This window comes from Mustela lutreola, chromosome 5 (assembly GCF_030435805.1).
Source record: "Mustela lutreola isolate mMusLut2 chromosome 5, mMusLut2.pri, whole genome shotgun sequence".
Classification (NCBI taxonomy): Eukaryota; Metazoa; Chordata; class Mammalia; order Carnivora; family Mustelidae; genus Mustela; species Mustela lutreola.
Window position 1 is genome coordinate 24,708,501 of NC_081294.1, and position 219,297 is coordinate 24,927,797.

General features: G+C 39.5%; 1 protein-coding gene across 3 annotated transcripts; it reads left to right on the top strand.

The window, feature by feature from the left end:
* The first annotated feature begins 46,776 nt into the window (after positions 1–46,776).
* CDH6 (cadherin 6) lies at positions 46,777–171,382 on the top strand. 3 transcript variants are annotated; one of them, XM_059173708.1, is made up of 12 exons: positions 46,777–46,998; positions 115,643–115,999; positions 139,780–140,074; positions 143,485–143,604; positions 145,607–145,774; positions 148,054–148,241; positions 150,126–150,379; positions 156,006–156,142; positions 158,674–158,795; positions 159,847–159,964; positions 160,090–160,341; positions 160,835–161,498. In XM_059173708.1, the coding sequence occupies exons 2-12, from the start codon at positions 115,772–115,774 to the stop codon at positions 160,840–160,842; spliced, it is 1,890 nt and encodes a 629-aa protein (XP_059029691.1). In that variant the 5' UTR covers positions 46,777–46,998; positions 115,643–115,771; the 3' UTR covers positions 160,843–161,498. The 3 variants fall into 3 exon arrangements, with proteins under 3 accessions (XP_059029691.1, XP_059029689.1, XP_059029690.1); XM_059173706.1 differs by lacking the exon at positions 160,835–161,498 and adding an exon at positions 165,326–171,382 and having other exon boundaries at positions 46,780–46,998; XM_059173707.1 differs by lacking the exons at positions 46,777–46,998; positions 115,643–115,999; positions 160,835–161,498 and adding exons at positions 135,799–135,819; positions 165,326–171,382.
* The last annotated feature ends 47,915 nt before the right edge of the window (positions 171,383–219,297 follow it).

Here is a 219,297-nt window from a genome sequence, read left to right on the forward strand (position 1 = left end):
AACCATGTGCTAGATGTATTACATAAATAATAAGCACAAGCTTGGATAACCCACTGTACTACAAATCTTTAAAGTAAAAGGTCATTGAAACTCTTAGTGTTTTAACAAGTTCATTAAAACCTTTCAGATACATTCAGTTAAAAAGATGATCAATGAAATTAGAAATTAGGGAATTATTTTAGAATATTTTCCAAATGCTGAAATTAAAGACATACACAATAAGCATGTATTCAATTTGATTCCTCCTACTGTTGACTATTCTGCAAATGATTTGTGCTGAGTGTCCCATAACTAGAATATATTGTTCATCATATATTTGTCAAGGTAAATGCTAGCTGCTGTAATAGACAAGTCTCAACTTCTCTGTGGCTTAACACAATAAAAGTTGACTTTTCAAAGGAGAATTAGGGAAGGTGTTCTTGGTTGGGCAGGCTTCCACTTGGCCACTCAGTGCCCATACTTTTTCCATCTTCCTTAGGACACTCCCCTTTTCTAGGTCCCAGGAGTTCTCTTCAGTCCGCTGATGGATCCTGAAAGAGACTATGACCACGACCCTCCTGTTTCTTAATCACATGAGTCTGGAAAGTCATTTCTCTTATACTTCACTCTTGAGAACTGGTCACATAGAACCACCTCCTCGGGCAAAGGAACTGGGAAACACAGCTGCATCATTCCACACTGGACAGGGTCCACAGACTGTTCAACTAGGTGTCTCTGTCTCGTGCATCATTTCCATTTCTTTTTAATGTTTTTTGCTTTTAAAGATCTTGACTTCAGAGGGAGTCAAATCATCATACACAATTCCATACACCATGAATGTTTTTTGTTACAGAACAGAAATATTTATGTCTCTTCCATAATACTGAAGTAGACTTCAGTTGCATCTAGATATTTATTTCAAATAGTGTTAATAATAAGATAATTTAAAATTGGTGCAAGAAAAGATTTCAACATACTAAAGAGTATTCATTCTTTACTCCCCTTGAAAATTTTAGGTTTATGATGAAACCTGCTTCCCTATTTTCTAAAACAAAAAGCATAAGAGTGAAAAGTACTACTGGAAGTCTTTGACCCATCAGGGCCTCAGCATCTTGTAGGCTGAGGTACAGCATGACAATGACCTTGTTTACTTATATTTTTTCAGATTTTAACCAAATTACTAACTAAGATTCAAACTGACATATCCAGGCTTCACTTTTCCAAACATCACCATTTGCTCTAAATACAACTGTAAGCAGTAGTGAAATCTAAATCTTAGCCTTTCTGTATACCTCAAACTAATACATGGTTATATATGAATTATATATCAATGAAACAGGAACAATTTTAAATAAATCTTACCTTTTTTCCCCACTGCTAGAGAAATGACTTATGAGTGAAGCAAAGTAAGGGGTTACACTCTGATTTCAAATAAATGGAACAATAAATATAAGATTTGTGTGAACTCTAAATATAAAAATTACCTTGACATAATCCCAAAGACATTTTAAGTAAAGAAAAAAAAAAAAAGGTCCCATTTAAGATGAGGCAAAGAACTTATAGAGGCAGAAGAGAAAGGGACTAACACACCTTTCGGCTCCAAAGAAATTATGCTGAACTTCAGCAAAGGGATCAGAATAGAAAAAATAATGCAAAAATACTGATGGCCAGGCTGCCATGATTAATAAAGAACGTTCTTACTCCTGAAGGCCAGGTAGTTGACACAGTAACTTTTTTAAAAGCATGGTAATGATGCAGTGAAGTAAGGGAATGTTTTTCATGAACACTTTGATGGACGGCTGCTGGATGACATCAGGTAAGGATTGAAGAGCGACTCAAGTACTGATGGAACAGACATCATAAAGTGAAAAGAATATGAGACTAAACATTTTTCATTCTTGCATCGAGGTTTCTCTGTATTTCAAAGGGAACTCAGATTTACCAGAAAACAGAGGTTAACCTGTTAATGCCTCTTTTGCATTGTCCTGAAATTATTTCAAGCCTTAATTCAAAAATCTGGAAAAAAAGAACTTTCTGTAGAATAATGAAATTCTTCCTCCTGCTCTGCTCCTTTCAGTGCAGACACCCCATACCTCCAGAGAGTCCCTACCTAGTACACAGCAAGCATTGAAATGGAACACTTTCAGGTTAGAAATTACATTTATCAGCTAGCAAGATAGTATTTCTTTAACAGCACCATTTGGCATGCATTTGTTTTTAATTTAGAATGAATTTAAATTAATTTTGTCTTAAAATTTTCATGCCACTTTCTGGGATGTTTGAAGCTACCCTGGAGGGCAATAAAACCAGAGCTGGGAATCACAGCTTCAGTCTTTAGAAAGAAAGAAGCAATTTCCATAATTCCAAAATCATTTTATTAGTGGGTATATATGGTCTGAATTTTCAAATCTAGGGAACTGACCATATGCTCCCTTCCCCTCTAGAAAAAAAAAAAAAAAAAAAACACCACCGCAAATTGCTACTATCCAACATGGAAAAGAACTGAAGGTATGTAATAACAAAGAATTATAAATTTAAATATAAGGGTACTTCATTATACATATTACTTAATATAAATGTATGGTCTATCTGTTAATTACAAAGCTTTCTTCCCCTCAGAGTTACAGAGTAATGTGTCCTATCTTTAGAGTTATTAATAGGTCAGCCAAAAGGAAATGACTGAGAAAGAAAAATGCATTACAAAATAGGCACTATGATCTACCGAAGAGTTCCTCCACAATATAGCAGCATTACCTGTGATTTTTATTTTGTGGATTGTTAATAGTACATCAGGTTCCAGTGGTGGTAATATTCACTGGGGACCAGATCCACTCCCTAGGTTCAAATTAACAGCACAGTCTTACAGATTTCTAGAGAAAGATGTATAACCCTGTCAAAAGCACAGCATACTGTTAAATCATGTGTTAAAATAAGACCTAGAAGTCACAGTAAAAAAAAAAAAAAAAAAAAATTTAACTGTAATTGTGGAATGGAAATATTATTTCTAAAAAAAATACATTGTTTTCCAAAACAAAATATGCTCTCCATTTAACATTTTTATATTAAGCTATTTTAAAAGCATTCTTGCATGGAATTCATAGAATTCAAAGCAACCTTCACACCTGATCTGAAAACTTACAACATCCTTGCAAGTTCAAGAAGGTAAAATTATATTCTTTTTGCTATTTTATAAAGAAAGAGGAAGTTAGCAGATAGATTATGTGGGTTATCCAAAGTCACAATGTAGAAAAGTGGCAGACCCAAGAATCAAACCTCTAACAACCGTTTTGTCATAGAAAGGGGCTGTCAAGTGTACATCGGGTCTGATGCACAGTTTCACCTTTCAACATGTCTAAAGCATGCTTGGCCCAGGCAAATAGAGCCCTAATTCATTCTTACATTTGCAAGGTAATAAGCCTAAAATGAATTAAAAGGCATATCATGCCATGGCCTTGGGAAAAAACATCCTTTCTCATTGCCATTACAGAGAGAGATGAAATCATATCAAAGTAAGCTAGACAGTTAAAAGGGAATAGGAAATAAAAAGGAAGTGGCCAAGCGGTGCTGGTGGCAGCTGTCTGAAAGGGAACATCAGCAGGATCAAATAACAGAACTTTCTTAGTTGATTCTTGAAAGCACAAACTGGAAAAAAAAAAAAAAAAGAATAGAAAGAAAGAAAAAGAGAGATATTTAAATTTAAAAAACCATACACACACCATTATGCAGAATCTAAATGCATATCCACACATACTCAGTTTAGTTTTAGAAGGTATAATGGAGAGCCTCTCACAGGCAGACCACATTAAGCACCAAAACTAAATGTCTTTGAAGTCAGTGTAGACAGTCACTTGCATGGCCTCACTGGAGATGAGCTGAGAATTCACATCTCTTCCTGCCTGGCATGGGACCTGAAATCTCCCCCAGGAAAGCCATTTCTGAGGATTCCCGGCTCAAATACAAATATGTGACAAGGGAGGGATAACTTTAATCTAGATTTACCCATTAATACAATAGTTTGATTCTGGGAAAGAAGCAGGGATTGTAAAAGCATGGCAGGGGAAAAGGAAAGAGGGGGTCCAAAGGAATTTACTGCACCTGGAAAGGGTAAGCGCTGCCACTGGGGGAGCTCAGCAAATCGCTCTATTTGCCCAAAAGCCTGGCAACAGATGAAGCCTGGAGAACAGTGCGGCCGGTAGCACAAAGACAAGTTCTAAAGATCTCCAAGGGCTCCAGTGCAGCACGTTAAGTAGTTGGTCTAACTGTATACAATTGGTTGCTTTTTTTTTTTTTTTTTTTTTTTTTTTTTTTTTTTTTTTTAGAGTTCCTCCTTCCCCTCCACCTACCTGACAGGACATTATTCAGGTAGGACCCCGCCTACCTTCCAGACTCTCTTTCTCTTCTGCACTAATCCCCCTTCCCTGTACACGTACACCCCACATTCCAGCCACACTCAATTTTATGAATTCACCATGTTTTCTTATCTCTGGAAATTCACCCACAGTTCCTTCTGCCTGGAATTCATGTGCAAAAAACCATGCATTTGGCAGCTTATACTGATTGTTCAAGACTCAAGACATTCCTCCTGGAAGCCATCGCCCAGGCTAGATCATGTGCTTCTTTTATACATTCCAAGCGCACCAGATACAGACGGGTCCCACTTAGAACTTCATCATCCAGAGAACTTCAGAAAATTGGACAAAAACAACTGCAGAGCAGTTACACTCTAATCACTGCACCAGTTGACTTATATAATTCAAAATACACAAAAGAACTAAAGAAGGTTTCTGATAAAAAGCAATGCACCATTCCATAATTCAGGAAAATCATAAAAGAGTTCGATCTTAAAAAAAAAAAAAAAAAGTCCAATCTTAAAAACAGCATCAAAATGCTTGCAAAGGACGTACAACAGAGACTCTGGAAGTGTTTAGTCTATTTCCAGAACTCAGGCTTAATCAGTTAAAATAATAAACAATGGGTAATGGTAAGGGGGTTTTTTAATCCTCTGTACGCTGGCCTTGGTGACAAGAGAAAGAAAAATACAATGTGTAGCTTAAAGTTAGGAAAATCATAAGGTTTTTCCACTCACTGTACAAAACTTTTCTTCCCTAGAAGAGCGTATTTAGCCCACTAGTTTCTCAAAATAGAAGGGAGGGGATTATTTTGACCTTTGAATTAAAAATATCAGCTTGAAGCTAGGGCTCTAACTTGAAAGTAAATAAACCAACAGAGACAAGAGCAGGTAACAGTTCACTTTGAAAATAATCAGCTGGAACAGCTGGACTATCAAAGTGATCCTTTCTTCAAGAACAAATAGAAAAAAATATAAAATATTATCAATTGTTTAATTAGGCTTTTGGTTTTCCAAACACTTATGCATGTTTTTTACTTTAATCTATTATGTTTCCACAATGGGAGCCTTTTTTCTCCTATACTTTGTAGCATATACTATGTACCTAGGAAGAGATAGTTAGAAATTAATAAGTAATGATAATACATTATAATGTATTCTTTATACATATACATTGTATATGTATAATATACTATATATGTATAATACATATATACATAAATGTATAAATGTATAAATTATGTTATACAGCATGATATAGAAAAGGAAAGTAGAGGTACAATGATCTTATTTCTGATTCTGAATTTGACCATGCAGAGCCATTTAATTTAACTAGAATTCTAGTTAGCCTGTTTAAGTTAGCACAGAACATTCTAGTTAGCATAGAATGAATAGATCATGACCCACAGCCAACCAGTGAAATAAAACTACCGTGGGAAGGCATAAGAATACTCATTACTGGGGACGACAATATTTGAAATACACATGTAAGATCCTTATGTCTACTACTGGGTCTATTTTTTTCAGTATCAATAGACTTTTCTACAAAATAAAATATTTCATTCCTCTTCACTGATTGTGAATGGGACTGCCAATATGTGTGAGAAGTAAAAACTTCTCGAAATTTTGTTATGAAGGCCACTGAGGAGAGTTAGCTATTGGATGACCTTCACCCACTGGAGACTCTGAATATCTCTGCTTTTCAAGTAGTTTTCTGTATCTACAGACACCATCCGAGTTGGAATTAATAGCCTGAACATAGGCATGATTTAATCAGAATGTCCTTGGTGCCTAGTCCAGCATTTCAATTTAAGAATTGAAATCCAGTTTCTGCATTTTAAAAATCAAATCCATTCTCCACGGAGAATTTTTACAAAACATCTTGGCACCTGCAATTGCTGAAAATAGATCCAGCCCTATTTAAGAGAAAGTAACAGCAAATCGGGGATTTGTGTGATGGCAGTAAAATGCAGTTAAGTGTGGTCGTGCCAGGTTTTAGTCTAGAGACAGGGGGTTTTTATAGCACATTATAAACTCCTGAAACGGGAGGTTATTAGAGGATCAGTTCCCTAACTGTGTGGTTCTAGCAGGCTCTGCTCTGTTGCACTCTTTATTCTCCTGCTGGGAGCTCTGTCTTCTGAGGTGCAGAGCACATCCATCAGCCTTTTTCAGCTGTTAAGGCACTTCATTTATTCCAGTGTTCCCTTCAACTTATTCCCTTGCCTCTGCCCCCATGGACCTGAGAGATCTACAGTTCTCTTTGGCCTCTTAACAGGCATAATGGATCACCAGCTGAACCATCATCACACAGCCCTTCTTGCTCGGAAATTATTTCTCTCTTGCTTCAAATGTTCTTTCCTTTCACTTGGCAAATCCCTTTGCTGCAGTTCTTTCTGTGTGTTGCCTATATGCAAAGAGATAAAACTTGGCCAAAAATGCTGACTTGACTCTCGAAGTTGTCTCTTGAGTATTGGTCCTTTGATCTTTTCCAACAGAAAACGTGAACGCACTTGCTCAAGAAAAGTAAGTGTTATTATCATCAGGTCTCTATTCTTTGGGACCCTCAAAGATTATTACTCAACTACTTGGAAAATTAGTTCTATTTGTTTCATTAGAGCCCTCTCATGTTGAAAGACCCTTTCCTAAATACAATATTCTGTTTTAGAAAAAAAAACTACTAAATTTCATGAACTAGACAAAATAAGAAGTAGCAAAATCCCCCGAAAGAAGCTATTTCAAATCCTTGAGATTATTAGTCATCTTGCTGTACCAATGTCCATGATCTGTCCCATACTAATTTCATTAATTAATGATGATGCTGTTGCTCTAATCCCTCCTGAAAGAACTATGTGCCAATGGAAACATCACTGGGCTGGGGGCCAGAAGACCTGAATTCCAGTCTCAGATCTGTGCTGATTAATTGACTGGCTGCATGTCACCCCTAAATTCTTGGGGCCTTGGCTTCCGCACCTGTACTAAGAACAGACTGGAAGAGATCACTGTGATCCATCCTAAGACTGGTACTCTAGGAAGAAATTTAACCTAGCTTCTTTTTTTAATTATCTGACTCTGTCCTTTATTTTCCTTATGGGCTCCATTTCTTGTTCTTCTCTATACATGGTCTTTCTTTCCCCCTTTATCTTTTTTCTTCCTTATAAGCCATTGTCTTCTCTCTATCCACAGCCCACCCACAGAAAAGCCCACTCCCTAGGAGTTAGGTTTCAGAACAGCCCTGAAAACAGAAGTCTCTTGTTCTCAGACTGGAGGCCCTCTTGGCTCCCTACAGGGCTGGTATCAAACTCAACCTTGCCCACAGAGTGGTCCTTTAGAATTGAGAAAGATCTTATGATAGAAGCAGGATTTAGATGCACGTTACACCCATCAGTTCTTTCCCTCCACATCATCCACATTGGAAATTAGCACAAATCACTGACTTCTCCATCTTTCTCTCCTCCTTGCCTCTTCTACTTTTTCTTTTTCTCAGTCTCTCTGTCACACACATACACATGCACGCAATTATGCTAGAAAAGTCATGTAAAATGAGAACATGGAAATTAGCCTTTATATGTTGCTTAATGATGGTACAGATCTTTTACCTCATTTTTTCAAAACAGAAATAGCTTTTTTGTTTGTTGTCATGCTTATCAATGTTTAATCATAAGAGAATTAGAAAACATCAAAATGGGTAAAGGAAAAGTAAACATTATTTCAGAGGCTGCTAGTGAGATAAAATCATTGTTTATAATTTAGAGCATAATCTTTCCAGTTATTTCTAAGTATAACGTTTTCTTACAAATATTACATATGCTATTCATAGTATTTTATATTCCATTTTTTCAGCTATAAATATATCATGGATCTCTTTCGATATACATAGATATGTGTCTTCTCATGACTAAATACTATTCCACTCTACAAATGTACATGAATTATTCAGCATCCTGAATTTATGAATAATTAATAGTTCTTTTCCTAATTTTTTCTATTAAAAATAATACTGTAATGTTCATCTCTATGTAATTTATGTGTCTCTTGAACTATTTTGAGATGAAAAATTCCTATAAGTGAAATTTTTGGAACAAAGTGTATTTGCATTTTAAAGAGTTTTGGTTTATAATATCAAATAATTCTGCAAAAAAAAAAAAAAAAAAAAAAAACCCTAATCCAATTTTGACCCCAGTAAGAAACAGTATAAAATAAAAATCATATACACACATACTCTTGCCTACCTTGGATAGAATTACTTGCTTTAATTTCTGCCAATTTTGTTGAAATATGAATTCAATTACTTTATAAATGAGATTAATATCCTTCAATATGTTAATTGGCCACTTCATGTCTTCTGTGAATTTTTCCCTATACGTACTAAGAATATTAGCTCTTTTATTTCATATATTTTGCAGCTGGATTTCTTTCCAGGAGGCAATGTATTATATTGTGATTGCTACAGAGAAATGTTTAGTTTTCACATAATCTAGCCTAGCAATAGTTTTCTCTGTCTTCTTCACCCTGGTGTCATACTTAAAAACACATTATACAGATCAAGATAGATAATTATTCACCTACATTTTCTTCTGTTCTTTTCCATCTTTCATATTAAAACATTTAATGTGGGGCACCTGAGTGGCTCAGTCATTTAAGTGTCTGCCTTCAGTTGGGATTGTGATCCGAGGGTCCCGGGATAGAGCCCTTCCTCAGGCTTCCTGCTCAGCAGGGAGTCTGCTTCCCCACCCCCCTTGGCTTGTGCATGTGCACGCTCTCTCTCTCTCTCTCACATAAATAAATAAAATACTTAAAAAAATAAAAATAACAAAAGAAAACACTTAGTGTCTTTGGAATTCAATTAGTGTAAGATGTAAATTTTTTTAAGATTTTATTTATTTATTTATTTGACAGAGAGAGATCACGAGTAGGCAGAGAGGCAGGCTGAGAGAGGAGGAAGCAGGCTCCCCTCCGAGCAGAGAGCCCGATGCTGGACTCGATCCCAGGACCCTGAGATCATGACCTGAGCCGAAGGCAGAGGCTTTAACCCACTGAGCCACCCAGGCGCCCCAAGATGTAAATTTTTTTAATCAAGTGGTAAGCAGGTTATCCCAACAAATTGGGAACATCTACCCTTCCCTCCACTGTATTAAATTCCATTTTTATCACACACTTCAGTATTATACTGATGTGGACCTATTTTTGGAACTTACAGTTTACTGTTAATCTGTCTATCTCTGTACCTATACCACACTATTCCTATTACTACAGCATTCTATTATATTTTAATACTGAGAAAACATATCTCCTCTCACTATTCCTTTCCCTTTTTTAATGTTTTTCTCATACATTTCTTCATCCAAGTTAACTTGAGAATCATTTGCACTTTCAAAAAAAATATCCAGTGATGTCTTAAAAAGAAAACGGATTCACTAAACTGGAAATCAGACTGAATTATCTGTAAGAGTTGAGAGAAATTTTGACATAGTAGAAAGAGCCAAAATCTGCTCCTAAGGTTTGACTCTCAACTCAAGCTATAAATTTGGCAAGTTTTTAGCCTCTCTGAACCTGATCTTCATCTGCAAAATGGAGTTAATAAAACCTACATGTAGTGACATCTGACACCCTCTCTGGACTCCCGTTACTGGACCCTCATTCCCAAGTTTAGAGAATTCTTTACCTGAAAATTCTTAATAAGAGGTACTGCCCTTCTATGGAATCTAATGCCACGTACTCCCTCTCCCACCTTCTTTTAAATCAAAGCTCAGTCGAGAGACCTAGAGTCTGCCAGTCTTAGGCACACACCCTAGTTTTAAATCAGCAGCTGGTGAAACAAGGAAAAGGGTCCATGAGGAAAAATCTTTGGCTGCGAAGGCAAAATTATCAGTTACTGGAGTAGCGGCAACCAGAGAGTGTCTGACGAAAATCCAGGGTAAGCAGCAGCGGTGCCCTCCCAGAACCTGGATTTCCAAGTGTCCCAGGGGTTACAGAAGACTCTCTAAATCCTTGCTGCTTTAAGCCAGCCAAAGTGGACTTCTGTTGTTTGCAACTAAAAACCATGTCCTGCACCACCCATGCTGGGCTGTTAGAGCAATGAACTGAGAGAGAGCGTGTCTCCTTAGCATCATCAGGACATTCCCTTTCTACCAACTACCCTCTACACCCTGATTGGTCCTCTCAAATCTTGACCCACAATGGACTGTGTCAGTGAGCTCTCTCTTCCTCCCACCTCTGATTGAGTTCAGCCAATAGAAAGCCCCAGCAGGAGAGGAAATGGAGGAGGGAGGGTTGGGGGAGAGCACTTATTCCTCCCGCTCTTTCTCTAAAGGCTTACTGTTCCGTATCCCTGTTGTGAGAATTCCTGACAGTCAGTCTTCCTCGGAGTTCCAACTGTCACTCGGGCCCGAGGGTCGTGAAGACATTCTAATTCTATACTCACCAGCCCCGAGGTAACTCACAAGCTCTTATGGTTCTTCTACACAAAACCTACACATTTTTTAATTGTCCTACTATTATATCCTTCCCAAATTTCCTATTTTTAACGTGTTTTCTGTTGTTTGGGCCCCAATATGCAAGCCGAAGCTCCCGGTACAGTGCTTGGCTTATAAGAGAACTCCAGAAATTTCCCATGAGTGAAGACATCAAATGTACCCTTTTTATTTTTTTTCTATTCTGTTAATGTGGTAATGCTGAGGAGGCCAGAATGAGATTAGCTAATTTTATGGACATCTGCAGCCCTTTGGTGTTTCCGAATAAAGATTAGTGGGGTCGTCTCCTTCCCAAGTGAAAACACAAAATCTAGAAGTATGCCCCTCAAACAGAAATTGACCTACTTCATCATTCTCAGTGGATGCCCATGCCAGAGTCTCTCAAATCTCTCAAACTTCTATCCGTGCTCATTCAGGCCCATCATAGGTGTCAGAATCTGCATACATACACACAAATGCCACATTACCTTCGCTCAGTGACACTCCTTTCCTCAAACGCAATGGTATCCTTCCTCCTGATCAAGAACCTCCCCAAGCCCATTCCACTCACTGGTGTCTGGTCTGGTTTTCAATGAATCGCAGAACTCTGTCAAACGGTGTGCAAATTTTTGCAGAATTCTGAAGCAACCAAAAACTTCCTTTCAACTGTTCTCTCCATAGCCATATAATATAAATGGCTACTTGACAGTCCAGTTTTTTATATCAATATATGGGCATGAAGTGCAATTAGCCATTGAAATAAAACTGGTAATGAATGCTGATTACTTCATTCTATGGGTTTGGGGGTAATGTATTCCAAGGATTTCCTTATTACTTGGAGAAATTGAGCGGTGGCTCTATGGTGATCTACAGAAATTTTGAAAAGTACTTAAAGCATCAGGCATTAGCTAGAGCTCTGTATAATTGGATCTGTTCTGCACCCCTCGCATTTAAGTTTTCTTGATGCAGAGCCCTGAATGCATAAAGAAAGGAGGATGTAGAGGCTTCAATCTGCTTTGCTGTCATTTGGATCTTTCGAGTTCTGAATTCTTTTGGCAGCTCTAATATAACAGAAGAGCTTCTCCTTCAGTGACTATAAAATCCCCATTTGGAATGTTTTTCTCACACATTTATGTGAATGTTGCCAATGGCTACTTTTCTTAAAATTAATTCTCACCCTCGATAATGATTTACATAAGTTTACTAAAATGCTGATAGTAAATACCAGAAACTATAAAATAGCTATCTTTGCCACAAGAAAAGTGCTTTCTCTATGTATTCAAATGCTAAAAAATCAAACACAAACAATTGCTCTAGAACCTAAAATATTGAAAAATGAAATTTTCAATTTGAAATATCATTCCTTATAATTAATTACACTCTGTACTACTATCATCAATAATTCAAAAGCAAAATGAAATCACTCTGTAAGGACAGAAAAATTCCTGACATAAAGAGGATGCTAGTTTGGGCATTAATCAGAGAAAACAGAAAACTTTTTTTTGTTTCCTGTCACCTGAACTAAAGCTAAATTCTGGTTTCAGCTCTGCCACTACTGACCTTTAAAAGTCACTTGACTTCTCTTGATCTCTGTCAGCTAGAAGGTAAATGAGCCCAATTATTTCAAGGAGCGCTCCCAGCACCATTTTTAAAAATAATTTCCCACAAATATCCAGTAAAGTTTATCAATGGGGAATTGAACTGGATCCAATCTAACCCCTCCCATTCTTTAACACTCAGATCTTTTTTAGAACCTACTTTTTTTTTTTTTTTTTAAAGATTTTATTTATTTGTCAGAGAGAGCGAGCGAGAGCAAGCACAGGTAGACAGAGTGGAAGGCAGAGTCAGACGGAGAAGCAGGCTCCCTGCGGAGCAAGGAGCCCGATGCGGGACTCGATCCCAGGACGCTGGGATCATGACCTGAGCCGAAGGCAGCTGCTCAACCAACTGAGCCACCCAGGTGTCCCGAACCTACTTTTTTTTATCTGAAAGTTTATTTCCATTCTTAAGATAATAATGGCAACACCCTTTAAGGTTGAAAGTCCTAGACAGAAATCAAAGTGGACATGAAATAATGCATGATCTGCCTTTGCACCCAAAGTATCTACTGTATCACAGGTAAGAAGACACTTCTTCATAGGTGATGTTTCGTCTCCAACAGGGATGACTTGGGAAAAAACATGTCTACATTTCCTTAAGCCTCATTCTAATCATAAGAGGTCAAACTCAGGGTCTTGCCAATTCTCTGGTGCTACAAAGTTCACGCAGATCCTCATAGAAGGCCTTAGGCAGGAGGCACAATGCCAGGACCCCCGCCTGAATCCCACCTCCCGTTATTGGACTCTGGAATGCCCCAGGCTGTGAATGAAAGACTGTGGAGAATGTAATGTGTGCCCCATCTGCAGCCCGGACACCAGCACAACTAGCCAGTTACTCAGGTCTTCGGGATCGCCAGACGCTGAAAAGCACGATGTGGAGCCATATTCTGTTCTATTCTAGTCCATTTATTTCTGATGAGCTCCGGAGCAAGTGGATTGAATACATGAAGGTCAGCCAGCACTGTGGCAGGTTGAGAGAGATGAGAGCATTGAACTTCCAGCTCTCAGCACTAGTTATTGGAAATAATAGAACCAGGGAAGATTGGTAACAGTTTGCAATGAGTGACCTGCTCTACAGACCAGCACATACATGTTTCCATTTCTTTCCTTTTCGACTCTAGCTATGGATAGAAGAATACCTTGAATGAATCTACCAATCCATTAATCTGCTTTTTTTAGAACCAAAACATGCTCAGGAAAAGGTTAATTTGCGTGCACATGCTCACGCTCTCTCTCCTTTCTCTCCCTGAAAACAGAAAACAGCACAGGCAGGAGCGGCAGCGGAAAGGCAAGGAAAATCTGCTCCAGAATAAATTGGCTGTGCTGAAACATTTGTAATTAAGCATGATAACCAATTACAGAAATACCTGGGGTAGTTCAGTGATTCGCTCTCCCACATCAGAGGTCTCCTAATCAATTTGAAATAACCAGACGCTGCTATACAAAATAAGCAAGATCACAGCGTTTGCTAATGAGTCTCAAAAATGGATTTCACTGCATGAAAATGTTCATTGTCAGGAGAAAGAGTGTTTTCAGAATCTTGCGGGTCATTTTCATTTGCATTTGATTGGAGAAAAGTCCTTTGTTCTTTTTTTCCCTTCTCACATCTTCTACAATACTACTTTTTTTTTTTTCTGGTGATATAGTATTTTTGTATCAGTGTGTTGTACCAAGCCCTAAAAACATACCAAAATAAATCCTTTTGTGCAGAAGTATATCCACTTAAATTACTACTAAATTTCACTGTGTTGGATGGATTTCCTTGAATTTGAATTTGCAGATGTGTGACAGAGAGAGAAACCGTTTGGCCAAAGTTGTGGTAGTGGACCTCTGAGAGCAACACGAAAGCCCTGCACCCCCACCCCAGCCCGGGGGTATCACATAGGAGAGCTCTTCGACAATTCTCACCTGCAGCCTCGGAGATCCCAACAAAAGTGGGCAAGCATTTCAAAGGCCACCAACTGAAAACATGGCTAGACCTTTAAACAGGTGTGAGAGCACATCACAAGCCTGACAGGTGTCTGTCTTTTCACAGGAAAGGAACATGGGGGAGAAGACACGTCTGCTTGAAGGAGGGGTTTTGATTTCTTACACTTTTGACGTCTTACAGGTAACATTACTGAAGACAACAGCAGCTTTGCACTGGTCATTACCAGATCACGGGTGACTCATCCATAAATCTCTTTAACAAGTCCAAGGCTTCGCTATTCGTTCCCAGGTTATATTACAGGAGTCGTGTCCCTCTTTGCTGTCCGAGCTCTCCGTGTACATTTGCAAAGTGTGCGTGCACGACTGAACGTGTTTCATCTCTTCACATCCCCCCGCAGGACCACATGAAGCAGAAGACATGTGCTCCACTGTGCACACAGTCCCTCTTACAATGCCCTTTTCCTGTCACTGCTCTTAAAAGGAAAAAAGAATGTCAGGCTAACAAATAAAAGTCCTACTCTGAGAGCTACATGGTTTGTACTAGATTATTCATCCAGTATTTTTTCTAAATTCTAGAACGTTTATCCAAAACTATTATCACAACTCTTGCTTATCTTTCCTAACTTGAGAAAGTAATCAAATTTTCCCAGGCTAGATAGAAAACTATCCTTCAGATCCATTAGTGAGAAAAATGATCTAATGTTATTCTTGGTAAATACTAGAGTCCCATGTCTTTCTAAACACTTTTTGCAAAATTCTTGAGTTCAATCCTTGAAATGGCTTTGTTTTTATTTTTGTCTTTTCTTCCATTGCTTTCCAAATAATTTCTCTTCTCTCTTAGTACCTGTATAACACACACACACACACACACACACACACACACACAGAGCAAAGGAACCTAACAGAATATTAACAATTAAATATTTAAAAATGTAGTTTGGCTGCCGTGTTATTTCTTCAGCTCCTTCTCATGTCTGCTTTTTTTTGCATTTTTCAAGTATCAGCTCCAATGTCTGTCTACTCCACAGAGACCTTGCCTGACCATCCTTGACAAAGCTAATCTCCCTTCACCCTGCCAGTGTCATTTCCATCACATGGATCTATTTTATTTTCTTAATCATACCTATCAGTATCTAAAATTATCCTATTTATTCACGTGCATTTAGACATCAACATATCTGTATATGTGTATACATATGAGTACTTATGTGTGTACATGTGTGTGTATATGTATGTCTGTGTCTGTGTGTATGTAGCATTTCTAGAAAGTAGTCTCCCAGTTTATTGTGAATTGTCCAGAGAAAGGAATTTCAAGGTTAGTCACTCTTTATGCCTTAGAACCAGCTGTCCCACACCAGAGTCCTGAAGCAGTGACAACCTGCCAACTTGCTGTGCTTTTGTTTTCTATCTTGGAGGCTTCCTCTCCTAAGGCCTGACACTCCTCCTTATAAACTCCTCTTTATAAATACATACGTATGTACATACATACATACTCCTCTTTATTTGCAGTTCCCATCTGGGATCTCCAAGTGTCCTGAGGACCTGACGCCGAGTACTGCTCCATTGCTGCTGAGGTCAGCTCTCTCCCTCCACTGCAATCTCTACGGACCCTTATTAGATGCCACAGGAAAAGCTTCAGCCCAATAAATCCCAGTCACTATGCCCTACCCCAACACTAGCTCATGTACCCTTTTTTTAAACAGCAGTTTCAGGTTTCTGGAAAGTAAAAAATGTTCCCATATACCAGCCCCCATCAACTTCATACACAGGTTCCCTATTATTAATATCGTGCATTAGTGTGGTACATTTGCTACAATCCATGAACCTACATTGACATGTCATTGTCACCTAAAGTCCACAGTTTACATTAGGGCTCACTCTTGGTGTTGTATATTCTGTGGGTTTTGACAAATATAATGACATGTATCCACTGTTATAATATCATGCAGAATAAGCAAAATGACAATATGCAGAAACCACTGTTCTGAAAGTTCCCTGTATCCCCACCTAATCATCTCTCTCCACCTCCCATTCAACCTCAGCCAACCACACTGATCTTTTTAGTGTCTCACGATTTTGTCTTTGCCAAAATGTGATATAAGTGGAATCATACAGTGAGTGGCCCTTTCAGACTGGTTTTTTTCACTTAGCAAAATGCATTTTAAGTTCTTCCATGTCTTTGCATGAACTAATTAACTCCTTTCTTTTTATTATTGAATGATAAATAAAAACTGACGTACCACAGTTTATTTATATATTCACCTTCAGGAGTACATCTTGGTTGCAACTGAGTTCTGACAATTTTGAATAGAGCCGCTATAAACATCTGAGTACATGTTTTTGTGTGGACATAAGCTTTCAACTCATGTGGGTAAATATCAAAGAACATGGTTGCGGAGCGGTATGATAAGAGTATATTTAGTTTTGCAAGAAACTGCCAGGCTGTCTTCCAAAGCGGTTATACCATTTTGCATTCCCACCAGAACTGAGTAGGAGTCCTTGTTGTTCTACATCCTTGCCAGCATTTGGTGTTGTCAGAGTTTTGGATTTTAGCCATCCTAATAAGTATGTAGTAGTATCTGTTGTTTTCATGCAGCCTTTTCCCATTAGATTTTTCCCTCTCTTGGAAAGAAATTGGACCACTTGATGTTTCCCTGGGCAATTTGTGATTTAATTAAAACCTGGCTACTCAAAAGTTTCTCCTGAGAGTTAGCCAAAGTTGTTTTCCCTGTAACTTCCAGATAGCTAATGCTAGTCAACTTCCACTGTTAAAAAAAAAAAAAAAAAAAAAAAAAAAAAAAAAAAAAAAACCAGCATATTTTCTATTAATATTCTTATATCATTAAAGAATATTCATTTCACAGCATAGATTTAAGACCCCCTGACATCCTCTACCTAGACTCCAATTTCCAATTTGTCTATATCTCTGTGAAAATGTGGAACCCAGAATTAATACACTTAAGACTTCAGAGGGGGTCTAACCAATGCTAACATGGCCACTTTCACCCCCTTCCTTCTATTCTCCAAATAAGTCTATGACTCCATTGGCCTGTGTGGCTGCTGTACCACTAATGGTCCTTTCTGAGAATCTTCCCCATATCTACATGCAGTGGCTCAGCAAGAAAAGTTTTTTTTTTTCTTTTAAGATAAGTTTTTACCTTTATCCCTATTAAATTTCATCCTGTTAAAAGAAGCTTGTCAAAATGTTTTCAGATTCTGATTCTGTCATCTAATATATTTGCTATCCATCTCAGCCTCGGGTCATTTGCAAATCTGATAAGCATACATTCTATGTATTCATACACATCATTGATACATGAATTTAACAAGATGTGGCTAAAAGCAGAGCTCAGCAGCCCAGTGTCAGAACCACCTTCAGGCTGACATCCCCCAGTTAATCAGCATCCATTGAGTAACTACACACTGTGCTGTGCCAGCCACTGCAAGGGATGCAAAGCAGCCCACTTTACCCCTTCTTTATGGGGATGTTGCCTAGGCTTGTGAGCAAAGATACAACAGAAGAAGCAGTTCTGAAAGACAAGGCTGACTGTGGAATCCAGTAAGAACTGAAGTAACAGAACAGGTAACTTAGAATACTATTAAAATATTACAAAATAAGAAAAGGAAAAGCCTGTAAGAAGAGAAATTCTTGTTCATGAATGAGATTATAAAATTCATCTTCATGTCCCTATTAAAATTAAGCAACCATACTAAGTTTTTAGACAAGATTAGAATTTTCTTCAATTCAACAAGCAAGGCACAATGTGTTTCCTCTCTAGAAGGTACAGGGCTAGGTAATGGGTAAACTGAGGTATAAGTAGAACTTTCTTCTTTCCCCCTCAAGTCACTGATAAGCCAGACACATACACAATCAACCATAACATGTGTGATATTTTATTCTAATTATGTACCAGTAGTCAGGGAACACTGCCCAGGAAAAAAAAAAAAAGACATCAATATTGTGTTGAATCAAACACTAGAAGGGTAACATTTTACTTAACGAAATTAAGATTTTCACAAGGTGGGATATCTTGATTGAGCACTATTCAAAAGATCTATAACATCTCTAGTGTTACCTCAAATTCCAGATAGTAAAAACCTCAAGCATACATGTTGATGAAGTTATTCCTTCATTACATGTGAGGATCTCTTGCCCCTTAAGTTGACCAATGCCTAAAAACTTTAGTTTCCCCATCAGAAGCAATTCTATGCTCACAACAAAATGAAACCGTGAATTACTAACATTCTTAGGAAGAATTAAATATGAAAATGATAAATGTCTGGCTAAAAATAGGAACCTAAATGGAAATGAATGAGGACTCCCTTTTCCTGTGTTTTGTGTCTTTCTTGGAATCGCCTCTTTTTAATGCCTCGCCCTAGGCTAATTTGTCTGGAGCAAAGTTCATTTAGGATGTGCACAGAAGAACAAAGGGTGCGATCACCAAGCAGGAAGCTTCTGAATACATTCTCTATGTCCATGAAGTCTAAAGGCTCTGGAATGTCTATCAAGGCAAGTTGTAACTTTCACTTCCTGGGGAGTGCATTCAGAAGAAATGAGAAGAAAAACAAGGGAAGGTGAGCCTTGTAGGCCAGCAGTAAAGCAGTCATTCAGACTTGAAAGCCAGCAAGTCAAGCATGCTTCTGAGTCATCAGGGACTCAGAGAAAAGCCTGTTACTACCCATGCCATTCACAGACCCTTCACTTACCTGCAGCAGCTTCTCTTCTCATGTTGCCTCTAAACTGCTCCAACTCTAAGTGCAGCAGCACATAAACCAGAGAACGAGAGTCCTTTCCCCACTGCTGCCCAAACTCAGCACGAGATGTCTGACCAAAACTTGAGGAAATCTAATTTTTTTAAGTGCTTGACTCTTTCTCCAGTGTCGTGATGAAAACTGGCATTTATCTCAGGCAGGCACAACGAAATGTAGTCTGACTCTTTTTACTTTAATGAACTAATTTGATAAGCATCATTAAGACAAAAAAATTAATATAATCCAATCAAATAATTCTATAGATAGCTATTAAACATCAAAACATTACTAAATAGTTTAATGCAATGGGAGAAAAAAAATACAAGAAACACACACTAATCTCCTAAACTTTTATTGACTTTTTCCTGAAGTGATACACAATTATAGAATTTTCAAAGAATTATGTAATATTTATCCCCAAACGTATTGTTTCCTCTACATATAATTAATCAATAATCATTTCCTTTTAATCAGATTCTGTGTATTTCACCAATTCACAGTAATTTGAATAATATTATCCTAGTCCATCTTTCACCATTGAGTCTAATTCAGAGCCATTTTATACATATATGTGTGAGTGTGTATTTTTTTTTCTTTTTTGAAGTAGGCTCCAAGCCCAGCATGGAGCCCAATGCAGGGCTTGAACTCATGACCGTGAGATCAAGACTGAACCAGCCAGACACCTTCTACAGTCCTGTGTAACCTCCTAAGCCTTATAAATACAAAGGTAAAGGTCAAAATTCCTTGCCTTAAAGACTTAACTATTTGTAGGAAAAACAGACATGTAGAGAGATAGTTAACTACCCAATATGACTTATGAAAAAATTCAAGTAATCCTGGAATAATACAAAACAAGGAATAGTTAAATGATGAGGACAAAGAGGTAGTGGGATTTATAAAGACCTAATTTTGAAAATTCAGAATCCTACCTTGACCAGTCCTGGGCATGCTGCATCACCTTTCCCCTGACAGTGACCCCTGGCCAACCTGGTTCACAATCTCTGGATGACAGCCCAACCAAAAGGGATACTAGGTGATTCAAACTTGATTCTGGTTCAGCTACCTTGATTCGTTTGTTAGAATGACCTAGTCTTAAGTCATAAAAATAACGACCACTATGGTCTAATGACCTTAGACCATTATGATAATGACCCTCATAAGGTCTCAGTGGGCTGAGGTTGGCACATTTGGGGGTCTCTATGAGTTTTATAATGGTGTTCTGTCCCCCTTGCATGTCATATTTCTAGAAGAAAGGTTTGAGAATAAGTAGGGAATGACCAAAAAAAGGTGAAGTTACTTAAAGAAGACAACAATTTTGTGACAGTGGAGAGGGAGAGAGCACACAACAACTCTGACACCTGGATAGGGAACATCTAGATCCTGGAAGGTTCAGAGGAAGGAGGAGCTTCACACAGGGAATCTTCCTTATGAAAGGGAAATGCAGTATAACTCTTCAAACTATTATAAGCACCTTAAACTGAGCTGACTGGCAACTAGATGACCCTGACTACAGTTTGCTCACCAGTCCCCTGATAAGTCCAAGAGAAACAGCACATTATGGCTTCAGCTCCTGAACTCCCCACACAAAATATCAACTAATATGTCTTGATGTTTTCACCTCCCACTTCCCAGTCTGTCATACCATATAGCAGAAAAATTGACCTGGTTAGTGGTGTAGACAAATAGAAAAGATTAAACTGACCATCGTCAGTTATTCCTTCTGAAATCAAGGTCTAGACTCAATCATTCAAACTAAACTGAGAACCCTAAGGCTTAGCAGCCAGCCCTGAGAGCATGTTGGTGGCACGTCACATCCTGGTCTCTGTAACTGATGTTAAGTCTCACTTGAGAGGGCACAACAGTAGAAATGGTACTTTCTTTACAAGGACACTACTTGTGCCCCCAGGAATATACTGCCTGTGGGGAGGTCAACTTCCTTACTTGTGGAGGTAAGAAAGTCATTTACTTACATCCATCCCTAAAATACTTGGACTTGCACCTTAGAAGTGAGTGTAAAAGACTGACAAATGTCAGGAAAATACCACCACTGGACTATGTAGCCAAAGATGACTGTGAAGACCTTACCAAAATAAGCAAGGTCTTGGTTACTCAAGGGAGCTTCCTGGAAGAACCAACTGATCATTTATGCACCCTATGGGCGGTTATCCCTACCATCGGAGCCCTCTAATTAGAAAACTTTGCACAAAATCTGTCCTTGACTTAAGTGACCAACGTCACCACCTCAACCCTGGATTGCATTTGGGTCAGCCTCAACGCACTGGCCAGAATCGTTACAAATGACAGACTTAGCCTAGACATTATCCTTGTGGGCCAAGGCAAGTCTACATTACCACTAATTCATCCTGCTGTATCTGGATTAATGCTTTGAGCTAAATGCAAAGTCCATATAAAGAGAAAGCCACCTGGCTTTCTAAGATAGACCTTGATGATTTATGGGTTGTGTTCACCCAGAGCAGTCTTACTTTTCTAAGTTGAAAGTTTCTATTTCAAACTCTAATTTTGCAGAGAATTTTCTAAAATTAATAGACCTTATTTGTTTGTTAGAGTAGTTTTTAGGTTTACAGAAAAAATGAACAGATGACTAGGAGTTCCAATATATCTACCTACCTCTCTGCCCACACACACATACACAGTTACCCTTATTATTAACATCTTGTATTAGTGTGGTACATTTGCTACAATCAATGAACCTACACAGACAAGTCATTATCACCAAAAGTCCACAGTTTACATTAGGGTTCACTCTTGGTGTTTTACATTCTATAGATTTTGTCAAATACATAATGTCAAGTATCCACCATTACAGTCTCATACAGAATAGTGTCACTGCCCTAAAAATCTCCTATGTTCCATCTATTAAAACCCTGCTTCTAACTCACACCCATCACTACCCTAGTCCCTGGAAATCACTGATCTTTTCCTGTCTCTATAGTTCAGCCTTTCTCAGAATGTCAAATATTTAGAATCATACAGTGTATAACCTTTTCAGACTGACTTCTTTCACTTAGCAACATGCATTTAAGTGTTCTCCATGTCTTTTCATAGCTTGATAACCCATTTCTTTTTATTACTAAATAATGTTTCATTGCATGGTTGTACACGTTGGTTTATCCATTCACCTCCTGAAGGATTATCTCCACTACTTTCAAGCTTTGGTCATTATGGATAAAATTGCACAAGAGAGATTTTTAAAAATCAATATCTCTTCCTTTCTAAGGATCCAACTTTCGAGAAAAGTCAACCTAATGGAAAGCCCTCTGGAGTTGTGCTTTTGCTCTGTTATTTTAAACCATGGCAAAGAAAAAATAGGAAATTTTAACAGTGACCTTACTTTCACAGAAGACAAAAATTTATCTTAACATTGGGGTGCCTGGGTGGCTCAGTTATTGGGCGTCTGCCTTCGGCTTGGGTCATGATCCCAGGATCCTGGGATTGAGCCCTGCATCAGGCTGCCTGTTGGCGGGAAGCCTACTTCTCCCTCTCCCACTCCCTCCATTTTTATTCCCTCTCTCACTCTCTCTCTCTCTGTCAAATAAATAAATAAATTCTTTAAAAATTTTTATTTTAATTTTGGACTGATACTGAGGAATTTGAGTGCCTTGAGCTCAACTATTTCTATTTGAATTTTATTAAATTTCCAAGCAATTCCTATTTCCTTTCTACTTAGGAAATTTATAATGATATCCCACAAACTGAAAAAAAAATCTGTCTCATATTCACACATGTTTACATGTCATATATACATCTGCAAAGAAGAAAGGTATTTTCCTGTAAGTCTGCTTCTTTATTCAAAAAAACTTAATAAAACATGCACTTGAATTCTCACATTCAAACTGCCACTTTTCTATAAATTAATTACATTAATGTCTTGGACTGGAATCCAACCTAACTTATTCTACATAATTATAATTTTATTTATAACCTATTAATGGCCTCAAGTCCTTGTTTGTTCAAGGAGGTTCAAGCTAAGGCCTCATTATCCATTATTGATAGCTGTCAATAAGATAACATTATTTTATCTTGTAAGTCTTGTATTGATTTTTTTAACCCAATGTCAGCTCCAATGAAAATACAAGCTCTAAATTAAGCTGACAGATCATTTCCTGCCCAATAAACATGCAAACCAGACAAGAGAAGCCTGATTCCTGAGCACGCACAGGAATGTGGATGATGTGTGCCCTTTCTCATCTAACTAAACCAGGTACACAACAGCTTCTTTGCTCACAGCTGTGTTACTCCTCTGAATACTTGAGTCAGTTAAGCTTGCTTAGTTCTGTGCAAACCCTAGTAAGCAGGCACAGAGCTGTCTCTTTGCATTAGTGGCTGTCACCCTCCATCCCTACATAATGAGTGATTTAGCATTACCTCCATTTGTCGCTAAGCTGTTATGCACATACATCCCTTTAGCTGGACCTAAATGTTTCCATAAATTTTATTATATTGTATTGCTTTTCACTTAAAATAATGTCTGCGGCATTTCATTACCGGACCACATATAAATTATTTTTATCTCAAGTTCATTCACTGGTATCACTTCAATGTTATTCTAACAATTTTGTGCCTTTTTCCCCCATTTCTGGATTTCTAGCCAAAAAAACTGTCCTACTTCCAAAGCTGACATCAAGGACCTTCCTGCCTAGAATCTGAATTACCACTACTAAATCTGATCCCCAGAGTGCTTTTAAAATGACTATTTTTTTACTCTCATGTATAAAATTTGTATACAAATATCCACTTAAGGGTGAATGTTTTCTGAAATTTGCCTTGGTTTACTTCATTTTTGTTAGCTTTCTAATGTCTGTTTTTGTCTTTTCTTCTTTCTTTAGAGGAAATATCAAGAATATTACTGATGTAAGAATCATTTTTCCTTGCAATTTCTCCTTGAGCAATAGGTGAGCTCTTTCAAGGCCTGTCCTGCACCAGATGGAACCCACTCTTCATTATTCTCTGCCCCTTTCAGGGGGTGGTAACAGATAGCAGAGAGGGTCCAGGTTAAATATTTTATTTTACTTTATGAAAGCCAAAAGAATTAAAATACTAAAGAATAAAGAATTAAAATACTAAAGAATCTTGAATAATAGATTGACAAGTCAAAAGCAGCATTTCAGGAAAATTGATCTCCATAATTTCTTCTCTCTAGGTTTTATTTCTAGCCTAGAATTGGGCAAATGTCATAATCACACCCCAACACTGATTGTTTCCATTAGGAGCTTACTTATTATTTTTCTATATAAGAACACTTCTTAGAAGAAAGGATAATAGGAAAGTTGGGATACAAATGGAAGAAAAGCTTGCATCCAATCTAGCAAAAAGTATCTCCTACATAGGGGACATCACTTTCACATTATAAATATAAATTAGAATAGTAATCTAAAAAAAATTTTCACTTAAATGTGAAAATACAAATGTCTATTTTTACGTGTGCTGCATAAAAGTAAAGAACAAACTTGTTCCAGAGCCAAGAGCTGAGAAATGTTATACAAAAGAAAAAGGAGTGTGAATGAGAAAGAAGTGACTTTAAAAACAATTTCAAACTTTAGAAACTAATTCCTTACTCTAAAACATAAGAAGACATATTTCCTTGCTGTGTTAGAAAAATAGGAGTAGGGAGAGAACAAGTTTTGCATTTTAGTCATTGAAATCTTTTACCATACTTCTTTGAGGGGGGCGCTGGTTCTCTTCTTGATTCAAAAGCCAATTTGGGTTGGGGTAAATTGGAAGGGGAGGTGAAGCATGAGAGACTGTGGACTCTGAAAAACAATCTGAGGGGTTTGAAGTGGCGGGGGGCTGGGAGGTTGGGGTACTAGGTGGTGGGTATTATAGAGGGCATGAATCACATGGAGCACTGGGTGTGGTGCAAAAATAATGATACTGTTATGCTGAAAATAAATGAAAAAAAAAGCCAATCTGACAACATGAACCACTAAAACTATTTACAGAAGAAAGTACAAAAAAAAAAAAAGAGAGAGAGAGACAGACAGACAGACAGAAAGAGAAATGATGCTCCCATTTTAAAAAATCTTCACAAGTTATTAAAACACTGAGCTAAACATCCAAACATTTTAAAAATATTTTTTTCCAATTGACAATCACTTCACAAAATTGGTACTTATTGACAGTGATTTTATGGTATTATATGTCACCACCAACAACAAAAAAGAAGCCAAAGGCAGACAACTCCTAAATTAAGCATCCATGACAGGAAGTCAAACCTTCTCCCCAGAGACACTTAACAGTCACGTTCCTTTTGTCTATATCCCAGTAAGGAGCTCCCCTCAAGGCCATGTTGGTGCTCTGTGCACTCACGACAGCCTTCTTGGCTATGTCTGAATTGCCTCTTTAAGGAGCAGGCGGATGACTGTTCTTGCTTTGGCCTTATTGGAGCAACAGGAGCATAGTATGCGTGCCATATGGCTAGGCAGACACAAACCTACCTCATGTCCGGACATCTACCCATGTCCCCCTCCTTTTAAAATTATTCAATATAATTTTTTTTTAATTTAAGGAAGTAAAATTCCCACCTTGGCTTCTTCAATCCCACTCACTCTTCCAACTGCTATGAAATTTTAGCTACTTTCAACAACTAGGGACACATACTTCTCAATATTTTCCTAAGATTATGTAGAAATACAAATACATACAGAGACACACACACAAGAACTGTCATACTGCATGTTTTTTTCAGTTGACGTTAAAGCACAAATATTTTTGTCATGGTAGCATGAAAAAAAAAGCAAGCACCTGTTACATGTGGTACAAATATTTTCACTCTATCCCATTCTTTTCAATGGTTACATAGAATCCATTGTAAATATATGACATAATCTATTTCACCCTTTTCTTATTAAATGGACATTTATGTTTGTGATGGGCACAAATATATGCTTTTGAACCCATAGCTATAGGTGAGATGCCACAGAATAGTATTTCTAGGTGAGGAAATGTGTATTTGAATTTTTAATAGCTATTACCAAACTAATCTCCAAAAGTTTAATAAATTCCCTGTAACACAATAACATAAGAAAAGGTCATTTTCATGCCACAGCATTACTTAGCATAGCGCAGCACAAATGTTTCAATTTTCCTTATTCTGTCCAAATCTAATAGCCAAAAAAGGGTATCCTGTTTTAATTTTCATTCCTTTAATTAGCACTTAAGTTGAATGACTTTTTATATGTTTATCAGTCCTTTTCCAGCTTTTCATCTCTGAATTGTCTGTTCATATTCTTAGTTCATTTTCTATTAAGAAGTTAATATTTCTCCCTCATTTACTGGGAGAACTCTACAATAAATATTAAGAATAGTTTTTACATACACCTGTTACATATGGCACAAATATTTTCGCATTACCTGTTTGTATTTTAACTTCAGGTTTGCTATCCCTTAAAGAAATGAGAATTTGAATGTACTCAAACCTGCCCATGGTGCTTTCTTTATGGGTTCTGGTTTCCAAATCTTACTTAAGAATACTACTCCAAACTTACATTTTCTTCGAATACTTTTATGATTTTTACATTTAGATTTCTGATCCATCTGTAGTTTGTCTTTTGTGTATAGCATGAGGAGGGAATCCAATTTTGTGTTTTGCTTTTGAATACTTAATTGTCCAAACATCTCATGGATTTGAAATACCATGCCTAACAAATACCGTGTTTCCATATGTAGGGATGTGTGTATGTGTCCATAGTCCCCCTGGATTCCACTGATCTGCTTGTCTATTTAACTTCCAGGCTTATATTATTTTACTGTGGTAACTCTTTTGTCTCTTTCAATATTACTGTGTGTACCTCATTATTATTAATTCTCTTGGAATTTTTCCCTATGGATTTTAATATCAACTTTTTGGATGCTGATTGAGATTGAATTATATTTTTAGATTCATTTAGTAAAGACTGACATCTTCACATTATTAATTCTTCCCATCCAGGGAAAATTCTTCTGGATTTCATTTTATGTAGAACAAAAATGTTAAAAAATACTCTAATGGGTCCTGAAGGACAAGCACTGATGAGAGTAAATTTTAAATCAACTCTCCAACACAGTAGGAGATAATTATGAAGAAACTATGAAGCTAATTCCATGACTCTTTCAAATCTGGACTTTGCTCTAAATGATCAGAAGCATCTGTCATTTTAGAGACTATTTTTCTTTTCTAACACGGCTTTTACTTTTGTCCCTCCACCGGGGTGAAGGTGTTGGACTAAATTTGGCATATATAAAGAGTCTGTCACAGAGATAATCAAGAGAACTGAAGACATGTCATTTACCACAGGCTCAGTTTAACTTAGGTTGCAGCGATGAATGGTGTCCTCCTCTCTGTCTAGCCGATGGGATGACCTGGTACAACGAGCGCAATAAATGAGAAATGAGCGATGGTGTGAAAAGACAGAGCATTTCGTCACCCTTCCTTATGACCTCTTTAACCCTGTTTCTGAAAGTATCAACCGGGGAGACAATTAGTACCGGCTACATTCTAGTCATGCGACATGGACAGCTATTCACTCGGAAAGAGACCGATCCGTTTCATTCAGGTCGCTGAACAATCCCTGGGTCATAAAGACTTTTAGTCACTGCCAAAGTGAACTACACCTGAACCACTGGACCCACTTGTGTGAGTCCATCGATCATCGCCAAGCCAACTGGTCACCCATACAGACACTACATTAAATGCAATATCCTCCAAGATGATTTATAAGTTCTCCTCTAAATGCAAGTCTATGTCTTAGATATGGAAAGAAATCGCACAGAACAGATATATAGATACTTTAATGTCTCCTGCCTTCTTATTCTAATCTCTCTTGCTGAATGAATCATTATTTATTGTACGCAAGTATAAAGCTCAAATCACAGATAATCCTTAACTTCTATCTGTCTCAGCTTCTCTCGGACCTAACATGCTTACTTCACAGAAATAAGGCATGGCAGGCGGGGGAAAGGATTCGGAGTTAAAAAGCCTACCGTGACTGTCTTACAGAAGACAGAGGGTTATAATAACCAAAAGGTCCAAGTTACAAAAGTTTTTATAACTGGCCTTTTTTCTCTTCTTCAGAGCTAGATAAAAGTTCAGTGAAGTGGTTAATTGTCCATCCAGAATGGACAGTAAAAAATGGTGGTGGTTATAAAATAACAGAAGCCCGAAGAGTCTCGACTCTGAGAAAGAGTCCGTATTTGGGACACTGGCTATACTTCTAAATAAGCTACGAGGTCTGAATAGGATAAATTTTCTGAACTGCTCCTGAGCAGTATCTACCAGCGCTTCGTCTTGCCAGGCACTGGGTTTTACTGCCAACCAATACAAATGAAGATAAACCAGTCCTCCAGGTGAAAGAAAAGAACAAAATCTTCTGGGTTTTGGTTTGTTTGCTTGTTGGTAGCCGGAATTAATCTGTAATAGTGAATGAAGAGCAAGTTTTGAAGTGGGAAGAAAATATTTATCATCTATCTTCATCGTCTCTTCTTCAGGTTAACTGTATTTTTAAAAACCTGAATTAATTTCATTTTTCAATGAAATTCAAAGATAGCGTAATGTTTAGTATGAGTTCTAAATGAAATCATTAGGGGTGCGTGGGTGGTGGCTCAGTGGGTTAAAGCCTCTGCCTTCAGCTCGGGTCAAGATCCCAGAGTCCTGGGATGGAGCCCCACATCAGGCTCTCTGCTCAGCAGGGAGCCTGCTTCCCCCGACCCCCCCGTCTCTCCCTGGCTCTCTGCCTGCTAGTGATCTCTCTCTCTGCCAAAATAAATAAATAAAATCTTTAAAAAAATTTTAAATGAAATCATTAAGTAGTGGTTTTCTGGTCTCCCTGGCAAATGCTGTACTAGAAAAGGCCAAAGCACCTGTGTATCAGTTGTCACAGTACCATCCAGAGCAGTCAAGCAGATGCACCAAAGAATCAAAATGGGTCGAGACCATGACAGGGAGGGGAGGTGGCCCTCAGCTTCCACCAGCCAGGACCACCTGGATGAAATTCAGTGTATAGAACCGAATGAGGACCAGGAATGGTTGGCATTTTTCTCCATTACGGTCATAGTCTTACAACAAATCACCCACTTAAAAACATAGAACCATGAGGGCGCCTGAGTGGCTCAGTTGGTTAAGCATCCAACTCTTGATTTTGGCTCAAGTCATGATCTCAGTGTCCTGAGATCGAGCGCTGTGCTGGGCTCCTCGCTCAGCACCAAGTCCGCTTAAGATTCTCTCCCTCTGCCTCTGCCCCCCCTCTGCCCCGTGCTCACACTCTCTCTTCCTCTCTCTATAAAAAAATAATGCGGAAATATTTTTATTAGTTCCTTAACTCATCTCAAAGGAGCCCTCTGAGGTTACTGATACAATGCAATTAATCTTCCAACAGAAAAAAAAAAAAAAATCTGCCAGTGATAAGAAAGCCCAAATGTGAGAAAGAATCATGAAAATCCAAACTCAGCCACGCTGTATTTTTATAAAATTAAGTTCAAAGAAATAACCAAAAGTTACTTTGTGCAGAAAGATTTTTAAAGACCATACAAATAAATGACACCCCGTATAAACCTGGGGTTTTCAAGGTTTTAAAATACTGCTCCATGCTGCTAGGAAAGGAGCAAGCAGGTTAACTGAAAGAAAGCTTTTGTGGTGTATCAGGAACACATTACATGGGGGTGGGTGAAAAATAGTCTTTAGTAAACATTGCTCAGTACCACAAGCAGCATCTACTGAAAAGAGCATAGGATTTATACTATAAATAAAATACAAAGCTTCAAATACAAAGCTATGAAAATAGGAAAATAATTTTACCTGCTTAATGGGAAGTCTATTCGGGACATTTATTGTTTTTACTCTTGCTCCACAGAATATATTACTCGAGTCCATGCTCCTGTTCCAATAGAGAGAGATGAGCCTCCTTCTTATGCTTTACATTTTTGTTTTCATCGTCCATAATGTAAGGATGAATGCATAAAATGGAAATGGACTTGACTATGTTACAGGATTGAGAAGGATAATTTGGAAATGCAGAACAAAAAGGTATTAACTGGTTGAATTAATGTTCATTGACCGCTTTCTATGCCCTACATACTACAGCAGGCACCAGACATAGATGATCTCAACTTTTTTTTAAAAAAAGACTTTAAAAATTACAACTAAATCAAGGGGATGAGAAAAGTCTTAAGCAAAGATTCCAGATATGAAAGTGGTATGTATAGGCAGGACAAATCACACATGTACTAGAAACAAGGTCTCTTTTTCCTGCAAGACTAAGCTATAGAGTGATTAGTTTATGCTTGTTGGTTTCCTACTGCCTTGCCAACAGATCCAAACGGCAGTGTTAGGTGTTGTGTTCCAACAAAGGTGAGTTAAGACAAGTAAGAAAGGAAGTGTTGCCCTGTCAGAACACATATGAAGAATGGACTGAGTGGTTTGGTTTGGTTTTGGTTTTATAAACTATAGTTTTATTTATCGGTGGGATCATACATTCTTTGACGGCAAGACCGTCAAAAGTCTTAAAAGTTCATCATCCCTGGCTCAGTCATACATACACCCAGTAAAGGCTAGTTTAGTGAGTATTGACATTAAAAATTCTAAAAGGGTATGGTATACCTGGATACCAGTACTCAAGATGTGTTAAAATTAAGATGATAATCAAATGGGATTTTTTTAGGCACCTCAGTTATAGGGAACGATTTATCCCTGACTGCAAAGAGGTAATAGACTCTTCCCAGTGCTAAACACCATCTTGAGGACAGAGTTATAAGAAAACAGGAAGAGATGAGGTACTTTCTGCTTTTCTAGCACTTAACATTAAAGTGAGATTATTGTTTAAGGACCAACTGGTACTCTCCAATGGACACCTAGCCCTTTGGTCATGATTGTCCCATTTTATGTGGTAATCATTCAGCACTTTTTTCTTCTTTGGCCCAGAAGGGAATTACAAGTTCAGGAAAGTTGGTTGAGAATGCCCACTGCCACTGAGAGATGCTGCTGGTGTTACATGGCTATATTGCTTCCAGTCCTGTTAGCGGAGTCCCTCCCATTCAGCCCTGTCGTTCACCCTATACACAGCTGCAGGGGAAGAGTAATGACAAAAACCAGCAGCCGGGGGTCTCTTTAGGGAGCTAACGTTTACTGACATTATGAGTGTCATCATGACCTGTGACTTTTCCAAGTTCTTTACATAGATTGATTCACACCATCTTTAAATCAACCCTATTAAATAGTATACCCCTCTCCAGTTTAAGATGGAACTAAAGCAGAGAGACACTAAGAAACTTGCTTAAAGTCACAGAGCTAATAGGGAAAGATGCTGGAATTTAGATTCAGGGTTCTATATTCTATTAGTCTTCAGATCATGGCCACATACCACTGCTGAATGAGGGCTCATGCTTACCTCTTGCTTACTGGAATATTCCAAGAACCCACAGCTCTCTTCATGCCTTCCTCCCAGGATTGGGGTCCTAAAAACAGCATTTCTTCATTACACTGTCTTAAGTTCTTCCTCCTCATTTCACCCCCCACTTCATGTGCTCTCCTCACACCTGCCATGCTTCCCTAGCTATTTGTACCACAGCCTGTGAAATCCTCCTGTTTGATCCTCAAGGTTTTCCTCAAGAATGCTTTCTTTTGGGGCACCTGGGTGGCTCAGTCAGTTCAGCGGTTGCCTTTGGCTCAGATCATGATCTCAGACTTCTGGGCTCAGGTCATGATCCCAGGGTTCTGGGATACAGCCAAGCATCAGGCTCCCTAATCAGCCAGGAGCCTGCTTCTCCCTCTCCCTCTGCAGCTCCCCATGATTGTGCTCTCTCTCTCTCTCTCTCTCTTTCTTCTCTCTCTGTCAAGTAAACAGATTTTTTTAAATTATTTAAGTGTTTTCTTTTTAAGATTTTAATTTATTTGAGAGAATGAGTAAGCGAGAAAGAGAGAGAGAATGCATGCACAAGCCCAAGGAGAGGCAGAGGGAGACGGAGAAGCAAACACTTTACCGAGCAGGGATCCAGATGTGGAGCTCAATCCCAGGACCCTGGGATCACAACCTGAGTAGAAGGCAGACATTTAACGGACTGAGCCACCCAGGTGCGCCAACAGTGTTGTCATGATAGGGACAAAAAAGTAAGCACAGAAAAGGAAGGCAATGAACAAACACCAAAAAGGCAAGATTTGGTCCAGTCAGGCAAGCATGATACTCAAATTTCTCAATGGCCTTCACCAAGGGTGAGGTATACAACCAGCATATCCCAAGAGCGAATGGTAAAAGAACACTAATGTTATAGAAGGGAGTGAAAATAAAATTAGCACACAGGGATTTTTAACACCAGAAACACCCTACAAGTCGTTCTGTGGCTGCTGAGAGACAGACCTGCATGTGCTGCCTGTTTGTAAGGATATCCCTGGTATAATGAATATTGTCCCCAAAAGTCACTTTGAAAAATTCTTAAACTGTTTTCCAGACCCATTCCTAAAGAATGTAAAAAATTTACCATCCACCACGGTTGGTGTTAATGACCAGCAAAGGATAATAAATTCTTTTTCTACTCATCTCCCCAGCGGGTCGGTGGGGGGGCGGGGGAGGGGGGGCTTCCGGGGCGGAGCCGGACTCAGGCAGAAGCCGCAGGCTGATGGTCTGGGAGTAGTAACATTCTTCTGGACGGATTCTGAGGACTTCATCTTTTCCCTCCCATCCCTTTTGGAATAAACTTGGAATATACTTTAGAAAAAACACAGAAGTACAGCACTGTTTATTTCTACATTTCTCACCTGAAATGTTCGTCTTTGCCTGGTTATTCTCAATTTCACAGTGAACATAGGTGGCTCCATAAAACATAAAGGCAGTAGGGGGAGCAGGCTGAAGGCTCTGTAGAGTTGGATGTCATTTCTTTACTAGGTAGGAAACTAGACTTACGACTGTCAGGTGCATTTTTATTTCGCTTGTAAGGAAGTAAGAGGTTGTGAGTAAGGTTATCTGTACATGATCAGTTCCAAAATAGGCTTCGTATTTTTCTCTTCTGTTTTGCTCAAAATTAAGTAGAGCAACCATGTCATTGTTTAACGTCCCATCCAGAACATTCTGACAGTAAAATAAGGGCCTATCAACAATCAAACCAGTAAAACAGGCATGTGCTGGAACTATCCAGGGCAAACTAGGATGGATGACACCCTAAGGCCAAGCAATCCTGCCACAAAATGTTTTTGCACTTGGAAGGGATGCGGCTAGTGGTGAGCACCAGTGCTCCCTCCAACCAGGGTGGGCCCGTTGGCCGGGAGTTTGCTTGATTTCCACACTTGCTACAGCTACAGCGCCTCCTTGCCCCCTTCCACAGCCTGCATCTCTTCCCCCTCCTTATCACTCACCAGAAGCACCGTGACTCCCAGAGGCAGACATGAGTCAGCACTGCATGTGTTTCTTATTTCCCCACCTAACTGAGGCAACACTGCCAGTCCTCCTTGAACTTTCCTTGCATATAACTAAGTGGCATTGAATTGCGAAGCTTATTTTTGCAGTTGTGGTTATCATTGACTCGGCAAGCCTGTCGCGTAGTCAAAAAGAGTGACCCAGGGACGTCTGAGTGGCTCAGTGGGTTAAAGCTTCCGCCTTCGGCTCAAGATCCCAGGGTCCTGGGATCGAGTCCCGCATTGGGCTCTCTGCTCACCAGGGAGCCTGCTTCCCTTCCTCTCTCTCTCTGCCTGCCTCTCTGCCTACTTGTGATCTCTGTCTGTCAAATAAATAAATAAAAATCTTTAAAAAAAAAAAAAAAAGATTTAAAAAAAGAGTGACCCAGTAATTCTCAGCTACAGGGAGCACCCGTGGATGGAGTCTCCGAGGCCTCAAGCCTAGATGTCTAACCCCCAGGAAGGTGAAAAGGAAGGTTGAGCAGCTGGGTTATAGAACTGAAAGAAGCCGAGTTTGCTTTCAAAGTGTTTTCCTCAGTACCCAAAACATGGAGATAGTTTTAGCTCAAGAAATGACTAGGTGCCCATCCTGCATAAAATTCTCACAGTATCTAGCTGCCAAAGTAATCTAATAAATGTAATTCCTATGGATTACCAGGATACAGTTATTTGACCTATAGGCATTTTAATTTAAATAAGGAGGTTACTGGAAATGAAAATGCCTTCAAGGCCCAAAGGAATGAATCACCAAGTGAATAATTTCAGGTATTTGACCCACACCGGTATTCCTTGAATCATTACTACCCAGGGAGGGATAGAGTATTTGATTTGATATGACCCAACTCAAATGCAAAGACACTTAATGAACTGCATCACTGGGAATCCACTATTCCACATAAATGAATTTTCCAAATTACTGAAGCACACCTATTCATATGCCGAATGTCATCATCGACTCATTCATCAGCTTCTAAAAGAAACCATTCCTGGCTTTCTAAGGGAAAGTGACTATAATTTAACTTTTCTTGAACTGCAGAACCACCTTCCTGAGGATATGTCATTGTATTTCTGCTGTAATACACCCTCAATGTCCGCTTCTTTGCCGTGCGGGTTATTATCTTTCCACTCAAGGTCAGCTGTCATTTCCACTGCCATTAAACTTCCATCTAACATCATGTCACCCTCTGTCCTTTTAATTTATTGCTGCAAAACTGCTAAGTGATCAAAAACTACATGTCGAGTATAATTAAGGATGGTTTGTTAAGAAACAACCACTTGGATACTGAGTAAGCCTTTACTTTTCTTGTTTCAGATTTGGAACAAATTACCAAGAGTTCAAAATAGACCTTCTAAGTGTAATCTGACTCTCATCCTTTACTACGTCTGCTTTCCAACTCTTCCCACAAAAAAAGAAAAAAAAAAAGATGTTATTTTCTTCTTCTTTTATTCATTAGCCATTTCCTATCTGTTTACCATTTTATGTCTCTCTTGTTAGACTACTAGATACCCACCCCCCCCCCAAAAAAACAGGGTTTTTTTCCCCTTCTTTTTTTACATCATGTTTTAAGAACAAGAATAAGAAAATCAAAAACTAAACAGGTAAGAAGCCATTTCCAAACACCTGGTGTATTCAGAAAAACCACACAATGAGTTGTGCCTGCCTATGCCGGGCTTCACAACTATTTGAGAGACGAGCCGGAAAGTGGTGCACACCACTGCCAAGTGTGTCTCATTTCACTCTTGTGCTCCAAATTTTAAAATTCTTGTGCTTGAGGCAAAGTCATGCTAAATTCCCCAATGTCCTAATATTAGGCATTCCTGAGTTACCTCTGTTTGTGAGTTATCCTGAAAATAGCTCTACAGAAGGTCCAGACCACTGATCAAAATAAGATCATGATTGGCACCCCATGGCTGAAACACACAGGTCACAGGACAGCCATTCCATCAACACGAATTTGACTGTACCATCATCTCTCCCAACACGTACAAACCAGAATGTCATCAGCAAAGCAGAGCAGAGCACAGAAGTAATTACCTGACTAATTCAAACAGAAATAAATTTCTTTTGTTTTGGCTACATTACTGGGGGAATCCACGCAGAAGTGTCTCTGCTACCTGGATTATCTAAGCAATTACCTCAAACCCAGACTTCATTCTGAATCCTGTCAAAGAATATCCACTCTTCAAATTTATAAACAATAGTATCTCTAAGCAAATTACAAAGGTAACATTTAAATCCAGCTGTCGATCCCTCCAAGGTAAAATTCACAGCATTTTATTCTACAGCTAGCTATGCACAAGAAGGAAATGGCTGAGAGAAATGCTAAAATCCCAAGCACAAATTTGCTATAGAATTAATATCACAATTTGTCACTGATAATGAAAGCATATAAAACAGGTTCTGACAGCATGTTATTTCTGTTGCAAATCATTCTTTATAAAATCCAAACGAGGTTTTCCTTTGCTACTGTGGAAATGATTTTTTTTTCTAAATGTACAAAGCAAAATAATATTAATATTGTGGTTAGTAGCCATCTGCTTCATGAGGATTCTGTACAATCATTAGTCTCAACTGATGGCACCGTGGCAAGCTGCCACATCCCACGAGGACAGCCTCTAAAACCCATCAGCATCTTCGCATCAGTCTCAACTCGGAGAGGGGGAACCACAAACCAGGAAATCTGTTCTATGGGAAGATCCAGACCACTATGCTCTCTTTTTAGATATTAAACCCCAAAATATTACCCCACCCGAGTATATATTCAGAGGCATGCAGCAGAAGGGCAATCGAATGGTGACCCAAGGCAGCAAGGAATAAACACGAGGCATCTGGGTCGAATGCCAGGTCCAGCAGTGCGACCAGCAACCTGTGTTCCACTCAACAACAGTGGTTTTCACTACAAAGTCAGAAAAGGATCAAGCTGTGAGGAGTTCAGCTTATCACAGAATCTCACTGAAGTCACTGTAACTTTTTAGTAAAACGCTGCAGAGGCAGCAACATGCAGAGGGATTCAAAGGAGGTGTGAACTAAGTCATATTTCTCACACGGTTTCGACCATAAAAACTTGCACCAGAAAAATCTGAATTTAAATGTGTCATCCGATAGGCTATGTACTTTCCTGCCATTTTTAATAGCCTGTTCTAATGATTTTCATTTAGAAATGCAAAAAGATGTTGTATTTTTAATGTCTAATCAATCTTCAAGAACTCTGTATGTTTGTAATCACGGGCCATATGAATGCTAGGGGAATAAGATATGTGCCCCAAAATGTCCTAGTAAGACACACTGTAACTACATTTCCCTGGTATCATAACCACATCATCATTTTCTTTTTGGGTAGCCAAGATTCTCCTAGCAGAGGGAGGAAGAGGTAGTAAGGAGTCAAACAGAACATCACAGTTAAATGTAGTCTTGCAATACTTATGCAGATAATTCAAGTTTCCCCAATCATTCTGCCGTATTTAGAATTTAATGGGAAAGTCCCAGGTGTAAAAGCTGGGAAATACAGGCAGTGGGGGTGGAGTCTGACTAAACATACCCATGAATCGAGTCACATTTCAAAAACCTCCAAGTTTTGGGGGGCACCTGGGTGGCTCAGCCCCTTAAGTGTCTGACTCAAGTCATGAACTCAGAGTCATGAGATCAAGCCCCGCAACAGGCATGGAGACTCCTTGAAATTCTCTCTCTCCCTCTCCCCCTGCCCATCACCCCTCTCTCAAAAAAAAAAAAAAAAAAAAAAAAAAAAACACTAAAAATTTTCAGTGCAGAATGTTGTTTCAAGTAAGTGTATAAATAAATGCACAAATAAAAATAAGCAACATTACTACAAAATTTAAGCTTACAATATAACTTGCATGCACTTACCCAAAACCCTCATGGACAAATTGCTACACAATCTTATCAGAACTCTCCCCACACCCCTGTCTTCCAGAGGCATCTCTAAGAGGCTGAGGGGAGTAAGGAAGGCAGGCTTTGCGCCCCCTTCCTTCCACTTTAAATAAGTATTGTATTTAAATGAATAAAAGGTGAAATGAACTTTTAGAAATAAAGGGCTGAGCTGTGGGGATCAGGCAGGCGACTGGGAGATTCTACCCACCTAGGACTGGGGGTGGTGGGAACATTAACAGACTAACTAGATATTATCACACCAATGCTCAGTGCTTACGTTCTCATGACCATGAGTCACTGCTCACAGCCCATCACTCCAGGGATGGGACAGCTCTCTCGGTCTTTTTCTGCATGAAAAAATGATCTCATTTTACAAAATAAATGGACAGAAACTTCATTCTGCTCTTCTATCGCATAGACTTCTTCACATTCACATAAAGCCACAGGCTTCCTGGCATACCAGTTGCAACTTGGGTCAAATTTATAGTTAAGAATAGACAGTGTCACCACTACCATTTCAAACAAAGATGATACTTTGAATCTCATTACGTATGTTAAGTTCAGGTCATACTTGAGATTTGGATTCAAATTCAACTGTTTAAAAAAAGAAACAAAACAACTGTTTGCTGGCTTATGTGACTCAGATAAGCTATGTAATCTCTCTGAGGTTTGTGTTCCTCATCTGTAAAACAGGATGAATACTGACCTTCGAAAATTATCCTAAGGAATCAAGGCAACTTAAAAAGTACTGGTATAATAGGCATCTGAGAAACGGGGTGATTATCAATGTTCAAAAATGGGAATTTCAAGCTTTCTGAAAATTTTAGGGTCTTGTCTTTAAGTTGGAGACAACCAGACTATAAGCATAAGCTTTTCAAAATCAAGAACTCAGAAAGTAGAAATTTCATTCCATTCCAGATTCTGATTCTAATAGTAGAAGATAAAATATTCGTGTTTCCAATGCATTCTGTTGAAGCCAAATTGTAGATTCTTGTTCAGGACTCTCAACCTTTCTGAGTTTGCCTGCTTTGCCTGAAAACACAAAGGCTAACAACATATGCACCCTCTACTAAAGAGGATAGTAGTAAACATGCAAAGTAGTAATTAGCACGAAGCATTTTATAATGAAGGAGGGACACTTTGCATAGGCTATTCCTGATGGGCAGTGATACAGTTGGTTGGTAAGAGCATGTACAGGACTGTAAGAGGACAGGCCAGCAGTGGAACAGGCATGGTAATGAAACCCCAAATCTCCATTTACTCATGGGCATGGTCAAGTCACTACCTGACAGAGTTGTTGAGAGAATCAAAAGAACATGAACAAAAGGGTTTTGTTATTATTGATATATAGTTGACATACAATGTTATCTTAGTTTCAGGTGTACAACATAGTGATTCGTCGATTCTCTACATTACTCAATGCACACCACAGTAAGTGTAGTCACCATCTGTCACCATACATCATAAAACATTATTGACTGTATCCCCTACACTGTACTTTTCACCTCTCTGACTTACTTATTTTATAAATGGAAGTCTGTGCGTCTTAACACTCTTCATCATGTCTCCCATCCCTCCAATTCACCTCCCCTCTGGCAACCACCAGTCTGTTCTCTGGATAGCCAAGATATGGAAGCAACCCATGTGTTCATCAATAGGTGAATGGATAAAGAAGATGCAGTATATATACAAGGAAATGTTAGCCATAAAAAAGAATGAAATCTTACCATTTGTGACAACATGGATGTATCTAGAGGGTATTATGCTAAGTGAAGTCAAGCAGAGAAAGATAAATATCATATGGTTTCGCTTATATGTGGAATCTAAAAAAACAAACAAATGAATAAAAGCTTTTAATACATTGCCTGACATGTTGTAAGTGTTTAATAAATTAGCTACTAAATTTCTTTTAATGATTATTATATACTATGGACCTCTTTCAGGTGTAAAACATTGAGCTTTCTCTCAACTCTGCAATTAGAAATTTATTATTTGTGTTGCTTTAGTTTCTGAAAATATCACTTACTATCAACCTTGATAACCACTAAAATTTCTCAAAATGTCCTTTAAATGTCTATATCTGCATTCCTAAAATATTGTGGCTTGTGATACTTTTCAAAAGGCTCAAATATTTAATATACTTAGTGAAATCTCCTACATGGTAATGTTTATGGAGACACATCACTACTCTTAAGACTTTACTGGTTACAGAAATTGTAATACAGTAGTTTCTCCCTTATCTGAGATTTTGCTTTCCATGGTTTCAGTTACCCACAGTCCAGAAGCAGAAGATCTTCCTTCTGACATATTTCAGTCAGCGGAGTCTAAAACTACATCACAGTGCCTACGTTCACCTCACCTCATCTTCTCACATAGGCATTCTATCATTTCATATCATCACAAGAGGAAGGATGGATACAGTACAGTAAGACATTTTGAGGAAATAGCACATAACTTTTATTATAGCATACTGTTACAATTGTTCTATTTTATTACTAGTTATTTTGAGTTATTATTATTATTACCTACTATTAGTTAAAATTCCCTTACTGTGCCTAATTTAAAAATTAAGCTTTATCATAAGTATTTATGTATAGAAAAAAACCTAATATATTTTGGGTTCAGTACTATCTATGGTTTTAGGCATCCACAGAGGATCTTGGAACATATCTCCCACAGTTGAGGGACTACTATAATAGCTTCTCATAAATTCTCAAATTTTACAAAGAAGAACTAGCTCATGACATAGTTTAATAACAATTAATAAAAGGCATTTTTTAAATATTCCATGTCTCACTAAAAAAATCAGTTTTCCCTATGGTTGCTCTGCAAGGCCATTATTTCAAATCAGTACAGGAAGTTTCAATAGAAAGATCTGTTCTTTGTCCCCCTAGTGGCCACAAGCAAAAGAGCAACATTTAAGAAAAGGCACAGAAACCACAGGAACAGAAAACTATTTCAACGTCTTCATTTTACAGATAAATAAACTAAGGCCAAGAGACAGGCTACATAATTTTTCAGTAAATCACCAGTATTTGAGAATATTTTTAAGATTTTTAATATTATGATATCTGAAAAGGTATCCTCAAAATGAACTTAACTGAGGTCCTTTAAAAATTCTCCTTATCAATTGACACTGGGCAGCTTTTTCTCCAGTTATGTTTTTCCTTGTAAGAGAGCTGATAAGTATAGCTTCCCAGGGGGCAATGAGAAGACCTCAGCTGTGACCAAGAATTCTGCCTGCATCCCTATGAAGAATTCCTTTTTGATAAATAAAGACTGACCTGAGGCACACAAAGAAAGCTCTTCTCAGAAAAAAAAAAACAGTAAGAGTCAACGCATTTTTACAGATGGCCAAGGGCCCACAATGAATACGAAACAGAGGTCAGGAAATAAGCTAAATACTGATTTTTCTGAACTTTAGGGTACTTCCAGATAGGAAGAGAGTAGAAGTAGTCATGGGTTGGATACGCACATGGCAAAGAATAAAACCAAACTGTCTTTGCTTCCTGTTGGCCCTAAGATTTAACAAAAGCACCTACGGTCTTGTTTGGACATAAATGCAGTAGAGAACTGAAACTATTATCCAGATATCTTCCAGCAAATAATAAAGAAGACACTAATGTACTCCAAAGCATGTTTATCTTAAAATAAAAAATTTTGGACTACAACAGTTTTGATTTGTACATCAGTGCATATAGATTACACAGTAAATTCTGTGGATCTGTTATGTCCCTATATAATGATTAAGAGTATAGGAATTCACTTGTTTGAATCTCAGCCTGATTCATAATAGTTATGTGACCTTGAACAAATTATTCTTCCTCTCATTGCCCAATTTTCTCATCTGAAAACAAGAACAGTAATAATACCTTGCATGCACACAGGCTGCCAGGTGGATTAAGTGAAATAATACATGTAAAGAACAAGTAAATGCCATCTCATCTACATGCAGCAAATGTTAATTACTGCTTTTATCAAAACATTATATCCCATTTTCTATAAAATAAGCCTGAAGAGAAAACAAGGAAAAACATTAAATGAAAGTATATTCATATTAGGAAATGGGAGGCATGGATGGTCCAGTCTTGGCCTTTGAAGAGATGTGTGACTTTGGACAAAGCATGTATCCTAGTGATCCTTGTGTTCTCTTCTACAAAAATAAGAGGGTTGGGTCAAAATCCAAGCAACTCTAGTTTACAAAGATGTAAAAGATCATTCAATCCCAAATTTGATGCTTGAGCTCATTTATAACAAGTGTTTGTCTAGTCTGTGATTGAAAGACTTCATCTCTATCCTGAAGCTGCCAGTACCTTTCATCTTCAACAGCACTAATAGTTTGAAAATTCTTCCAATGCTAAGCTGCAATCTACCATCTGACATGCAGATCTAAGATGCCAATGGTAGTAAGTTGCACCACTATTTTATGTGTCATTAAGAAAGAAAAGACACTGCCAATTATACCATGACATGGTACTTTCTTATCATATCAATTGTAAGAAGCATCATAATTTCGGAGATGTTAACATAGGAGAATATGGTTGTCTGATAATCAGTGAAATGCAGTATCTTCCAGTGGCTTCACCAGTTGATATTAACTGAAGCTTCCATCACAGCAAAAGCCAGTCTAATTTCCTTCCACAGCACAGCTCAAGTTCTTAAAGACTGCTCATGGCCTATTTGATCCTTCCCTTTTCCGGTCTTATTACCTTTAATTCATAAACATGGTCTTAAGTCTCTGTGCCATCTCCAGGTTCTGTCTACTAAATCCATTTTACTTTATCTGGATCTCTATCTATTTATACCTGTAGGTACCAAGAACTCTCTCAGGTACCAGGAGATAAAATGATGACCAAACAAACAAATGCTCTTTAATAAATCAATGACAGACAGTCTAGTGAATGAAAAGATTATATAAACAATGAAGTCTAGCTAGAGTACTACAAAGTACAAGGGAAACCCAAGAGAAGGGCAAAAAGAGAAAAAGGGTATCTAAGTGTGGTGCCTAAAGAAGGAAAGAAGGCTCTAGGTGAGGTCAGGTCTATTCTAAAAAGAACATTTATAAAATCATCTTCCTGTCTTTGTCCTTGTCTTCTTTTTGACAAAATTTGTAAAAATTTAATGCTTTTAAAAATCTATAAATTCCCAAAATACTTTTGAACATATGTTATTATATTGTTTTATATTATATATTATATATATTATATGTGTTATTATATTGTTTTCCTACTCTAGTCTGCCACTATTCCCATCAAGTGCTTCTATAATTGGGACAGGGATTAGCAAAAGAAAGACATTATTTTACCCTCCAGATCCAAGTATAGGATTTTCAATTATTCTGGTCTACACCAGTTATTTTACTGAGACTTACTCTCCTAATGGGTTGTTTCTTCAGAAAAAGGACATGTCCCTTCATTGACATAGTACAGTCTACCAAACTTGGATCGTACATAACTGATCAGGCAAATTTAGATTCTACCACAAACCCATGAATAAAATATAAAAAGAATTTGGCAAAAAAGTTGAAGTCCACTCTCCTGGCCTGAAATTCCCAGAGTACTAAAATGCCCTGGATAGACCAGTAAGACTGTATTGTCGTGCACTTACCGCATTTGGAAATCTCCTGGCTATTGTAATCTGCCTATAGTGATGAGTCAAATATAATGATCAAGAGGGAAATGTCTTAATGTATCCTGGGATCCAACCTATTTTAAATACAGTACTGGAAACTCTCCCAGGAGTAGAAAACCTGGATAAGCTCATGAAATTTGTGTGAATTTATCTTAGCTTGTATTGAGACGTTTATGGCTCTTACAAAAGGAGAATTCCATGGAGGCTTCCTGTCTCCTCGTTTCAGTTCAATAATACCAAGAGCTTATTAAACCTTTTTTCCCCTTAACCACTGCAAGGGGATGGGGTGAATGGGCATGAACATGTGCACATATACACGCATGGCAGAGTGGGGAAATAAGGCATTCATTCCTCAGTGAAATCTGTTCACTTGTGCACATTGTGATGTTAAGTAATAAGCACTATAACATGTGTACCTTTTCTGGTAGCAACGTCCTTAAGGTAAATTTTAGATGGAAGATTTGGATTGGCTGAAGCACATCCACTCATATCAAGGTTCTTAATTAGGCGCATGGTTTTAAAAGTGAACTTTTTCTTCTAATCAAGAATAATTGTTGATGATCATGAAAATGTTTTTACCAGATAATCACTGCATACAGATGTATATTATTGAAAAGAAAGTCAGAGAACTTGTAATTATTTATTTATATGCATCCCCATTATAAGGATAAGATGGCCTCTTAATCATCTGAAGAGAGATTTAGTGGAAGTTGAAAAATCCCTCATCAAAATTAATATCCCTAGTAATGGTCTATGAAGGAGGTTTTTTTTTTAATTGAAACTTTGCAAGCTGTAAAGGAGAGAAGTACAAGTAATTCTGACTGAAGCATATAAAATAATGAACTAACCTAAAAGCAGATGAGATATTCGGCTGTACCAAATTCCTAAACAAGAGACTAGGTGAAACGTGACACTTTTCAGGAGGTCTTGCAGGTCAGGAGTTAACACCCTCCCTGCTAGGGGACCCAGTGTGTAGATAACCCTGCTGCCTACCCCCTGCCCCAGCCCCTGCTGATGCATCTAGAATGTAGAAGCGATTGTAAAAATGGAAATGGAGCAAAAAGCGGGAGTCACTCCCTTCCCACCAGGTAAGCTCAGGAGCTGTCAGTGGTGCTGCTATGAAGGTCTGACTGGCAGAGGAAGGCTTGTGAAGGCAGAGAAAACCCAGGCAGAAGCACTGTGAGGGAAAAAGAGTAGCAGTATAGACAGAGCACTGGTAGCTCCCGGGTGTCTGTGTCTGGGCTTTTCCAAAGGCCCTGCAGAACGTCCACGCGTGTTTCATAAAAAGAGCCCATGTGATGATAGCAAAGACACCCTCCCCCACATTTGTCTAACTATCTCTAATTAGCTTCTGTGACTCACCACCATGCTTTGGTGTGCCAGAGAATGAACTGGAAACAGGACTTATGGGATACCAGCTAATCTTTTAACCTTAGGAACTCTCAGTTCTTTCATCGCTGAAATTGGGATAAAGTAATTATGCCTATTTACATCCATACCAATATTAGTAATTGAAAATTAATAATAATTATGGTAAATGTTACTAGAGATCCTCAACAATCACACAAAAACTTTTTTTACTATAAAAGTGACATCCTTGGGGCACCTGGGTGGCTCAGTGTGTTAAGCCTCTGCCTTTAGCTCAGGTCATGATCTCAAGGTCCTGGGATTAAGCCCTGCATTGGGCTCTCTGCCCAGTGGGGAGCCTGCTTCTTCCCCTCTCTCTGCCAACTTGTGATCTCTGTCTGTCCAATAAAGAAAGAAAAATCTTTAAAAAAAAAAAAAAAGTGACATCCCTTATGTGATTCAAAGCTGGGCTGTTCATAAGCTAATTAATTGTTTATCCATTCCTCATAAAATGTAGCTGTTTTAGCTACTTTTGATATGTGGCTTAATGGGATCTGAAGAGTAGTATATTTCAAACACTTAGAGATTACTTTTGTGAGATACTAACTTGTTCGGTGGGTAGAACATCAACTCCACTAGTATCCCACTTTATGATAAAGATCAGTTAATATGCACATCTTTCTAAAAGATACCCTTAAAATGTGACTTATTTTAATTGGTATACTTATAAGTGCATAATTTTAAAATTACATATAAATTATATGTAGTATGCATATTTTATATATATACATACACACCTGAACACAATTTTTCTAGGAGTATGTCTGCCTCTTCTGCTTACCAGTCTTATTGCCTTGGACACATTACTTAACCTATGCGATCTCTTCATCAATCTATTTCCTCTGTCCTGATGAGGAATAATCATATCACTTGTTGGAAGAAGAATTAAATAAAATAGTCTATGAAAGTACTTTGTAATTAGCAAAGGACTATACAAAAGAAAGCGCTGGTATTTCCAATTAATTGTATGAGAAATTCATAATCTGAGGAATGAACTATGAATCAGAAGCATATTTCTGCCTGCCTGTCCTTTCTCTGCAAGAGTTTAAATAGCTGCTCGAAGAAAAAATGTTCAGTCTTTCTTTGTAAATTGGTGGCAGTTCTTCATTAGGAGAAGATCTTTTCAAGAAAAAAATTCAGAGTCTTTCCATCTTCCATGTGTGGAACATCTGTGCTAAAACCATTCCGAGCACACTTCTTTGAAGCACAGACGGCCTAGAGGAACTACTCTGATTTTGGCTTTACTTAAATGCCTGAACTTCTATTAGTGAAAGAAAAGATTTTCCAGTAAGAGCTCAGTTGGGAAGGAGACCGGCCTCCAACCAGTTTAATCACTCAGAGGCCAAAGTGGCCCGGATTTTGTTTTGAGAGCACCAGGCAATGGAAATCTCATGAACTTGCAGCTTACACAAACAGCGGGTTTGGGATGCGACTGACCCTGGGTGCAATCACTGTGGTAATTAGATTTTATTTTCCTAATCCAGCAGCGCCTGGTTCCCTCATGTCTACCTCTTCCATGTAGAAAACCATTACTCTCACTTAATAATACTCTGGCACGCTTAAGAGTTTTACAGCTACTATCAGAAATTCCTTTTCTGTGACTGTAAATATAGCTATGCCCACTGCTCTGCGTGCCAAAGAGTTCAATGTGGAGGGTATCCTACTTGAGGAACTTTCCTGAAAGATCTCGAACCCTTGGGCAGACCTGGACTGTCATGACCCACCCCTCTTGCGCACGGCTTTTGTATCCTTGTATTAACTCATTTAAGAAAGATGGAATCAGCCGGAAGTCACGGGCAAGCCTGAGGGATGGGGTTTGGAGCGTTTCTGCCAGCCCCGGGGAAGCATGGCTTCGTGTTACCCCATCCCGGGGTTTACCCACTCGACAGAGTAACGGAGATCACAGAACTATGGAAAACCCTGCCTTCCTGGTAGGATGGAAGCAAAGACACGTCTGAATGTGGGTCTGCCCGCGCCTGGAGAACGCCTGTTTGTGTGGTGTAGAAAAGCCACCGGGACTGTCCTCTCCGGAGACGCGCTGGTTTTGTGTGCGTGTCCTGCGAGCTGCAGCACGGAGCTGGCCGGCTGCGAGCGCCACGAGGTCCTCGGTCCCTGGGAATTGTAATTGCTCGGCCTGGAGAAAAAAAGAGAGAGAGAGAGAGAGAGAGAGAGAAAGAAAGAAAGAGCATCCGACTGTTGGCGGATCATAGCACAAGGTGCATTTCGACAGTATAAAGGAGGAAACAGATGGAGTCACCCAAGTTCTGAGTCTGTTTTAACCCCCAAAAATAAGAAAGGAAGGGAAAGGAGAGCCTGGGGCTGAGGGAGTGTTACCGGGAGCGAATCGCTCCGGACTTCAAACACAGGGAGTCATTCTGTCAAGGGGAGGGGGCGGGCGGGGGCAGGCGCCGGGCCTCGCTAACAAAGTCCTCCTCTCTTTGCTCCCTCCCACTTCATTCACTTGCAAATCAGTGTGTGCCCACAAGAGCCAGCTCTCCCCAGCCCGTACCCTTCCCATCCCGAGAGCTGCAGTTCCAGCCGCGGCGGCGAGAACCGCGGAGCCCGCGACCGCGGAAGAAGCGGAGGCAGGAGCAGCCTGGGCGGGTCACAGGGTCTCCCCGGGCGCGGCAAGGAGAGCAGAGGTGGGTTCGGTCTCTGCTGGCGGCGGTGGTGGCGGTGCATGCCTTTTCTTTTTCTTTTTCGTTTCTTTCTTTTTCTTTTTCTTTTTTTTTTTTTTTTTTTTTTAATTCTGTAGCGTCGGTGGAAGCCAATCAGAGAGAGAGCCCTCTCCGCCCGGCGGGTGCCGCACGCCGGAGTTGGGAGGGATGCTCAGCCTGCGAGCCCGGGTCGGGGCAGGCGCGCGGGTCCGGCTGCGCGGGTCCGGCTGCGCGGGTGGCGCTGCTGCCGCTGCCCAGAACTGGCGCCGGCTCCCGGGGAGCCCGGGCGCTGCTCCGCCGCTTGCTGGTAAGACCCATCCGCCGCGGGGCTGGGTGGGAGCTTAAGTAACGGGCCGCCGGGAAGAACTCGCTGCCTTGCTCTCCGCCGGCGGAGGCTGCCAGGGGAGCTCCGGCATTTGCAAAGTTGGCTGGTCAGTTACCAAGGGCGCTGGTGCGTGCAGGACCCGCGGAGCCGTTTGGGGCTTGATTTATTTCCACCTGACCACATCACAAGGGTCTGTGCGGGGACTGATGTGGCTGAGTTACATTTCTTGCCTTTGGGGGTACAGCAGAAAATCAGGGAGCTTGAGAACTCCTGAATACTCCCAATAAGGAAAACTTAAGCTAAATACACGATTTGGCTCAGAGAAGGAGCCAAAGAAAACTGTTAGGTTGCACGTTCGGGGAAATGCCTGCCGGCTCGGGAAAGAAATGCTTGGGTTGCAAGCAAAGTCCAACACTGGACTCCGAAAATGGAGCATACTGTCCAGGGAAAAGTCATGTGGAAGACGCAGCTCGCCGGTGCTCTTCCACGGCTGGCCAGGCACACATCTGCCTCCCCGAGACTGGCTGGAGGGCAGACCAAGTGTGCCTGGTTGTAGGTGTCCGATGCAGGAAAAGTGGAGCCCCCCACTGCGTTCTTCCCAGAATTTACTAAGAGGGGACGCTGCCGTGCTGCGTACTGCAGCAGTTGCAGAGCTGGGAGTACTTCTCCTGTAGTTAGATATTCTTCTGGCAAGAGTTATCAGAGATCTCGAGATGGAGGATGCTGGAGAGGTCGGAATGGTGCTGAGAAGTGTTTTCACTGCTGCAATAAAATCCATATTTTATGGGGAGTTCTGTGCAGGTCGTTGTTGGTGCAAAGGGCTGTTCACCTGAGTTAACTACTGAGAAAATTCAAGTACCAAGAAGTTTAATAATCTGGAAAGCCACACATTTCTCTCTCTCTCTCTCTCTCTTTTTTTTTCTTCTTTTTGGTAAAGCCATCTTAATTATAATATTCACATTATAGAAGCCTGTCACCCCGTGTCTCCACCAGTCTTCACTTTCACTTACTAAAGCACATAATGTAGGAAAGATTTTTCCTTCAAGAATATCTCTGGAGTGCCTGGTGGGTACACCTATGGCTGCACACACAAAATATGCTTTCTAATCGTTTATTGTCCAGAGGGACAATAAAGTCTTCTCTGTGCCAGAAGAGGAACAGAGACATACCTAGAAAATGTACAACTCTTCTAAGAACGAATAACAAATATGCTTATACAAATGGTAGCCAAGGAGTGCTTATCTCCTTTCTTTCTTGCTGACACCTTTACCTGAAAAGGAAAACCTTTAGGATTCTACTTTAGGAGGAAAAAAAAAAAATTCTTCCAGTGTGGCTTGAGTGTCATCCTTTGTGTAATAGCACTTGCATGGCTCTGTGTTTGCTATTGTAGAGATCCGGAAAATAAGTTGTGTGAAGAAAGGGGATGTGATCAAGCAGATGTCTTCATTATGTCAAAAGGAAGAGGGCAAAGTTTATGCCAGAGGCCAGATTTTCAATGCAGAGCTCAGAAACTTAAAAGAAATCCAACAATTTACTGGAAAATACAATTGCACAGGATTGTATCTCACCTCCTTTTGTTCTTTGGTATGTTCTAATTAAAAAGGTACTAGGGGAAATAAAAGGCATATCTTTTTCTACCTATTTTGATGGCTCATGGCATACTTTGAAAGCAGGGGAAGTAACCAATTTCTTCAGAAAAACACGAGAGGCAGCAGCACATTTCTGAAGGAAAATGGCAACGGTTTAGTTCTACTGTACTTGTCTAAAATTATCTTTTACCGCCATTATAAGTGACAGACTGGATTCTCTATAGGGACTTTTAGTCCCTTTATTATCTGGCTTTTACACCAATTGATTGCAATTACATTTCTTAATGCTAACTTTGCAAAGATAATGTATAGGAACAAAATCATTTTCTACCAAGTTGCCTACTATCAGAAAACGTGCACCTTACCTCCTCCACCCACCACTTCCATCAGCTTTGCAAGTAAAAACTCACTTTAAGGCACTCTTGAATTTTTTTTTTTTTTTTTTTTTTTTTTTTTTTTTAGAAAAAAGTCTATCTCACAAAATACTGCTCTGAGAAACTTGAAACAGTAAAAATTTCTAAAAAAGCACAACTACAGTTCCAGGACATCAAAAGACACTTCCGTGTGGCAATGTATCAATGAGTTGGAACAAGTTCTGAATATCTAAAGCTAACCGAGTGAGAGTCCCGCATAGGGATGTTAAAAAGAAATAAAATGTGACAAATATTCTGAATAAAACCATGTCTCTTCCTAAGGACGTGAAACGTGTGGTCCCCCCTTCTGGCCCTTACTTGCTTTGCAGTCACTGAATGCCAACTTACTAAAGCTGCGTCCTTTGAACTACGGAAACTTTTTTTTAGTTGGAAGGGACCTCTAGTGGGTCACTCCATGCATTTCTCCCTGTCTTCAGTTGCATCATGGATGTTGTTAGCTAAGATAATACGTGGATAATAGCTTTTTCTTCATAGATGAGTTAAGGTCCTCCAAGTACCAGCTTGACATTTTCTGCCAGGTTAAAATCATTATTTTTGCTCCCATGTGTACAGTTCCTCTAATTTAAGGAACTCAGGAGTATTTGCAGTTTTCTCAGTATTTAGACTTTTGGTAACTTTTCTACAATTCCAAATGAAATCGTTAGCCAATTAATAAAGAATTCACCACCATCACCATAAGATTTTTCTTAGTTCTGACCTTGCCGAGACTATAGTTCCCTCTCTCAAATTTATCCAGTAATAAGAATGCCATTATAGTTATAACTCAAAAAGTTCCATGCAAAGAACCTCTCCGCACTAGAGAAATGCTGGGAAAAAAATATGTAATCATCCTTTCAGGGATCCATAAACATTCGCAAGCATATTGAACTAAAGCCTTCTAAATTGAAGGAAACCCCCCCCCCTTCAAATAAGCATATATTAAAAGTCCAAATGTTGTTTGGATGCCTGTGGCACCCTTATTCTATGAAGCGTTTTTATTTCTCTCTTTGATATATCCCAACAGATTTTAGGTAACCTACTCCTTAAAAAAAAAACTCTGCCTGGGACTTAAAGTAAGTTCTATAGGGGTGAATCAGCCTCTTCTGCTGACAGTCTGCAGGTTTCAACTTCCAATTTAAAAATCTGTTCTAAAGTTTGAAATGTGTTCCAAATGAGATAACATCCGGCAGAAGCCATTGCCTCGCGCTGCTTGCTTAGTCACGCCAGCCCATTCTTTGGGGTTGATCAGAATTAGGGTCTCGCTTATAAAAATAACGAACAGTGACTCAGTCTGAATTGCATTTTTTAATAGTGTTGCAGCCTAGCTAGTGTCTACTGAGCTCACCTTATTTGCTTCACAAAAAGGTGAAAATGTAGATAATCAAACCTTCTCTGGTATAAATTTTTTTCTGAATAATAATTCTAAATAGAAAGACTCAGGAACATCATGCTAATAGGGAAGCTGCTGAAAGAAAAAAAGTAAAACTTACTTTAAAACACACATGCACAGAGAGAGAGAGAGAGAGAACAGCACCCAGTTGTGACACAGTTCCAATAAAAGAGAAAAAATACAGAAATGTAGGGCTTGGGTTGCTTTTCTTCCTCTTCATTCCTTTATTTCTTTTTGTTCTCCAATGGGATTTTTATTTTACTTTGAAGATAGATGAGGTTGAGGCACTTTCCTGGATCTCAACAGTAATATTTTTATTTGAGCTTTCTTTTTATGAAGAGTTACTGGCCTACATTTTAAAAGTCCTATTCCTAAGGAATGTTCCCTTTTTCAAAGCAGTCATATGAGAAACTTCAGGTTCTCCCTAATAAACTGGAGAGCCAAGTGTATATGCTCTCCGTAACCCCATCACTCACCAAGTAGGAGGATAAGGGGAAACTTCATGCAAATAACCATTCAAAAAAGCTGGTGCACCTTCACTGCTACAAAAGTAAAAAGGCTTCAAGCTCTTTAAGCCAAAGTGGCTGGGTCAGAGAAACAGCCCGGATCTAGTTTTTCAAGACTGTATTATCCAGGAAATTTTTAACTCCTCCAACACAGAAAACCCACTGAAGAAAGAATGCTGTGAGCACAGGTGCCTACGTGTAAACTAGACGCACACACAGAGGGCGCTGTGTCCTCCACCCCCGATTCCATATTATTTTACCTTGTTTCATCCATTCGATATATTTATACTAACACTGTTGGGTGCTTATTTCCTCTATTAATCAGATCATCTTGCTGGGATTTATAAGAGGAAGAGTTTAATTGAGGCCAGAATGTTACTATTAAATTTGATGTGCAGTATAAGTGGGCAGCAAGTGTCCCAAGCTTCTCCTGCCATACTCAGAGCTGTCTTGGGAAGAGAGCGTCTTATGAAGATGGGCAGAATGAAGCTCGCCACCACTGGGTATGATCTGTCTTCATAGTTAATCCCTTGAAAGAACAGTGTGGTTTTTTCTTCCTATAATTTCCTAAATTGGCAGATCTTACCCAAAAGTTATTTAGGAGACCTAATAAGATAGGAATAGAAAACAGCAAGCAGAAAATAAATTGAAGAGGTGCACAAGTAAAATGAAAAGAGATGAGGAAGTAAATTTCTACATAAAAAGGAAACATAACAGAAAGAGAACCAAAATTGCTGATTTCGTACAGTGTGCATTTTTCACTACATAAATACTGCTACTATAAAATAGAACTTTATAAACACATCATTAACATGTTTAAAAACACCATACTTCTCTATCATGGAATGCAAATTTGAAAATTATCCTTGAAAAAAAAAAAATTACCACCTAGAGGAAATGATCCTGCATGAGTCATAAAATAACCAAAGTAGGTTTTTTTTAAAAAGTGATCTGTAGTCCAATGAAATCAAAGAAAGAGGTTTTCTTAGTGCTCTGAAGACTATTCACTCTTTTCCTTCTCTTTATTGTCCTACAAGCTAAGTAGATTTTATACTAACACTGTTGGGTGCTTATTTCCTCTATTAATCAAATGACCTGATTAAATAGATCACTGTATGATCCTCTGGCACCTGCAAACCAAAGTATATAATAGTGACACACACCAAATATAAGTTACCCATTTAGATTCTGTACATGATGGAAGACTAACTAGCAAGACAGTCCACCCCAGCCCAGACTGCGTGTTAAAAAGTATGTCATACACACACACACACACACACACACACACACGACACACACATATATGACAGCCAGGATAAAAAATTCTGATGGTTAGGTTCAAAATTTTTATACATTTGAAAAATAATGATAATTATACACTAAATGATAATAAATCTTTAATGAGCTTTTCTACATGCTACATGGTATTGTAAGCATTTTACATGTATTCTGTAAAACAATAATTATACACTAAGCCAAAAGGAAAATGCTACACCAATATCCTTTTTATTTAGCCCTTTTTTGGTTTAATTCTCCAGGGAATTCCTGCTTGAGCTAAGCACTTAATGAATGTGTTGTTTACCAACACCTGTGATATCTTAGAATTTAAAGTGTGACACTCCGAGAAAGACACTGCAGAAGAGGACATGGAGTGACTTGGTTATTTTGGCCAAGCCATACATATTTTAAGGCTGAGGAAAATCTAGGTTATTCATTTTTGAAAAACTACTTGCAAGCATGCCATTACAGTTTATAATTGTAGTAAAGAGTACTGTGTGAGCCCTTTGAGCATAATGGTACTTCTTATAAGAGAATAGGTGATTTTCCCTTGCCTGCAGAGGTAGCCTCATGTGCCAGGAGTATTTGAGGAAAGTAACTAAAAAATGACAACCATTCATTTCATTGACAGGGGCAGCCCACCTGCACAGTACCCTCTGACGATACGAGTCCTTTCTCAGTGCATTCGATACTCTCACTCTGTACACAGCATTTAGGACTGTGGGTAGAGTTGAGTAAGTTCATATTTCTTTCCCCTCCTTATCTGATGAGTAAAAATAATTATTTTCTTCTATTTATGACCACAGTTTTGTTATTTCATTACCATCACAGTTCAATATTTATTCTGAACGATTTCTTTGCCTAGTAAAATTTCACACCAAAAAAAAAGAAGGGACCCCTGGGGGGCACAGGTGGGAAGGCCCCCGGCTCTTGGTTTTGGCTCAGGTCGTGACCCCAGGGTTGTGAGATCAAGCCACCTCTCTCCAGGTCCATGCTCAGCATAGAGTCTGCTGGAGATTCTCTCTCCCTCTCCCTCTGCCCCTCCTGCTTGTGCTCTCTCCTGCCATCTCTCTCTCTAAAATAAATAAATAAATCTTAAAAAAAAAAAAAAAGTTGGAGACATCCTATTAACAATATAGTAGTAGTATATATGGTTGACATTGAGGAGTTATTCTCCATTCTTTCTATTGCCAAGACTCAGAAAGTCATGTAGTTAATCCAGCTTTCATGGACAGCATAATTACAAATAAAATAAGACGATGTGAGACATAGACACGAGCTTAGAAATGGCTTTACCCAACACCCGTCATTTACATTTGAGATACTTGATGACAGAGAGGTTACTGAGTTGTATCTCTCTCTTTTCTAACTTCTAGTTGCTGGGCAGTATTGCTTTTTATCATCTCCACTTAATTATGACATTAAAAATTAATATGGAACTTTAACTCTATAATATTATGATTTATAAGTATGCTGTGAAGGAGCTGACATAGGAAGTTTTGGAGAAAATAAGGATTTAGACTTCTTTAGAAATTTCATGTGTTCATACCATTTTGAAAAGCTCTTATTGTAAAGAAATATTAAAATTTTCCTTCAAAATTTTGACCACTATTTGGGGGCACATTATGAAACTTAGATTTTTATTTCAGCTTTAATGGCTTGACCATTATTTTGAGTGAGCTTTAACTAAGTCAGTGATTTTCCAGACTATCCAAAGTGTCAATCGGATAAGAAAAATTTTGTCAACCTATTGTGTTTTTTATAAATCTCAATTTATTTAAGTACCCAGTGACCCTCCCACTTATTTGGAGTTAAAATGTCAATTCTCATGAAAGCGTTTGGATAAATTATGTTGTGGCTTTTTTTCCCCCTTAGCCAAATTAAAATCTGGTGAGAGACCCAATGTCAACTCTACCCCCTTAAAAAAAAGAAAAAAAGAAACTGTTAATGTTCCATGAAATCCAAAAGTCTGAGGATCACTGGGTTAGATAATGAATAACATCATGTTGAAAAATGATTGACCTACTTCTCTTCCTCATTTGGGTGAATAAAAAGTAAAGGGGAATTATAATGATATTTAAAAGCCAAATAGACAGCCAAAAAGACAAACTAAATAAAAGTCATTCAATCAAAAGGTATCCTTGGATCCCTTAATTAAACCTTATAGAGATTAATACTAATGTTTGCAATACTAATACAGTCTTTGACTCTGTTAACAAGTCCTCCAAAACTGTGCTTTGCAGAGCTCATGGTCAGAATGTGTCATCAACAATGAATTTGCCTACTGGATTACATAGTGAATTATTCAGTGGAAAACAAAATGTTTTAAATTTATATCTAATATGATAACTTAAAACCTAGCCCAGTTTAACCATTCACATTATAAAAGAGGCATCTTTTTTCTCCATAAAAGTGAAGTTTACATTATTGTGGACAAACACAAATTTTCTAAGGTCCTACACTGTATTTTAAGGTTTTTTACTTCAAAAAGCAATTGGCTTCTAGCTTATAGTGTAGATTTCAGTCATGAAAATGAGCTTATCATATTTTTAGCTACAAAGCTTAAACCTCTTTTGCAGGATTAAAAAAAAGAGTTTCATTAATCTACTATCATCCATTTTATAAAATGTTTGAAACTGCTCAATTTCACATTCAACTAAAATATTCTAAGCTCTCCTTAGCAACAGGTTCTAATTTAACACAGATCTAAATGGTGTGGTCAAACTAAGTAATCACCAATGCAAAAATGATAAAATCCACCAAGACTGGAATATGAATGAAGTCGAACTACTGTATCTCCCAACAGTTATTCTCATATTAAACTACTTGTTTAAAAGTATCTAGTTGGGATTTTGTCCATTTTTTCATGAAGAATTAATTCTATGGGGCGCCTGGGTGGCTCAGTTGGTTAAGTGACTGCCTTCTGCTCAGGTCATGATCCTGGAGTCCTGGGATTGAGCCCTGCATCAGGCTTCTTGCTCAGTGGGGAGCCTGCTTCTCCCTCTGACCCTCCCCTCCCATGCTCTCTCTCTCTCACTCACTCACTCTCAAATAAATAAATGAAATCTTTTTAAAAAAGTAATTCTATGATGGAGGCCTTGTGATAAAGTTCAGTGCCACAGTTTCACTCTCTTTTGGGCTCATATCTGCCTTTTTATCAAAAAACCAACCAAACAAACAAACAAACAAACACTTGGGCAGCTCCTAATTAAGACAGCAGAATCAAGGGGTCAATTACTGATCAGTGTCAGCAAGAGGAGTTGATCCCCAGCCTCCAGATCCAGAAGGTACTAACTCTGCAGTAAGTTTTGCATTCAAAACTTACCTGCAGTATATTTACCTGCAGGTCAACTACCTCTGTAGTGTACAGGCATGCCAAATCCAGATTTCATATTTAAAAATTTTGTCTCATGATACCTGTTTTTCTTCCTCAAGTTTGCTTTTAATTCTCAGATGCCACATTCCAAAATATCTTTCCAAATATCACCATGGTGTGTTTTTCTTAAAAGCTCTCCCCACTGAATTTAAATGAGTGTGTACTTTGTGTTCTTAAAAAAGGGGGGGGGCATTAAATTAAAGAGATGACCACAGTAGAGGGAAGGACACCGCAAGATGTCTGGTGATCATGTGAATAACTGCTTTCCCTCCAAACAGAACACTAAATGGCACTGTTACTTTATTTAAGATATGAAGGTGAAAGCTACATAACAATAAAATGCTCTCAAGCTATGGAGTTTAATGTGATGTAATGAAAGATTTTTATAGAGTGGACAGAAAGGGGAGAAATCCTTGAAACCCTCTGCCTGATTAATTGGGCTCTGAAGAACAAGAAGTTTGCTTTGCACCCTGAATGTTCTGAACATCTATAGAGCATATGCTTGCTTCCCAATTTGTCACTAAATTAAAATGGATTTTTAAAAGGCTTATTTTTTTTTCTTTTTTTCTCTATATGACAATCTCTTCATCATGGCTGGTTAGAGAAACTAATCACAGAAAACAACAGTCAAACTTGCTGTGCTTTGTAATTGAGAAATACACACTAATATCCATAATGTTATTAAGAAAGACTTTAAAGGAAGGAATGAAATTCAGGCTGTCTATTAAACTCAACAATCCAGAGAAGCAGCCATGAGGCTCCAACTGCTCAAAAGATACTGTGCTTGTCAAATATTTTCCAATTTAACTTTTATCTGATTGACAAGTTCTCCTAAAAACAACGCCAAGACTTTTAGACAATTCCTTACTTGATTCCCCGCACAGCAAAAGCCCACCTGATCCACATATAAGATGCCTACAGAATAGATAAATCCAGGTTCAGGAGATAGGAGAGGTGGTTTTAAAATATCACTTCTCCATTCCCAGATCGCAGTTTTAAGATGAAAGCATCATTAGCCAATATAAGCACATAGGGAGTGTTCAATAAATGCTTCCTGGGCAGAATTCTCATACAAGGGGCCAGAGTCTCTTAAATAAATATTTTCCCAATTTATTTCCTTTCCAAGCTCATTCACAGCAGTGAAAAAATATAACTTTTCTATCCCACGCTAATCATTTTAATAATTCTGACCCCTATACAAGGAGCCAATTTCAACGGAAACCCTATCCACAGAGTCCCAAGAGCTAGAGGGACTAAGCATGTAAATAGAGCTGCCCAGCTTCAAAATCGGGCCACCAGACCTCTTCTTCCCTCAGGCCGACTTTTTATTAAACTCGCTATGAAACAGTGTTGCCTGGAGCCTGATTAACAATTTATGCCTTCCTAAGCAGATTAGCAAGAAGTCTGTCATTTTGATTTTTTAATTCTTAATTTCTGTTTGGAAACAGGAAGTTCCTCTGAGTTTATACTTTCAATATATTTTAAGAATTCAAGCATAAACTAAACATTGTTCTTCTGAGAGTTTCTTTTACAGTTTTAGCTTCCATGCATGTTACTATATGTTTTCTGTGATAAATAAAGCAATTGCTTTTTTGCTAAGTGAGTGACTTTTGTCACCTCTCATTCAAATAATCCTATATGTTCTTTTAAAATTATTGTGAAATAAGAAAACAAGAAAGATGACTGGGAAAACTGAGTAAGGTAACAATTAAAGCTAATACTTACAGAGGACTTACAATGTTCCAGATACAGTTCTAAGTGTCTTACAGGAATGATCTGATGTAAATTCTGTCAATCCTCCTGATTTTAAAGACCAGAAAACAGAGCGGTTAAGCAACTTGCCCAAGGTCACACAGCAAGTATAGTTGATCCTTGAATAACACAAAGGTTAGGGGCACCGTCCCCCGTAGAGCTGAAAATCTGTGTATAACTTTTGAGTCCCCAAAACTATACTACTAATAGCCTACCATTGACCTACTAATAACACAAAAAGTCGATTACTACATATATTGTATGTTATATGTATTATATACTGTATTCTTCCAATAAAGCTAGAGAAAAGAATATTAAGAAAATTATAAGGAAGAGAAAATACATTCACAGTGCTATACACTATTTATCAAAAAAAAAAAAAAAAAAATCCACAAATAAGTGGGCCCACACAGTTCAAACTCATGTTGTTCAATGTCAGCTGTACTTCTCAAGAGCTAAAGTTAAATCCAGTTTTGATGGCCAATCCTCTTAACTACCTTATTCTTGTACCTTTTATGCTTATTATGTACATATGTATATACATGTATGTTTACTCAAATAGATGAAGACAGATACAAATAGGTAGGTAGATAGATTCAGGTGTATGTATCTCAAATCCAAAAATAATGTCAAAAGTGTGGGGAAATACAAGGTAGACACTGTAATATGTAACCTGTCTCAGGATTCAGAAATATAACTAGAAAGAAAACAAGAAAACACATCTTTCCTTTTCACACCTCAGTGAATATATCAGTATATTTCCATAGCAATTAATAATCGATTAATGATAGCATAAAACAACAGATATCATCAGCCCCAAGAAAGCCTTCCAGTTTTAGGCCTGGCTCTTCACTTTAATTTGAGTCACTCTTACAATCACTTCATGCTGGTCCCAAAGGGAACACAGCAAGAGTATTTGAGAGGTTCAGATTCATCATTCATTAATTTATTCATTCTGTAATATTTACTGAAGGCCTCCTGTGTCCAATGCAGGAAGGAGAGACAGTGGATGACTATACAAACATACACTAGAAATTCAGGGGAAATAGATCCTTTTTTCGTACTCTATACCAGATAAATCCTATATGGACTAAAGTTACATCTTAGATGAATATAGAAATTGGCCTTTAAAGTTACATTATGATTTGTAGGGTCTCTATTCATTTTTTAGGTTTGTTTTTTGACCTTCCACCCCAGCTCAGAAACAACCACACATCCAAAACCACTCATACCAAAAGCTTACCAGAGTTTTATTCTTGATAGGATGCCTCAGACTATGTGCATGGTGTTTCTTCCACCAATCGCTACAATTTCACCAATGAGTTTGCTGTACAGCATAAAGCCTTACCTAATATATTGACCAGCAGAGATACATTCAGCAAGAAATCACTTTACCCAAGAAGACTAGCTGAAATTAAGGTTCAGGCGATAGAATGTCAATTCAACTCAATAAGCATTAATGAACACTTCTGCACAAGGCATTGTGTCAAGCGCCACGGGTAACACTATGCTTTGATGTCAGGTGGGTTCCAATATGTATTTAATATTAAATATGATGGTGCAAAACCGCCATCTCAGAAACTTACTTAATGAACAGATAGATGTTCTGTCAGGATTGAGCCTTTTATTCATAAAGCAGATTAAGATCTCCCTTTGCTAAGTGGTTGTACTGCTATCCAGCCGGTGTGCACGGCAACAGCTGTTCTGCCTGCCTACCCCCGGCCGCCCCACTCATTGTCACCTGGACAAATCTTACTGGCTCTTCAGGAAAGAGGGCAAGAGTCTATTTCTCCAAGAAGCTTTCTCTGACCTTCACTCACCTGTCCTGCTTTCAGCTCCGATTTCTCACAGCATGCTTCTGTAATAGCTCTTACTTAGCCTCAGTGCAGCTGTAAACACATCTTTCCAAAGATCTCTGTCTGGTTACCTAGGTCTCACCGATAAGCAACAGCTGTGAGCATCTGGAGAACGAGGCTTCTCAGTCTTGCTTTTACCACTAAGGCCTAGCACTCTTTTTGATGTATGGCAAGAACACATTATTCAAGACTACATTTATGTGTTTTTATATTATTCCTGTTGGGTGTTCGTTTTCTTATCATCAGATTTCCTTTGGACACGTTGTGGGAATACAATTAAGAATCAAGGAAGTCAGTGCCAGCCTTCCAGACTGTCCACACCAAAAGGGCACACCCAGTGGAAGGATGATATCCCTAGGACAACCTTGGTGACTTTGGCCAAATATCTGAAACAGCTACAGACCCTGTAACTGGTGGGTCTCCTAATACAACACTTAAGTTGTATTTTGTTTTGTTTTTTTTAATTTGGGATGTCTCCTTATCTAAGAGTTAACATTTGTTTGGTCACTCTGCACCAAGGCATAGAATTGTTTACAGTTTATATTTATGTGTTCCACTTTAAAATGTTGGCTGTATATTTTCTCTCTTTTGTGTAGGCTAGTCTGATAAACCTTGATTATCTTTGGGCGTATAATCCATTCATAGTAGTACATCAAACTCAATCTACAGAACAATCTGTGGAACATTTTTGTATACACATTTCGTGAGCAAAATAATTCTTCCTTTAAATTCTACCCTGGAAATATGTCTTGACGTTCTATAAGGAAGTTTAATACAAGATCCTACATACCTTGTTATAACCTTGAACATGGCTGTACAAAAGAGATTGAGTTAAATTCCACTGATTATGTAGTCCTGCTTCATTCCTTAAGTGGCAGTCAATGCATGGAAAGAATCTTCATGAATATTGCTTGGCAATGAAATATGCACTCAGCCCAGCTCCGAGCATGCCAAACGTTTTGTAAAGTTGTAAGATGAAGTGGGAGAAGTTTGGATAATGTTCTGTACACTTCCCCTCTTAGTGGGATATCCATCAGCCTTAAGTCAAAGGTGCATAGAGAATTTTAAATGTACTAGTCAATACAATAGTTTGTTTTATGTAAGTGGATTTTCTAGACTACAATAGGTATGGGGGTATATCCCATCCGATTTTTCTATTACATCTCACCACTATGGGACACTGTAACTTCTGAGGGAAAGGAGTAGAAACTGAGGGTTCAGAAAATTAGAACAGTGGCTCCCAAAATTCTTCTCTGCCTCTCAACCGTTCTCTTGATTAATACTTTCCACTCAGTAACATCACACATTAACACAAGTAATCGAAACTGCTTAGGGGTAGTCCTCTCCCACACTCACATCCCCAACTTGAGAATGGTTAAGTAGAGAATTAAAGGATTTTCAGGAGTGATTAAGCTAGTGGGGGTAAAGGAGAAGCCAATAAGTAAGCCTATTAACAGAGGAAAGGCGATCAGAAAAGCAAGATAGAGTAATTCATGTTCAGCATCCTAAATATCTGATTACTTCATACTCTTTCTCACTAAGTGTTTTCAGCCTGTGTTAGGATGCTTTGGGTTATCCCATTTCAAACTGCATTAAGAAATAAATACAATTATATTTTATTTGACAGACAGTCCATAGGAAAGCAGGCTCACACACATAAGCGGTATGATCAGAAACTCAGGATCTTTCTGTCTCTCCATGCCCCTACGTTGGGCATCAGAATCACTCAACCAGGGATTTCTCCCAGACTTTAACATGGTTACCAGTGACAAGTGGGGCCACATACTTCCTTATTCTTGGTAGTAGAAGACAGAAAACCTCTCTTACAATCAAGAATTAAGGGCAATGCCCTTCAGTCTGATAGTCTGATTAAGCCAGTTTAGGTCATGCAACCACTCTTAATACATTATTAATTGCTTGGAAATCCCATGTGCTAATGGGCTTTTTAGACCAAAGATCCATTCTTGGGATCAGCTTCCCTTGATTCAAGTACTGTATAAGAGAGGGCTTCAATGGGATTCAGTTTCATAAAGTACAGCTTTAGAGGTAATAAATAAGTCCAAAACCCACCTATTCCATCAAGTAAGGGTTACCTGCAAAATGGCAATTAGAGCAGTACTTAAGCCATCTGAATGACCTCTATTCCTATCTCGTTTTACTCTGCATGTGAAGCAGGTTTTGGTGTATTTGTTTTGGGAATAGACTGACTAGAAATTCATCACTGTCCAAAAAGAAAACATCTTTTTCATCTAGCCATTTGAAGCTTAACTACTGGGAAGAAAAATATAATTTCATTGTTTCCCATAGTCTCATTTAGGAAATAATCTTAAGAGAGTCAAAGGACACCATGCCATGTGAGCACTCTCCCTTGCTCTCAGGGGGCTTGGCTTGGACTTGAACTTGTCTAGCATGTTCTGAAGTGTTTTCTAAAGCAATATTTTTGCCTTTAGCACTGTCCTAACCACTGGAGCTTTAAGAAAACTTTAAAAAGTGTTGTTTAAAAATAGCATCACAAAACAATTTTCTTTTCTCTTTATAGCTAAAAATAACCTGAATCTTTCCTTAAGAACCTTTTTTTAAGGTTTTATTTGAAAGGCAAATAAGCTGAAATGCAGATGTTTATCTAAATCCAACTCAAAACAGTAAGAAATAATTATAAAACAAAATTAAAACCCAGCAGAGTTCTGCCCCTGTTGTCTGGGTAATTTTAGGCAAATAAGGTGTTGAGATTTTTTTTTTTTTTTTTTTTTTTTTTTTTTTACAAATGCATTAATGTGGATGTGATGTATGCCACAAAATAGGATGTTCCTAAAACATCCTGTAATAAAGTCTAAGGTCTAAAATGTTATACTTTTTCCCTAATCTTATTTGTATTCCCTTAGAGCTGACCTTGCCACAGTGTGAGTTCACCTAACTGCAAATGTTTAACTGTAACAAAGAAGCCTCACTCTCTCTTTTATTTTCTCCCCTAGCAATTGGGGGCAGAACTAAGGAACCAAGACCATAAAAGCTTTGTATTTAATTAGGAGATGAGTAATGCACAAATTTTTAAGGAAAGGGGGCATCTTTATCATCAAACTCCTACTTTTGCATGATAAATGGAGTCCCAGATTGACTGTGTTGGTATAAGGGGCAGATGGCTCTGTTGGACATTTCTCTTAGTGCAGTTTTCTCCAATAAAATGAGGATAACGGTAGTCTCAACTTCATAATGGTGTTGTGAGGAGTTACCAAGATAATGCTGAAAAGAACTTTAGCAGAGTGCCCAGCGTGTAGAAAGCACCCCGGCATATGTTAGGTGTTTCTGTTGCTGTTACAATTGCTGTTATCATTATTTCTTCCAAATTTTCAATCAAATGAAGTTTGGGGGTATTTTTAACATGCTGCAAGCTATTTTTTTTTTTTAATTTCACTGATTGGAATGAAGCACATTTTTTATGTCACAAATGTAATGTGCCACTGGGGGCAATATGCCCATAATTCTTCTCACTGAACCGTGTTTTGGCTGACACAGTGAATGTGCCAAATGTGGCTTAAATTCAGAATTTCCTCAGAGCCTCTTCAGCATTGTTCCCCAGAAAATCTGCAACCTGAGCTGGGCTCCTCATTTGGGCTTGCAAAGGTGTGAACTAACTGCGGCCAAAATGAAGTAAAAAATGATAGATGCGAATTGTCTGCAACACTTTGTTGGTCCTGGCCAGTGGGTAATCCTCTAACCTAGTTGCCAGCCTGCCCCTGTCCACGTGGGACTGACTGGAGCAAAGCAAGGGCGCACGCATGAATGCACGGACGCCGGCTTGTGCACGTGCACGCACGCGCGCATATGCACGTACACGCACGCGCGCGCACGCACAAACGCACGCACAGCTCCCCCACTGAAACCACCACAAACACCATGGTGATAAGGAGCTTCCCGTTCCAGACGGCGGCCTAAGTGGGTCCTAAACTCGCCTCCTCCCACAAACACAGCCAATGTACCGCTGCATGTGGCGCAGCTTCCTCAGAAAGACACCTTACACACCGGCCGAGTGACCCGACCAGTCGGTGCCGGCCACGCGGCAGCCGGCAGGGCGGCCCGGCCACACTGTTCCCCAAGCCCCATCCCCGGCGCAGCCAACAGGGCAGTCGGGACGGAACTCAAAATCAGGAGCCTCCGTGGGTCACCTCAGCTCTTAAACCCTGCACCTGAGAGACGAGCCACCAGCCCCCCATCCTTTAGCTTGGACGACAGCGGGGTTCACGACCCCAGATGGCCGAGGCTGAAGATGCGAGAAAGCGCCCCTCGGAAAGACTCACCAGCCGCAGGGCCAGACGGGAAGCAGCCGATGCAGAGGCGCCGGGTCAGCGGCGGAAGGGACCGGCTCCTCAGCTTGTCCTGGACCTGCACCTGGAGTGAGCTGCGCACTCAGCTTGTCCTGGAGGGGCAGGCATCTGCTCAGACGGACCCGGGGGTCTCTCGGAGTCCTCCACAGGCGGTGACTGGTGGGCGCCGACTCGAAGCCCCCTCCACTGCCTCGCCCGTGGGCGCCATCTTCACGCCCTCCTCCTGCCCCGCTCCTGGGCTCCCAGGGCTCCCGGAAGGGAGCTTTTACACACCCCTGGTGCCCTGGTGTTGGTGGCTGCCACCCTTGATTGCCTGGCCCTGATGGCCCCGCGGGCTTGAGTTCCTGGGACATTCCCCCACCACCACCACCACCGCTCATGAGAGAGAGAGTTCTTGGCGAGCCGCCACCCCACGGCGCTGCATAGATCTCTACGTGGAGCACACGTCCGGGCTTGCGGTGAAAAAGGCCTGTGTGCGTGGCCCGGAGCTTCGGCCCGAGGCAGGTGGCGGCGGCAGGCTAAGGTTTGGCACAGAGCTGGGGCCCTAGGACCTGCTCTCGGGGACCCTAGGCAGGCCCCGCCGTCTTCGCGCTGCTGACTGCCCTGCTTGGGCGCGCTGCTGGCCCCAGCAGAGCTTTAAGCTCATCGGGAGCCCGCGTTTTTGCACCTGGGCCTCATGCCTGGCGGGACTGAGGCCTGCGGCCCCTTAGGACCGTATATATTTGCAAGAGCGTTTTTCACAGAAAGTTACTTTTGGGTGTATAAATATAATGATGTAAGTACAAAAATTTGCAAAGTTGAATTGTGTCATGATAAAGTTAAATTTGCTCAGAACAAAAGTATTAGGCTTACAGAAAAAATATTAATTTCAAATTTTAATTCATATCCATAATTTTTGCAAGGCATATGTGATCAATATAAGATGTTCCAGCATAGAAAACTACATTACATTAAAATATGTGGGGGAAGTTGAATGGAAATGAATTCAAGAAGAATGGTATTAAAATTTTATTAAAATGATCTTATTCACGTATTTTTTAATGAGACATTGAGGCTATTGAATCGCTACTGTATTAAGATTCTACTGGAATCTTTTTTAAGCAATTTGATCGTTTGTTTTAATGGTAAAATTTACAATTGGCCAGAAATTGCATTATTTTTAACAACTTAGAGTGCAGCATTTTAGCTGTTAATGGAAGAAATACATAAATTTTTCAGTATTATTTTCATTCACATGCAAACAAAGTCTCAGGTACCCTGTGGTAGACCACGGAAGACTAATGTGTACATACTCCACCACCCATGGTAGCAGCGTAGCTGACATGCTTTTACTCTGAGGCTCTGGTTCATCCCTAAATTCATCAGTTGGGACACCTCAGTAGCCGATATTAGAATTCCCAGAAATATAGTCCAGGTAACTCTGCATCAAGCCCAGGCCAGTTCCTTTGCAGTCATTTCCCTAACATGAGTGCGGAAAATAGGAGACCCACAGGTCTCTCCTGGCATATTTCTAGTTGTAAATCTCCTGAAAATATATCACTCAAAAATAAGAATAGATACACAGAGAGCTAGATGAGTCTAATTCTCTATTTCTCTAACTCTGTAATGTAAGGTTTTAGTAAGAGTACACTCGATTTACATGACTAAACACAATACTTAAAATTCTAGTTTTCAACTTGTGAATTCAAATTTAAGAGATTTTACATTTTTTTCCCTAAAACTGAGTGGCTCCATGTAGCATATTCACACTTGGGGGACTGCAGCAGATAGCACTCAAGTACCATTTCACATCTCCTCAGCCTCATCTGTCTCTCACTCAGCCGCTGCCATGACGACCAGTTCTTCACAGGTTCCGAATCCACTTCCTGCAGTTGCAACCCGGTGGTGCTTTGTGCCCGTCCCTTGCCTGCACACCATGCCTTCCACGCTAGGGCTTCTCTGTTGATGGCACAGAGTGAGCAACCTCAGGAACCTGTTTCATGCTAAAACCATACATAATCTGGAAGTGTTGGCAACGTGTCCCATGAGGTGAAACTTTAACACGAGGGGGTGGGAGTCTATGGGTAAGTGTTCTGCCTTTCTTTCCCAGGAGAGATGGTCCAGAGATGCATTTCATAGGGCTTCTAGGATGATCTCATGAAGTGGTAGCCAACTTGATAATACTTTCTTGTACTGGTTCTCCTTTCTTACTTTTCTGCCTCAAAATTCTCTCTAGGAAAACACTCCCCAATAAGGTATTTGCATATGAAAAATAAATGAGGGAGATAAGTTACAATTCTAAAAATCAGTGCTACCCGTTGGTCAGAGCTATTTCTCTAGCCCAGGTATGTGCTCCAGAGCAACTCCCTTTGCTAGTCTTCTGATACTCATTCACTCATTCGTGTACTCATTCTTATTTTCAGCAAGTACTGATTGCTTGCTTACTATATGCTAATTGCAGCAGATACAAGGATGAACATAATTCCTGTTTCCTTCGCTGAGAACTTTGTCACAAAAAGGACTGATAGGGTGCACTTTGAACGCATCTTCCTGAACTCTAAAAACAGATGCCAGCTACTTCACTGGCTGGACAACGGATGGTGGGAAAGGTCATTAGAATGCAAACAGTGAAAGCACAGAACGAAGGTTGCAACATACCATTGGAAAATCTCCCAAGCAGCATATGTCACAGACACTCAGAGGTGGGACAGATACAATGAATGAAAGAGAACAATTTGAGACCACATCTCAGGGCCACACAGAAGGGAATAGCTATTGGCGTCCCTGTTCTGTGTGGAGCTTAAGCAGTAAACAGAGGTGCTGCTTAGCTCTTAGCTCTTGGATGAAGGGCCCCAGAGAGTGGGTGGTGGTTTGGGGGGTAAAGGGAAAACAGCAGGCTGTGAAGAGAAACCCAGCCAGCACAGTAAGCTGCTGCTTCCACAGGCTGATGCTGCATGTGATTGTATGCCTTTTTAACAGCCTCTAAAAGTCTCTTTTTAAAGCCTTTTCGGAAGCAGTTTCCTCTTTTCCTGTTGTACTATCAGTTGGCAGATGCCTCTGGGAAAGGGGGATCTGCTTTCCAAAAGGCTCTTAAAGAATGTTGGTTAAAAATTACTTTTAAAGCTATCTGCTGGAGAGCACCTTGCCCTCTTCCTCTTGCCTGCCCCAGTACCTTTCATTTTCCCCAGCCTTCGCTGATGTGCCTGTCACTCCGTCCGAAACCTCCCTCGTTCTCCGACACTTGTGCTGACATAACATCCCACCCTGGCCGGCAACTGCCAGCTCTCATTGGAAAGTGATTGCTAAACGTTTCTGGGTTCTGGAACAGCACAAGGGGGGAGGGCCCATCTTTAATGGACCATGGCTTACCAGAGGGTGTGTTGAGAACCAGAAAGGTGCACAGAAGGCATCTGTGCCTTAAAAAAATAATAAAATAAATAACAGACAGGAGGCATGTAAAAAACCATATGCACTGGGACACTGGACGATGTTGATGATTTGAGAAAGAGGTCATGGGGGCCTGTCAAACAACTAAACCATTCTGTTTTCAACATTTTTCAGGATTAAATTCTGCAGGCCATTTTCATACATCCTAAGGGGAACAAAATATCATCCATATATTTTTAAAAGGCATTAATTAAGTTTAGCTCTGACACCCAAGAGTAATGGTCCCTGACCTGAGCCCTGACCTCCAACTAGGATTTCAGATGAGACTAATGGTTGTGGCACAATCAGATCTGTGTCACGTATCAAATATAGGTCAAAGGAGGAATGCTCCCTGCAGAAAACAAAAATAACCTTTCTAAGACACCATTTCATATTAGCATAGGCCCATATGCTCAGGATCAGAAAGAAACTGTGTTGTATCTGAAAGAAATCACGGTGGAAGAAAATCAAATTTGAAGCTAAAGCGTCTGGCAATGGAACTGCATTTCTGTAAGCCTTTATTTACTGACTGCAGATAAATCTTGACCTGAAATTAATGAAAAATGTGAGCGTGGCCTAGGAAAGTTTTGGGAACTCTATGAACTACCAACGTTAGAGGATTTTGTACTATGACTTTCCTCTCACTAGTTTCAGAATGTCTAGCTTCACAAAGTTTGAAATTTGGGAGCACTCGGGCAGTCGGTTAAGAGTCTGACGCCTAATCTCAACTCAGGTCACGATCTCAGGGTTGTGAGTTTGTGCCCTGTACTGGGCTCCAAACTGGGCATGGAGCCTACTTTAAAAAAATTAAAAGTTTGAAATTTTAATGTAAAAAGCATTATAATTCATATTAACTCATTCATGAAATCTAATAGAAATGAATCAAGTCACACATATGTATTATTAGATTTAATTGTTTTTAATCTAGTTGCTACAATTGAAATTATAGTCCCACTACTGAAGTGATATCTTACCCAGTTTGGGATTAATCGGCAAAAAGGAGAGCTGTAAACTCCTTTCTACGACAGTTCTCTCAGAATTCTCTTTTTGAATGATGTCTATCATTAACTTTAATATATTTAATATATTTTAACTGTAATATATAATTACAAGAAAAGTTCTTCAGGAAGCACAAATCAACTACTTAGTAATGCATTCTTTATATAATACTTTGCTTTTTTAATACAAATACTTAATGGCTTTTTTTAAGATTTATTTATTTGAGAGAGAGAATGAGACGGGGAGAGAGAGAGTTGGGGGAGGGGTACAGGGAGAGAGAATCTTAAGCAGACTCTGTGCAGAGCACGGAGCCCAACTCAGGGCTCAATCTCGTGACCCTAAGACAACCTGGGCCAAAACCAAAAGTCAGATGTTTAACCGATTGTGCCACCCAGGTGCCCCTTTAAATAAAATATCACAGAGAATTAGATACTACAGTTACTGGATTATAATAAACTGCTGTGGATGTGAATGTTATTCAGCCCATGCTTCAATATACTTCCTACACTGGAGTCTGGAAGTAATGTAAAACATTTTCTGTTAGTAAAAACTTGCTTTTAAGAAGGTTGTGAAAGGGATAGGGAAACCATCAATATTTAGGTAATAGAAAATGTAAAACCAAATAGCTTGGGGCCAATTCAGTTCTACCATGTAAAATAATGCTGATTGGAGCAAATCAATGCTTTGAAGACTTAGTCTAATATAATATAACTCTAATAAAGTTAGGTAAATTGAGAATTCCGTGTATGGTGTGTAAAGACATGTTACTCGTTCCAAAACAGAGATTTTAATGTTTCATGTCAAAACTGAAGAGCATGGCCATATATAAGCAGATACAGGGTGGTGACCAAGTCAGAATCTTACCCAGATTCTCACCAGCCATGTGACCTTGACTAAATCAATCAAGATCATTTTCTGTCTATATCCTTTTTATATTATTGTCAGGATTAAATGATCTGTATTATAAAGCCATCACGCAATTCTTGGCCCACAATCACTTTTATTATTATTGAACGTTATTCTATGTGAGTAAAATTTATGATTTCTGAATCCTCCAAGTCACACACACACACACACACACACACACACACACACACACAGAAATAAACCAGTCAGCTCCCTTCATACAATCAGACCTGGGTGATCCAGTTTAATAGCAGAGGAAGAAACTCCACATGAGAAGCAGGAGACAGATGACCTAAAACCTGTTTTTCCCAACAATGACTATACTATAAAACACAGTTACTGTTGTAAAAGAGGAGGTAGCCTTTTGCTTTTTCAAAATCTCCACCTTCCTACACCAGAGGTGTAGGAATTCTACATGGTTGGAAATTCTACGAGATAGTCTACTGTTTTATTTAAATCACTTATTTATGCAAACATTCAGTACAATTTTAGAACTTAAAATATATCATCTGACTTTTTTTTTAAACTTAAGTTTTTTAAAAAATAAATGAGGCAGTTTCTGGGCTTAAGACAGTTTCTAATGCTTTATTTTGTTGATTCTGTTACACAAACATTACAGTAAATCTCTTGAGGAAAAAAATATGTTGTTGCTCTAATACAGGGTTTGTAATCTGTAGCTTGGTTCGAACCCAGCCACTGCCAGTTTGTGTATGGCCTGCAAGCTAAGAATGTTTTTCACACTTTTGAATGGTTGAAAAAAAAATCTATGGAATAGTATTTCATGACAAATAAGATTCAAATTTCAGTGCCCATAAGTAAACTTTTATTGGAACAATTCATTTGTGTATTATCTGTGGCTGCTTTCACTCTACAATAGCAGAGACCATGTATGGCCAACAAGGCCTAAAATCTTTACTGTCTGGCCCTTTAGAGGAAAAAGTCTGCCAATTCCTACCCTACTATAGCAAGCCCGGCTTAAAAAAAGAAAAAGAAAAAAAAAGTTGCTCAAGCATCATCCAACTTAGGAACAGGTTTTATTATTTTTTCAAGATGTTTTTACTTGACAGAGAGAGTGCATGAACAAGAGGTAAGGGTAAAGGGGCGGGAGAAGCAGACTCTCCATCTAGTAAAGAGCCCATGCAAGGTTCCATCCCATGACACTGAGACCTTGACCAGAGCTGAAACCAAGAATCTGACACTCAACCAACTGAGCCACCCAGGCGCCTCAGGAACAGGTTTTAGACCATAAATTCATTTGAAAGTCAGTTGTCCATGACAATTAAATAATAAATGGCAATTGGATTCCTGGGCTAGCCCACAAATGCTAATTAACTTGAAATTTATTTTAACTTTATTTAAGATCTTGAGTTATTAAGTTTGGAAATAGGTGGCCGTAAGTTGCAGAGAAGAGGAGGGATCTTTTCCTGATAGAAGGGCTATTGCTCGACACATGTAGCTCTTCTCACTGGGTGCTCTGACACTCTTTAAGCAGAGAGACCTGATACATATTTTTATATTCCTCACAGTATTTAGCCAAGAACATTTATAAGTGCATACTATATACTTGTTAAATGAGATGAGATCCATTAATTCTGTTAATACATATGATATAGTCAATATGACCTCAATTTTCCCAAAGAGTCTCCTCTTTGTCTTTTATTATTATAAGGCACAATTTTCATAAATTCGGACTTTTTTTGAAAGCATGGTCATTTAACTTTAGAGCAACTTTTCAATGTTTTTTATTTCAAAACACAGTAAGAAATACATTTTATATCTCAACCTAATGCACATATTCATATACATAACTTAAAGAAAACTTTCTGCATGCAAAGTTGTCTGTTATAATCTACTCCATTTAATTATTTTTAAATTCTCATCAGACTTACTATATTGGTTTCATGACTAACTAGTGGGTCAGAATCCACAGTTTGAAAAGCTGACTCTACAGTATTTCAAAATAAATAGCTGAGAACTCACAAGTGAATGAATCAGTTCTTTCAGGACTGTTAATTGAGCACCATAATAAGTGCCTGGCCCAGACACATGCCAGACCTTGTTATGATCCACAAGACCTCCTTCCTTACCTCAAAGGGCTGAATGTTTGGTTAGGAAAGTAACCAGTAAAGAGTAAATGATTGGGAGGTTAAACACTGCTCAGCTCAACCAGGATATATCCAGATTATAGCATCAGGTTCCCAACATTGAAAGAAATCCAACTCCAAGGCCCAGCTTTGCTTCTATTTCACTAATATTTTAATTAACTGGATTTAGTACATGGCTTCCTGTTCTGCTATTTAGATAGATCTAATCACTCCCCCAAAATTTAAACCAGCTTTGAGAGCAGAAAAAACTTTAAGATATACTTATTTTAAATATAGACATAATTTGAGTATAAGTATAGATGATACTGGAATAGGCATTTGGAAGTTTGTTTGCATCAGTGGAAAAGGCATTTGTTTTTCCCATCATCATTGAAGTCTTTTGAGTTCATTTTTATAGCCAAATTGTGAAAAATAATAATATTATTATAATACATTTGAAATTGCAGAGCATTTGTAATTGTGGAAATACTAACTTGAAATATACCTGCAATATCTTTTTGTAACCGTTACTATTTTAAGTTTAATTATAATATATTATCCAGTGACGCAATTAGACGTTTTATAAGCAGAAAAATTCACACACACACACACACAACTACACAATACCCAATTGTTGCATTTGAAACTCTAGCTGAAAGAAAACTATACCTGAAAGAGGTTTATCTCACATGTCTTAAAGATTTATAGTTAATTAAAGAAGAACACGGGTAGGTAATTCCAAATGCACTGCAGCTTCGTCCATTTAACAAAGAACCTATTTTACTGATAAAAATTGTAGATATGAGAAAACAGCGCTTTTTTGTTCTGTTTTGAAGACATTACACCCCCCTCCCATTTATCTGACAGAAAATTCCTAAATAGGTGCTTCCCCCTGTTACCCATCTTACTCAGGTCCTAACCCCACATCCGTCTGTCAGAACCCAGTCCTATCTGCTTCCCAGATGGCCCCAAATCCTTCTCCTTTTCCTCTCTCTCCACTACCAGAACCCAAATCCAAACCACCCTTTCCTCTTGCCCAAACTACCACAGAAACCACCAGACTTGTCCCCCTGATTTCTCTCTCCTGCTTCTGTGAAATCAGGCTCTCCACACAGAAAGAGTCATCTATAAAATTTAAATCAGAACATGTTAAACATGCTGCTTCAAAAGCTCCGGCGGTTCCCACTGTATTCACCGGCTCTTGTTTTCTACCACCCGTTTCCTTATACGTTGCATTTCAGTCACATTTAACTTCTTCTTTCCCAAACGCGATGGTTAATTTTATGCAGCAACTTGGCTGAGCCACAGTGCCCAGATAGCTGGCCAAATATTACTCTGGATGTTCTGTGAAAGTGATTTCCAGATGAGATTATCTTTTAAGTTGGTGGACTTTGAGTAAAGCGGATAATCTTCCACCAGGCGGGTAGGCCTCGTCCAATCAGTTGAAGGCCTTAAGAGGACAAAAACTAACACACACCTGCTCCCAGCCAAAGGTAACCTGGAAGCAGAAGGCTTTTAGACAAGCATGGCAGCTCTTCCCTGAGTCTCCGGTCTGCCAGCCTACCCCATCAGATTTTGGATTCACTGGGTTGCCACAATTGCATGAACCAATTCCTTAAAATAAATCTAGAGATGATGATGACAGATCGATAGACGGATAAACAGATCCCCTGCTGGCTCTTTTCTGCTGGAGATCCCTGACTAATACAACAAACACCAAGCCTTTTCTCACTAGAATACCTTCAACACCTATAATAACTAAACTAAATAATAATACAATAACTATAGTATTATAATATTATATAATTACATAAATAATATATAATATATAATATAATATAATATATAATAATATTATAATAATATAATAATAACTAAAAGAACACCTTTTCTCACTAGAACACCTTTGCCCTTACGGCTCTCTGTCTCTGGAACTCCTTCCACAGGCTCAACACAAAACTACCTCCTTCCTATCATTCAAGTCTCAGCTTGAAGTAGCTCTCGGAGATACTCCATTGTATCACCTCATTTCATTTCCCTTATGGTACTCAGCCCGAAATGATCCATGCTCATTTGTTTGATTGTTCATCGTCTATTTCCCACTGACTGAGTCTAAATTCCGTCAAGGAAAATACCTATTATATCTTGTTCCCTGTTGGGTCCCTGGTACCTAGAACAATGCCCGGGACATAGGAAGCATGCGGTATTTATTGAGTAAATGTGGGAGCAAATTAATAAAGAAAGCATTTGTGTTAAAGATCAAATTGCTTTCTTAGCACTGTTTATCAGGCATCAGGTTCTGTTTAGCCTAGGAGGTCATTCTGCATCTAGAGTCCGTATAATGAGATAGAAAGCTAGTTAAATATCTCGTGAAAAAGTTGTAGGTCCTCTGTTAATTTCCACACATGACTGGAGTACTTTAGTCTCAAATGGGAAAACTCAAACATATGCCAAAATTGTCCTCAATCTATCTTTCTTTTTTGGCATAGTTTAGTCTAATAAATCTGATTAAATCAAGGCAATAACATTATTCTTCCTTTGTAAACTTCCACAACTAAAAGCAGTTCTTTATATTTCCTATGGCAAATCATCCCTATTGGAGAACACCAAAGAGTCTTATCAGCGTGTGGACCTAGTACCAAAGGGTGAAGCTACTAACTAGTTTCTTTTTTTTCTTTTTTGAATTAATGCGATAATATTTCCTATATTGCCAAAATGAAAGAAAATAACTGATTTTTTTTTTAACGTGAGAACTCGGGAAGCTGGACCAACTCCAGCAGATATGCTAAATCATTTTACAAGTGTTTAGAGTATTTTTACTTTATAAATATGTTCCACCACACTTCTTGGATCTTGCATCTTATAGAGTTAATGTGGTTGACTAATGTGGGGGTGGCCAAATTTTCTAATCATTCATTTATTCGTTCGTCTTTTCATTCATTTCATCCTAAAGCACTGCTAAGTACCAGGTACGGAGCTAGGGGATAAGTACACCTTGGTGAATAAAATAGATGTAGTCCCCAACCTTGAGAAACTTACACGGTGATAGAGAAAAGAAGAAAATATAAATGTATAAATAATTCAATAAATGGACATGTTATTTAAGAACTATAATATGTGCTATGAAGGAGACAGATTAGAGTAGAAAGAGAAAAACTGGGGGAACACACATGACAGGAAAGTCATGAAAATCTTTGAAAGTCTCTTTGATATTTTATTCCCCAACATGGAGAATGAAGAGAAGGAAGCCAAGAGAAAACAGGGTGGCAGATGGAGATGGAGAGAGGGTACCAGGAAGAGGGAGCAGTGTGGGTAAGGACTAAGGGGAGGAACATGTTTGATCCAGTTTAAGAACCAAAGAAATCTTTTTCCATGGGACGTCATCCTTAAAATCTTCAAGATCTTTTTTCCTTTAGTGTTCAGCTAAGATCTTTGCCTATCTTACCCTACCCTGGACACCAGGTGTGTGCAGGGGAGGGTTGGTGTGGGGGACACTGAAATGAAAACCATTATGTTTGTCATGCAAATTGAGTCTCTTCAACAAAATTCGATTTACTAGATATCTTGGTTGTTCATTCCGCAAGCACAGCCCAGCTTGCGCTTTGACGAAGCCCTTTGTCTATGGCAACAATTCAGTTTGTCCCCAGCCACTGTTCACTCAGGAGTCAGACCTTCGAGCTCACTGCCAGAACCCACTAGAAAGTAAACACTTCCAACTGGATGGGTCGAATCAATCGTTCTCTTCCTTACATACCAATAGTGTTGATTGTGGAAGCCAAAGACAGAAACCTATTATTGGTCTTACACTCAGCCCACTTACATTTCAGATTGTCTGAAATCAACATTAATTCTATTCTGAAAGAATTAATGTATCACATCTCCCAGTTGTGGAATCTTAGAATTCAGTGAGAACAGCCCTCCAGATTTTTAGAAAGTTCATTTCACTGATGAATACTTTACCTTTTTTAATATATTTATATTGACCTTTATTAAACATTTTATTCAACACACTTGAGAGATGGCTGTCATCAAACAATGATGACTTGTGAAAGAAACGGGAAGAAAACAGAAGACCCAATATAGTGTAGTAACAACTTGATGATGATGTGCCAACTTGCACTCAATTTCTTTGATTCCTCATTTGTTCATCTGTAAAATAGAATAACTGCCATATCTCTTTTGAAAAGTATGAGTTAGTATTCAGACATGTTAATCAACATGAATGTTGTTTGAGGTGTTTGGAGGGAGGGTTGTTAAGAAGAGCAGAATCATGTAGTAGGAAAAGCCTGGGTTGTAGAGGATTATACAGTAAACAGTTAAACCCCCAACTTGGCCAACACTACTTGGAGTCTTTGAGACAAATGGCCTCTCAAGTTCTTTAAACTTTTTTTTTTCTTTTCCGTGTATAAAAATATGGACCAAAACTGCTTTGTTTGTTGTATGGATTACATGAAAAACCTTATGTAAGACCATCAGGGATGCTTGTTCTCAACAAGTAAGCTCTCAGTATACTTACTTGGTCTTTCTTTTACCTATGAACATTTTCAATTAAACTATGAAATACCTTTCTCGTGTTTTTAGGAATAAGAAAAACTTTCCAAACCAAATTTTCTATAAAACTCCTTACAAGAGGGGTGCCTGGGTGGCTCAGTGGGTTAAGCCTCTGCCTTCAGCTCGGGTCATGATCTCAGGGTCCTGGGATTGAGCCTTGCATTGGGCTCTCTGCTCAGCAGGGAGCCTACTTCCCCTCTCTGCCTACTTGTGATCTCTCTCTCTCTGTCAAATAAATAGATAAAAATCTTCAAAAAAAAAAAAAAAAAAAAACCTCCTTACAAGAGAAATAAATCTTAAAATGACCAATATAACTTTTTTTAATCCACTTTTTTTAATCCAGCAGAAATATCCACTGCTTTTAGGGTTGTTTTAATATTTGAAATACATAGCTTCTGATATGTGATACACAATGACCAAACTCTGATGTCATGTGAACATTCTTAAAAACCAATTTTCCTTACTCTGAGAATGTAATCCCACCATCTTGTAAAAGTGATTGATACAGATATAAAAGTTAGTCCTGCTCATAAATCAGACAGAGCAAATTAGATGTAAGTACGTTAAGTCCCTTATTTTTCTATTTGTCATACACATCAAACTTCATGCATTTTTATTTTGCCTGGGATAATATCACAGAAAGTTTTTTAATTAAAAAAAATTTCCGAAAGAGTACATTAGGTTGTGCTTAACATAAAAGTGTTTTCTTCTGATGCAGACGTCAATACAGTAAGAATCACCTCCTAGGTGCCAAGTTCAATGCTAAGACTTCACTACACTTTATCCTTTTTAGTATCACTAGATATTAGATTAGTATCACTTAATCCTCTCAATATTCGTAAGGTATAAATATATTAATATTTAGGTTCATTGTACAGATGAGGAAATTGAGATGCAAAGAAGTTAAGAAACTTACTTAAGGTGGAACAATTAGTTAATGATGGTATTATAACTTAAATCAAAATCTACTTAATTCCACAGAACCTTCAATCATTAATTGCACAAGGCAAAAATAAAATTAAGCCAATTTAATATAAATTGACATCATCTTCTGTGTTCAGTGTTTTGTGCATTATCCTGATTAATACTACCATCATTACATATTTGAGAGACTATGTTGTCTTGCAACGTGCTTATTTTTTCTTGAGAGAGAGAGAGAGCAACCAGGGGGAGGGGCAGAAAATCCCAAGCAGGCTCCATGACCTGCACAGAGCCTGAGGCGGGGCTCGAACCCACAACCCTGAGATGGTGGCCTGAGCTGAAATCAAGAGTCAGACGCTTAACTGACTAAGCCACCCAGGCTCCCTACAAAGTCCTTATTTTTTTGAGACAAAATCCTTTGTCCTGCAACACCTCCTACTCTCTCTCTCTCACACACACACACACACACACAGCTTTCATTTTACTAGTCTCTTTACTCCTTCAGTCTACACAGTGCCTTTCAGTACCTAAGAAAAAACATCCCCCATTTTATTTTCCAGTTGATTTTGCTGCAAGCTCATTGATACCATCTTTATCTTTTGAGTCGTGAAGATTTGTTTAGAAGCCCTTTTGAAAGTGAACCAGATTTTAAGGACGTAGTTTCATAGTAGGGGATAAAAGTTGCTCTTAAGTCTTCTGTGACGTATTTCCATCTCTCTTTCTTTAACTGCTTTGCTCACATTGCTCTTAGTATTTATTTCTCCTTGAAGAATCTGTTGTCACAAAAATTAATTACTTTGCTGCTAATAAAATTAGGATTTCAGAAAAACGGAAGCTTTGTAACATTATCCCTCCTTCTGGGAAACATACTTGTGCTCTCTAATGTAGAGCTTAGGAGTTTTATAAATCCAGTACTTTGTTTAAATAGTTTAATGAGATTCTTATTTTATTCTTTTTTGTAATTATTTGTAGAATGTACAGCTCTCGGTGATTTAATTCTTAAAAAACTAATTAGTGTGCTATAGAATGATTTGTCTTTTGTTAATTTCCATTAACATTACATTTTGGTTTTGGTGGTGTATGTTGCATTGGGTTCCCTGTGGGTATCACTGGATGAAATGCATATTTAACTGTGTCCATCCAATATAATGATTAGTAATGAATGAATGAGTCAAAAGGAAAAAGGGTAGATACTTTGATGGTTATTTCATTTAGGAGACTAACATCTGAAATCCCATAAAGGAGTTAAAAATGTATTTGGTGGAATAATTCTTTTTTAAAGCAACATATAGTCTATTGTTGAGAAATACTTACAATGCAGGGTGGAGAGGGTTCTACCTACTAATGTAATGGCGGTGCCCACAATGGTGAAGGATACTAATGAAAGAACACAGGCCAACACTTACTAATCGCTTCTGAGGGCCGGACAGCACCACATTATCTCATTTAATCCTCACCATGACCTGTTAGGCATGGCCGATCATTGTTTTCATTTCACAAATGAGAGAACTTCTACTTTGAGAGGCTCAGGAAATTCTCTGAAGTCATGCAGATAGCAAGAGGCAGAGTGAAAGTTTCCAGAGACAAACTTAACCAATTTCACTAGTATTTTCAGTCTCTATGCATATAAAAAGTAATCTCATGATATTTATATTTCAGTGTAGTTCTCTGTATTGTTTCGCTCATAATTTTAAGGCAGTGGTTCTGGGGGGGGGAGGGGAAGGAGGGGATGGATTTTGCCCTCCAGGGAACGTTTGGCAATATTTGGAGGCATGTGGGCTGCAACACCTGGGAGGTACCTCTGGACCTAGCGAGGAGAAGCCAGGGATGCTGTTCAAACATCCTGCCTTTCCTGGGAACATCCCTCACAACAAAGAACTGTCTGCCCCAGAAGTCAGGGGTGCTAAGGTTGTGAAACCCTGTTTTAAGGAACTTCCCAGGGAAAGGTTTTCTGGTAATCATGTCTTTATATGGCTTGATTTCTGTCCTAACTGCTCTGTCTGAATGCAACAATGACTCTGGATCTTGTATTTATAGGAGAGACTGATAACACAAACGTAGAATGCTCACATCACCCCTTACAGTCATGGAGCGTTGAAGTAATGTATCCTTTGGGCTCAATGACAGTGTTCTTGCTATAGGCACACATGAGAGCCCATTTCAGAAATATACTGTCCCAACTGTGTTAGGTATTCAGACGCTCATGACTATAATACAGGGTAGGTATGATTTCCTCCATATTGTGAAGGAACCTGTACAGAGGTTAAGTAACTTTCCTACCATTGCATAGCTCGTAAGTAGATGGACCAGGATTCACATCTCAGAGACTGACTCTGTTCCCTATACATACCCTGATATATTAGCAAGAGAAATGCCAAGCTCTGAGTTCTGTCCTAATCCTTTACCATACTAAGGTGGGGTTTTTCCTCAGATAAAGTCTAACACTTTTCAGCTTAGAGATATTTGAGTAGCCCACTGGATACAAGAGTTTGAGAAGAAATATTCTCATTTCAAAAAAAAAAAAAAAAAAAACCCACTCTACTAGCTTCAAAAACAGAATCTAAAAATAGAGGATTTATTTAGAATGGAGTATGAGTGACCATCTCTTCTAATCAGATGCTTCCCTTCCCGGAAAAAGAAACCAAGGCAACAAAGAGGTTGTGCGACTTGATTGTGCTCACACAGCAAGTTAGGGGAAGCCTGTGACCAGAGCCCGGTTCACCTACTTCTAGTTCCTTTTTGCTTTTTCCTGCAGTACGCCCACCTCCTTGACCTGCTTCCCCCTGCAGCCAGGCTGATGGTAGGAAAGCTGTTAGTCCTCCTCTTGAACTGGTGAAATGCTTTTTTCAGACTAGGGACACAAACTCATTATCTTCATTATTTTCATAAATTGTTTAGGACCGCAAATATGTTGTGGAAAATTAGTCCTTTGAAGAAGAAAGACGAGAACGGTAAAATCCCACAGTCCTTATTATTATGCAGTCAAGTCACTCCGTAAAACTAATTAAGGATTTTGCAGTGTTTTATGCTCCTCAGAATCAAATGTGAAGAAATATGATCTCATGACTTTCATAAGAAAATGGTGAGTCTGTTCAAACTACATAACCTCAAAGCCTGAGAAGTCCTCCTGCCTGGAAATGGCGCCCCTTCTCCCCACAGAGCAGGTGACCTGCAGACACATTTCCCTTAAAGCAGGACTCCCCAGACCTCAGAGTTCACAATCTCTCTATGCAGGTGGTGTGCTAACTCAGAAGAGTGGTGGTTTCTTCTAGCCCTTTCCGTCCTCAGCCCCTTTCTTGAACTACACTGAGACAAGGAAGGAGAACTATGAAGGGGGCCCCCACCATCCATCAAACCACATTTCCCAAACCTCCCTCATGGTCTACATCACTCCATGCTGACTGTGGAAGATTATCTATTGGGGTTTGGGAAGAAGATAGTTGAACTTCTGTATAAATTGTTTTTGTCACATATACTTTCAACTTACATTTTTTTGTTGGCTCAATACCATATACTGTATGTTAGTACAGAAGTACATAGAGTGTGTGTGTGTGTGTGTGTGTGTGTGTGTGTGTTTGGAGGTTATATGCTTTACAATTTTTGGAAGCTGCTGTTCTATATGTTGTAGAACTCTTTCCCAGGGTTCTAGAATGTAGACCTCCTCTCTCCCTGGGCAGAACATGAGAAGCCACCACCTCTGGTCCTTCACCTTCTGCTAAATGTCAAAGGCCAAGGCTTCCTCCAGAATTTACTTCTCTGTGGCCTCCAACCCCAACTTTATGTTTCTAAAGAAGCAAGTATAGAGTCCATTCCAGCCACCAGATGTGGTTGAACTTCTCAGACACTCCCTGCCTATCAACTGCCCTGCCTCCATGGTCCATCCACCTCCTGAGTTAAGGGACTCAAGCTGAGCCACCCTCCATCTGGATAAACAAAGCTCGAGAGCCCCAGAAAAGATAAGAAGCCTGGATTAGTTGCCTGTTGCTGCTAATTATTATCACAACTCAGTGGCTTAAAACAATACAAGGTTATTCTATTACAGTTTCACAGGTCAGAAGTTTCACTGGACTGAAATCATGTCAATAAGGCTGGGTTTCTTTTGGAGACTCTAGGAGAGGATTCGTTTCCTTGCCTCTTCCAGCTTCTAGACCTACAATCCTTGTCTTATGGCCCCTTCCTCCACCTTGAAAGCCTTGAGTGTAACACCCTTAAAACTCTTTCTCTCTGACTTTTGTCTCCCTGCCCTATCTCCTCTGCCTGATTGCTTCTGTCTTAATAAGGACCCTTGTGATTACATTGGACCCACCCAGATATAATCTCCCAATCCCAGGATCCTTAACTCAATCATATCTGCAAAGTCTCTTTGCCATGTAAGTAACATATTCACAGGTGCTCAGGACTGGAAAGTGAAATCTTTGGGGGCCATTACTCTGCCAACACAGAAACTCTCTCTGCCAGGACTCCTATGTTAAATCAGCTGAAGAAGGAAGCCGCATTCACCTCGATTCCAAACTGGGAGGAATGGAAAAAAAGTATAATCCCAGAGTTAGAGACACCTAGATTCCCATCCTAGTTTCGCCAATAACAAAGCTGCATGATCTTTGGCATGTTAATTCATCTCCTTCTAATTGCTTCTTTGCCTGTTCTCTGGAGAAAATTGTACCTCAAATAGGGCATAAAAATGCAAAAGTATCTAGTGACAGACCTTTAGTGGGTGTTTAGTTAAGGTTAATTTACCCATTCTGGTGCTACAGCGCCAATCTCAGGTAATACTAACTAGCAATTGTATGGTATTTCCAAATCATCCACCTTGACCTACACAACAACCCATGAGCTCTACCCCACCCCCAGAACTGGAATCTAAGGAAGGTTCAGGGACTTACTCACTGAAAAAGGAAAAAGTGGCAAAGCAGGGACTGCAAACCAACCATGTGTTTTTCTCCTCTATATAGGAGACCTCTACTTCTGGTCACCATACTGGTTAGAAATCAGCTATTTGGCCAAAATAGATTGGTGTATAGGAAGTGAGGCATATTGCCCACTATCTTGATGAAGTTTGTGGAAAAGCAAAACAGATGAGAAACTGTAGGCTCAGGAAAATATTTTCTCTCTGGAGCTGTTAGGCATTTGTAACAAGTTGTTAAGGCAGCTTGGCTCTTAACGCGTGTGTGGCTGGTGCCAGTTTGGAAGCTTTTATAGGTCTCTAGTTCCCCTGATATTATTGGCTAAACCAATAAGTGTGGTTAATTTTTGATGTAAAAAGAATCATAACTCTGAAAATACTTGTGAGAATTAAAGAAACTCCAGAGTTTCTCCTAGGAGTTTCTTAGTGAAAGAATTAACTATGAGAAAGAAACTTAATTGCCTCCCATCTTAGTAACTGAATAATTATTTCCCAGGACTTAATGTTACAGAAAATAAAGAGAAGTTTTTATTTGCTTTTGTTGTTTTTGTTCCCACTTGGGATTATTAAGGTACAATGTAACTACGGCCTGATGCTTTTTGCCCTTGGTGATGTAGGAAGCTTTGCTCTCCATTCTCCTAACTGGTGATTAACAGGCCCTTGACTTGGATCCTGGTATGACAATTAGGATTGAGTGGTGTCATCTGTTTCGTAATTAAATTCTATCTTCCATATCCTTTGAACACTGTGTCGGAGTTTAATTGACTGCTGCTATCTCTGTGGCCATTGTGGCTTGTCTCCACAACAAAGTCATGATAACAATGTTCCCACTTGGTGCAGAATACCCCAGTTGAAAAGAATTTGCTTTCTCTGTCACGCAGAAAGCGTTGAAGTCCCAATTTAGAAGCAGTTGTTAAGATGCCCGGGGCCTCTGTATTCCTCCAAGTCCTCACTCAAGCTAACGCGTAGAGTGTACATTGCAAAATAAAAGAACTTCGACATACATAGGGAAAAAGTCCTGTCTGACCACTTGATAACTTCTCCAAGAAGACTTAGAGATTGCGCTGAGGGATGACAGATGTTGTGTAAACAGACTGGACATAGGCTTCTCCGTGTAGCCATCACAGAGAAAATTTCCAAAAAACCTGGCTCATTTCCACTCACTTGCCAGAGAAACATTCTCTGTGAGTACGTATTAAACTCCTTACGTTCAACACCGTTAAAATACACTTCCAATTTATTTTTTAAGAAAGGCTCCAGAAGCGTTAGGCTTCCTCAACAGGCATGTTGTCTTGTGTCAAGTAGGCAATACAAGGTGGTTAAGCCCATTAGGTAATACACTTTTGGAATCAAGAAGAGAAACATATAGGCAAAGCAAAAAGAAATAAATGCTCCATAAGAAAGGGAAATTATTATTTTTTTTAAAAAGATTTTAAAAACCATCTGCAGGATAATCCTGATTCTGTTCCCAAGTAGCACAACAAATCCATTTGGTTTAGTCAAAATCAAGGATATTTGAGATGCATACAAAAGTAGCTTAACAATATAGTTAGCATACCATTCAGGTAAAAATGTTAGATGTTAATTAATAAAGAAACAACCGAAGGAGATTCCAGGAACTGTGAATGAAAAGATTGATGTGAATCTTTGTAAAAAATGCTTAAAACCACCTTGAGACAAACAAACCTCAAAATTTAAGATTTAAGCATATAGAGAATATGCTAGAAGCATGATATGCTCTTTATAATTTACTTCTAATCACATGATTATATTTTAATTATAGTTTTCATTTGTTGAAAGTATATTCTAATGAATACTTTCCTTTTCTTCTGGGTAAGTCTCTATTGCCTTATTTTCATCTTTAGATGACTCAGCCTAAAGTGATTTAAGGGCCAAATGTTCAAAAAATTTTAATAGTTTATTATGATGCAATGGAAATTAAAATGCATTCATAAAATTGATATTTTTAAGTAAATCACTGTGTATCTGTACAGTGGTTTAGAAATAAGGAGAGAGAGAGAGTAGCCTGGAGCCTTCCAGACTTTGTTTTCATTGGGTTTTGGGAATTTTTTTTTTCCAATATCCTCAATAGCTGGCTCTTCCTTTGGGCCAGAATTCCCATGAATCATATTTAAAGCCATCCCCAGTTCATTTTGAATATTGCATGTGTGCTTCCTTTGTAGCTGAACTACATAAAAAGACAAAGGGGCATTATCATGTCTAGTTTTAGAACTCTGCCCTTAAAGGAAAGCTATTCATGCAGGCAGGAGTTGTAGTAAGCCTGCCATAATTATATATTTTCTTAAATCGCTGTGATTTGTTTCTCTTGTTCTACAGGAATTCTCTTGCATCTTCCCATTTTTGACCTCTATGTCAAATGACTTTTTTCACACTTCACAACTTAGACATTACCATTTAGCTTCTACGTCTGGTCTCCCACTACTTTGTTTCCAACTCTTTAATTAGAAATGGTTAATTTGACTTCGTGTCTTAAGGCAAGGAGAAAATGAGTCTTAAACAGTATTAAGCTCCCATAAATATTTCACTTTATGCTAATTCCTGTGCTTCCAGCTGAGTTGTTTGAAGTTCTCAAAAAAAGTGTTTCTGTTCCCCTCAATTAAATACATAACTGGAAAACAGTAAAATAATTATCGGTTTTATTACCTGGCACTTTTTCCTCCCCCAGACTTTAACTCTGGACTAGAAATTATTCCTTCCACCATGAATGTAACCCAAGCCCAGAGTCCTGGGCACCAGGTCCCAGGGCTGAAGAAACTCAGACGGGGGCTTCGGAGAGATCTTGGAGCTCCCTCAAGTGGACACATGTTTAATGCGCCCTTATCCTCTAGGAAACTTTTTTGGCTGCACCTTCTATCCAGGACAGAGACTTTTGACAGCCCCAGTTTAGAAGCAGAAGAGGTTTCCTCTTTCAGCTTGAACTATTCCAAAAATAACTGAAACGTTGAACTAGTTTGCCAACTATATGGACATGAGAGGCCAATGAAGAAATGTCAAGTCAAACTTTTTGACTGTTGATTTTGCCTACGGGAGCGTAAACTAGAATTAGTAATTACAATATATTCTACTCATTTGCATAAAATATCAGCTGTAGAGGAAATTATCTAAGTAACAATTCTACAGATAGCTCTTACGCCGTGTAGCCTCTTGTGCTGGGCACTGTTCTAAGAGCTTTACACGTATTCGCTCGTTTCATTCTCACAGCATCCTGCTGAAGTAGGTACTTAAGTAATCTTCACAGTACGGATGTGGAAACAGAGGCACCCAGAGGCTAAATAACCTTTCAAAGGACACAGAACTCTCTTTCAAAGAGCCAGAACACAGAAGAGAGAGGACGCAAACCCAGGCAATCCGAAGTCCACTAGGCCATACTCTTACCCTGAAACCAAGATATGAATATACACATATGTGTACATGCATACATAGCTCTGTTTATATACATACACACGCACACATACACATGCTGCACACACATAGAGATACATATACACATACAGACAGACTGTATATTTTAAGGAGTAAAATTTGTACCAAAAAAGTAATCTTTAGAAGTATAAAAGCTAAGAGAAGAGGAGAAACGTGTTGTAAAATTATCAGACTTGGCTTACCTTCTTTCCTTGTTACTCGCTGTTACTCATTACAGTTTCTGGTCACCTCACCGTCTGGTGGCCTTGCTTTATTAAGATGTTGGAAGTTTGCTTCCTCTTCTGGCCATGGTACTTGTTGCTTTCTCTACAAGAAATTTCCACCAGTTTTTCCCGTGAGTGGTTCATCATGATTCCCATTTCTTCACAAATCTGAAGGAGTCACCCCTCAGCGTCTGTAACTCAGTATCCCTTTGTCCTGTCCATTTTGTCTTTATGGGTCTTATCCATGATCCTAAATGTATTACTTACCTACCCATCCACTTGTTCATAGTCTGTCTCTTCCCCCAGAAAGTAAACCCCACCAAGGCAAGACTTGGTATCTAGGGCAGATTATAGGAACTCAAAAATAATTCTCAACAAATGACTGGATTATTAAATTTTCAAGTCTAATGACTTTTAAGTAAGTGTAAAATTATGGTGATAGTCAATATCTCAAATTTGTTTCGTAATGCTCTTCTTTTTAGTGTGTTCTTAAATATTTGACAGAATACTGCATTTTACAGTCTAGAAATATACAAACTTCCAACTTAACAGTAATTTTATTTAAGAGTATATTTTTATTCTTTAATATGTTACCTTGTCTGATGATGTAACAAAAATTTATGACACGTTAAGTTCCTAAATACACAAAGATTATACTAAAATAATACCAGAAAAGGAAATACGTGTATTTGTATGTATCTATACATTGGGATAAAATTCAAGGGCTATGTCTGTATTTTTTAATGGATTGTGTAATGACTTCAGAGTCTTATCACATATATTGAATGTATATATATGTGTCTGCTAATTAAGTCATATCTTTAAAACTTAGAAAATTTTTATAGGTTTAGAATGGGAAAGTATCTATTGACAGAGTCCTGGCACCAAATAATTTTGGTGATTGGAGAACTAAGATGCTCTCTTCCTAATGTTCCCATTTGGAATCTTACCTGAAAAGAAAGGGAAAGTGGATGGGGAATCACATTGTAATCCAGCACTGCGTTCCCTCTCTCCTGGGGGATCTCACTGTAAATCACTGAACACTGGCATTCCTTAGTTTCTACTTCTTTGCTTCACTTCTCTGTGACAACCCTCCCCCAACACCACCCATGTATTTAGTCAGAGTTTATAAATATAAACACGTCCTCTTTTCTAGGCTACAGGCCATCTTTCTTAGGCCTCCAATGTTATAATGATGATTAACCTACATTTTATACACACACACACACACACACACTCATACAAAATCTGTAATGCATACGTATATACATACACATACATAATGCATATAGAAACACACACATTTATAGACTTGAATATACACACATACATTCTCTTTATGTATAACTGCATATATAGTGAAAGTTATATATACTCTATAGTTTTTAAGTTACATGATAATTATATTCTGGCTCTATTGGAAAGTTAGAAAAATTCCACGTTTTCAGCCCCTACATTGTATCAGAGACAACGACAACAAAAGAATAATTTTGTGATTTCTGTTGCTTCTCTGCCCATATATTTATAAGGAAATATTGTCCTATGATTTCATTTCAGAGTCGACAGTTTTATTGCTATCTGCCATCATGGTACGCTTAGAGTTTTCCTATATTTGATTTCTACTATTCTCCCTTCTTCTTCTGTCTCTGGTTTGCCGTAATGACAGTGAGAACTAACTACTCATCCAATTTCTCTGCAAGCAGCTACTAGACTGAGTGGAGGAAAATAACACATTTTATGCATGACTGATTGCATAAACCCTTCATTTGGAGAAACAAGCCTCAAATGAGTAATTTATTTATAGAAATGAAAACCAAATAAATAATTTCTTGTTTTCAAGGAACAAATGAAAGACAATCTCATATCCAAACACATTTTTCTTTTTTTAAATCCAAAATGAAAGGCCAAGAAGATGCTGTAACACATGCAAGAAGTTATACTTTACTAAGATTCTAAAAAATTAAGAAAATTACATGTTAAATTTATTATAAACACCTGTTTTACAGTTTTCATATTCCTTTGATAAGAAGGGATCCGTGGACATTTTGGGACACTAGTCTGCCTTATTAGTATTAATTTATGCCTACTGTTTGTACTAACAGGATTGATATTTGCAGTTTTATTTGCTTCTAATTATTAAGAATTCTTTTTTTTTTTTTTTTTTGCCATCCGTGTTTTGAACAACAGAAAACATTTGCCAGGTTTTTGCATAAGAAGCATGTGTCTAAAAATACGTAACAATTTATTATGAAGTATAAATTCTATTAATGGCTTAAGTATAAATAGCAAGTTTATATTTTGGAAAATGATTTTTCTTTTCCTATATTCAATTGGCTAAATGTAAGTAATTTCTTTAATCGCGGGAAAATTAATGGGAAAATTTGAGACACCGCTAAATAATGATCGTGCTCACACCAATTATCCTCACTGTACTTTATAGTTTACTAATAACCACCTCAATCAAGGTGTCTTTCACTGAAACAAATCACTCAACTTTATTTCAGTTATAGTTTGTAATGACCCATTGAAGGATAATATACTCCCGTAATTAGGAAGCGATGTGAACACAGTGTGAATGAGGCTGATGTGAAGCAGGGGGGAACGAGGAGTTTCTGTCTGATCTACTTAGTATTCAGGGGCACACAACGTTTTCCAGGCTCAGCCATGTGCTGAACTCATTGCCACAAGCTCTGTCTGACGGCAAACACCACTAGACCCCCTCCCAAATTCTTGGGCCAGCCTTGCTGCTTTCAATCTGCTGGGACACCTTGTGGATAAAGAGGAAGGCTCTGCTTGGAAGGCATCCCCTCCCCCACCTTATCTCCTAGTGTCATTTTGTCCTCTATCTACACTTGAATGTGCTGGCAATAAACCTGTTTTGATAAGCAGAATTTGCAAATCTGGCCTCTTGGGCTGAGATTTCACATCAATATTTGTGGCCAACATCTGAATGGAGAAGAGGGTCCCAAGTGCACGGTCCTCTCCCCTAACTGTCTTTCATCATAGTTAGTACCTTATTCAATGTGATTCCAGATGCCTGGGGAGGACTGTGGAATCATGCTGATAAGATGATAAAGAGCAAAATTTACCTCATTTTTTGAAGGAAATCCACTTAGATTTGTATGTTTAAGAACACACTGCCGTTTAGCCATCTTGTATTCTTAAACATGCAGAAAAATAGCTGTTTGGCAAGGTAGCATGTTTAAGAATAAATGAACCCAGTTTGTTTATTTAAATCTTGTCTTGTTCCAGAGAGGATTTAAGGCAGCTGAACAAGGTGGGTAAGCATATCGAATAACGTTTAATAAATAGTTAGGAACCAGAAAGACGGTGGATAGGAATGAATCAGGCACAGGGCTTCGGGTCTGTTACCACAAGGCAAAAAGGACCCTTCAGGGTCCCAATTCCCAACAAGGTTAAATGACCTGAGCAAATCTGTGCCCCAAAAAGGATGATGTCAGTAGATGGTGAGAGCCCCATGATTTCTCACACTCGATCATCCCCTCAGAATATATGGCAGAAACCTTGGATCATGCTCTCCACTCAGTATTCATTTATTGTCCCAAGAGATCATATGTCACACTGTTCCCCTCAGGGCCAAGAGCAGGCTGGAGGTAGACAGGTTCCAGTCTCTTTCTTACATACGGGTGTTTATTTCTTCCAAATAGTAATACATTGAACCTCTTTTTATATTTAATCTCCAACCCTGAACTCAGCATTTTTGATAAGTTGGCCCCTGGTCAACCTTACCCATATAATTAAAAATTGACTTTTCATTCCCGAGACAGAGGTAAAAGAATGGATTCGACCATTTTTTCCCAATATTTCTTTGCATGTGAAATATGTTCCATACCTGCAATTCTTCTCCTCCACAAAGTGTTCTTCCTCTCACATTTTCTCTTCTGCAAAAGAGGCAACAAAGTTAAATGGGCCCTTAAGTCACAAGACACCAAAAGCCATTGCTGACCCTCAGATTGCTCACTGTGCAAACAAGCAGCTTGTGTGACTTCTGGGAAACCCCCAGCGTCTTAGTTTCCTCAGTGGTCTGGGGAGATAAGAACGTCTGCCCCACAGGACTGTTGCAAGAGCTAAAATTTCCAAAGATTTTTCAACCCCCTCTCACAATGCCTGGTACAGAGAAGATGCTCAACAGGGGCTAATTCTTGGGGTATCTGGGTGGCTCAGTCGTAAAGCGTCTGCCTTCTGCTCAGGTCATGATCCCAGGGTCCTGGGATCCAGCCTGCTTCTCCCTCTCCCACTCCCCCTGCTTCTGTTCCCTCTCTCATTCTCTCTCTCTCTCTGTGTCAAATAAATAAATAAAAATCTTAAAAAAAAAAAAAAAAAGGTGCTAATTCTCTCCTTTTCTCTAGGCTCTTCCCCTCCCTGAAAACTTGAAGGAGGAGAGAAAGATTTACTCTGAACTTAAGGCCACCTAAATCTTTATTCAAATATCCCTCTGTTTGATTTTTTTTAAATAAGTAACACATTGATTTTTTTAATAGAGGCTTCATTACATAGGCATAATTGATTAAGTCACTGGCCATTGGAGATTTTTTTAATTATCTTAAACTTTAAATCTGAAGATCTTTCAGCCTGGAATATAACCACCATGTCATGGTAGCTCGCCTTAAGGTAGTCAAGCTCTGTTGCACATTTTAAGAATTAAAAAAAAAAAAAAGATCAAGAGGGAAAATTTTTGGGGCCCCAAGTGGCTCCACCAGTTGGTTTGTGTCTGACTCTTGGCTTCAGCTCAGGTCATGATCTCAGGGCCCTGGGTTGGAGCCCCCTGTCATGCTCAGCAGGGAATCTGCTTGTGGATTCCCCCTCTCCTGCCTCTGCCCCTCCCCCTGTTGGTGCACACTTTCTCTTTCAAATAAATAAATCTTTTTAAAAAGGGGGAAATTATCTGGCTACCATAGGACACTGTGCTTTCAGGCTGAGAACTGAAATGAATTCATTGCAAAGTACATTTTAAAGAAAGGCCACACACACTTGGTTGTGATGAGCACTGGGTCTTGTACGTAAGTGATGCATCACTAAATTCTACTCCTGAAACCAATATTACACTGTGTTGACTAACTGGACTTTAATAAAAACTTGAAAGAAAGAAACAGAGAGAAAGAGAAAGCAAGAAAGAGAGAGAGAGAGAGAGAGAGAGAGAGAGAGAGAAAGAAAGGCCATCTAGAGGAGTGGCTTTCACTCCCCCTCCCTCCCCAACCCTCCCACCCCAAAGCGGCTCTACTTACATCCAACCTCAGAGCAAACTCCCATGTCCTTTCGAAAGTGGAAAGAAGTCTTTCTAAATTCTGCCTCTATTTCTCTTTTGTTCTTATAGCTGCATATCCGAACAATTACTGTAATTGTTTATTGGCAAGAACTAAGAAGGAACTGAAAGAATTACATGGGTCTTAAAGAGAATGAAAACAGTGACTTTTGAAGTAAAGATGAAGTTTACCATCTCCTTATATTTCTCTCTCAGCTGAACAGAACTGACTCCAGCATTAATAATTGAAACAAACAAAAAAGATTTCTTGTTTTATTCATTTATTTATTACTATCCTAATACTTTCATCGCTTATATGTAACATTTTCGTTGCGTTAAAAGTAAAATAAACTATAGGACTGAGCTGGGAAACTAACCAGTCTTTCATAATGCTGTTTCAATGTTTAAAGAAATCCTTCTAATTGAGAGAAGAATGACATAAAAATTTGAAACAGAGCCTACTTAAAAGTTTGGAGCTACTTATATTGAGTCATGTTTCTATGGGGATAAAGCAGAATTCATTGTTGGTATCTAAAGCATCTTTCCCTTTGTTAGCATGATAGAATCCCTTAGAACAGTGCTGTCCAGTAGAAATATAATAAGAGCCACATGTGCAATTTTACATTTCCTAATAGCCATATTTTAAAAAATAAAAGGAAACAAGATTAATTTTAATAATATATTTTATTTCATTGGATTCCTTATTTAACCCAAAGTATTATCATTTCAACATGAAATCAATAGTTTAAAAAAAATTACTTGTGATGTATTTTACTCTTTTTTTTTTTTTTTTTTTATCCAAGTCTTCAAAATCTGGTATGTATTTTATCCACATCTCAGTTCAGACTAGGGACATCTCAAGTGCTCAGTGGACACATGTAACTGTGGCTACTGCATGGGACAGCACAGCTCTAGAAATGTTTGCCTCTTCTCTGTGCTATGAATATATGTTTTTCCCTAATTTTGGTCTTAATTGCATTGTATATTTTCAAAAGTTAAAAGTTTGTCAGAATCTTGAGTCATCATTTATTTCTCTGTCTACATTTGGGGGGGGGGGGGAATTGACACACTGCAGGAGCCAAACGCACAAGCACACTTTTGACTGATGGTTAGAAGGGCCATCCTGGTTCCATCCTTTATAAAATAAGGGGGTATGGTATTTCCAGCTAGGTCGTCTATTTCAACATACCATGGATGTGTGGTTCTAGAAATCATAACTGTTCCTCTGCAGGTCATCCCAATGACAGACATATATTGAAATCTGATAAATGTAGAAATCTGGGGAAAAGATAGTTATCAGAATCATAGAATCTTATAGCTTGAAAGATTCCCTAGAGGATATCCTTTCCAGCCCTCATATTTTATAGTTGAAGAAACTGAGGCCTAGAAAAGTAAAGAAACATGCCAACGGCCACAGGACTTATGAGAAACACAGAAGAAATAGACACTAGATTTCCTGGCTCCGAGTTTAGAGTTACTTTATTTTTTCAATAATGAGAACTGATTCAGTGATTGCTCCCATACTTAGGTGATTACCAAAGCTGTATTTCTCACCCCCATACTGTTTTGGAAGAGGTCTGTTTCTCCATTTACACTCAAAATTTTTAAATAAAATTTAGCTCCTCAGAAACATTGATATAAAGCTGTGAAATGATATAAAAGATCACCCCCTGAGGTCGAAGAAAACAAATGTTGATAAATGAATGGTTAATAAACCCAACTTTAAAAGCAAGGTGAGGGGCACCTGGGTGGTGCACTCGGTTAAGTGTCCGACTCCTGGTTGCAACTGAGGTCATGATCTCCGGGTCTTGAGATCGAGTCCCGTGTTGGACTGACCCTGTGCTCAATACAGAGTCTGCTAGAGACTCTCCCTCCCTCTGCCCCTCTCCTCCTCTCTCTCTTTCTCTCAAATAAATAAATAAATCTTTAAAAAAACTCAAACCTAAAAATAATAAAATAAAAATTAGGTGAATTTAGGATCTGCTCTGATTATAACAAAATGCGTGACTTGCAGGTGCTGTTTCTCTTATCCACATGGACAGTTTAAAGATGGTGCATGTGATGAAAAGTGAAAAATCTGACAAGGCAAATGCATACTAGTCATTTTAAAACTCACTTACACAAAAGATATATATGGATAGAGTCACAGAGGAATCCATAGCTCTTTGGCGTTGGGATGAAACACGCATTCCTGTTTCACTGGAAATTCACTTTATCAAGGGACGGACTGCCCTCTCTCTAGTACAGGGAAAAAAAGGCACATGATTTTAACACAGACAATTCTTCAAACGGTCTTTTAGATAAATGAATAGAATTTCACTGTCTTTCTCTTTTTATTCACATCAATTCGTTACTTGCGAATTTTTCTGCAAAGGGGGAAATGAATTGGAGCAGCAGGTCTCAAAGTATGGGCTGATGAACACTCAGCCCTCTGGGGTGAAACAGAGGCCCGCGGATGTAGCCGTCTGTGAAATGGCGCTCTTGGGATCTCTGTCCCATGCTCTACGACACAGTCTAGCTTCATCAAGGCTAAGAGAAGTTCTGTGGTTAAAAAGCAAGAAAAAAACTCATCCCCTTTGTTTTAATCCAGATTTACCCAAGTGACTTGATGAGAATTTTTTTCCTCTGTAGCATCTACAAATTATAGATCCCATGGAACTGCATTTTCATGGAACACACTTCTAGGAAATGCCAGCTTTGTGTATTTTTTTTCTTCAATCTGGGGGAAAAGGGACAAGCAAACACAGCGTGCCAGACCAGAAACATTAGTTCATGGAGGGCGGTGAGGGAATATTTTCACCAACATCAGCGCCTGAGGCATCTTGACCTTCACTTAGAGACAAAGTGTGGTTGGACACAGCCAGATCACTCAGGGCATTCTGAGAGCAGAAAATATGATGCTGAGTAAATGACACCTTCACCTTATATCCCATGAAACTCCATCAAGAATTCTGCCCTCCCTCTTTCCCTTATGAAAACCTCAATCTTCTCAGCCCCACTGCCAAGAAAAAAGCACAGCAATTTTTGTTTACTAATATGAGCTAGTTTCTCCCACAATTAGAAAGCATAACGCTACTGGGTATTATATGCAACTAAAGAATCATTGAACACTATATCAAAAACTAATGATGTACTGGATGTTGGCTAACTGAACATAATAAAATAAAATAAAATAAAAATTTAAGAAAGAAAGCATAATGCGAGGTAGGATTTGTTCTGATTATTCTCCATGCTCGTCTGGCAACGCAGTGAAAAGTAAGAGTGTGTGAGTATAGTGTCACTCTAACTTGTGTTTAATAGAGTTGAACAGTATGAAATGGCTTTCTTTTTCTTCAATTGCTACATTCTTTCATGCTCTCTTGAGTATATCTTCCTCACTCTATTTATCCTGGGTGACTTCTGTAACTTCCCGGTTGCCTTGTTATCTTGTAGTCAAGGCTAGTCCTGTTCAATAAGTTCCAATGTCATGGGACGCCTGGGTGGCTCAGTCTGGTTGGGCCACTGCCTTCAGCTCAGGTCATGGTCCCAGGGTCCTGGGATCGAGTCCCACATGGGGCTCCTTGCTCACTACTTCTCCATCTGCCTGCTCTGCCTGCCACTCCCCCTGCTTGTGATCTATCTCTCTCTCTCTGACAAATAAATAAATAAAATCTTTTAAAAAAAGAAGAAGAAGAAGAAGAAGAAGAATTTCCAATGTCAGATCTGACAAACTCTCTTACTCCTTTGGCCTCGATCAGGCTGCAGTGCCAGGAACATGGGTCGGACCCAAATTATCTCCCTCCATTCCCACCAGTCTTCTGGTTCTCAACCTTCATCGCCAAGTGCAGAGAAGAGAGAGATCAACAAAGCATGGGTCTCTTGTCTTACTGGCCATGGTGTCTTTGACTATCAACACTGTCTGTGGGGCAGACATTCAGATAAAGCTCTCCCATGAGACCCAATGGTGGGAGTGTTCCAGGCATCCAACAAGGGTCCCCCAATTGCTGTTTCCTAGGGTAAGAGATCTACTCCAGCTCAACCTCTTCCAACCTTTGTGTTTAGATCTTCTTGTGGTCTCTTGCTGTTTGGATGCCATCATCCAGAAAGCATTCCTCTTGGATAGAACACAGGCATAAAAGCCTATGGTCAGGCTTTCTTCTAAAGTGTGCCATTAACTCATAGGATAATTGTGCTTTTAAGGGGTTTGTAATTACTGGGGGTAATGCCAGTTGTTGTAAGAGATAAATCTGAAATCTTCAGTGGTTTAACCCAGAAGACATTTACACCTTTTTAAAATAAAGCCCATAGAGAATGTACTTGGATTGATGATGATGTCTTCTGACATCCTGGCTCCTTTTGTCTTACAGCTCTGCCCTCCTCTGCAGCCCTGGAATTCTCAGCACTAACATTTCCTCACAATCCACTGAAAGATCCCAATCACATGCTCACCTCTAGCTGTAAGGCAGGCTGGACACAGTAATCTAGCCACGTGCCCCGGAGGAAAAAGGAATGCTTTGGTGATGCCACAGTCTCTGCTATAGGCTTGTTTTCCTCTTCTTTTACCACTTTCCATTTAAAAGAATCCCTGGGATCCTCTTAGCCTTTCATATAGACCACCAACCTCTTTCCCCCTAGAAATCAGACAGCATCCCACCACACAGGCACATCTTTTTTCCTGTTGGCCCAGTGGCATGTGGAGACCAAAAACCACATAGCAGTCTCAACATTCAATTAAATCGACCTACTTTATGTCCCTGATTGGAGGCATTATTTTTTCATTCTGAGATCTTTGAATGAGCAAAGCTCAAATCTGTGAGACTGGGAAACAAGATATTTGTAAGTGAGATTTAGACGTAATAATGAGAGCTGCCATTCTATTCCAGGAGTTCTTTTTATGGAGAAACCACCACATGTTTTTCACTAGATCAGAGCATCCTGCAGGACAGGAACCCAATCTCACAATGATGTCTCCCATTGTGTTATGGATCCGTTGCAACTATAACAAGGTTGTCAGTTGGCTGATCCACCCTTCTAGAAGGCCAGCTGCTTCAGGAGAATGAGGTAGATGGTAACATCAGAGAATCCCATGGGCATTCACCCAGTAGTTTGCTTTTTTTTTTTTTTTTTTTCTTTCCTGTAAAAAGGGAAGTTTCTTATTCAGAGCAATCCTGGGTGGCTTACTATGATGGCAGCAAATCTGGCGGTGTAAGTCCATGGATGGTCGTAGTGGCAGGGTCATGGTGTGCAGGGAAAGCAAAGCTATACCCAGGATAAATGTCTATTCCAGGAGGGAAGAGATTGGATAGAACTGAACTGCAACCAAGTTGCTTCCTGGTCCTTCTTACAGAATAGGAAAAATTTTTTTGGATTTTGTTGACAATATATACCATATTTTGACATTATGCTCTAATCCATTCTCTGCTGAAGCTGTAAAGCTTTGGAGAAGTCCCAGGCAAGTAAATCTCTTTACTCTTTTTTTTCTTTTAAGATTTTATTCATTTATTTGACAGAGAGAGAGAGAGATCACAAGCAGGCATAGAGGCAGGCAGAGAAAGGGGAGTGGGGAGCAGGCTCCCTGCCAAGCAGAGAGCCCGATGGGGGGCTCAATCCCAGGACGATGAGATCATGACCTGAACTGAAGGCAGAGGCTTAATCCGTTGGATTAAGGCTTAATACCGTTGGAAAAGATAAACTCAAGAACTGAATCTGTACATTAGCTCGCTGATTCCTGAGATGGAAGCACTGTAATGGGAGGAGTCAAGTGGAAGTGGAAGTCAATGGAAACCCCTCTCTCTAACAAAGTAAACCAAAAGAAATACCATACCAGTGGATTTTCAGAGATAGGCAACCATCAAAAGTGTGAAGAATTTGGGATCTCTCTTTGTACAAAGTAACTCTAGTAAATGGCTATAAGACTCTTGGGGAAGGCTTGGATCTACAGAAAGTCTGATCTCAAAGATTTCAAATCTCTTCTTATCTATAGTTACTAGGTCTAGGAATTGTCTCAAGTCTTAGAATTCTGTTAGTGGCTTGTCCTCTGTATGGGATGACTCTCTTACCAAATCTACGGGGTTTTTCAGCTCTACAGATCAAGGAAGAATTAGTAAACTATCTATTTCAGGCCTGAGATCTCCGTGATCCATTAGCCACCCCCAAAGCTTTCTGCAGGTCACCTGTCTTTGATCACCACTCTGGCCGAGGTGTCTATTAGATGTCATGCCCACCTTGTCTCTTGAAGTCATATATTACATATTGCCTCCACCATCCTGGCAGCATATAATCACTGTGGCAACTAGGAAGTCCATTTCTTTCTTTTTAAGATTTTATTTATTGATTTGACAGAGAGAGAGATCACAAGTAGGCAGAGAGGCAGGCAGAGAGTGGGGGGAAGCAGGCTCCCCACCAAGCAGAGAGCCTGATGCGGGGCTCAATCCCAGGACCCTGGAATCATGGCCCGAGCTGAAGGCAGATGCTTAACCCACTGAGCCACCTAGGTCTCCAAGAAGTCCATTTCAAGAGTAGCATCACCATAGTCATCACCAGCCTACAGAGAACAACTCCTTGGCATTTAGCGAGAATGCTGGTATATTTTCTGAATATATCAAGGAAAGGAATATTCTCTGGGACACCTAAAAGGTGGCTGGGAAGCTGTCTAGTTAAGGTAGATGAATAGTAACAAAATATAAATCCACTTTGACTTCCTATCTCCCTAAATCCTTCTACTGTGTTATACCAATGCCTCTCTGGCTTCTCAACTTCCTTCAACTGGGAACACTGCAGCTAGTTTTGAGTCCGAACCAAGAATATTGGGTAAGTGCACCCAGACCCAGTCTACACTTGTGTCCCTCCTTACCTGCTTGCTGTAACACCCTCAGGACCCATTCAAGCACATATTCCTTAAAAGCGTGCAGTTCTTTTCTGTGAGAGACTTCTTCTGTTGAACCTGATTTTGTAATTGGCCCCATGGAGGCCACTGAGGTCCAGCACTGGACACAGGCCTAGAGGCAATGATGCTTGGTAAGGTGGGGACCCGGGAGAATTGTCATCCCTTGCAGGGCAACTACCCCAACTTGGGGTCACTAGGCTGTCTTCAAGCAAGACTGTTTCAGTTTCAACAGAACGAGGAAACGCTGCTTTTTCCAGCCAGGGAGACACAGGGAGCAACCGAGGTTTGGGGATATTTAGGTCATCTGAATCTTCAGTGTCTCTGAAGATTTTAGCGAAAAATAGCTCTTTCAGTTTCTTTGTAGCCCCCTCCTCCTGAGGATTCAGACCTGAGTCCCTAAGGGGACAAATCCAAACGGCAGCATCATGCCGTGCTCAGAATTGTCCTTCTCATGTGATGGCTGAGACTTCATTACAGGTTCAAGCTTGTCTGCTTGACGCTTCCCTCCCTGAAGACAATTTCTCTCCTGGGAGGCATCATGGTGTCTCATGCCCGCAGACTCCGGGCAGGCTGACCCCAAGAGTCTGCCAGGCACATCTAGACCAGTCGAAATCCCAGAGGTAACCACAGCTCATGCTCAAACCTGGACCTCTGCTACAAAACTTTAAAACAAACTCAGTATCTTATCCACTCGCTGGTCAACATAATCCAATCAAAGGCATCTCGTGAAAATGTGCAAAAGAAATGTTTGCTCCAGACTGCATTTACAGGGTTGGCACCAAGCCTATAAGTACCACTTTTAAAGGAGAAGTTCATGACGTGAATTTGATACAGTTTTAAAGTTCATTTCATTTTATGACAGTTTCAGACTGATTTTGTGCAGACTTGTTTTTATGGTCAAATCAAACTCTAAGTGCTAGATTACCTGCCAGAGAAGATAAACGTGTTGCAGTGACTTAATTTTGATGACATATTTATATATTTTTAAATTTTAGTTATCATGGAGAGTTTGCTTATTTTTCCTAACTGAATTAAGCCAGATTTGTGTCTAGTAAGAAAGAAGACCTTTCCTAACCCAGTTGAAACTCAGTTACCAAGAAACACGGGCAACAAGGATGTGGGTTCAACTCCCATCAAGCGCTGAACACATAAATGGCTCAAAGCCCCCCCCCCACCCCCGTGGAAAAGATAAAAGGGATCAGAGTGAGGATTTGGAGAGATTACCTACCGGCAGGCTCTGCTGTTGCCAAGTCCCCACCCACTTTTGTAAGAGAGGCTGCCACCGTCCAATCCTAAACCAATCAGGAGAGACTTGAGTATTCAAAGAGACAACCACCGAACCACCCTGATTGTTGTGAGAGGACCCCTGTAGCCGCTAGACCCAAGGGGAGTTCGTTCCAAACTCCCTGGAGGAGAGAAAGCAGGCCATCAACGGAGGTCTGAGACAGGGGCTGCCTCATTCTTTAGGCGACAGAGCTGGGGCATTCCAAGGGCTTTGTCAGGATATGGATGTGAGTGCTTCCTGGGGATACACGTGGGCCAAAGGGGAAAGAACTGGTGGGTTGGAGGTGGTGGGGAGGGGGGGGAAGTGTCACTGGGCTTCATACAATAGAGCTGCCCGGAGGAGCAAGGTGACCTCAGCAGGAAGAGTGTAAAAGTGTTCAGAGGCTGTGCATGGTCATCTTAGTCCATCCTGAATAGACTATACATGCCTGTAGCAAGGGGACTATAGAAAAGGGGCCAGAAGTAAGGGAGCTCAGAGGAGCCCATCAAGGTTCCCGAAGAGAGGAAAGTTCATTTCAATCATATACCTCTGCTACCCAGAAACATCAGTTTGAACAATCTGACAGGCCCAGAAAGCATCGAGTACTGTTTATTCATTAGCTTAACCTTCCTCCCTACTAACAACTTCAGCATTGACAGGCGGCGGGCCCTGAAGCTAATGAATTAGGTGCTCAGGGCTGGGAGGCTGGGAGCAGAAGGGCCATGTCCCTTCACTTCCAGCAGGAAACAAGCCCGAGCTGAGAAGGGAAGATTTATACAAAGACAAGTTTGGTTTGATCATCACATGCATAGGACAGTCTCATCACTGAATTGAGTCCATCTATGAAGTAAGAAAGGCCAAATACGTCACGGGTCCCCAGAACAAGTCAGTATCACTTTCACTTCACAAAATGTAAACAAACAGCAGGAGTTAAGCTCAGCCCTCACGGAGGTTACCCATATTCTTCCTCTCTTTCCCCATCTCTCTCTTTTTCCCTCTATCTACCTTATGGGCCTTTATCCAGAATGAAATGTTAACATGTACCATCGTTATCTCTATAATTCTTCAACCTGTGTGGCCCAGAGCACAGGGTTAAAAAGGTTGATGGTGAACAGAGGACACTTTTGGGTTTTATTTTTACGTTGGATAATTGTTGAGAACATCAAGGTACATGTACCCCTTCAAATCCATATTCTTGTATCCTTTGGGTAAATACCCAGTAGTGCAATTGCTGGATGCAAGTCAAGTTCTATTTTTAACATTTTGAGGAACCCCCATACTGTCTTGCCCCACTACTGTCTTGCCCCAGTAGTGCAAGAGCGTTCCCCTTTTTCCAAACCCTCACCAGTACCTATTGTTTGCTGTGTTGTTGGTATTAGCCAATCTGACAGGTATGAGGTGACATCTCATTGAAGTTTTGATTTGCATTTCCCTGATGATGAGTGATGTGGAGCATCTTTCCATGTATGTGTTGACCACCTGTATGTCGTCTTTGGAGAAATGTCCATTCATGTCTTCTGCCCATTTTTTAACTGGATTATTAGTTTTTGGGGTGTTCAGTTTTATAAATTCTTTACATATCTTGGATATTAACCCTTTATCAGATATGTCATTTGCAAGTATCTTCTCCCATTCCATAGGTTGCTTTTTAGTTTTGTTGACAACAGGCAGTTTATGGAAAGAGCCCAAATGTCCATCAGCTGATGAATGGATAAAAAATGTGGCATCCATATATAATGGAATATAACTCAGCCATAAAAAAGGAATGAAATCTTGCCATTTGCAATGACATGGATGGAGCTAAAGACTCTTATGCCAAGCGAAATCAGCCAGTCAGAGAAAGACAAATGCCATATGATTTCATTCACACGTGGAATTCAAGAAACAAAACTGGGGCAGGGGGGAAGAAACAGAGAGACAAACCAGGAAACTGACTCCTAACTAAAGATACCAAATCGAGGGGTACCAGAGGGGAAATGGGCGGGGTGATAGGTTAAATGAGTGATGGATATTAAGGAGGGCCCTGGTTGTGATGAGCACTGGGTATTGTATGGAAGGGATGAATCACTCAATTCTACACCTGAAACTAATTTTACATTATATGTTAACTAACTGGAATTTAAATAAAAACTTGAAAAAGAAAAAAAAAAATCTGGATAACCGTTTAACCTGTCAGGGCGACAGAAGGTTGAGAACTACACAATGATTTTATTATTTATATCATGGAATTATTGACTTAGTTATGAAACAATAATTTATTATCATCTTGGAATTTTTTTTTAACTTATGAGAAAAGTTATTTAGCCTCAGGGAAGACCCGGTTGTCTACCCAGCCACCCAAAGCATGTTTTTATCTTCCTTCCCACTTAATCTGCAAAATTACCCACAAGACTCTTGGGATGAAATTCAGCATATGCCATAATTTCTACAGCAACCCTCCTGACTCTAAGACTATCTTAATGTTTTCTTAAAGGACATCAAAATAGGGATGGGTAAGGACCAACACAGATTGGCATATGTTTTGCCATTAAATATCTTTGACTTCTTCTTTTTCACTAAGGAATGAAATGTTGTTCCCTCCATTCCCTTCCCCCACCCCCCACTGCACCGTGTTTCTCAGCCAAATCAACCAAATTTTTAAATTAAAATGGCAAGGAGATACCTTAAGAGAGAACCTTCCCTGCCTATATTTCACTTTAGAATGAGATAGTGTGGTCGGAGAGAGGGAGCTCTGCCTACCATCAGTACAAGGGCACTAGGGAGCAGAGTTTGTGGATGTCCAAGTTGTCTGGTTTCTGTCCTGTGTGCCCCAGGCCAGCCATTCCCATGCCCCACCAGGTCCCGGAGGTCGGGCAAAGCCATCATGTGAAGATAACAATGTGAGAGTCAGGTTTATGAGATTTGAGGGGCAAAAATGATTTTGGTAATAAAACACTTTAGATCTATTATTCAGCAGAATGCAAAATGTGCTTAGATATTTAAAATCAAACTGAAGACCTGAATACATTTCACACATTGGGTCCTACCAGCATCCCTCTGAGGGATCTTGATGCAGTACCTTTCTGCAGAAAGGTTCGAGGGGCAAGTTGCTCCCATAGCTGAAAGGTTATGATGCAACCGAAAAACATCTCCAAAGCTATCAGTCCCTTAGACCTTCACCAAACTATAACCTCATAACAGCTACCATGCATCCACTCCCTCCAAACACCCAGTCACTTCGTCCCACATCAGTACCCTAGGGCCTGAACATGATCATCCTCAGTTTGAAGGTGAAAAGTCTAAAACTTTAAAAGGGAAAGTAAGGTCCAACGTCATATGAGTTAAAAAAAAAAAAAAAGTTCACCCTATACCTGGCTGATTGCAAAGCCCATTCTCTTAGTTGGAATGCTCTGGATGCTTCTCTCTGGTGGCATATTGATTTGCTGTTCCCACACCAACTGGAGAGGACCGCCTCAGATGGCCAGGGATGCTGTGGCAGGTGGCTTGGTGTCTCACAGGGCAATTGCAGTAACAGTCTTTCATCAAACACATAAAGTGCCAAAGTCATTTCTCTTTAGTTATAAGCAGTGGGAAATGTGCGTGCAGACAGCAATCTGTTGAGCTACGAAAAGTAGCGGTTCATTCTATTTTTTAGAAAGTTTTCACAAAAACAAATACTCTTCAGTTGGTGGGAGCATTTCAAGACATGAAAAATTTCCAAGCGCTTGCTTATGGAATTTATGACCTAAACTTCATGATGTCTCCTATCTTGTTCTTAGAGGAGTTTTTCAAATTTATAGAGTGTGGCTTACTCTAATTGTATTAGAAAAATCAAAGCTCCTCTAAAACTGACCTGCAGTCAAACAGACACAAGCAGGGAAGCCAACTACAACCAGAGAAAGAGTCGTGAGAGATCATTTATTTTGCTAAAATCTTATTTTAGAGATTTTTCCATATGGTTCGATGTTGCTGAGTTCTTTTAAAAACTAAAAGGCTGTCTTACATAAACAAAGGTGCCTAGCCAACATAAGGAAATTGTTTTAAAGGCTTGAATTAAATATGTATGCTATATATTTCTTCTTTTAAGCAATTACACTCTTCACTCTGGCCTGGGAGGCTTTCTTCTTAATGATATTAAAACGAGGAAAAAGATTCATTGGCATGAATATGATATTTAACTGTTCAAATTAAAAGCAGACCTCAAAGCAGTCTTTCAAAGCAAGTATTTGAAATAATTTTTCTGTGAACTAAGCTGGTAATGACTTGGGGGTGGGGGGAACCACTTCTCTGTCCTTTTTCCACTCCTATCCAACTACTCTGGGCCAAGGTATTCCCTGCTAATCATACATATTTTATTTTCATCCAACTTACCAGGCACCTTAATTTAAAAAAGAATCCGATAGTAAAGTACTTACTCAACACGATGAAAGTTCCCTTGCTTGTGCAATTTCTACTTCATGACAGCCTTCAATTTATACAGTTCTTTTCATCTCCTTACTTTGAGGACTTGTTTTAGACTATAATTATTCTTGAGACTCCAGGTTAACACAACCATTAAATCTTGGATGGGGGATGATAAATTGGAGGCTAACAAGTTGTACTGATCTTTTTCTGAGACTTCTTCTTGTTTGAACTCAACCACCATAAAGCAACACGAAGAAACATCTACATTCTGGAAAGCAACACACACACACACACACACACTCACACACATATAATCATACTGCCCCCCCCCAAGTGTAGATATTATAAAAGATTGTGGATTTTCTCTTGAAAATAATTAATTTCTACTGGCTCTTGGCAGGTGATTTTGGGGAAAATTTCTAAATAAGACAAATTGCACATTTGGTGGCTTTAGCCATTATGAAAAGATCTTCATCTTCCCCTCCAATCCCCCAAGGGGAAACCACTGACTTGGTGTTCCTTTAAAATAAAGATAACATGGGAGGCCAAGGGCTTTTCTTTTCTATAAATAAAAATCCTTCAATAAGATTATTTTCATCTTCATTTTCAAAAATGACACTTCAGAACTTTATCAAAACTTCCAGAGCAAGCAAAATAGAGATTGTACCCAATTCCCTCTTTTCCCATAGAGCTGAAGCTGCATTTTTATAGATATTTCAGTCCATATCCATCAGAAATTCTGGAACAAAAATCCCGTATTGGGGACCTTTAATGCGGTTCCTTTGCATCTTAATTAATGATTGCCCATGACCTTGTGCACCAAATATTGCACTTCTGGCATTATTTGTAGTTGGCTGAGATTCAATTAATTGAAATTTTTTGCTGTTGCTAAAGAAAATGTGAAACAGAGTATTTATAACCATGGATACCTGATTTTTATTTATAGTCATCTGAAATAACTTACACATCCATGACACAGCTGCAACATCTTCTAAGGTTGGGGTATCCTAAGCACTTGACTCTCAAAGATGCCTTTAAAGTGTTGAAATATATATTTATATATATTATGTGCATATTTTTTTTCTTCCTAAGGAAAAAAAAATGCCCATTTTACAAAAAATTTCTAGCGTGTTTTGGGGAAAAAAAAAAATTAGTCACCTTAACATCCATTCGTCAGTTGCTAATCAAATAATTCCTAATCCTTCAAATGGAACTATAGCTGAGTTTGACAGTAGTTTATAGGACTAAATTATATTTTGGCTTCGTTTTAATATCCAGGGAAACTCATTTCATAATTGGTAGGTGTGCAAACATGCTGGCACTTCACGTTCTTATTTTATTAGGAAGAAATTCATTAGAAAATTCTATTTCCCCTGCCAGCTGAGATTGCAGAGCAAGTTGGTCATAGGCTTAAGTATCTACCATGCTTTTCTCTAGACATAAAGTTTTCTTTAAAGTGAAAATGATATATAGAAGAAAAAAAGGTTTTTTTGTTTTGCTCTTTATGTAGGCTGCCTTTTATGATCTTTTGACTTCATGCTTTTTACTGACATTAAATGGCCCAAAGACTGTAGATGATGATACGTGCTATTCTTACACTCCCTAAGGTCAGCTCTCTGTAAGCAATGAAGGACCTTACAAAAGGGATACTAGCTCATAATCAATGCTTGTTTACATGGCAACATGGTCAGTGTTTTACATACTGTCTCATATTTAATTTAATTTTTATAACAAACCCGTCGAGGCTTATTAATTCGACTGTCTTGATGGGCCTGAAACTTCAAGTGAGAGACCCAGGGGAGACCTGGTCCTCAGTAACTGTCATCTCCTACACCAGGATAGGTAGTGGCTTCTTACAGGACTAGAGGAATCTGGTGATCAGTTTCAGCAATATGAGAGTAAATGATAATAGTGTGGATTATGCTATTTAAGAGAAAAACTTCCCTAGTTATGGTAGTGATCATTAATGGGATATGTGCATTTTCTTTCTCCAAAAGATTACAAAGTTATTTTGGGTACCTCTCCTTCTGATTTTTCATAAAGCTACTGGGATAGGGCATATCCCAGGAAGACTGATTTCATTTTGTTTTTCTAGCAGATTATCAAATGCTTTCCAATATCAATTTTTATGAACACAAGCAGTCATGGTTTACATTATTAGACAGGAAAAATTGGGATTCTAAAAAAAATAAAGTCAAAAAGTTGGTGGTATATTAAAATTGGAACTAAAAACGCAGTATCATGAAATTTTGTCTTTGTCTACACATTATGCTTTTTCTATTAAAAAGTATTTTTCTGTAGCTTCAAACAATGAAAAGGCCATATTAGTACCATCTGAACATTCTGATCATCTACCACAAAATAAATAAACAGTTGCACGAAATTGAAAAGTGCTTAATTTGATGATTGCAGAACATCAAGTAACAATGCACAATTATTTTGAACAACAACTTCCAGTGGGAATTAGCTTTCCACTGGCCTTCATTGTGTGCCGGTGCCCCATTGTTTATAATTACACATGCACACTGTAACAGCACAGTCGTTAAATTAGAAATTGAACTTCTTTGACAACTGCAGTAAAACTTGACAAAAGATGAATGTGATTTTTTTTCTGTTGTTTCCCTTCTTCTTTCACTTATTTAAACATGTATTAATTAACTTGTTCTGGCAAGTATTTAGTAAACATTGAACAAGGGCATTTCTTTAGTGGTATAATTAAAATTCCCTTTTAAAATGTTTTGCATGATATTTTATGCGCAATTTGACTCAAGTAAACAGAGGTTCTAATTAAAGTTTTCAAATGAAGGCAATCAAAATTGATAAAACATCTAGCAACCCATTCAAGCACATTGTCTTCCTGTCTGTGCAAGTTTAAGTTGATGGTCAGTTAAAATTAGCCTGGATTAGTTAAGATGCCACTACCTGCACAGACCTCCTTCGACTTCAGTCAGTCTCAGGGAATAAATCTTTAAACATTGCAGTGCCCCTTTAAGTTGTTATACAGTATTTATTCAATTAAATGTCTTCTAAGTTATTACACCAGGATATTATGAGAAGCATCTAATTTAAGTTATGAATCCTCTGCAAATAAAGTGTTACATAAAACACATTGAAGGAATGAAGCTATCCAAACATCAAGTCAGGGTTCGATTATTTTCTCCCATTATAACTTGATGTAAAGGGTTACACCTCTGTAAACAGTGCTACTCTTTGGGGTGAGAATAGCATGTTGTTTTCAGTGCTAACAGGCAAATGTCCAAAGCACATAAAAACATATAGATCATTAGCCCTTTTTGCTTACTCACGCACTCTCTTTCTCTCTTTCCTGCTCTCCCTTCGCTACCGTGTGTGTGTGTGTGTGTGTGTGTGTCTGTGTGTGTCTGTGTGTGTGTGTGTCTGTGTGTCTATGTATGTGTATCTGTAGTGGGAAAGGTAAAGGGAGATGGAGAAAGAATTCATTTTGCCTGGAATGCACTGATTGACCTGAAGTGAAAGATATTTTAAGGGAAGCTTCAAACTCCCCACCCATAAATTATTCATACATTTTCCTTTTAGTGATGCTGTAAACAACTCCAAAAAGCAAAGCTATAAATATAAGAATTGTTGGTAATTAATAAGTGACTTACTGCCTCTGAAGATCACGGATGTCTCTAATGATCTTTTTTAATTAGCAAGGATTAAAACAGATTCCTTGGGATCATTTCTTCAGACCTCTGGTTCTGTACCTCAGCTGAACGGAGGTGGGAGCAGACAGTCATCCCCTCTGACTCTGCACCTTAGAACTGAGCCACTCTGTTCTTCTATTTAAAAAAAAAAAAAAAAAAAAGAATAGAAATTTTAAAAAGCAAAATAAAATGTAACCCTGACTCCAGGGGACCTCTGACTAATGCGGGGATTTACTTAGCAAGTCTGTGGGGCTCTCCCACTAAGCTACCTTTCCAATCTGCCTTTTATATATTATTATAGTCAAAAATGGGATAGTTGAGACTTCATGTAATACTGCTTTGTTTTATTTCTTCATTTCTGGGGAACGTGAAAGAGAAACCAGGTGTTATTTACTGTTGCCTCCATTGAAACCCCGAAATTCACTATTCCCCATTTGAAGATGAGGAAATTGAAGCACATCTTGTCAAGTCACTTGTCGATCCCCCAAGACCAACAAGTACTGACGCTGGGCTCCAAACCGGTGAACGGGCTGGAGTGTGCACCTGCAGCCCCGATGCCGGCCTGGCCCCGGCACTGGCACACTGGCCCCAGTTAGGTACACACGAGCTCAGAGAGACGGAGAAGCTTGCCAGAGATAAAATGGGAAGAGAAATACAATGGGACCCCAAACCCAGCCCCCATAACAACGTTTCACAGTCACAGTGCTCAGATTTATTCTACAAACCTGTGCTTTCTCAAACACTCAGGAGAATATGGACCTTTTCTTCCTGATGCTGGGTCAGCATTAGGAATATTCGCTGCTGGATTCGCCACAACGTAATACCCTCAAGGGCTGCAGAGAATCCCTTTGTTCGTCCAGACAGTCTTCCTGTCATTAATTCAGGCACCTAGTCATTCTTACGCTCAGTCGCCTTGCACTCCCTGTGCGTGTGCTTCCGCCACACATGCTTGTCTGCGGTCCCTGTGCGCCACCACTGCTCTGGGCACAGGAACACAGAGCCTCCCTCTCCCCCAGGCCGGTCCCTGACTCCATCCTCTCCGTCTTCAGCTCCTCTGCTGGCTGTCGGTAGCCACCCTCTCTGCCCCTTTCCGCCGCCCCCTCCTGCTAACACGGGTACCCCAGCCTCCAGCACTCCTCACACTATCCCTTTAATTTGCTGGGGATTTAGAAACCTGGTGATAAATTAGTTCAACTTTTGTCTGAAATGAGAGTAAATAAAACCTAGATGCTATATCTACGAGCAAAATACAAATGTGATAGTGAAGGTTATAGCTAAGAAGTTGCCGTTAGATTAGCGGGGCTCAGTCCAGCTTTGGCCAGCCACTGGCTGGGCACCCTCGGGCACAGGACCCAGGCCCTCTACACCTGCGTTGCTCATCTCTAAGGCAGCGGATAAGGACGACAGTCTCCGTCTCGGAGGACTGTAGTTTAAGACTTCCAAGTTGGTAGAGCACAGAGCTAACTTTTGTTTGCTGTTCTTACTTAGCTCATCCACTCTGTCACAACTATTTTTACCTCTAGAAACCTGTGTTGCTCTTTCAATTTTAGGGAAGTCGCCAAGACTCCATTCTAAGGTCACAACTGTATTGAGCACTGATCAGTGCTGAGACTCCTCAGGGTAGGGTCAGAGCAAGGACTGCGGAATCTGTACCGAGGCTATGATCTGCTTTTATTACACACTCGGGGTGTGACCTGGAAGGAGTTTCTCCACCTCTCCGAGCTTCGAGCTTCGGTTTCTCCTCTGCTGAAATGATGAGATTAGCCACCTCGCAGAATGGGCATGAGAATTAGATGACAACATGTTTGTGGTGTCCTTAGTCCAGTGCTCGCCCATAGTAAGGTCAGGGATGGAACACGGCAAATTCACGAGTGTTATTATTTATGAGTTAGACTTCATGTCATCAACAAAAAAATTTAGACATTATAGCAGGAAAAATAAATGCACCTCCACTCCTCATAACATTTTGCACCAGTATGAGCCTTTAAAAATCATCTGCGATCTACCAAGTTTCACAGTGGTTTATTGATAAACCCAACCACGTGACTCCTTTTACAATTTAATAAATTTAAAACTGTTTTGAACTCCTCACATGCACTAAGGAACCCTTGGCTCCTGCCGGCCTATAGTTCTAGCCGATACTTTCGGGCTACCCTTTCACTGAGCTATTGGAAGAACAGCAAACTCACTGAAACAGCTCACACTGACGGGCAAGCGGGTTTTGACATCTTTCCTTCTTACTGAAGCTTCATTTCCTAAATGGCTATGCATCCCAAAGAATTAATGGAGCAGCCAAAGAGCCAGCCTAATTTACAAGAGGGTGTAATATGAAACCAAGTCTTTCATACATTCCTGCAACGTATAGACATATAGTTTGCTACAGAAACTGTTTAAAATTCATGCTATGAATATCTAATTAAAGGTGTAAAGTGCATTCTCTTCTCCTTCATTTCCCTGAGTAAATCTTTTCGGGAAAGACGGCATCCCCAAGCCCAGACACCCTCAGGAGCCAGGCAATATGCCTAAAGGAGTGAAGCAAGCAATTGAATGGCTTCTCTAAGGACTGGTGGGGAAGAGCCTACAGTGCTCTGGGAGGAGCTCCCTCCACTCCAGAAATTTAAAGAAAAAGTCACCAGAACATCTGATGTTTCAAGTTAGTCCAGAAATGAGTAAGCCCAGATTTTTAAAGAAGGGCGGCTGGTTTCAGTTTAATTGTAAAAGGCAAGACAAGAAATGCATAAGATGCAAACTCTGCCCTAGGATGCCCAATGTGTGTCCTCTACTAAGACTCCTTTTTTTTTTTTTTTAAACAGTGTAGGTCATTGTGGCCTTCTTAATATATCTTAATATTAAGACCTCACATGAATTCATTCATCTTATGCTCACAGCTGTCCTATGGAATAGGTACCGTTAATATAATATCGTTCCATTTTATAGACAAACAAATTGAGACACGCACTGATCCTCAGCCAGTACTGAGTAGGGTTGAACTTCTAATCCAGATGCATGGTGCACCATACTCTGATGCTTTCTTACACGATAAAACAGCTTGGATGTTTTTCCCCACATGGAAAAATGACCTTTGTCTTTATCCTCTGATTCAAGTTTCATTAAAAAAAATTTTTTTTGTTCCAAATGGGTATTTCAAGTCAACAAATATTCCTTGAGCCTCAACTACACATAAAATACCGTTTTATGTGCTGTAACACATTTGACTTTATCTTCATTAATGCAATGTGGGGAATATGATTTTAGAACGAGGGTAATACTGTTAAAATAGCTTCATCTGGAAACACATCAGTTTGCAAACAGATTGGCATATTATCCACAAATATAAACATTTACAAAAAAAAAATCAGGCATCATTTGATAGCTGTTGCCATAATGATTCATTGGCACAAGAGAAATGCTACGTGATGAGAGATGCCAAAGCTGTTTGACACATTTCAATGGAGTTCATTACACACACGAAACAGAACCAATTTTACTCAACAGTGACTTTGACATTTACAGAAAAATGAAATGGAAGTTTAGAAATGAAGACTTCATGTGAAATCTCTACCAAAAATTGTAAATTGGTTCTGTCCTTATGCCACCATTTCCAGAAGATCAGCCACATTCTATGGACTTTTTATTCATAGCAAGTGGCAACTTATTCAAAATAAAGTTTCTTGGGACATCGGATAATTGATCTTGAACAAACTTAATTGGTTGTAAAACTCTTCTCTCGGAATAAAGAACATCTATATTTTTAAATATTTACTTGTAGAAAAGCATGTGTACCTTTGGCTTCACTCTGTTTAGTTCATCCTGACTTCACAGTTCTGCTTCCTGAATTTGTTAGGTTTTAGTGGAGTAAATACCAACTTCATCAACATCACACCCAAAGACTATGGAACTAGAGCAATTTCAGGCTTAGAGTTGGAATACAATAGAGTTGAGAGAAATGTTAAATAGTTGTAAATAATAACCAGTTGTTTTCTACTCCATTAATGATATCATGTGAGAAAATGTATCAAAACTTAACAAGGGATTTATAACACATATTCTAAAGCATTGCTATTGGGGTATGCCAATGGGTTAGGATGACTTATGTGTAGATGGTATTTTCAGAAATGTTTTTTGTGAGCAACATTGGGCAAAATACCTTGCTGCTGCATTTATATGCAACACCATTTATTTGAGAAAACAATTTCCTACCAGATTTTAAAACCTTCTCTTACTATGATAAATGGTTAAAGTATATTAATAATGTTGCTTTATTGAATGCTTACTGTGCTTTGAATGCCCAAGTTAAGGCTCTGCATACCGAAAAACGAATGCACTTGGTTTAATTTGTAAGCCTAGATGGCATTATAGTATCATTGCTCTGATTAGAATTAATCAAGAATACCAGAACAAATGTATGCTAAGTCTGAATTCTAAAACTTTAAAGTCATTATATTGCTTTTAAGTCTGCCTAATATTTACTTATTTGTTTGCCTGTAAATAGTATAATAAAATCAGTATCTCAAAACCAGATAACACAGTTGAGTCATTCAGACTGTTATCAAACATAAGTCACTAGAGAAGCAATTCAATCAATAGAGAATTTTCCTAATTAGCATATTAATTATTTGCAAATAAAAGGTGATTCCAAAGTACTCCAGGGAACTCGAAGACATTGTAGTTTGTTTTCTCATTCTGTATATCCCTAAGAAAGATTTTTACACTGTTAATTTCCAGTAATCTAAAGGATAAGGTTTTGCTAATCAAAGGAAAACTTTAGCCCAGCTCCTGCATTCTTACATATTCTAAACTGGTAGATCATGAATTAGTGAGGCCTAGGTTCCTCCTAAATATGCATTAAATAAAAGCTGGACTTGACTATGTACTCTTGTGAAGATGAAGTACATATGCTTATTGGCTGCCAGGGAAATAAAGTTGCAAAGTATGCAATTATCAACGCTATATGGGTCTTGCCCCACTATCCATAAACATCTTAATTACCTTCTACACATCACTAAAAAGGGGCTTCTGTAAAGATTCAAACTATTTTTCTAGACCAGCAACTTTTGCATATCAAATTTCAGAGCATACAAATGATTGCCTCTAAGAAACAGAAATTCCCTCCAAAAAGCTAGATGCCCGGAAAAAAAAAAAAAAAAAGTAGAGACATGATCTATTAAGTAATCTTTTAAGTCCGTTGCTAAACTGTTATTAGGCTGCAATTAGGCAGCTCAAGGTTGATGTTTACAGTTTTTGACATTTCTAACTGATTTGCTCTTAGTGCCATGAGGAGGTAGGGGTGAAAGTTACTGTATCTACTTTGTTTAGCCTTCTTCCTCTCCTACTCTCTAATTTTCTGATTCTTTCCTGATTGACTATCATTGAATACCTGCTGTTTTAAAATTCAGTATCTATGCATGCCTACTTCCTTGTCCTTCTGGTGTACTTTTTGACATCTACGAAAAGAGCCAGCATAGCTGATTACTACTTGCCATGTGGTTCCCCTATATTTTGATTGCTCACAAGTCAGCAGCTTTCCCATATTGGTCAAAGTGGTGCTACAATGGGCCCTTGCCCTCCTTGGCCTGTGGATCCTATTTTTTTATATCTAAGGTTATGCTCAGAATATTTTTTTTCATTGCATATTTTTTTCGTTGCATATTGTTTAGGTTAAGTAAAATCTAAAATACATGTACATCACTCATTTAAACTTCAAATACTTCCCCTATATAAGAAGATAATCATAGCATGTTAATAAAGACATGTTTGTCCAATGCATTTTTATAAGGTCAAAATTGCTACTGTAAAGCTAGTTCTGATTTTTTTTTTCACACGAATAAAGTAAAGATAATTTTTAAAACCTTAACCTAACAAAAGGGAAAGGGAGAAAAACAGATTCTATGAATGAGTCCATCCTCCTGTTGAAGTTTCCTTTTCGCTCACATTCTTCATGCCATCCGTGGGCATAAAGTTCCCACCTTCCCTGTTTTTACACTATTACTGTGAAATCCTGAATTGAAGTCTACACAGAGGAAAACGATTAGCAAACGGCATAATGCTTACTTTTAAAGTGCTTCTATTTTTTAATTTTAAGAAAATTTGACTCGCTCAGAAATGCTTCTAGGAAAATAAAGTATTCAAGCATAAGAGGGACAACTATGCTATCTTTTGCAGACTTTTGCGGGATGCTGTAGGTGGATTCTCCATATGCACTACGTCGTAAGAACAGTAACAGCAGTAGTAACAACAGTTATAAAAATAATGGCAGCTGATACTTATTAATACCTGTCTAAGGGGCCGGCGCTATTATAAGTGCTTTGCACATGATGGCTTAATCCTTACAGCACCCTATGAGGTAGTTACTGTCATGATCCCCATTTACAGAAAAAGAAATTAAGGCCGGGTGAGACCGAGCATTTTCCCAAATTCAAAGCAACTAACGGACAGAGCCTGGATTTAAACGCAGCCAGTCTGGCTCCAGCATTGATATAACCTTCACCACTACGCTGTCCTGCCCATTCCAAAGTCTTAAATGAGAACTGCTAAGTTATAGATTCAACAGTTTAGAGTTCGTCAGAGTTTTTAAACTTGAATTTCACAGAGAAGTCTTTCCCTTTCGAAAGCTAACACTAAATATGAGTGGATCATAGTAATTTTAGTAATTTCGCATATTGAGTTTTTAACAAGGACACACCCTGCCAAGTTGATACAAAACGAGCTGGGTTATAGCAAATCTAGATGTTCTAGCATACTCGGAAACACTGCTTAAATTAGCATCCCTTTAGAAGCTCATTACCAACTAAGCAAAAAAAAAAAAAAAAAAAAAAAAAAGAAAGAAAGAAAGAAAAGAAATCTTGACATTTTGGTATCTGTGATATTAAAAAGAACTAATATTTAATATTCAAGTGGCAACAGCTTGTAGAGTTTCCACACAACGCCCACAGGGATCGATTTTTCTTTAAAATGGCCTTTAGGAGTCTGCCTTTTACACAGCTGACACCTCCATTCTCTGAATCCTCTTTCCTGCCAGCACCATGGGGCACACACTGAGGGTAGCAGCAGACATGTAATTCTTCACGGCAGGACTTGTCTGTGCAAATAATGGAGAATATGAGAAATTAGGAAAAATGTAATTTCCACTGAATCAACCTCGGTGTAATCTCTGCTACTAAAAATGAATAGATGTCTTTAGAGGGCTTTTCTCCATATGCTCCCTCAATCCCCTTAATATACCATCCACGAGAAAAGAGGACTTGTCATGGCCTAATTGATCATCAGTGATTCCACACCTGTACCAAGGCCACCTAATGACAAGTTACGGTTGCCTGGAGTTTTGCCAGCATGACTAATTGTCACAGTACTAATTTACTCACCTGTGGAATTTTCAACTTCCCCATCCTGCTGTCAAGAAGATGCATAGTAATAGAATAAAGGTTTAAAAATGCTGAACACTATGAAACATTTCACTGATAGTCCAGTAGAAAGCTTTCATGAAAAAAAAAAAAGAAAAAAAAAAGAAAGAAACTTTCATGAAACCTTGTGTTTGGTGGCTATGATTACTCATTGCTGGGATTAAAAAAATAAAAATTCTGGTCATATATACATTTACCTGGTAGAATAATAGGAGACAAGTGAACACATTATTCTGACATAGAGGAAAAAAAAAAAAGGATCAGATTACCTAAAACATGTTTCTTTTGTCTACATTTACTTAGCAAACATACTAAAGTTAATTACTATTATGTTCTACATTACAAAGCACTTCATTATTTAAGGAAAAATTTTTTTCCATACCGAATCATACAAAGAAGAAGTAATTTGTTGGATTTTTTTCAAGAAATGTGGGAAAGTCTAGGATGGAGATATAGGTATGTGTTACCCTAATTATATGAAATAGTAAACCACATGGTAACGTCTTTGTTAGACAATCTGGCCCAAGGATTTTTTTTTTAATGTGAGGTTAGGTTCTTGAAAATTAATATTTGTCCTGGAAAATTAGTACACACAAGTATAGTAGTTGACGTTTCTGGAGATCCTGTAGTCAACTGCATTTACTGTGATACTGAGATGTATTTGATGCACTTGTGAAAATCACACAGAAATTGTATGACCAATTTTTATATGTATACTTGCCTGCTTATGATACAAGTAAAGTTTAGAGATGAAAGCCCAGGATTTCCTAAAGAAATTTAAATAAAATTGCTCATTTCATTCCTGTCTTCTGTTATATATAAAGTCTGTAGGTTGCTCATTCCCCCATCCTATAGTGTTATTAGGTCAGATGACAGGGGGAAAAAGCTTCCGGGGTCAAGTTTGAGAAACTCTGTATTAAATGTAGGCTTGCATCACTGTTACAAAATCTCACTTCAGAAACTTCAGTATGCTAGCATGCATTGGGAAGAGAAACAACGTGGGGTTTTTTTCCAACGGAACTTGACCCAGACCTGTCTCCCCCAACACATCTGTGAAGCCAAGAGTCTGAACGGACTCTGCCTTGAGGGGCTGACGCATCACAGGTACTCAGTACCTTCTAGCGAAACTTCAACATTACCCACTTTCAATCGAACTGAAAGTGTGCGTGATATTCTTTGCCTCCGACTTGTTCATGAGGATAAATATGCAAATGGAATCCGAAACACAGACTCGTTTCTTCTAACCAGATCTCAGCCCACCTACTTGAGAGGAAAAAAGAGTAGTGAAATAATCCACTCTGGCATGTTGACCTACAGCAACGCAATGACTTAAAATAGGATTTTTAAGTGATAGAAAAGGAGAAGGGAAACAGCAGCTTCCGACTCGGCACATGCCTTCCACTTAGCGTGTCTGAAAGAACATTTTCCTCATTTCACAATTGATAGCCAACTTATTTTTGTTGTTTTGCGATTCAAATTTCTGTCCTTTTTTTCCAGAGCTTATTTGCTCTGACGCTGAATTTTAAGCATCTCTAAAAATGTTTGAAATGTTATTATTCTTTCCAGATACCTTCTGAGAGCCAAGCGAAGCACATTAAGGAAGAAAGGAAGAATGATGCTGGAAACAGTGCCCTGAGCAAAGCCACTTCACGGAGCAGGGTACCCACCACCCAGAGACCGGACTGAGTCATCAGAATGAGAACTTACCGGTACTTCTTGCTACTCTTTTGGGTTGGTCAGCCCTACCCAACTTTCTCAAGCCCGTTATCTAAGAGGACTAGTGGTTTCCCGGCAAAGAAAAGGGCCCTGGAGCTCTCTGGAAACAGCAAAAATGAGCTGAACCGTTCGAAAAGGAGTTGGATGTGGAATCAGTTCTTTCTCCTGGAGGAATATACGGGATCCGATTATCAGTACGTGGGCAAGGTAGGATTCCACTGGGCACTTTGACGTTCTGGTTTTAAAGCCTGAAGAAATTACTTCTAATAAATAGGGAGGATGTGAACTATTCCCCAGTACAGTAAGAATTGTTGCTTCTCTGGTAAGACTTTTTTTTTTTTTTTTTCCACTTGAGTAGTTTCGGGAGGAAGACTGTAGCAAGAAGTTGAGAAATGTTAGCAATGTAACAAAGAAAGAAATGCTTCCGTTGAGAAAGAAACGCCCACAACCATCCACATAGGATTATCATAAATCCTTTAATTTTTACTTTAGCTTGAAAAATGTGGTCTGGCTATTCTATCAAGTAGGATGTATTAAAAATAGGAATAGAGCGATTAAGCTGTAAGGGAAGGAAGGTTCCTTTTTTCTCGTTCTGAAAGCAAATATTTTGAGCGTCAGTCCTTTGGCCAGGTTCAAATTAACTACTTCTTAACACGGCTCCCTGACCGTGCCATCCTTTCCGTGACCAAATGGAGTCCTTTGTCCTCAAAAGCCACCACCTGCCTCCGATTTGGTTGCTGTACTATTGCTGCTGCTGTGGGGTTTGTCTCGTCTCAAATAAATGAGCAAGAGCCAGGCATTCAAAAGCTTGTGATTTAATTGCAGTAAGGTTCACAAGAGAGAAAAATGGCTATGGAGGGGTGCTATTTCCAAATATCATCTGACCATTTTATTGACTCTAGAAAGTAGAATGAGGAGGCATCACTTGTGATAGCCCTCAGAGATTACTGGAGCCGAGTCAGGGAAATAGCTCGGTTCTACTGTCTTCATGCGTTTCTCGGAAATTTTATCATCAGTTACGTTCTTGCTGCAGACGATATGCATACTGCAACGATGGGGAAAAAAATAGAGACACGGAGTTGTACTTTGTAGGTTCTGTGTTTCAAAATATAGTATTGGTAAGAAGAGTAATTGTCACATACCCTTCATACAGAGAATGAACATAATGGAAATGATAAGATGTCTTTGTTTATGATTACAGCTATGATTTTGAAATGGCTACATCAGGTAGCATGAATTTTGCAGATTCCAAGGGCTGCATGTTCACATTTCAATCTGTTACCAAATATCCCTAAATAAGAAGGTGTGAATATTCTCTTTAAGTATTAACCACTCCAAATGAAGGAAAACCATCCATAGCTTGGGCTGAGGTAACCAGGCATTGTTCCAATGAATGAATTATTAATGTGGAATAAAGTAGGAGAGGAAGTATTCAGTGAAGGGGTGAACATCAACACTGATCCCCAAGGGGTTAGCCTTGTATTTGATGTGAAATCCACACGCTGTGTGAAGGCTGAAGAAAGATAGTCCCCTTCTTTATACTTTACCCCATTTCCTTGTGAAATCTGACAGGCAGGAACTATATTCATAGAGTAATGGTTGTAAATAATGATAATCATCTTACAATCTTTAAAACACTTTCTACAATGCGAATAACACTATTGTCATAGAAGATTAAATTGTTTTAAATGCTTTGTCTAAATAATTGAGCCCCCTGCCTTTTTTTTTTTTTTCTTTCTGCTTTTTCTTCTAAAGTTGTGATGTCAGTTGTTATCAAAACTACTTGAGTTCTTAAAGAAAGGCTAGGATATTTCAGGATACTAGAAGCGGAAATAGATAAAACTGCACCAAAATCAGTTTTACCATGATGATTATGAGAGGTAATATTGCCACGAGGAAAAGTTTCTCGAGCTGTGGACTCAAGCAGATAGATCTGACGCCCCATCGATGCCCTGCCATTCGTGTGGCCCAGGGCAGGTTGTTAACCTGCCCAGGCTTTTGTTTCTTCATCTAGAAAATGCAGGCAGCAGTGCCAACCTCATGGAGTGGCAACCTCATTAAAGTGAGACAAGAACTAGGAACTGGCACACAGTAGGTGCATAAAGATGCTCTTTATATGGGTGAGAATACCCATTGGTTACGCTCTTAATAATAATCTATCTGTAATGCACTGAAGCAGAGTACTGATTTCTGTATCATTGCAGAAGTAAAAGGAGGAAATTACGGGATCTCTCAGTGGGTGAAAAAGTAGAGGATGGTGGCAAAACTCCCTTCCCAATCAGAGCTTCCATGCAACCAGGTGGAGGTAGATATTTTATTGGCAGCTAGCTGTATTTCCCTACCTCACCCCCACCTTCTTGAAAGGGTGACACATAAAGGAGTATCTGTTGGAAAAAAATAAATAAGGCAAGGGCAATCATTGAAGTAGTCATGGTCCCCGCATGGCTATGACAGATGTGTAAAGAGGTGTTTTTGCTCTGTTAATAATAGGGCATGTCCCCAAATCTATCTTTGGCGTTATGTTTTATCAACATGAGAAAGGATTTGAGTGTAATGTGTTTTTAGCACAATTAAAAATAGACCCAAAAAAGTTTGAGTAAAAAAAAAAAAAAAAAAGTTTGTTGTTCATGTGGCAACAAGTTGGTCCACTTTTAAAAAGCTCTGAAACAAAACAGACACCTGATGCCGGGAAGTGGATTCACAAGGTTAAGAAATTTTTGGAACAGGACGAGAAAAAACAAGATTAGACTGCAGCAGAGGTTCCAAAACATTCTTGGTTCACAGAGCCCTTCTTATCTCAAGAATTGTTTTCACAGTGCGCTTAGGACGCAAGAAATAGATCCAAACACCTTAATAGGTATTTATATTCTAAAAAATAAGTAGCTCTTTGAAAAAAAAGAATACACAGCAATTAATAGAAAAAATAACCCCAGTTCCTTACTTACAGAATGTGGGCATCTGCTGGGCACTGTACAACTTCTAAGATTGGACACTGCCCCTCGTTTCCTTTCCATATTGATTTTGCACTCACTTAACACAAATACTATGCGGAACCTAGCTTTACAGACATATGACATCATCGAAAGGAGTGTAGCACCACCTACTGTTGAAACTGTGAACTACCCTGAACTAGTAATTCACAAGGAGTCTGACAGAGCCCAAGTGTTTCTGCATTTCCCTTGAAATTTTAAAAATGCTTCCTGGTACCAGGGTGGGCTCCCCAGGATGCCTCGGTCTGCCCTCTGGAAAGCCCTGGACTGTAGCTGTGTGGGCACTTAAAGGTGTACAAAGACCAAAAGAACTTTAAAACAAGCGATTAGCCTAATTAAATAACAATTACTTTGAGTCTGTCCTTGGGGCCTGAAAGGAAAAAGATTGATCTGTACTTGGAAGGGACAGAAGCTTTAACAGAAGAAAAGTCATGCCTCTGAGCAAGTAGCGCTTAAAGTGGAAGAAAGAAGTTTTTACACGATAAGTATCTGTTTCTATTTTATTTGTGTTCACTGGTTTCCATGATCTGTGGGAAGTCTCTAGGGTTGACCGTGATGAAGGTGGAGTGAGGAAAATGTGAGAATGGGTGGGAGAAAAGGGCTGTCAGGTGTCAAAGTAGAAAAGAGGGAGGGTTACAGCGCAACCGAGGAGCAGAAGACACACCACTGAGGCTAGGCTAACAATAAAGGGAAGAGACAAGATAACGCTTAAAACATGGAACACAAGCCAAGGCGACAAGACATCCCTCCTCTAGCCTTCTGAATGCTCTCCAGCATTTCACTGTGTCCTGCGGCCCCGTAAGATAAACGCAGAAACGTGAACTCAGCGGGGCAGAGGCCGGAAGGATACACTTCCTGTGAGTAAGAGTGGGGAAGGCCGATTCTACTGAAATATTGACAACCCAGATTCTGATTTATGAGAAAAGTCTCAGCACCTCTACTCACCTAAAAATGGTGGTGGTGGGTCTGGGTAACAGGGAAGGAAAGAGTTGTCCTGTACTCGGTAAGAGCTTGTGGGCTTAAGAAACAGACCCACATACAGATGGTGGTTTTTCTAAAATGCCGGACCATCTGGGGCAACTTTTAGCTGATTTAGCATAGGCAGCACCTGTGCCACCAGAGCGCTTCTTGGAAATGCAGAATCTTGGGCCCTCCCTGAGATCTATGGAATCGTACTCTGCATTTCAATGAGAGCCCCCAGTGAATTGTATGCATATTAACGTCTGAAGAGTAGAAGCTTTTAAAAATATCTTGGCCCTGGTCTCACCTTCCCAGAGATTCTGTCTCACTTGGTTTTTGATTATTGATGATTCTAATATGCGCTGGCATTTGAGAATCACGGCCTTGGCAGCGTACAACTGGCAGTGATTAGAACAAATCGTGGCATGTTCAGTGATGAAATGGGCATCCAGGAAGTACTGCTGGACACAGAAAGGAGAGGGGCCAGCTGGGCTTGGGGCTGAGCAGAGCTTCCCCCAGGAGGTGATAATGTTGGAAGCACTCTTAAAGGAGCAGCAGGTGTGAGCGCACACCGCAGAGGGAGAATTAGCAGGACTTCCCAATTTATTAGATGCAGAGAAGTTCGAAGAGTCGGGGATTTCAAGATTGGACAGTTAGGAGAGTGGAAGTGTCGCTATTCCTGGCACAGGAAATGTAAAGATACATGTGTTCTTGTCAAGGGGGGGATGGGAAGAGTATTTGATATTACACGAAATCCACCCCGGTTATCTTTGGTTTCTGTAAACTTAATAGGAAAGTAAGGAGGAAGCATCATCATCTCACATTTGCAGAAAACCCTTGCCAGCTTTGCATAATGTAGCAATTCCTTGATGGTGATTCATATATAATCTAAGATTAAGTTCAATAAGAAAAGAAGAACACAGGTAGACGGAGATTAGATTTTGATGACGGGCACTCATTAACACAAAGATGAATATATTTAAAACCGCAGAACTTTTTGCACAGTTTCAGGCAAAAGGTTTGCACATGATCATACAACAGCCCATAGCAACGTTGATTTCCCTTGTCTCCTGCATTTTATCCTTTACAATGCTCTCCTTCCTATGCTCTCCTTCTACACAATGGATACAGAAGACAAATCTCCATTAGAAGCCTTTGAGGTACTTCTATTTTTAGTAGCATACCAGGAGATCTGTTTTTAGGAACGTGACAAACTGTCTATTTTCATAGATATTTTCTGATGTTACCTTTTTGGAAGTTGATGAGGATTTTCTCTTGTGGAATTTTCCCAAAAAACAGATACGCTGTGCTTTTTTAAACATCATGAAAACGGGGGTTCTATTTGAGGCTCTATCGCACAGGTCTTCCTAACACGCCTTCCTCTTGAGTCTTTAAAATTAATGTCTACCCAATTCAACAAAGCCACTTATCTCAGGATAATCAGCCGGTAATGTTTTAACGGCCCATGAAAATGAAAGTTGTCAGGCACACACACCTTTAAAATTAGGAATGAACAATTATTTGTTCCTATAATCACATGATCTGAATTGGGTACACATGAAGCAATATTATATTCACTCTGGAAGACCATTTAAAAGATGCTATTATTAAAATATTGCTTTCTTGTATTCCAATTTTTTTTTCTGAAAAGAGCGTAAGTTTAAGAGTAGAAACCTCACTGTGCTAATTTGAAGGGGGATTCAGAGAGTCATTTAATCACTGTCACTTCAAACAGCAGCAGCAGATTAAAACATCAATATCGTCACAGCCAGCATGTCCTGAGCCCTACTCCGCTCAGTGCTTCAGGTATCTTTATCTCATTGGGTCCTCACAGCAACACTAATGCTGAGGTAAGATTTATAGCCCCGTTTTACAGATGAGTAAACCAAGGCTCAGAGCACTCAAATATTTCCTCCTAAGCGCTCAGCCTACTAGACTTTGCACTCAGCTTCTGTCTCACCTTGTAACTGCTCTGTTATATTCCTTCCCCGGGATCTCCACTCCTTCACAGAGCCATTGCAAGGCACAGATTAAAAAAACATTTCCAGAACATGCTTTGGCATTCAGAGATAGCATGTGGCTCAAAGCCACAAATACCTGCTGGGAACCTGCTGTGTAAAACCCAAGGGGAGATAGAAAAAAAAAAAAATTAAGACTAGTATTAAAGAGCTACCCAAATATGTTTGCATTACCACTATGAACATTCCTTTTACTTTTTCTGGAATACATCAGTGATATTCAAAATAGTTACATGTGCGCATTTTAAAATTAGATATGCAATTAGCAGTCTTTTTGGTCATCATGATGAAAATGTGTCTTTGCTTTTTATTTCCCTTGATAACCTCTAAACTTCTATTCTGGTTCAATGCCCTGCAATAATCTTTTCTCCCTGAGTCAGGACAAGCGCCTTGGGCACATCTTTCTTCTTCATCATTTAAATTTAATGCTCAGTCATTTAACATTTTTATATTTCAATTGGTTAGTATATTTAAGAGACCATGCACTGGCTGGTTGAATGTACCTTAAAAAAAAAAAAAGTTTTAAAAAGTAACTTCCTGACTGCCAATATTGGCAGTAATCCTCATTATGTTTCCACTGCCGCCAACTGATTTCCCTTTCTTAATGGCAAAGGCTCCAGTTTGCTATTTGATGCTAAGAAGATGTCCCGTGTGACAGCAATTCCCTCAGTCTTCAACGTTCCCTCTCTGCACAGTTGCTCATGTGGAGAGCAGAACCGTTAGAAGGTCTGACCTTGGTCATAAACCCAAAGGCAACGGTTGGATTGCCCGGTCACAAAAGCAGAGTAAAATTTAGAAAGGCAAAGAAAAAGAAGGTCCCAATCCCAAATCCTCCAACTTCCATGTCATTATGTCTGTGGAATCCTATATCCTCCTGCTTGTAATGCAATTTGTGGAACAAAATGGAGGGATCAAGGTGAATAAAAGAGAGTTAAGGATTCAGATCCTTTTTGTTCACACTGATCTATATTACCTTCATGCTCCACAAACCGAACAGTTCTAGAGGTTGTTGGAAAGTTATAGACACTCTGCATGTTCATTATAAAAATCCCCGCCCATCTCTACTACAGACATTGCTAAGTATTTATTTACTGATTACCTTAACTTGTTTGTACTATTATTAAACAATACAGATGCTTGGTTTGCACCAGAATGTTTTCGGTTTTTGTCGTATTATGGGTCCACCATAGGAGATGGCAATATAAATACGCAAAATGCCAACATTCCAATGAACATTTCTTTTCATATCAAAATCTTTAATTATCATCATCCTTAATTAATCGAATAATCCTTAATTATCAAATAAACTTTATTCCAAAAATCAGATAAATATCCCTGACTTATTGGTAATCAACAGTCAAAAGATACATAAACCACTGATTTTTTTTAATCTCCAATGATTTGAGTGACAGTAATTTAAATATGAGAAGCCAAGAATATATTGTCACCAGAATTATAAGTTTAAACTTAAGAAGGCCTTATCTCTCCCATCAAAATGAAAGGATGTCTTCCTTATGCTCTACCCTCTTTTATCAAAAATAAACAAGATTTTTTGATAGGAGTTTTCCCTTTGATAACCTTCATCAAATCTGACATTATGTTTAGATGTTAATGTGTCACCGGAATCGAAAGAAGGCATCTTCTGTTGTGTAGATGTGGGCTGCTGGTAGCAAATTCCATCTTCCTATAAGCTTTTATGTTGTCAATTATTACAATGACCATGTAATAGAATCCTCATGAGCATGCTAAATATATCGGTATTCTTTGCAAACCTATCTTTCCATCTGGAATTAGAGAAGAGATTGAAAGAAAATACAGAACTCCCCTAAGACAAAGAGATTTTTTTCTTATTGCTCTTTTGATAAATAAGTAGAAGGGATAGATATTCTCAAAGGTCAAGGTGAGGAATCAAATTTGAAATTACGTGACCTGGAATAGAGAAAAGCAGCATGCCACAATATTTCTCCAGGAAAATAGTTACGGTTTCTTCCAGTTTTCCATTCACGGAGAATACATACACACACACACAAGAAAAGAGAGGCATCTTAAAAGATTAAAATGTATAGATGTGTGAACTATATGAATAAATATTTGAGGTGAATTGGTATGTTTCAGAAGACCCGAAGGCAGTAATGGGGCATAACAAAAAGCTTGAAATATCAGTGTGAATGTGGGATTTAATGGTGACTAGAGGACACTGAGATTGGAGTTAAGAAGGCAGTTGAAGACGTTATCTCAGCTAAGACATTTTTGAATAGATCTGAAGAGAAAATGCTTTTCATTCATTCGACAATTATGCACTGGAGAGTGTTAAGTTAATAGCCGAGGAGGCTGCGTGTGTCTGCGCCCCAGCTGCACTGTGACCACCTGCGTAATACTGGGCAAGTTATTTAACCTCCCTGCACCCCATTTCTTCTGCTGCTACATGAGGGAGTAAGAAAGTTACTGAGGTGAGGATTTAATAAATTAATACACAAAAAGAGCTGAGAACAGGGTCTGGCATATCATACTCACAAAGGGAAGCCCGTCTAAGAAGGGAAGGCCCCCTGTAATCAGGTGTGCCCTCAAAGAACGGGAACAGCGAAGGGAAGGAAGAACCAAAGGTGCCCTGGGGATTGTTCCCCTAATGTTCAGACTCCTTCCGTGAAATCAAGTATGATGGGCCAGAAGATGGGGCCAAGCAGCTAAGGCAGCTGCAGATGTGACTCATAACGGCAATTCAGAGAACTACGCATATATAAAAATATGGTCTTCCTTATTATCCCAACCAAACTAAAAATAAAATGTGCACTACTCTTCACGCTGTTTGATGACCCTGGTAAATTTTGTAGATCCTTCTATTAAGGCTATTTATTATCTCATTTTAAAACATCATCACCTGGGGCGCCTGGGTGGCTCAGTGGGTTAAAGCCTCTGCCTTTAGCTCAGGTCATGATCTCAGGGTCCTGGGATCGAGCCCCACATCGGGCTCTCTGCTAAGCGGGGAGCCTGCTTCCCTTCCTCTCTCTCTGCCTGCCTCTCTGCCTACTTGTGATCTCTGTCTGTCAAATAAATAAATAAAATCTTAAAAAAAAAAAAAGTCATCACTTTACACCACAATTTGGAATTAATATTATTTAAATGGCTATGAAATGTTAAGGGTCTAATTAGGTCTCATCATTTTTCTCAATATAAACTTGAATGCATCCAACAATGCAAAAAATTACTATTGCACTTAGGGTATACTCATGTTTTAAGTTGGAGTAATCATAATTAAGTTGTTAGGTTGGAATTAATATCATAATCTCCTTATATTATTGAACCAAAGTTTTGCTGAGGGAAAAATCGTTCCTGACTTAATTTCTTACCCTGAATGCTTCACCTTTTTAAGAGTGAAATAATTAATTCTTTGTTTAAAGTTCAACTTTGACCTTTCATATTGAACAGTGTTTTATATTGGGTCCCAGGGCTCCTTTTTCAATTAGTACTTTAGATATTGAATTTGAATCTTTTCACATACTCATATCTTTGTAAACTCTGCAAGACCCTAGAGTACATGTTTTATTCATCTATGTATCCTTAAAAGTGCTTGGCACAGATATGCACCTTGGAAACAGCCAAATATTACTTGAATTAAGCTGCAATGACTAAAGAGATAAAAACCTGCCATGTAGTCTAGAAGTGTTTCGCAGTTTATTGGTGCGCATAGTTTGATATGGATATCGCTGATAGTGCTTTGTGTCATTGGGTTGACAAGTGAACATCTAAAGTCTTTAAAGTTCAAGGATATATTAGGTAGTAAACATATAAACCAAATTTATTATGTCTTTCCATGGAAGCTACCTCTGGAAATTTCACATCAAGATGACACAAGTATTTTATGGTACAATAGGAAAAAGCTCGAGCTACCTTAGTGCAAACCAGAGAAACTGAAGACAATACAGTTGTATGTGCATAAATAAGAAAGATAAAAAGAAAACATACAGGAAATAATATCATATTGTAAAAGTTCATTCTTTTAAGACTTTTACAAATGAAAACCAGACAACATTTAGGGTGTCAGTTTAAGGAAGTTTGAAGCAAAATGGGGGAAAGTAAGAGCTGGCCAATAGAAAGCACATTTTTCTTAAAATTCCTAGGAAGTTACATTGTGTAGACAATTCGAGTGTGTGGTAAAAAAGAAAGCATTTAAGACCTGAAAATGTTGATTGCCATGATTCACACACACACAAAAATCAACTATGGAGAAAAATGTGATGATACAGGGAGAGAAAAAATCTATATAATGACTAATTCTTTTCTTTATCAACTATATAGTCTCCCAATCAACATATTTTGAGTTCAGGGGAAAATAATCATTTCTGGAAAATAATCTCATCTTAACTCTTTCTATCATTTATATACAAGTACAATTCAGAAGAGAACCTGGGAAGAGAAGATGCCAAAAAATTCTGCTTTAATGTACAGTTAAGCAAAATTTTAGCATGCTTTATTGTTTTCTTTCCACGAATTGTAAAGCATAAGACTCTGGCCCATTTCCTTACTTAATCTACAGTCTAGAGCTTCTTCTCCTGCCCTCCTCCACCCCCAGTAAGGGTAACTACCCCCTGGAAAGCAAACTTCCCTTTTAGAAATCAAGCAAGGCAGAATGGACTATAAAAAATTACCTTCTTATTCTATTGTAGCTGTTTTCACCCACTTTTATTGAGAAATAATTGACATATATCACTATGTAAGTTTAAGGTGTAAAGTATGATGGTCTAATTTACATATATTGTAAATTATTATTGCTACATTTGGTTCGGCTAGCATCTACCTTCTCATACAGATATAATAAAAAGGAAGAAAAAAATTCTCTGTAATGAGATAATTTATATCTTTTTTAACATTTTATTTTAAGATTTTATTTACTTATTTGTCAGTGTGAGAGGGAGAGAGCAAGGCAAGGGGAACAGCACGCAATGGGAGAAGCAGACTCCCTGCTGAGCAAGGAGCCCGATGCGGGGCTCCATCTCAGGACCCTGAGATCACGACCTGAGCAGAAGGCAGATGCTGAGCCGACTGAGCCACCTAGGCACCTCAAGACAATTTATATCTTGAGTATTCTATCCATCTTCCCAACTACGGTTATTATGTAAAAAGAATAAAAAGGGAGGAGCTATTTACCTTGTGCAAAAGCTCTGATCTTGGTGATCACAGACTCACCTGCCTCTTAAAGGAAAATGCTTTTAAAACACAATCAAGAAAATTAAGTGACTTGGTCAAACTCGAATGGCAGTATTTTAGTCCATTTTCTCTCCCTTTCGACAGTCTAGATATCAACTTACTAGAGTTTTAGAATGATAGTGCCACAGTTGGAACTTTACTACAATGGCAAACCATCAGGTAATTTCTAAGGAAAGGGAGGGGAGGGTGCAGGATGGGGAGAGACAGAATAGAAAATACAACACAAAAGAAATTACTCCCTGGCAAGCAAAGGTACTCCGGAAAATTTGTAATGAGATAAAGAGCAATGGTAATGTTTTCTTACACTTTTACCAGGTGCTACGATTTATGAAGCGCTCTTGCAAAAAAGTGTTCCTTGGATGACCACACAAGTCCTCCATTTGAGCAGGACTAAATCCTTTCGGGTGTGAGAAAACATTCCCAGAGGGGTTAAGAGACCACTGTCACCACGTGCAAGTGCCAAAGCTGGGGCCAAAGTCCAGCTTTTTTGATATATCTGAGTCTAATACTCTTGCCTTACACTACATTATTAAGATATTAGAGTAGCAGAAAGTATTTTAGACATGGTGCGCAAATGAAACCATAGCATAAAGGCTTAGGAGTCAGAGCCCTAGAAGAGTCCTCCAATTCATGCACTAACTTACTGTGAGAACATTTTCCCCAGCCTGGCCATTCAGATCATTCACATTTCTTTTCATTGAGGTTGTTTCATTGGTCGCTTAAAGGAAGGGAGGATGGGGGAGGGGAAGAAAAGAAAAAGAAAAGGGAACTGTTCAAATCCTAAACTTACAAACTGGTTCCCAAGCGAAAAAACTAGTAAGTGAATGAGCTCATAATATTCTCTCCCAGGATCAGTTGTCAGAACTTAAGAGTAGGCTGCAGAATTCCCTTTGGTCATCATTTATTGAATACATATAGGATGCTCGAGATTTAAGAATTTGAACAAGAAACAGTCCCTCTCTCAAGGAAACTACTTGTTTTATAAAAATATAACTTTAACTTTTTAGATCTTAAGAGTCAATATAAGAATATTATAGCCAATATATTTCTTACATCTTTTTTTTTTAATAATTCATTTATTTATTTGACAGACAGATCACAAGTAGGCAGAAAGGCAGGCAGAGAGACAGCAGGAAGCAGGCTCCCCGCTGAGCAGAGAGCCCAATACGGGGCTTGATCCCAGGACGCTAGGACCATGACCTGAGCTGAAGGCAGGGGCTTAGCCCACTGAGCCACCCAGGCACCCCTATGTCTTACTTCTGAAGAAAAATCCATTTTGGGAAAAGTCCATTAGCTAGTGAGAATTTTTTTTTTTTTAAATTTCTGCCATTTCAGTCATCCTGTCTCAAAGGTCTGCATTCATCTGTTGATATTTCCTTCCAAAGTGTATGTGTCAGAGTGAGAGGGAAATAAGAGAGGGGGGCACAGGGAGCATGTGTGTAGGTATGTATGGGTATGTGTCCTTAGATTTGGCAATTACTAAAGAGATCACACCATAAGGCAAAAAGGTAAGATTGTTACCGGTGAGTTACGGCGCCTTACTAAATCAACTTTTGACTGGGTATCTGGCTCTCAGCTTGATTTACCACTGGCTTTTTGAAAATGAAAACGTTAGACTAAGCAGGAGCTGAGACTAATGTCGTAGTCTGCCAAAGACCTTGGACTTCCAGAGTCAAGCTAAAGGCAGTAAACAATGCCTTTTTGGGGAAATAACTTCATGCAGTGAATAAACCAAAAGGCAGTTGTTTAATTGATAAATCCCAAATGAATAATAACATCTATTACAGTTTGTATCATTTGTGCCAATAGAATTTACAAATATCTTAGCCTGGGGTCTGATATAATAAATACAACGAATCCAGAAACGTTTGTAATCGTTGTGGGGAGTGCTGTTTGGCTGTATGCTCTGGTATGAATTAGCATAGACACTGGAGCTCAGCAGATCTTGGTATCCTTCCTGGTCATGCCCTAAACTTTGGGTAAGGTACCTAATCTCCCCGACCTCAGTTTCTCTGGAAAAAACAAACAAAAAAACTGGAGAAAATAAAGGTTAGCTCCTGGAGTCACGAGAATTAACTGACGTAACATACAACACTCTCTTGCGGTACATGACACACAGTAAGTGCTGGTCAAAGGTGTGTTCTACACCCTTTCCTGGGATTCTTGAGGGGCCACATTCAATTTGGGTCTACCTTGAATTCCGAAGATAAAGAACTACCCTGCCTTGTTTTCTACAGTTGCTGAAACAAATCACCACACACTTAGTGGCTTAAAACAGTACAAACTTAGTATCTGACAATTCTGGAGGTCAGAAGTCTGAAATGGGTTCTACTGGGCTAAAATCAAGGTGTCTACAAGATGTCCTTCTGGAGGCTATAGGAAAGAATCCGTTTCCTTGACTTTTGGGGCTTCTAGAGGTTGCCTGTATTCCTTGGTTCAGAGTCTTCTTCTCCTTCTTCAAAGTCAGCAACCCATTTTTTTCAAACCTCTGTCTCTCTGTCTCTCTGTCTCTCTGTCTCTCTCTCACACACACTGACCTCTATGCATCATCCCATCTCCATCTGACTCCCACTCTCCCCTTTCCCTTATAAGGACCCTGGTGATTACATTAGGCTCCCCTGGGTAACCTAGAGTCATCTCCCTATCTAAAAACCTTTATCTTCATCACATCTGTAAAATCCTTTTGCCAGGAAATGTAACTTCCTCACTAGTTCCAGAAATTAGGACGTAGACATCTTTGGGAGAGCTATTATTCTTCCTACCACAACTATTATAGCACAGAAGTTTTGTTCATTTTATAGTTACTCTGGTACTTCTGACATTAAATTCAAGGTATTGAGTGTAAAAGATAAATGTCAAGGGAATTAATAAATTTCTCCTGAGTTTAGATTTAAAATTCTTTTGCTTTTAGCACTTTGTCAGAAGTTCTCCTCCACATAACACAAGGTCTGTTTCAATGGTTATTAAATCTAACAAAAGATAAAAGACTGAATTGAGTGGGGTTATGTGGAATCTCTGCAAATGCAGAATCTGTATGGTATTATTTGAATGTATTTTAAAAGTTACAAGGTACACAAATGAGAAAAAAATGGAAGCGTAGAAAGATGATGGACTACAGATGGATAGATAGATAGACAAACAGACAGAATTCAATCAGTGGTTCTCAATAGAGGCATTTAGTCCCCCAGTGGACATATGACAACATCTGAAGACACTCTTTGGTTGTCATAACTTGAAAAGTCCTGTAGGTATCTAGTGGGTAGGGGCCAGAAATGCTGCTAAACATTCTATAATGCATAAGATAGGTCCCACTATAAAGAGTTACTCAGCCCAAAATGTTAGTAGTGCAGAGGTTGAAAATCCTGAATTAGATAGATCTTTGTAATTCAGCACTTGAAATATTGTTGGAGGGGGTGCCCGGGTGGCTCAGTCGGTTAAGCATCCTAACTGTTGATTTCGGCTCAGGGTCGTCAGATCAAGCCCTGACTCGGGCTCCACACTCAATGGGGAGCCTGCTTCTTTCGCTCTGTTCCTCTCTCTCTGCCCCTCCCCTCTCTAAAATAAGTTGATTAACTAATTAATTAAAATATGGTTTGGTACAGAGTAATCCTTAAATGGATGTTCATAGGCCTGAATGTAAACACTCAGAGATAATATTCATGTTATGGTTAACAGAATACTGACTCAAATGCTGCTCTTGCTGGTGGTATAATGCTAAGAAATTAGTTAACTCGTAGCTTGCCTCAGTTTCCTCATCTTTTAAGAGGAAATATGAAGAGTTTCATGATAAGTAACAATTTATTTGATCTATGTAATGAGGTCAGCACATTTCCTGTTCCACAGAATAAGCTTAATAGATGTCTCCCATTATTTTTTTTCCCAAATCCCAGTCAGACCAGTTGCCAAATTGATGAATCCTATAGGAGAATGCTTTAAAGATAAAGTATTTTCACTGTTATAGAAATCAACCAAATTATTTATACTGAATAGGACAATATAATTTTTCAGGTCATCATGGAAGGCAACATAGTATACTTGAAAAAGAATGTGGGATATGGAGGCAGCTTGATCCTAAGTTTTGTTAGAGGAAAAGAGATTTTCTAGATTCTTTTCGAGCCCATTTAATGTATTAAGAGATAGTCTACCCAACTAGAACAAAACTCACAAATTCCATTTATATATATAGTCACCAAAAATTATCGGTGCCAGGCTCCAGGCTGCGGGTCATGTTTCCACTCCCATCATCTAACTGACTTTATAGTAGGAATTGGCTCTTCCTCCCACTGAAATCTGTTTGGTGGGGAATTCCTAAAACCAAGGGAGGATTTCACAGTCCCAGCCATTAAACACAGAAACAGACAGTCCTGTGTGTGTCTGAAGTCCTTTCTACGACCTTGAGATTACATATCTGAAAGCCCTGGGGGAAGAGTGGCAAGTTTGTGGGTTAAAGGTGAAAGTAGACTGGTTTTTGTCCATTTCCTTTTGAGGCAACCATGTGGTGAAGGGGCAGCCCCGTTTTGCTCCCAGGAGACCACCCAGGCTTCTCCACGGCAAGAAAGGGGTAGATGATGCCATAGATGGTACCTATCAAAGACAAAGCTGCCCTGTAGCCAGGCCCACAGGAGCCAAGAGCAATGGAAGTCAGAGGCTGATGTCCCGGGGGTTTCTGATGACAATGAGGCAGGCAGGATGGAGATACGCAGCTTTGATCTTGGGGAACAGAGATCATGTTTCCACCTGCCAAAAAGCACAGATGCCACTGAGGAAAGTAGCGGATGACAGATCTTGTCTAGAAACCAGTGGGCTAGAGGGCAAGACAAGGACTGCCCTTAATTCCAAAGCCCCCAAATTTCCCTCTAACTCAGGCCATGTGAGTCTCTTCTCTTTATATACCCAGATGGTATGTTGGACTGGGTCAGGGGCAAAAGGAGAAAGCGGAAGCCAGAAAGACTGAGATTTATCTAAATGAGTTATCTAAAGAGACTCTGTTATTGAATCAGGTAGACGTTATTGGATTGCATTAAATTATTGACTCGATGTGCAACCTAATATTGAGTTCCTAATACTCAATGGGATTAGAGCTTAAGGGATAAACTATAAAAAAAAAAATAAGGAAGTTGCATCTTCCCTTGCACATCTGAGTGCAGTGTGCGCAAATACGTGGCCAGCAACTCAAGGGAAGGCGTGTTTCTATTTTAGCTGACTTTATTGCTTTTATTACCCCAGGCACATTCTCAAAGCCTCCTCTGATTTTCTCCCACACTGAGTCTGGAAACCATGCTACGTGCTCATGCTGGATGCTCAGTCATTTTTCTCCCATCAGTAATGTTACCCTCTCCAAGAAGTCTTCATAAACCCTCAAAGGGCTGATATATTCTCTGACTCTCCCTTTGTGCAATTTACAAGTGGTTTCTATGCCATTCTCTGGCTCTTTACTTACCTTATTATTCCTAATACTTAATAAGAGTACTCAAGTGTCTAATTTCTGCTTTTATTCTGAGTCAGTTCTTCCAAGCCTAAACTTCAAGTTTGCAGAAGGCAAGTGTAGTGTTTTTTTAATTCACTGTCTCATGCAGCTGTCCAGGCCCATACATGTTTTTCAATGGTCTTGGTTCATAAAGTTAAATTAGTTTTATTATGGAACAATGTTTCTGTGAAATGGAGTATTTTCCATTCATCATCTATTAGTTTTGGCAACAGAAGGATATTTGAAATATAGCTCAATATATCTTGAAGCTTCTTCACCATTAACAGGTGACTTCTGTCGAAGACTCAGTGGACATACAATGGTTAATGTATTTGCTGGATTTCTAATTTGTCTATTCTCTTCAATAAACTAAATAAAGCTGGCTTTATTATTGTATTAGTATTTTTATTGCTTATTAAAGAAGTGTTTTTAGATCTGAGGCAATAACTTGGATTCCTCCCTCAGACTGCTCAGATTAAATCATGTGCCTAATGTTTGGTTGTGACTGCCAAGTGATCTGGAACCTTCAGGAATGTAGAATCTTGGTACATAGAGTTATACTAAAATCAAGTGAGACAGGAGATGGAGGACACTAAGATTTATTGATTGCTTTCTATGTGTCAAAAACCCTCACTGATTATTGATTATTTTGTCCAATTTTATCTTTATAACACTCATTCATTCATTCTTTAAAACCATTCATTATTGAGGACCTATAATGGGCCAGTATGTCAGGTGCTGAGAATACAGAAATGAACCAGACAGTTTGGGTACTTTCCTTCATGAAACTTCCAATGAAGCTATTTGCTGAGTGAAACATGGAAATAAGCCATCAAAGAGATAGACTCCACCAATGGCTAAGTGGGGAATAAATCAAGAATGTATAGCAAAGGAATCTAACTTAGACTAATAGCTTACTTAGGGAAGGCTTTCCTGAGGAAATAGAGAGTATGCAGATCTGATATATGAGTGGGATCACCCGGGTGAAAGTTGTTCAGAAGGACTTTATGCCAAGGGGACCATATGCAGAGGGTGAGATATGAAAGAGACTAATGCATCCTTTAGAAACTATAGTAAGCAGAGTATGCTGAAATAAGGACTATCAGGGAGAGAGTGGAGGCTGAGGAGGCTAGCAAGGGGGCAGAGACCACGGTGGACTTTGGAGGTCATGTTAAGGAGTGAAGATGAGCACTTTTATCCTGAGAGTAAAGAGAAAACCCTGCAGGATTTAATTAGAAGAGAAATGGCATCCTCAGCGGTGGTATTATTACTGTTTAAGTCGGGCTAGTTACAACAAGGAAAATAGGCTGAGAGGAAGCAAGACAGGGTGTGTTTTAGGAGAGCCTCATTGCAACAGACCAGGGAGAAATGGCAGGGACTTGGACTGGGGTGGTGGAAAGGAAAACAAGTAGGTGAGTCAAGATAGATGTAAGAGGTAGAACTGACAGGAGGTTGGTGTCTTAATGAAGTGGATGATGGAGGCAGAGGGGAGGATCTAGGATGACTCTGGTGGCCTTCACAGAGACGGGACATACAGAGGAGGAGCAGGTTTGGAGAGAAGGTGATGAAGTCAATTTAGAAGTCTGAGTGTAAGCTGTCCAAGAGACTCTCCTGGAAATCAAATGCATCTTTGACTCTGGATCTTGAGAAAATGGTCTTCCCTGGGGTCATCTATAGATTTGAGCATCCAGGGCACAGAGATAATATTCAAACACAGGAAAATAGAGAGATGATCTCATCAGGGGAGAACATGAGAAATGAGGAAAGACAAGGACCTAAGACATTGGCCTAACGGTGACCAACTTTTAAGGGACAAGTAGAGGAGAAATAACTGGCAAAGTCGATTATTCTGAGTTCTACCTTAGAGATGACAGAATGAAACTAAGCTAATTAATTTAGCTAATTAGCAGGAAAGTCAGAATTCAGACCCAAATCTTTCCACCTTCTGAATACTTCATGTTTATGATGTGAGGATGATTCATTGAAGCATTTCTCTGAGTTAGGCCTCCGGTGAGGCATTTTACATTCATTATTTTATTAATTTTCAGAGCGATGTCCTCATAAACTCAGTATGGTTGTTATTCCTATCATAGAGATAAGAAAACTGAGAACACGGAGAAATTAACTAAGGTCCCCAAAGTTACACAGCTGGTAGCTAGCAAGCATTTCCATCCATCTCTCTCTCTCTCTCTTTTAAGATCTTATGTTTTTTAAGTGATCTCTACTCCCAACATGGGACTCAAACTTACAACTCTGAGATCGAGAGTCTCGTGCTCTACCAACTGAGCCAGGTACCCCATGCCCATTTCTTTCTCTTACCCTAGTCCGTGTTCTTAACTATTGTGATTGTACTAGTTAAGGCAGCGGTTCTCACACTTGAACACTCATCAGAATTACCTAGAAGACTTCTTAAAACGCAGATTCCTGGGGGCTCCTGGTTGGCTCAGTCAGTTAAGTGCCTGCCCTTGGCTCAGGTCATGATCCCAGGTCCTGGGATTGAGCCCTACATCCAGCTCCCTGCTCAGCGGGGAGTCTGCTTCTCCCTCTCCCTCTGCTGCTCTTCCTGCTCATTCTCTCTCTATCTCAAACAAATAAATAATATGTTAAAACAAGCAAACAAACCCAAATATTGGGATTGCTGGAAGGTCCCCCCCCTTGAGGTTCTTATTATGAAGGTGGGAAGGGCCTGAGAATTTGCCCCATTTCTAACTAGTTCCAGCAACCTGCCCCAGTAATGTGCTGCCACCGGCGTTTTCACTTGCGAAGCAATCATCAGACATTAAGTTAGTTAACGTATACTAGATCATTAGCATTCAAATACTGCATATTAAAATATACAACATAAAATTTTATTGAAAGATACTTTTATTTACCTGGCCCTGTAATCTCAAAACAGAATCTACTTTTAATTCCTGCCCTGTACTCCAAGCAAGGTTGAGGGTCTTCCTTGTACAAACTCTACCCAACAAGCTCTTCACAATCTTCACAATATTACGTATCATGCATTGTAGATATAGATCTAGATAGATAGATAGATAGATCTCTTTCAGTGAAGCCTCAGTTTGTCCTAACTTGATTATAGACTTATTTTCTTAATTTAAAATAATGTTCAATCTAGTTAACAAAATTGTGTTCTCTCTCTCTCTGCTGTCACTCCAGTTTCTCCAGTTCAGTCCCTTTTCAGACACCTTTTCACTACTGCTCTTGGGCTGCCGTATGATGTGTCTGACTGTCATCCTTTACCTTTCACAAATGGCCACATAGCCTCGGCACTACGCTCTATAAGCATATTCGCCATAATCTAATTTTTTTTTTTTTTTACCTCAGCAAAAAAATCCCATAAACCTTTTGGGCCATGGTGGGTCGTCCCCCAGGTGTGTCATGGAGGTAAGCTTTGGTTTAGACTCTGTTTTCTGTCTCAGGGATGCATATGCTAAGAAGACTCAGTTTGATCACTGACTCAGCGACTCAGTGACACACGGGTAATGGGAGGCATAGGGCGGCATCAGCTTGTAAAAATCAGCACGGTTAGTGTTATACCTTTGAAGTGGAGTCCAAATCCAGTTGAGAGCTGGGACAAAAAGGCGGTAAAAACAGCCTGGCACTGCTCTGGCGTGACCCTCCGCAGGGCTGTGTCTGCAACCCCAAGTCCCCGTATTTATTTGTCAATGTGTTGCACTTGGAAATAACAATAAATCAACAGAAAAGCAAGCAAAGACCACCAGCTCCTTCTGGAACACTACAGGTACAGTAGTAAAAAGTCCTGCCAGCCCCGGATGAGATGTGACTTTCTGAGGAAAGTGGATAATTTTTACTTGATGGTGAATCGTTAAAAGTGAGCCAGATGATTAAACTTAATGGAACAGCCACATTAAACTGAAATTAGTAAAAACATGCCTCGGGCAGCCTGCAACCTTTTATTTGTTGTTGTTTAACTTCTGCCTTTTACAGTGGTCATGATGAATGAGATCACAAAGGAAAAAATCCAATTAAAATCTAAGTGCTCAATAAACCCCTAATGTCTGGTTGCCACCGCCACTTTCTCTAGCACTCATGTCTTCTGTTTCCTCTTCTCCCCAAGAAGACAGAAAAGAAGTGGCCCCAGGGGAGTTCAGCAGAAGGAGAAAGAACACACAAAGGCTTCTGGAGGCTTCTGCTCTCCGCACTCTCTCAGACGCAGGCATTGCACTTCGAGGGGGATGAGGTTAAATTGTTTTATTATCAGACAACGCCTGGGTAAAGAGATGCATTTTCCCACTAGGTTTCAAATACTGATAAATCAGAATGGGGATCTGGAGAGCACTCCTGTTCATACTCTTAGTTGGTGTCTCCACTGCCCTTTCATACCATCTCGGGTGTGTGTTCTATAAGTCATCGGAATGGTGTCTCCTGACATCTAAAAATAAGTTTCTGATTACTTTTACCTGAATAAATCTTGTGGCCAGATGTGGTATTCACCTACTAAGTGGGCAACAATTACATACTGAGAGTGATGAGAGACCCAGCCGAGGGAAGTCTACAATCTAGCGGGAGGCAGAAGACTATTCATCACGTGGAAAGACAGCACTTGCCACCCAGGAGAAGAATACTAGCTTTTGATGACAGATTTTGCCTTAGAGATACCATGTGTTTGTAAAATTGGGTTTTCAAAGTCCTTACAACAAAGTTCTCAAAGTCAAAATAAGAATCAGAACACACTTATTATGAATGGGGAGATAACAGGAATCGTATCTTAAAATGTGCTTTTACTGCATGTTTACATAGGAGTTAATATTGTACATGGTCTCTAATTAGATCTTCCTGATAGCCTTGTCCTGTGCTTCTATTATCCTCATTTTATTGATAAGGATCTTGGCTCAGGGAGGCTAATTGGCTCTGCTATGATCTGACACGTGTGAGGGAGACCGAATGAACACAGCCCCTATTTGGGACTCTGGTGCTGTGCCCCCCACCCTCTGCCAGGTTTGCTAACCATGGTTGCCCGGAAGCCAGATCCAATGGGCAGTGATGTTGGTTTCATTACTCATGAGTTAATGAAATCGCTTTTTAAGAGCTCTCTTCAGTCATTAGAATTTGACAATGGAGAGTTAAACTTTCCCCAGTGGCTCTTTCTGTGTAATCACGGTTTCAACATTTCCTTAGCATATCACATTACACAAATCATGGAGTCCTCTTTTGTTTTACATTTCTTAACTGCGTTCGTCTCACTTCTAAGCAATTCCCTCCCTGTTCCCATTTATCTTCCATTATTTCTGCCAAATTGCTTTCAAGGCTACTAATTGTACGAATAATATTCTCTTCCTCAAACTCTGCTTTTAACTAGCATTAGCTGTGTGGCGTTGGATACCGTTTCCCGATCTCTAAAAACAGGGAGGTTGCACTGAAGAATCTATAAGGCCTTTTCTTGTGCTCAAGTTCTAAGCTTCTGACTGTCACACAAGGTGTACGGTTTTTGAAAACAGTACATAAACTGGAGTCTTGACTCAGTGATGATGGATTCAGTTAGCTCATCGTCCCCAAAGTGTGTTTCTTGAAAAACTGTCCTCGGGAATTCCCACATCCAGAAGGATTCTTCACACAAGAATGTTCAGGGAAGTTAGATTAAATAAAATCAAGTAGTTTTGAACTGTAGGCATTCACAGCCTTTAATATGTTAATGTACACTGGGTGACACCCCCAGAAAAAGACAGAAGATGAAGTATTTCCAAAACTGATGGGAGCACAGAACCCCTCTTCCTTAGCACTTTATAAAAATAAAATTCATGAGAGACACTTTCAGAAAGGCTGGATTCGCTTATTTTCAAAGTCCTTCTTTGGCTTGAGAGTCTATTTTCAAATGTGCTTGAAGAGGCTACTTCACGCATTTCATGTAGTGTTAATCACTGGGACACCAAGTTGGCTTAGCCATTGCTAGCTACTACTGCCATTCTTGTTGTAATGTGGCCCATATTCTGTCTAGACAGAGATGAAAGAAGGTTTAAGGACTAGCTAACTTCCCAATAAACTATCTCCTCTCTGTGTAGCTGATGCTTATAATTAGGATTTTAAAATCGTTCTCTTCCATTTTCACTTCTGCAAATTTGTGGATAGGGTTCACTTATCTGAAGACCTAAGATAATTCCTAAGAAAATTCCTTCTAAACTTTTTCTGAGATGGGACAAAGGGAACCAAGGACACTGCAGGAACTCAGTGCTCTAGAAACCATCTCTGAGAGAGGCAACCTGGGCACTTCATCAAAGTTAGAGTCATTATCTTCGTTTCAATGGTATATTAACATTTCCTTAATTCCACCTTTAACCCAGATGCATTTCACTGACAGTTTTACCAGAGCCTCTGCTTGATGATCGTCAGGGAACACACTGCCTCATAATGGAGACCATTCCACCTCAGTCTGGCTCCAGTTTTTAGAAGATCGTCAACTATATTCAATGAAATTCTGAGTAGTAAATATTCTTGTTCTCAGTGACCTTGTAAATTGCCTAGCCAAGGGATTTTTTTCAAGGCACTCTTCCTAACAATACAATATATCTCAAATGCTTTGAGTTGAATTTCATAAGTAATTAAATAAATATTATATCTTCACAGAAAAGTGATTATAAACGCCATCACATAAGACTCAAGGAGGGACGCCTGAGTGGTTCAGTCATTAAGCATCTGCCTTTGGCTCAGGTCATGATCCCAGGGACCTGGGATTGAGCCCCACATTGGGCTCTCTGCTCAGTGGGCAGCCTGTTTCTCCCTCTCCCACTCCCCCTGCGTGTGCTCTCTCTCTAGCTGTGTCTTTTTCTGTCAAATAAACAAATAAAATCTTTAAAAAAAAAAAAAAGATTCAAGAAGACTGGGTGGTTCCCTAAATTTACCAAGATAGGAACATACAGAGGTAGAATGTACTCAGGTCTCTGTTTCAATAACCAAACCCCTTTTCTCAATAGCATACCACTTCTCTTGTATGTCCAGACACATGAAAGAGAGGAGGAGAGTGGATTTGTAAAATCTGAATGCTGCCAGGAAAATAGTGAAACTATTCCAGCCAACTTAATGTGTCCTTGGGCATCTTGCTATTACTCTGGCTTTTAGAATTCCCTTTTCTAAAACAAGGATTACAAATTTTCTATAAGATCTGTCCCAGTTTTGGAAATTCCCGTGATTGGAAGGAAACATTCATTAATGAATGGCATTACTATTGAGAATTTAATTGAGAAAAACAAAACAAAACAAAACCCAAACCCGCATCCCTCAGAAAGGATTGAATGAAAGTTGACGTAGCGAGCAAGCATCATAATGATAAACAGTTTAGAATCACATGCTTGACTTTTACTTTCTTTAATTTTTTTTTTTCTACACTAGTTACATTCAGACCAGGATAGAGGAGATGGATCACTTAAATATATCCTTTCAGGAGATGGAGCAGGAGATCTCTTCATTATCAATGAAAACACAGGGGATATACAGGCCACCAAGAGGCTGGACAGGGAAGAAAAACCTGTTTACATCCTTCGAGCTCAAGCTATAAACAGAAGGACAGGGAGGCCAGTGGAGCCTGAATCCGAATTCATCATCAAGATCCATGACATCAACGACAATGAACCAATATTTACCAAGGATGTTTACACGGCCACTGTTCCCGAAATGTCTGATGTTGGTGAGTGAGATCCGATTTCAACCATACAATGTTTCTCCTCTAGTACATCAACTGAGTAAAGGATCCTAAGAGTGAAATTTACTAAGTTGAGTGAATTTAGATGCTAAATTCTTAAGCTATCCTATTTCAAAAATTTCCTTCATGACCTTTTTCTAAGTGCACCTGCATTTCCTAATATTACTCTAGCCCCATTTTATCATTATCTTTAAGAAAACAGTATTTCCTATAATGATGAAGGGATGAAAAATGGCAGGCAAGAACAGGAGGAAGAAAGAGACATCACCTCAACCACTTCCTGCCCTGGCTGAGAGAAGCAGCCCTCTCCACCTCTCTTAGCATATATTGGTACTGGGCCTGAAGTGAGGATCTTCCCATTGTAAAACAAAAGCCTGAATTTACATCCAGACTGAAGAGTAATGACATTTGCTTTAATTAACTATGTATTTGGGAAAGAGACCCAAAGAAAATTAAAAAAAAAAAAAAATCTTTAAAACAATGTGCAGATGATGATGTCTAGGGGTTATATCTTTTACTAAGTGATGGAAATTAATGTCATTATTCATGACATTAATATGATGAATTAATATTTTGTGCACAATTCTACTAGAAATTTTAAAGTTAACAAGTATGGCTTTAATTTGCTTAAATTGGGAGAAGGTTAACAGAATTTAAATTTTAAAAGGTCATACTGACATCACACTTAGCTACATTAAAATACTTCATGGGATCCAGTGACAACTTTTAAGCTACTTGTGTAAAGGGTTATTTTTATTTTTATTCAGTGTCAACTTCAGAAGGGCTAAATTACATAATAATAACTTTTCTATAATCCTGTGAGTCAGATATCAGAAACGTTTTAGGTCACAGTTCCAAGACTTGGAAAAACCTAATCCATGGAAATGATTGTAAACCCTCTAAATCTTTCTCATCAAGAAGTCGCTCATCTCATTACTTAAAGCCACTCAGTTTTGTTAGAAAAACCACAAACCATCAGCAAAGCAAGAGAGAGGGATTAGAATTTTAAAAGGAAGATTTGTTAGGAAAAAAATTTCTTTCTTCCACATACTAAAAGGCAGGAAGAATTAATGAAGCACCTCTCACACAGTTGCACCAGCCAGGAAAACAGTTTCCAGAAAACAAAACTTGACATGCAAGGTGTCACTGCACAACTATAGGAGGTGCTATTCACTTTCAAAGCCATGATAGAATTAATATGTATTACAAATATTTGGGGATAGCTAGAAGTAACAGGTCTTGAAGAAGGGAAGACTTTCTCATTTGTACACAGGCACAGTTATGTTCATATTAACCATTATCATGAATCAACACATCATTGTGATGATATAAAAAGGTATCTTGAGGTGCCTGGGTGGCTCAGAGGGTTAAGCCTCTGCCTTTGGCTCAGGTCATGATCTCAGAGTCCTAGGATCAAGCCTCGCATCGGGCTCTCTGCTCGGCAAGGGGTCTGCTTCCCCCTCCCTTTCTGCCTGCCTCTCTGCCTACTTGTGATCTCTCTCTCTCTCTCTCTCTCTGTCAAATAAATAAATAAAATTTTTTTAAGGCATCTTAAAGAAATTACATCATGATTGTGGGACAGCAGGATGGTATAAATGGGCTTTGGTGTCAAGCAGACCTAAGTTTGAAAAGCTACTAATAAGCAGGAACTTAATGTCTGATCCTTTGGTTGCATATCTACAAAAATAATAAAAGTCAAGTCCTAAGGATTATCATGTGGATGAAATGATAAAAAAAAGTGCAGAGCCCCTGGTATAATATCTGGCAATAAACAGGTTCTCAAAACATCCAGATAATCATATTCTAAACACATTTGAATTTTTGATGTCAAATAAGAATGTGGGTGTTTGTTGACTTTTACTATTAGCTCTTGCTCTAAAATCATATAATGTTCTCATTCTCCCCACCTTCCTTCCCACGTTATAAGGATGGGCGCTCTGTCTCATTAACATGCTACATCCAGGGCATCCGACCCTAACACAGTCCAATATATTCATTCAACAAACGGGATTGGTTAGATATTACAAAAGCAATGGAAAGCTTCTAATACTCCCTGCATTTAACTTCCCTGTCCTTTCCATGGGCTGACGTGCTCTAACAGTATGCTTACGTTTTATCTGATATGAATTTCAAAAGTCACCCATGAGATGATCTTCATCAGAAGGCCTTTCCCTTTTTGGAAGTCACAGATCCCTTTGAGAATCAGATAAAAATCTATGGATCATCAATGAAATAGACATGTAATCATACACATAAAAATCTGTGTGGAATTTCATGTGGGTTAGGAATATTTTGAAGGTTATTAGGTGACTGTGGTCCTTAAAACAAGAATGCTGATCTAAAATATCATAGCCTTCTTTGTGCATTTAATTACAATCCTTTTTTTTTTTTTAAATATAGGTTCCAGTTGTGAATGCTCTGGGGTTTTAATTAGAGAATCCAACCCTACCTCTTTAAAGGTTCAAGGTCTTTCAGCTTCTTGAATTATCAGATAGTTTTATAATTTAGGGTGCTTTAATTTGTAATTAACAGAAAACCCAACTCAAACTAGTTTAAACAGATAAGCAGTTTAAGTCATACTTAAGTCAACAGTAAAGTAGGCTGGGGTGCCTGGGTGGCTCAGTGGGTTAAGCCTCTGCCTTCAGCTCAGGTCATGATCCCAGGGTCCTGGGATTGAGCCCCACATCGGGCTCTCTGCTCAGCAGGGAACCTGCTTCTCTCTCTGTGCCTCTCTGTGCCTGCCTCTCTGCCTACTTGTGATCTCTGTCTGTCAAATAAATAAATAAAAATCTTAAAAAAAAAAAAAAGTAGGCTTTTGGACGTGGTTTGATTTGGGTTCAATTATTTCTCTGAAATTTTCTGTCCTGTTCAGCTTTGTCCTCAGGCTGACATCTCTGAGGTCACAAAATAGCTGCTGCATTGACAGGCACATTTCAATCCAGGAGAAAGAGCACCCATGGCACAGAATTCACAAGAATTCACAGAATTCACAAAATCACAAGAGGCTTCCTGATTGGAGAACTCCGAAACTAATCCCTATGGAAAAAGTAATGCAAGATGCTGACTGACTTAGGTCTGGATAACTTCCGAAGATGACCCTACCAAGAATCTAATCTCGTCCTTTGGAGATTGATTGGAATTGGTTCCACCCAAGGTCATGACCATCCCCCTGCTTCCCTCTAACCTAACCCTTACAACATTCAGAAATGTTGATCATCACACTCCTTCAGAGTGAGAAATCCAAGACTATTTAACCTAGCACTGTCCTGAAGTTCTCCATTCTTTGCCAGGATAGTTTTGGACAAAAGTAAGATCATGCTTTCTCTTTCTATGTGTGGATCAAGGATCCACATGGACCCTTAATTTATTTTCAATTCATGTTTCTGTCGTTACAGGCACATTTGTTGTCCAAGTCACTGCAACTGATGCTGATGATCCAACTTATGGGAACAGTGCTAAAGTGGTATATAGTATCCTACAGGGGCAGCCCTATTTTTCAGTTGAATCAGAAACAGGTTAGAATTCCTTTTTGATCTTCTTTTTAAATCTGTAATTTTAACTGACATGTTCAGCTGAGCTGGCATATTTTTTAATAAAAACAATCAGTGTCATTGAATTTTCTTAGATTCACCTGCCAAATACCAGCAATATACTTGTAAACACGATATCCACATCATTTCAATCAAGAAATCTGACAATGGATGTTTCATCTATTATGTTTATAATATGGTAGATTCAGAAAAACTTCTACAATGTTATTTTTTTTCTTCCAGTTTGGGGAGAAGTTAAAGACCAATCCCTTCTGATAGCCATTGGGGCTATTTATAAAAATTCCAATTCTTTTTCTAGTTATTTGGTATCTCCTTCTCTTGCTCTGAAACTAGTTGTAGCCAGGAGATTTGTTCAGGCCAATAAATGTGGCAGTGATGCTAGTCACTTCCAAGCAGAACTTTTAGATCTGGTGCACAATCTACATTCCTATCCTCCTGCCACAGAGATCACAGATGGAAACCATTGTTGACACTGGTCTCCAGCCTGGATGTCTGTTATCCTCAGCAGAACTTCTTGCTGGCCTACTCAGAGAATGAACAAAACATTAACGTTAGCATGTCAAGCCAGTAAGGTTTTGCATTGTTTGCTATAACATTGTCTAGTGTATCCTAAATGATACCATCCTAATAAAGTGGATTCCTTAATGGAATCCTTTTTTTAACATCTCATTTTTCTGCATTTTCTCCAAGAGTAGCATATTATCTTATGATGAATTGTTTCTTAGGAAATACTGCCTGTGCTGTACAGTAAATTCTACACATATTTTTGCTATCATACTAGGAGTTGAGTTCCTTTCACACATTTTTCAAACATTCATTATTGTTAGCAGAAAACAAAACATTTCTAGATTACTACATCCAGTTAGAAATCAATGTGTTAAGAGGTGTGATGAACTTGGAAAGAATCCCGAGGAGAAAGAAAACATTGAGTTGAAAAACAATAAGGATGAAAAATTAGAAATATCCAACATAAAGGACAAAAGGCTAAGCATATCTCCTGTATGTAAATGGAGGAGTACTGTGATTGGAGAACAGGTTGCAGCTGCACTTCCACGGAAGCCAGGACTATAGGAATAAAACTGACCCGTTGTCTGAGGTATTGGTGTTAAAAATTAAAAAAAAAAAAAAAGATATTTTCAGCTTCATTAGTTGTTAAGCACTGGAATGTGCTACCAGAGAAGGTTATAAAGCCTTTAAAGCCTTCAAAGCCTTTAAAGCCTATAAAGATTTTTGAAAGAATGTTGTTAATTTAAGCATAAAGCCTACATAGAGATTAGGCAAACTTTTAGTTCTTTCAACTACTTATTTTATAACTACTTGACAATAGAGATAAATGTGACCTAACATGAGAATGTTGGTTTCTGCTGGGACCAGTTGAACTCATGCTCACATCAGCTTTAGGAAAACTTCTATTCTCTAGGATCATACGGGTGGTAATTACGGGAGAACTGATGCTGTGTTTTCTTAAGACCATAGTTTCGTGGTTTAGAAAATCCTCCGAATGTTCATTATGGTAGGTATATTTGATGAGCCATTAGCTGATGCAGTAAAGTGAAACTCAAGAGTCCGTTCAAGGAAATGGCTTAACAATTTCCTCATAGTACACTTACATGTCTTTTATCAAGCAGCTTAGTAGGAAGCACTGTAACACATGCCAAGTTACATTTTGCTGTGTTATCTTATACCACATGATATTTATACCGCCTACAATCTCTGCTACTGCAGAACTGACTTGTACTTACTCACCACGTGTGATAGGTGTTTGGTTTTTTTAAATGGATCTGTCTCCCTTATGTGGTTGTAATTGCCTTCAGCGTAAGGGCTATCTACGATCATCTTTATGTCACCCATGGCATCTATATAGTGTATTATATATTGTAGATAACTATGCATGTTTGTATAAGTAAGTGACTTGATAAAGTATTTTTAATACATCCCTTTCCACTTCTGAATTTCACACCCATAGGTATCATCAAGACAGCTTTACTCAACATGGATCGAGAAAACAGGGAGCAGTACCAAGTGGTGATTCAAGCCAAGGATATGGGTGGCCAGATGGGGGGATTATCTGGGACCACCACAGTGAACATCACGCTGACTGACGTCAACGACAATCCTCCCCGGTTTCCCCAGAGTAGGAACATTTCATTGAAGGAATTTCTTCAGTGTACTTTTTGTAAAACTCTAACTTTAAGAATGATATTTATTTCCATTATTATTAATTATCAATATTAGTGATCTCAGGAAGAACCATACATTTATTAGCTAAGCAATTTCTGATATGGTTATTGGTTGGAAAGCTAATCTCATTGTTATAGTTTTCCTTATTAAAATCCTGCCACAAACATAAATTTATTTGTGCAGAACATATGTACATAAGCATGCTTCTATTTGTTTAAAAAAATTGACTTTATGTTTTGTGAATTTAATCAGTCATATAATCTCTTTTAAATCCTCACAAAGCTTTGTAAGGGGAGGATTTATCATTTTACTGTTTCTAAAAATACAACTGGGGAAATAACTATGTACTTAATCCTTTTGTAATCATAAATAGTTTTCTATATTATGGTTAATTGAGATACAAAAAGTCATCTCTAAAGTCATTAACTCTCGTGGCTAGATCAGAAAAAAAAAAAAAAAGAAAGAAAAGCAACATTCTTAAATGCCCACTTTATATCAGGCAGTACCCTAGAGCCCTTCATATAAAACACCTCAGTGGGTACTGGCTTTAATATAATTTTTCTTCCAGGAACAAAATTCATTTCTTTACACGATCTAAGTAAACTACTTGAATCCTGTCTTCCTGAGAAAATAGGTGCCCACCATTAAAAAGAAAGCCCACTAACCCAATCATGGCATTTCTTTAAAGTTGGTCAGCTAATAGGGGCTTCTTTTATAATGGAGATACACATGGGTCAACAGGAAATCGTTACATTTTCTTTAGTTTTTTCAAGTATTCAATCAAAACAGAGTATCAAACAAATCTCTGATTTAATGGGTAGAAGAAAGGTTTTATGGACCCTAAAATTTTCCCTCACAGAGGCCTGACATGACAAGATCAGAATCAGCAGTACTTTGCCCAAAAACCTCCTTTTCAATAAAGGAATGCCCCGGGGAAGGAAAACAAAAGGAGCACCTGGAATGCCACTGGGACCTTACCTCACTTTGCTCTCTCCTTGGCTAGCCTGTGATCATTATTGCATAATGTACCAAAGCTCAGGAGGGGAGAGTAACTCTAGAGGAAAACGTTGGCTTGTGTTATCATTTTGCCAAGGATGAGCCCAACACTTACTGAATGGATGAATATTATTATTATTGCCTGACTCAATTCTAGTGATGTCATAGTCTATGTCCTCTCCAAAATAATTTGCACGGATGGTTGGCAAAATGTAACGGGTGAGAGTAAAATAAGTTTTGTGCCTTTTTTTTTTTTTTTTTTTGACCCTAAGTACATGCTGCTCTGGCAGATCTAAACTGAAATTCACATGCAGTCCCCCTAAACCCCCTAAACTAATTTTGCAACATGAGGACATAAGGAAAGTGTACATCTATGAAATACAGGTTTTAAAGATTTTATTTATTAATTTGACAGATAGAGATCACAAATAGGCAGAGAGGCAGGCAGAGGGAGAAGCAGGCTCCCTGCAGGGAGCCCAATGTGGGGCTCAATCCCAGGACTCTGGGATCATGACCTGAGCCAAAGGCAGAGGCTTTAACCCACTGAGTCACCCAGGCGCCCCTGAAATACAGGTTTTAAATCAGCAATACAGACAGAAGAATGGGGGAAACCTAGGCATAGAATGCCTAGGAATTTAAAAGAAAGGAGTAGTCACAGAAACAGTTAAGAGCTTTCTCTCTCAATGTGTCTGTGTGTTAGGGATCTAACTGCAGCCAGACCAGCTCCCTGTGTGAGTGACAGAGTGTCTGCTTGGATACATCCTCCAGATCGCTGTCATTTGTTTCCACCTCCAGTTGTTATTAGCAGTGACACAAAGAACCCTTTTAAGAACTACCCCATAATTAGCTTAAAGTCACAGGTCAGGTTAAATTCTTTCCCATTCTTTCTGCTAAGATTAGTTAACGGGGGCTTCGAAACCTTGTACAGCAGCCCCCCCCCCCCACCAAGCCTCTTAGTCTTCCTTGCCATCACACCCATGAACCTGGAGTGCCATTTACAGGACAAGAAAAGTGTTCTTCATTTGCAAAGAGACAGGTCATGACAGAAGAAATATTCTTAACAATCATGAAAGTAAGGATGTAAGGATAGAGCTCCATTAATTATCGCAAGGAAAGTACAGATCCGCCTGCATCCGTAGTAATGTCTGAAAGAACTGTTAGAAAATGGGTTTTGTGTTTATTATGATAGAGTATCCTTCATCTGTGCTTGACTTATATCTGTCTGGTGATTAATAGGTACATACCAGTTTAAAACCCCTGAATCTTCTCCACCGGGTACACCAATTGGCAGGATCAAAGCCAGCGACGCTGACATGGGAGAAAATGCTGAAATTGAGTACAGCATTACAGAGGGAGAGGGGCTGGACATGTTTGATGTCGTCACTGACCAGGAAACCCAGGAAGGGGTTATTACTGTCAAAAAGGTAATGCCGTTTGTTAACTACAATGCAAATGAGACATTCATTTTTCTCCAGCCCCTGAGTAACTGGGGTAATCACATCTTACCTGAATGTTCCTCTAGATTCTTATTTTACTAATTATTTTTTTTTAAAACACCATGTCTAATGGTTGGCTTTTAGAATTCCCCGATAATCTGAAGCATTCATTAATCTCATACTTTTAATTAATTTTTATTAAGAACCTAATAAGTAAATAAATGACACAAATAAATAATACACATTAAAGTACATAAAATAAATACTGTCCATGAATAATAAACAAACAGTACCGGACACTGTTCTAGATGCAGGAGGTGCAATGGTACATTCAACAGAATGGTCTCTGCTTTCGCAGAACGGCCAATCGAAGGCAGAAAAGAGACAAGGAAGCAAATAAACAAACAAACACGTGTATAGATATAAATTCTGATCATGCTTTGAAGGAAGAGAGTAACACAAGCAGTGGTAAAGATGGCCTGAATCAGAGAGAGGATATAAAAAGACCACAAAAATAAATTAACACAAATTTCCTATGAGCTCTAGCTACTTTTTGGAACATGATAAAAAGTTTTTTATACTTCTGAATTCCAATTTTTGTCCTATGTACTCACTCACTATTTATCCCCCCCCCCCCACAATATTGTCTCGCTCCACAGAGCAGTACACACAAGTGTGGAAAAATTTAAAACCAATAAACCATGTGCCAAAGCTAAAAATACATTAATTTTGGTTCCTTTTTTTAATGATGGCACTACCCTCATGGATGATGTAATATTTTCTCTCTCCTTTAGCACACTGTTATATTCACTGGTGAAGATAAGCATAGGTGTATATAAATAACGAGAAAATTCTTTCCTCTTAAGCTTTGGATTACATGTCTTAATACCTGAAAACACAATAAAACATGTTTAAGCGACACTCAGACCAATGTTTTATACTGTAATATAATTAGGAAGCCCATTAGTGTGCATTAACCTTTTTAATTTTCTTAGTGCCTTATCAGATTCAAACTGAAATTTTGCCTAGCCGACTAAATCACATTCACTAATGTCTTGATTAATTGTGTTTCTAGTGAGCCTTGTCATATCATCATCTAAAACTAAAAGTCAGCAATAAGCATTTGGGTTCACTTTGTCTCCAGAAGTAGAGATACTTTTCCTAAAGACCTCTGACAGCAATGATCATTACTTTCGTTCGCAAGTAATTAGCCCAATGCCCTTATCAGGATATCACTTGGAATATTTTATCAACTCATGCAATGCAAAAAAAAAAAAAATTAAATCTATTTTATCTGAATGAGGTAAAGGGTGTCATGATGTAAACATGTGGTTCTCAATTCTGGCTGCACATCAGCCTCACTGCAGGCGGTATTTCAAAGTACAGATTCCCGCCCCCACCACAGATATTTTGGTTTCATGGTCCAGGGTGGGGATCCAGATACTGGAAAATTTTAAAACACTCAGTAAGTCTTCAAGTACAGCCAGATGTGACGATATCTGAAACAGAAAAATCTACCACGTATTTGCCAACTTGCCCCTGACATGGGTCCCTCTAGTCAAATACAAGAATTTTGTTTTTTTAAAGGAGGTCTTACAAGACTCCTGCTTCCAGGTTCCCTTCCCGTCCATTATAACTTGCCCCCATGCACCCACTTGCAAGGCCACAGCGGGCATGGTTTCAGCCCACGCTCTTCATCAGGAGGGCTTGGTATCTGAACTCCCGTGCCTTTGTCCAATTTCACACTGCATGGTGATGTCCCTAAGCAACGTGGTCATATTTGTTCACCCAAGATTTGCACAAAAAATGGCTCATGTCTTTCTGTGTGTCTTGGTTGCTTCCAATATGTCTCCTCCCCCTACCCTCCCCAAGCTCTTGGACTTTGAAAAGAAGAAAGTGTACACCCTCAAGGTGGAAGCCTCCAATCCTCACGTGGAACCCCGCTTTCTCTACCTGGGCCCGTTCAAAGATGCAGCTACTGTCAGAATTATGGTGGAAGATGTGGATGAGCCCCCGGTCTTCAGCAAACTGGCCTACATCCTGCAGATAAGAGAAGATGCTCAGATAAACACGACAATAGGCTCAGTCACAGCCCAAGATCCAGATGCTGCCAGGAATCCAGTCAAGTAAGCATTCTCCTGCGACCCATCTCTTTCAGAAGCTTTAGTCGAATGCTATGCAAGTATCACCTGAAAGTTAGAAAATTAATCCTTTTTTTCAATGAGACACTTGTGTCTTCCTGAAAAACAACTCTAAACAGCATCTTTACTCTCCTTGCTCAGAATAAACATTATTTTAGCAGCAGTATAAATTTAAAAAACACAAAATTTGGGGGGGGGGGGGTTCCAAAATGATCTATAGGAGTTGACTACTTAACATGGAAATGGTACAAGGAAATACAACAGAATGGCCTGGAATTTTTCTTTAAGGCCTTAGATTTGTCAAAGGGTAGCAGGGAGAGAGTTCTGTGACTTTTAATAAATAAGACACCAGGATGAGTCTGTTTCTCAAGCATACAAGGACCTATCATGTAACACTTAGAGGTAGAATTATGCTCCATTTGGATGCATAATTTTTTCTTTTTCAGACGTGGATAAAAATAGGAACCATTTCATGATATATGTGTGCGAAATCTGGGGAAATTAATAGAGCTGAATCCTAATTTATACTGTGTAAGCAAGTTCTATTTTCTCTATATATTCCTTATACCTTAGCTGTAAATCCTGCTGCAAGAAAGCCTCATTGCTCTTTGAAATCCAGATGCTTTCATATTCTAGAATTTTATCAGGAGAGCAATGGAGTCAACAACTTCCAGCTTTGAGTCAATAGCTTAGTTGGCCAGATGAGAAAACTGCTAAATCAGAATATCATTCTAACAATTATCCCCTGAAAAAAAAAAAAAGAAAGAAAGAAAGAAAGAAAAGAAAAAGAAAAAAGTAAGCAAACTGACAAGTTAGAGAAACTTTTGCTAGTGAACCCACAGATAAATTCTGATCAGGACGCCTGCCATATGCCAGGTATGTTCTAGGCTTTAGAGATACAACAGAAAACACTATCAAGTCCTGATCTCATCAAGCTTACATTCTAATTGGGACAGACAGAAATAGGCAAACAACAAATATGCAGTATATCAGGTAAAATACACTGTAAGCAGTAAGATAAAATGGAAATAGAGGGTTTATATAGTGTGGTCAGACTTGCCCTTGGTAGGAAATCATTTGAGTAGAGATTTGATTGAAATGAAGGGATGAACCATGATGTTATGTGGTAGAAGAACATTCCGGGAAGGGGGAAAAATGAGGGTAAGGTCTAATACCAGAGCTTACTTGGCATGAAGAAGGAGTAGCAAGGAGGCTTAGGAGCTAGTAGAGAGCAATGTGGGGAGTGGTTTGTAAGGCAGGAGGCAACAAGGAGATACGGTAAATGGAGAGTGTGGGAGGTCCTACAGGGCTGTTTGTAGGCCTTGGTAAAGACTGGATTCTATTCTGATTGAGGGGGAAGCCACTGCAGAGCTTTGAATAGGAGTATGTCCTAATCTGAAACTACTTATTAAAAGGATCACAATGGCTGCCCCATGAAGAGTATTATTGGAGTTGAAAGAGTTTGAGTTTTTAAGGCAATCATTTTCTAACTTTTCAGCTATGAGCTCTTGGTTCAAATGAAACCTGATGCAAGTCCCACATCTAAAACACAAACATGCCTGGCTTACTCTCAGGGAATAGTTTTAAATCATTGGGAAAATAGACTGCTGTTTTATCATTCTACTGGAATACCTGTAGACTACTTGAACTGGACTATGGTCAGCCCAAAGTAGCCACATGTAAGCTCCCTGGATCAAGTGTTCTTCCACATACATTTAATAGTATTAATAAGGAAAATTAATGACAGTCTATGCTTGTACAATAAATAATCTTAAGTATTTTCACAATGATTCTCTCAGTTGGAGTTTGTCCTAAGTGTGTAAGGGAAAAATCTTAGCAAGTCAATGTCAGGACCAATTTAACTGTGTAATGCTGGAAGTTTATATAAATATGAGCTTTGTTACCAATTTGATCAACCAACATGTTTTTAATTGATAATGTGTCCTGGGAATTTAGGTTGTGTTTTTATGTCTATTTTATTTTATTTTTTGTTTATTTTATTTTTTATAATGAATACCATTTAACCCACTGCACTATTTTATGTTTTATTAAAGGAAGTAGTTAACTTGTCAGACTGGGTTGGCTCTCAGCCAGTTTTGAAGTTTCTTATGCCAGCCTTTCCTTGGTACATATAGATTTCAAATACAGAAATAGATTTAAGATTAAAAATATAAATACAGAATATAAATATATTCTGTATATATTCTATATATTCTGTATATATTCTATATATAGAATATGTATGTATTCTATATATTCTGTATATTCTATATAAATACAGAAAAAGATTTAAGATTAAAAATATAAATAAGAGGGTGCCTGGGTGGCTCAGTTGGCTAAGCAACTGCCTTCGGCTCAGGTCATGATCCTGGAGTCCTGAGATCCTGTCCCACGTCAGGGTCCCTGCTCAGCGGGGAGTTTGCTTCTCCCTCTGACCCTCCCCCTTCTCATGCTCTCTCCCTCTCTCTCTCATTCACTCTCTCTCATTCTCTCAAATAAATAAGTCAAATCTTTTAAAAATATATAAATAAGGGGATGGGCTCAATGGGTTAAGGCCTCTGCCTCCAGCTCGAGGCATGATCTCAGGGTCCTGGGATAGAGCCCCCGTGTTGGGCTCTCTGCTCGGCAGGAAGCCTGCTTCCTCTTCCTCTCTACCTGTCTCTCTTCTACTTGTGATCTCTCTCTGTCAAATAAACAAATAAAATCTTAAAATATATATATATATATATAAATCAAATAAAAATATAAAAATATAAATAAGATATATTGATATATAAGTGTATATTCCAGGGAGTACTTTTATAGGACAAAAGTGATTCTCATATTGGGAAAGTATATCCTCACATAGTTTTTGGTTATCCAAGATGTAAATACTGAACAACTAGGCATTAGACAATATATTAGGTACATAATTAATACTAGAGAATTCTCCCCCAAACACTGATTTATTGTTATGCAGATACAAGTCTTTAATTAAATTATTTAATTTCATAAAATAATTTTCTTTTAGTAACTTTATCACAGATGCCCTTTGACTTCCATGGAAGAGTCTTATAAAATGTCACTCTGAATAGATATTATGAAAAATTTACATCCAAATATACTTCCTTTCCTGACCCACAAATCTCCCTGACTTGAGAAGATACATTAGAAGACAAATTATTGAATCACAGAATATAATAAATTTCTGGGATGGGGGGAAGAGCTACCTGCAAAATAATCTGCTATAATCATGTTAAGATTGATTACTTTGTTCCTTATCTGTTAAGACTACAGTTAATGTGACTGGGCAGTAAATATAGCAGATGTGAACTGAAATTACTTTGGAAAGAAAAACAACAAATAGACAAGGCTTCATGTGCAAACTATCTTTCCTAAACAACATAGATATTTGAAATTTCCTATTAATTTTTAAATCTCCCAATTAAGGTAAAAACTCTACAATTTGGGTTTTTCCCAAGTAGTTTCTCTCTAAAACCAAAAGCCACCTTCAACTAAAAATTCCTCACCCCATATTCTTTATTTAAAGGCTTGATGGGAAATATGATTATTTGTAAAACTTAAAACTATAGCAGGAAGAAAACAGACAAAGAACAAGAAAAGATTACTGCTGTCTAAATTGTAACAGCTTCCAAAGGCAATAAGCAGCATATCTTAAACTTGACATTTTTCATGAGGGAAAAAAATATTTGTAGGTAATCGTTAAATTTCTTACAAAGTCTATGAATATTGAGATTTCCTTTTTGGGTAATTAGTTATCTGCTGTAAATATTTATCATTCTCAAATTAAAAATGAAGGCAGGTGATCACGTTCAATGCTGTTGCCTAAATTCTTAATAAACATTGATCCATGAAATAAATGGCAAAAATACTAGCTGTTTTATCTGTAGGAGATGAACCCTTAATAATAAAATATTAGGTTTATATAAACTAAAATTAAAATTCTAACCTGACTTGAGATATAGATATTGGTTTTGAGCTTCTTAATTCTCTTCAGGTTTAGACTACAATGATCAAATATCTATTTTACTTAGACCCTTGATAGATGACAAAAATATGTTTTAGTAAAATAAAATACATATTATAATTCACTAGTTATATTTTAAAGCAAAATAATCAATTGAAATAGAATCTTGAACATGGTACACTATTACAAGCTAATAACAAGAACTTATTTTTCTTAGAGTATTCATAATAAGTCTTCATGTGTATGACTAGTTGGTCATTTACTTCATTGTATTTCTACTGAGCCAACATTCTAAAATATACCATCATGACGTAAATTTTGAGACTCTAGCTGAAATGGGCAATTTTTCCTCCTCATGACCTTAACATATCAACTGTCTCCAGAATTTTCTCTTTAATGTCCCCTACATAAAACAGAGTCCACACATACTTACCCCATATATAGCTATTCCAAAAACTAGTAATAAATTGATAAAGATAATATTTCTCAAAATCTACCAGTCATCCTTCAATTTCAGTGTTAAAACAGAGTTAAAACTCAAGTGTTAAAACAAAGGATTTCTTAGAAATCCTTAGAAATCCTTTGATTTCTAAGATACCTCTTGGTTGTCCTTGAATTCTCTGTACTCCTTGAATAGTTCCCTAGCTCCTACTCTGCTCTGGGCAGCGTGGGTCTCCATTTTCTCCATTTAAGTGATTCTGTCTTTAATATTTTTCTTCCTTCACTGGACCTTCTCTTCCTAGACAAGCAAACCAGAAATCTAAGTTGTCAATCCAGATCTTTCCCTTCCCAGAATTTCCTTAAGCATCTCAGCGTCAATATTTCAAAATGGGAATTGGGATCTTCCCCAAATCCTGTTCTTTTCTTCTGTCAGTTTGTGACCGCACCAGCCAACCATTCTCCTTAATTCAATCAGTGATTTAGATCAGAACATTTCCCTGCTTAAAATCCGCAGGTAGATTCACACAGCTCTTAGAACAAATCCCATCTCCTTGCCATGGCCAGCCCATCCTTCTACAGTCCAGACTCTGAATCTCTCCCCAACCTCATTTTCTGTCTCCCTTTACCCACCCCACAAACTGCAGCCACACTAGCCAATTTCTGCTTCGTTCTACATAAAGATTTGTAAAATGAAGTGGATAACAGCAAACTAGACAATCATCCTATTCCCAAACATGACCGCCTGTGTACCCATTAAAGCTTTAAGGTTCTAAAAATGTGAGTTAAAATGTAACAATTACTATACAAACTTGATACAAATTACATGTGAAAGAAACTTTACCGGTAATTCTCAAACTCATGCAACTTGTCTAATGGCTTACCATTAGGACCTCAATTGCAAAGGATTAATTTCCCAGAATATTTTGCTTAATATTAAGTTATAGATATGCAAATATGTGCTACAAGTAGATAAATTCATGTAACAGACATTCTAGGAATAGTTTTAGGATGTGAGAATAACAAATACAAAGAAAACCTTTCTTGCATTGTACGGGGACAGGGGGTAGCTACACTTGTGGTAAGCAAAGCATACACGTAGACTTGTCAAATCATTATGCTGGACACTGAAACTAAGGTTACTGGGTGTCAACTATATTTCACTTTAAAAAGAAAATCATTCTAAATTCTACTCTGCATTTTTAGGTATTCCGTTGATCGACACACAGATATGGACAGAATATTCAACATTGATTCTGGAAATGGTTCAATTTTTACATCGAAACTTCTTGACCGAGAAACGCTGCTGTGGCACAATATCACAGTGATAGCAACAGAGATCAGTAAGTCAAACTTCACACCGCAGCTGTCCCCAATTGATGGAGTGAGTGTCCCAGCAAGGGCTGGTGAAGCAAGGCTGAAATTCATCACCATGTACTGATATCCTACTCGATACATATTGAGGGAAAGAGCCCTGTAATGGTTTGCAGTAATGCTTCTTCTAGGCAGGTGTTAATTCATTCACAAATGCAGGGGCACCTGCAGATGAGCCGTAGTTCAGAAACAATAAAATGAGAATGCATCTCTCAAGTGAGGTTGAATTGGTACATATTGGATTTGATTCCAAAAAGCTTTATCAATCAGAACATTACAGAAGCAGCTGAAAAACACATGGGCTCATGGTTGGAATTGGGAGTGGAGGGGAAGGAAATCAAGTATATTAAAAAATGTAGGCATTACTTAGAAATCTTTCAGATATCTATCCTCCAGCTTTCTAAATAATTTCTATTTCAAAATCATTATAGGAGTAAGAGATATAAATTTTAGCTTTTCCACTGTACACCAAAGTGAACAATCCAAACCATCAAGTAATCAATAAAATGTTTAGAGCGGCTTTTTATGGAAGTCCCCATGAAATTGAAGGCAAAGAAAAACAGTGCCAAATGAATGCTTCAAATAAAATGATTATACACAGTAAAAATTGTGTACTATAAACACAATGTGTAGTACATGAAAGAAAAAGTATTTTTAAAATAACACTTAAATGTTTAAAAATAGGCTTCCAAATTATAGCTCATTTTTTAGTTTTTGTTTTTGACTTTAAAAGTTCAAATATTTTTAGCTCAGTTGGGTATCTAGTGTGAAATATTCCATATCTAATGGTGTATTACAGCAGTATTCTTTGTCAACCTAACTCATGAGATATGAAATGGCTGAAGAATATTGAGTAGAATATTTAATAACTAATCTGGGCAAAATGAAGCATTGCTTTGCGATAGCGTTGAGAACTCCTAATTACAAATTTGTTAGGTAGGAATTTGCTCTCCAGAATTTATGTGGAGGGACTAATGCAGATACCGACGACAGAGCATACTTACAGCTTTAAAATTACAAAATTATTTTTCACACCGAAAAGGACCATTTTTTAAAGCCTCATGAAATTGTATGTTTTACTGAAGTAGTTATTTCATGTGTATTTTAAGCTTTGTGCCTAAAATTTTTTTTTTAAGATTTAATGTTTCTGTGATATTTTTGAAAGTATTAGTGATAAAGACCTTTTAAAACTTCATCTTCGGCAGCTCCAACTTTGGAAAAATAATGGGAGCGACATTTTAGATGCAAAGGAGCTTAAGAATCTTATTGTCTAAATTTCTTAACTGTCTTTGATGCAACAGAAGCCCAGAGCTTACATAAAAACAGCCCACTCCCCTCCCAGGCCCTTGGCACTTGCTGTTCCCTTTATTTGGAGAGCCGGAAATACTCACATGGCTTAATTCTTCTCTTTATTCATGTCCCTGTCCAAATGGCATCTCATCAGATGAGACCGAGGGGTCATCCCACTCAAAGTAGCACCTCCACGTCTCCCCCATCCCCTCCCCTGTTCAATTTTCTCCTTAGCACTCACCATCTGAGGCACTAATTATGTGTTTACAGTTTATCCGCCCCCATTAGAATAAAGCTCCAGGATGCAGGCTCTTTGTGATGCCCCCATGTGTCCCAGCACCCCAAAGAGTGGCTGGCACATATTAGAAATGAGATGCTCACTAAATGCTTAAGACATGAACAAACAGATTTATATAAGCGCAGTGAATGAGGAGCGCTGAGCTCAGAGATTCCAACGCCTGATTCTTGGACCAGGAATCCATCTTCCACACTACCCCAAATACTCATTCACCTCCAGTCCTCCCTCCAGCATTGACACTGCCCTCTCGTTATCCAGGATGAACAGCCTGGGCTTTGGAGTCAAATAGACCCAAGTTGAAGTCTAGGCTCTACTTCTTACTTACCACCTCTGTGAAGATGGACAAATTACCTAACCTATCCGTGCCTCGGTTTCCTCATCTCTATAGTAAGGGGCGACAACTGTATTTACCTCAGAAGTTTGTAAGGATTAAATAAGATAATAAGGCAAAGTGCTGAGCACTACATCCAGCTTGTACTCAGCACGAGAACTAAAGAACTAAGACCAAAATAACCATGGGTGGCCTTCATTCCACCCCCACCGAGCCCCACACTTTGTTTTGTACAAATTTTCCCCATCTCCCTGCTTCTTTGGCTTCTCATAAAATCTGCCTCTACCCTGCCCTTCCTGGATAGCTTTTCTTTATTTTGTGTGACCCTGGGGTTTGCTATCCAGTTGTACTCTAACCATACAAGTAGCTTTTTCTTGTAGGTATGTCTAGCAGGTGTATTCAACTCCACAACTACCCATCTCGTTCTTTTTGGTGACTAAGTTGGCTCATGATGCCCTGTGGTACTCAGAGCAGCCTTGGGCAATCTGTGTATGAATGAGAAAGGAGTGAGTGACCGTTGTCTAAAGGGGACTGGCGATCAATACACAAATGCCTCTTTCTTTCTTTTTGGCATGTTGCAGATAACCCAAAGCAAAGCAGCCGAGTCCCTCTATATATCAAAGTTCTAGATGTCAATGACAATGCCCCAGAATTTGCTGAATTCTATGAAACCTTTGTCTGCGAAAAAGCAAAAGCAGATCAGGTGAGTTTCATTAAAAAAGCAAATTAATTCAGTCGGATTAATTTAGATCTTCTAATACACAGAGCTGAGGGCCAGTTTTGAATTATCTATGAAGTAAACACTAACAAAATTAATACTATAAATAAGAAGCAGAATGAATGTTTAACTTGCGTAAGAGAACAAACAGTTTTTAAGAACTGGAAGTTCATCACTCTCAGACACTGATGCTGATTCAAATCAGTCTTAAATTTTCATTAAAATAGATCAGTCACAGCTTCATTGGAAAAATCTTAATTGGTGAGCATACATTTAATTACCATATATACTGGAGAGCAATAAGCAGAACACACTTTACAATTGTCTTTAACTCATAGTTTCACTAATTTATATTGCCCATCTCTACAAGTAATCCAAATTCGTGAATGTTTTTCTGTTTTACATATTTGTCTCCACCTGAGATAGGTCTTTTCTGCCACTGATATAAAAATTATGTTACAGTTTGTCAAAATAGAAGTGCACTGTTAAAATTCATGTTAAAGCAGGAAGCTGATGGTGTTTTTTGCACAAACTTTCTTTTTAGCTCTTAGGCAAGTCGATGGCCTATGTTTATAATCACAATTGCATTTCTGAACAGGCTCTGTCCAAAGAGGGCCTGAATTTTTTCTTAGTTGAAATGTTGTCATAGAGATTTGTGGTCTTTTATAGCTTTGTATCACTCTAGGGCAGCGATTCGCAACCCTCATGATTTTGCCCCCAGGGAACAGGTGGCACTGTTTGGGGACATTTTTGATTGTCAACAAGAGTAGAGTGCTACTGGTATGTAGTGGGAGGAGGCCAGGCTTGCTGAGAAATATCCTATAGTGCCAGGACAGCCCCACAACAAAGTGGTTTTCCTGCCTCTATTTCCAACCCATCAGTTCCTTGCATAAAGGGGATTCATTGTAAACTTTCTAGAGGCTATTGTTTTTAAATTCAAATTAGAAATCACACAGTCAAGCAATTTACTGCAGAATTGTAAGAAACACTTTTGAGTTAGCTGAACTTCAAAGCAGCTTTATGGTTTTGATTTTAGTTGATTCAGACTCTACGAGCTATTGACAAAGATGACCCTTACAGCGGGCACCAATTCTCGTTCTCTCTGGCCCCTGAAGCAGCCAGTGGCTCAAATTTTACCATTCAAGACAACAAAGGTAAACGCACCCAGGTTATCTTCTCTGTATGTTGGTATCTTTCTCTCTGTCTATCAGCATCACAATTGTTCCAGTCCACGATGTGGCAGGCCCAGGACATTCACCGCTTTGCTTTCCTATCGCAGATAACACAGCAGGAATCTTAACTCGGAAGAATGGCTATAACAGACACGAGATGAGCACCTATCTCCTGCCAGTGGTGATTTCGGACAACGACTACCCGGTCCAAAGCAGCACCGGGACCGTGACTGTCCGGGTCTGTGCATGTGACCACCACGGGAACATGCAGTCCTGCCACGCGGAGGCCCTTGTGCACCCCACGGGCCTGAGCACGGGGGCCCTGATCGCCATCCTTCTGTGCATCGTGACCCTACTAGGTAAACTGCTTCTCCCTGCATCCTATGTCCCCATGCTGAGGGGCCCACACTGTTACTGTGACACCCTAGACTTATCCGCCTCCCCCAGTAAGGCATATAGCCTGATCTAGGTGAGTAGAGTTATATGCTGAGAATCTGCGTTGTTCAACCATGAACAAGTTTTTGCTTGAAAGTAGCTCTGGAGAGTGAACAGATGTGAAACTTGCCGATGTCCTCACCTACCCAGGGAACACCACCCCATATTCACCTACCCAGGAATCTATCTATCTATCAGACAGGGAATGAACCCCAGGGGACTAGAGGGCACCCTCAATGTGCCCCTTTCATTTCATTTGTTGTTTCCTGTTTAACCTGGCAAGCATTGTTAAATTTTAAAGAGAGAAAGTCATCCAGCATGGGGAGTGTGCTGATGACCCTCACTATGAAGGTAAAGTTCAAAGATCGATGGGGAAAGTGGAAAGAGAAATGTGATGACTTTTTCTCTCCCATACAGGGAAATAAAAAGCGATTAAATTTTCTTCCACCCAGCTAACTTGCTTTGGTCTACCCATTCGAATCACTACCTTCTTAGCCTGTTCCCCAACTGCCACATACACAATGTCTATTATTTCTCAGACTCGTAATAATAAACAACTTCTGTGACTGAGGAAATAAATCTGGGACCCAAAAGAAATGAATGCAATCAAGGTGAAAATCAAGATCCAGCAATGATTCAAATGAAATTTTTATCCTCGACCCATGAATTAAGCACACCGGTTGAGCTCAAAAATGCTCCACAGACCGCTGAGGGTTGTGAACTAAGAAAGCAAATGTTAGTTCATTTAGTCCTTCCAAATATCAAAGTAAGCTTTTGCTACACAAGTGGAAGAAAGGTAAGAAGTTAAACGTCAACCTAGCTTGCACAGGCGGGACAACTCTTTTTTAAAAAGACAATATAGCATTGAGAAGAATAAAGAGTAAAAGACCGACATTTTTCCGGGAGGAGAATGCCTAGGGATCCCTGCTTAAGAGCTGCACATTCCACATCAATTTTGCTAATTATAACGGAAGTCTTGAAAACTTAACTACAGAACCGTGATTCTCTTTGTCAACGAAGATTTGGGGAAAGTATTTTAAGATATGAGGATAAATAAAAGCTGACAGTATGCAAAGACAAATCAGTGTTTCTAATGGTGTGAGTCTGTAAAAATTGTTTTGGAAGAGAAGGATATGAATATTCTTTTTGATTTTGGGGGGGAGGTTGCTTTTAGAAGGGCTGAATTGGCAGGGCTGTAGTCAGGGAGAATTCCATGGACTCTTCTGTGGTCCCTAGAAGGAGAACTGACTCTCACTTCAAACAGGTGATTCTTCCTCTCCTTCATCATCTACCCATGTTCTCTCTCCCGCCCCCCACCCCACCGGCTTTTCTCCTCCTCACCAACCCCCTTTTTCCTTTCTTCATCACTTCCTTCCTCCAGTAAATTCACTGTTTCCTCATTACTCCTCACTTGTGTCTGTGCTCCCTACATCTGGTCTAGTCTCTTTGGAATTCCGTACCTAATGAAAAAAGGAACTCAATGGGAATGACCCTCTACTAGGCTAACACCAGTGTGGGCTACACACTGGCCAAGATGCTTCACAACTGTTCTCCTTTAACCCTCAGAACTACCCGGTATGTATTTATCTGCATCCCAAATAAGAAAACCAAGGCTCTAAGAAGTGCAGCCTGTAGCCACATTACACAGCTAATAGGTGGTAGAACAGAGTTGCAGATTCGGGTCTTCTCCCCCTGAGCCCTGGTGCTTCCACACCGCAGTCTGCTCTCTTTCTGAGCTCAGAGAAGGCAGGGCAAGGTCCAGGCTGAAAGACAGCCCGAGCTGGAAATGAGAAGTCAAAGAAGGTGGAGGCAAACAGATTTCGTAAGAGACGAAAAAGCCACACCAACGTAGGAGAAAATCTGCCATCAATAAAGTGGATCCTGTGGCATCTCTTGTTTCATTTACAAAAATAAAACCACAGTTGAAAACAACTATGACATCTCGTGTCTCCATGGTGCTTTAAAGTCTACAGAACTCACACATTGACGAACTCATTCCTGATGACAACACTGGGCACTGTATTATTGCCTCTCTTTCACAGAAAGAAACAGACTTCAAAGGGTCAAATCCTTTAAGCAAGCCTAGGCAGGCTGATTTCAAATGCTTTGCTACCTTCTAGCTTTATGATGGGATTTGAGCACAAACTGGTCCAAGTATTGCCCCCACCCCCCAAATCTCACTGCTGTCCTCTGGCCTCAGGGGGTAGAGAAAAGGGAAGAGGTCAGTTACTAGATAGAAAGCTATTACTCTCTCAGAATGTATGGTTTTTGTTCCACGTGCTTAGAACTCACATCTTTAGTTGATAAAAGTTAGCTGTAAGAAAGATCTACCTTCTAGAATTTCTGTTCAGCTGTCCATTGGGCCAAAAGAAAAGATACAGGCCGTTGTAGCTATAGGAGAAATAAGGCAGTGAATAAATGCCTTTAAATTACCCAGGGTGCCCTCTCTTCTAGGTACTGCACTTTCGAGTGTGCAAAGGACCAAAACAAAAAAATACAGATCACTTAAACTGGGGCGGAATTAGGTAGTGATAAACGCCTGCTATCTTGCCTTAAATGGTGGCAGACCGTTGTACATAAGGGTTGAATGCTTTGGGAGACATTTGTCTTGATTCTATTCGCTATCCCCAGAGGCCATCCTTAGTTACAAGCCTCTGTTTTGCAAATCCTTGTCATTGGTCACACTGGAATCCCGCACAAAGGGTAGATGATGAGCATCCCTCTGCCCAGAGCCCTGCAATTTTTCATCCACATGCACCTCAGGGTAAAGTCAGGTCATACAGAAGCCTCCAGGCCCCACATAACAAGGCCTTTCCCTACTCCCTTCCTGTCAGGGTGGGGGTTGGGTGGCTCCCTCAAGTCCAGCTGTAGGGTCTCCTGGCTGTTTGTCAAACAGTCCAAGCACCCTACCATCCCAGCACCCTTCTTCTAGCTCTGTCCTCTTCACCCGACAGCTCCTTGGATAACTCCCCACCCCTTTGCTGCAATGGCACTTCCTCAATGAGGCAATCTCCTAAAAAGCATATGCAGCCTCTCCTGCGCACGCGCAAGTGCCCTTCACCCTCCTCCTCTGCTCTGTTTTGGTTTACACTGTTTATATCACCTTCTAATAATTTCTAATAATTGGGTCTCCATCCACCACCGCCACCACCACTCCTGCCCACGTCCTGATGAATGTTTTCTACTGAGAGTGCCTGGACCGGTACCTGGCACAGAGTAGGCACTACACATTTAGTGAATGAATAAATATAGAAACGTGCTGAATGGCCGGGACAAATGAGGCATGAGGATGCTCTTTGGCAGCAAGAGAGGATGTGTACGATTATACAACCACACACTTGAAATGGCCTTCCAAAGTAGCCTATAATCCAAATGTGCTTGGCTATTAAAAGTGTTTGCTTTTTAGATTGACCCGGATTTGAGTTGTTTGTATAGTGTAACATCTCTAAATCTCAATTTCCTCTATGAAAAATGGTTACTATATCATATAATACATATATATATTATAAAATGATGGTACCTACATTGTAAAGCTGCCGTGATACTTAAATGAGATTCAGTATATAAAGCATTTAGCACAGTGCTTGGCATATAGAACTCTCTTGATAGATAACCAATTATTATTAATACTATTACACCCGAAATAAATAGATAACCTATTATTATCAATACTATTAACATCCAAAATTATAAAATAAGATATCTGGGTATGCATATATCCCTCATTATATAGGTAGATATACTTAGATACCCAAAGTTATTATTCTGTAATTCTTACTACAATATTTCAATTTTTTATGGCTCCTAAAATCTGGACCACATTATGGATGAGAAAATACACACACATTACTAGTACTTCCTATAGTAAACACCCCTAGACAAACCCAGTTTAACAGCGCATTTTCTGCTCCGGATGGCGGTTTCTTCTCTAAGCTGTCTCTGTGTTTTTATTTTCCCACGCGTGTGTCCATTCATAGATATGTCTCTCTACGGGTAGCCAGCTGTGTTCGACCCAGCCAGCTGTGAAGAAACATCAGGAGCTATTTAAACACAAGTCTTCCTTTGCCTCTCATTTGAGTTAGGAGGAAAAATCCAAAGAATGAACATTCCAGGCAACAAACTTACGAACTATGAACCTTTGAAAGATTTTTTTTTCAAGTTCCCTCTTAAATGTGTTTATTTTGTTTAGCTCAAACAGAAATAAGCTGGTGCGTGTCTTATAACCTAACCCCTCTCAAAGGAGCTGAAGTCCAGAATGGTTTCGTGAATTGTATCTGGGTCTCTCCAGGTATTATCTGTAATCCTACTCCTTCTATGTAGAAAGGTATGCAGACATTCACATCTCTGCTTTGGGTTTTAAACTAATTTTACACTTCTCTCAGGGAAAAAAAGAAGAAGAAGAAGAAGAAGAAGAAGAAGGCATAGTGCAAAAGTTATTTTAGCTGCGGAGTTATGCAAAGCTTCAACACATCCCGAAGGTGCCAGCCTTGTGCTTATAAGCAGTTTCAGAGCATTTTAGGTGTTCAGCATAATTTGCACTCTGATTGCCACACTCTCGCTGTTTGAGCTTTTTTATATTATTTTTTTATTTTTTCCTTACCTTGAAAACTAGCTTGCCATTTCAAAGCAAAAGGGAACTACTGGCAAAATATGAAGGTGTTTTATCCTCTACTTAAATCGTAACTCTCTTTCAAATATTTACTCCGTTTGGGGAGTAAATATTGGGGCGGGGGGGAGGTTTGGTTTGATCATGCGTGGAGGCCAGCCCAGCCTCAAAGCAATAAAAGTGGAGTCTGCAGTTTCCGAGAAGTTTTCAAACTTCACGTTGGAGCACAGTGCTTCTTGCTGACATTAATTGGGCGGCGAATTAACTTTCCCTTCCCGGTTCTGCTTTGTTTCTGCTTCCAGTGACAGTGGTGCTGTTTGCAGCTTTGAGGCGGCAGCGGAAGAAAGAACCTTTGATCATATCCAAAGAGGACATCAGAGACAACATTGTCAGTTACAACGACGAGGGCGGCGGAGAGGAGGACACCCAGGCCTTTGATATCGGCACCCTGCGGAACCCCGAAGCCATAGAGGACAGCAAATTACGCAGGGACATCGTGCCCGAGGCCCTTTTTGTACCCCGACGGACTCCAGCAGCTCGCGACAACACCGACGTCCGGGATTTCATTAACCAAAGGTTGAAGGAGAATGACACGGACCCCACCGCGCCGCCCTACGACTCCTTGGCCACCTACGCCTACGAGGGCACCGGCTCGGTGGCCGATTCGCTGAGCTCGCTGGAGTCGGTGACCACGGACGGAGACCAAGACTACGACTACCTTAGCGACTGGGGGCCCCGGTTCAAAAAGCTCGCGGACATGTACGGAGGCGTGGACAGTGACAAAGACTCCTAACGCGTTGCCTTTTTCATTTTCCAGTACGACACCGAAACCCGGTGCGGTGGCTCTTTCTTTCTGCTGTACCCGCCGCTCCGGGAAGGGTTCTCTGTTCTACCCGTTCCAGACGCCGATGGCTGCAGTCCGCGTGGATCCAACGTTAGAGACTTTTTTCTAGTACACTTTTATGAGCTTCCAAGAGGCAAATGTTTATTTTTTAGCGCATCCAGTTAACCCCGTCAGTCCGCCCCACGGGCCCGGTGCTGGAGGAGAGCGCCGGGAGCGGAGTTGTCCCCTCGCTCTCTTAGGGCAAGTCGGGAACCTGCTCAGCTTCCCCGCCATTGACTCAGGTCAGCTGGCTGCTCTGGCTGTGCATTTCACAAGTTAATGGGATGACGGACTGTGCTTTAATGATTTTTAAAAAAAAAAAAAAATACAGTTTTAGTAGGAGAAAGGAGGGAGGCACCACTGTGAGGTTGGTCCTGGTGTATCAGCTCCCGAGGAGATAATGAACTATCTATATGGGTGTGTCGCGAAGAATTCAAAATGGTATTTGCCCGTCCGCTTCGTTCTTTAAGAACTTTATCTGGCACCGATAACGATTCAAAACATCAAATCCACCAATGTTTTAAGATTCGTGTTCCTCTTTTGGACTAGAAGCAAATTAAATGGTAACGTTCAAAAACAACAAACAAACAAAATGTAGTAATACCTCATTCCTTGCCACTAACTCATAATCTATTATATATTAAACCTGCAAAAGTTTGCCCTTGTGCCATATAAAGAGAAAGGGAAAGTAGCTAATGATGTTAACAAAGGAAATACTTAACATATTTTAAAGTTCGGGCCATCAAAAGTACCACAGATCACTTAAAATTATTTCAACCATCGGTAGGCTAATTACAAATAAGTCTAACTGTTTAAAATTCTTGAAGGAACTTTTCTGAGACAAATTTTAACTCCTTGTCTGTAGTTGTTGTCAGTATTATTCTAATATACTTGAAAGTAGCAGCGTGAAGTACAATAATTCATATTCTTCAGATACTTCGTACACAATTAAGTTGCATTAGTAAACATAGATTAAATAAAACTCAAACCCCGCCCTCAGAGTTTAATGGGGAAATGAGAGCCAGCTACACTTGAACTTGAAACCCTGTCCTTCACATCTGGAAACATCTATATATTTATATGACATGATAGATATAGACATATTGTTGAGGTCATAGTAAAAAACTACATAGTACATGTTTGGAAGATGCTTCCAAAGGGAAAATTTTGATTCCCTTCAATAAGAGTGTTTAAGATTGTATTAAAATGATAGTTGACTTTCAAGAGCATTAATATTTTTTCATTGTTTTTAACTTTGTTGCTATGGCAACCATGCCATCCTTGTCTTTGAACTAATGATAAAGTAATGGTCTCAAACTACAACAGAAAAGTAATGTACAATCCATCCAATCTATTATTTCTCTAATTATGCAATTAGCATCATAGTTATTATCCAGAGGACCCAACTGAACTGAACTAATCCTTTTGGCAGGTTCAAATCATTTATTTCATATGGCAGTTCTAATGATTTGTATCATTAGAATCTTACATTGTGCAGTCATCAGAAATTTCCAAAGTACTGTAATGAAAACATCGTTGTTTTGAAAACTTAAAAAAAAAAAAGCAAACCCAGGCTCTGTGTGTGTATATATATACATATATATATAAATATATATTATGTACTTAAGAATATGCTGACTTCAAGTATTAGTCTTAGGGATTTATTTTCAATTAATGTTAATTTTCTACAGATAATGTTATTTCTATTTGGGGATACTGTCGTATCAGTACATACTTTCTATTTGGAAACATACAGTTAAGTTTTAAATAGGTGTTATTAACCCAGGAATTAAAGACGGCACCTTTAAAATAAGAGAAATGTAGTCTTTGGGTTACCCAATTAGAGTGAAAAAGTTTTATATCCATATTCTACCTTGTGTTTCCTGAATGGTTTCCTATTTTGTAATGGGCTTCCCTGTGTACTAACAAGTATTTCATGTTTTCAGGGTTTTCTTTTGTTAGTTCTTCACACACACACACACACACACACACACACAAATGCAAACAAAATTCTACAGGAGGGTTTCACTATAATGAATATCATAGTCACAGTTAAATGTTGAAAAAAGATAGCTTAGTAAAGTTAATTGGTAAGAACTAGTTATTTATAGCAATAGAACACCACCTTAATCACATGACTTACTGTAAAATTAAAGAGCTCTCTGTCCTTATGTTTCATGTCATGTAATAAATTGTATCAAGAAAGATAGTCCTATAAAAAGAAAGATATCATCAGAAGTCTTCCTTTTGAACTTTTGGGTTAATTGGAATGTCTGAGGGTTGACACTAGCAACTTTTAATGTTTAAGGGTAAGGTTTTTCTCTCCTCGTAAGTGAAAGTAAGTAGTTCTGTAGAGGAATATTTGAGATATAATTGGCAGGGTATATTGTCCCACCTCAAAGATGGTACAGTGAGCCGAGAACAAGTTAATATTACTAAATATTGAAATAACTGCTTAATCTCTTACCACAAAACCTGATGATGAATTGAATTCCTAAGAAATTGGATACTTTAAGACTAGAGCTGAATATTTAGTACTAGGGTCCTGTAAGTATTTTACTACAATTAATTTACTACCATTAATACTCTCTGATGTCATGGAAATAACAAGAGCCGTATTTCCATAATGCCATGTGGTCTCACTTCCTTCCCACCAAGATATGGCATCAAGGACCCTAGCCAACATGAATGATTACTGGGGAAAAAATTTAAGTTTTCGGCTCAGTTTTCACAAAGTCTCTGTCCTGAGATTAGATGTTAATGGCGAGAAGGATGGAAGGAAAATGGGAAGAGGTAAAATTTAATATTTGGCTTCGTCACTGTGAAACTAAAACTCCTTAATTATAAGCAGATCACTTTTGTGGGTTGCTTCAAGGACTCTGAGGCGCTTCTGAAAGTTTTCTCCCCTCCTTTCAAAGGGGAGAGTTTCTTCAAGCCACTAAGTTGTTCCCTAAAATAAGATGGGATTTTTCAAATGTTAAAACTATCGTATATAAGTTTACAATCCTTTCACTTCCTAGCTACTTTCTGCTGAAAGGCTTAATTTTTGTTTGTCTCCAAATAAAAAATGAAATCAAATGGGAGAAAAGAAAATATGGTTCCATGGAACCATAAGGCAGGGCCTACTCTGGGCACAACAGAGAAATGTTTTTTTTATTTTTTACAGAGTTTTCTTAGCTTTACAGTTTAGTTGCATAAAGGGAGTTTCAGATACAAATGGACTCCTTTTTCAAATGAAACAAAACCTGGCAATTCAATTTTAACTCATTAAAAAAAAAAATTTCTGGCTTAGTTGTTCATTTTGAACTCCAAAAACAATTGTACAAAACTCTCTTAAAAGTTGAATCTCTATCTTAGAAACATCTGAATCTTACAAATCCAAATTAACTTTAGAAAGTTTCCATTACTTTCATTTCTAAGTACATGAATATTAGATGTCCTGATTTGCTGAGCAATACTTCCTATCAAATGCTTTGCCTTCAAATGGGTATTTGTTTCATCAGAGATAATAATGTATAACTATGTATGTACAAACTAGAATTAAGAATTCCTCAATTCTACATACTTGAGGACCATAAAATTATGCAGCTGAGGGGAAGAACAAAGTTGATTCTTGGGCCCAAACTAAGTATTTAAATCAGGCACACCTAAATTCATTTTCCCCAGGAACCAAACTACCAAATCAATTCTCTTACCCTAGCCACTACTTTTAAAGCAATATAATTACTTTGGAAGAACGCTCTAGAAAGTCATGACCACACCCCTGCCCCTGCCACTATTTTGAAAGGTGTCCTCTAAAATGGATCATTTTAGTGTCATTTTATTTTTTATGATTTCACCTACATGAAATCTATTTTGAACTGTGCCAGGGGATTAAACAGCCAAGCATTTACATGTAACACTAAAACCCAGCCCCCTCAATTACAAGAGTGGAAAGATTAAGATTTAGTGTATGGATCTTCAAAAAGATGAACTATTTCCCAAGATCTGACAAGTAGCTTTCTTTTCCAGAGAATACAGAATTACAGTATGGTCTCCTTAAAAGTTCAGTGACTATTACGCTTGCAGCATTTTTAATCTCCCTTTGGCATCTATGGAATAGTTTTCTAAAGGGGAAGTTCTCAACCAAAAAAACATCAGACCCTGACGCTATTTAGTGTGCAGAGGAATACCCTCTTAGAAAGGAAATACATTGACTCACACACTTGTTAAAAGTTAATAAAGAGATAGCTCATTTTTAAAGCTAGAAGTTTATGGTCTCTGCATCGTCAATTTAATTTAAGCATTGCTGAGACAATCTTTAATCTACTCCCCATTTTGTAATACCTTATTTATGATGCATTTTCATTTTTTAATTTGGGGGGAACGTAAGCCCGACAAAGCCAGCAGATGAAAGTGCCAAAAGGAGGTCAAATGGAAACAAAGCCTATTACCCACTGTATTTCAGACAGGACTGAGGCACTTAGCCTGAGAGCCACTGGGTTATTAGATTAATTTCAAAAGAGCTTTTACAAGTTGCTTAATTCCATTTTTTTTTTTTAAACCCATGGACCACAAACTCAAATTTCTCTTCAAATGGGGTTAATTTGACAAATGAGGCATGGACCCAGCGTTGTGGAAAAAGCATTCCACTATAATGAGATCCTGGTTTTTCTTGCGAGACTCTGTTATTTATGTAAATATGTCTAGAGGCACCTTCTATAAGCTTTTAGTTTTCTATGATCTATTAGTTTAGCGTTTATTAAGGAATCAAATGTATAGAACTGCTAAGGCGTTCAGGGAGAATGCTGTGTAGCAAACCAACCGATCTGCTCCGAAGAAATGGAGGAACGCTTCAAAATCACCGTATTGTTTTGTTTGTGATTCTTTTCATGGCTTTGAAAGTAAACTGCGTTAAGAATAGGCCTTATAATAAATGCTACGTGCGTCTTCAGCAGTATCACGCTAAGGCAATTTGGCATTCTCCTACTGTGATTTGTGATTTTAAACCCAGAAAATAAAAGCTTTTTGGTATTGATCGTTTTTAATTAAAAATACCCGCAAGTATAAATTGAAGCTGATGCCACCCTGGGAGATTTCTGGCTGTAACGCTCAGTCACAGGGTTTTTCTCACTCTCGCCCGTATCTCTGGCGATGAGAACACCTGATAGAAACAACCACTGCTCAGCTCTCATCAACATTTCTAGTCGGGGAGATTTTCGTAACTTCACAGTTCACATGAGAAAGTTTCCTGTATTCGAAGGAGAGGTAAGACAATTACCTTACAGCTCAGTGTGGCCGGGCCCTTTGTGCTAGTCCAATGGCAAAGACGTGCTCCTTGAAATGGCTTCTTTTCTTTTCCTTTGTTTTCTTAGACGTATACATTTGAAAAGAATGCAATTTAAAAAGTGATTTCTCACAAAGAGTAAATATGCCTTTTGCAAATCAATTTTTGTAACAAGTTATTTATATGATATTACTTAATAAACTGTTTTTTCTAACTCGTTTTTTTTTCAATTCTCTCGAACTATTATTTTTAATAAGAGATTTCAAAAAAAAAGTACATGCTGATACACACTTTATCTTTCCAAATCTGCTGTCTGAACCTCTCAAATAGCTAACTAAAGCCAACTTGTTAGACAATAATTAGCTTGTAAACAATAGTTTCTCCCAGCCAGCAGTATACATCATTGGTGCTGCCCTGCAGACTTCTTACTGCTGGGGCATCAAGAATTTTACTGTTATTTATGGAATTGCTGTATTAAGAAGAAAGCTGTTTTTCCTCATGGTAATTGCTTTAGATAAAAAAAGACAGCTCTATATTTTTGCCCATCCCAAATCTCCATCCTTTATTTCACTCCCATAGAAAAAAATGTCTGTGGATTTCTGATTTAAAAAAGAAAAAGAAAAAGCAAGAGCCAGACCAGAGGGAAATAAGGAGACAGTCCTTCCAGCATCCTGATACTATGAGTAAATAAAATGTTTTTAGCATATTCAGAGCTATAATATTTCATATGCTTGTTCTCTTTGAAGCTGCCTCCTATTTCTACAGAGACTGTTTCATAATTTTTTAACCGAGAGAATTCATAGCTTTGCAAAGAAGATTTTCATTTATTCACTCATTTGTTCAGCAGTGGGCAAATCAATGCGTGCCATGAAATATTCGACAGTAAGCCAAATAGATATATTTTCCCTTCTCTCCAGAAGCTCATGGTCCAGGAGGAAGGGCTGCCATAAATTCCTAGCTGTAGTGTCCCCCAGAAGGTGGCGGCGGGGAGATGCCACCAGAAAGATAGAGATGCCGGAGTTCATAGGAAGGAGAAACTGTTTTTGCCAGGTGGAGGAGGATGTGGGAGGTGTAGGAATTTGTAAGTCTGAGATAAAGAGAGATAAGAAATCAAAAAGAGGGTTGCCTGGGTGGCTCAGTTGGTTAAGCAGCTGCCTTCGGCTCAGGTCATGATCCCAGCGTCCTGGGATCGAGTCCCACATCGGGCTCCTTGCTCGGCGGGGATCCTGCTTCTCCCTCTGCCTCTGCCTGCCATTCTGTCTGCCTGTGCTTGCTCTCTCTCTGACAAATAAATAAAATCTTAAAAAAAAAAAAAAAAGAAAAAAGAAATCAAAAAGAATAGCAGGAGAAAGAAAGAAGCGAGAGGGATGTTTAAGCAATGCCCCTCACCTCAACAGAGGTTCCCAAAAGAGGACTACACTTGGAAAAGTCACACGTATCGGAAGACAGAGGGTCGCTAATACCACAGCAGCCAATTTGCGTTGTTTTTTTTGTGGGGTTTAAAGTTAACTTGGTGGGAACCAGAAACCCATGGGAAGGAAAGATGGTATTGAAATACGTGTTTTTTGAAAGATCTATCCATCGCACAGTAGTATGCATGGTGTGCTAGAGCTAAACCCCTCTCCTGTGCCCCCAGCTCTTCATGACCCCAAGGCAAGCAGAGTTATGCGGATCTAGGACACTTCCCTGACCTAATGGAAGCATAGGCAGGAAGGGCAATGTGCTGTCTCAAAGACCCAGTTCAGGAAGCAGGTTCCTGCATATGTTTAAATAGGCTAAGACATTTCCCATCACCAAAACACACTACTTCCTATAGCAGTTATTAGTAGTAGGTAATAGGGTAATTCACTCTAGCTGCTGAAACATACAAAACCCAAAATCTCCATGAAATTTGTCTCACTCTTACGGAGCTCAGGGTGGTCATGAGCTTTTCTCCTTGTACCTATGCCATTTGGAGAACACTGCCTCCAAGGTTTAACGTGGCAAGGGAGGAGAGTTTGCTGGGTGATCATACAAGATGTTTCTAACAGGGCAGGGCCTACTCATGGCTTATATCACTTCTACTCACATCTCATTGGACAGAACTTGGTCACATGGCCCCACACTAACTGGACAGAGGCTGGGAAAAGAAGCCAGACAAACACATGTGTATTTGGTGATACACTCTGGTGAGTATCACTTACATGGAAGACATACATCATACATATTTGTCCCTTGTAGGTTCAGTCTCTGTCAATCTTGCAGTATTATTCTCAAATCCTGCCAGTTTCGGTCATCATTATAAGCCATATCTTATGATAATCATGAGGTTGTTATCAAAAGAGCAAGTAGGAAATCATCCACAAATTCAACCTTCAACTGGAAAACAAAGCGATTTGTCTACCATCCTCGCTCTCAATGCCCATGGCAGATATTCCTAATCAACTGACTCACAGATCTCCCAGATATAGCCTTAGAACCCGTAATAGGAATGCCCCACCGGCCATCAACAATAGAATAATATTGATCCATTAGCTCTCCTAAACCTAAGAGATTAAGTTCTCCGGTGAAAGACTAGTTTTCTTTCATTCTAGGTTTTGTTGACTACCCACCACTGACGTTTGGGAAGAACACTCCAATCCTGAGGTTGTCAAAAATTGGGAATAATTAAGGAAGCTGAAAGGCTCAGCCTGCCATTATAATTAGTCCAATCTTTAATTCATAAATCTGAACCAACAAGCATGTGTCTCTTTGTTTGAACAGTTCAGATATGAATTTCAGCTTGGAAGAATCATCTCCCTTCAGTGATACTCTGGAACTTCTGCATTCATTCTGCAAAAATCATTTGCAAACCTATGATGGGCCAGGCACAAATCAAGGTGATAGGGATACAGGGGTAAAAAGGCAGTTATCCTCGCTGCTTGGTACATACACGTCTCTCAAGGACTGCCTCGATTTAATCTCCCATTATTAATCTTAGTTTGCCTGACTAAACATTTTGTACTGAATGACGCCCTGATTCTTTTGATCACTTTCCTAGGTCTCATATTCCTGAATTCAATATTTTTCTAAATATGCTATGAATAGATATGGCTCTTTAAAAGAAGTAGATTGTCTTCTACTTCTGTCTATAATATACTTATTCCTTTTTTTAAATGTCTCTCTTGACATATTAGATCATCTTTATTGCTTCCTGAGCCATTTGGTCTCAAAAACTAAACTTTTAATGGCAAATATATCTTGTTTGCACATTGGTAAGAAAATGTCTCCTTATAGTCAGGAAAGGATAGGTTTTATTAAAGCTTTTAACTTTGCTTAGCTGCCTGATAATAATACTTTACTGTTATATAGCGCTTCAGAAATAACTGTTATATATATGACTTAATATATCTCTCACAAAATCCTGGCACAATAGTCTGTATCTTTCCCATTACACAAACAAAGTGGGGTCATCTGTCCTGAGGTCCCATCACAGGAATTAGAATTCAAATCACTTTTTCAACCCGGGCGCTGCAAGCCTGCCACTGAACCCTACATTTTCCTCTTTGTATACATAGTCCAATCCATCCGTTTGAGAGAAATATTTATTGGGAGGAAAAAGGAATCTTTTTTCCTTTACACAAATTCAGATGAGGTTCGATTCTGGTGATGGCTGTAGCCTCAAAGCCCTTCCTATCTATAAGATCAATCCAAATGCTCTATGAAGAATAAAAAAAGCCTAAAAAACAAAAACTGTGCCTATTGACCCCAAAATATCCAACTGATTTCCAGTGTAAAATTAGAAGTGTTCCCAAAGAAAAGTATTCCCAAGAAATGGAAAATTCCACTCAAGATAGCAAGAGCTATAGTTCTTTGTGATAATAATCTTGACAATATGGTATTTTGGACATCAAATTGTAGTAAGCTCTCCATAGGGGAGCAGTGCCCTGTGACAGGACAGGGAGAAGGCCAGGAATGAGGACTTCCTGTTGCTCCTTAAGCAATTCAGATTCCATAACTGAAGCAGGAGCTGAGGAGGAAGGAGGGGGCCTTGCTCTGCCCGCAAGTACCCATTAAATCCTGGCACCCTCCCCAGTAACATGGTGTCTTCTGTGATGCCATCTTGGGAGATAATCCAACTGCCCAGAGGTGGTGTCTGTGTGGCACTACAAATCTTTGCTTGTAGGCTACAAGTAATGTATGTCTCATATTCTTCTATAATTGAGCTATTTTCTGTTTTGAACCTTGATTCCTGTGAGCAACAAAAAGTCAACTTATAGTCATTTGGGTTTTTTTTGGTTTTGTTGTTGTTGTTGTTGTTGTTTTTCCCACAAGCCCTTCTTATGTGATGGCTAATTCTAAGAGGCTGAGGCACATAAAGGGTTGGGGTAACAGGAAGAGGAGGTAGTCAGAGCTTAAGCCAACCTGCTCAGGGAGCTGGGAAGAGTGGATGGAACCCAGAAAAAACAAACAAACAAACAAACAAACAAGGGAATTGTCTTAGCCTTCCCCATTGGTCATCCCACCTATCACAAAATGGAGAGGCTGAAGTTTATTGATCAGAAATATTTCTTTGTTATTGTCATTATTTCTCATTCTCAGAAGGTCAGGATAAAAAGCTTAAGAAAGACACCTGATTCTCTCCTGACTTATGGCTGCAGCAGAAATTCAGAAAGAGCTGAAAGTTACCTCAGAATGTCATTATTTTAAATTTAATGTGAATTTATAATACTGTTTTCTTTTGCTTTACTGTCTCAAGCATTACAAAAAGTATTCATTGATAGTATTAAAATATATTAAAAAATATATTAAGACTGAGGCAGTCTTCAGTGATTTCTCAACATCTGCGTGATGAGAACTTTCCTACCTACTTTATACACAAAATGTTTTTTCTTTATCATAAATCAAGAAGATCATGACAAAGTGTTTTTTGATTTGTGAACACATTTACATGAAAAATCTCACAAAGTTACAAAAATTAAGCCACCATTGAATATATATTTAACAAATACTTTATGTTGGAAACAATAAACATGTTAAATCCAGACTGTTTGGTTCCCTTTTGATCCAAAGAAATATATCTACCTTAAAAGAATTTGACGAAATGACACCAAGATTCAAATGATAACTCTCAGGTGAGAAAGGCTGAGAGGCTGATCGATTCCGGTATTAAGACTTGAGCTGGGCCTCCATCAGAGCACTGGTAACTACACCAAGGTCACCGGGCTGCTTCTCTAAAATGCAAATTCCCCATCCCAGTCCAGAAACAGTGAGGGCTATTGTAGGTACTCCACTGGCCTCAGACCATTCCAGACTTTGGAAGCTCCATCTTCATTATATAAAACATTAAAATGAACCCACACTTTATGGGGTAAAATGAATCTAGTTGTAGTTTACAAAGTATTACTATATACACCATTAGACTTTGATTGAGTGTTTTTGTTTTGTTTTGTTTTGTAATTTTCCTTTGGTATTTTGAAGTCTCCCTTTTTACAATTTCTGCTTTGGGGGCTATAGCTCATCTGAGAGCAAATAGGTACTGTGTGTATTGTGCCTAATGTGTTCAAAGATACCCTAAAATGAAGATGGGACTTGGGAATCTGCATTTACAGCAAGTTCCCAGCAATTTTTACACACCCTGGAATTCGAGACAAACAAACGTGAAGCCACAGAAGTAACAAAAGCAAATATAGGCTTGAGGAACTGGAGGTCAATCAGTTTGACTAGCATAGAAGGTTCTGGAAGGGATGAGGAGAGACGGAAGTTCTAATATTCTTGCACATGCCTTCCAATTTTCCTTTACGTACTGGAGGCAAAGCATATACTTGTCTAACAAATGATAAAGGGATTAACACAGGTGCCCTCCCTAGAAAAGTCTGCAAGTTTCCAGTTAAAATACCAGAAGTAGTTCATACACATCTATTTAAAACCTCAGGTGAAGCTCTCCACTCCCCCATCTTTTTTTCCAGAACTTTTCTGGCTACTTTCCCTGCATGTGTCAGTCAATAAGTAAATAACTGAGATCCCTCCAGAGTTGATTCACCAGTCTTCCCAACCATTTGCTTCTATTTCTCTCTTCTTAAAGTCAGCTGTTATTCTATGAGCCTCCGCTGGGGAGTGCCTCCTCTCTCAGGGCCCAATCAGAGCTCCACTTCAATTAGCTTAATTGGAAGAAGACACAACCAAATTTCCAATTAAAGTTCTAAAGGAGCTATTAGAAGAGCTATTTTTGTCTTTTCAGAGCAAGCTCTCCTAATAGTCATTTTTTAAAAGGTAAAAAATCCTTAAAGGAGAAAAGGTGAGCATAATCAGATCAATTACCACTGCTAATCATTCCTGGAAGTAGAGTTGGGTCTTTTCACCTAGGTAATTTGGAAGTAAGCCACCTGGTCATTCTTTTATTAATTTTAATTATTATTAAATTAATACATGTATGTTGCCTAAAATGCCAAAGAGTTTTAGATAGCTTATAGCAAAAATTTACCACTCAATCCTATTACCTGGAGGTAATCTGCTTCAACTTTCCCAGATAGTTCTAGTATTTACTCCCTTATTTCTAAATACTGCTCACATTAGACTGAATCATAAGAAATGGTCGCTTTTGTGGGTATAAAGTGGCTGGTAACAACCTCAGGTGGCTCAAACTCATGCTACTGTTTCTTTACTGTTTACAGTCTTGAATGTTGTCTACTGATTTCCTGCTATGGAGAATAAAAATTTAGATTTACTACAACACCCTCAATGTGTAAATGTGCACACATTCACACACATATGTTCACTTCTCCCCCATCCTTCCAGTATAGCTATAGTACAATTAGCAATTAAGAGGGAGACAAACCATACGAGACTCTTAATCTCACAAGACCAACTAAGGCTTGCCCACGTGGGGTGGGGAAGGTAGGGAGAGGGTGGTTGGGTTACAGACATTGAGCAAGGTATGTGCTATGGTGAGTGCTGTTAAGTGTGTAAACCTGGCGATTCACAGACCTGTACCCCTGGGGCTAATAACACATTACATGTTTATAAAAAATTAAATATTTTTTAAAAAGGAGTTTATGTTTACCCTACATAAACATTGCTCACAATTGAGTCTATCCTGTACTATGACTTAACTTTTTCCTGAAATTCACAATTGTCTCTTTTTTTTAAACTTGCTTAGTGTTCTGTCATAACTCAGTCACAAACTTCCCGACAGGATTTGAAAATTCCTCTCAACCATGTAAGGTATTCTCCAGTAGTTTTCTGTCGCTTGCAATAGCAGTCCAGAAACTCTCCATCTCTCTGGTATCATGAATAATTTCTCAAAACATTTTCTTCTGCTTTCTGCTGCTTACCTCTTTCTACTCAATTTCATTTCAATGTTTGCTTTGGTCTTTTTTGTCTACATTAAAAATCTTCCTCAATTGTCCAGTGATTGTTAGCTGTCTGCTCATACTTAAGAGCGAGGTCCTGAAAAACTAATCAGAAGCTCTGGACATCGGGTGGTGAGTCTCACCATAGGGTCATTGAAGGACACTGATGGTTTCACCGGAGCACCCAGACGTCAGCATTCACGAACTCTTGTCATGGATCACTTTCCACTGAGAGCACACTCAATCTCCTCCCTGGGGGTCCAATCCTGGCTGCCAATATTCAGAGAGCTTTACATGGGAAGGAACTGGGAGGATCCCAATGTTAATAATCTAGATTTGCACTTGATCTATCTTGAGGGATGCTCTTCCCCCAGCTTTCAACCGCACCTGCTGTTCCTGAGTTGCAGAGTCTCTTTGATTCACTTTTTTCTAGAGAGTGAATCTTCTTTCTTCTGGGATGGGGAAACAACAGTGAAGAAAAGTCACCTGGATTTGCAGAGTAGGAAGAGGATCTGGGGTCCACCTGCTCCTGATCCAGATGTACAATCAGTCTGTTTTCAGCTGCGCCCCCGCACCCTGGCACTCAGAGGTCCCTGGCACCTCTAATTCCTGACCTTCCCTAAGGGCATTATGAAACTGCTTGCTTCTTATTGGATTCCCACCGGTGCTAGAAATTAGGCTTCCGTTTCTCTATTTGGCCGGGTAAGTTGCCACCCATTTATCTTCCTTTCATCTTTTTAAAGTCTTTTTTTTAATGTGTTTTTCCTATATTCATTCAATCAGTGAATATGAATAAATATTTATTGTGATAAATATTTGGGACTACAACTCTGAACATGAACAATTTGGGGCTTATAGTATAGCAGAAAAGGGATAAATAACCAGTTGTAATAAAATGCCGATAAAAGTATGGGGAGTATGGATACTCTAAACCATGGCTTCTGAAAGGAATAATGATGATGCTAAACAAGGAAAAAAAGTCAGTTATGAGACACAGAACAACCGCATGAAATGGACAGTCCATAAGAGGACTCAAAATGGACAGAGGCCATGGTACCTTCAGATAACTTCAAACATTTGGCATGATTGGAGCACAGTTCGTGCGAGAAGCCCACTGAGACAGGAAAGGCAAGGAGAGTGGAGGTCAGGTCATAAAGAGCAGAAAAAGACATTGTAAAGAGTTTGGACCTTATTCTCTAATGGAAGCCATGATAAGACTTAGAAAAGGGAAGAATAAGCTTTTCTTTCAAAAGCTACCTCTACCTCGAGGGTGGAGAAAGCCTTGAAAGGCAGATGGAACTACAAACAAGCAGACGCAATAGAAGGCTAGTGTGGTCCTTCAGACAGGAGGTGACAACAGCTGGTAATAGTGGGGTAATAGTGACTTTATGTTTACCTCCATGGACTCTGAGAGATTTAGAATGGTTTTGCTGCCTGACCGGATTGTGGGCCATCCCCACGTTTTGGACAGAGCGCGTATGTGGCTTGTGATACCATCAGAGACAAGGTCCCATAAAAGGAAAGGATTTGAAGGAAGACAATCTGTTCAATGTAAGCATGCTAAGTTTAAGGTATCCATGTGACATTCAGGAGAAGTCAAGCAGCAGTTGAATATATAGATTTGAAGTTTAAGAAAAGCAATTTGGGATACAGATGTCGCTTTGAGAGCCAGCTGTATACAGGTAGTAATTTCAAGGTAGAAATGGATGAGATTGTGCAGAGGAAGTACTGCAGACTGTGAAGGGAAGACAGACAAGACAAAAACCTATTAGAACACCAGCAATTAAGGATAAACAAAAACAAAAGAACCTGCTTATGTAGGCTGAGAAATATTTTCTCAAGAAGTAGGAGGGAATCAGGGGAGTCAGTGTTTCCAATTTAGGGAAGGGGTTATAATAACGATAGGTCAACAGCGTAAACTGTTACCCAGGGGTTAACTCAATAAGAACTAACAAGTGTCCAATGGATATAGAGAAAAAGAGGGAGTAACTGACCTTGGATACAGCAGTTACAGTGGAGATGGGACATTAGCCAGGTTGTTGGATAAGGATGTGAAGTCCTGAATTTCACCAACTCACTCCAGAAATTAAAAAGTAGTGAGAGAGTATGATGGCGAGGATGTGAGGTACCCCATAATATGGGGTACCCCATCTGTCTGGGGTACAGATTTGGGGTCAGGAGCTCCTAGAGATTCTTCAGAGAATAGGGGAAAGAGAGGACTAAAAAGAGAAAGCTTTCCAGGTAGCATTAAGGTCCAAGTTGTTCAAGACCATGAATTTGTAGTTGCTCTAGTCTCTAGCCTAATGTGATTAAAATTTGAACCATCTCCTCTTTTCCAAAATCCTAGTAGATGTAATGTGATATAAAGCCATTCACCTTTCCATCAAACTTGTAAGCTACCTAGAAAATTTAGGGAAATAGTAATACTGTATTTTATAGAACAATTCAGTGACATAATCAACAGTGTTAAAATTTCAGTCTCTTGACAATCTACTTCACAGTTTGGAAGATCATGGTTTTTTTAGAGAAAAGACCTTTAAATGATTCTCTGAAACAGCCTATTTGATTACTCTTTCTCCCTCAGTTTCAAAGGCTATTCATTAGGTCCTTAGAGAATGAGCAGCTTCCTAGAAACGGCAAAATCCCCCCTTCTTAATTTGGGATCCCAATGTCGCCCCACACTGATAGCTTTTGTTTTAAATCTATATGATTATCTCAGAAAATAGATGACCTCTATAATCAAATCAGGCTTATCTCATTTCACTTGGAAATTTTTTAAAGCATTGGTGCACAGATTATCTATCCTCAATCAAATTTAGTTTATGTCTACTTCCATCATAAAAGAGTCTTTTTAAGATTCTCCTTTGTTATTAGTGAGTAATAGATAACGTATCTTTTGGGGAGACAAGGTTATTAAAGGTATGCCTGGTCATGTTATTGTGGTACATAAAGAATAATTTTCAACACCATTTACAATACATAATCAGTCCTCTTTATTTCTGCCTCATTGGTAAAGCCCTCTAGGAAATGATACGCATGGCCAATACGATATGTTATATGTCTTTGTTGCCCATCAATGTATCTGCCATGTTATATATACAGTAAGCTGCCAATGAATATTAATATTTGAATGAGTGAATTTTTATATCTTTGAAGAAGAGTTATTCTTTAATATCTATTCTTCAGGAATATCAAGCTGTGTCTAAAAGTAATCAGGTATGACAACTGTAATATTTTCCTAAGCTTTTGTACCTTAAATTCTACACGCTTTCATATTCACTTTCAGATAGCGAGTGCATAAAGCATCTTTTTCATGTTTGCAATGATCCCACATAGTCAAGATTCTCAGTGTTGGGCTATCACACACATTGACTTTGAAATCCCTGGGTACAATGTTGGATGGTGACTCAGGAAAAGGCATTAGATTTTTAAAAATGTTGAATATTGCAACTGGTCTTCTTAATAAAGAGAAAAGAGGTTGAATACCTGGGGGACAAGTGTTATACGTACATTGAAAGGCAACACTCATCTCTTCTGAATACATGATAATGGAGAGAAAAATGGTGCTGAATATACAGAATGTTCAGGATATTAGTGTGGACCATGGAAAAATGCTGCATAATCAATGCTGATGGGGAGAAAAAGTCTCATCTAGCAGCTTTGAAAATACCTTTTTGAAATTTCAAAAATTGGTTATTATTTTTAAAGATTTGGGATGAATATTGCTTCTGAATTTGAGGCCCTTTGTGAAAAGGAAACATTGCTGTCTGAATTTTACTACTTACATCTATTGGCCTATTGTTGGGAGAGCAGTGACAAGGAGAAACAATTGAGGCACAACGCCAGAAAAGTCAGGTCAGGAAAATAATATGTTTTAAATCCCTGGTATAGATAAAAATAATGGTTTTCCAAAGGAGCGTTAATGAAATGGGTAACTTTTTACATGCAAAAAGTATTTTGTTCTAAGTTTACTCTCAACAACCCAAACACCCAAGACATTTAATGTGGGTTTTGCTTTCAGCAAACTCTTGTACTAACTTCTCTTTGTTTCTGCATCCCTTTATTCCATTGTTTCTAAAAGCATTCGTCATGCACCTGCTCCATGCAAAGTTTTTTAGAAAGCCATGTCAGAAATACAAAGAGAGTAGGATTCTTGTTTATCCTGAAAGAGTTGTTAAATATTTTCATGCTGGGAATGGCTCAGCATTGTTCATTAAAAATGGTTGTATGCACTCTCACCAGTTAGAAGAAAAAATTACTTGATACCTTTAGCTATTTTGTCTATAATGGATGCTTTTCTAACTGGTCTGTTAGGTGGCTTGAGTTAATAAACTCCCAAGGACAAATTAATGGGGCTACCTTTTTATTTGTAGAATTGGATACATTGAATCATGCTTCCAAGTATTTCAAAGTCTTTTACTTTGCATTATTTTGCTTAGAGTGAAGAAACAAAAAAGGTTGACAAAAAGCATTTTTCCCAACTGTAGTAAAATTTTTAAGAGACTAATAATCCAAAGCACTAGTGTCCCCCCTTTATCATTTGAATTACTAATTTCTTTCATAGAATTAAAGGAAAAATTATGACAGAAAATACATATTTAAGCATTTCTCATTGGTATAAAATAGCATTTGATGTAACTAAATATCATTTGGGAATACAATAATTTTATATGTATTTTTTATTGCTAACTTTTTCTGTATTTTCTATGGAATAAAGCTTTGTATTTTTTTTTTATAATTTTCAAATTTGGAAGGAAAACAGTACACCTTAAATGGGTTAATAGAGCAGTGATTTTTTTAAATAACTTTCGTAGTGTTCATTTGATTAAACAAAATTATGTTACCAACAAATCTGCATCAAATATTTTTCTCAAGTATCAAAATAACTTGTAATTAAGGAGCATACTTAATTATCAGAGTTCATCTTCTTTGAGAATGCATATTATATCTGTAAAACCAGGCATGATAATAAATCATATGATCAAAAATACATGATATAAAACCCTGCATTTTTAAAATTGGTTTGACATTTTTTGAATTGTCTTTTGTGAATTAGATACTAGAAATAGAAAAAAAAAATGAATGACTTGGGATGCCTGGGTGGCTCAGTTGGTTGGACGACTGCCTTCGGCTCAGGTCATGATCCCAGAGTCCCGGGATCGAGTCCCGCATCGGGCTCCCGGCTCCATGGGGAGTCTGCTTCTTCCTCTGACCTTCTCCTTGCTCATGCTCTCTCTCCCTGTCTCTCTCTCAAATAAATAAATAAAATCTTAAAAAAAAAAAAAAAGAATGACTTTAAAATGCTAATAAATTGGCTCGGTAAACAAACAGGCTAACCAAAGACAATAGAACAGTGTTCTTATAGACACCTGTTGAGACGTATGCCCAGCCTTGGTGGGCTGGGGCCTGGCAATCCACCCCAGCATGACTGGGGTCTCCTAGTCATTGATGTTTAGACATTTGCTTTTTGGTAGCTCCCACTCTTTTCTGTTACTTACAGAGTTACTTATAGAGTGAGGAAAGTGAAAGGGTTACTTTTGTTTCTGTTAACCAAACAAAAGGTTACTAAGAAAACTGATAAAAGTGGTGGTTTGGAGCGGAAACAGTAGGCAATGGCCACGAGACTGAGCACTGTGCTCAAACACCAATATACTGACAGCAGAGGGAAGTCCATCCGGTCTTCGCACCTGCAACACGGCTGAAGAGTAGAAACTGGCTAGGGCAGATCATGCCCACAGCACCACAGGTGGAACAAAGACCCTAAGCTACCAATTACCAAAGCAATGACAGCTCCACAAGGGGGCCTGCCTACTCCTCAGTGTTCCCTCAGCATGAAGGAAACCAGCCAAGACCTTCACATCACAGCCCTTTTCATTCTGTACTTCAGCCTCTTCCACAGGTGTAAGGCTGCTCCTTCAGGCTCAAGAACCAGCCTCAAGTAAAAATGCAAGGGATGCCGGCAGCAGCTGACCATCCTGTCTTAGGCTTATATGTCTTAAGCACCCTGTACCCTGCTCCATGATGCTTGCAAGGACGTTCTTCAAGAGAAGATGACTCGTATTGTCTACCACAGCAGGCCATGCTTTGCTGGGCTTGAGTTAGCATTCCTCTCCGTGCCCACACGACCCACACGAACCCTTTCAAGGCCATTTCAGCAGTACCTAATAGACCAGAATCCCATCTCTTTGTGTTAACCTTTCACAACTCTTTCTAGACTCAAACCAACATTATGCAAAAAGCCTTGTTCTTCCGTATCGTTAGACGTTAATCAGGTAAATAAATCCTGTAAATCCCAATGTCTCGACAAACTCAAATTTCTGTGAGAAGGGGTGGAGGAGTGACTAGACCATCTTTCCCGACACCACTGTGTTGCCTACACAGATTTCTCCATCTCGGCTCCAAAGCTGGTCATCCCCTAAGACGACAACAGAGATCGAGTTATACTCTCGGACCAGGACCAGACCCTGCACCAACATCTGCGTGACCGTGGTCTGAATCCAGGGTCTGTCTGTCTGTTCTGAAAGTGGCTGTCAGAATCTGTGAGTGAGGAAGGGAAGAAAGCCCCTGTGAAGTCATCCAACTATCTAATGAAGAAGTCTCTGAGAAAGAAGTGTCCATATCTAACTCATAAAACACTTTCTGGAAGGGATGATGTTCAAATTGAGTTTTAAGGATGAATAGCAATTTTCCAGAAGAATTGGCAGTAGTCTTCCGAGCATGGAATGGTGCAAAAATATGCTTCACTGTAGCAAAGGCGCGTAATTTAGTCTGACTACAGCCAATGATAAGTGTGGGAGAAATTCAAGCTGGCAGTAGTATGCCAAGGAGTTTGAATTTTCATCTGGAAGCGGTAAGAGGTCCTTAAAGGAGTTGAAGTAGAAAAGTTGTGTAGTCAAATTAGGCATTCAGAAACCTCAAAACAAGAGGGCAGAGAATTGAGTATAGCCCTGAGTTAGGAGGTTACTATTCTAATTTAATCAAGAAGCAATGAAGGCTAAAAGAATAGATCATAAAGGTTCTCACTACAAGAAAAAAAGAAGTGTAACTATGTGTGCGGAGGGATGTTAATCAGACTTATCGTGGTGCTCGTTTCCCAGTATACATAAACACCAAATCACTATGGTCCACGTCTGAAACTAATATAACATGTCAATTATATCTCAATTAAAAAATAAAAAAGTAATAAAGTTTTCTAAATTAGACCATTCAGTGAGAATGAAAATTAGAGGAAATATTTTGGATGTCCACGTGACAGAACCTGTTGCCTAAGAATGAGGAACAGGAAGTAGTGGGGGCTGGGACGACTACCAGCTTTTTCTGGTCTCATGACCATGAGGACAATGGCCAGGCAGGGAGGAAAAGACTTCTATCTTGCTTCAGTCACTTTTTGCAAAAGCATCACAGTATTCCTTTAACTCTTCCCATCTAGAATTTATCATCATATTTTTCTCTGAAAAATATTAAGCTAGTGAATCATGTTTATGTATTAGTTTTCCATTGTTGGGTTAAAAATTATTACAGGCTTGGTGACTTGAAACACCCACTCATTAGCTCAGAGTTTTGTAAGGTCAGAAGTCTGGCATAGTGAGGGGACCTGGGTGGCTCAGTTGTTAGGTGTCTACCTTTGGCTCACGTCAGGATACTCGGATCCTGGGATCGACAGCTGTCATTGGGCTCCCTGCTCACAGGGAGTCTGCTTCTCCTTCTCCCTCTGCCCTTCCCCCAGCTCGTGCTCTCTCTCTCTTTCCCACTCTCTCAAATAAATAAATAAATACACACACACACATATACACACATATATACATATATGTACATATATACATACATATATATACATACACATACATAAAGAGGTCTGGCATGGCATCTAGGTTCTCAGCTCAGGCTGGGCCCTTATATGGAAGCTCCAGGAAAAATGTGCTTCCAAGTTCATTCAGGTTACTGGCAGAATCCCGTTCCTGTCTGGGGACTTGACATTTATTTTTATTTTCCTCAACTGATGTTGATCGTCTGGTGGGAGCCGACTCCAGGCACACTGCAGAAATGCAGCAGAATATAGGCGTTAAAAGTACAGGCTTTATAACTGATGCGTAAAATTGAGATACTGAAAGTACCTTCAGAAGGTTACTGAGGATTACCTGAGTTGGTATATGAAAACCATTTAAAGAAGTGCCTAGCGCGTAGTAAGCACTCAATAAACACTGGCCATTGTTACTGTTGATATTGTTATTGTAGTATTATTCCCATTATGTGCCTCCAGGATGATTCCTGCTCAGTCAATGGATTTTTTTTTTCCTTTTCTGCCAATTCCATTTGGTGTGCAGTGCCTTGGTGTGGGATGTGGAAGAACTGATGGCTTCCAGGAAGGGATAACTGGTGAACACTTTCAAGCTATGACACCTGCTGTCGGAACGCTCCACAGACTGCGTAGACTGTCAAGTGTGCATTCGCTTTTGGCATCCTCCTGGAATTGGGGCCAAATGGCCCTATATTTAGAAGCAATTCTTCATACTTTGGGTTTTATCTGTCTCCTGGTTTCATTAAAGTCGGACTCTTTTGTTAGAATTTGTGTTGCTTTCTGTTGATACTAGAGAGTGGAGCTTAATACAATTATCTTTATGCTGCCATCTCCAAGCAGCCCTTAATATTTTTAAATCCAGGAGTATTTTTAAATAAGTGAGAGAATGGTACGCCCCTCTCTTTCTCCACTGAAGCTTAAATATGAAGACATTATAAGAAGGATTTAAGAGTTAATGCAGTGTTCATAAAAGGACAGTTTAAAACCTGAAAATCAGTTCCTAGAGGAGATTATTAAATCTTATTCCAATTTTGTACTCGTGACTAAATGTTTTTTTATTTAGAAAATGGTTTTGCATTAGAAACGGAAATGTATTTATAATATAAAATCTCGGCAAATACATCTCATGTTATTTAAAACTTCTGTGAAATTTCAACTGACTATAAATAGATATATTTTTTATATTTCTATATAAGTAGCTATGTATGTGTCTTTGTGTGTGTGTGTGTGTGTGTGTATGCACATGTATATGTATATGTGAATGCATGAATGTGGATATTCAAGAGATAGATTCCAAATTATATTAATCTAGTTTCAATCCATTTTGCCCAGCACAGAGATTAAATTTTATGGATTTTATTTTCCTTTGGGGTATGTCTCCTACTCATTATGTTAAGGGAAATAAAGTAATTAAGACAGTTAATAGTTATTTGTTATTTTCATGATGATGATGATGATGATCTCAAATTTATAGTGTGTTAGGCACTACATTTGTAAATTCTTTTCTTTTCTTTTCTAACAACCATGTGAGGAAGGAGCAGTTGTTATGCCTACCTACAGATATAGAAACTGAGTCTTAAGGGGTGAAGTTGTGTGCCCAGGATCATCCAACCAGCAAGTAACAGATTTCCCAAGCCGCACCGGCTCAAAATCCATGCTCCTAAATAAAAATGTGCTAACCTACTTCCCCCCTTTCTCCAGTACTGTCTGCTTACTAATATGAACACCACAATACTCATTTTATGAGGGGAAAAAAGTAAATTTCCAATTTAGTAATTTGCTCAAGGTCCTCCAATTCAAAAGGGAGAGAGAAAAAAAATGATCTTTTCATGACAGTCCTTAAAAATTAGAAAATTGAGACTAAATGTCCCAGAATTCAAAGCAAGTGAGAAACTACTAATCAATATTTTTAAATTCATGTATAATTTTTTATTTTTATTCTTTTTAAATATTTATTTATTTATTAGAGAGAGAGTGAGTGGGTATGTGTGTGTGTGCTCTAGCAGGGAGAGGGGCAGAGGGAGGACTCCCAACAGGGCAGGGAGCCTGATGTGGGTCTCAATCCTATGACCCTGAGGTCAAGACCTGAGCCAAAGGCAGACACTTAACCAACTGAGCCACCCAGGCACCCCAAATTCATGTACAATTTTTTAGAGCTATTTTTGCTGTACTAAGGCAGTGGAGGAGGAAAAAACACCCTCCAAGAATGTTCTTTTCCATTGCTGACCAAATCTTCCAGAGCATGAATGCGTCTCCAAAACAAATGACCACTTGGCTATTAAATGTAGGAAGAAAGAAATTGCTCTGAACAATGGTGCGTATAAACTGAATTTTTGAGGTATAAAAAATATGATTCTCCTTGAAGGTGATTTTTTAAAAATTCAGGTTGCTGAAGTCAAAAGAGACAAATATAGCTCTTTGCCTCTATATGCCGAGGTTAATCATAAAATGCATCTTTGTTTTAAAATCCCATGAATGTCAGAATAGGAAACCATGCAGTGTCAGTTCATAAATGGACCATTCTGTTTGAAACTCTGACAAATGATGCCCTGGCTTTGCTTCTCTTTGCTGAGAAGGGAAGTAGTGGCCTTCTGGGGCAGCTTCTTAAAGATATTTCTATGAGATTTATGTGGCACAAAGCGCTCTCAAAGACAAATCAATATATCCAAGTTGAGCATTCTAATATAATCACACTGATCAAAAAAAGTGCTTCCTCACCACAGATCTGTCATTTCTTCCTTTCATTGTGTGAAGATGCCTAAAGGTTTTATGTCCCTGAAACAAAGCTCTGAATGACCATCTTCAGTCACTTAGGATATTAACAGAATTCCATAAAATCAGCCATCACTCTAGATGCGTAATTTCCCTTGGGAAAACCATTCAAGCTCAAACTTGGTGAGAGAAATATCAAAGAACAAAACTAATGGAGAAACACAGTCTTGGATTACCACCTTATAATTACTTGTGAACCCAAATACGCTCACAATGTTGACCTTGGGTATATTGGCAAATTGTAAATTCCAGAGGGTTATACGAACAATGATCTCATTGCTCCACACTATTTCTGAGGGAAGACTTATAGATGCCTTGATTATTAGGGTGTCAGGTTCTTACCAGGTCTTGTCTTCAACCAATTGAGGGTGACATACACCCTAGCAACCCTCCCCCTACTGGGAACCTTTGAGCATCACAGCCTTTGAGCATCATAGCCCTGTTTTTTTCTTTAATGAAACTAAATAGTGCCCTGACTAAAATTTTCTTAGTTCTTGGCACTGAAATAAATGGAGTGATGGGGGAAAAAAAGAATCTGTCTTAAAATTGTGTATGAGACTGTATTTAAGAAAGCAGACAGGATAGGGGAAGTTGATAGAGCTTTAGAGGGTCAATAAATACCATTCTCTCTCTGTTTCGGGCTGAATTGTGAACCACCCCCCACCACCATGCCCAAAATTCATATGTTGAAGCCCTAACCCCCAGTACCTCAGTATGTGACTTTGTTTGGAGGTAGAGCCTTTACAAGGGGTCTTTAAGTTAAAATTAATTCATTAGAGTGAGACCTAATCCAATGTGGCTGTTTTCTTATAAGAAGAGGAAATTTGGACAGAGCAACCACAGAGGGAACACCACATGAAGAAAGAGAGAAGATAGCCATCTACAAGCTAAGGAGAAAGGCCTCAACCAGCCAACAACTTGATCTTGAACTTCCAGCCTCCAGAAATGTGAGAAAGTAAATTTCTGTTGTTGAAGCCACATAGTGTGTGATACTTTGTTAGAATAGCCCTAGCAAGCTAGGACATTCTCCCCCAGAGCTCTGAACCAACTGATAAACAAGAGACAGGAAACAGAGATGGCATCAAAGCTATATTCCTGAGAAAACTGATTGAAGAATGTGGCTTTGGATCAGTAGTCAAGAGACCCTGCACTGAAACCCAAGCAGCAGGTCTTGCTTGCAAACTTATCAGATGGAGGAGCTGAGGAAGCGGTGCCTGGAGGGGCAGACAGGTCTGAAAGAAAGAGGACACAGATCCGGTTAGGAAGAAGGAAGATGCCTTGTGAAGGAGTAAGGGGTTGGAGAGAGGTTGGGAGGGTTCCTTTTTCCTCTGGGTGGGACAGTGTAACTCCCTCCTCTCTGTGGAAGTGTGAGAAGTGAAAAATAAGTGTCTCCATACTCCCACTTCAAGCTGATCTCAAGCTTTATTTCATCTGTACCTCAAAAAGAAGCGAAGTCATCTCTGGTCATCTTCATTTGGAAATACCATATGCAACTAAAAGGCCACACAACAAAATCTCTCTTTGCCCCTCTTTGGTATGCTCATCTTCCTATAGTTTTCTTGGGAATGACATCATTGTTCAACCATGGGCCCAAGGCAGTCACCTGGGGTTATCCCATGGTCTCTTTCTGTTTACCTGTAGTCTTGTGCATTCCTCTTCTTAAACACCTCTTGAATCTGTTGTCCCTGCTCTGACCTCATGGTCAATGCTTTGGTACATCTCCTCATCACCTTCCCTCTGAATTCCAGCCTAGTCACATATATATATATATGTAAATTTTTAAAAATATTTATGTATTTATTAGAAAGAGAGTGTGTGTGTGCATGAGTGGGGGGAAGAGCAGAGAGAAAGGTGGAGAAAGAGAAAGGCAGACTCCCTGCTGAGCACGGAGTCCAAAGCAGGACTCAATCTCACCACCTTAAGATCATGACCTGAGCCAAAATCAGGAGTCAGATGCTTAACCTCCTGAGCCACCTGTATGACCCCCCAGTCCAGTCTCCTCAACTGGCCACTCTACCATGTGCCATTCTCCTACATTGTCACCAGAGTGAACCTTCTAAAACTTCCATCTCACCACAACAGGTCATAAATTCAAATCTTTCAAGCTCCTTGTGCAGTCACTAGGAAATCTGCCTGATCTGGCTTCCTCTACATCTCTGTCAAGCCAGAGCCAGGGGCGGTCAGAATGCAGAGCCCATCGTGAATCGGGGAGGCCTTGTCAATGAAGAAAGGGAAGACAGGTTCCGCACATGGTCACAATTGAGTCCCATTGTCAGTGAGACCAAAGCCCCAGGCCTGCCTCTACCCCTCTCTCTCATTCCTCCCAGGGGAAGAGGAAGGACCTATTTGAATAAAAGAAATGGGCCAGTAAGTCTTTCTCTTCTCTCTGGGGCCTGAGGTAATTCTTCATTCAGACGCTCCATCCCTGCAGGAGAAAATGGGCACCCCAAGCACTGACAAGAAATCAGTCAGTTGTTTGAATTCTAGGAAAGTCCATTTGACCCTCCCACTGAGCCCCACTGTCCTGTAGTTTTCTCAGCACTGGAGATAAAATTTGGTCTCCATGTACTGAATCTAGACTCGCAAATCTGAACCTGCTTGGGGAAAATATGGATGTCATTCTAACCCGCTCAAACCCCAACACTTCTGAAGACGGGAAATTCTGCCCTGGGTTATGGCTCTGTGATGTTAAGTGCTAATGAACTGACTCAGTAAAAAAAAGGTCAAAGTTAACTACTTTTGCTCAAAAAAGAGGTGAATTGTAGCAGCAAGGCCCTTTGCTTTTCAAGCAGTTAAGGATCTGCTGGCACAGGGGCTTGTGGCTCCCTCCTTGGTTGTTACTCAGCAAAACACCTCATGGTTCTGCGTTCTCCATTTTCATGAACGATACCACCGTCTTGCTAACCCTGGTGACATCAGAGCTCTGGGTCACTACTAGTTCTCCTCCTTTAGCCTTTTGCAACGAATTTATTAGCAAGTCATGAAGATCGCACCATCTTAAGCCTCTCATGCCCACCATGTCTTCCCACTCCCTAGCTGCCATCCTACTTCATTACTGTCCTCAGAATACTACAAGAGCCTCCTGACTGCTCGCCACGAATTGTGTCTCTCTCTGCTGCAATTCGTCCAATTCACTCCTGGCAGATTAATATTTCCAGCAGGCATATTTGGTTCTATCTTTCCCATATTTAAAACCTGTCAATGGCTCCCCTTTGGTTTCTAAATTAAATATGACTTCTCCTGCTGGAATTCAAGGGAAGTCCTACACAACAAGGCTCCGGCTTCCCTTTTCAGCTGTCTTCCCATGTTTTGTATTGTAGTCATGCTGCATTAATTAGTGTCACCATAACACAACTCTACAGTGTTCTGCCTCCTTCCTTTTGCTGCTGTGTTCCTACTTCAAAGGATGCCTTTTTTCCCCCCTCTCTAAGATGGACCTTTAAGGACAAGTAGGAATCAATAAGCAAACCACAACTATTTAATGAAACTTTTTCTTATCTCCCCAGCCCTGACAAAAGATTGAGCATTTCTCTTTTTGATACATAGCATCACAGCACTTTGTGCTTACCTAACTGCATCTTGTTTACTCTACCCTGTAAACATACAGTGATTTACCTCTTCCCTCCAACAGCACCCACATTCTTCCTTGGACGATTGCTCCTGTCCTATTCTCAGCCATGTGACTTGGGTAGAAGTTACTCCTCATTTGTTGTCAAGGCAGAACATAGATAGAACATAGATGATCCACTAGTCCCCCCCACCCCCGCCTCCCCAACCCCAAGTCTTGATATTTTGTTTAGAAAAGAAGATATGATCTAGTTAAGGGCCATGAGGCAGAAGATCTATTTGCTGGGGCTTTGAGAACAGAAGTCTCCCTTATCTTCTAAAGGAACTCCAAGAAGACACATTCTCTCTTTCTCAGATGGTGTGCTGAGGGTGTGAGATCTAGAATTGTAGAAGTCATTTTGCTAAAATGAGGGGAGCCAGCCTGAAGATAAATCTGGCACAAAGAGGAGGGACAACTAAAAGAATCATGAGGAAAATGTGATATTTTGAAACTCTGGGAAGACAGTACTTGGAGCCAGGCCTAATTTTATACTTTTCAGTTAAGTCAATAAATTTCTAAATTTGTTTAAGCCTATATGAGTTTGGTTTTCTGACTCCAGCAATAAATTTTTCTCCCTCATCCTAGACATATGGTATCTTCTCCTTGGGCCAGGTTTGAAGTTGCGCTAGTGGATCTCAGAGTACCTCACATAGTAGCTTTTTAACAGACATCTTTTAATGAGATCGATTTGTGCAGTGGGAAAAAAATGTTCCCATGGATTTCTGGAGACGGAAATTTGAAAGAGAACATAGCACAAGTATCCACTAAAGGTTTGCTGAACTAAATTAGATACGCTGATACTTCACAAGCCCATGTTGTATCAGGCCCAGGAAGAGCTATAGAGAATAGCTTTCAAAACCATTTTTAAAATTCCTGGTTGTTTAGGAAGTAATCAGCAGACTCCTTTTGTTCAACAGAGATTTTTACAGTGGAAGATAATCCTCAGACCTAGTGTACAACAGTAACCAATTCGTAAAATCTGACTACCAATAGCTGGAAGTTTGTACCTTTCACCAAAGTCTCCCTATTTTCCCCACCCTCTAGGCCCTGGCAACCATTTTTCTACTCTCTTTTTCTGAGTTTGAGTTGGGTTTTTTGGTGTTTGCTATTATTATTATTATTATTATTATATATATAAAGTGATACCATGCAGTATTTGTCTTTCTCTGGCTTATTTCACTCAGTGCAAGGCCCTCAAGTTCCATGTTATTGCAAAGGTCAGAATTGCCTTCTTTCTCCTGGCTGAATAATATCCCGTTGTCTAGAAAGAGCACATCTTCTCCATCCATTCACCCACTGACAGAGGAATCTAAAATGGAACAGCAGTACTATGATCCTGCTGGAGGCTCTAGGGGAGATTCTATTCCCCTGCTTTTCCTAACCTCTAGAGGCCACTGGTCTGCACCTTCTCTGGTGGTTCCTTCCTTCCATCTGACCTCTGCTTCCATCCTCACACTTCTTCCTCTTACCCTCCCGTGTCCCTCCTATAGGGACCCTCATGACCACACCCGACCCCCCAGATAATCCAGAATAATCCCCCCATTTCAAGATCCATAATGTCATCACATCTCTTGCCTTGTAAGGTATTATACCCACAGATTTGGGGGAGTAGGATTTAAATGTCTTTGGGGGGGCGTCCATTTATACTGCCCACCACACTCTTTTTTTCAGCATAACGACTTTGTATCCCAAAATATACTAAATAAATAAGCCGTAAGAATTGATATTTTGAAATGACACTTTTAGGCAAAGACATGTTCACTAATTTACTTAGGCCAATAGCTTCTGGTTAGAGAATATGATCTGGAACAAATATGAATTGCACACACATTTGGGTGCTCTGCTTTGTGTGCCTGCACAGAGCAAGAAAAATGAAAAGGTGGCATCTGCTGATCTTTACTCTTCCATACTTCCACATCTTTCAGAGTGCTCTCATATTTAGCCTTTATTTCTCTCTAAAGATATTCGTCTGTGCCTAAATTAATTTTTAAATGTAGTGTGAGATCCAGGTAACCATGAGATCTAAAATGGTTAAAAAATTGGTGAAGAAAATAGTGTGGGAAGAAAAAGGGCAATAAACCTCCATTACATTACCTTTTGCGTGTAAATGCCCATGTATTTTATAATGGTTGTGCACTAACTACTGAATCTTACTGTCGTTATCCCACTGACACATTTCTCTCTCTGATGAAATCGTTTGAGAACCTCGGGTGAGGGACGGAATTCATTACAACTAATGGAAATAAGGTTCGTACGGCAGGTTTTCACGTAATGGCAGGGGTTTCAGGAAAGAATCCGAACCGAGAGAAGAGGGTTAGGGGTATTTGCGCTTCGTAGTCTAGGCAGCCCATTCAGGTGGTTCACCGAGAACAAAAGAACCATCTTGCTCAGAAAGGAGCTCTGACGCCTCCACTGAACTAGACAGCTGCTGGCGGTTTTTAAATGACAGGTTTTCCAACTCCTACCCATCAAGACTTCAAAAATCCTAGGGTTGAATTTCAACCAAAGCACCCTGTTGTAGGTATAAAATATGTGTATGGAGCTTGATTTTGATTAAATCTTTCTGTATTGTCAGCTGTGAATAAGCCCTCTCCTAGGTGGTCAAATGAATGGGCCAGAAAGCAAAGGCCAGTTTCCAGGTATTGCATTCTGGAGAAAGCAATCTACCCCAGTGCTTCCAGGATGCTGTTATTGGGAAAGCAAAATTGCACTGTTAGAGGTCAGGAGTTCCCATTCACCTCTCTGTAGCCACATGAATAGAATTTTTCTTTGGTGGGACCATAATACAGTTGTGAACAGCATGATTATACCCTTGGTGTCACGAGTTGAAATCAATTTTAAAAAACAAATCTTGGCTCATTCTCTGATTTTCAAGAGTTTCTGAAAATACTTTCAGGAAATTTGTCAGGCTGAAAATTTTAATTAGTCCCACTAATTGTTACCAGCCATGAATCAATTTGAACTGATTTGGGATCCAAACATATATAACCCTTACTTGTCTCTTCAGACCCCACAAGAATGAACTTGGTAGCCTGCTGAAGACGCTACTTCGCACGTACTGCCTGAAGAAGCAATTAGCAGACACCATCCACATCACTAATTCACCTGTCTCAGAATGTTTCTCTAGTTTTATGGCTCCCTCAGCCCAAAAACAATAATGAAGACTACTCACCATAGTTATTGGTACAAAAGTCACCCAAACTGGGCGAAAAAAAAAAAAAAAAAGAGTGGTTTTGATGTGATTGTACAGGGGTCATGCACTTAACAATACAAGGAATTGCTGGTCTGTTTCCTAGACCCCATGAAGACTCATCCTTTGTTCCAGGGACTCCATATTTCAGCTTGGGTCAAATGACCACTGATTTCAGTGCTGACCCCATAGCCCCTGTCCGTCAGCCCCTCTGTCTGTGTGGGGCCATGGAGGAAGGAGGGAGATCAGAGAATGTCACAGACTTACTTCTGAGGCCTCTAATTGGCCTCCCAGGACCCGATCTGAAGGCCAAGTGAAAAAAAAATGATTAGTGGGCTAGAGTACAAGCTAAACCCAGTATGAGTGTGTGTGTGTGGGGGGGGGGGAATGCGTGTGCACATGCGTGTATTTATGCCTTAAAAACCGCTCCTACTACATTTCACATAAGACCATTCAAATTCCACATTCATTACCTTAGATCTCCAACTGCTAAAACACAACCTTTGATACAATCTCTCTCACAGTAACTGTTTTGAAGTCTCCCTAACTAAGCATCACATAGATTTGTTTTTTCTCTCTCTGTTTTGACCCCATTTCCTCGTGGCCTGGTAGTTCCTAGATTTACCCGCAGACTCTAGGAATTCTTACAGGACTCTGCAAAACCATTTTCTAGTGTATGATAGTCCATATACTTAGAAAAACGTATGGGTACTTTTAGCTTTATTCTTTCTTTATTTTTTTATTTGAGTAGAGTTGACACAACAATGCTGCATTAGTTTCAGGTGGGTAGCATCGTGATTCAACTTTTCTGTACATTATGATAAGCTCACCCTAAGTATAGCTACCATCAGTCATCACACAACACTATTATAATACCAATTGACTTATATTCCCTATGCTGCTTTTATCTTCTGTATATCTATTCGATTACCAAATAGTAGTACAGCATATAGCAGAAACACACACAGGTTCATGATGATTTTTTATCTAGCTTAATTTATATCAAAGTAACATGAATATGCTGTAGGAATAAAAATGAAATACTAAAGCACAATTAATGATGAAAAGAAAGTCTCCTGCCTACCCCCAGTCCCTTTCCCAGAAAACAACCTCCAAATTGATTCTTTTTTTTTTATTCTTATACTTGTTACCTTCAAAATACTAAACAACACAAATAGGAGATTTCTGAATGTATCAAATTTATACGTAGCCTATTGTCTTCCAGAAATGAAAGATGAGGATTTCATTAACTTCTACAACTGTTCTCTTTTCTCTCCCACCTCTTCCTCCTTACAGTATTTTATGTATAATTTTTATTTATTGTCATGTTTATTTTAACTACTTTAAACAATACACTTATGCCTCAGTTTCTCATGTAGCAATTCCAATTTTCTCAAGCCACGTTCTTGGGCATAAAAAGGATGAACGTCATTCTATAACTAAAAGACCCCATTGTACCCGCTGGCAGAAACCTTCATCGTTACCAATTCCAAGCACACTTCATCATTTTATATGCAAACTCTTATGCTGTCCGATCTCATCGCTCCTTTCCCACCCTTCATGGGAACACAGGTTGTTTCTGAGGTATTTATGTGATGCCAGAGCATAGGTAGGTAGGCTTTCACCTACGGTTGACCTCTGTCCTCCTTGGCATCTCCTGTTCTTTGGTCATCAGCATCTCTTTGGAATCCACGGAGCACATCCAGGCACCAGCCTGATCCCTGATTACTAGTTTACATGGATTGTACATCTGTGTTCTGATAAGGGATCCCTTTAGATCCACTAGTCATCCTAATCCTTTTCAGACCCTCTTTCGGGCCATGAGCAATTTTCTGACTCTATGACGTACGAGGACAGAGCAAACTCAGCAAGGCTGTCTAGCGCTCTGCCCTGGCCTGCCGCCTGCAATTCCCATTGTACAGTGAAGTCATCTTTCCATTAGGCGGTGAGAGGACTTCTGTGAGGTTTGCTGTTTGGCTTGCTGCCTTCCAGGATTTGAATGGAGAAATGCTTTGCTCCTTTTTACTCTTACATTTTCAAGTCCACCCTCTCCTGCCCCAGGACTAGGATGAAGAGTGCTGGGCAGAGCACAAGTGACTTCCTGAATATTTGCTTTCCTCCTAACTCCCTAAACCTCTAGCCTTCTCCCTCACATCAGGCACACCTTCCTTTATGTCCTGATTTCTTCAAAGATTTCTTTTTTGGGCTACTTAAAATCCATCTTCTGGAATTTAATGATGTATTCTTCTCAAGAAACCTGGCTCTTACAAATTTGAAAATCTTTGGGTTTCAAGAACATGAATTTCAAAAGCATACTTAAAAATCTCAAAAGCTAAGACCTTGATTGATGCATGTGGCTATGTCAGCCTTTGGGTAATAAGCCCAGAATGACTCAGCCAAATATACTATAGGGAAAAGATCCTCAGATTTAAAAAAAAAAAAAAAAAGGTGAGGGTAGATGGAATTACCAAATAGTATCATGGACCAGGCTCCAGACAGAAGTCAGTATCGCAATTCCACTGTATACAAGGTAACGCTATTAGCATCCCTCGCCCTCATACCACCCTTTCTCCTTCACTTGACCTTCTCTTATGTTATTAATCGGTTGTTGTTCAGTTTCAAATGACAGAATGAATTACCTGACTTCCAATGCCTCAAATATCTGATTTATAAATCACTCAATTATCAATAAGTCCACAGAAGACAAGCCAGAACTGATCAGAGTAGTAATGAGATCATAGAAAATCCAGACTCTTTTTTCCCATCATGCCATTCTAAGCACATTGGCTTGCTGTCCCACGGCTGCAGCAAGATTGCAGAGCCAGGAATCACATTTGGGATCCAGGCAGGAGGAAGTGGAAAAGAGAAGGAAGGGCTGGGACCATCTGTATCTGCTTCCTTTACCAACAAAGCAAATACTTCCCTAGAACAGTCCCCTCCATAAACTTCTGTTTATGTCTTACTGATCAGCTCTGTGTCACGTGGCTACGCCTACTTGTGTGGATGATTGGGTATGTACATTTACAACCTCTATCTAAAGTCTATAAAGTGGAGGAGGTTGGAAATAGATGTTGAGTAATCCAATTTACAGTGTCTGCCAAAGTCCTCCCTTTGGCTCGTCAATATCCACATATACTAGAAGAACACACTCATCCCTTCGCACACACAGGGAGACACACACACACAGTCTCATTCAGATGCTGCACCAACCTTAAAGTTCTCAGTCCCTAAGTGATTATCATCTACCAGGTGGTATAGATGGTTCTCCTTGGGGTGAAACAGTCTATGCTAAAAAACAATACATCTGATATACAATGGAGGAGAAGAAACAGAATAACTGAAAAACAAAAACAAAACCAGCAAATCAAAAAATAAGACAACATAGGACGAACACCACCCAACTGGAAAACGGCAGAATGGGAGGTATGCAGAGGTCACTGTTTTGCTGTGTATATCAAATCCCACCATAGCAAAGTTGATCTTTGGCTCTGGTTCCTGTATACAACTCTGATGGTCCTTCTCCTACCCCTGGTTCTGCTCTCTAGGAAACTCATTGTTGGCCATTGTCTTTCATGGCCTACTTGAGACTCATTCCTCTAGAATGATAAAGGACTTTGCAGTCCACTTCCTGTTGGTACAAAATCAAAGGTATGGGAATTACTGTCAGGTAGTGGTTCTCAAATAGAGTGGCTTTGCCCCCCAGAGGACCTTTGGCAATATTTGGTTGTTGCAACAGGGTAGAGGTACAACTAGAATCTAGTAGGTAGAGGCCAGGGATGCTGCTAAATATTCCACAATGTACAGGACAACCCTCCACGGCAAAGAATTGTCCAAACTGTCAACAATATCAAGGTTGGGAGACCCTGGTCTAGGCTATTCACAATAGTCTCCTTCCCATTTCTAGGGATTTAATAGGAATAGGTGTGAGAGCCAACTCATGAAATCCAATGTGATCCAAGCATAAAATCTCCTTCAACATTTATGCAAAAGGTACTATCACTAATAATAAGCATCAGATGGTAAAAAAAAAAAAAATTAAAAGCAATTTTATTCATGTAATACCTTCTGTCAGCCATAATCATGAGGAAAGAGATCACTAACATGCGAAGGAGAATGGAGTAGAAAGATGAAAATCCCAAGTCTTGATGATATTGTGGAGGTACTCCATTTAAGAATACTCCCATCTCCAGATTTTCCTTTATATGAGAAAATAAACTTCTTCCCTGCTCAAGTCCACTTTACTTGGGTTTTCTATTACTCACAGTTGAATACATCCTAGCTGACACAGGTTACTAGGTCTTTCTTTTCCATGAGACTGGTTTTTGTCCAGGACTAATGATTCATCCTATTTTGTCCTATGATAATGCAAATTCATCTTTGAGAGCAGAAATCTTCTGTTGTATAAGTAGACCTATATCCTCAAAGGCCCTCTCCTTTTCTAAGAGAATTCTGATTGGGAAGTCTGTTCACTTGGATGAAGTTTGTCAGCTGCCTTTTTTGCTTTACAATGAGTGAAAGTTAGCCTCTGTCAGGCTGCAGGTCAGTAAGGGGTTGAATGAAGAGGGCTCTACTCTAGACACTAACACAGCTGGGACCTTGACTTCCTCTCACAATTTATATTTGTTTTAGAAAACAACCCTTTGTTTTTTCTGGTTGGTTGGTGGCTGATGAACTAGATGGTTGGTAAGTTGGCTGGTTGATTGGTTGGTTGGTTGGTTGCTTTGGCTTACAGGCAAGTCCTAGCCGACATACAGAACTGTGGGATCTACCTGTCCAGTTGCTCCATAATATTATGTTTGAGTAGTGGCCTTTACTCCTGTTTTAACCTACAATTGGATGCAGAACATGGAGTCTCTTCAAGGTTCTTGGTTCCCACTTGTACCACTATTTTCCATAGCATGTTCTTGGCTTTCTTCTGTCCACATAGTTCTATTCTCTATCTCCTAGAAATTCATGAACTTTCTTAACCATTGGTGACCCATCTCTCTTTCTCCTTATCCTGGTCTTCTCACTATGGGTTAACTACTTCTATCTTTTTTTCCCCAATGGTATTTGGGAAATGTCAAAGGGCAAATATGTGTTCAATCTTGCATCTTCAAACTAAAGCACATATGTTACAGAGTATATCCTATAACACTCAGCATATCACATCAAACTGAGAATGGGGTCAAAGTCAACTCTGAGATTGGGATTTAATTTATCAAAACTCCAAAAGGTTTTAATATATTGTTTTTCTTTTTCTTTTTCTTTTTCTTTTTCTGGACTGGGGGAAACTAATAGCCTCTGTCTTCATATCATGGCTAAGGGCAGGATTCAGAAAAATTTTTACCCCTAAAACTTGTATGAACTCAACAAAGAGAACACTGACTATGTACAATGATGACCATGATCTTTCTAATTTGTCTCAAGTAGATAGCCTATCCATCATAGTATTTTATTAGTTTTTAATCCAGCTACATAGCTTGCTGCCCGCCAGTAAAAATAATACATGAATCTGCAGAGGAGGAACAAAGTTGAAGTTGTCTACGAAGCTTATAAATCCAACCCTTGTCATTGGAATAGAGTTTGACAAATGGGTCTCATGGAAATTCTCTTTCATTAGCAATGTTACTACAGCAACATGAACATTAAGCCTGATTTTAGGAGAAACTAATCTCTAAATTTGAATTCCCATGAGACTCAGGTGTATAGAGATGTAAGAGATTTTCTGAATAATTATTTTTAAGTTTCTGGGACTGTAATCTATGAGTTATTCCAGCTTCAGAAGTCCATTTCACAAATTAAACTTGGAAGGAATCTAAGCATTGGACCCTGACCGTGGAGCACAGAGGTCAGAGAATGCCACAGACCACATGGCAGCTCTATAGGACACGTCAGCAGGAAGCAAAGGACAGTGTCCGGAATTGTAGGTGGATCATTTTACCTCCTGCTCTTATGAAACACCTCCCAACAACATAAGATGTAGAAGGCCCAGCTGGCAGCCTGCCTCGTCCCTTATACTGAACAGTGAGCCACAGATGATTCCTTCTACCCTAGAGGGTCAGGTCCCTTGAAGTGGCAGCAGCAGACAGCAGACAAATATAACACCTCTGCCTTCAACCACACTATTCCTCAAGTCTCTGAGCTGAGTGGCTAGCTTTCCCTCCAGAAATCTAGCACTTCCGGGGCACCTGGCTGGTGCAGTGGGTTAAGCGACTGACTCTTGATTTCAGCTCGTGTGGTGACCTCAGGGTCATGAGGCCGAGCCCCACACAGGGCTCCACACTCAGCCCCAGAGTCTGCTTAAGATTCTCTCTCCCTCTTTCTCTGCCCCTCCTGCTCTTGCTCTCTCTCTCTCTCTCTCAAATAAATAAATAAATCTTCAAACAAACAAACAAGAAATCTACCATTTCTGGTGACTTCGATGTTCTACAACCTGCATGAAACATGCCCAAAAGGTAAACCATTTCATGTTCACTTTCTCTCTTCTATCAACACCCACGTGTATCCATAAGTAGAGTTTTAACAAAGCTCCTGTGAGAACAGTGTAGATGCAAAACTAAGTAAAGATTTTTTTTTTAATCAGTCCTTTGAAATGTCTCCAGTGTGGACATATTTTAAAGCTCTCCAGGTGAGAGAACAACTACTTATTTGCAGGGTTGTGCTGGGCACTTATTCCCTCTAGGAATGTGCCGGCACCTATTTATCTCATTACTCCTTAATGGATAATAAGACATATCTAAAAGAGAAAAGACCACATGAGAGGAAATTCTGCACGGGACTGTGTCACAAAGCAACCTAGGCGGAAAATAACAGACTATTACTGAAATGCTAAACTGGAAAATAAGTACCTGAACACCACATTTGCAACGTACATAGATAGAGAACAAACCCTGACTCTTTAAGCTCTCATCAATCTAAAAAGAACACCGAAAATATCCAAAACAAAGCTGGAGACCCATTAGCATTTTAAAGTGTTAGCTTTCAGTTAGTTGAAGTATTTTCCAGTCAGGCTTAGATTTCTTGTTTTTTGTTTTTGTTTTTGTTGCTGGTTTTTTTTGGGGGGGGGGGGGTTGGTTTTGGGATTTTTTTTTTTTTTTTTTTTTGCAGATTCTCATTGTAAGGCAGTTTTCACAGCAACCGACAATTTTTCTTAAAGTGTGTGAGCACACGTGCACGTGTGTGTATGTGTGTGTGTGTGTGTGTGTGTGTCAGTGCGCGAGCCTTGCAAAGTGAAGAGCTTGTTGTAGTTCATGGCCCTGCTTACACATGATCAGGACGGCAAGAGAACATTCCTGGAAGGTCTCTGCTAACTACTGCCTTTTCACACTCATGATTCAAACTGTTCAGTCAGCTAAAATGGATAACAAGTGACCTGGTGCAAATTACAGGAATTTGCAGGACAAGCTCCAGAAAGCACTCGGCCAAATGCCTGTGCAGTTCTATCAGACAACCCACAAATTCTTCTGGGAATGTTCCAGAGGCCACTTTGACAATGAGCATTTCTGATTCAGGGCACCTTTAAGCCCATCTTGAAGTGAACGTGGAGCATTAGTTGAGAAGTGAGTCACTTCCAGGGCTGAAGAGTGGCTGTGTTTTTAATTTATCTATTGAACTTCAGTCATGATGAGTAATAATCCTATAAAAAAAATATCAGTTCTTCACAGGAATGTCAATACCTAAAGCCGGGTGAGTGGTTTGTGGACTTCCTCGGAGGACTCAGACACACCAGATTTTAAATGCCAGACGAAAAATACCTGTAAACATTTTACAGTCGTGATAATACAAGAGAACAGTGAGATTTTGTACCTGTTTTTTCTGTTTGTTGGTTTCATTTTCTCTGGTAAGCACACTAAAATACAACTCATAAATATGTTCTTGATTTATAAGAGTCAAAGAGAGTGGAGTGTTCCTTGATTGCCTTTCTTCTCCCATAATTGACTTTCTGCTCATGGTGATGCTCACAGGAAGGGGCGGGAGGGATTTGAAGTCCTCTGAACACTTAACTATGTCCGATTGGATGTCCAGGGTTTCCCATAATTCATCTCATTTAACTCATAAGCTACCGTATGAGATATCTGCCATTATTACTTCAATTTTACAGACGACAGAGAAGCCATTTAGCTTTCCAAGGTCACAACATTAGTAAGTTTTATATATTCTGTCTGACTTCAAAGACAATGCTCCTCCCTTGACCTTATTTTTTTGAACCAACTCAAAGTATTAACTAAAAATGGTGAAATGGTGATTTTTCTTCTTGACCTTCCTTAAAGATAAGACCAACATTGGTTGTACTCTTATAGATGACATTATATTACATTAAGTTGTGAAAAAAAATCAAAAGAAACGCATTGTCTCCTTTTGTTTTTTTTTGTTTTTGTTTTTTGTAAGTACAGTTTGCTTCTTTGTTTTATAGATTGAATTCAAGATTAATTCTCAGTCTACTACCAAGATAACCTGAAGTAATTTACCAGCTGGAGCATAATGTAAAATAGGACATTTGTTACAGAAATAGAATGGAGTTGATCCGAAGGAACTAATCCATTCATTCAGTAATTCACCAAAAACACTATCAAGCACTTACTAGGACTAAGATTAAGCCATTATTACATTTAATTATTGAGTAATGCTCTAGCAATAAGAGGAAAGGGGAAATATGTTACAGTACAAAGTTTGCATTTCCTGAACAGCTAAAACTATAAATTACACACTAGAAATAAAATATTTCCAGAACAAAAATCATGTAACAAATATCTACTCAGTGGAGAAAATTAAAATCACCCATCTTGCAAAAAACAAGACATGTTGTTCAAATGGACAACCCTGAATCAATCTTCCACACACGTCTGCTTTATAGAAATTAAAGTCTTGGTCATCAAACAGTGTGGGTAAATAACTGGTACCAAGAAGTATTTCTGAACTGTCAGACAATAGTATAAGTTTCTAGTGCCAACATGACATGGGGAAAAATATCTTCACCCTAGAAAATATATTTTTCAAAAGTGAATTCAATGGAAGATGACACCAATCTATTCTTTAATGCTACTATAAGCATTCAAAAACAAGTAGGCAGTAGTAGGTCTAAAATATTTAATATAAAATAGATTAATTTATTAGGTATTGATTATTTAGTTTTTGTTTTGTGGGGTTCGAGTGACAACTTCTTAGGAAGAAGAAGGAGAAAAAAATGCCTCAGACACACGCAAGCAGCGCCATTCGTTTCTTTGTGATAGACCCTGATTCTTCCAGCAACCTTCCTGACTCCACCCACTTCTTTCTGACTTGGAGTTGAGAAGGAATTGAATGTAGTGAATAGTTCTTCACAAAAGTACAGGGAGATACCAAACACAGAGGTAGTATAGTGCTATCATGAGCTATTTCGTGATTCTTTTCTTCTTAAAATAGGGCTATCTTTCTTGGCCCTCTCCCAACTTGATATTCCAGTAGCATGTGGCATTTCTGACAACCCCACTATTTTTTAGAGCCCGTGTTCACTGCCTTTAGGATACAAGAGCTTTAGTGATTATCTCCTTCCCTTTGGGACCACTCCTTCTCACTCTTACCCTGGCTTCTCTCAACCATGTATGAGGACTGTTAAGGCTCAGTATCTCCATCTAAAACAAAAACATGTAACCCTCTGCTCTGCTCAATCTATACTCTTCTTAAGGGAACCTCATTCATTTCTCTTGTTCCCAATGTCACCTCTATTTCATGGAGTTGCAGCTGAGACTGTGCCATCTGAGCTGAGGTATTTGCTCAGGAGATGTTTAATGGGCTCTCACCAGCATCTCAAATACAACGTGATAGAAACAACACATTTTCTTGCACTGTTGCCTCACGTGTACATCATGCATCAGGCAATGGTACCCCCACTCTTCTAGTATGCAGAAAACCACTTGCATATATGATTAGCTTTACCTTAACATTTTCTAAAAAGGAAATGTTTTAAGCCTATTTTGGTATACACCTCTTTAGGACTCCAGCAGAGGTTGTGTGCCCTTGTGGTCGTCTTGAGAATGAACCTCTCAGATCTCCAACTGCAGAAGTGCCATTGACTAACCAGCCCAGCTTCTGGACTTGGAAACAGAGCTGCCGCATTTGTGCCCCAGCCATGCTTCTGACAGGCTGTTCCCAGAAAATCACTCAACACAGCAGGAATACGAAGGTATGGCATTTCTGGGAGAGAGGGACTCCTTAGACCAGTTATTTGGCTGGAGGATTTGCCCATGGCTTTGCCAAACCTTCTTTAGGTGGCATAGCATTCTGAAAAGCTTCCAGCAGTGCTTCCTTCCTTCTTTCCTTCTCTGAGGGCTCTCCCAGCCCCTGCCAGTTCCCTTCCCATTTCTCCCACAGGCATTTCTCATATGAACACTCTTAAATGTTTAATAGCAGGTGGCCGCCCACTTGTTGAGGAATGTGGGCTAAAGAGAATCCTTTCCTCAGCCAAATTCACTTTCACATTCTCACAAAATTTGACACACAGTTTTTGAGGTTCATGCCTCCCCTGAGGTCATCATGGGAATTGTAGGAGCCCTTTGGCCACCATTTAAAACTCTGCCCTGAAAACTGCCTTTTTTTTTTTTTCTACTCCCACCACTTTCCCTTTATATCTGCAGTTCCGGCTTCTCTTCATCTTTCAGCTAATACATAACACAGTCTTATAATGTATATTTTTCCTTCCAAATGTCCTTTTCAAATTCATTATTCATAGTCCTTTAACTTTTTTTCTGAAAGAAGTACGATCTAGTTGCATTACTTGCCTGTTCACAAATCAGCATTACAGGATAGCCCATTGGTCAAGGTCATCACTGTTTCACCTAGCCTTTCTCCTCTCCATACTCACCCCCCATCTTCAGGCACAAGGGGTTTTTGTCATCTCTTAGGTTGCTCCCATATCTTAAAATGGCCTTTCTCCTAGTCCTACTAGTTAAAGTTATCCTTTGTCTTTAAGGCCCAGTTTGGAAGCCACTTCCTCCCGAACTCTACTTTCTACCTTTATCTCAGTGCTCATCATAAACGGTTTTGTGAGGATCTGCTTTCCCTTCTATATCATAGATTCTACAGATACTGTTTATTAATGCTTCCTCCCCCCAACAGAACCATGCCTCTCTGGTAGCAAGAGCTCAGCAAGTATTCATCAACCTGAGCCACACCTGAGCCAACTGGAATAAACTCATTCCTCATCAAACTGTCACTTAACACCCTTCATAATCATGCTGCACATTGCACTTACTCCACCCATAGCAAGGTTATCCTCAAGAAACCTCACACAAAGATGTTTTTGTGCCAGCAAATTGACCACCATCCAGTGTGTGACAGCCTCAGACACCAAAAGCAGATCCTTTCCATTAGCCAAACTCAGGAGTATAATGCAGGCAACCAGGATGCCAGTTTATTATTTTACAGTAGGAAATTCTTGGGATAGAGACTAAAATATTTAAGACATCTATGATCAGTCATTGTCTCTCTGCAGACAAATCTAAAAGGAATGCCAAGTTATAATAAAAAAAATGCTTGGTGAGTATAAAAAGAGAAGAAAAAAGTGAGGAAGTATCAGATTAATCAAATATTTGATAAGATCATTCAATCATGGGGCACCTGGGTGGCTCAGTGGGTTAAAGCCTCTGCCTTCAGCTCAGGTCATGATCCCAGGGCCCTGGGATCGAACCCCACATCGGGCTCTCTGCTCAGCAGGGATCCTGCTCCCCCCACCCCGCCTGCCTCTCTGCCTACTTGTGATCTTTGTCTGTCAAATAAATAAATAAAATCTTAAAAAAATCATTCAATCACTTATTTGTTCTTCTGAGTAGCTTATCATGTCTTCTGAAGCTGACATCTGCTCATATGATGCTCTTACCAAGAACACCAGAAGACTAGAAATCATTTGGATAGAACTCCCCTCCTCTTGACAGGCTTTGATGGAGATGACCAATTTTCATTTATTTCTTTTAGAACACCCATTCATCCTGAATACACTTATTGGTCACTTTACCCCATGCTGCTAGATTTTCATTTAACCCTCCATTGAGTGAATATGACAGACCATCAGCCAAATTGTAAACTCTCTGAAAACAAGGATTTTGCCTTATAGAGTAACAGTTCAGATAGCTGTTCTGCACCTACAGAGAGATGGGAGAGGACGAGTGCCCACATAAGACTGCAGCCCCACCGGGCCAGCCAGAATTTACAGAGCCCACCAAAGCAGCTCTTCTTCTCTGGAAGGAGAGTTCTTCAAAAGGCAGTTTTTTCTTTTTGCTCTTGTCTTTACCCAGTAGTCCTTCCCTGGGACTCTCTGCCATGTACGATATTGCAACATCTAGAAGACTCTTCCTGGCTGAGTATCCCACCCCCAGCCCTGATATTCATTCCAGTCACTATAGGTTTTTCTGCCATCGTCCAGGATTAAACACTGCTGGACCCATTCCTTGCCCTCTGTCTTCCACCTCTGCCTTACCTCCATTCTTTAGTCTTTTGCTCCCTTGGTAGTCTCTATGGTCCTTCCCAATCATCTGCCTCCTGTGCCTTAACCCCAAGCTCCTCATCCTCTACCCCATCTGTGCCTCTACCCAAAATGAACTCCGTGCTCTTGCTGAATGTGCTACCGTTAGAATGCCTACCCCCAGTCTCCTTCCCCAACTCCACCTGAAGGGGGAATCACCACTGGAGGCCCCAGAAACAGTGATAATTGCCCTTTCCAAATAGTAGGAGGTTACTTGGTCATCTGATCAGGACCAGTGTCCAGCTCCATTCCCTTGCAGGACATGCATTTGTGGGAAGACTTTGGAGCTCTGCCCTCCATGTAATCAGCACCTTGGCCAGCAACAAAGGAGTCATTGGCTAACATGACCATGTGGATTTCCAAGGCTAATGACATGGGGTTCGGACCAGAGATGACCAAATCATGAGGTGTGAGTTCCAGGATGTGAACAGAGTCATGGCAAACCACCAGGTGTTCCCCAGGAACAGTTGTTCTGTCATGCAGTGCAAGGAGAGGCCCTAAGCAGCCCTGATTCTCACATGTCCATCCACTGGTAGGAGCTGAAGAATGTATACTAGTTCTGAAAGGCCCACTGAAAGGCCCAGCTGCCTCCTGGTTCTGTTGACTCTAGTAGCAGCATTCAAGATAATGGATAAGGAAAGGCAGATGAACTCAAAGAACATGGAGGCAGAAGGAAAAGTGGACGCTGTCTAGGCCCTACCATGGAGGAAGAGAAACAAAGTAGGAGGTTGTTCACTTCAGCCCTACTTAAGAAACACACTCAGTCAAGCCTACTCTCCTAATGGCTCTAATCTGAGAATCCAGGTATGGCTGAATCAATAGGAAGAAATCAACAGGAAATGGTCCTTATTTCTCATGCCCTAAGGTCAGTCTCTCTAAACATCACTGTTGTGCTTCTTGGCCTTTTTCTCAGGGAAACTGAGACAGAGAGGATGAGTTTGTTTTTTTTTTTTAAGATTTTATTTATTTATTTGACGGGGGGGGGGGTAATAGCAAGAGAGGGAATACAAGCAGGGGGAGTGGGAGAGGGAGAGGCAGGCTTCCCGCTGAGCAGAGAGCCCGATGCAGGGCTTGATCTCAGAACCCTGGGATCATAACCTGAGCTGAAGGCAGATGCATAACAACTGAGCCACCCAGGTGCCCCAAGGATGAGATTTCTGAGAAACAGCAGAAAGAAACAATGCCTTTTGAGGAGTTCTCTGCCCACAGAAGAAGAGCTGCTTTGAGAGACTCTATAAATTCCTGCTGGCCAGGTGGGGACTTATCCTCTGCCTCTCCAAAGCCTGTCTCCTACTTCAGAATTCAGATCAAATTCCAGTTTGATCCAGAAACACAGTTTCTCCGTGTTGCCCCCTCCAGTCACTCCATCTCATTGGCGAACTCTGAGAAACAGCAGAAACTCTGAGAGGGACCTGACACACACTAACCGCGAACTTCAGATTCAGGGAAATTGGCAAACGATGTGGTTGCCAGTGATGCCCCTCAGGTAAGACACAGATATTCTCAACCACACCTCTGCCAATAGGATTTATCATTTTAAGATGGTCTATTTCTTAATTAAAAAAAAAAATAAGGTAGCTAAAACTTGTCTGGAGTCATACAGCTAATAAGAGGCAAAGCCAGAACTTGAAATTGTTTTGTCAGACATATAACCACTATACAGCATTATCTCCACAAAGGTCCAAGTTTTTTTTATTATTATTTTAATGAAAACCTTTCAGAAATGGAGCATACATTTCCACAGATTAAAAAAGTGAGGGAAACGAAACATGGCCCTTCACTTGTACTCCTTAGTCACTGAACAAAAACAGTGGCTATCATGGCGTATTCACATTGGCCTTTGTCAATGGGTGAACATGAAGCGGAGGAAGAGGAACGTTGGTCGGCCTGCACTGCTCTCTTTACACTGACTTCTTCCCCCCCAAGTGTTCACAACCACATATATTTGGATTTTCATATTTATACAACTGGTTTCCACCCAGCACATCCTCAGCATAGCCTATACCACCCCAAGGAGTTCCATAGTGCTGCTGGCTTCATGCCCATATTTCATTGTGCAGGCCCCTCTTCCTACAAATACATCTTCCCAAGAGTGGCGTTGTGTCCTGAGCTTCCTGGTTTGTGGCCTGACAGTTCTTTCTTGACAGAAAGCCTAACGGCCAATGATCTCTTCTACGTAATATGTGCTAACCACGTTGAGCTTCTGTGACCCAGATTTTGTGAGAAGCCTGATGTTTGCTTTCTGTAACGTTCTACAGAAAGCAGCTGCTATTAAATCAATGCTTTTTTGTTTTTTGTTTTTTTCATTATTCTCTTACTGTTTGGTCTTTAGTGCAAACTTGCTTTCCTTCACAGGGTAAAATTTGCTTCATGATAAAATATTTTATTTTGAGCTTACAAATATATTTTATGGTCAATTTTAACATTTATTATTTTATGCCCTGGAAAATAGCATTTTGGCCAGATCTTGATTCAGGATTGTTATCATGAATACACAATATTTTATTCTTATATAAAATATGGTTCCATGTCTAGATTGGTTTTTTTATTGTTATTACTCTGAACTTCACATTTCACTGGCTCTGACCACATCTCTAGCTATTACTGAGACATTTGCTTTCTCTTCCCGTCTTAGTACACTGCTTTTCATCTGAAGAGCAGGATAAGCCAGCCTCGTGTGTTTGTTAAGAAGCCCTCATCCAGAAGATCCAATAAATCTGAGAGAAGGACTAAGGAAGTAAATACGTGGTTTCATTTGGGGCAGAGATTCTGAAGTGAGGCTTTTTAATACACACTTCTGAGTCAGACCTGTGTCCTGAAGTTGATATTTTGAAGTGGAAGATGTGAGGCAGATAAGTAGGATATTACATTCCTTTGGTAACCCCACAGCATCCCAAAGGATGAAGACAACATTTGTTTATTGACAACAGACCGAACTTCCTGAAGGCCGTCCTCTACCGGAGGCTGTTCCTTGATAAGCTCTCCCTTCTAGGGTCTGAAAATTTTCTAGTCTGAAAAGACTCTCTCATTTCTAGTAATGCTGGTAGTATCTTTGCTGGGCAAGAATGTGGGAACAAAAAGGACAGAAACATAATATGTAACTATTACAACCAGAGCTCTGTGAGCAGAGAGCTTATTGATGTACTTGGAAAGCCTATACATGCAGACTTACTACGTGTTATTCCAATTCATTTGGGTAATGTTGGGCCCAGGAAATGTTCCCTCACATTTTTTTTTTTTGTCTTGGTCACCCTTTATCTTTCTTCACGGGTCCTGTCCAAGAATGCTTGTCATGCAATGTAGAGCCAAAGGCTTCATTTAGGGCAAACAATGCTCCGAAATATGGCAACTCCCGCTCTAAAATACCACAACCAAAGTTGAATAACCCTCACCGCTGAGGATTTATGGCCAAAATTCTTCCAAATTACACTTGATTACAAACAAACCCTTCTGATTCAGAGGGCCTCTAGTTAATTAATTATAGGGCCCAACGAAAATCATTTTTGGCAGATGTTGTCCAAAATGTAATTGGTTCATATTCAATTATCTCATAAATCAGGTACATTTATTTAGAAGCTAAAATGAGTACATCTTTCAATTAATGCATCCTGGCAGTCTCACCAGAACACTGCTTTGATCAAAACTGTGTTTATCTGTGGACACATTATGCGGGTTTTATGTGGTCATTGAGGGGAACTAGTAACAACTGCTCTAACAGTTTACAGGCCCAAAGCTTCTTTGCGTGTTCTATAGTGTAAAATTTTCAGGACTTAATTAATCATTTTCTTCAAGTACCAGAGAAGCCCCAGAACTAGTTCCTAGAGCTTCACTAGTTTCCTGCATTTGGCCTCTGTGCAGTGGTCCAATGGCTACCGATTCAATTAGACAGCATATTTTGCCTACTTGCATTTCATAAATTAGTGTAAAATTGCCATCTGTTTATTTTTCATTTCCAAAGAACATACTTCCATCCTCAATCACCATACTGTCTCTCTTTAAAAGACAGTTTCCAAAAACACAACACCAAACTGTCAACTGTCCAGTTCTAATCAAAACTTCAGGTTTAGAAAAGCAATGTCCATGGATAGTCATTTAGAATATATGACCCAACGGCACATAAAGTCTACCCTTGATCAAACTTGACAGCAGAAGGCAGAGAACAGAATCAAGTGATCCTGGCTTCTGCAGGAGTGTTTTCCCAACTGTAGGTGCCAAACCCTTGGCTTTGATCAAGAGACCGTAGAGGGGAAGGCTTACAAGACCAGACGCCACACTTACTGTAGGAATATTGCTTGAAGACAGAGCACTCTCAGTCACTCAGTGCCCCTTTTATGAACCTACCACGAAACACATTTTGGAATCCATACTAACGTAATCTATGGCCACCCGAAGAGATATAAACCTTGTTAAAATCACGGGTGCCGCGGACTCTGGGCTACAATAATAGGTAGGTTCCTCCAGTCCAGATATCAATACGATGGTGCCTGGAGGAGCTTCTTAACTCAGGACTTTATGGATCTATTAAAAAGACCAGTGGGAACTATATACTTTATACTATATAGTAAACTTGAACTTCACTTATTTACAATGACTGGGAATTCTGGACAACAGAGTTGGTGGTATCAGTTACCAGACCTTAATAAAAGGCTCGGCTGCTTGGGACTTTGAGAATCACTTTGTTTTCCTCCTCCTCTTGCCTTGTTCCCATTCTGCTGACGAATGTGCTCTACATGATTCTTACCTCACTCGGGGCTGAGCTGAAATTCTCTTCCTTTTTTCTGTGCACTTTCTTGTGACATTCTGTGCTGTTGCTCATGTTTATGTCGCACGAGCCTTCAGCACTTGCTGGCTGAAGAGGGCACCTCTTCAAGTGTCCTTTGCCAAGTCCATTTATGAGCCCGAGAGCAAACTGCCTCTTTCTTTCCTCGGCGTCTCCACTCCACACCCCCCACGAAGGCTGGTTCTGCTGGCCCAGCACTGACACAATGAGGAGGTTTACTTTTGCATATATTGCCTCGCAAAAGTAATTTTCTGAGTCGCACATTGAGCAGAAACCTGGGGCACCAAGACAGACTCCAGCTAACTCCCTAGGAAACAATGTCCTTGGCTGCTACAACATAGGAGGGATCCTGCCAAACAACTTTACTTCTAGTATAGAGGAAGGAACAAGGCTTTTGGTGCCTTTGAACTTGAATTTGAATCCTTACCTTGCCTTTTACTAGCTGTGTGATATCAGGCAAGCTAGCTAACCTCTCTTAAGCCTTGGTCTGTTCATTTATAAATAGTGCTTACCTTGACAGGGTTGCAGTAAAGGTTGCAAACTATAGCTTCTCTTGAAGAAGGGAGGAGGTAGGGGAGAAGAAAGGGGGAGGAGAGCACAGGGCACGGAACAGTTGTATTTTTTCGCTAAGAATGAAAAACCACATCTGCCTCTTTTCCCTTTGACTCTCAGAAAACTTAAGAGATAAATTGGATATTCAGTTTGAAGAGCAGATAAAAATCTTCTGACCTACAATTCTGAATGTTTATTTCTCCTGGATCTTTTGTTCCTTCCTTTACCTATTCCTGAGTCCTTATTTTTAAGTCGTGTTTATGGTTCATTATTTTGTGAGGATTCTTTTTATTGATGTGGGCTTTGAGCTTTGCTTGAGGTTTGCAGAAGATCTCAAATCCTTTATGGAATGAGATGTGAGATATATATATATATATATATATGTATATATATATATATCCCAATACATCACTGTGTTGTGAGATCCTGTTATGAACATTTTTGTGGAACTATAGAATAATATATAAAGCAATCTCACACCTTGTCGCACCCAATCATCCTAATGACCTTGTAAAAATAGACATTAGTAACTCATTTCCAAGACAGGGCAACCTGTGCTATATGAGTGGCTCTCCTCGGATTCCTTATCCTCTGGCAAGAGGATAAGAATTTGACATGCAAACCAAGTCTTTGAGATCTCAGTCCAGTGTTTCATCCTTCTGCCTCTGAGCTGCCTCTCCAGAGTATTAGTCATTTCAGGTTTGCTGGTGGGCCTCAATAAAAACACGTTTAACTGTGCACCTGCTATGTGCCAGGCATTTCATACGTAGTGTCTCAAATAGTGCTCCCCACAAGCCATTGTTAATAGGGTAATTAATACTCCCTTATAAACTATGAACAACACAAAGGCAAGCTCCCCAAGGTCAAGGCCAGCAAGAGGAAGACTTGCGATTTGAACCCAGGCTAGTGCAACTCAGGAGCTTTCACTCTTACCCACTACCCTCCACATGCATCAGAACTGTCACCGAGTGACACTTCCTCAGGGCAATGTTCAAAGTACTCTGGACTTGTGTGATGTCACCATGTGGCTGTGGTAGAAAGCAGACAGCAGCAGCAGGCTGCCCCTGCCTCCTTGACCTCTCCCCAGAAGGGAGCCGGCTGTAAGTGGGCAGCTGGACAGCCTACATCACTAACCTGCTGCCGCTCATTAAAGTCTCGGGCTCTGTGATCTCATTCGGTTCTGAGAGAAAGGGTCATGATCACCACCTTTGTGTCCCCCAATTCATGCTTTCCTTTAGGGTCAACCTGTGCCCTGTGATTTTCTTACCATTCTCTCTGCTGCCTGCTTTAAGACCAACACATATGGTAATAACAAAACACATGTTCTAGGGGCCAGCCCTTAGAAGCATCCTGGGACTGTTTTTTGGAAGTATAATTATTACCTTGAAGCCTGTTCTTTTTATCTTTGGAATTTATTCAGCTTTACAGCCTCTTGCCTTAAGGTATGCTTTCAGGTTACAATAAACAAGGTTAAATATTTCTGGAAATATTCAAAGAGGGAGTGCTTTTTCCATCTTAATATATGCTTTTAAGGTTAGTAGGGTTATTTTATTTTCTCTCCTGCTTGTTGCTCCTCTCAGCTGAAGCTCCAAGCTTGTCTTTGTTGTGCTGTCCCCTGCTCCTAGCAACACAGGAGGTCTGATCTCCGCCCTCCACTGGATCCCTGATCTTAGGCAGCTCCACAACTTCTTGAAAACTTGATTTTGCTTACCTTCTTTTCAATCATAAAATGAGGATAATAACCATCCTTTCCACCCTTTGGTTTATTAAAATCTGATGAGATTTTGTAAGTTAAAGCGCTTGGAAAACCATGTGTTATTGCCATCAAAATCGCCACCATGTCCAGCATCACGCCTGATGTAGAACATATGCTTAAGAGCTACGCCAGAAGTCATTATAAAGGCATTTGGGGCTGTGGCAGTTATCTGGAAGGACACTAGGAAATTCTTCGACACTATCCCTTTGCTTACCTCTCACGAATCACAGACGCCGATTTTGGAACTGAGGTTCTGATGACCAGCATTTTAACCCAGATCATCACAAACAAGTCTGTAGGGATGCAACAGGGTGTATGTGTGCAGCTTCCTTTTTTAGTGACATTTTTCATTCTTCTCAAAACAGGGGTCAGTGAACTATACAGTCAGTGGGCCAAATCCACCCCACCTCCCAAGATTTTACAATTTTAAACAGTTGGGGGAAAAACAAATCAAAAGAATAACATTTGTGCCACGTGAAAATTATATGGAATTCAAAGTTCAGTGTCCATAGTTTTTCATTTGACATAAAAGTATTTTGTGAAAATTTATTTTTTCTTATTCTAGAAGTGCCTACGTCATTTTCTTGATTCTTGCCTGTTGATGTGCAAAGCCTAAAATTGGTACTATTGGGCCCTTTACGCAGACGGTTTGCTGACTGCTATCTTAAAGCACTCATTCTGCTCTGGAGCCCAAGGGACTCAAATGTCCTGCTCAACTTGAACTCTGCCATGCCACCCGGAGACTTCATTTGTACTGAGACTCTGCAGGAGAGATGTTCTGTATACAGAGAAGACTAAGGTTTGGGAGTTGAGAGATCCGATGGGACCATTTAGGACTAAATCAGGATAGGAATGCCCCCCCCCCCAATTTAAAAAAAAAAAAAAAAAAAAAAAGAGATGTGACAGAGAGGAGAAGTGAGAAGAGAAAAGCTAGCAGTGGAAGAACCCAGTTCATCGGTCCCTTTGGAGATGTGACCCGGATGCAAGGAGGTGGTGTGCGGGGTTTCACAGCCTTGCTTGAGCAGTCTGGGCACCAGACCCAACGCCATTCACTCGATTGCTCTCGTCCATTACTGAGCAATGGGTGTAAAAGGAGCACCATGCCCCATGCAGGCAGACAGGAGGGAGTCTGCAATGCAGACCACACAGCACTTGGCACCCCCTCAAGCTCCACTGGAGTTTTCTCCTGCACCGCCCTCACCCCTCCCTGCCCCTGCTCTGCTCAGCGGCTCATCTTCCCTCTCCCGGCAGGCTGCTCCCAGACTGAGAACCGCGGGTCCCCTCAGCCTCGCCTTCCTTCCAGGCCTTTGGTTCCTCCCAACTCCTGAGCGATTCAGCTCTGTCCAGACCATCTCGCATCCCAGCACTCACACTCTGACTCTTCCTTGAGGTCTGCCAGCAAGTGCCCTCCTGGGGGGCGGCGGTGCAGAAGGAGGGGATGAGGGCAGTGATGGGCTCTCCTGGCCCATGGAACACTGGGGGCCGCGGCAGTGCCCTGAGCATCCCCACCCGCAGTCTGGAAGTATGGGCAGGTACTTCTGTCTCAGTAGGGATTTCGCACACAGGGGTAGACAGACGTGGCTGAGGAAAAGTGGGGCCAGACCCACGCCAGACAGGAGAGATCAAACCAAGAGGCATAATCTTCCTGGCACCTGCCAAGACCCAGGGCACAGAGCTGAGTTCGGCAAAACTGAAAAGGTGCCCCAGGAGTGACCCCCACTGAGCCAGGTCGGACAAGGAACAGACTCGCTGTGGTTCTGGGGGATGCTCACCCCGAGGCCATCCAGTCGTTATCAGAGCTTTACCTCGCCCACAGTCTCCATTTGCCAGGCACAGTGCGCAACGCCGCAACGCCACTGAGGTACTGAACACAGCTCTGCAAAGGCCGATGGGCCCAGGAGACCTGCAGGGGAGGGTGCACACAGGTCACCCAAGCTCCGGCAGCCACGGACCAGCACAAACGCCCCGAACAGCCCTTTGATTAGGGAGGAACGAACTCCTGGGGGGGACCCGTGAGGGCCACTGAGCCACCTGTGGAACCAAGGACAGAATGTCACCGAAGACTTTCCGACAAGTGCGCTTTCCTGGGAATAGGCTATTGTAAGAAAATGAAAGCTTATTTTGCCACCAACTCCTTTAAGCAGAAATGAAGCCTTAGCGAGTAAAATAACCCTGATTAGCACAGCACTGTGGAGAAGCCTCGAGGGTCTGATTTCATGGCCCCTCCGGACTTTCTCTTCAGGCAGTTAAGCGTTCACAGGAAAAATCCCTTCTCTTTATGAGGCTTCTTTAGCCGCATCACTTTGAGAAACAATTTTTAAAAGACGAAACACAATAACCCCCCCCCCATGCTTGCACTGCTCTTATCTGTGATGCCTCTTGCAAATTCCAGCTAATCTTTAATATGCTTAATTTCTCCCCACCCCCAAACCTCAACCATTAAATTAAAATAATAATAATAATAATAATAAAGACGGGGGGGGGGGGCGGAAACAGAAGTCCCTTGTGTTACTCAGCAAGAGTGTGTGATTTGTAAGATTCTAAAAAATCCTTCCAGCCCTGCTTATTTTGACAAAACTACTTAACACTTCAAGCAATGAACTACAGGGCATAAAAGTATAATCTGCAGAGAAAACCTTAATCCTCTACAGTAACCTATTTGAATCTCCTCAAACACATTTCGGTGTGTAGGCCTGGAGAATTAAGTCAATTGTTTGATCTGAGAAGAAAGGCAATTAGGGCTCTTTCTTGATCTTTCTGGTTGAATTCTAATCAGGGGCAGCCACTGTTCTCAACAGCTCCATTTGAGACCCCTATTATTATAATAATAGAGGTGAGCATTAGCACTGCTACAGTTAAGGGTCTTGCTGCATTTTCATTATGAGTTGTTTTATCTGGGAGTTTTCTATTGTGATGTGCTAATATTCAGCATACAAATGATTAGCTAGCTGTGTTTTTTGTTTTTCGGATTTCATTCAAAGCCTCTTCCTTAACCGAATAGTTCAGTCGGAACGAGGGCAAACTTGGAGAAGCAGCTGTCTGGGTGACGGGACAGCTGTGTTCAGTCCCCGCTGGGTTACTGGCAGAGATCGGACGGGGGCTCTGCAAAGGGATGTCTGTGGGGCCTCTGTCGGCGGAAGATGGAGACGCAGAATCTAGTTGGGGTGGTCTTGAGGGGAAAATGGGGCTTCTGCCCCCATTTGCTTACAACAGCTCCCCAATTCCCAAAAAGGAGCTGCAACCTAGTTGGAGGCACGGGCCGGAGCGGTTTACTTAGCGCAATTACATGAAATTGGGTAGGGTCATTAGTCCGTAGCAAGGGAGATTGGAGAGGGAGTTCCTGCCGGAGATTACAAGGTCAGGTGACTACAGCCTGCCCCAAGCCACCCCTTTGGTGACGTCACCAACAACACGGCTCCCCTCGGGCTTCCGTGGCTGCGGCTCATCACCTAGAATAAAACTCCTGGAGCTATTATTTTGTCTTGTTCACGTATATGAGCTTCTGCCTAGGAGAGGAGGGAAAGCAGCAGCTCCAGGAAGACAAGAGGGAACAAGTTAGCTTCTTTCCCTGCTTCCTGCAGGGTCCCCCTGTGCTTGTGCCGTCCTGTTCTAGCCTCCGGCTCCTGACCAAGTCCAGGAGGTCCAGAGAGGGTGCAGATGCCGTGTCCAATGTGTCGTTTTCTCTGCCTTGGCCTCAGAGTTCCTGTAAGATGGTGCTTGGAGCAAGCCAGAGTTTTGCTTTAGGCTAGCTGAGGCTTGAGGGAGAATGGCAAGGAGGAGTCTGGTGATTTTTATTGCATTGATGGTGACAGAGAGCCCATGGTTCAAAGGTGACTAGCGACAGTCCCGCCAGCCAGGAGCTGGTGCTCTAGCAGGGCAAGA

Coding starts and splice junctions, on each gene's coding strand:
- CDH6 (XM_059173706.1), top strand. CDS start 115,772: ATGAGAACTTACCGGTACTTCTTGCTACTCTTTTGGGTTGGTCAGCCC. Junction 116,000..139,779: donor ATTATCAGTACGTGGGCAAG/GTAGGATTCCAC, acceptor TTTCTACACTAG/TTACATTCAGACCAGGATAG. Junction 156,143..158,673: donor AGTGATAGCAACAGAGATCA/GTAAGTCAAACT, acceptor GGCATGTTGCAG/ATAACCCAAAGCAAAGCAGC.